Source organism: Pteropus medius, unplaced genomic scaffold, assembly GCF_902729225.1.
Source record: "Pteropus medius unplaced genomic scaffold, Ma_sr-lr_union100, whole genome shotgun sequence".
Taxonomy (NCBI): Eukaryota; Metazoa; Chordata; class Mammalia; order Chiroptera; family Pteropodidae; genus Pteropus; species Pteropus medius.
The window spans coordinates 15,312,798-15,601,155 of NW_024354502.1; the positions used below are offsets into that span (position 1 = coordinate 15,312,798).

Below are 288,358 nucleotides of genomic sequence, written 5' to 3' on the forward strand. Positions count from 1 at the left end.
TTATCTTTTGGCTAAGGAGTAAATACATTCATTCCTACAGTAATGAATGCAGAAAGGATTTCACCAGAATGAAATCAGGTAACATCAAGTGTATTTAACGTAACATGTTGTTAAACAGAGTATTCTTCAAACCTAAGGCTTCTAAAAGTTTAATTCAAGAGACTTTGGGGGTGGGGAGGAGAAGAATTATTAATCAGAAATATTTCAGTGGAAAGTGAACTTCTCTGTAGAGAAACAAGGTCCCGATTTCTTGAGCACTGCAAGCAAGGGATCACAGGTTTTTTATGTTTTCCTGGAGAAACAAAATCAGGAAATAACACTTTTGAAGATAAGCAAAAGCTATTGGAAATATCCTTTCACTCCCTCCACTGAGGGCGAGTTTTAATTTCAGACCGCGCTAACAGATCTTCCTGTAAAACAAAGCCAAGACGTTAATTAAAAAGTGGCAGAGGTGTGGCATCTTTCGGAATGCGGCTCAAGTTTAAACTCCGCTGTCAGAAGCAGCGGTCCCAGCCGGGAGCTAGGGAAGGAAGGTCTGGAAGAAGCTATCAGGCGGTCAGAATCTGCAGGAAGGTCGGTGCTGAGGTTGGAACCGACCCCGGAGCGCCCGCGAGGACACCTTGGGGGAGAAGCTAACTGCGCTCCCGGGCCTAGCACGGTCAATGGGCGCACCCATCTCAGCTACTCTTCAGTTTGGCCGCCCACTCCAGGAAAGCCTGGAGGGAATTCGCTTGGAGTTAGGCTCACTGGAGGCTGTCAGCTCTCTTTAGGACCTCAGGGAAACCCGAGAGTTTCTGGCTTTAGGACCCAGGAGCTCCGAGGCAGCTTTGACTGAGATGCCTTGGACCACAGCACCACCTACATATAGAAGCATCCCGAGCCTCAGCCCCGCCGCATCTCGGTCGGAAAGTGCGCTCGTCACATCCCTTCGGCCTCGTGTGAGCGTTCTGTCTCCCACAGCTTGGAAAGGGAGAAAGCTTAGCTGTGAAGTGGCTGTGGTGAGAGCTCGGGAAACCGCCCAATTGGACAGGGACCCAGGGAGTGAAAGCGGGCGTGCCCCTCGCCCGAGGATTGCACTCACCGGTGGGCACGCAGCATCCCAGAGGCTGCGGCCGCCGGGGCCCCGCCAGGCGTCGCCAGCCCAGAGGACCATCTGCGCACTTCGAACCCGTAGCGGCCGCCGGAATCCGGAGCTGCCAGGAGCTCCCGGTGGGTCTGGGCAAACTTTTCCTCAGCCCACGTGCTAGCGAGGCGGCTGGCTTCCGAAGCCCGGGATGGAGCGCCGCGCCTAGGCTTGCCGCACCAACGGAGAAGTAAGTAGGCGACCCGCGCGGGGCCACCAAGACCGGGGCGCCTGGGTATCCCATCGTGGGACCAAAGGACTGAGGAGCGCTCCTTTAACCCTGAACCCTCTCTCTCTGAGCCTTCGGAGCTCTTTCCTTACCCTGGAGTGCTGCACACGCCCTTTCCCCGGGGGCCGAGCCTACAGCTCCGCAGAGGTTGCTAATTCACTGATTGCAATCACCTCCCGCTCCAGTCGCCCGCAGCTGTGCGCTCGAGGTTAAACTGCTCAGCAGCTAGTGCCAGGCAATGAGTTCGCTTTCCTCTGCCCTCTTCTAAAGTTGGGACGCGCGGAGAGGCAGCTGCCTCCCTGGGGCTCTCTCCACGCCCCCATCCATCCTGTTTCTCCTCCTCGTCTCTTAGGTTTAAGGCGGAGATGCTGACCGCGCTGAACTGACCAGTGCGGTCCCCGGGCTAGTGGCGACTCTCCCCTGCGTGCTTCTTCAGCAGCGCGGTCAGCATCGGCTCCTCGGATGAGCCCTTCCGTTCCCCGACTTTGAGAGGCGTCTCTCCCCTGCCCGACCGCCCAGATGCAGTTTCGCCTCTTCTCCTTTGCCCTCATCATCCTGAACTGTATGGATTACAGCCACTGCCAAGGCAACCGATGGAGACGCAGTAAGCGAGGTGGGTCCTATTCCGCCGGGGTGCGTGGGGCCAGGGGGCGGGTCGCAGGACTCACACCCGGGGTCCTGCGACTCAGAGGGGCAGGACTGTGCCCTGCACACCGCTCTTGCACAACCCGCTCCTCACTTTCTGGGCGCGGAGCTCTGCAGAACGCTCTTTCAGTCCTCTCAAGGCGGGACGAGGGGCAGAGAGACGCGCGCAATGCCGGTGAGTCCGGCGTGCGGCTGACGCTCCGGGCTAAGTGGTGCGGTCCGTACCCACGTTCGCTGCGGCGCTTCTACTCCTGAACTCTTCTCAGTCCCATTTCGTATCTGGCGCCCAGTTTTCTTGTTCTTCTGTCTTGGTCTTTCTTTTTAGTCTCTTAACCATCTCCTTTGCACCTCATCTGTCTTTGCCTTCCTCACGCACGTGCGCCCGAAATCCTGACCCCAGATAGCTTTGGACACGGCCTCGCAGCGCGTGTGTGTGCGCGTGAGAGACGGGAGAGAGCGAGCGAGCGCGTTGGAGGGGGACCAAATCGAGGTGGAGGACCTGCATTTTCAGGAAAAGGGCAACATTGATCTCTTATTCTGAAACCTAACACTGGATGGGAAGATTCACTAATTTCCTGCCTTGATCAGTAACTCTTTAGCAGGCTTTTTGGGGAGCGCATGCAGAATACTATTTGGGGGACGGGCCCGACTTTGCCTTCTTCCTTAACTTTCCTCAAAAGCATCTATTTCTGAGACAGGTTTCTGTTCTCAGTTAAATTCACTTGCGGCTCTTTAACTGCTCCATCACTTGTGTGCGCTGCAGAAAAGGCTAGTGGAAGCCTCCAGAAAGGGTTCAGAAAGCAAGCTTTCCTGCAGATTTAGTGCGCGAAGCTGTCTCTAAGTCTTGCTGTGGCTGTAGCTAATCCAGCTGCTTTTTAGAGGAAGATTTGCTAAACACAATTAAGTCTTCTGGAGGATTCAAACGACGCCCCGCCCCGCCTCCCCCACACCTTGCATTGCCCGCTCATGCAAGGTGCATAGCAGCCTTTAAAGGCATCTAGCAATTTGGACTTTTGCGCGCTTAGAATTTGTAACTTGAGGTTGACAGATCTTGATTTTTCTGGAATATAAACGTCTCACTCGACTTGTGATGTGATTTGTTTATAACTCGTTTTATGGAATCTCCGGTCCTGCATCCAGATTTGGGAGAGAGCTTTTCGCGTCCTAAGTTTTCATAGGTTTTTTTTTTTCCTTTTAGGACGTCGTTAAGCTGTTCTCACCTTCTCGCGGGGTTGGAGGTTGCCTCGCCCGAGGGCAGAGCTCGAGATAATGGGTGGTGTGCAACTTCCTTAGCCCCTGTTCTCCAGTTGACGCCGCAGAGCTGTGATTTATAAGGATACCCCCTTCTTTCTCCCTCTTTCTCATTTCTGACATTTAGGAAAACGCTCATTTTCAGAAATTATTCTGCATAAAAATTCTACAGAGAAATTTCTTCCCAAAGGCCATGAAAATTTGATACCAATATTAATCTTGGAAAAGTCCTTTTCGGTCTCTTCCTCCCCTCCCAACTGGCTCCTTTCTCTACCCCAGTATTTTCTTTTGGGGGTATTATTTGGTAGAGTTGGCAATTTTTTATTATACTGTGGTCAAAAGTGTTCGGAGAGGCATTTTCTCTTATACAGAAGTTGCAGTCTGCTTGATTGAAAAATCTCAAGGGCTTAAAGTTTGAGAAATATAGATAATTAGCAGACTTACTAATTCTGAGATGTCTTCCTGATCCACACTGCCTGTCCCGACCCGGCTGACTAGGGAAGAATCAAGCATATTGCTTTAGTAGAACTGAATGTGAAGATGCTATTTGATGGAGAATGACATTACAGCACTCCTGCGGCCAGAAGCGATACTGCATGCTTTACTCACAAGTGCCATCTATGCCTTCTTAGGAATCTGAGGCAAAACTTATTTATTTCAACGCTGCTTTAGCAAAATCTCATACCTTCCACATCCCCAAGTACTGACACTTAGAAACCCATTTCTAAAGTGTGCTGTGGTAACTTTTGCCAAACTAACCTTTCAATTTAATAAAATTCAAATGCTTTCAAGTCCATGTAAATTGGTAAGGTTGCAAAAGGAAAAAAATTCTATCAAAGTGTATTCTTTTTTTCCCCTTTCTTAACAGATGTCCCCTCCCAAATCCCAAGTTTGTGGCTAAAATAACTGCGGTCCTTAAAAGTGACCACACTATCTGTGCCAACAAAGGGTGTACTGTGTTTTTAATTAAAAGTGGAACTACTTAAAGGGCTGGCTAGACAGTGTAGGGTGATAGTACCATTCTGCTTTGCAAGGAAGCTTAAGGATTGCATTGTGAGAGTGTTGAAATGAATAGAGATCTAACTCAGGTTGTGTGAATTGTTCCTCTTCACAAACTTAAGCTGGTTTTAATTGATCTCATGTCCACTGATTGATCCTACACCAATTGTTGCTCATACCGAACAACTGGCTTTCCCAAAGGAGATTGGTTTAAATTAGTTCCTTGGTGAATGCTTGACTGCTGGCCAAATCATGTCAGCAGTGACAGCTGACAGGCTAGAGCCTATTGTGGTACCAACATTTCCCTTTTTCTCTTTGTTTTGGATAGTGGCAGTTAAATATTACTTTCTAGGAAGAAAAGTGATTAGTACCTTAAAAAAAAGTGTTGTGGCTTAGAAGATCAGTAATTTTCTTGGCTTTGTGCTACAGTGCACGCAATGATACCAGGATCGGTTAGGCTAATGCCTGGGATCTGATTCTGTTTTTTCATATTCCATCTGCAAATAATCAAACCTTCACTGTGAAGCATTCTCAGAACTTCTTTGGCATTATGTTTAGTCTGCTCTATGATCTCAGATGCTCTATAATATCATTTTCTTAATGAAATAAAATTCTTGGCAGAGATCAGATAATTTAGTCAGTTAAAATCAATTGCATCCAGTCTGGAATAGAGAGCAAATATATCATTTAACTCTATGTTTTATTTCAAAATATAGCCAGAGGACTGAGAATAGAATGTCGACCTTCTCTACTTTTGGATAAACCTTTGTGTGTAGGAGACTATCATGAACAATAACACCGACTGCTCTTCCTTCCCTTTATTTAGAAAACAAAGTCATAAAATAAAAATACATTTGACAAACACTAATAGGGCCTGGCAGCAATCATTTTTAAAATTAGGCACAATACTGAGGATATCTTCTATAGAGGAGACATATGCCAATGTTTTCAGAAGCTGATTGACAACTCATGTGTTTTCTACTTGGTAACAGCCGTAACTCATTGGCCCTCTCATCCACCTCCCATTCAAAAACATAGTCATTGTCAACTACTGTTAACCCCTGCTGCCTTCTGTCTCGGGACCTCTTATGATTTATTTGTATGGTAAACTGGATTATTTGATTCATTTTATTTTTTGGAGTGCTTGTAAGCCACATTTCAGGCTGAATTACTGAAAGGTGGGTAGACAAAACATAACTTTATCATAGTCTCCTGGGATTCCTTGAGCTTGGTACGTAGCGATTTATTTTTACATCTTTCATCCTGTTTATACGCTCAGTCACATTTTAACCAGAGCTTTACGAAAACTTCTTGATAAAACTCTTTAAAAGCAGCAAGGCTCCCCAAACATGTAATTGGTGTTTCTGGTGGTCTGAGGGTAGGGGGCGTGGCATGACAAGTGTTTACTGCTGTAGCCTTTTCCATACTGAAGTGTGGAAATATCTCATTTTCCTAAGTTTAGATTTGGCTTCTTCTATAAAACTGAAGTATTTATCACAAATACTTGTGTGTGCTCCTGGCAACTGAGGTTGTTAAAAAAAAAAAAAAATCAACATGTTCTCTTAACCCTCGTAGGGCTAAATTAATTTGTATTTTTAAAAATTTAATGAAGAGATTCAGAGGTATTTGGTTTTACAAGTACTTTTAATAGCTTATTTCTTACAGTATTCTTTCAACATACAAAATAGCACATGGAACAGATTAACCTACACTTAAATAAAAAAGCTTCAAAATACATTTTGTATGCTTGCTTTCTTAAGTTTCAGAGTATTTCAGAAAAGCTGATGTGATGTTTAACTTTGCAACATAAACAGGTTCTTTCTTTTCTTTTGTTCTCTTTTGTTAATGGGCTGCTTTTTCTTCCAGCATAACTGAGTTTTTCTGGCTAGTATCTTACCAACACATGGAGGTCTGAAAGTTGCTGTGCCCCAACCGATATCTTACTTAGCTACTGAAATTTGGAAGTGATTTAGAATAGGTGACATTCCCCCAGGCCTCCATTTAATCCTGGCTTTCTTTATCTGCTTTTAAAATCCACCTTGGATAAAATCCAATATGTGTAGAAATCCCAAGTTGGAAATGACACTTTTAACTCCTTAAAGAAAAACCATCTCTTGATTTATTCAGAGACTAACTGGCAAATTTATGGATTGTCCAGGCTACTTTTTACTTTCCTTCCAACTGGCTGCCTTTAATCCATTTTTTTTTTTTTCTGGAAATAAGTATTCTTATCCCAAAGCCAAGGAATAGATGACAGACAAATCATTTGATAAGACACTTGATAACTATTCTGTTAAAAGGAGGTGGTAAGCTCTGGGATGAAAATAAAGCTTTAAACTTCCCTTCCCCCCCGCCCCAAACCATCATGATGGTCATTATTTTTTCTCATGTTCTGCAGCAATCAAGGATTGACCATTAAGTAAAATATACCATCACATGTCCATATTTATAAATTTTCATATTTTTAGCTGGAATACATGTGGAAGATGCTAATTAATACTAAAGTGCAAATATTACACATATAGCTATATATATGATAGAGAATGTATACATATGTGTGTGTGTGCATATTTGGGGGTGCAGGTGTGTGTTGAGAAGGGTGTGAGGATGGTATGACCACGGAGGACTGGGTTTTTGTAACTACACTAGATTTTCACTTATCTTTCTCAGTTCTCGTTTTCATCTTTCTCTCAGACAGGATGACAGAACTGGACAGAGGACAGGGTAAAGGAAGCAGAGAAAGGGGAGGAAGGAGGAGGAGAAGGATAAGTAATAAAGGATAGTTTTCAAGATTTCCAAGGCCAGCCCTCCACTTCTCCTTCTCTAGGACCTTTCTGTATGAGTCACCCTCTTTCCAAGCATGCTGTTGTCCCCCAATCCTGAAAGTCTTGACTTCTTCCTCACACTGTTTTCCAATCTCTTCTCTTTTTCTTCTCCTTTCCCTTCTCTTGCTTAACAATCCTCTTTCATTCACTCTTCAATCTGCCACAATATGGCTTCTGTGTCCATAATTTTGCTAAAAGGTTTTCTTCGTGATCATCCATACTCAGTACTCACCGCTTTGCCAACTCCACTGGTCTTTCGGTCCTCTGTTACTCATTCTTCTGAAGATATCACCCCTTTCCAAAGAAAATCATTTCCTTTGGCTGGTGACACTGCACTCTAGTTTTGCCTCCCACATTCTGCCACTTCTTTTCTTTGGCTCCTTATTCAGAGTCGATTTCTCTGCCATATGAATAGATGTTCCATTCCATGCACACTCAGACTTGACAACTCATTTTCTCTTTTATGCCCTCTCCTAATTGTCTTCCTCTGCCTGTGCTCTTATTTCTTTCTATTCATGGAGTTTCTATGTGTCAAACTCTACAGTCTTTGACTTTTCCATTTCCTCTTTAATCGGTTCATTCAGTCTTAGTCTTCAGAAATGTTGCTTGTAGCTACCCCGTCCTTTCCATTCCCAAAGATATTTTCTGGCTCAGACCTGCCCTGACTCCTCATGTCCCAGTATCTGCTCTGTCCTCACTCCATCCTTTACAGTGTCGCCACATTGAATTTTTCTTATCTACAGATCTGATCATGTTACTTCTTTGCTAATGAACCCCCAGACCTCTCAGGTTCCATATTGACTGCAGAATAAATACCGGCCTCTTTCATGTTGCATTCAAGGGTTCCCCAACATCTGACTGCAGCCCATTTCTAACTTCCTACCTCCTTGAAAGCACTGTATGCTTAAGCTATACCAGATTACTTCATTTCTAAGCACACCATGTGTTTTATGTTTTGATATTGTTGAGCATGTGGTAGACCCCAGCTAAAATGTCACTGCTTCTGTGAAGCCTTCCTGGAATTTTCTGCTTTTTTTCTGAAGCCAATTCAACTATTTCCTCAGAGTTTTCTTAGCTTTTTGTGCTACGCTTACAAAACTCTTATTTTCACCTTTATTATGGTTATTTTGCTACATGTGGTGACTTAATGAGAAATGATTTTTTAAATTCAAAGGTCTAGAATTTAATAAGAGTAAATAATACTATAAACATTATTTACTCTTATTCTTTAGAGTTCAAAGCCAAGAAAACACTGAGATATAAAAGCCCAATCTTCATTCTGAAGTCTCTTCTCAGAATCTTCTGAATTTCACACATTACTTATCAGTGCCTGTTCATGTCCCCATGTGTGTTACACGCTGTTGAGTTGGCTCTGACTCCTGACAACCCTGAGTGAGTGATGTCCACAGTGTTGTCTTTCACATCCCTGCTCAGCTCCTATAGACTCGTGCCTACGGCTTCTATTTTGGAGTCTTTCATCTACATGTCTTTATTATTTGAATGATAGAGTATCTCAAGTGACAGGTGAGTTGGGGGCAGGGTAAGGTGAACTCTGTTGGGGGGGTAACCTACATTTTAAAAACACTTCTAGAGAAAGCATCAATAGAGGTCTTCATCCCAAAATACATTGCCCATATAAATAATCATTTAGAGAAAAACGAAAGGGTGATATTTATCTTCTTAAAGGCAGTAGAATTAATAACATAAATGAATGCAGGAGAACATTCAACCTGCATTCTTATGTTTATGACTATAGTATAAATACAACTATGTACATATACCTGTGAGAGACACAGCTGTGTGTATGTGTATGTGTGTGTGTGGTTTAGATTAAGTTCTTCTGTTGGTGTGAATAGATTACATAGTTTTTAGTCTTGTACCTTTGCGGAGAGCACTGACATTTCACTGCCCTTTGAAGGCGGTGAGCCTGGGTTGACGTCTAAGGAAGGTGAGCTGCTAACTGAAATAATAATAAAAAAAGTGAGCTGCTTACTGAAATAAATGATTTTAAAAAATCTAACAACTAAATGGAAGGGAACTAGAACTAGAATCCAACCCTCCTGAATTCCCTGACTTTTCCTGTACACAGTAAATGTTCAACATAAATATTCATTTAAAAAAAAGGAAAGACATCGCTGTTGAACCCATTCAAAAGTTCTTTGGTTCACAGACTTTTATTGGGCCCTAGCATCCTACAACTCATAATTATGCTAATAATATAACTGACATTAAGTAACTGAAGGCTGAGGGGATAGAGTTACTGAAGTGTGTGACCAAGTATGATCTGATAAAAATCTGCATACTAGTATGCTAAAATTTTTGATCATTATTCTTTTTTAAAAATTGTTATCCTGGTATGAATTATAGAAACTTCTTATTTCTGGTACTACAGTAGCCAGAATAAATGTGTGTCTGTGGGTGCACACGCATGCATGTGTGTATCAACATGTGTTTGTAGGTGTGTATGTATACATGTATTTTATATATACTTCAGAATACCCAATCAGGATTAGAGAAAAGCTATTAAATATAATTTTTACTCTGAAGCTTAGAGAAACTAATTATAGGTAGCTTTCCCCCTTATAAGGTCGTTTGGGGAAAACCTTTACGATTTACTTAAAACCTTTCAATTTTCATCACCTGCTGAAAGATATTAAGAGCATTTATAAAACAGAGTTAGGCTTGCTCCGAACATTTCTTTTAAGTAGGATTTATTAATTTGGGGTCCAGAGGCGGGGCCAGGGTTTTTGTGTCTCCTGAAATTAGAAAGAAAATCTTTTCTGTTTTTGGGGAGTGGGAGGTTATAGAGAGAGGATCTAGAGCTTTCGCTGAATTCTCAAAACTAGTCCATGGTTCATTTCTTTCCTTCAGTAGGCTAATAAGCGTTGGTGAAAGAAACAGGAAGTAGACCTTAACTAGTGTGATGCCGAATGGTTACTTCAAACTGATATAGAAATTTGTTCTCTAAGTTTATGTTCCATGTATGGGTTTTCCTGCCATGTGTATGCTTCACAGTATGAGGACACATTGTAAGCACTATCAAGATTTATTTCAGTAAAAAATTACTTGGCTAACAATCCTTACTCAAAGACAATAATTGCTAAACTCTCCATTTCCCTTAAAAAGTTTATAAAAGTACAAAATAAATAGACAGGATAAGGGGTTCTGTTAAAACTTCTCATATGGTCTAATTTTTATCTCATTAACAACACAATAATATAGGGTTTTAGAAATCGCTGTTGCAGTTTTCCAGCTGATGACATGTGGTGCTGGCATTGATGTGACTTGTATGTCTCACGTTGCCAGTTCATTGACTTGTCAGGGCCAGGCCAAGCACTCTTCAGTTCTGGCTAAGCGGGCTTCTGCTAGATAGATCCTCCGCTGGTTCAGCACATTTAGAATTTTTCTACAGCAATGGCTTTAGCCTCTCCTCTCACCTATTGCTGGATACAACTTGCCAAGCGGCAGCTCTGCATTTAAAACGCTCCGACCGATAGAGGGCACACTTTGCATTCTTTTCCTCATGCTTTGTTCTCTGAAGTTCTGTAGTCATTTGTGCTTACTTTGCTTTGCCCTGTAGGTTCGAGTGGCAAACCTGCTCGACTTTCTCCAGTAAGACTGATGGTATCATCATCTTGACATCTTCACAGAGAGGGAGGGGAAAAGGAATCAATAAGGAGAGATTTCGTCTTACCGAGCATTTCTGGTTTCGGTCTCTACTCTCCTTTTGACAAGACTTTCTTACCAAAAGGCAAACTTAACCAGCCTCTCAGTTTTCCTATATTAGAGGCAGATATTAAAGCTAGAAATTGCATTAACCTGGAGATGGATTCCAGCTTCTACAGCCACTTGGAAAACATTACTTTTTTTAAAGAATTTTTCCATAAAGTGCATGTCTAAAAATTTAGGCAACTGGCAAAACTTGGAGTTGCCTAAACGACTTCAAATTAGTACTTCCCAGTTGTTTGCCAAATTATTTAATCTTTATGGAGAGACCATTTCTTTCAATGAAACTCTTACATTTTAGACCTTTGAGAATGGTGCAAATTGTCTCATTTTATTTTGAAAATCCAAAGTTTAATTTTTTTTTTAAAAAAGGTTCTCTTCCTTTTCATGTAATAAAGTCTGATGTAGGATTTAAAAATTCTCTGGCCCCTCAATGCTGTTCTTTACATGCTGTGTTCGAATGCCTTATAGTCAAAAGCTGGTTTTTAATGTTGAGGGATTTGTGCTGTATCATCGTTAACCTGCATATTTAGTTTATCACACTGCATTAGTTTCAAGACTAGATTTCAGTTTAGTTGAATCATAGTGGGTTAATATTTCTACAACCAAGTGACATGTCCTAACCCCACCCCCGGCAGTAGTCCTTTGGGAGTAACTGTGATATTTGTTTTCTCTTCCATTGCCACAATTGGTCTTTAAAGACTCTCCATAGAATGAGAAACACTTGCAGCTCAGTGGCTTGAGAAGGATTGCACCTGGGGCTCCCAGGTTACTGTTCCCAAATATATAGTAAATTAAGGCAGTCTGGTCTTTGACTTGTCATGTGCTCTGGTAGTTCTCATAGGTGAAAGAATACTTTGTTAAAATTAATGCTCATTTTTGACACTTGCTTCTTGTTGATGCTTTTGAGGTTCACTTTGGAAGTGTGTGAGTATATATGTTTAAGGGTCAGGTTTATAGGGGAATTTTGAGGGAATCTTGGGTATTAGTTCTGGGCTCTTCTAAGTAGATATGAGGAAGTGGCAGAGAACAGCTGTAGGTTGGTGACTGGAATGAGCAAACTAGCTTACTTTTTTTTTTTTAAATTTATCCAAGGATCTGGACATCTGTTTAATGCTTTGAGAGCAATCAGAGCTGTCCTATCCATAGCATTCCTTCTACTGGTGAAAGATGTCTTGTGGTCACCTCCTCCCACCAGCTTAGAATAGTGGAGAAGCTTGGTTAGGGTCAGGAGACTAAGTAATTTGAAAAACCAAATGTTGTTTGATAGTGGACAGCGGTGGTTTCCAGAAGCATGATTAGTGGGTTGAGGTTAGTGTGCTGTGGAGTTAGGGAAGCCATTCATACCACTCCTTGGTGGTCAGTAAGTCATGCAGTGGCTGACATGATTCTCGATTGCATCTTGTCAATTATGAAAGATTTCTTCATCCCTCCTTTGCATAATATCTGAAAATTGATCTAGGGCTTAGAAATTGTCCCTTGAAAATTGATTGTCTAAAATTATGAATTTGGTGCAATTTAATTGTTTCTTTATGCAGAAGCAGAAACAATTAGTTTTATGCAGCTTCTAGGGGCGATCTCAACATGATTTGGATTTAAATGTGACTGAGGTGAATCACAACTGTTCTAAAGACTTTGGCAAGCTTCAAGTAGTCATCTTGTTGAATTCCAGAGAGAGGTTTGAAGAAATAGCAGAGGCTGGACCAAGAGTGGAGAAGAAGGAAAAGGAAAAAGGTCACTAATTTCGAAGACTTGAGGGTTGTTATGTAGAAACAGGATGTGATTTATTCTGCCTTTTGGAATTAAGGCAGAATGAAGGAAGTTCATAGGAAGACTGTAGCTTATATTTAGGAAACTATCCATTAATGGAAGGTACCCTGTCTCGATGCTCCCAATCTTTGAGAATTGCCTTTTTTCAACAGCAGAGGGTATCTCTTAAGAATTTTGTAAATCTAATGACTGTATTGAGTGTAGAGAGACCTCTAAGGACCATTCACACAAGAGCCATGATGAGCACATCTGTAATGCATCTGGCATCTCATAGGTATTTAAATAGAAATTCTTGTCGACAACTATTCAGACTCAAATTATAAGACTGTCTTTCTAAATAGAGGATACTGAACAGAATTGCTCAGATTCTACATCATATGCCTCTGAGTCATTATTCTAAACTTCAGTAATAAACAATTCTATAGATATTTAAGTTTCATCTGAATTCCAAAAAAAAGAAGACATATTTCTCAGTTTCTCCATGACCATGATGTCAGTTTCTAGAATGTTTCATTATAAGTAAGTCTGAGATTTCAATGCCACTTAAACACCATGGGTTATGCCATATGATTTTTTTTTTTTTGCCTTTTTAAATAGGGTTACTAGGCTGGAAGATAAAGAAGCATTTGACAAAAATTCATTAATAATAATACCTTGCATGTATGAAAGTATAATAGGCTTAAAAAAATCCTTTTGGGCAAAATAGAGAAACGCAGGTATATTGTCATATGTTACTTGAATTGCGTTTGGCAGAGAGTGGTGGAGTAATGGATGATGTTCATTTTGAAGGAAGCCTCTGGTGTAGTAAAGGACCCTCTCTTCAGCCTCCTATGGAACACTTTTTTTAATGATTTGGTTGAAGACAGACGGCATGCCAACCAAACTTTTGCATAATCTGAAGTCGAACAGAACATGTAAAACGTTAGTTGATTGTTTGCAAAAAGATCTTGATGGCTGGGAAAGACTTCATGAATTGAATGACATCTTTACAGGAAAAAATGTAGAGTTTAACTCTTAAGTTCAAAGAATCAATTATGGAAGAATAGGATGTTGGAGACAAGGGGTTTTCATTGATTTTTGACTCATCCTGAGGTTACGATGTGATATTGTTGCAAAAAGAAATTGGCTGAATTAAGAGAAATATTTACCTAGATTCAAGAATGAAGCAGATAAGATTCCCAACGCACACCAGTGTTTTGTTCTAGCTGTCGTCACTTTCAGAAGTGCAGCACATGTAATGTATTCATTTCCTAGGGCTGCTGTAACAAGGTACCACAAACTAGGCGGCTTAAAACAAAAAAATTGGATTTTCTCACTGTTCTGGAAGCTAGAAGTCCAAAATCAGGATGTCATCAGGTCTGTGCTGTCTCTGAGACTGTGGAGGATACTTCCTTGTCTCTTCTAGCTTCTGGTAGCCCCGGGTGTTCCTTAACTGTGGCAGCCTACCTCCAGCCTCTGGCTCCGTCTTCATGTGACTGTCTTCCCTCTGTGTTGGTCTCTTATAAAAACACCAGTTATATGGAATCAGGGTCCTCCCGAATGGCCTCATGTTAACTTGGTTCCATCTGCAAAGACCCTATTTTCAAATAAGTTCACATTCACAGGTAGTGAGGGTTAGGACTTCAATATATCTTTTTGGGGGACACAATTCAACCCATAACAAATCCCAATTTGTGTCGGACTCTATAGGTTCTTTAAGTCCTCATTTTTTTTTTCACAACCCTGTGGAATAAGTATTGTTATTATGAATTATACTATAATAACAACAATTAGTAGTAGTAAGAGAATTAGTAGTGATGGTAATAGAAGTAAAGTAATTAGCAGAGGTAGGGCCTTTACACACAGCCACACAGACTCTGTTCTGGGCATGAGACATACTAATGGCACCCCTGGACTTGTGCACACAGTGGCCAGGTAGGGATGCTTTAGATACGGTTTATAAGTGTGTAGAGTTTGGACTAGAGATTTCAATTTCCTCTGCTCCTGAAGTTCCACGAAATTGTGCAAATCCAAAGAATCACCTGGGTGCATTTATTGCTTTTTCAAATAAATCCATGAATCAAATTGTCTTTTTGTTCGGCTGAACATTCTGTTTAGCTGGTCTCCTATTGAAGTTTACTGTCCTCTAAGAGCTGTTAGCATCCTCTCTGGAATGATATCGCAATGTCAGTATTGTCTCCTGCACATTGCTTCTGGCGTTGGAGTTGTCTTCAGTTAGTTTTCTCTGATTTTTAAGTAGCATCTGCTATTGGCATTGCCAAGGAGCTTGATATATTCATACTTGTGTGCTATATATAAAGGACTGGAAAGAATGTTCTTTTAAACGTTCTCATTTTAAACATCAAATTTTTCAAAGACAAAATGCAGGATAACATCATGACTCCCATATTCCCATCACACAGATCAAACATATATATTGAGATTTTTGCCACCTTTGCTGCATCTGTTCTTTATCTTTATATTGTCATGTGTTATAGAGCAAATTCCACATATTGTCATTTCATTCTATGTATTTCTGAACGCATTTCTTACAAATATGGTTATTCCTTGATAACACATCTTAATCAGTATGTAATCAAACTATCAATTACCTCAAAAAATCTTTATACAGCTGATGCGTATGAATCAGCATTCAAGTAACAACCACTCATTGTACTTGGTTGGTATTTCTCTCGGGTAACTGATAAAAAAGCGGTACCTCCTTCCTGTCCATTTTCCCATGCCATTGACTTATTGAAAAGAACCAGGTCAGTTTTCTGTGGAATGTCTGATATTCTGGATTTTTCCATTTGCTAGCACCCTTATAGGGGTCACTAGACTTTTTTCTATATCCTCCATATTTTCTGTAAATGAGAAGCTCTCCTTGAAGGTTGGATTCGATTTGGGTTCAACTCTTGGCTAGAACACTTCACGGGCAGTGCTGGGTGTCTTGTTTGATGCCACATCAGGAAGCACATAGTGTCCTGTGGTGCCATTCTTAGTGATATTAGGTTTAATCATAGTGTGTTCAGTGCTAACAGTCTGATCCTTCTATCGTTAAGGTTCCTATTAATCTTTCATCTTGTGGTTTCTGCCATGGATCTTTGAACCATCAGTTTCATTAGAAGATACAAAACTGATTTTTTTTTTCACTTTTATTATTTCTTCTCCATTTATTGGCTGAAATTCTTTTATTAAAAATCATTTCTTTTTAACTGTTGGTATTTTGTTGTTAGAAAACATAGTTCTTACAGGAAAAGCAGGCAATGCCCTTAATTCTCCTTTTAATTGCCAGTTTTCAGAGTAAGGAGTTGATGCATGTTTGGCTGGCTAGTGGATCAACTTGACTACAAGTGAATAAAATGCTTTGATTTATGTCAAATGGTTGCCTGTCAGATGGAGAGGTGAAGTCTTCCAACAGTTTCTGCTTACTGAAACATCAGCGGTAGAATGACATTAAAGAACAAAAAAACTTTTTGGCTTCTGCTAACAAGAATGAAATGCAAACCTTCTGAAAACCTGAATTCTATTAGACATCTTCTGATAATGTTTTCTGTTAACAGCTTTCAGAGAAGCTACTGAGTGAACATACAGTAGCCTCAGCCTGCTGAAATCTGAGGATCATTGGGTAGGAAAACATTACTTTGTGCTACTTAAACACTTTCTGGAATGCCTAGAGAGGAGAGGAAGGAAAGTATTTGAGATCAACTGGATATTGTAGAATACAAGTAACGTCACCTGAGATGGATTATAGTTTCCCCAAAGCTTGACCTGAGTGGCAGCTAGACACTTAGAATGTTCTCTCCAAACCCATCAATGGCTTGTTTTTTTTTTGCAGTGCATGTGAAGAAAGAGTCTAGATATTACATGCTTTCAGTGGGTAAAGTAAAGTTGTAAAAACATTAATATTCCTCCTAATTATTAGCTGTAGCTGGCTCTTTCAGTCACAGAAATCTTTCCTTTATCCATTTAAAAATTTAGCTCATTGCTAGTAATCAAGTTACCATTGGCGTAGTTTTTGTATTACCCATTGAAATATGTTATAATATCTTGTATATTTAATAATTTTATTACTTAGTGAAATTGGACATTTAATTTACACAAGTGTTTATAGGGAGGATTAAATTAAAAATCATGCTGGAAATTTTTTAATCTAAAAACGTTTAATATGTGGTTCAGAACAAACAAGCCTGTTTGGCTGGAGAAATACAACACCATAGGTACACTAACGAGTAAAGTGCCTTCCCAGGATTTTGGAGACCAAAACGGGTTGTGAACAGAAGACACCAGTTATCTTGCAAGCCAGGGAAACAGAGCTGTGAATGAACATACTTCTTTTGCTAATAGAAGGTTCTAAAAATTAATATTTCCCCCTTCAACTTGTATGCTTTTAAGTAAGAAAACAAAGGAGATATATCCACTAATTAGGGCTAGTAGTTTGTAGCCTTCATACCCACCCCTTTTTTTTCATTTGGTTTTGAAAGTTATTTTCGTAATAAACCCCCATATCGTTGAGACATTTAGGTGTTTTGTCTTGGAAGCTAGTGGTAAAGACTTTACACCATGTTCATATAAAACGTAGTTGGTTTTAAAAACCACTAACTGAGTATTTTTATGATTATAAACCCAACATTTATTCATTGTTGGAAATTTGGGAAATAGAGAACACGATGAAGAAAACAAAACCAGCAATAATCTTTCCACTTAGTGATAACTACTGTTAACATTTTGGTTTTTATCTTTCTAGATGTTTTCTTTTACATAAGTATAAGATTTTAAAGCAATACATCATAAGTACATAATCTTAACTATTTTAATGGCATTATTAATGCTGCATCATAAGTTATTGTTCATTATGAAATTTTAAAATCCATCTTATTGTTGGGCAGTTACAAACATCCTTGTATGTCTTTTCCTACATCTTTTTTCCTTAGGAATCATTCACAGTACTAGATATAACAATATGCTGTAGCCATTACGTTTATTGAGCACTTATTATGTACCAAGCATAGTTCTTTAGGATACATATGGTGTTATTTAATCTTCAAATACCTTGTGAGATAGGCTCTATTTTTCTCCCCATTTTATAGATGAAGAATCTGAGATACAGTAAATAATTTGCCCAAGGTCACAGAACTAGTAAGTGGCAGAGCTAGAATTTCAGTCTAGGCATTCGACTTAGCCATAGTCTTAACCACCAAGATGGAAAGGTGAGACTTTTGATCTTTTTGCCAATTGTCTTCCCGATTACCTTAGCGATTCTTATTCTGTCGCTTGGAGATGGTGTGTGTATTGCCTTGAGCCTTTGATAATGTTTTTTTTTTTCTTTTTAAAAATACCTTGTTGGATTATTCCTGTTGAGAATACAAAAGAAACATCTCTTACGCCTGAGAAGCCACTATTTAAATAGAGAGATAAAACATTGTCTTCTTTTTTTTTCCCCTAGCTCCATATAACATTAACATCCATTTAGTTGCTTAACCCTTTATTCCTGTTTTCTCAGCAATACCTGTTATTTCTGTCCCCGCTCTCCAGTGTATTTTGAATCACTCTTCTTGCTAAGCTTGCTGCCATTTTGTAGGCCAGGTTATCACCATTTCTCTCCTGAACTACATGGTAGCCTCCCAGCTGATCTCCCTGGATCCGTTCTCCACAGGACGTACAGAGCAATTGTTTTCTTGTAAAACAAAGGTCAGAGCGTTTGATTCTGCCACTAAAATGAGGCAGTGAACTTCCATCATATCTGAAATAAAGCCCAAGGTCCTAGCTCAGCCTGGAAGACTCTGCGACCTGGTCACTGCTATGTCTGCAGCTCTCCTTTTGTTATCCCAGTCCTGTTGGCTTCTTCCTGTTTCTCAAACACTAAACTCGTTCCTGTCTTAGGACCTTTGCATTTGCTGCTTACTCTATCTAGAAAGATCTTCTCTCCATCCTTTCCTGATAACTATATTGGAAACAGCACATTTCTCTTTTTCTCTCCATTTTCTGCAGTTTAATTGTCTGGGGTAGGGAGAGGCTACAAGTGTGGGTTATGGCACAAATTTTAAGTGTACTTGCTGAGCCTGAGAGTAAGTGACTCCTTGCATTTTGCACCATGGGAGCCTCACTCACCTCATCCTAGCCCTAGCCCTGCTCGATTATATAACTGTTTATTTCTTTAAAATGCTAGAATTTTCTCTTTGTTCCCATAGCAGAGAACACTGTATTCATCACAACCCTTTCTCTTGCCTCTTGGACATGTAGCTAGACTGTGTTTCCCAGCTTCCCGTGGGGTTAGGTGTGGCCACGGGCCTGAGTGGAAATTGTGTGGAAGTGATAGATTTACTACTTATAGCCTTGGCCCCGATAAACCTCCTGTGGGAGAGTCGCCCTTCTGGACTGTCACCTTGGTGCAGAGGTTCTAGCCCCCTCCTCCGAGCCCCTGTGGGAGGACAGGACCACCAGCTGGACAGAGCCTGAGTCCCTGAGGGACCCTGTGAGGGTCTCCCAGCTGCATATCTGCAGTGGACCCTGTGTGAGCAAGACACACATTTATTTTCTTTAAGCCACTGAGACTTTGACACTTGTGACAACATGGGTGAAACTGGAGGACATTATGCTGAGTGAAATAAGCCAGACAGAGAAAGACAAATACTGCATGACATTACTTATGTGCGGAATCAAAGAACACTCATAGAAACAGAGTAGAAACAGAGTTTCCAGGGGCCGAGGGAGATGGGGAGAGGTTGGTAAAAAGGTATGAACTTTCAGTTATAAGATGAGTAAGGTCTGAAGAACTAATGTATAACATGGTGACTATATTTGATAACACTGCATTGTATAATTGAAAATTAAGAGAGTAGAACTTAAATGTTCTCTCTCCCTCAAAAAAAAAAAAACAACCAACCGAAAAACAAAAAACCCAAAGGTAAATATATGAGGTGATGGTGTGTTAACTCGATGATGGGAACCCTTTTACAATGTGCACATGTATCAAATCATCACAATGTACATTTAAAATCTATCACAAACTTATTTGTCAGTTATACCTCAGTGAAGCTGGGAAGAAAGAAAAAAATCGCGTTGCTTGCCTTAACTGCGGTGAACCGTTTTATCCCACCAGAACTTTTGGAACTTTCGTTCACGTCGTATCACTAGTGCCCAGTGTGCTGCTTAACCTGTCGTGGGTATCAAAGGAATATTTTCTGAACAAATAAATGCAGACTATCAAAGCGGTGAGTGAACAGTCCAAGTCCGAACACCGAAGAAGGGAGAGGATAGGAAACATCTTCCAGGTTCCGAGGAGAAGGAACGGGCGACACTCTAGGAAAAGATTTCATGAAAATGAGGACTTAACCCTTAATCTTATATTTAAGATATTCACTATTCAAAAAGTGCCCTTTATATTTCTTAGTCACAGATGTTTTGAAAATCTACACCAAAGGTGTACAGCACAGTGATTTCACACTAAAAGTGCAGAATTTAATAATAGTTTACATATTAGGCTATATGTACTTGTTTTTATAGTTATATGCCTATAACTGGAGTATTGAAAGTTTATTGCCTTTATTTCTTACTGATTATGCCCAATATATATCTGAAATTTTAAGAATTTAATTTATGCAACGGAGAAGGAATATCTGCTTTTACTACTTGTATGTGAAGTTCCTTGATCTTCAAAGTTCAATTATGTTGCTTGCCCAGTGATAGAAATATTCCTTTGGGGTTAGGACAGGTGGCATTCCTTCTAGAAATGTTTACAGGCTGAAAGGAGAGAGCATTGTCTAGAATTGTACACTTGATGATGGGAAAGATTTTAGGGCAAGATTAAAGATTTTTAACCCTTGTAAGAGGGAAACTTGTTTTTAATTTCTTGGAAATTTTGAGATTCTACGTGTGGAGGGGAACAGGTAAGGGGAGAGTAATGATGGCGGCTAACGAACTTGCCAGGCAGGCTATGGTGCGGGTGGACAGTGTGTGTGTCTGCTCGACATGGGTGCCTTGCCACCGAGAAGCCCACCCTGAAAGCCACTTGAAAACAGGATGGATCGGTGGCAGCAAATGGTCCCGGTTTTGTGGACTATTAGCAGATCCAGATATACAGGCTCAGCAGCCCAGTTAAGGCCTAGTGTATATAAAATCTGAGGCTTTTCTTTCTTTTTGTATTCTAAAGGCACTGTTAAGGTGTGTGGCTCTCTGCCCTACTTAAATTAGCCCTGATAAGTGACTCTTCATTATCTCTGCCATAAACTGACTCTGTGTGTGTGTGTGTGAGAGAGAGAGAGAGAAAATGAACTTCTCCTTATTGACCATTCTGCCTATTTAAAATAAAAGATTCCGACTACATGGTCCCAAGGGTCCATTCAACAATAAAATTTACATTCCTAGTCTTTATTTTTTTTTTCCAAATTTTTATACCACAAATTCTTTCATCTGGTAATTGCTCTGTAATGTTGATCAGATTACTTCACATCTCTGTGCCTCAGTTTTGCTACTTGTTAAGAGGGAGTGATAGTAGTTACCTAACTTTTGATTTAGTTGTGAGAATTAAACAGAGGGTAGACGTCAAACCCTTGGAATAGTGCCTGACACTGAGCAAATATGCTGTGACCGTTAGCTGCTGCTAATTAAATTTTCCACTTGCTTACTCTGTGGACGTCTTCTTATTCATATTTACTCCCACACCAGATGTCTAATAAATTCTCTATTCATGGTTTTGAAAAATTCCTGAAAATGATGTCTTTTAAAAATGTATTCTAAGTCTAACGAACCAATAAAGTACCTCTAAATTATGTAGGAATTAGAGAGAAGGTACAGTTTTATTAATCTGGCATATTGAATATGGTGCTGCAGAATACATCCCTGTTGGACATTTGTTCAAAATCACTGGTAAGTTTGAATTTCTTAGAAGAAGGAGCTTTACATTTTTTTTTTTTTAATGGCTGCTTCTGGTGAAGAACAGAAAATGTTCATGCTTAGAGATACCAAATATTGTTAGCTAAGGTACAAAATACACCTTATAATAAGTAATAAGTTTATACAAACATGTTAATCTAGAACTCTTACACATGTTTAATTTTCTTGCTGTCTATAGGTAGGATTCAGCTCCTGCATGATACAGTTTTATATAAATAACTTTATCTCACTGTGGAAAGAAGCCACATTAGAAATATTCTACCAACCGAAAAGGCTAAAAAAATTTTCCTTTTAATTTTTATTATAGCACTTTTACTTTTTATAAAGTATACATGCAAACCAAGATGTTAACATGTACATTACTTAGTTTGGTATAAGTTACAAGAGAACTAAGATGGAACATCCAAAGGAAACACTTAAAGAAACAATCTTAACGTTGCTTAACCCTGGTTACACATGTGATTTTTAAAAAATATTTTATCGAGATATTGATATATCAAAATCAGTACATATTTAATATATACAATTTTATGAGTTTGGGGTTAAGTATACATCCATGAAACCATCAAGACCAGAGACATAACCATCACCTCCCAAAGTTTCCTCCTGCTTGATTATAATTATTTATTGTGGTAAGAACACTTAACATAAGACCGACCTTCTTAGTCAATTTTAAGTGTCCGATGCAGCATCAATAGTTATAGTTGCTATGACTAACTCCCTATCTTTCTTCTTCATTTACTGGGATGATACTCAAAACTGTTTTGTTCAGCTGCTCCACTATCCTTTCAAAATCACAGCCCTGATAAGACCCAGGCCCTTCTGTCCTACTTTTAAAACATTCATACATTTTCTCTAAGCATTGCTATTTTTATTGATGAGACTTTTGGACACTAGGTAGTATTTCTAAAACTTCTTTTAAGTCATTCGACATCTCTTAGTGCCCACATTTCTGTACAGTGCAAAAAGCAGCCACTTCAAAAGAAAACTTAAATTTCTTTGCCACTGTTTCTCCCTCCTGATGGAGCCCCACAGCCCCCAACTTTGTGCTGAATTTGGTGTCTTGAGGTTTTTGCCCCTCTAAACTGCCTCTGCAGTGTTCATTCTGAACTTGGTGACTGCCAGTGACACGTCTGGATTATTTTATAGTAATAGGCATCCTATTTTAATATTTAGATGAGCTTTTAAAAACATCAACTACCAGTTTTTATCCCCTCTCGTAACATTTCAATGAGTTTTTCTTCCTCTCCAAATGTGTTGTTGGCGGGCTTGGGGTGCAGTGGGGCTGGAGAAGCTGTGCTGGCTGCTGAAAGGCCTGTGGCGTTGTTTGGCTCTTGCGCACATCCTTACATGTGGTTTTGATTTTATGGTGTAAGAGAGTTCTTCACTTCTTGATTCATTTGTGGTATGTTGCTGTAGCCGTCACTGTAATTAGTCTCCCAGGAAGAAATCTGAAGGTTCAAGTCAGTAAAAGGGAGCCCAGGAAAAAGCAGCTAAGCAACACTCCCCCGCCCCAGGTGATTCTTCTGTCCTTGGAAAGGTAGATAACTTACTTTTCTCCCTGATTTCATGGAGTATATTGTGCTGCCTTTTGTTATTGTTGTTAATGCAGAGAGTGGTGACATGGGAGCCGATTATCCAGTCCAGATGGATTTCAGTTTCTGTTCAACATTTACCAGGTACTGGTGGCAGTTTTCCCTGGAGACTGTTTCATTTATTCATGCTTGCAATTTACTTTTTTGCTTTGTTTATCCCAAATGAGATTTTATTAATGCCATCTTACCTCCTTTTGTGACTTTTAAAAAATGATTTTTCACTTGTCATTTTCATAAACTGGAAGTAATCAGAAACATAAAAGGATGGTAAAATAAACATCCACATACCCACAGACTAGAATAAAAAGTTAACATTTTGACATATTTGCTTTATCAATCTATATATGCATACTTTTGTTACTCATTTTAACAGGTAAATTATTTAATATGGTCATGTGAAAGAAGTGACATATTATTTAGAAGGATAAATTTTACTCTTGTATAAAATCTTTTCGAAATTGAGGATTATTATAATTAATTGATCTGTCCAAAATCTTAAGAAAGCAAGCATTTTAGCCCTTAAATATATATAAGTAGAAAGCAATTTGTTTTCATTGAAAGGCTTTTTTCTGGGCTGTGGAAATTTTATTTGAAAATGCAATAAATATAAAACATATCCCGAAACAAAAGTGATTTGGAGGATAATAAAGATTTCCCAGTGTTGACTGCCGGAAACAGTAGAGCAGTGACTGGGTTTTTTCTTTTCTTTTTCCCTGAGATTATGGAACTATGTACAAGGTAGAAGACATTTTTTTAAAGTTTTGTAATTCTCAGCTAGGGATAAAAAAGAAAAATGGAATGGAAAGAGCTTCCCCCACCCCCAAACATTAGGGTTTTAAAGGTATAGTAAAGACTAAGCTATTTGTTACTCTAGAGAATGAGTCATTTCGGAAAGTCAAGATTCCGGGTGTACTGTTGAATTGTACACTTGAAAATTACTGGATTTCGTTAACCAATGTCACCACAATAAAAAATAAATTAAAAAAAAAAAGATTCCAGGTGAATGAAAATGATTATTTTAATTTTAGGAACTTAAAAAAAGACATGTATTTTTTTCCCAAATACATTTATTTGTCCCACTCTAGTAGATTCTGTATAATTTCACTGTTCCTTTGTGGTTTCGTTATTTCTAGTTTTAATTACTGAGTTATCATGCAGCATAATGTGGGATGTAAAAGTCAGTAGATGATGACAGGCTAACTCTATTCTCCTTCCAGTGGCCCTGGAACTGGCTTTATTAAAGTCCCTCAACAATTTGCTTTCTCAGAATGTCTTAGAGGTTTGCATGAGGCACATAAAGTCCCTCAACAATTTGCTTTCTCAGAATGTCTTAGAGGTTTGCATGAGGCACATAAACAAAGGCAGGGCACTTAATGGATAGCACCCTGGGTTTATGCTGTGTGTCATCAGCAAGTTGCTCAACCTCTCTTGGCCTCAGGTTTCCCATCTGTTGAATGGATGTTAACAGTTCCTGCCTCCTGAGGGTAGTTGTGAGGATTAGCTAGTGATACCTAAAAGTGCCTAACACAGTACCTAGCACTTAGTAAGGACAAAAAAACTTAAATTGCCATTAATTTTGTTTAATTATTTAGCAAATATATAGAAGCAGATCCATTGTACATAGATGTTTTCTCTTTGCAATAAAGAAAAATCTTCAAGGTTTCAATGGGTAACTTGTCTCATTACTTTGGATGAATGTTATAAACAGTGGACGGCAGGCTTCCTCTTTAACTGAATCCACTTTTTACTTTACCAAGTTATTTATTGAGTGAAAAGAAGCACATCACCCAGCAACCTTTCAAGAATTTTCGTGAGATGGTTTGAAAAACACGTATGATGAAGTATGCAAATTCCTCATCATTATCAGAAGCTAGCACTTTTGCTGACAAGAGACAAGATCACAAATTTCCCAAAGTTCCCCCTAACATACTTGGCATGGTCTCTGACACTGGCAGTATTAAAGACTGCAATTTCAATATTTATAGTGATTGAAAGCTTTAACAAATGTTTTCTGATACACGAATAAATTTCACACCCAGTAATAATATTTCATACCCTAGACAATGCCCATAGGTTATATTAAATAATACTGAAGAGCAGGAGGTTGATAGAAATATTACCAGCTGCTAGTCTTGCGTCTATGGGTGACCTTGGGCAAGCTTTCTGCTTGCTGAGTTCCACTAAACACTCCTGTCTCTATGTGCTCCTTTTTGATTCTGACTCATGCAGTTTCCAGTGTCTGTCTTTGCTGTTTTCTCTTTTTCCTCTTCTGTCTTTTTATCTTTCTTGACTTGTTTCTCTGCAGACACTTGGATTCAACTGAGGTCCTTGGGAGTTATTAAGGTTGTTTTTTTTTCTTTTTTTCTCCCAATTATGTCTGCTGACTTGGTAAACGCATCCAAATGGTTTATTTTATTTCTAGAAAGTCTATCCTGTGGATTGCCCTTGACAATTGTATTGGAAGAGGGACTTCATAAGATAAATATTAAAATTCTTGTCTATTTCATGTATTGTTTGGCAGAATTGCATCAATACACTGGACCAGACGAGTTATTGACTGGAAACATGCACTGTTTGGGAGCATGGTGTGCTCATGCAGTTAATGGTTTAGTATTTTGCAAATGATACTTTTGTCTCAAGGTGCTAATTTAACCCAAGAGAAAATTTTACATGGCCAGAGATGATATAAGATTGTTCCTTCTCTAAACTAAGGGTTTAAAAAAATGACCAGTGACCATTTTCATTGCTAGTCTCAGTTCTCTATTTTTCCTCTATACATCGCGTTGTATTCACATCTTAACGGTTCTGTCTACCACTGAATAGACAATTATCTTCCTTTCTAATCATTTGAATAGTCTAAAAGAAGTACTTGTTAAATCTTTCCTGGGGTATGTGGTGTGAGAAAAATCTATAATTGTTCTTGATTGGGACATTTCACAAGGCAATCAAGCCGCAGATATTATAATCCATGATAAATGATAGCACGTTTTATCTTTGCATTTGTGAAATCTTATGATACCGTTCTGCGAATGTGTAAACGTTTTCTTTCCATAAGACCCTAGGCCGAAATTATGGCTGCTCATTAACAAATGATTTTCATAGTCTGCGAACCGAGCGTGGGCGAGGCTTCTTCCGCCACCGCCGCCGTCCTGTCCTGTGCGCTGTTTGGGACAGGGGTCATTCAGCATTTAGCCACAGCTGCCTTGGCTTTTTGCCTCTCTAAGACAAGTGGTGTTTCATGTTTTATTAAATATTTATTTATATGAACTCGAGATTCAGGGATTGTCCACTTCAGTGAATAAAGATGGCAAGGAAGAAGGAGAGATTTAAAACATAGCTGTGTATTGTATTACACAGTTTAATTCCAACCATATATATATTTATCCTGGGGTGCCAACTCTATGGCAATGTGAACGGAATAAGAGGTTAGCAAATTTTTCACGTGTTTTCCCCTGCAACCCACTTAGGTAGATTTAGGAAAGTTAAGATGTATATATATCAGTGTGACGTATACACACAAGATGGCTATCTTTTAATGTCTAGAAAAGGTGAATATAATTCAGCTAAGCTTGTGTTGCAGCTATGTGTGGAACAGACATTTCTTCCTCCAGCCCAGAGCCGGCCCCCTTCCCTGCCCCGCCAAAGTCTTAATGCTTGTGAGTTGGTACCTGAGAACAGTGAATGAAACGTACTTCATAATCTTTAATGTATCATGTTAGATAAGAAAGGGAGAAAGGAATTAGTGTTCTGAGAGCATTTGGATTTGAATTCAGGTGTTTAAAACATGGGCTTTGTAATCAAGAGAGAAAATTTTGTGTTTAAAAATAAATTTAACTTTTAATAGCCTTTTTCTTTTTGAGGAAGCATAAATATTAGTGTTTTTGTTTGTTTGTTTGTTTGTTTTAGGAGCATAGATATTAGTGTTACTTCCTGGCCTCTAAGATCAGAACTTATCCCTTCTTGATCACTTCCTAAATAGCCATAGCTTTCTTTCTGGGCTGCATAGTCATTGGGACATATCAGCTGTTCGAGGGACATGGATTCATTGAGCAGAGGTTTCTTGAGTTCCTGCTGGGTGTGAGGCTTTGTGTTAGAAGTAATTATAATTTATAAGATAGTAAAACATTGCTTTTTGTATTAAACTTTTTTTTTTTCTGGTGGAAAACTGGTCATCTTTTTTTCTGTAGAGCTGCTATTGGTAACAGTTCAAATGCAGGTCTATCCACGTAACATCCTTAAAAATTCCTGGTTGGTAAAACAATGCTTTGCACAAGTGGCTCTTTCATTTCGCTTTTCTCTGGCATGTTCTTGCCCCTCAGAGACTCCTTTTATTTCCTTGTCCCTGACTAGGCTGCAGAGTTTTCACATTTTTTGCTCCTTTTTGGCTATCACAATTATAAAGTTCAGCCAAGTTGTCGTGGGTATCTCTTTTCTTTGACATGAAATGTGGAATGAGAGAATGTTGGCATGCTTTAAGGCAAGAGGTGCTAAGACTATCTTTTGTTTTTTTTCCAAGATACCACTTTTTTACAAAGTATGTTAGTATAAAGTGCAACCAAATAAAATAACCATTCTCCTGTAGCAATTTAGCAAAACAAGTAATGTTTTAGATGCAACTTTATAAATACTTCGTTTTCTTTTGTTTCTTATGAGGAAACAAACAGTACTTCTTATTTGGCAGCATGAGATAAACAAGGCATATGAAGAAAGTCCTTACCTTCTTAAAGATAGCAACCACAATGGAGCTCTCCACATGGGCTGGCCCGTGCTCTCTGCAGTATACCCCCTGCCTCTATATCTAAGATTTAGACCAGAGTTTTAAAGTGCAGAATTTTTGAGTGACAAAGCATTACCATTACATGTAAATAAAGCAAGTATTTTAGTCAAAAGTAATTTCCCATTACAAATTAAGTACATTTATCCTTAAGTTTTAAAAGCCCCATTTATCAAGGCACTTGCTGGTCTACCCTTGCTCTTATCTTTAACTGTCCCTCACTCACAGGCTGCAGGAGGCTGTTTTCACTTTTCACGGCCTCTATCAGAGACTTTTCAGTGCGTGTTCCCTTTTAGTAACAATAGCTATCATTTATTTTTCGTTGTTTTTGTATACTTAGTCTGTTTCAGCCACACTCGTTACAACTATTCATTCATTAATTTGTTTATTCCTTGCAATAGCCAAACACAGTTGGTATGGGGTTGGAAGCTCATAGGCAAGGAGTTTAAGAGAGCGAAGAGGTGAGGCAAGAAGCTCCTAAAGCTAGCGTGTGATGGACTAGGATTTAAAGCTGGGCCTGACTCCAAACAAAGCCTTTGATCCCCTGATTCCGCAGTTTGTGCTGCCTCCCAGTCTGCCAGGCTCATGCTTCTCTCATCAACGATGTTACCCATCATCGTTGCCCTAGATGCAAAGCTTCTCCTGCACCTACTGCTAATCTAGTAATCGTCTTTCAGAGCTCAGCTCCTCATTTCCCCAGGCTCCCCACATTGTCACTTAGGTTCCTTAGGTTTCAGGAGCAAGATATGTTCATGATAAAGTTACTTCTATTTATGATTACTACTTCCATCTTCTTGCCATTTATTAACTCATCATTTAATGAGCACCAATACTGAGCTATAGTGAAATTTGAGTTGTAGGCCATAATACCTCTTTTCTGGAATCATTTTCCTGTAGACACCCCCTCCTCTCATTTCTCCAGATTTCTTTGGAAAGGAAGGACTGCTTCTCATTTTTCTGGCTCCCGCTTAGCCTTTATTTCCTACCACTCTAATTTGACAAGCTCCTCCTTTGTAGGCTACTATACTTATTTCTGCTGTTTTCCCCACATATCACACATCCACAAAGCTTCAGGACACGCCTTTACCATCCTACATCAGCTTCTCCACGCTTGGGTCATAGGATTCCTTAAACTCAGCACCAGCAGGTAATGCGAGAGCTCGTCCTTGTTTTCATTTTCTCAATTACCAGTTGAAGTGATTGTATCTTGAGACGTTTCTAAGTCTAGTTTTTATATCTGTATTTTCTTCTTTGGAGTACAATTTATAAAGCTCAAACTTTCCTTATCATCATGTAATTAAACTTGTTCTTTGTCTTTTGGGTAACCACTGGTCCCTAAATTTCCTTTATTTTTACTATCAGCATATTGGTAGACTCAGGATTCTGACTGGACCTCTGGTCATTGGGACCTGCTGTAACAAAATATCCGACTAGGTGGCTTATAAATAATAGAAATTTATTTCTCATAGTTCTGGATGCTGGCAGTCAGAGCAGGGTGCCAGCATGGTCGGGTTTAGCGAGGATCTTCCATGTTGCAAATGACAGTTTTCTTGTATCTCCGCAGGGTGGAGTGAGGACTAGCTAGGTTTATGGTCTCTTCTTGTAAGGGCATCAGTCCTATTCATGAGAGCTCCACCTCATGACCCAATTTCCTCCCCAAAGCCCCACCTACAAATACTATCACATTGGGAATGGAGTTTTAATCTATGAATTTTGGGTGGACACAAGCATTCAGTCCATAATAGGCATCTTCCAGGCTCCCATCTTTCTATCCAAATGCTTTCCCCTTTGACCCTTTATGATATAAATCTCATGCTGCTAAGGGGTATTTGGTGTGTTTTGTCTACAAGTGGGATTTATTACTCCATGGAAACCTTTTACATCATTGGTTTTGGAGTCTTTATTGCATTTCTCTCACAGCGACTCTTCTAAATGGTTTTGTGCAGTCTTGGTTTTTATTCCATGTTGTCTCTTATCATTCAGATAACAGCCTTGCCACTTAATTTACTGAGAAGATCAAAGCTATCCACCGAGAGCTCACTAACCCTTTTTCTCATTCTCACCAAACTTGTATTTTCTTGTTACCATACATTACTCTTCTTAAACACATCTTTATTTAGCCCCCCTTTCTTGAAATTTATTTTTTCCTCTTATTTCAAATGATGTAGGGCCTATTGTGTCTCCTTGTACTTTTGGACCTGTCTCCTTCAAGGGGCCTTGCTCAGAATGATTTGGTCCATTAAAGTGCCCTTTAAATGTAATATTTTTGCTTTTGCCATTCTGTAATAGTATCCAATTTATTAGGAAAAAAATCATTTGAAATCCCCATAGGATTCTTCTTTCTTGCGACACATTCATTCTTTAATTTCTAAAATCTTCTAAGGAGAAGAAACCTGATTTCGTTTCATACTTTGGGGCTCTCCTAAATTGTTTGATAGCTTTAAAATCTCTTTGTATAAACAAGCCCTGTATTTTCATTTGCGTGCTGGAGAGCTATGCTTTCTTGGCCAACTTCACTTGTCCTAAAAGCAAATTCTCTGTATGCCTTCCCTGAACCAAAACTAAACAAATGAAACTCACACTCTCGTCTTCTTCAGCATTGACAATGCTGTTGATTTTATCAATTCCTCAATTTTCTCTCGCAGGTTGGGAACGTGGACCACATCTTCAAATAGTCTCGCTCCTTCAGATCCCCCACTCTATTATCAACACTTGTTAGTTTGGGGTTCATAATGAATCAAATCCACCCTTTGTCATTTTGCTTTTGACAGTGCTTTGGCCGAGATCAAGATTTTAGTTATGATTATTGCAAAAGTCTCTTAACTGATTTTTTTCTCTCTATTAATCCTCCTTCTCCCTCCATTAGTTTTACACATCAAATTGGATTAGTCTTCCTATTACTACTCTTTGGTCAGGTCATTCTCCTGCTCAGATTTTAGGACTTCTCAGTGTGTGAATGAGGCTAATTTTGTTATTCAGTGTGACATCCCATGTTATGTTTGGCCTGTACCCGACCTACATTTTCAGCCATCTTCTGAGACCATCAAGCATTCACTCTGTGATCCAGCTGAACTACAACACTTACAGTTCCCAAGCATTTGCTCATGGGGGTTTCTTCCCCTGTCCAAAATGCCTTTACTTCCCCTTACCTTCCTTCTGTTTGTGGTCTGGCCCATAAGACCCAGTTCAAATGCCTTCAGTGATCACCTCAGTTGAGAAGATGGTGGATTAAAGCAGGAAATTTCAATTTCTTTATTTATAACAGCTACTCTGCTTGCTAGTGTAGGTGTTAATGCCTATCATATGGCCTTTCTAGTTGGATCTTTTTCAAGGACTTCAATCATGTCTTCTGTTTTCCTGTTCCTCAGGCCATCCTAGCAACAGGCGCTCAGTGTTATTTTCTTGATTAATCCCTTCTTTATACTATTTATTATTTGGCCAACAGTGAGAAAGGGTAAATGTGCTGGGCAACTCAGTAGTCACTGGGACACTCTAAAGGTTGGTGGGAGCGGGGGAAGATGTAGAAGTTGGATGGAAGAGCTCATGCTTCTTCAGTACCCAGCTCTTTTTTCCCCTTTGAAAGGAACTTTATGATCAACCAACTTTCAAACATTTCTTTATATATTCTTTTGTTCTAAGAACTAAAGCCAAACTGCCTGGTCCAATTCTGGCTTTGTCACCTAGTAGCTGAATGACCTTGGGCAACATCCATCACCTCTCTGTGCTTCACTTTCACCCGTTATATAATCGAAATAATAACAGTGCTTCATAAGGTTTTTATAAGTATTAAATGGGTTAAGACGTGTAAAGCATATTAAACAGTATGGCATACAGTGCATTCTCAAAGGCTGGCAATTAATATTACTATTAAGCAATGAGGAATTGCCGCAAGAAAAAAGAGATATTAGAACTTATAGTTTCTAATTTACTTCCCAGATTAGTAAAGTGCTACGATTTTAACATGCGAGGATAACCATGAAGAGCTAGAAATTTTTACAATATGGAGCATAATGAAAGAGAATGAATGGAAATGTCAGGGACAGCTATGGAATCTAGCCTCATATTCGTTTTGCTGTAATACACACAAACTGAATTCCTTAAGCCATTTAAGAATATAGATGATTACTTGTGTGATACCTAACAGACTCTGAGCAAAGCATTTATCAAATGCTTCCCAGATATTGGTAGTGTGAAGATGAATAATGCTTGGTCTTTGTTTGGGGCATGCTTAAACTTGTGAGATGAACTGGTACATATAGGCCAACACTGAAAAGTGCTAACACCCCAGGTCTCTCTGTTGAGACTAGAGAAGGTGTCATAGGAGCTGCATCTTTAAAGATGGTCAGGCTTTTACAATGGGGACAGAGTGCATCTTTTGTTAATAGATTTTTAGCACATTTTAATAATGTGAAGTGAGTTTTTGTTTTGTTTGCTTTATTAAGATCTGAGAGGACAGCAAAGTGCCAAGTACCAGCGACGGTTTATTTGGTACGAAGGAAATGCTAAGGTTAGCAAGTGTTTTGTTTTTATTTTAATAAAACATTTTAGATTTTATTACAAACTTTTAATAAAGTTGCTTTTTAATACTTGGAGGACAGTAGCTACAGATTCTCAAGGTGCTTTTGTGTCTCTATCTTTATAATGTACTTAATAAAATCAAGAAAAATGCTTACATTAGCCATTACAGGGAGAGACTTTGTGGGTCTTCAACCTAGTAACACTGGGAATAACCTGGGGGAGCATTTCATGATGTGGGAGCTGGGGCCCAATCCAGATACTGAAACAGATTCTCGAGGGGAAGCCTGGACTTTCTGTCCAGGAATCACAGATGCTTAAGGACTATGGGAGAAACCAGAGCTCACTGGAAGCTTCTGCTGTCGATGTGAAAACTGCTAATTATGTCTGTGGTCCTAATGCATACTCAAAAGTGAGATGAAACACCATAAGAAAACACAAAAGTGAGTTGAAACAATAGGAAGTATCGTCAGATCTTCGACTTGTACTTATCTGGTGCCTTACTTATCCTAAGAAGCAGCTATGAGAGACAGTAATTTAAAGATAACAGTATAATTCAGAAAATATATTTAGATTTCTAAAGTTCTGTCGCAACTGCTAGAAACTCAGATAATCATTTGGTCTTTTGTCTCTATTATATTGTTTTCTTGGAAAAGGGTTCTGTCTCCTTGTTCTTAACTCCGTTTTTCTCTCTCTACTGAGTAACAGTCAAAACTTGGAAGGTGTGTTTACCTGGAGGGAATTTTCAATAAATTTCAGTTATATAATGTAAAACACGTGTGTTATGGGGAGAAGAAATAACCTTTAGGGGAAAAAGTTGGTCATTTTAATCAAAACATGAAGAAAATAAAACTTAGCTTCTTATAGGTGTCTGCTTGGTCACGTGAGGTTATTTCGAGACCGTCAAGTGTCCTGTATACACAAACCTTTTATTTAGGACGCATCCCGGACAGATCTTCACATAGTTTTGGCCGTATGCTGGTCATAGCAAGTCTGTCTTTACTTTGATGCTACTGTGGCCCCGTATCTCAACTGGGCCACTGCAATCATTATTCTAAGTCCTAAATAAAGAGAGCAAGGTAGACATTAAGAATATTTTTTAATGAAAAATTTCAGTCAAACCACAAATAGAGGATACCATACCCATATATCCATCACTGAGATTCAGCATTTATTAAGTTTATATATGTACATGTGTATATTTTACGTATGCTTCATCTGTCCTTTTTCTTTTGTTCTTGCTAAATTATTTGAAAGAAAATCTCAGATATCATGTACTTTAACATACTTCATTATTTACCTATAAAATGTAGTTATTTTATAACCACAATGCCATTACCACATTTAACCAAATTAACAATAATTCCTCAGCATCACTTAACATCTATCACAACCAAATTTCTCAAATTGTCTCAAAAATGGCTTTTTATCATTTGTTTATTTGAATTGGGATCCGAGTTTGGGAAAAGGACATTTTTAAGGGTGGTACTAAAGACACACTTGAAGAACTCTTTCTTCCTGATGTAATTAGAAAAAGTGGGGGGAAAACCCACACTCTCATGGGATTTCCTAAGTATTTTGTGGAAGGAACTAATACTTTTTCTCAATTATCTGTCCTTAAGGGGCACTATGATCTATCCCCTGAGAATGAGCGATCCAATGCACTTCTTAAACAATGTAAACCACAGTTTCTGGTTTAATGAGAGATTACTTTTCACATTGCATTCCATGTCAGTGCAGATACAGTGATTTCATGTTCTAAAGTTAGTCCTGCAATTACCATTTTGATTGCTCTTAGAAAAATGCACACAAAGAATACAGTGACTCAGCGAAGGGTTTTGCCAGTGGTTTGTAGTTTTTAGCTTTCCAATTATGATGGAATTGCATAAAGAATGTATGACTTGGTGTTGCCTTTTTCTGTTCTCCAGGCCTTTCTCTCCACACACCACCACCAGCACCAACTGTATCCCACCTCCTTTATCTTAGTTTTATTTAAGGGTCTGAGAAGCACAGTATACAGGTAAATTTTAAAACGCCATAGCACTTCTTCTTAATAGGAAGTAAGCTGTCCGTTCCCTTGTGATTACAAAGATTTATAGGCTACATTTAAAGAAAATAATCCAGAGAGTCCAAAGAGGTCTAACTTTGTACATAAATTGATATTCATGCGACACATCAGTCTATGAGGCGATCGAACGTTTTTGTTGCCAACATGAATGGACACTCAGAGTCGAATACGATATCTTTCAAGGGAGCATGAAAGTGGGGGGTGGGGAGGATTAGTGACTTGGAAGGGAGGAAGCTGGAATCAGGGAGGCCACCTAGAAGTTCTTGCAGTAACTTCGGCACAAGTTAATTAGCAGCTGGACTAGGATCCCATGTGAGGCGACAAGAAGAGGTACTAAAAAGATTTGGAAATATCCTTTCAGCTTGGCAACTAACTAGATCTGGGGATTGAAGGAAGGTGGTGACCAAGAATTTGTGCCACAATACACAGTAAAAGATGCTTATTTTTTTGATAAGAGACAAGAAAATTGATAGGGGAAGGTTTATTTTTAAAATTTCGGTATCTTCGCTTTGAAATTATAGGGAGCTAAGGGGAAATAGTCACTAAATATTTAGTTGATGTGGCCAGGATACAGAGAGAAATGGGAATTATTAATTTGAAAGAAGATAAAGCCATTTATTTACCTATATAAAGTACATTAACCATCATATACTAGAAACTGTATTAAGGTACCAATGATAAAAATTTAAGAGTGTCCTCACGGAGTTCATAATATAATGGAGATGAAGGTAAATGAGTGGGTTTTCAGAGGGATGGACTATATGATTACATGTAGTTTACACAATGTTATGTAAATTTGGAAGAAATGGTAGATTTTTTTTTTCCTGTAATCTCCTGTTCTTTCCTAGTCTTGTTTTCTGTTTTTTAAAGTTAATTTTAGAGTTTGGATAAGGACTTGCAAAGTGTTTTACTGAAGTTGAGTTGAAGAGGCAGAAGTGAGGTCAGAACTTGTGTTTGTTATATATACCTGTGGTCTGGTCATAATTCCTGCACAAAGGCTACATCCTGAACAAGCTATGCGTTGCCGTATGGGGTTACCATTCATCTATCATCCCTTCTTCCTCACCATTTTCTGCCAATCTAATCCACCATTGTAGCTATTGAGCCCATTGTGTTATGAGCAGGGTGTGGGGCACCAGTCCTGTTTTATCCATCACCTTTCTTCTTTTCTACTTGTGCTAGAGATGGAGGAAGCTAGTCACTGTCCGAAAGATGCAAATAACCTTGGCAGCTTGGTGTATCTCCTGGTTCAAGGTCACTTTTTCTCCCTCTTCCATTAACAGAGAAGGAGAAAAAAAAAAAAAAACCAAAACCCAAAACAAAGTTCATTAACCAAAGCTTCAGTCTTTAGTGTCAGTAAATATTGTTTTTACGTTTTCATTTGTGATTCATCTTGAATTTTCAATGTATAAAATTATGGTCTTTTATTCTGACTTTTACATCATTTCTTATTCTCACCCAGGTAATACTTAATACTTGTATTTCTCTTATTCTGAAAAGGCTTTTGCAAACGTAAAAGATTTGATCTCTTCTTTTAAAATAGATTGACAGTCTGTTTATTTTTCAAAGTACGTGAGATGCATAGTATTTTTAATCAGTAATAAATGTTACAATTTACTTTTGTAAAGTTGGTAGCATAATAAGGCCATTTAGTTATACCACAAGAAAGGAAAACTCATAATGGACTTCATCTGTTTACGCTTACAACTTCCTGAGTCAAGTTCCCTGCACCATGTAATGGTGATCCATTAGAGATGCAAGATCTTTGGGATCTTTTAAGTACCCTATTTATAGCCATTATTTGAAGAAAGATTAATCTGTTGGTAGGTTCAAGCCTATAATACCATGACTTATAAATTGGTTGGTTCAAGTTATGCTTGTTCCATTTTGAAAATGTGACTTGGATGCATATCCTGTGATATACAAGAATAATTTAACAATGGAATTGGTTGAGCTTGGAAAAACTCAGTAAATGATAGACATTATTTCTCTCTCTGGTAGCATAAAAAGTCACCTTGATTTTTAAAGACTATTAACGTAGGAGTATAATCATCAGTAGCAAAATGTTTGCCAGTCTTTAGTGACTGCAGTGATTTCAATGAATGTTAGGAACACTTGATGAAATATATCCTGTTATATTGTACCTTCAGAAGGAGAAAATTGAATAGTTGACAGAATGTAAAAAGAACCATTTCCTCATTACCTTATTGGAAATAAACATAACTGATCTTAGTTTTCTCTTGCCTCAACTGGGTGGAGCTAGAGCCTCTTCTCTGGATTCTATAGCAGCTTGTGCATACCTGTCATAGTACTTACCATATTGTATTGGTTTTATTTTCATATATATCCTAAATGAGTAGGGCATATTAAAGCAAGCAGTCAGGAATGATTCAAGGACAGTGGGTTCCACCTTCAGTCAGTTTCTCTAGTTGTTTCAGGGCATCGCATGCAGTCACCATATGGCATCCATCATGGCTTTCCTGTTGCTTAGACAGCTACTAGGCAATTTTTGTGACTCATGAAGTCATTGCAGGGAGCCTCACCATGACCACTGCTCATGACAGTGCAGGTACCAGGCAGGAACAGACTCTCACTTGACACTTCTCAAGTTGCCAACATGTAGGGTTTGGAGCCATGCTGGCTTCCATATAGAAGCAGAGACACCAGCACCCTCCCAAACTTTAAGGTGTATTTCGATTGTATGAATGAATACTTCTTGGGTCTCTCCACAGAATCTCCTCAATCAGCTCATCGAGCTATGACTCCTCACCCTTTTAACTTCTGGTCAACATCACAAACCTAGCTGTCTTGACTTTTTATCTGTCCTAAGACTCTCTCTCACGAAACTCATCCTTCCATCCCTGATACCAAACGAAACTGACATAGAGCTGAGAAAAGGGAATAAATGTCATTTCTTCTAAGAGTGTTTGCACTCTGGTTAGAAGAATTCAGATAACCCTGTTAAATGGTGTCTGTGTTCCTTAATGGACTCTGAACTCTACAAGGACAGGAACTGTCTTTATCTTGGATCCTTGATACTTAACACAAAGTTAAAGGAGTCAAAGTTAATTGGAGAAAGAATTACTGCACTGTCTTGGTCAGACTTAATAGTTTTCACAACTCATTTTAAGCTAAAATCACTCCCATAAGTACCCTTTGCTTCCATTAAAGAATATTAAATATGCAAATATACTTGCTGCTTAAGTTCTATTTCAGGATTCCTTTTAGTGAAAAAAAAAATGGTGGACATATTTTTTATTTCCCTTGAGTCATCACTGATAAATGTCTTGTGGATGCTTTGCAGTGTAAGAGTTTTGTGGTAGGTAATGCTTCCTGAGCCTCCAAATTTGTGGCAAATTAAAAACAATGATTCTTGTGGGCTTTTACCCCTTTGTTTCAGATGTGGAATCTTTGAGTATAGGATGCTTTAGCTGTTAATTTTGTATGCTTGTAGAAATTTTACTTTAAAAATAGTACTTTAAAATTACTGTAGTATTTAAATTAATAGCCACTAATATGCTAAGCCCTAGCAATAAATAACATCTGATCTGAAATCTTTATGACAATCCTTAGAAAAGGGATCAGCGAGTTTTTTCTGTAAAGGGCCAGAGAGTAAATGTTTTCAGGTTTGTGGATCATAAGTCTTTGTAGCAACTCCTCAACTGGAAAAAAATTGGGACTCAGATATTAGGAGACTTACTCAAGATCCTCTTGCTAGTAACGACCAGCCCCAGGATTTGAACTGATTCCACATTATCATGACTCAGAAAAATGTCCATAGTAAGATATTTGTATCTGCTTATTTAGACAGTGGTAGTTACTACCTGCAAGGCACTGTACTGTGTGCTGTGAAGGTGACAGGGCCCTACAGTTTAGAGGGGGGAGGTAGTTGATGAATAGCATCCCTGTTATCTGCCCAAGTCAAGCTACAAGTGATAAATCAAGGTTTTCAGAAGAAAAATTAAATATATATTTTTTAAACTGGTAAAGCTGATGCTAGAGAACGTGGCTTCGATGTACAGCAAAACAGAGCCTCCTGATCCTGTACCTTGGATTCAGACAGATCTATCCAGCCGGGCACAGAAAAGACTCCACGTGGAGGCCAGCATTTGTAACACTGTGGGAGTGCAGGCAAGTTCCAAACAGGAAAAGATAGAGGAGGGAGCTTGTCTGCAATGCATAGTTCCTTGTCGCAAATTCCCATACAGAAAACTCCCTCCTCCTCTCTTGGGAATTAGTGAGAGGGAGGAGAATGTGCATAGTATGTGAATAGGCGTGTACCTCCCTCCACCTCATGCGAGAAGAAGGAAGTATCTGGAATAGGGAAGAAGTAAGTGTCCTCCCCTCTTTTTGCCCAGCAATTGAGTTGCTTTGGAATTTACAGTGAAAAGAAATCACTTCCAGGATTGTAGGAGAAGAAATGTTTGATAGAGAACATGGCATTTAGACAAGTCTTTGAACAATTTTCACTTGGATATGTGGAGATAATGGGGGCAGGATGAGCCAGATAAAGTAAATTCAGAAACATAGGTGCATTTGGGAGGTCAAGGGGTCAGTTGCTAGGTCACAGAGCTGGGGGATCAAATGTCCTGATGTTTTGCCTGAGATTCTCTGAGTTTTAGCCCTGAAAGTCTCAGATCCTGGAAACCCCTCAGTTCTGGACAAACTGGATGGTTGGTCTCTTGATCATTAGGCTACAAACTTGAAACTTTCATTTGTTAAATGGTAGAATATATAGAATGGCTACATGTATGGCAGGTTGCTGGACTTGTGGTATATATAATTACTTTCTCAGGTGATTCACTAGGCTGGAAATTAAGGGTGCATGGCTGAAGACTATCAGCAGACATTGGGAACCATTGAAAAATTTTTGAAGGGTGTAAGGGTTACATTGAATCTCAGATTATATAAATATGTAGAAAGGAGCTTGTAACTGTTGAATATAAAATCAGACGAAAATATATTAGGGAGTACATTGAAACATCAAGGAGGGTTTTATTTTTGAGAAGGGTGAAATCCTAAAAGAAAGAAATACAGTCCCTTTTTATTGTTCATATTAGGCTCTACAAAGAGCTACTTAAGAATTTATTCCCCAAAACTACATCCATTCTAATGTGTTCATTCTAATAGACAGTGGTTTGTGTGATGCATTAAAGGCGTTAGCTAATGCTGTGGTGATAATCATATTGCAATAATAAATGTATCAAGTCATGTTGTACATCTTAGATGTGCACAATGCTACGTCAGTTATCTCAGTATTAAAAAGAATCTAATGGATAGTGGTGATTTGGAATGAATTCTTATAATCGAACTCATGGATTGTTTGATTTTTTAAAAAATACAAGCTCTATACTCTTGTATTTTCTCATATAAAAATGTCTTTGTGTAAAGGATGCCTTTCCAATGAGTTCCTTGAAATTATTTAAGAATTCTTTTCATTATCATGATTGTCTATAATGTTCTGCCTGCATGTGGTAATCCTACCAGACTGACAATTCATTTGGTAAAGCCCATTGGATAAAGCTTCTATGGTGGCTTGTTGTTGGCACTGAACTAATAAAACTGGATGAACCAGATGTAGATGTTATCTGTTTAAGCATCCAGACAGTGTTTTAAATTCAATAACTATTTGTTAATTAATTAGTTGGATAATTTTCTCTACTGAGAAATGTAAAAGGAAAATGAAATATGATGGGCCATGTTAGTCTTTAAGTAATAAGCCTAATTACCTGAGAAATATCAGGATTTTTTTTTTTCATGATTTACCCAAAAGCTCCAGGAAATATAGAAGTAACATAGAGATTTGGTTCCTCGGAAAAAAACAATAGTTTCACAAAACTACTTTGTATTAATTGCTGTAGTTTTTTTTATAGGTAATTGTTACCTAGTTAATTATTTTCAAATAGATAGGTTGGTTATTGCTTTTTCTGCCTCAACTTGGATTGTTATACTGTTTAACTTTTTACTTTGAAATAATTTCAGACTTAGAAAAGTTTAAAAATTTGTACAAAGAATTCTTATTATTCTTTACCCAGATTCCTAAGTGTTACTATCTTACCACCTTTCACAATTGCTATATTATCTATTTTGTGAATAAATTGGAGATATGATGCTCCTTAAAAACATCAATATGCATTTTCTAAAAACTAATTTATAGCCACAATACATTTATTAAAATGAGGAAACTAACACTAAGACAATACTATTATCAAAAGAAATATTCAAATTTTCCCAATTGCCCCATAATATGTTGATGTAAAAACAAACAAACAAACAAACAAAAAAACACTTTGGTTTCAGATTTACTCCAGGATCATACATTGCTTTAGTTATATTTCTTTATTCTTCTTTGACCTAGACCAGGTCTTCAGCCTTTATCTTTTATGATCTCAACATTTTTGAAGCATTTTAGTCAGTCGTTCTGTATAAGAGTCCTAAACTTGAGTTTGTCTGATGTTTCCTCATCATTAGGATGAAGCGCTGCATTTTTGCCAGCGATGTGACAGAAACGATATTTTTGTTTTTGTTTCAGTGTATCATAACTGGAAGCATATGATATTGATTTGTTCCATTTCTGGAACACTTTTGATTACTAAGTTAAGGTATCCTGTCTGTAAAGTTACTATATTTCCCCTTGAAATTAATAAGTATCTTATGGGGAATACTTTGATTCTAGATAAATTCTTGTTTCTCAGCATACATTTACTCAATAGCTTCAGCTAGTGCCTAAAACAATTTTTGCTATAGTGATTTCCAAGTGGGACTCTCCTAATTTTTCATGTATTCTATATTCATTAGTGGAAATTCTACTGCAAAGAAGAATGTTCACTTCTCCCTTATTTATTCATTCATTCATAGCAGTACAGATTCATGGTTTGTTATTTCCTTCTGTAGATTTTAACCTCATACTGTCATTATTTATTCTGTAGCTCAGATGGTCCCAGATTGGGCCACTGGGGGCTCCTTTAAACTTTTGTCTTTTTGACATGTTCTCATCATTCTTTGAAGACTTCTCTGCTTTCTGGCATGAGATGTCTCAGGCTAATTTTATACTTTCCCTGTTCCAGCCTTTGAATCAGCCATATCACCAAGGAGCCATGGCTCCTTTTAGTTGAGAAGGGTTCTTAGGAAACAAAGTCTGGATGCTAAGTATGCTCATTGCTATTGTGATATCATTACTTTTAGAACTTCTCAGCAAACAAAGCTAGAAAATATATGCATATGTGTTTCTGTCTATATGTGTAAACATACATGTATATACATGTGTATACATATATGCATATATAACACCTATATGTACATATTCAAAATAATGTGTTTATGCTGTCTTCATGCTCAATTCTGACCCAATATCACCAGGTTCATTCTGGTGTTCCCTCTTTCTACATCTTTAACTCTTTTCTAATAATGATAAACCTAAATTTCACCTACAATATATTTACCTATTTTTTTCAATTCTAGAATATACATAGAATACTTTTATGAATACCAATACCATCATGAAGAACTTCCTATAAATCATTCAAAATATTGTGTTCAAAAGTTACTTAGGTTAGTTCCCTTCCCACTTCAGGTTGGTTCTGTTAGTCATTCGAAATTCAGTTAGATTGATTTGTTTGGTTCTTTTCTTCTTTTTCTATTTTGGTTTTCCTCCTCTCCATCTTTGTTTTCACTTATTTATCTTTTAAATGTGTCAAATATTACCATGATTCTGAAGGTCAGAACAAAAGAGGTGTCTGTACTTCCCATACCTATTTCTTCTATCCTGTTCACATTTCCTTATCTTTTTTACTCCATTTCACTTGCCTACTGCAGACAACTCATTTCACTAATTTCTGGTTGTGTATTTTGTTGCACATATGAGCAGACATGGATATTTTCCTTTTTCCCCCCTGATATCAAAGGATCAAAGGTAACATACATTAGATATTCTTTTGCACTTTACTTTTTTTTTTTTTTTTTAATTCCATACCAGTTTAGAGATCTTTCTCATTCCTTTTTTATGGCTACCTTGTACCCTGCTGTGTACTTCTACCATAATTATCCTTGTATTCTCTTGTATGGGTATTTAGGTTGCTCCCAGTGTTTTGTAGGGATAAACAATGCTGCAAAAACTAAGCTTGTACAAATGTATTTTCAGATTAATATAATTTTTATCTTATCAAAGCAACTTAATTCAAGTTTTCTCTAAGTTGTCTTTGATGGAGAGAATTTTAGAGTTATGTATGTATTAACTTGTTTTTCTTCCTTTGGATAAAATTGTTAAATTCTTCTACTTTTAAATACAGAAACATACCACATTGGGACTACACACCATGAAATTTCAGTAATTTAATTCATGTTTAATGTGTGGTCAAAAGAGCCCTTATGCTTCCTGGCTTTTTATTATCTTAGGTAATCTGAGTAGCTTCTAACGAGAGGTTCTAAAAGAATTTGGGTAACTGGTTTTATAGCCGTAATTGAGACACAGCTCCGCATAACTCCTTCCATCCACCACTTCCTCCTCCTCATACAGGATACAGACCTTAAAGACCACAAGCAAGGCCACATGCTTCTCCAAATTAATAGTTTTTATTATTATTATTATCATTATCAATATTTCTAAACAATGTATTTTCTAAACACTGGTTATCTAAAATCTATTATCTGTGACAAAACACAACATCCTATTAAATAGAACCATATATATTGTGGATTTACAATATAAGGCTGCTCTACAACACCTTTTAATATCACTTTTCTGTTCAACTGTCACCACTTACGAGGAAGCCAGTCTTAATTTTATTTGTACATCCTTTTTCTTAAGTGTTCACATTCTACTGGTTTCTTAACTTTTAATCTAAAATCAAAGCATATCATTTTAGTTCAGATGCCATGTGTTGCGTTTTATCTGATTCTCATGCACTTGAACTCGAGTTTCCTTGACAAAGACTCTGTTGTTTCTGAGTCGATTGACTTTAACCAGAAGCTGGTGCTTTCTAAGCTTCGTTTTCGAATGGGCTTTGGGAGCAGTGTGGTGTGTTCCTCAGGGATGCTTACGAACTCTGATGGTTTTCTTAATTCTGAATTTAGTTAAAGTGATATAATTTTATTTGTTGGCTGTAACCATGAAAAGGGGTTGTTTTCACTGTTTCTAAACAATAAATTATAGATAGGAATACGAATACTAGGGGAGTTTAATTTGAAAACTTGACGATTAAGTTATTTTCTTATAAGAAATCAATCTACCTCCATTTCCTCTCTCCCTCTTTCTCTCCTTTTGTTCTCATTTGAGTTATACTTGTTATACACAAATATATTCTCATTGTAGAAAAAAACCCTAAAAAGCATGTCTCCCATGTCTACTTCTGTTATTCTTCTCTAGATGCAACTACTACTGTTATTTTATGTCAAATTCTGATACTTTCTCTGTGTTTGTGCTGTCACATATATAAACTCTCATACATGTTTGGGACTTGGGGGAGACGAGGGGGTGTTTTTCCTCCACAAAGGCAAAGGTGGGGACTTCAAGAATATCGCTTTTCAATTTTGTTTCTGCTGATGGAAAGGGGAGAAGGGCCTTTCCTTCCATTGTTGGAAATCTGCTTAGGCAGCTGACTGCTGCTCTGTGCTGTCTGAAGATGAGAGGGGCCCATGTGATGGAAGCTGCCTCTAGAGTCTGAATGTTTGGTTACAGGGTGATGAGATTAGGGATTATGGTTGTGAAGGACCTTTGTAGCATGGTGGGGAGGGGGCTAGCAAAAGTTTGTATTAGGGTACAGTGTGAACATGTTGTTAGCTGAAAGATGTGGTAGGATTTGTAAAGGAACTACCAGAACCCGCGGAGGTTGGTATGAGTGTTACCCCTCCCAACAAGATTCCTTTTGATGATAAAGGTGATAAAATCATCACTTTTCTTTCCAGAACTCATTGGCCATGAGACCATATGGCCAACCAAGGAGAGGGGCAAAACCTCATTTTTTAAGTGGAAGGTGTGGCCCCTTTTCCTCTGCAGTACACTGGGGAGTTAATGTATCCAGCTGCCATGCTCTCCAAGCTTTGGGGGAATTAGACTTTTCCTGCTTGTGTGTGGGGAGGGGAAGAAATTCAATTTAAATTGATGTTTTAAAATAAAAAAGAATATGCCTTAAATATGCAAGAACTACTGTAATAAATTTCAACTTGCTTTCATTTATGGAATCTGCTCAGTATATCTAAGGAATTGATACCCAAGTGGAAGTTGGGGTGCAAGGTAGCAGAAAAAGGGGTAGGTTTTGGGGACAAAAGTTTATTTACATATCCCAGTGAGTTAAACTATCTCAGTAAATGGTTAGTGGTTTGTTTGGTAAAGAGATACAATTGATTTGCCTTTCAAATGTATGATCTATGAAATGTCATAAGATTATTCAAAATGATTAAGTCTAAACCTTAGAGGTTTCCCTCTTTATTATTTAATGTTGCACTAAATTTGGCATATCATGCATGCATATTTTGTTAAATTAGACTGTATCTTCCTCAAGACCAGGAGGCTTATTTTATTTTCTAACAAGTCGAGGAAATGATATGTGCATTAAAACTTGTTAATTGAACAACACTGCATTTTGGCAATTTATTTTTGCATAATAGCAAATATCTGTACTAGAAGCAAAGCACTGAAGTGAACTCTGGGCACCTCAAAACGTCTAGAAGGTGATACCCTGCCGACAAGGAGCTTATTGTCTACCAAGGGAGGCATAGACAGCTGAGTAATTTCATCATAATGTGATATAGTAATAGAAGACAGTCCAGCATCTCAGAGGCATACTATAGTGGCCCTTAAGCCCTTAAAAGTGGTTTGAGTATTAGAGAAGACTTCTTGGAGGGGACCACATGTTCCCTTTTAAGTTAGGAAATTGTATATTATTTTACTTATCCTTATCTACCTATAGTCGTTAATGTTGAATGAATAAATGAATGAGTGAAATTGAACCTGATATGAGCCTTGTAGTATGAATCTAAAACTAGAAAAATAAGGGCAATGGGAGGCGAAGGTATTCTAGGGATGAATGGTGAGGAACAGAAGCAGAAACTCAAGAGTTTGGGTCTGGTGTTTTGTGTAGGGATGTTTTGGAGCTCGTGTTTTGTGTAGACATAGCTCAGAGATGAGATTGGACTTGTTTCTTTAGGTAGAGGAGGTGATAGTGGATTTTTAAACAGGGAGATGATAGAAATTTTATTTAATTTTTAAATCCCTCTGGAGGTGCAGTGAAGAAAGGATTAGATGGAGATGAGAGTTGGAAGCATGAAAGTGTGTAGGCTGGTGGAATAGCCCAAGTTCTTCAGTAAGAAACATGGTTACAGAAACTCAGAGAAGTAATTTGAATAAGGACACACTGGGAGTGGAGACTGGTAGGAGCCGGTAACTCACTGTGGTGAGGGCATGTGAGTGTGGGGTGGAGGTGAAGTTCTGATCTCCAAGATATAAGTAGAAGTCTGATCTCTGAGATATAAGTAGATACGGCTTCTGAGAAAGCTCTTGGTTTCTTATAAAAAACCGGGAGGGACCTGCCTGGCATATTCCCTTGTCCCTGCCTAGAGTACATGCAATGAATGCCTCCTAACTACCAGAGGGTCTGGGAAATCAGGATTTTAGCCAAGCATATTGCCTCCCTGAAGAGAACTGTGCAAGTCTTAGGCTGGCATGAAGTCTGTTTTCTATTTTTTCTTTAAATATGTACAATTTTTATTTGATAATTATACCTCAATAAAGCTGGAAAAAATAAGAGGGAAAATACAACACAAGCAGGATGGAAACCAAGGTCTAGCTAAAGTTTGCTCTTTTTTCTTTTTTTAAAAAGGTGCTTTTATATTTTTTCTAACTCTCATTTTTCTTCCTGTGTGTGTGTTTTTTTAAATTTCATAATAGTTTCAGGTATACAGTACATTGGTTAGACATTTATATAGTTTATGAAGTGATCCCCTAATTACTCTGTTGCCCATCTATCTGGCCATTACAATACTATTGGCTATATTCTCTATGCTGTACTCCAGGCATCCCCAACTCCTGGATCGTGGACAGGCACTGGTCTGTGGCCTGTTAGGAACTGGGCCGCACAGCAAGAGGTGAGCGGTGGGCGAGCGAGAGAAGCTTCATATGTATTTGTAGTCACTCCCCAATGCTAGCATCACTGCCTCAGCTCCACCTCAGATCATCAGGCCTTAGATTTTCATAGGAGCACTGGTCCCTGGTGCCACAAAGGTTGGGGACTGATGGTGTACTTATGTCCCCATGACTGTTTTGTAACTACTAATTTATATTCCTTCATCCTTTCACTTTTTTCATTCAACCCCAAACCTCCGTCCCTCTGGCAACCAGCAGATTGTCTTCTGTATCTGTGAGTCTGTTCTATAGTTTATTGCTTCTGTTCCTTAGATTCCACATATAAGTGAAATTACATGGCACATATTTCTCTCTGTCTGACCCATTCTACTCAGCACAACACCCTCTAGGTCTATCCATGTTGTTGCAAATGGTAGAATTTCACTTTTTTAAGGCTGAGTAATATTCCATTGTATATATGAAATGTAACTTCTTTATCCACTTGTCTCTTGGTGGGCATGTAGGTTCCTTCCATATCTTGTTCATCCATCATATATAAGAATAAACTCAAAATTGATTAAACACTTAAATGTAAGACCTGAAACCATAAAACTTCTAGAAGAAAACAGGCAGTAAACTCTTTGATATATCATGCTATTAGTAATTTTTTTTGATATATCTCCTTGAGCAAAGGAAACAAAAAACGAAAACAAATGGGATTATATAAAACTAAAAGTTTTGTACAGCAAAGGAAACCGTTAACAAAATGAAAAGACAAACTACTGAGTGGGAGAAGCTGACAAGGGGTTAATATCCAAAATTGATAAAGAACTCATACAACTCAACAAAAAATACAACTGACAAGGGGTTAATATCCAAAATTGATAAAGAACTCATACAACTCAACAAAAAACAAATCCAGTTAAAAAATGGGCAAAAGATATGACTAGGTATTTCTCCGAAGAGGAAATACAGATGGTCAATAAACATATAAAAAGACGCTCAAGATCACTAATCATCAGAGAAGTGAAAATTAAAACCACAATGAGATATCACCTCACATTTTTTGGAAAGGCTGTCTTCAATAAAGCAAAAAACAGCAAGTGTTGGCGAGGATGTGGAGAAAAGAGAATCCTCATACACTGTTGGTGGGATTGCAAAATGATATAGACACTATGGAAAACAGTTTGGAGGTTTCTCAAAAAATTTTAAAAAGAACTACCTTTTGACTCAGCAATTGTACTTCTGGATATTTATCTAACAAAAACCAAAATACTAATTTGTAAAGATCTATGCACCCCTATGTTCATGGCAGCACTATTCACAATAACCAAGATATGGAAATCTTTCTTAAAGTATGAAATTATGATATATAAAAGCCAAATTCACTAAAAGATCGTGAAGGCATGAAATTCAGAGTACAAGCACTTTTATATTCTTCATGTTTTACAGAAAAAAATCTTAACATTTGGTGATACATACATTCGTTTTTAATGCTTTATCTGGATTTTCTATCACATCTCTGCCCCCTTTTTTGTTCCCATTTAAGAATTTGAGACATTTTGGCTAAGAGGAACAAAGAGATTTAATTCTGATTGAATATGAAACTCCTTAGGCCTGGATAATGTCTGTATTTTTGCTAAGTCTGGAAAGATGTAAGTTTTAGCCAACACTGGAACAGCTTGAGAAACTATTGAAATCATACATATATTGTTTTGCCTCTGCTACAGGAGAGTTCTTCTGTGTGGCCTGGTTTTACTTGATGTGGTCCTCGTTAATCTGGTTGGCTGCTTGAGGTCTTGTGCGTTGACCTAAAGGATGTTTGAGAAATATTGGTTAATATAGTACAGTGTGAGAAGGATTTGTTACAGATGCCATGTATCATTAATATAGGCACTCTTTCTTTATAAACCAAATATTTTATATAAAAATGCATAGTGATAACTTGTATTAATTAATTCCCTCATTTTCCCTATTTAAATAAGAGTCCCCTCAAAGGCTTCATCATAGAATGAGGTGAGCTGTGTGTGTCTGTCTTAAAACTCTTGCTTTCTGCCAAGATTTAAGTGAAGTCTCCTTTTAGCATGGTAAAATAGAAATATGAATTAAGGGAATAATTTTATACAAATTAAGTAAATAAAAACACTATAGCAAATAATGTTTTGTTTTTCTTTACATCAAATAAGTTTTGTTCAATTGCTGAATAAAGCAAGATACCGTAGAATGAGACCAGATTCTAAAGGCTTTTTGATACTTTTCTAATTGGTAGCAATTAGAAAAAAAATCTGGTAATTTGACTATTGTAATATTAATTGCTGACAGCCCACAGAATATTAGCATTCAGCTGTATATTTCTCTCCCTTTGACTTGGTAAGTGCTATGTATTTGAATCTTTAGTTTGGAATTTTAAAATTTGGTTTTTATTAAAGTTAATAATTTAGAGTCAACTAATTCTACCAGGGTTGTTATGAAAAACTACTGTCCTTGTCCCAATGCCTCTACTGCTACCTCTCCCCTGCTTTTAACTCTTCTAGAATCTTTGAGGATTTATGATCATAACTACTTGTAGCATGCTTTTATTGCTCCTGCTCTACTTTTTAAAAATTATTTTTTAAGTGCAAGGCATTATTTATTGAATTTCCACTAAGGGAGGTAAGAATTTAGCTCACTTTCACTACTTTCCTTCCTCGCTACACATAAGCATGTCGTCTCCCCATCCTTCCAGCATAGTTATAATATAATTTTGGAAGGATGAGTAGTTGGCATTTATATTCTTATAACTATGCAAACATAGCTGAGCCACACAGTGTGTATATATATTTATTATATTTTCCTTTCCTGCATAACTTGTTTTCCCTGGAGATGGTTTTTCTTTTACAGATATACCCTTAAATCAACTCCAAACCTTCTTCAGCTTGCCTAAATCTCTTCTTGGTATATTAGAATATACTAACTAGTTTATTTTATTCTTTTCAAGAAACTTCTTTCAGATTTTCTGATATGCTGCAGTCTAGACTGACTGCTTTATAGACTGCTTCACAGATAGTGGGATTTTCCTTCACCATTATCTTGGGGATTCTTTCTGCTTCTACCTTGTGTTTAATATCTTATTACCTGGATTCCATTTCTTACTTTTTTTTTTTTTTGGTATGTTTACTCCCCTGTTTTTTTGTGGAGCATATCCTTCAGTAACTTACTTTGAAAGGGTACATGATATATATTTATATATATTTGAGACTACATTTCAGAAAATGTCTTCATTCTGCTTTACAGATTTGGATGGTTCTGGATACTTTCAGAGATTTTCTATAGGTATCTCCCCACTTCCAGGTGTCAACTTCAGGATGGGCTCTCCTGTAACAGTCACTAAATCTAACTCTTCTTTTCCTCTGCAGTTCTTCTCCAGCATCATGTGGGTGGTGGAAGTTAGGAGCATGTTCTTCTCTAGAAGTGTATCTTTCCTTTCTCTGCATCTTCACCTTCCAAAGTTATCACAGGTGCTGATAGTTGGTATCTTATTTTTCTTTGTGGTTGTCAAAGAGGACTAGAGCTGGATAACAGTTAAAGTGGTAAAAGCATATTTTATTCAGGAACTATCGCAAAAGGAGAAAAGAGACCTAGATATATAACTGGGCCCAATTCTGAATACAGCAAGGAAAAATGAGGATTTACAGTCAAGGATGAGGGTGAGAGAGAGGGTTGGTGGATACAAAATTAGTAAAAAGGAGATATCAAAGTTAGGGTAATTCTTGCTAAACTGACTTGAAAGATTCTTGCTGAAAGCAGGTCAGGTGATCGGATATCAAGAGTGGGGATGAAGAATGTGATTAGATATTGAGGGTGATCAGAAATCAAGGATGAGGAATTCTCTCTAAACTGACTTAACAGAATCCTTGCTACCATTGGGCTATGCAGGCCCAGTCAAGGCCTAGCCTAGAATAAGGCTCAGAGGAGGCTGTTTAGTTTGGTTAAGAGGAGAAGCTGTGTCATGGTTGAAGTTCTTTGACTTCAGGTGTTAGTAAAAAAATTCTCAAGGTAAGACATGTAATACTTCTCATAAATGGCGTCACTTACTTTTTTGTATGACATATTATTAGGATGTGAAATAAAGAGTAGTACCACAGCCATCTAAATAACTTTCTGGAGAGAATAATATATATATTTTAAAGCTAATCATGCTGTTATTAGCCATATTGAAAAATTTAATCTAAACATGTATGTATATCAGAAGAAAATGATATAACTTTATGTCTAAAAACACTTTGTCACCATATACTTGGAGAGTGTGCTTTTGTTGCTTCTACTATAGTTAACAAGTAAATTTAGGCCTAGGAATCACAGGTGTAATGTGGGGCGTTTTTCTACAAAGGAAATATATAGCAAAGTAGGCATATTAAAGGTTGATTATCAATGTAGTCTTGAGTTAATTTACTATTTTGGAAGAGTGTACAGTTTCTATTTTTGGTTGCCAATAGTAACCTCAACCAGGTAGTAGAAGGCCAAGCTAATAAGGAGAAATCTTAGGGCAAGCTCTTGAGCTTACCTGAGTGCAGAAACAGACATACGAATTTATGTTTACAATGGCGGACAAATATAAGTGTCAAGGAAAAACAGAACAAAACAAAAAACACGACAAAAAGACACAAAGAAAGTGAATTATAAGCATGGGCAGTTAAGTTTCTAGTTTGTTTAAGCTACCAGTATTGATGAGGAATTACAGGATCCCTAAGAATTTTGACTGAGGTCTTAAATCATCAGGAAATGAATTTTGAAATCAAGAAGAGCATATTGTTTTATCTTTGAATAAATTAATAGTATACCCACTCCTTGTAATAGACTAACAATCCCCCCAGGAGACATATGGTGAAATTGGAGATTATACAAGAAGCATACTAAAATGGTCAAGATAGGAGTTGCCTGCCCATGAGGCGTATAGAAAATCAATAAGAATGTAGACATGTGCTGTGGGGATATATAGCAATTTTTTTTGTAATGTCATGGATGATACGAATAGTATTGATAATAACAAGATTACATTATTCCAAGATTTGGTGAGATGTGAAACTAGAAAATATCACCTTACCCAACTTGTTATAAACTTATGGAATTGAATACTATAAGAGGAAGTAGGGGTGGAAAATATAAATAACCTCAAAAATGATTTAACTAAATTTGTGGATGACAGATCCATAATAGGTTATTATAGGGAACTAGGATGTTTTGGGTATACTCTTAACCTTTGAGGTTGACATCAAAGAATAGCCATTCTTCCCACAACATGTCCCTTGGTGCCATCATCAGAATCCTGGGCAGGAAGGATCATGAGTCTGATCCAATGTGGCAAGACCCATTATACTCTGATCTGTGCCAGATTTGTGTGGGTTGTCAATTTAGAGTAAATTCCAATAAGAGGATTGTAAATTTCAATAAATGAAAACTTGAAAACCTTAACTTTTATGTTTCCTTTTTTGTTAATTCTCCTTTATGTAGTGAACTCTTAAAGTCCATTTTTCAAATTTTGGGGTGATTTCATTACCATGTAGCCTGAACTTGACTATGATGGTGCTTTGGTTGTAGTGTAGTAGATGGTAGTAGTGTCCCATATCGTAGGTTGAACAGAATCAACTAATAACCCTAGGAAATTAATCTTTTACCCTTGGCATTTCTCTTGTACATGAACACACTTTTAATTTGCAGTTTAAGATTGAGAGAATAAAGTAGATTCTACTTTAATTATGAATTTTGTTTTTTCTGGTAAAAAGACATACAAAAATCCCCTTTTCATTTGATTTTAATCTATAGGAAGGCGTACAGGTAATTTCACTGTTGTCAGGTACAGAGATTTCTTTTCCTTGTTACTTTTTCTTAAGCGGTTGCTACATTTAAAACTGATCTAAATGCCTTTCAGCCATGTGTAGGAATCAACTAAAGATCTTGTTTTCACGTGGATCTGGATTCCGTATGTGTGGGGTGAGGCCTGAGATTCTGTCTCCACGTGAGGCTGCAGGGCTGAGAACCACATTGTGCACAGTTCACATTTGCACACTTTGCTAATACAGCACTGTAGTTTTAAAAACCAATCTTGGTTTCAGCTTTCCCATTAAATATGTTTTTGGAAAGTTTAATTAAATCATTTATATGAACATGATCCAAATATTATATTTATTTGGATGTTGAACTCATCTAGAAGTTCCTTCTTTCCACCTATTCTGAATTCTTCCCATCTCTCTTCCATTTCCATTTTGTATTGAAAAACAGGGATGAAATAACAGAAATGTTTCTCGATTCTGTTAAATTTAAACATACATATGCACATGCACACACTCTTTCAGTTCTGTGTATTTTGCCTAATTGCTGGCAAAAAAACAGTAAAGGGATTTAAGGCTTATGAATGTTCTACTTGGAGGAAATTGTAATTAAGGTTATTAAGGCCTTTGGGTTCCTGTGTATATTTTAAGATAATTAGGATTTTATGTGCTTTTTAAAGAGACAGCAACTTTTCCCTGCCCAATTATTTCCTCTACAGGGATGAGCATGTGCATTTACTGCATATGGTTCAAACGGCACATCTACTTTGTTCTTACAGGTAAACCACTGATGTCAGGGATTTTTTCCCCCCTCAATTTCATATGTGAACCTCTGATAAAGTAAAAACTAAGAGATGGAGACAAATGGTCCATTGTAGTTTGGTACCGAAATTATTTTTAAAACCACATTAGCTTTCCTTTCGCCGCTGGGGTCGCAGTCATGAGTATGCTCAGGCTGCAGAAGAGGCTTGCCTCCGGTGTCTGCGCTGTGGCAAAAAGAAGGTCTGGTTGGACTCCAGCGAAACCGATGAAATCGCCAATGCCAACTCTGGTCAGCAGATTTGGAAGCCGATCACCGATGGGGTGATCATCGGGAAGCCTGTGACTGTCCATTCCTGAGTACGATGCCGGGAAAACACCTTGGCCTGCGGAAAGGGCAGGCATATGGGCATAGGTAAGCAAAAGGGCACTGTCAGTGCTCGAATGCCTGAGATGAGGAGGATGAGAATTCTTTACTGACTGCGCAGAAGATAACATGAGTCTAAGATTGACAGCCACAAGTATCACAGTCTGTGCCTGAAAGTTAAGGGTAACGTGTTCAAAAACAAGTGCATTCTCATAGAACGCATCCACAAGCTGAAGGCAGACAGGGCTCGCAAGAAACTTGTGGCTGACTAAGCTGCGCCCTGCAGGTCTCAGACCCAGGAAGCACGCAAGTGCCCTGAAGAGCGGCTCTGGGCCAAGCGAGAGGAAGTCATCAGTACTCTGTCCAAGGGAGAAGAGACCAAGAAATAGAGCACCACCCCTCCTACCTGTGCATAGTGGCCTTGGCGATTATATAGATCAGTCATTCAATAAAATAGCCTTCATCTGCCTTAAAAAAAAAAAAAAGGAAATCAAATTATTATTTAATTTCTTTAAAACATTTTAAGGCAGAATAATTGTTATTTACCTTTTATTTCTAAAATAGCTTTGTTTTCTATTTAAAAAGTAACGTGGGTTTATTGAAGACATTTATGAAGTGCCGAATAGTATAGATACCAACTCATTCTTCCTCCTTGCATTAGCCACTGTTAACATTTTTGCGTCTGTTTCTTTAAAGATATTTTACTTGTGTGTGTGTAGAAGGTGGAAATTTCCTAAGACATAAATCCAGCACAGCAACAAAGTCACTTTATTTTCTAAACTTGAATTTAGTGTCTATCTCGAGGCCTTATTCCTCTTGGTAGTGGAAAATTAATCCTGGTAAATTCATGTACTCCGTCAATTAAGTGTTTTTCCATTTTCACCCCCAGACGAGCCCTGCCCTTCCCTCCTCCTCCTCCACGCTTCTCAGCGAGATTCGCATCAAGCATGTCAGGGGAAGGAAAGCAGCAGAGGGCCTTTGTCAAACTGACGCCACTTTCCACTGCTACGCGCTGTTATTGCTGATCTTCGCTCGCCCGGGTCTAGTCTTGCTCGTCACATCCCTCGCGGTGGCATGAACCCAGGGGGCTCCGTTCATCTGGCCGTGCTCTGCGTCTTCCTTCCATCCCGACTGCAGGCCATCGTTGTTCTGTGGGCTCAGCCTCTTCTGAGCTCTTCTCGGGATGTGAGATGATTTTGGATGGTCTCGTAGACTGCGCTGGGATTGAGAGGACTTCTTAGGCCCCCCTTTCTCTGACATGCCTTATCCCCAGGTGTCTGCGCCTGCCACTGAGTTGGAGGGGTACACCCTGTTATTCCCACTCTCTCAGGTTTTACAAGTATCTTTTGGTCTGACTCCTGAATTTGACAGGATAGGAATATTCTTTTCTTCCACCATTCCCCTAAGATTAGAGCACAGATCCCTTTGGAGAGATGCATTCAACCTAAACTGAGTGTTAGCTTCTTCCCAATTCATGGGGTCTTTGTCTTGTCCAAGCAGATGATTGACAGATTACATAGTCCTCCATGCTTATTTAGAACAGTTTGCTCTGTCTTTTGTGTGTCTGATTTCTGATATTCAGAACACAATAAGGTTAAAGGGAGAGTTTTTGTTTCTTTCAAGAGTTTTAAAATCCCATTTGGAAACCACAAATTTGAACATTTACACTTCTTTGAGAAACTTTCCCCTGAACTGGTGAATTCAAAGCTATGGGCTAAAAATGCATTTATTTAAAAAAACAATTTATTTTTTTAATTACAGTTGACATACAATATTAGTTTTAAGTGTACCACGTAGTGATTAGAGTAATCACCCCAATAAATCTAGTACCCATCTGATGCCATACATAATTATTACAATATTATTGGCTATATTCTCTATGCTGTACTTAACAACACCATGACTATTTTGTAACCACCAATTTGTACTTCTTACTCTCTTCCCTTCCCCTTTTTTACCCATTCCCCAACACTCCTCCCATCTGGCAACCATCAAAATGTTCTCTATGAGTCTATTTCTGTTCTTTTTTTTTTTTTAATATTCTACATGTAAGTGAAGTCATACAGCATTTGTCTTTCTCTGACTTATTTCACTTAGCATAATACCATCCATGTTGTTAAGATGGCCACATGGTGTTTTAAATTTCTTTAGATAAATACCCAGAAGTGGAATTGCTGGGTGTTGTATCTTGTTACAGCCTTTGTTTTAAAGTCTATTTTGTCTGGTATAAATATTGCCACCCCAGATTTTTTTTGGTTTTCATTTTCATGAAATATCTTTTTCCATCCCTTTACTTTCAGTCTGTGTGTCTTTCGATCTGAAGTGGGTTTCTTGTAGGCAGCATATGTAAGGGTCTTGTTTTCTTATTCATTCAGCCACCCTATATATTTTGATTGAAGCATTTAATTCATTGACATTTAAAGTACTTGTTGATAGATATATAGTTACTGTCATTTTATTCTTTTTTTTCTTCTTCCTAAATAAGTCCCTTTAACATTTTTGTAGTACTGGTTTGGTGGTGATAAACTCCTTTAGGTTTTTCTTGTCTGGGGTAAAAATGAATTTAAAAGAGAAAATTATTTAAACTCTATTATACTATTACACATGATATGTATTTGTTTTTAAACAGAGCACTATATTGTTTTTATAATCTGCCTTTCTTCCAACATTGTTTCTTATGTAAAGAGCCTTCTTTACATACTATACTAACTTCTTTACTATGTAACTTCTTTACATAGTATACTTCTATACTAACATTGCTTTATATAATAAATGACCTTTAAAGTCAATATTTTAGATCTAACATAAATTATTCAATATTCTATTGATAGACATTTTTGGCTGTTTACTATCTTCTCATTATTAAATGAGTGCTGTGATGTAAATTGTACATTTTTATGTCTTTGTCCAATTCTTTCTGCTGCATTCCTAAAAGTGACATTACTTAGTCAACAGAAAAGGGCAATATTGTTAAATTATACTCTAGTATTTTTACTAATTTATATTTCCATTAGCAATATATGAGATGTCCACTTCCTAAATGCTTACCAATAGTTTTTAATTATCAATCTCCTAAACCTTAATATATGGTGAGGTTGACTCATTTTAATTTGCATCTTTTGGTCACCAGACTTTAAAATGGGCAAACCATTTGCGAGTGGTTTTTGTATTATATACACACAAATTTGGGTACTTTTAAAAATGTTTAGGATGTGATTCCATAGTATAGCGGTTAGCACTTTCACCTCATGGTGTTAGGATGATGCTGATCTGATGTGAATTAAATTATCATTAATGATGGCAAAATAATGAGGTTAATTATGTAGCTATAGTCATTCAAATACAGATTGTAGAATATTCTACAAGACAGCTGTCCTGGACTCTAAAATAATCTCAATGTCTATGTTGACAAAAAAAAATAGGGGGAGGTATTCTCAATTAAAAGGACTAAAGAAACAAACCAAATGTAATGCACAGTCCTTGACTGGTTTGTGCATAGATGGAATAGAACATTTTGGGATAGCTTAGGAACTATGAATGTAGGGAGAATATTAGTATTCTCTGATGTTAAGTTTCTGAGATCTGACATGTAGGACAATGTCCATGTTCTAAGAAGGTGCCTGCCTCAGAATTTAACGTGAAGTATTGTACTGTCTGCAGTTTACCTTCAGATAGTTTACCAAAAATGTATGTATGTGTATTTCCATCTTTCTATCTACAGATCTATGTGGATATATAGATATTGGTACATAAACAGAGAAAGCAGAGAAAATTATCATTTTTTAAAAAAATCAGGCTAATTATTATATAACATTCTTCTATTCTAATTTAGAAACATTGGCTGTGAACCCAAACCTGTTTCCTTCTAAAATTTTAAAAAACATACATTTTTAAAGTCTTAGGTTATACTTCTAGGGTCACAGTTTCTGTATTCTACTTTTAAAAACCTCTTGGTAACATCATAATTTTTGTGTTCTCAACATATTCTTCCTATATCCAAGTTAAGTATTGAGTCTGGAAGATAAACTGTCAATAAGCTAGGCCAAGAGTTATCAGACATACTCAACTTTTGGTCATTGTATTTCCCAACACTGTGCATACATCAGTGCACGTACTACTCCCTCTCCTTGGGATAGTCTCTAAATGGCAAATTCTTGCTTTCTCTTCAAGACCCAACTCATATTACCACCTTTTTTTCAATCTTCCAGAATAATTTAGATCTTTTTCATCTCTACTCCAAACACTTAGTAACATGCACATAAAATACAATTTCAAAACCACAGCACCTTAAAAGGTTCTCACTGAACAAATCTAAGATAAGTTACATGTTAAATACAGTAACAGATTATAGTCCACTGAATAAAATCCATGATTCCCTACTAATACAAACAAACAAGCAGACAAATGAGGGAGAAGAGAAAGCTCTTCCTAACACTACGATGCCTTCTAATACATGGAGAAGGAATGGAATTAGAAAATCGCCTTTGATAACCATCAGAATAATAGTTGATTTAGATAAGCATCATCAATAGATGCCAAAATGAGTGCGTGGAAGTTTGATGAAGAACAAGATACTTATACAGTCTTACTGTACCTCATCAAAAATTTCTTATTATAGAGAAAAATGGTGACTTTACAATGTAGAAACCTGGCAGACACCATCCTAACCAAGAGATCAAAGTTAACATCACCAATAATGTAATCAAATTCATGTGCCACTTGATGTGCCCAAGAAAAGGACAAAACACCACACATTGTCCCCAAAATGCATGACCAGACATGAGAGAACATTAGACAAACCCAAATGGATGTTCTGTAAATAACTGACTTGTTCTTTTCCAAAATGTCAAGCTCATGAAAAAGGAACTCTTCCAGATTAAAGGAAGTTAAAGAGACAGGACAACTTAACACAATGCATAATCTTGGATGGGATTCTAGTCTGGGGGGAAAAAAACAGATATAAAGGATGTTGGAATAATTGAATACGGACTGTGGATTAGAAAATAGTATTGTATCAACATGGTCGATATAAGACAATGCCCTTATTTTTGGGAAAAACCAGTGAACACTGACAAAAATAAAAGAGCATAATGTCTGTAGCTTACACTCAAATGATTCAGAAAAATAGTATAGGCATGCATTTGTATACACATCTATGTCTGTATACACATAATACATACAGTTTTGCCACTTTTTAAAAAGGACCAAACACTATTTAGTGTTCCATTAACGTGTATGTATGTAGTTTGCTTTTGGCTTCCAAGGCTTGGAGGGAGTGGAGAATGATGGTCAGTGAGCAGTGGCGAATTGCTCTCCAAATCAGTCAGAGCAAAGGTTTCTCTTCTTTGTGTCAGTCTGTCAGTCCATACCTCCCCACTTTATGCATCTTGAAAGTCTAGTTTTGATCATTTGAATAGCTTACTCAGCCTTTCTAATTATATAGGTATGCTTGCTGTGTTACTTCAAAAGCCTCTTGGCAAGGATGGGGTCTGTCTTCAAAGACAGTGAGGAGAGTGGCCCATTTGCAGGAAATTGCATGGTTTGGGGGTGATTGTTTTCTTTGAACTTGTCAAGTGGAGATCCCTGTTTAAAAAGCGCTGGCCTTTTGCTGTATGTCCAAACAGTTAAAAGACTTTCCATTTATAATCTGAAGACTTTAACTTCTGCCAGAAGAAACCTGTAACTCAGTTTCCCCCATTATCCTTTTTTGTGTATCAGCCGTTTTATTCTGAATTGTTTTTGTGGATGACATCTTAATTTTGTTGGTTTATGAGACTTAATACCTTCCTAGTTATGTTAGGAAAGAATTAGTATATTACTCTTAGTGACTAATGATCAAAAGTAACTTCAATTATTTTGCTGAAGCTACAAACAGAACAAAGGGGCAGTGAGAAAATTGCAAGGGTCCAGCGTAATTTGAAAGAAAGTTATCACAGTTTTAATCATGGTATAATGCATTTTTGTCTCTATAACTCTTAATAGAGAAATAGAAAGCATGGCTTTTGAAATCAGAGGTTGGAGCTGGATTCAGATTTGTCACTAACAAACTGTATGACCTCGGAAAGATTTCTTAAACTCTTTGTTTATTCACTTTGATAAACAGAAATTATGAGTAATAAGCATTACTTTCAAAAAGTATGAAAGCGTGTAGCCTGCCATTTGGCACGTAGCATGTTCACAAAGTTCATTTTCTTTTCTTCTTTCCCCTACCTTGACTTTTCTCTGTTTCATTTCTCCTTGTTCTGAGTAGACAGAACATTCTGAGAATAAGAATGGTAAAGCAGCTAGATTTCAAACTGGGTCTACGGTACGAATTGCTGTGAAGTTAGCAAATAAGCAAAGCACGTTAAGACAAACTTTATAAATGTTAAATGCAGGGAATTGATTTAAAAAGTTGTTGAGAAATAAATCCTGTGTAGCCCTGGAGATTTAGTAGCGGATCATTCTGATTTTTGTTAATGTATGTGGTATTTTACCAACAGTGACCCGCGATGCATATACTGGAGCTTTCACTTTTTTTTTGCATCATAGTGTATTCCTGAATAACTAATTGTTGCATGATAATATTGTCAGCCCTGAGGCTTTGTCAGTGTGTTTTTCATTAAAGCAACTTAAAAGTTTTTTATTATCTTTGAAGAAACCTTTCTCTAGGACAGTGTAGCTAACAGCGTTCATTCTCAATTTTAAAACACAGTGGTCTGACCCATGGAAGTTTCCACATTAAAACACATGGAGTCTTTAATCTGGCTAGTTATGACACAGATATTTCTTGAGGGCTGTGTTTATGACACCACATAAGCCATCCAGTTTGCTTTCCATTTATTGTTTTAAAATTAAAATAGTGGAATAAACAGGAGTTGGCAAACTAATTTCTATTCTAGGAAGCAGGTGGTATATGAGGGATAGTCAAATAACTTGTACACAATGGGAATGCATGTTGAATAGACTCCATCCTACCCCTTCTCTACTTAAAAAAAAAACAAAAAAACATAATTTAATCTTTGGCTAGGCAGGAGGGGGAGATTGTTTTTCTATAGGCAGTTAGATAGGTCAGACAGTATGGCACTTACATTACAGTATTTAGGAAGTATGCAAAACTATTTTGAAATAGTGTTAGTATATGAGGTATTTAAAAGCACTTTATGGAATAAAAATTTAGCTCTGTTTGAGAGCCTTTTTTGTTGTTTTGGATTCAAATAATTGGATTATCTTCTTGTGTGTGCATGGAACCATGTGAAAGTGGTGGTTTCACAATCTTCCTGAATGTACATATTTAGATCTGCTCCTGTTGCAGTCACCATTAGCACCAACAGTCTGTCAGCATTTCCATGGGTTTTTTTTTTTAACTATGCTGTGAAAACCCAAGCCAACACTGGGCGTGAGTAATCTGTACGACACAGCAGTTTCTTGCTACGGCTTATAGGGGCACATGCATCTAACTATAAGCTTACTGTTTTCTTGGCATTAGAATAGTTTTAGGGAGTAAATTTTTTCTCTCTCACGGATTCAAACAGGTGGCTTATTTTATACAACATAAGATATGATTCATCCCTTGTTTCAAAACATCATATATCTTTGGGAAAATTAGCAGTCTTAAACCAATCTCATATTTTTTTTTCTGATTTCATCAACGAATCGGCGTTATTGGTGGTAGACATTGTACAAGCTGAAGAGCTTTTGATTCTGGTGGCATATTTTGCCCTCTTTTATAGCTTAATTTTATGATGAGTGTGTTCTGATCCTTAAATGTATACCCCCATTACCTGTCATAATTAACATCTAGTGTAGAGATACACATTAAGATTTTTGTGTCAAAGAGTTTATAGGAGAGGGGAAAGGAATAATTCTTATAGGGCTTGGCTTCCAAAGTGAGTGTTAATTAGGGGAACCACTTCATCATGTCATCATTTAGGGAATTATATATGCTAAACCGAGGGCTCTTGATTTTAATTTTTCATCAGGGTCTATACATAGCTTTTTTTTTTTTTTTTGTATGTGTGTCTTTTTACTTGACTTTGGGTATTAATGGCTCTTTTGAAAGTATGTTCCTGGAGAATTTCTAAATCCCACTTAATTTATTTCAATTCTTATGTTTCTACTTGAGCTTCTCTCTCTAGCATAGGCTGGAGTATGACTGACCCTTGATCAGTGCATAAAACTAGCATGTCAAAGTGCTAATTTTAGCATTCCTTGAGCTTCTCTCTGTGGTGTTGAGTCCTGAGGGTCAGGACCTGATGGATGCTGATAAAAAGGCATTTTGACTGATGTGCATTCATTCAGAAGCTCTAAGGGGACATCTGTAGCTCCTATCACCAGATGTGCAACCCGCATCTGCTTCAGTTGCTTGCGTTTTGGACAAAATATTTTGAAGGGATACTGTTTTGTCTCAAGGTAAAATGTGTTGAACTAAAGTTATTTTTTCTCTGACGACTGGTTGTTTGCTTTGGTACATACCTTCAATCTCCTCCAGTTTTGCAGAGTGTCTTGAATGTTAATGATGTCACGACATGTTAAATAAGAAGGAGAAGGTGTTTATCATGTTCTAGGCAGGTCTATTGTGCCCTCAAACAGACCCATTTAAGACTCCTCCATTCACATTTATTTTGCAACGTATCTTGGTTTATCATCTTTCTGCGACCTACAGTTATTGAGTATTTTGGGCTTCCTTGTGACGTCTTAGTAAGTGACACTTGAAGCCCACATGCCATGCCTCATAGAGGCGTTCTGCTTCCCCGTGCTGTGTAAAAATATATCCTATCAAATGAACAACACTATGGCCATAATTAATTGTGATTGTAAACATACTTCTGAGGTGCCAATCTATGAGGATTAGGGCTCAAATGATGCTGGCACTGGAGAGTAATTAGAAGCCTAGAATTACAATAATTTTCTCTGTTTTGTTTTTTAAGTTATAAGTACTTCATGTGTAAAAAAAATAAATCTGTGGCTCTATTAACTTTCTTCCTAGGAGATTTTAAAATCTCCTAGTAGCTTTATTTGAATTTTCGTACAGTGCAATACATACTTTTGTAGGAGAAGCAAAATCACCCGATTAAAGATCTTTCTAATCCTGATGTCATTAAGAATATTCATCTCTAGAGATGATTTCCATATTTTGGGGGCTTATTAATTTTTAGAAATATTATTTTCCCAAGGAATACTTCTAGATAAGGATATATCCAATCTTTCATTCCTAATTAATGTATTTTAGGCAGGTGAAATGATATTAATTATCAAATAATATTTTCAGGCAGCCAATTAATATGGATTTCTCAAAGCCAGTATTTTGAGTAGTTTTGTAAGCCTTTTATCTAAAAATATTATCTATTGAAGAACTCATGATAAAAGATAAAAAAAGATTAAGAAAATGTGGTTTAATTATAGAGGTTCTAAAATTTTGAATTTTTTAGTGCAAGTTTTCCCTTTATTATTATGCTCAAAATTTTTTTCTAGATTAAATTAATGTTAATTTAGCCCTCTAAAACTTTAATGGACATATGGAAATGTATCACTGTCTAAGCTTTCTTAACATTGTTAATTTTAACATTTATTTTTGTCAAGGGCATGATGATTATAATGGTGAACATCTAGAACATTAAAATTTGTTGTCTTTGTATCAAAGATCAGATTACATGTTTTATGGTATTATTTTCTATGAATACTTAAAATTTAATGTAAAACTAAGCAAAGTATCCTAAGATAGCTATTTCTCATTTAAGTCAAATCTTGTGTGGCTCCTAATCCATGATCTTGATTGCTTAGTTGAGTTTGATCTTGGTAGTACACATGATTACAGGATTGTTTTTTATCCCAGTGGTGCCAAGCTCTAGTGGGAGGATCTATGCCCAACTTGATTTGCATAGGATCCGGTTTTGGTGCTGGAGATAGGGTTTTTGTTTTTAAATTTGGTGCTGGAGATAGGGTTTTTGTTTTTTTAAAAACACTAATAAAAGTGTTCATTTTGTTTGTTTGTTCATTGACTGAACAAATGAACAAACAAACAAAATGAACAGACACAGATACAGAGAACAAACTGATAGTTGCCAGAGGGTTGAGCGGTGGGTGGAATGTGCAAAAAGATTGAGAAAATTACGAGGTACAAACTTATAACATAAGTAAGTCACAGGAATGTAACGTACAGCATAGGGAATATAGTCAAGATCGCAATGACTTTGCACAGTGACAGATGGTTACTAGACTTCTTGTGGTGATCACTTTGTAAGGTATATAAATGTCAAATCACATGAGTATACCTGATACAACATTGTATGTCAACTCTAATTAAAAAAGAGCTTTATATTCCAGAATAGAAAAAAAAAAATTATGTTGAATTTGAGGTTGAGTAGAGACAAATATTAGCAATTTTATGATAAGCTTGATCAATGAAGTTAATAGTAATTATTCATTTAAAAATCTATTAAACTTGTAACATTATTTAACAAGTAAATATAGAATGAGGCTGAGGTACCAACAGCCGATTGTTCAGTCCCATTGTTTTCAAAATTAGAAGTTTGTACCTTTGTCAGGAATGGATGCTTTCACCTAAAAGGAATTTAGATTTCTTCTTGCTTGGCAAAGGCTAACTCCAGAAACAGGGGAGCACTTTAAAAAGTGTTAGGAGTGTATTAGAAACAGATGGGCATTCAACACCTACACAAAATGCTCTATGGGATAAAACGTGAATAACTGAATTTGATTTAACAAAGGATCAAACTTAAAATACTAGGATTCATTAAAAAAAAAAAAGTCCATTGTAATTTAAGAGGAATACAAATCAAATAATTAGACTCAAAAGTAACTACTTACACTGTTTTTCTCTCTCGATATACTTGTTAGTGACATAGGTATTGTTACCTGGTTTCTGCCTCATGATTTTTGTTTTCTATAGCCACATATTTCTTTCCCTGTCAAGGAGATATGCGTGGATTTGTGTTAATACCACTAGCACCTTTTCGAGGAGTTTTCTTGTTTTATGTGATATATTTCATCTTTAGAATTTTGGGTGGGTCTAGTTTTAGAAGAGTGTTTTGGTTGGAATGAGGACGCTCTGGATCTCAGCAGGCTTTAGGGTAGGAAAAGTTGAAGCTTACAGAGAAAGCAAATAAACATGGTCATCGGAGCTGGGAATTAAGATCTGTTTATTCACCTGCACACTTGAATTAAATCTCACAGCAATAGGCAGAGCCATTTGACTTATTAAGATCCTGACAAAATAAATTAGTCATGTTTAAATGTCTGTGTTTACCAGACTTTAGATACAGAGATTGGTGTCCTTACCCCATAACGGATGGAGTTTTTGTTAAACTGTTAAGCTACTGATGTATAACATAGAGGCTACAAGGATAGTACACACTGGGCAGTGGTTAATTAAACTGAAAAGTCTATTTGAGGTTTGGGGCACAAAGCTTCAAACTGCAAAAGTTGTGTGTGCTCGTGTCCTTCAGCTTGAGGAATATTCTTAATGACTAAAGAAGTTTGTGGGGAAGGAAGAGAGAGCACTTAGGTTGGGTGTGGCTCACATCATTTTTGTTTAAGAGAATTCTTCATGTGTAGGGTTATAAAGATATCTAAGATATGGACTCAGGTAAGTATTGCCTAACTCATTTTCATTAAGTCAGTCAAGGTTCAAGTAAATAAAGCAATGCTTTCAATGATTTTAAGAACACTTTTAAAAAAATGTAGATAACAATTTGTTGACTGTGAAATCTTTGTGGTTAAGATGAAAGTTGGCATCTGATACATAAAAACAAAACAAAAAGCCTTTAATTTATGCTGATTCTCTTACTTTTGTAATTCTTTTTTTCTTCATGTTTTTTACTACGGAGTGTGATTTATAGTGATAAAGAGCTCTTGGTTTAACTTTTGAACTGAAAGTGAGTATAGCTTCAGCTTTAGTTTGTGATGACTGTGGTAAAGAGAGCCTTCTGCTATTTGCGTAAATCTTTCAAATTCTCTTTTTACTTATGAAGCTAAGTTTGGGGTTTGGGTTACCTTGATATTGCCTTTTCAAATCTGTAGTTAAATCGAAAAGCAGAAGGCAGTCAGCAAACTACTCTCAGACATGTTGCAAAGGGCTCTGCAGAGTGGGGCTACGTCTGATGCAGCTCTAGCAGCAGCCCTTGCCCTTGCCTTAGTCTCCTGGATGTTCCTATTTAAGGGATTTCTCTTTCACAAAAGTCATAAAATATTCCAAATATCATGCGTAGGGTCTTTGTGCTTAAGGTGGGTTCCATTCTTAGACAACCCTGAAAATTAAAATGAGTTGGGCTTTCCCCAGTCGCCACCTCCTCTCATTCAGCTTTCTGCGCCCTATCTGCCCTCTCCCCAATTTTTTTTGATGTCTTATCTTATTTATTTGTTACTCTTACAAAATCTCATTTTTGCCTGGACTCAGAGGTAGAAGCTCTCAGAGAGGACAGTCTATGTCTCTTGGCCATCTGTTCCTGGCTTTGCTCTTTGACCTCCTTCATTCTCTTGGCCAAAAATTTAGCATATTCTGTGGCCTCTTCCTTATTTTTCTTAGTCTGCTGTTTCTTCAAAGCAATCTTCTAACGTTTATGTTGCAGGACGCATGGAGTGACAAGACGCTGAACCTCAGGTGCTTCGGTCCTAGGTTTCTTAGCTTTTATGTTTAGGGGCTTTTTCACAATGTTGACGGATGTCATCTTCTTTATAGAGATCGATACGTTTGCAGATTCTACTGGCTCTTTTGGTCCCCAGGTGACGAGGCACAGTAGTATCAGTGAGACCAGGAATGCCTTTCTCTCCTTTTTTCACAATGACCAAGTTGAGAACACTCAGACTGGCATCCATGATTCAACCCCAGACAGACCTGCGCTCTCTTTCCCGAGTCCTCCGTGATCTGTAACAGGAATGCCCCTTACTCAGTAGCAGGTGGACCTGGCTGGGGGTCAAGATACCCTGCTTCATGGGGAAACCTAGTTTGTTGTTCCCACCACTGATTCAAACCACATAACCCTTGCATTCTTCACCCAGAGCATCAGCAGCAGCTTCTGTGGCCATACGCTTCTCATAAAAGGTCCGAAGTTTTTGTTCATCATCCACTTTGTTGAGCTTCTGGCAGCCGGTGGTTGGGAAAGAGATGTTCAGCTTCATCCCGAAGCAGCCGACCGCTTTAGAGGCGCCACAAAAAAGAGCCTCTCCCCAATTTTTACCCCTTTCTTGCACAGAGAAGTTGAGCTGTAGCCCAGTTTTTTTTTGAAACTTACATGTTCAATGCTTGCATCCTGCTCAGGACACCAATACCAATATCCGAATAAAACCTCGTCAGAAGGCAGCTGGAGAAATTCTAAATAGTATAGGTGTATTTTCAGTCACCTATGTGAAAATGCTTGTAAATCATAATGATCTCATCAGAGTAAGGTGTAACAGAATCCTACAATGAGTATAAAAGCAGGAAAATGGACCCAACAGTGGTATGTAGAGTGAAGTGAGAGATGTGGGCACAGGGATGGAGTGCCATAACTGTGCAAGGAAGAGGTCATATGGGTCTGACTTATGAGATTAATGGGAACTCACAAGAGTGAGGGTTGGAATTAAGTCTGTAGGAGAAAATGTTATCATGAAAGCTAGAGGAGGAAGAAAACTTTGAGCAATGACTCAATCTACAGGAGTCGTGATGACCAGAAACTGAGAATAAAGTCTTGAAGTGAGGATTAAAACACTAGTTGTGGTCTTTTGTTGGGGATAATTTAATTATTAATAATTAAATATTAATATTTTAATAATTTATCCACTGCAAGAAGAGGCAGTGGATAAAACTGACATTTTCAAAAAATATGACAGTGATATTGGTCTGGCTCATCGCTATGAAAAGATGTTTACAATTTTACTGAAATTGAGCAGGTTGTGATATTGCATGTAAAGTATGATCACATTTATGAAAATTACAAATTACATATTATATATATGCATACATCTATAAAAGGATATCTGGAAAATTTTATTAGGAATTATAGCCAAGAAGGTGATTTTGCATCTGAATTATTTTTCCTCCATTATTACAGATTTAAGAAAATAGTGTGGTAAATGAGAAATCATTTGGGAAGCATGCATAGGTTTGTAAGCAAGAGAATGTCCATGAAAAAGATTCACTATACGGATAAAAGCAGTTGAACAGGTGATAGAACAAAGTATTAGAATGGATGTGAAGAAATAGTTCTTAATGGTCCTGATCTTGACCCTTAATGCTTTGATTCTTCTTTGGTCCCTTCTCTGAAAGGTAGACTAAGCCCTGGTTTTGGGATGTCTCTGGAAGAGAAACTGTAAGGTCAAATTAGGGTCAAAGGCAGGTAGAGCATCTTGTGGAACTGAAATCTATATGGATCTGCTACAAGTAGCTGTAAATACATTGGATGATGAATTATATATTATTAGTAAAAGATGGGTGTGGTATACAAGGTGCTTTGTTGTATAGCTGCTACTCTGAAAACTTATTGCTTGATGTTGGTTTTTTTATGCAATAAAGATTATATGTAAGGTGAACAGAATGCAGCCTCAAAGCTAAAAGTTTGAATAATTGATGAGTCTTCTATTACTTCTTGCTTTCTTTTGTGGGTTAACCCAATAAAATGAAGTCACTGTGACCTTATATATCTTATATTTATGGCCTTGCTTGGTATAGTTGTAACTAAAAATTACATGAATTTTTAATATTTTAGAAATTATAATGAGATTTTAGATTGTATCATTTCTGAATTTTATATCAGGGTTGGAAACAGTATTTTCTTTCTTCTAAGTTACCCTTTTTTATTACCAGGTGTAGTGAATGTCATAAGGTTCATATATCAATTTTCAGTTGCTATTTGAACATTTACTAAGTACTATCCCCTCTTTGTCTCTCCAATACGACATTTCTGTTATTTAAAAAAAATACATAAAAGTAAAGAGTATCTTATAGACAAACATCCAATATAGTCTATAAATCCTCAAAAGAGATGTGATTACAAGTAACTACATTATCCTGAAGTTATTGTATGGCCTTCCTTCCAATTTTTCTTCTTTAAAAATTGAGATATAATTTACCTATAAATTATACACGTTATTTATAAAAAATACACAGGTCTTAAGTGCAGTTTGATGACTTAATATATACATTCGTGTAACTAATATCCAGTCAAGATGAGAACATTTCCATCACCTCCCATAGTGGATTAAATAGTGTCCCCCACCCCCAAAGTCATGTCCACTTGGAACCTCAGAATGTGACCTTATTTGAAGATAGGGTTTTGCAAATACTATTAAGGTAAGGATGAATCTGAGATCATACTGGATTAAGGTGGGCCCTAAATCCAATGAGGATGTCTTTATAAGAAACAGAAAGGACACACGGAGTCACACAAGGAAGAAGGCTGCGTGAAGATGGAGGCAGAGATTGGAGTTACGCTGCCACAAGCCGAGGAGTGCTTGGGGCCTCCAGAAGAGACCAGGAAGCATTCTTTCCTAGGGCCTTCGGAGAAAGCATGGCCCTACTGACGCCTTGATTCCAGACTGCTAGTCTACACAACTGAGAGCATAAATCCTGTTGTTTAAGCCGCCATGTGTGGTAATTTGTTCAGGTAGCCTTGGGAAACTAATATACCTGCCAAATATTCCACTGCCTGTTTCAGTCAGTCCCTAAACCTCAAGGCATTTAGAGTTCTAATTTCTGTCACCATAGATTAGCTTTACATGTCCTTGACAGCAATATAAATAGAATTATCAGAACATACTTCAATTTTTTTTTTTTGGTCTGGCTTTTGCTGAACAAAATGTATATGCGTTTCATTCAAGGTTACGTCTGGATCAGTAGTTTAATCTTTTTTTTTATCATTAAAATTCATATCATGAACAAATCACAGTTTATCCATTCTGTTCATGAACATTTGGATTGTTACCTCCTACTCATATTTTATACATTTATTACATCTGCTTGTACCTATCTTAGAAGTTATATATTACATATGGTTCGGAAGTTATATATGACATCTGGTGTAAGAGTTATATATTACTTTTTTTGTAGTTGCTATCTAGAGTTTTAGCAAGTACATTTAACTTAACAAAGTTTAATTTATATTGGTCTTCATCACTTGTAATAAAGAAATTTTGAGTGTTTTAACTTTGGCTTCCCTCAAGTCTTCCATGTTATTGCTGTTGAATATAAAATATGTATTATTTTTAAATAGTGGGAATTAATCATTATTTTTTTTAAATCGATACTTTTATAGGTATACCAACATGTTTCTCAAGTGGTTTGATCATTGTTGCTTATTACATTCTACTTCCTTCTTGGTTCTGTTTTATTTTCCCCAATATATACAGCTTATTAGTTCTTTTAGTGAGTGTTTCTGAATAGTAAGTTCTTTGCCTTTATTTTGGCTAAAAATATCTTTATTTTGTCCTCATTTTTAATCTCTCATTTAATTACTTATAGAATGATAGTTCGATAACTTTTCCCTAGCATGTTGAAGATAATATTGCATTGTCTAACACTTGAAGTATCTGGTGAGAAGTCTTCTGGAAGTCAACTTTTTATTCCTTTTCAGGTAATCTGCTTTTTCTCTCTGGTTTGACGTCTTTCTTTAGTATAAATATGCTGTGTTCCAATGCAGACTGATCTGTTTAGGTCTCTGAATTTTTCATTTAAGAACACATTCCTTTCTTTAATTCTGGAAACTAATTAGCCACGACCACTTTGAATATTATCTTACTCATTCTCTTAATTTGATTCTGCAACACCTAATAATTATGTTTTGGAACTTTTTCATTTTACATGCTTCTTACCTTTTTTAGCTTTTCATCTTTTTTTTTTTTTTTTTTGTGCTATAGTTCTTTAAACCTCCAGTTAGTTTCCTCTCTTCTAGTCTACCGTTCAACTTGTCCATTGATTTTTTTTTCAGTTTTAGAGTTTTCATGTCTTTTTAATTTTTGCATTATTTATATGATACTGCTTCTTCCTGTGTGATTTCTAGTTCTTATTTTATCTCTTCAAATATTCTAAAGATACTCATTTAAAAATCTTTCTCAGATTGTTCTATTATTTCTGATTCTTTAAGTATGAAATGTCTTTCTCACTGAGACTGATGACTCCTCTCAATGGGGGTTTTCTTGTATATGTAATTTGTTCATTTTGATCTTAAAATGTTTTTTTACAAAGGTCCTAGATCTCAGAGTTGTAAAAAAATTTAGAATTTAGGGTAGTTTTATGTTTCTTTCCTCATGGATTTTTCTGGGTTCGGACAAGGTTTTTCGTTACCCTCTTGACTCAGGACTCCTTACTGCCTTGGTCAGTTAAACTTGGATCCCACACTTCGCTATCTTGCAGATTTGGGGTACTTATTTCTCATAGGTTATGTTTTCTCTCCTATGCTCACCCTAATCCAGGGTTGGAGTCCTTCCCTGGCTAGTTGGAGTAGGAGCTTCTAGTACTTATTTCATGAACAAACCACCCTCATAACTCCAGTCTACAAAGAGAGCCAAATGTCAGCTCTTTAAATGCACCTTTCTTGGTCTGGATTCAAGACCCTGGCATGAGGTCTACCTCTGTCTGGTCTAACGTCTCATTGTGCCACTCAATTTGAGCTTCTAGCCTCTGAATTTCCTCTTTGTTTCTAAGTTTGGTTTCATATTAATCATTTTTCTTGAGGGTGGTGGATGATATTTTGTTTAGAATCCCTGATTAAAGTAAAAGAACAAGATGTCTTCTCAGCATGTTATATTGACCAGTAATCTTATCATATTCATATTTAAACATGTTTTTTGTTTTTTTCTTTTACAGCTAGTTATGTATCAAATCCCATTTGCAAGGGTTGCTTATCTTGTTCAAAGGACAATGGATGCAGCCGATGTCAGCAGAAGTTGTTCTTCTTTCTTCGAAGAGAAGGCATGCGCCAGTATGGAGAGTGTTTGCATTCCTGCCCGTCAGGGTTCTATGGACACCGAGCCCCAGATATGAACAGATGTGCCAGTGAGCAATCGACTTTTGTCGACCCTATTTTACTGTTTATGCAACTTAGGAAGAGCTAAGTTGAAATTTTTGACTGAAAAAAAAAAGTGTATTTTTAATATGCTGTAGAACTATTCTAAGCTTAAACTTCAAAAATTTAGTAGGGTGGGATAAGAACACTTTTAACTTATCTTTTATATAGAGGTATATTGCACTCACACAGTTTTTCTTTCCCTCTCTCTTTTTTTGATTAAGTATTTTTCCATAACAAACATCTCAAACACAAGCTTAGTAGGCAGATCTTTGTAAGGCATACTTACTCAGCACTTATAGAAAAAAAAGGGAATTTAAATACCTTATTACTGAGAACATTCTCTCCAGTTTACTGCAGTGTCTTAGTTTCTTTTTCTTCTACCTAATTTGTAATACCTTATAGTCTAATTTGTAATTCATGCATTTTAGATTTCTGTAAAGCACCATTACTGATAAAAGATGTAACTAAAATATTTAGTTTACTTCAAAGTATTCTGAGCTCTAAGTTTACCAACTTAAAAAAAGAAAAAAGCTTATTAAGGAATGGCATTCTTACATATATACGTAGGAATGCAGGTACAATTTTTCATCTTTTAATCCAAAAATCATTCACAGAATATTAGGTAAATAGTAAAAATTGGAATTAAAAAAAAATCAATGAGGTACCAAAAGAACATCTGTTTCTTTAAGGAGTTCAAATTGAGGGGATACAGGGGATAAAGAAAAGGGGAATGTGGAGTGAAATGACAGATGGGTAAGAAGTTTAATCATAATTCAATACAATAAGTGCTAATCAGTAGGCAGCCATTGTGCTATGGGAGTAATTTAATTATCTCTCATTAACACACTGTGTATGTGACTATTAAATCAGCTGAGGTCTTTGGATAGGAAGGGAGTTTGACTTGTATCATCCAATGACAATATTATTTTGGAAGATGGCAGAACTAGTGGAGGGAGGTTAAATACATTCTAAACAGAAGGAACCACACATGTGTAAAAATAATGTTCTCAGGTAATCAGTCTCATCTGAGGTGCTGTTGACATTTTGTCAAGGCTCTTTGTTCTACATCGCATGGATATTTATCTTCCTTAGTCCCTGCTTATTAAATGTCTTTTGTGCCCTCAAATCCCTGTGACAAGCAAAAATGTCCCCGGACATTTTTAAATACTTCCTAGGAGAGCAGTACCTATCTGTGGATAAGAACCATCGAGCAGCATGTGCTTAATGAGAAGTGTGGTTGAAACTGAGGATGGGAAGGGAGGCTGAGTACAATTGATGAAAGTTCTTAAGTACTATGCAAAGAAATCTGGATATTACCCAGGGGGTTCAGACTAAAGAAATTGCTTTATTGAAGGTAATTATAGCAGAAGCAAGAGAGGTGTATTGAAGAGAAATAGAAAGTAGAGGAATGCTACTATAGCAATCTCAAAGTAGAAATAGTGTTCCAATGAAAGCTTCGGGGGTAATGAATTCCAGAGACATTTAAAATAGAATCAATAGGACTTAGTAACTAATTTCACAGAGTGAAGAGAGAGTCAAATTTAATCCTGAGGTTTCTAGCTAAGGTGACCGAGTGAATACTTTTGTCATTAACACAGATAGAAGTATATAGGCTTACAGGAAATTTGGATCTACTTCCCATTTCATGGATTTTTTTTTTTTTTTTAGATTAATAACTAGAGGAGCACAACTCCCAAGAAATATCAAGAGACTGGCCAATTTTTGCAAATATGTACCTTATCCTTAAGGTGTCTGATTTGGGCTACCTAGCAATTTGTCTCTCATAATATTTGAATTTCCATGGACGGATTGGTCTGTCTTGAAATGGAGTCCTACTCAGATTGCTTTAGACCCCCCCTATAGGAAGATTTGAGTCCATGAACATTCTGTGCATTTTTTTTTTTTCATTTCAGACTATCAGTACATAAGGAAGATGAGGCAGGAATGTAGATGGCTCTAGGAATTTATTCCAAGTTCTAGGCCTAGCATTATACATGCTGTATATGGATGATAGGGTGACCATATAAAGTGTCACTCAACCAGGGACATCAGGGAGTGAAGGAGGCTGCTGTTAAACTGTGTAGGGGCATTGGGTATAAACCAGGACTGTCCTAGGCCAACTGGTATGGCTGGTCACTCAGTAATACCTCATAGTGTATCAACGGGTCTTCCTTAGAGAGATGCTCCCAGGCAGGGGTTAACATGCACTTTTGGCTGAGGATCCCTTTTCTCAGGAGTGGAGAAAAGAACAGTGGCTATAAATCAGACTTGAAAAGAGAATCTCTGTGCGTGAATGGGTTTACAACAACAGCCATATTTATTGTAAGTGAAACGTAATTAATGTTATAGTTTACTGATCTAGAGGAAATCATTGCTTGTCTGGTACAACAGGAAGTGCTTATTAACAAGACTCCTGTGAAGCAAGGTGGAAGTGGAAAATTATTTCTTAATTCTCAGTGTATATATAACTCTGGATGATCATGGTTCTTTCATACTAATGATTTTTTTTTTCATAGATACTTTGTGTATGTTGCATTGTTACTTGTATTCTATTCCGAGGACGAGACAGATTTAAATTGGAAAAGCTATCACAGGGAATCTGAAATCGTATCCACTTTTTGTTTTTTTACAAGATTATAGCTCAACAGTAGAGAAAAAAGTTATACTGCAAGCAACAATAGCTTTAAAAAAATTCTTTAAGTGAAACTAGAATAAGTAAAGCAACATCTTTCTCCAAAGGAAGACTGTCTTAATGAAATGTTGGCTAAGGTTGGCTTCTTAGTCCTTACAGAATGGAGTTTATGAAATTCAAACATGCTTATAAGAAACAATTTGATAGTCATTTGAGGCATACTGTGAAAAAAATATATACACTTGTGGATGCTAAGAGCTGCTTTTGACTCTAATATTTCTCTTAGATTCTTTTTTTCATTAATCGATAAATTCATTTATATAAAAAAGCTTAATTTCGAAAATCATTATACATATATTTTTTAGAAGATTTAGAAAGTAATAGACCTTAAGGAAAGCACAAGCAAAAATAAACAAACAAAAAAAAACACTACTTGAAGATAAAAGTTAACATTTTGGCATCTATCCTCAACATTTTGTTTTTGTGCATAGTTATGTCTTTTTCTCCTTACAAATGTATCATTTTTCTATTTCATAACGTGTTTTAATGGGTTATGAATATTTTTTTATGTCATTAAATATGGCTGTGTGCATTCTCCTGAATGGATATACTGTAATATATTTAGCTAATTATCTATTGAAAACTTGATTTTAGTTTTTTACCATTATAAGCAGTTATATGAAGAATATCCTTACATACTGATTCTTTCTCTCACACACATGTAGTTTTACACATTCGTCTGATTTATTTTCATAAGAAATATGTGTAAACATAATACATTTTTTTCAGCTTTATTGAGACATAATTGACATGTAGTCATAATACATATTTTAAAGACTTTTGATATATATTGCCAGATGGACTTCTAGGAAAGTTATACCTATTTACATCTTCACAAATAGCAGACATTTTCCCTTGGATCTCACTAACACTGGACATTATTTACAAGACGTATAAAAATGCATTTTTTTGTGGTTCAATGTGCTTTTCTTTGATACAAATGAAGATAAACATTTATTTTTCACATGAATATTGGCATTTTAGGATATTTACTAGAACCTCTGGCCTTTTTTCTCTATTTGCACAACTGTCTTCTTGTTAGTAGTATTTAATTTTTTTTAAATGAAATATCTATGTTCACAGATCATAAATGGAGAGTTCAATGACTTATCAAAAAGTGGGCACACATACGTAACTGCCACTCAGATCAAGAAGTAATGTTAGCAGCACCCCAAGAATCCTTATTGTATTTCTTCCCAATCATTCCCATCTCCTCATTCAAACAAAACTATTATCCTCACTTGTAACCAAAACTCAGATAAATGATTTTTCATGACACTAGTTATAGTAACTACCAATTAGAAATAACCCAAATGTCCAAACAATAGAATATCTAAAAAAAAAAATAGTATGTTGAAAAAAAAGAAATATCCAGAAGTAGAAATGAATGAAATACTACAACATAAATGAATCTTACTTCATAATGTTGAATGGATGAAGCTATAAAAAAATACATTTCAAAAATAGGTAAAATTAATCTATGGTGCTAGAAGGCAGGATTGTGGTTCTCACTGATAAGCATTTATTTAACAACTACTATGTGCTTGTTTTGGTACTAGATAACTGGAGACACAATAATGAGTAATGAGTGCCTTTGAGTTGCTTGTGGTAATAGTGCAGTAATTCTCTACCAGGGTGTGATTTTGCCCCTTAGGGGACATTTAGTAATGTTAGGAGACTTTTTTGGTTATTACAACTGGAAGGATGCTACTGGTATCTAATGGATAGAGGCCACAGATAATACTAAACATTGTACAGTGCACAAGACAGGCCTCTGCAATAAAGAATTATCTGACCCCAAATGTGAGCAGTGTTGAGGTCGAGAAAACCTGGTTTAGTGGAAAACACAGACAATTCAGTATATTATATGGTAAAAGCTACTAATTATTTAGCTTCTGTTCTGTGCCAACTACTCTATTAGAAGTACTTTTTCATCTATGGCCATGCCACCCTGAATGTGCCCATTCCGAGATTGTCTGATCTCGGAAGCTAAGCAGGGTCAGGCCTGGTTAGTACTTGGATAGGAGACCACCTCAGAATACCAGGTGCTGTAGATGTTAAAAAAAAAAAAAGAAGAAGTACTTTTTCTCATTTTGTTTTCAAATAAGTGTGCAAAGTAGGTTATAGCATTTGTTTTATGGATGAAGTTACCTAAATCGAGTAACACACTTTCTAAAGGTTGAGGTAGATTTCACCCATGAAGGAGATGACACTTATGAAGACGGTGAGCATTTTCAGAATTATTAGGATTAAGATTTATAGGTAGAAAAATTTACATGCTGTTGCCAGTAATGAGTTGTAAAGCTTAAATGAAAAGTTTTAAACTATCAATAATAAAAAGATACTTTAATCAGCCATGCTAAAGGAATGCTGAATTTTATTATTTTTTATTTTTATAAAAGTGATAAAATCATCTCATTTGAAGAGATAATCAAAGAATTTACAAAAACGCACGGTAACAAGAATTATAGACATTAGGTGGTTAATTATTAAAATGTTATTTTGGGGGCTTTTGTCAGTTTTAAAATCTTTTTAATTTGTTGAGATTAATATTTTTCTGAATAAAAATTCAAAATGTGTAAAAAATAAAGATTTATAGATAGAAAAAAGAAAAAAAAAACAAATGAAAGTATAGAGTCGTACACGCAAAAGTCATCCATTTTGAAGTAAAATGCAGGTGGTTGAGTACAGCTCCATGGTGTAACCAGAACTGATGCAGATTAGATTGGTGGGGACTAGATAATGGCAGGCTAATGTGCTAAATTTAGGTAATATAAACATCTACTTGAAAGCCATAGGTAGTCAATGAAGGATTTTAAGAGAATGATAACATTACGGTTTTTGGAAATATTTTTCTTTTGGCAGCACGAAAGATGAGTTAGAGTCAACAATGAAAGCAGCAAGATCAATAATCTAGGTTTAAAATAAAATGAGAACAATTATCTCCTTATTAGACTGTCCCTGGACAATCTATCTAAAATTTCGACTTTCTCTATCCTCATATTTCCTTTTGTCCTTCTCTTCTTTAGTCCTCTCTTCTTCCTTCCTTCTCTCCCTTCTTTTCCATATACTGTATATTTTACTTACCTATCCACCTCTCTCACTAGAATGCAAGCTCCAAGAGGGAAGGGATTTTGATCTGTTTCGTTCAGGCTCTTGATATCCAGAATAGTGTCTGACACATAGTGGGTGCTCAATAGTGTTTGTTCAATGAATAAATGAATGAAGAAATGGAGGAATGAAGAGACATATTGAGAAAAAATCAATAGAACTTGATAATCAATTGGAGGATGTTGAATGAATGTGGAAATTAAGATTATTCTTATATTGGTTTGGGAGCTGAAGAGTGGAATTTATTATGGTACAGAATATAGGAGGAGGGGCATATTTGTTGGGGAGAAAGGTCATGGTGGTGGAGAATGGTTGATTTGAGGACATGTTGAACTTGGGTGATATGAGACTTTCTGGGGAAGGTGCCCAATGAGCAGTTAGATATACAGGTCCAGAGCCCTCCGGGGAAGGCTGAACTGAATCATTGGCCGGAAGAAAATATCAACCAAGGAGGTGGGGGCAGAGGGAGTTCTGAGGATTCAAGGCTGAAGAATGCTGACATTTGCAGCAAGCAAAAAAAAAAGCCTATGGAGAAGGCTGTGACAGAGTCACCAGGAAAATAGAAAGAAAATCAGAGAACAGTGTCCCAGAAGGAGAAGTAGAAAGACTTGAGAAGTAGCAAGTCATCAATGTCAAAGTTGTACTTTTAAACAATAGCTGTTGATCTTAATGCGAGTTGTTTTATTGTTATTATTTGGGCACTATCCTGATTGCTATGATTTTAGGGAGTGCATGTAGACTTAGGGAAGCAGCCACTGTGATTGTAGACACTCTCTTCTTTCTCTTCACTATGAAGCTTATTGAAAAGGAGTTTATGATAGGTAGAGGCTCCTGAATTGGGAAATAGATGTGTGTGCATATAGGATGGAAGGAGACTTGAGCCAGATGAGATGGAGAAAGAGGAAGATGATTAAGGAAACAAGAACACTTAGTCAATTTTTCATGTATAAGAAAATAATACATATACTTTTTTTTTTTTGCCTGAGGGAGTATACTTTTAAAAGTAATTTGTAAACAAAAATTACAGAAATGAGATATTTTGTAATTCTGTATGCAGTAAATTTACTACTTTTATTTTAACTTTCTACTATATTTTATGATTCTGCCCTTGTGTTGGCACTTTTTGAAAAATGTGCTTTAGGTTAAGAGAATGCTATAGTTGTTTTTTTTTTTTTAAATGAAATGATACAGATTTAAAAACTAGTAATTTTGAACATATAGGAAATAATTCAATTTAACCATCCCTTAATTTGTGAACTCCAAGACCAGTATTTAGGTGTTTTTAAAGAATTTCTACATGTCAAGACTGAGTGCTTTTTGAAACACCTGCCATTCTTAAAATATGCATTTTAATGATGCATTTTTAAAAAAGGTGTATCTATTTAAAGTTAACAGGAATATGTTTTAAGTAGTTTTAATCAAACCTGGACAACTGTGAACTATAAGTGAGGGTACACACATAATTCTTGAATATATAATGTCTATATAATGTGTGTTTAAAGATCTATAAAGATGCAGACCTTTAACAAATATGTTGATGCAACTTCAGTATTTGTGGGATTATAGAAGAAATAAAGCAAAATTAAAGAATGTCTACCTAGAAATACTTACAAATGGACTGAAGACACAATTGAGTTGCATGTTAAACTGACACATAATTAGACAACAGTATTTTATAGCACCATTACATAAAATGCCACTAAAGCACAACAGGCAAATAGGGTAGGTGTATCACACAGTAGTTATAACAGGGGTCAGAGGAGGGAGCAGTTAGTGGTCAGGTGAGAATAGTCATGAAAGACCATGGAAATCATGGGACTTAGCTATGTCCTCTCCTTCCTTCACCATCTACCCTGGATGGCTAGGTAGCAAAGAGTTAGTGGGCATTTCAGTGTCCAACACCTGTTAAAACACTGATTGCTGGGTCTCCTTCCCCCCACCCCAGTGTCCTCATCTGTAAAAACCAGAGGAGGCTATGAGATCATTGTTCTAACATTCTGTGATTTCTATGAATGCCTTTAGAAATTACTGCCTTTTGCTCTGTGATAAGTAACCCTTAATAACCCTGTGATAGGTAAACATTTATGTTTTACTATTGAAAAGACAAGCTGAGAATGACTTAGAAACCTACCCAAGGGCACAGTATGATGCAGAGCTGAGAATGAGATCCAGGAGTCTCTCTGACTCTTAATTCCTGTTTTTTGTTTGTTTGTTTGTTTGATTTTGTTTTGTTTTTGTTTTTTATAATCATGCCATGCTGCTTCTCTTGGAGAAAACAAAATAACACAAAGCATATTGTTGGATAAGTTTTAGGATATGCCCTTTTTGGGGGAGGGGGGAGGGGGTGTTGAGCAGGTAGGTCTTGACTTTTATTTGGCATACTTTGGAAGGGCATTTTCTGAAGCTGGTTTCTTCTCCAAAGAGGGACCTAGCCCTATGGGCCATGCTGCTGATGGCCCGCACGTAGTTAATAGGTTACTGCCAGCTGGAGAAAGCTCATTGTCCTGAAGCGCTTTACATCATTAAGAAAGGGCTGCTACCAGCTAGTTAATAGCCCGGCCATAACCCGATAAGGTTAAGGAATAGTTCTTTAAAGAGACAAAGAGGATGGGACGTCCTGTTGTTCTCTTACAAGATAATTGAGATGCTATTACACATCAAGTCCACTGATCCTTAGGCTTTCTTCTGAAGAAAACCCATCTCTTCAAGAAAGCTGGCAAAATTTTGATGTATCTTTACATCAAAATAAAACAAAACATTTGTCACTTTCAGTTTTAGTTTTAGGGGATAAAACAAAACATTTGTCACTTTCGGTTTTAGTTTTAGGGGATTGTATCCAAAAGCTTGGTCTACCAGGACCCTGTGTCAGTGTTTTTTCTAAACTGATAGAAATTTAATTATTAAATTTGTTATTTGGCAGATCTATCTATCATCATCTGTCCTTTCAAGCACCTATGCTCTGTTTTCTTCAGTGGGGGGGGATTATGATGAATATAGTAACAATGGTGAGAGAAGAATTGTCACAGTATCTGGACATGGGGAGGCCATGGGAAAATTTCTGAAAACTTCGGCATGGCTAAGTGAAAGATTCACATGGAGATGAGGCTAAAGAAGTAGACAGGGATGTCTAACAAGAAAGATCTTCTGATTTATCTACTTTTTAAATGTATTGGAGTGACATTTGTTAATAATATATAGGTTTCAAGTGTACAACTCTATAATACATCATCTTTATATTGCATTGTGTGTTTACCACCCAAAGTCAAATCTCCTTCGTCACCATATATTTGACCCCCTTTACCTCTGGTAACCACCATACTGTTGTCTGTGCCTATGAGTTTTTGTTTGTTTCTCTTGTTTGTTGCTTTGTTTTATATCCCACATATAATTGAAATCATGGTTCTCAGCTTTTTCTGTCTGACTTATTTTGCTTAGCATGATGATCTCAAGATCCATCCATGTTTTTGCAAATGACAGTATTTCATCTTTTCTAATGGCCGAGTAATAGTCTATTGTATATGTGCGCCACATCTGCTTTATCCAATTGTCTATCAAAGGACTCTTTGGTTGTTTGTATGTCTTGGCTATTGTGAATAATGCTGCTATCAATATCAGGGTGCATTTATCTTTATAGATAAGAGCTTTCAAATTTTTGGAGTAGATACCCAGAAGAGGGACTGCTGGGTGATATGGTAATTCTATTCTCAATTTTTTGAGGAACCTCCATACTGTTTTCCTTAGTGGCTGTACCAATTTACATTCCTACCAGCAGTGTATAAGAGTTCCTTTTTCTCCCACAACCTCTCCAACACTTGTTATTACTTGTCTTGTTTTTAGTTTTTAAAGTACTTTCATTTAAAAGCACATCTTTTCATTGACTCCTGGCAGTCCTATAGTATTATCCCATTTACAGAGCAGTAACAGACATTCTGAGAAGTTCACTGACAAGTGCAGGGGTTGGCTGCCAAACACAGCATGGCTGAGACTATATCTACTTTTATCATCAAACCAGATGGGCAGACATGGCAAAGTTACCTTCACAAACACAGATCTCAGACCATAGGTCTAGGCATAAACGTTATGCAGGTTTTAGCCTCAATACATTGTATTTTAAAATTATTCTCCCTTCTTTCTCTCCACCTACCCCCTTCATTGACAAGTCAATGTCATATGTAATTAAGAAAAGCTTATTAAAATAGGATGGAATTTTGACCTATTGACAACTGGTATGAAGTGTTCCCATGTTGAAGAACTAGATTCCAGCATCCTCATATTCGTTTGATATTTGTCTTATGCACAGAATCAGACAGTATATATAAAACATTATTAAGCCTCTTTAAGCTTAAATGCTATCATTTGATTTGAAAATGAAACCTTTTTTTTTTTCCTTTTCCCTTCAATGTGCCTCATGAATTTCAATCATTCTCTAGTCTAGGGGTCAGCGAACTATGACAGTGGGTATAATCTGGCCTGCCGCCTTTTATGTGAGGCCCTTGAGCTAAGAATAGCTTTCAGGTTTTAAAGTAGTTTAAAAAATCAAAAGAAAAACAATATTCTGCAACATATAAAAATGATACTAACTTTAAATTTCAGTGGTCATAAGTAGTTTTGTTGAAAAATTGCCACCTGTGATCATCTACATATTATCTGTAGATGACAGACAATAGAGCTGAATAGTTTAGACAGACACTGTATGGCCCACAGAGGCTAAAATATTTACTATCTGGTCCTTTACAGGAAAAGTTTGCCAGTTCCTGTGTTAGCCTATTTAGAGTGTGAAAGGATTAAGAGATTCTTTTTGTTTTTCTTGGATAGAGGTTGATGGAAGGGCAAGACATAGATTAGCTTACATAACATATGCTTTTCCGTTTAGTTGGGTGGAGAGATCTGCCTTTTCCAACATTTGGAAAAATTCAGCTAAGACTCAGGTCTGAAGTTTATTAAACTGCTCTGATTCCACCTTACTATAGAAGGGTGACAGGCTACCAAAAAAGGAAAAGCACAAGTTGTAACCAAGATGAGAGATCTGCTACTGGCAGGAACTTAAAATCTGATAAGAGATATTAATTTAGTTTATAATTTTTAAACATTTTTCATTGCTATCATATTCCTTTCCTCCTCTATTTTGAGGTTGTTGCCCTCCGCTTTCACTCCCTTTAAATGGAAAGAAAAATCCCTTTAAATGCCTAGCTTTGTATTCCCAGCAAATATGTCCAAGTTTTACTTTTGGTTGTTTTGAGAATGATTTCAAATGTGCATCACTTGAATATATGAGAAAGGAAGCCAACATTTTTATAGTTCCTCATTATTTGACCACATGATTTTATACAAGCCTCAATATTTCTTCAGATTTTGTGTGTGTGGGTGGGCAAGCTATAATTTTTAAACATTCAACTATTACAGTGAAGCTACCAGCAACATATTTCATAAATTTGAATTTTGGGTTTTTATTTTAATGGACTGTTGTAATACTAAGTTAAAATGAGTCAGGAGGAAAAAAATATTTTTTGACTGCATATATATCCTCAGAAGTTAAAATAAAGGGCACTTTTGACATGTAAGATAGAATTCTCTGTCTATCTAAGAAATAATATATAAATTTCTGGATGGAGTCCATTCATCCTACCTAATTGCAATTTGACTATTAAAGTTACTGCCAAGACCAGGATTTTACTCTCCTTGTGGTCACTGCCCTAACGGCCATGATAAGCCATCTTTAGCCCACTTCATAAATTGAACAGCTTCATTGTGCTTGGAAAGGGGCATTGCATATTTCAAATATATCTGTTGAAGGGCAGGCTTATTTGGCTCTAGGGAGTGATACAAATTTTATGTGGTACCTTTTACCTATTTTCTCATCTTTAATCTGATACTCTGAACAATCATCTGACATAGGTATCAGATGGATGGTGAAGGGAGGAGGGCATAGAGAGGATGTAATTCCCCTACTCCCAAGGTCAAAACCAAATTTGGATCTCTGTTTTCCTAAATCCTGGTTCCTAATATTTGAAGCAGATGACTTTCTACGTAGGTACATATTCAACAATCGATTATATTCAGTTTGTTTGGCTGCATGACCTAAACAAGGGTAGATCCATAATATTTATTACAGATTGTTTTTTGAATAATATATGTAATTAATATTACGTATAATTATTATGAGAATTATAGTATAGTTAATATGTATAAAATTAAATTTTATTTGTTAAAATTATCACATGTACGTATATACCTGCATATGCACTCCACATGGAGTTCCCTGGTATCTTGTTTTCTCTTCCTTCCATCCACCATCTTGGACTGTCCCAGCTGATAAATTTTTACACTCATCATAGCTCACATCCTTTAATCACTAATTACATAGCAGATATTGTGCCAGGATCTTTGTCTCTATTAAGTCTTTGAATCCGCCCAACAACTCTAGGAGATAGGGACTGATGTTGCCTCTTTTTTATAGATGAGGATACTGAAGCAAAGAGAGCTTTACTGACTTGCCCACAGTTACACAACAGGAAGTGAACCAAGGTTCTAACTGCATATCTGTTAACCATTGTACTGTTTGAGAGACCACTATTTTCTCAACATAGCTTTTATTTCCTGCCTTTGGCTCTTGTTCTGAGTGTAACATTCTCTACTTGGCATAGTTGAATTACATTTTATGCTAACTCTCCTAACTAATAAAGGCAATTTGACTTACACCCATTTCAATACCCTAGATCTTCTGTTAACTTAGAAATGCTGGTTATCTGTGTCATCACTCAAATTGTTCAGTTTTAAGTATGAAACATTAAGTCCTGAAAACTTTAATTCTGTCTTTTATTTTCTTTAGGTCAAAATATAATGAAGATTCTAATGAGCTGTGTATAACTACAGCACATGACAAGTAATGTACTTTTAGATTTTAGGTCATAAATTTCATCGGTTCCTATTCTAATGGGATTACTGCAAATGTATATATTAGAAATACATGATTATGTAACATAAAACTTAAAAATTTTATTTAGGGATATTTACAAACCATTGCAAGTCTTGAGAGGGAATGATAAACAGTATTTTAAGTTGTTACAGAAATCGAAAAGTATTTGAACAATTATAAGAAACCTCGTATTAAGTTGCATAGTCCAGTACTTTCCTTGTGAAAAAAATTGCTGAAAGTCTAATTTCAAATGTCTTTTAGAACACCCTATCTCCTTAATTTCTGTTCAAATTTTAGCATACATTGAGCAGAGAAACCAAAGAATTTTCCAGGGGTTAGTCTGATGCTCTTGGATCCTTGTAACTGCAATCTGAAGACTAAATGCCCTTATTGAGTGTCAGCATCTGCCACATTCTATGTAGAGATGCTTGTAGTTGGCAATAAAAGGCAGCTGAGGAACAATGAGCAGTGAGATTTTCAGGGTGGGTTAAAGCAACTCGAAGCCCACTGTCCTGATGATCAATAACAGAAATGGATTCCTCAGTGTGTGTCTGAAGTCCTACCTCATTGATTTCTTCCCTTTTTCCAATAATTGTAATATATAGAATTATTATTTTTTTCACAGTTGGGTTTAACAGAGGTTGGTTTTTCTCTGCTTTCAATTCAGGGGATTTAATTTTTTTTTATTTATATGATCAGCCATGCTGAGATATCCAATTAAGAGATGGTTTTTGTCATCTAGATTTGCTGGTAAGATAAACAAAACTAACTCTCCCAGTGTTCCAAGGCCTTCAGAGAGCTGTGGGACCAAAGGAAGAGGGGATAGTTGTGGATCTTCTTCATGACTCAGTTTGTTGGTCCTGTTGATTCATCGTGACTCCTTTTCCCATGACTGCCACTGAATGTGGAGCCTGTCAGCAATTTTCTTTACCTCCACTCTCTTCCTGCTTTCAGGAAGCTTAATTTCCTGAGAATATGCACTTTCCAGCTCACCTCTGTATATACTGACATTACCCCATAGCCAGTCTGGGCACCTTTCCTTTTCATTCACTAAAGATCCTGACTTACCTGTTCATCTGTGCCTTTAGTTGTCCCTCATGATGCCTGGCTCCTGGTGGCTTTTACCTGTTGAAATGAGGGAACAAACCAGATGCCATCTTGGTCATGTTGCTCTCGTGCTCAAAAACCTCATTACAGTCATAGCAAGCCCTAATTTTGAACCTAACTTCATTTTAGTTCATTTTAACTGTTACTTAAATACTTAAAACAACACAAAGTACAAATGATTTATAATTTCACTACCTTTTTTTGGAATGAAATAGGAAGTGAAATTTCCCATCCACAGCAATCTAAGCCTGATAACCACCCCCTCCACTTACCCTCCAGTTCATTCAGGTCACTCTGCATGGGGTCCATCTCACACCAAGTGAATTTTCTTCATTGCCTTATTATGAATGGATTTGCCGTGGCCAGAACTCTACTTTTCCCTCTGTCTAAAACTTGCTCTCCTGAAGTTCCAACTTCCATAGTACATCAATATTTATGTTCTCTATTATAAACACCTGTTTTCATGTGTTTATTTGCTCCTCTACTAAGACTCGTCGTCCTTTATAGCAGTGGTCCCCAACCATTTTGGCATCAGGGACCAGTGCTCCTATGAGAATCTAATGCCTGATGATCTGAAGTGGAGCTGAGGCAGTGATGCTAGCGCTGAGGAGTGGCTGCAAATACAGATGAAGCTTTGCTCCCTTGCTTGCCATTTACTTCCTGTGCGGCCTGGTTCCTAACAGGCCACGGGCCTGTACTGGTCTGCAGCCTGGGGATTGGGGACCCACACTTTATAGCGAACAATCTTTCCTTCTACAATAAAGATATTTATAGAACATATGCAAGCAATCTCAACTAAGAATCCAAATGAGTTTTAAATATGAAAGAATTGAATTTTTAAGTGGCCTACTTGTTCACTTGGCAAGCATCAGAACCCTACCATGAATCTGGCACTGCGTTAGAAGCAAGGAATTCACAGATTGAAAAATAATAATGAAAACTGTAATGGCAGAATGGAAATGCACCCACCTTCTCCACCTTTCAAGTACCCAGCTCATGCCTCTGATGTCTGCTATGCTATGTCGCTGGGCCTGTGAGTGCCACACAGCCCACTCTCGGGGTTCACACCTCCAGAACAGGAAATGGGTATTATAATTTTATGTTCTCAGGGTCTGACAAAATACTAAATTTTTGGAGAATGTTTGGAATGAACTGTTGAACTAAGCTAGAGTATAATTTGAAGAATGTTATAATGGAGCCTGTATGGATACTGTGGGAGAACAGAGGGAGGGGTGCCCAGCCTGTATTTTTGTCTCTGGGCCAGACTCAGCCCCTTTTGCTAAATGACAGCCCTGTCAGACCACATTTGGGCACAGTTTCACTTGGACAGTAATTTTACTTAAACCGATATTGGCGGTCCTCATTTCATGGATTACATTTTTGAGGAGGCATGTAATTTAGAAGCATGTAAGTTGGCTAAACCCGGATTTTATATTTCTGAACAAGGACTTAAAGCCCAGATTTTTATAGAAAAGACTGATGTTTAGTAAACTTTGATATACCTGTTTTCTTACACAGTATAAAGTTTTCTGAGGTTTATCAGTCTATTGAATAATACCATTGCTATTTTAAAACTCATTTATTTATAAAATTGACACAGAGACTTTCCTGAACTGTTAATATGGTGGCTATTTCTGAGGAATGGGCATGATATGCCATTCAAGTAAGGAAGAGTATTTCTGTATTTTCTTTGAAACCTTCTGCATTGTTTTGAATTTTTATTTATAATGAGAATGTTTTACTTTTATATTAAAAATGAGTTAATAGAGTTGATATAAATTCCATTTACTTAAAGATAACAAGCTTAAGAAGTTTTGGGCAGAATAGCTACAAGCTGGCATAGGGGAGGGGAAGTATAGGACTTTGAGGCCCCATAAATAGTGGTTTTCTCCAAACCAGAGGAGGTGGTTACGAGAGAAGTGGCAGAACAAGGCAGGGGGTTATGGGTGGGCCTGGGGCTGGTGAGAAGCGGTTTGTGGGTGCTGGACCGTGTCAAGGGGCAGGTTTCCATGGCAGGTGGTGTGAGCAGTTGCTGGCTTTAAAATCTTTCGGTTCATAGGTGTCCGTGATTAGGTAAGTTGTGTCAGTTCAGACCACAGAATGTAAGGGCTGCCGGTGTTGGTTTTACATTGTAGCAAAGAGTGACTGAGACCAGGAAGGTCAGCGGAGCGTCCAGTGATGTTAGGACTTGGCATCAATCAAAGCTTTTGTTTAAATTTTTTTTTTTTAATAAAAAATATTTAGTTTTTTTCCCTTATGATTTGAGTGAAGGAAAGATGTTATACAATATATGAAAACAAAAAGGATATTGTCAAGAAATGGTCAAATGATTGTGTATTTTGAAGGCGAAAGCAGGTTCAGCTTTATCAAATAAGGGATATAATTTCATGCAACCACATTTGGAAAAATTTGGGATAGGATAATGTTCCTTTATTTATTCTTGCCCGTTAAAAGCAAAAGAATTTATTTTAGAATGTTAATAAAGTTTTATTTTCTGTAAATTTACGTAGGTCACAAATGCATAATGAAATAATTTTTTCTGCTTTACTTCTAATACATAAATGCATTGTAATTATAAAAGCTTTATAAAATTCAGAAATATATATAAAATTTTAAAATTCTACCACCCTTTCCCAAATTAAGTTCTCCAAGCTGCACACACACACACACACACACACACACACACACACACTGCATATATTGTTTATTATATCATCCTATTTCCTGCAACTTGCCTTTTTCGCTTCACTATAGGTCTTAGAGCTTATTCTTAGTCCTTGCTTATAATTCACCTGATGCTGTTCCATGGTTGGAGTATTCTACAATTTGAATGCATCAGATTTTTATTCTACTTAAATTTGAGGACAAACAATTAAACTTTCTTCTAGCAGAATTTATGCCTGAAGAAGTTTTAGGGGACTTTACAGAGAATGACAGGAATTTCAGAAATTCCATATTCTATGAACTGGCATCAGGAGCGTGGAATCCAATGAGGAAAGGGAGTGATAGGTAACAGTAATGATCCACAAAGGGCCTTGGAAAATTAATTCCAAATGCTTGTTGCTATAACTTTTTGGCCAGAAAGCTTATTGTAGGTCATGTTTTAAAGGAAATTCAGACCTTATAGATAACGGCTGATTTATGAAGTGTATAGTCCTCTTTAAAACATAAATACTTTGTTCTTTTCATCTTTTAGTTCTGTTTTATCTTTGGGATGTTTATCATTATTTCTTGGGAAATAATTCTAACAGAAAGGGCTGCTTGCTTTTTTTAAAACATTTGTAGCAAGAAAAGCAACAATTTGTGGACATGATGGTCATGCATTTTGACCATGATTAAGAAGCTACTGACCAGCTATAGACCAGTGTTTTATTAAAATATAGGTTACAGCATTTAAGATTATAAATGAACTTTTTATGGGCTGATAAACTGTTCTGTGCCTACCATCTTCCCCACAAAAAGCAATGCTGTAATTTGACTGTGAGCCTTCACCCACACATAGCTGGTTCTCCAATTGTAAATTTAGTAACATTTTAGGAGTTGAATTAGCTGATTCATGGTGGTCATTTAATACATGACAACCCATTTAGACTCAATATTGAAAGGTGAAGAGTCGCCATTTTCTTTTTAGAGGCCTAGAAACTCATTATTTATAATGTAATTTGACAAAAAATTTTTAGCCTTTAAATTCTACTTTCTGCTTTTATTTTCTCAATTTTAAAGAATTTTAACATTCAATGATTTCATGTTTTGGTTACATTTTCTATTCCATTATTTCTTTGCTTGCAAAGAACTATATATTTTAAAGCTTTTCTGAATCATTGAAACTCCAAATACACTACCGGCACTGAGAGCCTTGTTAAGTGAATAAAAGCGATTTCGTAGAGGTTTACATGCTGTTAGTTACCATCAATTAAATCTGCTGCAAGTAATGTGCTAGCTTTAGAAAACCTGACCTTTCGATTAACTGACACTCCATCCTTCTCTTCTTTCCTCTCTTTGAAGAGTAGTTTAGACTATATTATTTTTACCTGTGCAAGCCAGTTATGTCTGGCCCAGATGTTACTGGCCCTGATGTTACTACCAGGGAATCTGACCTAGAATACAAGATAAATTATTGCTTCTTTTTACACTGTGTTGTAATGTGTGTTGTTTAGTGGAAAAATACATGTTTCTAATCTACTATTGCTTCCATGTGCAGTATAGACTACCTATTATGAGCTGGGCAATCTACATATATTGTTATAAGTTCTCACAATAGCCTCGTAAAGTCGGTGACATCCCTCTTTTATACAGAAGGAAATGGAGGCTTAGAGAGGCATGTAGTTGTCCTGAGTCACAGGGCTGGTAAGGGCAGAGCTGGGACTCAAATCCACATGTAGCAGGCCTGAAAGCACATCTGTTTCAAAGACTGCTCCTACCGAAATTCGGTGTGTTATGAAGATTTAGAAGGCAATGGTTTGGGGGGCTTTCAGGACCAATTTAGCCACTACAAGCTATATGACTTTATCTCTCTTATTTAGTCTCAGTTTCCTATTTGCAAAACAGGGATAGTACTGCCCACTTTGTAGGATTAAAATGAAAATGCATGTAAAGCCTTTGACACATTGTATGTTTTAAAGAAATGACTTAAACTACCCCTCCAAGTTAAGACACCCTCCGATGAAAGTAAATGCCAGCATTGACCAACATAAACAGGATTTTACTGTTCTGAAACAGAAGACACTGATTAGAGTATTCCCTTTCTGTTTTTCATTGTAGGTCTTTTGAAGAGCAGAACAGATTTCAATCCCAGCAGCAATGTAATTTGTAGTGGGGGTGTTTTTCTTTTTAATCTTTTGCTTTAATCCCATTTGGAGTTGCGAACATTTCTGAAGGGTCTCATGCTGCTTGGTCCCTGGGCTGAAATTTCGTCTTACTTTATTGATGTGGTGAGCTATTAGAAGAGGTAGGAGTGATTTAGAATGAGATGGCATTAGGAAACAAACGAGTTGAACACATATTTCTCTGACCACTAGAATTTCGATTGAGCTGACCAATGAGTTTTGTGAAAGTTTTATTTGCAAAACAAGTGTATTTCTTTGACTGAAATTATCTTTTTCTCTTTAAAATTGTTTTTAGGGTGCAGAATAGAAAACTGTGATTCTTGCTTTAGCAAAGACTTTTGTACCAAGTGCAAAGTAGGCTTTTATTTGCATAGAGGCCGTTGCTTTGATGAATGTCCAGATGGTTTTGCACCATTAGATGAAACCATGGAATGTGTGGGTGAGTAGTTTTTCATGTAACTTTCAAACTTCAACTTTTAACACCTCTTTCTTGGGGGAAAAAAAATGCATGCTAGATATATATCAACCTAAAATCAAAATCCTGTTAATTAGCAATGAAAATTATTTAAGTTTTTTGCTGACTTTCTGAATTCTTTAGGCATCATGACATTGGGTAGTCTCATATATTACATCTTGCTACATGATTTGCTAGTTGTACATTTACTGGGTTAAACTATTTAAATGCTGATATCAACATTTTTATCATGTGTAATATATCTGTTTCTTAATTATTTTAATAAATTGTTAGTAACTGTTAAGGGAAAATATTTCGTTTAAAAGAAAAAGTTTTCAGGCAGTACCATGTGGTTACCTATTCTGTTACTTCCATTATATATATTAATTATACAGCTTCTTAGCCATTTGCTTAAAAAAATCAATTGGAAAGAAATTTTTATGTAAAATACATTTTGTTGATGATTGCATATTGCCAAGTACATTAAAAAATTTTACTTTTACTGAATTTAGATATCTAGAATGCATAACTTAATATACACATATATACTATTTGTGAACAATAATTAGAAATATACATTTTATAAATTTTATATTCTTTGAGTATTTGAAAAACACTTTGGTTTTGGGTGTTTATACTAATTTTTTACTGATTTTATATGATTTTGGTTTTATACTACTGATTAAAAGGTAAAGATCTGTGAGTGCATACATTTTGATGAATGCCTGAACCTATTCTTAGATGTAATGACATCATCACTAGCTCAACCCCTAATCCCCAACCTCTGAATTTTATCTGACATGTTATACATTTGATATGATGTACAATAGAGCTATGTATTATAAGTGAGATTTGCCATCTCCTTGAAATGGAGACTTAAAAGAAAATTAAGAACTTCTTTTCTACAGAAATATTGCTAAAATAGTCTATAATTATATATTTGAAAGCTTACAGAGAACACATTTAAATGAGAGGTTTTTGAAGAAATGTGTAATGTTCCTATTTGCGTGTGTTAATACATTCATACAGGCAACACCCTATTGAAAAATAAGAAAGTCACTAGAAGAGTATATTCAGAATGTTGAGCTGGCTTTTGAGAGGCTGGACCCAGCCCATGACAAATGTTCAATGGAAACTCTTATGAAACTCTTAAATGTAAACAAATTACATATCGGGTCCTATGCATTCCCCTGAATACAAATCTTACATAGCTTTGAAAAATCTAAGAATAACCATGATGCCTGCTGAAATCTGGAATATTGAAATGTGTGTAGACTCTGGGGCTGAATCCTCATCTGCTAGTGCAAAGGGGCTTCTTAATGGTGAATTTGATGAAGAAGGTTAACTTTGACTATTTTTGTCCCTTTATTGCCCCACCCCAGGGAGTGGAGGGTAGCCTACTTTTCCACTACATGAATTTACAAAAGAGGATGCTAAAAGCTTTTACATATCTAGGAAAAACATACATTTTTCAAATATATGATCATACTTGTTTACCTTTCAAACTGTAGTAATATACAGCACCAATTTAGGGAATAAGAAATACATACTATGGTTTCTAGACACCTATTGAAAGAATTGAGATAATCAGAAAATGCTAAATAGATACCCTATCCTTTCACCAACTACTTCCAAAATAAAACTAACACATTTGTGAATTGTAGTGGGGACATTCAGAATTAACCCATAAAATTTTGTCTTCTGTCATGGTATAGAAATAGTATCCTCTACTGTAGGTTTTAGCTATTGCATCTTTTAGAGATTATATATTTCAGTGTCTTTAGAATGGACCGGCAGCACGTCTTCAAAAAATGAACTAAGACAAATAGAAAGTAATAATTTTTAAATTACTTATGTGGCAATTATTTGTTGTAAATGGAAGTAACCCTATGTATGGTGTAAAGAATTAAAGTTCCTAAAAGGCAAATTTGGTTTTTGTGGGCTGTACAACTTAATTTTTGGTATCTGAAGGTCGGAGGTAGGGGGAGTGGAAAAACACAGCTATGTATATTTGGTGACAGTGGAGCAAATGAATACCAAATTTTTATTTGTGTTTGTGTTTTTTAAATCTTTATCAGAAGGATGTGAAGTTGGTCATTGGAGTGAATGGGGAACTTGTAGCAGAAATAATCGCACATGTGGATTTAAATGGGGTCTGGAAACCAGAACACGGCAAATTGTTAAAAAGCCAGCAAAAGACACGATACCATGTCCAACCATCGCTGAATCCAGGAGATGTAAGATGGCCATGAGGCACTGTCCAGGAGGTGAGTTTGGATAACCACTATCATGGGCTGTGTGCTTTCTGAATTCTCCTCTTCCATAACCACCCTCCCTTCCAATAACTAATAGTTATCTATGAGGGAAACCTGATAATATCATCAGTGAGAGGGTAAAATTCCACATAGTACTAACTTGGAGATGAATGCTTAAATTGTGAAGAATACAAAGTGAATATTTCATTCATTTTCATGGTATCTTGATAATAACTTAGAAGAGTACAATCCAAATGAGTTTTCTAAATTGAGATTTCTAAAAGTGTGTTAGTTGGTTTTTTTGGCTTATGAAATCAGGCCTTTGCAGATGTTGCTTTGGAAGAAGCAGCCAACTTTCAGTTGAGAATAGTTTAGATTAGAAAGGTTTATGGAATCTGTAAAATCATCTGCATCATACTAGTTGAAGAAGACAACTTAAAATAAACTTGCCCAAACACTGGGAGGAATAAACATTGTCTTAATGTTACCACAATTAGCCGGTTCTCTTTGTTTTCATAATAATTTGTAGAAAACAGCTACTGGGATGTGTGTGTTTATTCATGTCTTTGTAGTAATTGTGCTGATTTGCAGTAATTATCCTGTAATAACAGGATTAGGCCCATTTACAAATTAGGAGAAGCATACATAGCTCAGGTGCCGGCCGACGCTGAGTAAGTCTGTTTTAAATGCCGTTATCGGCGCTGTCACTGCGCTTCTTAGAGCAGAATCGCTTGTTACTGTTTATCACTAGTGGATGCTACATTACCAGAGACGAAGTTGGGGTTTTTCTAGTCCACAAGATAGAAAAGCAAAAAAAGGAAGTCGTGTTTGGAAAATTGCCCTGTAAAATAATAAAAACTTTTGCTTGCCCTTATTCTTGCTGTTGGTGCATAGTTCTTCAGCTTTGTGACTGTAGCCCAGAGAGAGAATATATATCTGCTTAAAATGGATTTATATCCATATTACTCTGCCTCATAGAGAATGCCTATGATCCATGGAGGAAGACAAACTTAAGACTTGAAGACTCCAGTCGGCCTTTGAGAACTATTAGATCCAGATTCAGAAGCTACTATTAGGAAGGCAGCTTTTCCTCTTGAATTAGTTTTGCTTTGCTTTCCTGGGCCTTTGAAACAAAGTTTTTTTGGCTTTGCTTTTCACTAACAAGGATGGTTTTGTTCACTTAAACTGGGTATTTTTCAGTCAAAATATAAGAAAATATTTTCTTACAAAACTAATAAGCCACTTCTTGGATAGCTGAGAGCATTTAACCTGCAACCTTGTACCTAAAAACAAACCTGATGGATTCAGGTATTGGAAATAAAGACTTCCTTTGTTGTATATTGTTTATACAACTACCTTCCCCGCATTTCTCTTCCAGCAATGTGGTCCCCCAATTGTGGTTTACGTTAATAGCAAAAATTAACCTGAAAATGCTCCTCTAACAAACATGCTTATGTGTAACAAGAGCCAGCATATTCCCCTCCCCTCCCCAAATATTTTGACCTAGCTCCAGTCTTGCTTGAGAATTTTATAGATAACAACTAGATTGTTAACCTATAATGTTTACTGCGCTCTTATTTTTTGTACTACCAACAACAGTATATACTGCCTTATAGAGTACAACCTGACACTGTCAGCAATTTAAATTATGCCAAAACAAATGCTTATGTATCATCTGCTAATATTCGCTTTCTGACAAGTGACCCATTAATGAACTCTGATTAAATTCACATTTAGGTTTTACCAAGTATTGTTTATTAGGTGAGACTATCTATTGTTCTACATTTTCAGTTTAATAAGTTCAGTTTTTATATAATCTTTAAAGTGCACAGGTCTAAAGGTTATATGGGAATTTGCTTTATATTTTATAAAAAGAGAACTACAAAAGAATTCTTGATAGAAATGGAAAATTACTCTGCAATAAAATAACTGCAATAAAATAAATGCAAGAAATGAAAACTAGAAAATTAATTTTGGAATTTGAGCACTAATTGATAAAAATTGGCATAACTTCCAGTGGAATACCCCACCTTGCCTCAGGTGAGAAAGCAAAAAGTTTCTTTCTTCAGTAGGTCACGGTGATTAATGGAAGAATGGAGAAGAAAACCACTTTATCCCATTTTACATCTTGATTTGATTTTAGTGATCTGCTTTGACAAACCATGCAAAAATGTAAGTCGTAATCAGGTTGGGAATACAGGCATTTTTCAGATCTTTTCAACATATGTATGGATTTTTCTCTTGTTGGAGCCAGTCTTAACCTGATTGCACACAAACACAGCCTTAACCTCCTTCACACTGAAGCACCACCACATTAAAATCAGCTGCTTTCGATTACTGGAAAGCATAAGTTAGAGGTCAGCGTAATGGAATAGTCACTAAGTGTATAAGACATTACACTAAAAACTATTAAAAATGAGAAAATAAATGAATGCAAGATGAAAAAAACAATGTAATGCTTTAGCTTACTTTCCTTTTAATTGTCATTTACTATTGCTTTTAAAAAAAGAAAGAATATCTGGAAATATCCTAAGTCATGAATTAATTTACACTTGAAGTTACTTAGTGTTCATTCCCAAACTTTTCTTTTTGATTAGTTATCTTTTCTTTTGTTTCTAATGACACAACCTGTAGAGTTTCTTGGGCTTTTCTGACACTCATTTTTCAGGATTCTGGTCTGGCGATCAGGAGATCTGAGTCTCTGTACCCTGTCAAGTCATTAATTCTGTGACCCTTGGCAAGTCACTTAACCTCTTTTGGCCTCTATTTCCTCATTTGTAAATTTGAGAGTATTGGGGTAAGCAAGCTCTAAGGTCCCATCCAGTTCTAAAATCCAGTGATTCTAAGATTAATTGCCAAAACATACGGGTAAGTTCTGTGGTTGTCATATGAAGGATTAGGGAGAGACTTATAAGCCCAAGAGCACTGTTCTATAACCAAAGAACCGAACTACTTTTTCAGTAGTTGCACTGTGCATTTGTCAAGCCTTTCATATCTGGCACCTTTCACCCTCCTCTGTCCTCCTCCTTCCTTCCCACAGGTAGTCAACCTTCAAAGACTAAGCAAGACTCTTTTTAAGTTCACATATGACTTGTGGTTTAGCTACCAAGATAGCAGGAGGATGGAGGAAGAGAAGAGAGAGAGAAAGAGGGGGAAAAAAAAAAAGGGAACATAAAAGGCCATGGAAAAAAAGAGAAAGATGGACAGTGAGTGAGAGACGAAATAGACCGAACAATGTGTGTCGGAAAGAAGGCGGAAAAAGAATGGACTCCTTAAAAATGAAGACTGTACTCACTGTAGATATAAATGTCTTTACTCCCTTCCTTCCCACCCTGAGCACACGAATTAATAGAACTCATCCTAATAAAACAGAGACCAATTTATTCTATTAATATATAACCTGCATCTTTAAATGGAAGGGATTTCAAGTCTCAGCCATGTTATATATTAGGCAATATATTAATAGAAAAATATAAATATGCTATTATCACATATTTAAATGACAGAAGGAAGAACAAAATTGTGATTGTAGAAGTACAAAGGTGGAAGATGCTTGTGTACAGGGGAAAATGGTGATATTTGGAGGCGGCTGTACTCTTGCACTCTTTCACAGGCTTGACCAACATAACCTCCACCTAAAACATTTTATCCCATCTGTTGGGACTCATTATTTTGTAAGGTCTCAAGACAACTAATTTTAATTCATTCATTGATATTTATTGAGCACTGCTATGTACCAATCATTGCTCTAGGCATAACATTGCTCAGAGTCCTACAGACTGTTTTCTAGTGGGAATCGTGGCAATAAAGAGGTGGATGAGTGCATAATTTCATGTGGAGATAGGGGCTGTGAAGAAAAATAAAGCAGGATAAGGAACTAGTGAAAAAATTTGTTGTGGGTGTAAATTTTATTTAGGGTGTTCAGGGAAATTGAGGGAACATCATTTGATTAGAGATCTGAATGAAAGATTTTTGAAGATCTAGGGGGAAAAAATTAAGCTATTGACCCCGTGGCTGTGTTATGTGACTATCCTTGATCCTCCCACTATATATTAGGGAAGAGGAGGAGCTGAACTCTAGTGAGGCTCCAGCTGGTCCATGAGGATACGTGGCAAGCATCTGGTGGTAGAGCCAAGGGTTGGACCAAGGTTTTGCTACCTAGGAAACCCAGGTTTTCCTGCGCCTCTTCCTTGTTTCTTATAATAGATGTCAAAGATAAGGCACGGCTGTCCAACATCAAAGTAGCCTACTTTAAACTATTTCTCCCTCCAACTTACATATCATTTTACGTTTGTTCTACAAATACTTTAAAAAATCATGGCACCCTGCCCTCAGCACCCCCTCCCAACATCTTCCAACTTGAAATATCTGCTGAAACCTACCCCAAAGGTCATAAATGCCACTAGCTTTGCTTCGGTTTGGCTTCCCCTGCTAAGACTTTCTTCTATAATTTTACTGTCATTGGTTCTCTGTTTGTTGGGGGTGGGGGGGGCGAGGCCGGGGAAGTGTGACTTCAAGATTGTGATTTCTATCCTCAGCCTTTCATGGTTGCTCTCTAGCTGAGGCTGCCTTGTATTGGGTCACACCCAGCGTCCATCTCTGCCCCCTTGCTCCCTGGTCTGCACAGAAGCGCTGGGATCCGAGCCCCACCCCCACATCCAGTAGCTCTGTGCCCAGCATGGTTTTCCTCTTTCTGACACATTTAAGTGGTCAGGCTGTTAAAGTAATTTAGGTGATGCTCTGACACATGCTCAGATAGCTTTTTGTCCCTTTTGCTTGCGGCTGCCTCAACGCACCGTATCACATTTGTAAGAAACAACACAGTGTAACTCTTTAAGCCCTAGGTGCGTTTTCTCGGGACTGTGCTAAAATTTAAATATGGAATCTGCTACTACATACTATTTCAATTTGAAAATAACTTATTCATTTTGTGAGAACTTACTTGACCATTATCCTTTTTTTTTTTTTTAAAGCGGCTTTTAACTTGGTAGGAAACAAAAGAAAATATTATTTAGCAACTTAGACCCTAATCTCTGCAAACATCTACTTTTAAAAAGGCAATAATACTAAGGCCTCTCTAATCTTTGTTTTCTGTACATAAATTGACAGCAACATGTGGACTAGGTATTAGATAATATAACTAAAGATGGTTGCAGATTGTGATGGATTAAACTGAGAGCAGGAAATAAGCACAATTTCAGTAGGATAAGGGTCAAGAAAATATGCTTTAGACATATGTTCTTTATTTCTGTACATTTTGTTTACATTTGAGTTGTAATTTATGTGGTCTGTTTTATACATGCCAACCTCAAGAGTAGTTTGGAAGAGAGAGGATAAGAGGAAAACATTTTGTCTTTTGAAACTTTCATAGTTGTCAGGAATGTAGCTATTGACATTTTTGTATGAAAATGACAGCATCTAAAAAAGGGGAATTCTTGTTGCCCCTCTGTTTGCTATGCTAAATACTTTATTATATTTTAAAATCAGTGATTTGTGTTACTCGCTTTAAGCAAATCATGCTAGTTCCCAGGTACTCTAGACAGATGGCACCTAATTGTAATGTTTATAGTAATTATAAACTGGGACAGTCACTCATAAGCAAGCAGCCACATTTTAAATGTTAATGTATAATTGTTATATTAAATTCATGTTTATCAAAGGTCTACCTGGCCCTAAACATTTCTCTCAGTAGCTAGTGTCGGAAATTCCCGCTTTAGTGATCTTAACAATGAGCGTTAGGCAGTGTCTCGGGCAGTCTGCCTGCCCTGCCCTCTCCACATCCCCTCTCCCACTTGTTAATTTTTTTTACTTGTTTGCTGGAAAGTGAGTAGGTGGTAACTATTGGTACCTGTTGTTGGTGGTGTTTTCTGTTTTTTCTTTCTTTCTTTTCTTTTTTTTTTTAAGCAATGATACCTGTGTTGGTTGAAATGATTGAGCCAAATGATACCAAAATCAGATCTACTAATTTTCACATTTTAGAAAGGTGACAGTCTGAGAGAATGGAGGAGCAGAAAAGCGGGCTCTATTGCGGTGTGCACCGGAGAGCATGACAAATCCAGAAAGGGGTAACAGTGTCGTCCTGGACTTAGACGTAGAAATCCAAGGGCGTGTAAAGCGCCCATCACATAGAGGCCGAGGGAGGGGATATAGGATGACCTCTTCTCCCAGTTTCATTGTGAGCCTGTCTCGGTGCCAGCCTTGTTTGCCGGAGGGGCCCGGGAGCGAGCAGTGAAAGGGGCCACACCTCTTTGTGCCATTCTCTGCAGCTTCCCATCTGGAGTCTCCACTCGCCCCTTTAATTATAGTCTGGAGCAACATGTACTAGTCTCTTTTATGGGTACTTGTAAAAAGGATTTCTCAACTACATATGCCACCGAAGGTCGGACGTTCTATGGGCAACAAGGCAAGGACAGGAAAATTCCAAAGGGCCTTTCTTTTATGAATTTTACACAGCAGTAAGCTACTCTGATCTTAATGTAAAATATATAAAACCATTTTTACAACACTTTAAAATAAAAACAACTTTAATAGGGCACACATGGTGTCAGTGGGAGATTTTTCACCCCCTTACAGGGGATCTTTTTTTAAAGAAAAAAAAAAAAAGCTTACGAGATAGGAGAACCTCAAGTATAAATCCCCAATGGTTTCCGGAACAACTTATTCTCCTCACCAGACACCTCCCTGGGAGCTTTCACTGGTGTTGATAAAAAGTGCAGGCGGTTCGCTCATTGAGATTTCCTGTAAATACTTCTCCAGCTACTGGATTGACCAAGAGCTGTACTTGTGGATATCCTCCAGGATTAGGAGGCTGAAAAAAACATTTTAATGGAAATCATGACAGAGTTTTACTAAAATCTCAGTGTGATTCATGTTGTCATCATACAGAAGTGGTGAAGACAATAATGTTATTTGTCCAACAGGGAGAGGCAAAAAAGGTTCAAGTGGCAAAAGTTATTATAATTTAAACGAAAAATGGAAAGGCAGTAGATTTTCCTTTACAATTGATCTGTTTATATAATACTTGGACCTAATTTTTCTGTGTATCAGTATTTTCTTGAATTTGAGGACTTTGGAAACTGGAAGTAAATATTTGAACTTGTATAGTCAAGAGACATTTAATAATTGATGTTATACCCTTATATATTGCCCATTTCTTTAAAAATTTAATAACAATATAAAAGGATATTTGATAACACACTAAAACAAAACAAATTTAAAAGATCAGAACTAGGAAACACTTAAATTAGAATAAGAGCTTAGGACAAAGGAAATAGAGCACATGAATATGTGTTGGTTGAAATGACTGAGCCAAAAATTTGGAGTTGGGTTTCCTATCAGGCAAAGGGGAGAAGTAGATACGATTCTATCGTATTTAAAATAAATGATTATAAAACAGAATATCAATTTCATAACAACTTTTGGAGGGAATATATGTATATATATGTATGTATATACAAACATATATGCATGTGTATATATACACACAACACACATATACAAACATGAATGTATACACATGTGTATGTATATGTGAACATATACACATGTATGTGAATACTCATTCCAATTTCAGACACATCCAAGTATGTGCATATGTGTAGGAGGGGTGGGACTTACATCATAGAACTGAGGAAATTAATGATAATTCTCATAGAAAAGAAAGTAGTCTAGTTCCATAGGAAAGAGACATACATTAAACATATTTCTCAAATGGAGAATCACATCCACAGCAACGAGTAGTATGGCGGACAGCGTCTTCAACAACATCCAGATAACAAACATGTGTTTCCAGAGGTAGAAAGCAGCTCAGGAATGTTTATCCCTCAACGAAAGCTGACGTGTAATTGTGAAATATGTGTGACCTGGCAGAGGCCCGGGCAATGTGGAATCAGAGCTTTTTTGACCTATCAGTTATATCTGAATGGAATCGTCCACTTGATTGTTTTAGTGACTATTGAATACCTTTAGAACTCTCAGGTATCTAGTAAATCTAGAAAGTGTGCATTTGGATTAAGGATCAGTTACCCTTTGAACTTGTCAATAAGCATGGTATCTTTCTACATAGTAATACGTACTTAAGTAAAATCAGGAATTGCATATTTAGATGCAGTTATTTCTAGTGATTATGTCAAGTTCCGCACTAACATTTTAAATAATCTTTTCCGATTTTTGTTTCTTCAAGACTGGCCTTAAATTATTTTAATCTGGCAAACTATTTGATATTACAACCATATAGATTTTGAGTAAATATTCACTGAACTGAATTGACTTTATTAAAATATGTTACAAGGTGCCTTCTAATTCCTCTTTTGAACCCACTTTGACAACATAATTCAGGTAGCAAATGCTGGAGCCGAATTTCCATTGCAATCTGTGATTTTTCCATTGTCATGTCTGCAGGTTCATCAAACCAATAGCTTAAACACCTATTAATTCCTGTGGTTTTTTAAAAATGGGCATATTGGAAGTGGGGAGAATACAGACAAATAAGTTTATAGTCTAAGTAGGGAAGAAGAAGATGCACGTTACAAAATAACAAAAGAAAAGCAGAATTAAATTAATTGTGAAAGAGTATTGTTACAGGCTCTGCTATTATAGGAAAAAGCATCATTTTTAGTTGTTGTGGCCAGAGAATGCTTCTTGAAATGCAAAACTTATATTAGGTGGGGTGGGTGGAAAACACATTAAAAAAGGAAGTTTTAAAGACAGAGTACTGTGGGGAAAGGTGCAGATTCTGAAGTGTGCCTCTCGTGTCCAAGGGAGAGGGAGCAGAAGAGCCTGGTTGAAGTTCAGAGTTCGTGAATGTCAGTCACAGAAGCTCATGGCAAAAATATAGTTGCATGCTGATTGTGAAGCGCTTCTATGGAGAAGACAGGAGTTTGAATTTTACCTTGTACACAGTGGAAAGCCATAGGGGACTTTTGAGCATGGACGTATTTTAGTAGGTTGCCAACTGAAGACGGAAGTGACTGCAGTTGTGCTGGTTATGCGTAAGTAAGAAGATAAGACAAAAAAGGAGATAAACTGCACATCCCAGATTTGGGGTAGTGCTTTAAGCAGAGTCTGAGTTTGGGAGAATTAACAGAGAAGACATGCATTTCAATGTTTATGCATTTTTCTGTTATGCTTGCTTTTTTAGAGTGCAAAATTTTGCCTTGACTTGCAGTCCTCTATGACCCTGAAATCTTTTTCTGCCAACTTTCTAAGCCAAGCCATTCTCCAGTTTTATTAGTGCAGCTAAATAAGCTGTACTTTTTTTTTTTTTTTTTAAATCTGGGCACATTATGCATTCACCCTAACTGAACTATATTTGCTTTCTAACTACCACTTCCATTTGCCATTTACTAAGACTCTGGGAAGTATTAGTCCCTGTTTTCTAGCTTACGATGTCCACTTTCTAATGGGTTTCTCTTACCAGCCAGCTTGGAGTACTCTGAAAATTTAAAGCATGCAAATATTATTTAGATCGAGGATGAAAATGTTCCCAGAGGGCGCAATTTCAATTGTATGATCTAAAGTGTTTTTATCTAGCACGTTGTTTACATTAGCAGCTGCCTAGAACATTGGGTTGAGAATAGTTATCAATCTGTGGTGTTTGCAGCATTGTGTGAGAAGCAAGGTATCATGTCTTTGTTCTCTCATTTTAATCCTTTAACCCATTCTGTTCATTACTTTTTCTCCTGCCTTCCCTCTAACCTCCCAATACACACTTGGATGTCTTCGACAAATGGTCATCTAGTTTCTATTTTATCTCTTCAGCGATAGTGGATGATGATTGTAAATTTGGAAAAAACAGCATGGAAAAATAGTGGAAAGAGTTGTAAATTTGGTACATACTGGTCTTAGACACTTATTGATTGAATGACATCAATCAAATTAATTTCCCAAAGCTTGGTCAAATATGAAATGTGGATAATATATCACAGGATTGTTGTGAGGAGTAAATGAACATATATGCAAATAGGCACGTTTTATTATTTTTGCTTTGTTTTGTTGTAATTGCTGTTAATTCTGCTATATTTTCCATTCTCCCTGTGGTTGGTTTATTCTTGCCTCTTTGCTCTTTGATTCTTGCTTCATGGCTTCAGCTGTCATTTAGGTGTGAATCGTCTTCCGAATCCCACAGATCTGGCTGTTGATGGACATCTCTCTCAGATATCCAGCCAGCATGTCAAACCAAGCATAGCGGAAACATACTGTCGTCCTTTCAAAACCTTATTACTCCTTATTACAGGTATCACTAGCTTCCCAGTTACCCAGGCTCTCAGCCCTACCTTTGAATCTCTTCCTTTCATTCAAAGTAGGACTCAGGTCTTTGTTCAACCACTTAACCATATGCAAACTTGAGATGTTTACTTAATCTCTCTGTTTGAGCATCCACATCTATATTATGAGGATGACAGATGCCCGTTTCATAGGATTGTTATAAGGATTAAATAATATCATTCATACCTTGCCTTACACAGAGTCAAGGATCAGAAAATGTGGGTCGTTATTACATTTTTTTTTTTTTAAATAACCAGCCACTCAGTCCTGCTTCTCCACCGTCCATTCATCTTCATTTCTGTTGTCTTTACTTGACTTGAAGGCCTTTTTATTCTCTCTACCTAGAAGATTGCAATAGTCTTTGGTAGGCAGAGGAAGTATAGGCTAATCTACAATTCAGCTAACAGATGTATCAGTGTATTCAAAGTTGAACTCATTTCTCCTCATTTGCAGTATAATCTAGTTGGGGAAATTGAAACATTAAGTTCTAAAAATATCCAGGGTAGTCATTTAGTATCCTGATTAGCATAGAACCTAATGCAGAGCAAGTTCCACATGTTGAAAAGGATGAAGACTGCAGGATGTCTATGACAGGTTAATGGTGGCTGGAGAGGTGAGACTTCAGAATGTAGACCTGGAATCATGGGAAGATTTGAATAAGTGAAAAGAGAGTGGAAAGAAAAGATTGAATAAGCAAAAGTCACACCAAAAAAAACCCCCAAACGGATATGGATAGCCTACCATTTACGTAAACATGGAGAATCTGTTTGAAACAACATATGCATCAGGAAGTAAAAGGGGAAAGCTGTGGGCAAAAGAAGTAGAAATAAAAAGAAGAAATGAACTCAGCAAATACCTCAAAGTCAGTGAGAGTTGGTTATTGACTTGAGCCCCATGGATTGACTAGTGCTAGAAAAATTTGAGATTGAAAAATTATCACAGGGAAGAGGAAGTCTCTGTCCATTTGTGGTGATTCATTTACAAACGTCCAGTTTGGGTATGTGAACATTTAAAAAGAAATTAAAGCATCAGTATGACAGTGATACATAGTTTATGACAAGTGGACTAGCAACCTATGTCATAAGCAATGAGCCTAAAGTTAGGAACATGGATACAGATATATAAACAATTCAGTAACGTGTGTTGTGTCACTGTACCTAAAGACGTTTTTGCTATAGAAATTCAGTTTCTTAAACCTGTTACATGACAGTAATTGAACCTTGAAAAGATGGTAGGATTTATAGAGGTTCAGAAGGAAACTCTAGATCTAGATTCAGGAGTGGTCACTATGTCCTGGTATGTGGGTTTTCTCATAGCTCATGGGGGTGCCTAGCAGGTAAGGATCCGGCCTCTCTGGTTGAGAGTAGTTTTACTTTTTTTTCTTTTACATTTTAAGGATTCTGCATGAGTTTTCCTTTGAAAAAAAGAACATGTCTTTCTATAAAACAGAACTTTTAAGTTACGCTCATTTACATCCTTCTACAGAGAGGCTGAGTGAATTCCCCCGGTAATGATGATGCTAAACGCAAAGCTTGGTTTTCGCTTAGACGTTACACTTAGAGCCCTTTCTCCCATAAAGCCTCATTATTTTCCAACTGAGTATTCTCTGGGAATTCCTTTAGAGGTAATGCAACTAGGATTGTTCATGTTACTGCATATATGTCCTCTGTGGTCCCTGGTCTTTAATTTCTGCAGTGTTTTCTCTCCAAATGGTATTATGAAATTTAGCATGTATTGAATTCAATGTGCCTATATTTTATGGTAGACTCTGCAAGATTTGATGATGGACCAATTTTAAAAATACTCCCATTAACTAGTTTACTGATTTTCACTTGGATCTACAAATCATATTCAGTTAAATATGGCATAAGGTAGACAAGCACATGATATGCTCCAAACACAACTTTATTTCATCTTAAGCTGCCTTTTTAACATTTTATTCAATAGATGTTATCTTCCCTTGTTCCTAGGAGGAAATTCTGGCAAGTATTTTCCATTCACTTTTTGGTGATACCGTCCTATGGTCACTTTTAGGCACTGATAGTCTTAATTTAGTTATTGGAATGTCTAGTTCAAAGTCATAACAAAAAAATTAGAAACTTGAATTAGGTATAAGTCTTTCATTATTATCTTGAACTTATAAATAGAACATGTACAATATACTTTGGCTGATATGAAGAGTTTATTTTCCAAAATAGCAAATAGAGAAGAATCTATTTTCCAAACTATCCTTTTCTTGAAAATTCTAAAGGAAATGAACCTCTGATGAAATGAAATGGTAAAAAGCAACTGAATGGAAGACGTGTACTGTGTAGACTGCCATCCCTTTCTCTCTCTCTTCATCTTGTGTCAAAACCTATAGGAGGAAACCGCATTCATATCTTGCATGCATGCAAAGATTTCTTGTAGTATTCTTCTATTTTCATGTTGGGAGTGGTATTGCTCACTCGAGTAATTGAAAGTAATTTCTGCTTCAAATGTCAAGTGTCTGTTGCATTTCAGATCTTCCTCTACTTGGTATAACTGTCAACTCCAAGCACACAGACTGACCTAATACAGTCATCAAGTATGCTTTGAATTAAGAGTTATTTGGCTAGCTTCTGTAGCTCTGTTTGAAGCGGAGCGCTCTGCGTTGCCGGTACCACTTTGCTTCTACTTTATCAGAAACATAAGACCTGTATATCCCAAGAACTACTATGTGAAATGTTCCACCAGGTGGATGACATGTGAGCATATCTAGTTGCAAAACTATAACATCAGTAGTAGCCTAATTTGAACCATTCCCTTTATAATAGCTTACATTTATTAAGAACTTGCTTAAAGGAGTTCAAATAAGGGTGGTGACCTCTTAAGCACCCATATTTTAAAACTTTTTTTAACCATACAGCCCTCAGATGGCTCATCTTTTATGTAACTTTAAATACTTAGTAACAAATGATTCCACAATCAGTATTATGCAATGAATCCACAATTAAAGATGACTGAAAATTCAAAATATGTGGTCATGTATTCTTGTACATTTTTATTTGTTGTAGGGGTTAAATTAGTGGGTTCAGCACTGCATTTAGGGACATGTTCAGTGTTGTGCTCGGCATTTTGTTTGACAGTTGTCACATTGTTTTCATTGTCTCTCCACTTTGTTTATTTCCCTGCTTCTTAAGCAGCCTGATGAAATCTCATCAACCAACTGGGACTGAATTTTGATGAGTGCCAAGTTGCTTTGATGAAATCTAGTGTAATTATCTTAAACCCGAGTTTATTTGGCTTTAATGCTGGCATATTCCATATTGAGAAAATTAGCACATTTGTCCGCTACTGGAGATAGAAGCCCAGTAAGAAACAAAGATAGCTCAAATACAAAAAGCAACCACAATTTAAGTTCATTTTATACCTTTGTTTCAAAACTAGCTTGTCCACATGTCCACATTTTTTTTTTTTTGGTGTGTTTTAGCATCTGTTCCTTTTAACAACAAAATCAGAATTTAGCTATTAGCCAAAAGTGCCCTCATCCACAAATTAGAGGAAGAAAATTTATAATTTCTGTTGGCCAGAAAAATCTTTGGCATCCTATTATCTAGATTTGCCTAAGGGTTGGGGCACAAATTTTAGTATTTTAAATACAAAATACTAAATACTAAAATACATTTTGCCAACAGAAGTAAATTGAGTTTTTAAATTGGACTTCCTACTGATATTTCAGGCTACAAAGCCAGTACTGTACAGGAGTCAAGTTTGAAGGCAAAGACTCCCAAATTTAGATCTGAATTTCTGAAACTTACATTGTAGAGGAAATAAAACTTGCTGAAATCTCATATAATTAAATTATATGATGACATTGTTATATCTCTTAGAAGATCATGATGTCGGAATTTCAAGAGGTTTGGGTGGTAGGTCACAGTGCCGAAGTGCGGTTTTCAAAATGTTCACATGGGCTGAAATAAGACATTTAGCTGTTTGGCCAGTACATTTTTCTCTGGTAACATAAGGGGCCTTCCCGTGTCCTCAGGGCTTCTAAATCTAACACATATGGGATCTGGAACTGGAAGAGCCATCGAGCTTTTAGTCAGTAACCGTGGGCAGCCCAGCCACCCAAAAAGGTTCTCAGAGAGACTGGGGCTGTTCTGGGGACACTTAGAGATTATTCTCCACTTACCTCAGTTTTCTGGTTTGAGTGGATTCCCCAAAGTTGCCATGTAATTTTGACCTCCAAAGACTGGCACAGACGTTCCTACTCTAACACTCTTCATAGATGGTGGCTGTTTAATTGAAGGTGGATAATTGGTGGCGGACCATTGAAGGCAATTCTATGGCCCTGGGAGAAAGTTATATATGTTACATTTCTTCAAAGTTGTGTGTTTTTGTGCCTTTGCATAACCTAATTCAAATACCTTTCCTTTTTTCATGTTTTTGCCTTGGTCTGTTTTCAGTGAGCATAAATTACCTGACTTATTAATCACTATAAGGATTTCACTTCTTAATTTTACTACATTGTTTATTGAATATTCAGTCATCAAAGACTACTTTAGAATGATAGCATTACTGAGTTCTGCTAACTGTGAAACCGAGCAGTTTTCTATGTGAGAACAAAATGGAATCAGCAAAATGCCAACTCCTCACTGGTTAAGTTTACTCGTGGTCTGACAGACGCCCCTATCCATTTGAAATAAATGTCAGAGTGGTATCTAATGGTGATGTAAATTTCATTGCATTTTATATTTTAAATGATCCGTGAAAAATCTGGCAAGGGCTATCTTAATGAATTTTACAGACAAAGCACCAAAACAAAATAAAAATGTTCCACATTCATTATGTATAGTGTTCAGAAATTACCTCTACATAAGTGACTTCGGAATCTACCCCTTTTTATAGTGTTTTTTTTTTGTTGGTTTTTTTTTTTTTACCTCTCACTTATTAGGCCTTTGTAGTTGTTATCATCATTATCATCACCTAGACGAAGGATTGATCTGGTGAGGGTTTTGTATACCCAAGTTCCTAGCCTTTCAGGCAGTTTGATTTAGAGTAAGTTTACCACAGAAGATAATCTCTAGATGAAGAATGTAGGAGGGTGACTTCCAACAGCTCTGTTCTCAGATTCTTTTTGGGATTCTGACTGTAGTCTATGTCATAGCTCCAGATGAATCACAAATAGCTGTTCCAGAGTCTGGATCTAATTGCTGTCGTCTTGGTAATCAATATCCCTTATTCCAGTGATATCAATCTCCTACCCATAGGCTTGAAAGAAATGGATAAAATATGCATTTTTTTTTTTTGTAAGATGCATGGCTTTTCCCTATAATAGGTGTTTTATAAACCATGGGCTGTAATGATGAAGTGATTCAAGATTTGGAAAGTTTAAAAGCTGCCACAACTGAAATTAAAGCAAGAGCTAAATGCTGAAAGCAGGGAACACAGACACCATAGAAAAATGTTGATGCCAACTGCTTGAGAAGTTCACAAAGGAGGTATATTAAGCCTTTAAAAAAACCTTTACGAGAAAGGAGCTGTGATTGGTGTTTTCATCAGTGGCTAAATAGTTCAGTGTATTTGAATCTTCCTCATTCATAGATTGCTTAAAAATTTTCAAATGGCTTTTCTATATAATGAATTTTCTTTCAAAATTATGCCTGTGTTCTTCAGATTTCCAAGTCTTTTTAAAATTTATTTTTTTTTTTAGTTTATTTTTAGTAAAATGGTACATAAGTCTCTTTTTCTCCGATATCCCAACTCTCCATTGCTTGCTAGACCCTCCTTCAGGAAGGAGTTTCTTGAGGCAGATCATAAATGGCCTTGGGCTGAGAAGCTCTGAGCAAAGCATCCGCTGTGTAGACACTGGGAGTTAGAGGTTTTTTAAAGAGAAACAGACCATCTGACTTTTTAATTAGAAAACTGCTCAAGTCTACACCTCAGTGTCATCTCTTGGGACTCCTAAACCAGAATCTAGAGTATCTTTACTAGTGTTTTTCTTTTTGAAAACATGCAATAAAAATGTAGAATCATAGCCAAGGGAGAGATGAAGGGTATGGGGGCGTGTCTCAAGGGATTGATAACAGGATTAGAACTTTGTAGAAATCATTTGCATTTCTGGCTCGCATCTGTTATAAAACACACACACTTAACTTGGCTGGAGCTAGGAAACCTGGTGTTTTACATTTCAAGTTCCTTTTAGGCAAAATCTAACACTTTATCTGCTAAGCAGAAGTGACCACCTCTGTGAAAATTTAAGAACTAGCTCTAAAGCATAGGAAGGAGTAGACTAGAGTGAGAGGAAATCCACTCAGGACAAGGCTCTTCCTTTAGCCTGTTCAGTGGCAAAAGGCAGGACTCCTCTCAATTTGTTCATAGATGAAATTGAAGATGATGTTATAATAGTAAAATCAGAAGGTTCTAGGGTGGCTACAAGTTATAATGTTGAGGAAGCTGTGTTCCACTCTTGATTGACAGGCCAGTTGGGATTGGTTAGTACTGAGATCTCCTTAAAGTCATCTCTGGTTCAAAGTTGATATTAAGCATGTAGTCTTTTATTTGTTTGTTTTGAGGAGAGATACTGTTCAGAGACAAACATAGGTTACCTAAAATATACATTTTATTTGTAAAACAGCCACAGGAAAATCAAAGATTGATTTTACTACCAAGCTGGTAGCACACACTGGACTTTGAGATTCTAGATAGTTTTCTCTTGTTATCTTAATAGAATGTGGGCAGCATACTTAGCAGTTAACTTAGCATCCTTTGCCTTGAGTTTCTGTACAGTTAAGCAGGTCAGCAAAAAAAGATTACAGCTAATTTTTGAAATGCTACTTCTTTATTTGCAAGCATTTCAGGCTGTGTTCTTGTCAATGTTCTCTATATTGAGTGATTGAACAGCAAAACAGAGGCAAAGGCCCAGTAGAGACAGCATTAATGCTAATGCTAATTTACTTAATTTAAATTGCTGTTCTGTGTAACTGTCTCATAATGCCTTTTTAATCATTGTGCCCTTCAGTGTATCATCTTTTTTAGTCCCGCCGCCCCCCCCGCCCCCCGCATTCGCCCTGCTAAACAGCATGTGATGGATCAGCTGTACCACCAGGCCATCAAATGTATTCAATTTTGGAAACAAACACTTCGTTTGGTTGTTTAAAAATCCAGAGTATTCACATGGGGAAAGTGTGGGAGGTTTCAAGTTTCTGAAACATTCTGCGGAAAATGAAGTGATAACAGTTCCTGCCAGTGGCCATATGACTCAATAATAACGAAGAAAAAAATGTTTGTTTAGGCTTGGCCAGAGTTAATAACAAGCAAGACTTTTAATCTTGTTTTTGCTCACAAACATGTTTCCTTTCTCCAGGATTCCTGTCCTCGTGTTCTGTAGACACTTGGGGCTTTCCCGAGACCTGGCTTCGCTCTTGCAGCGATGTTCAATATGTATTTTGTGCTGATTCAAGTCTTTGTTTGGATTCCTACCACTCATTAAAAACATAATAACAGCAAAATCTCAAATCCGTTGCCACAGGACCATGCTAGCTGGTGCTGCGGCAGAATGTGGTCAGCTTTCGTGTAGCCAGTCAGAGGGAGATGCTTAGAAGGTTTTCACTGCGGTCCCACAGCTTACTGCCTCAGTTCGCCCAAGTGCTTTACTCCCAAAGACTGCAGGATACATTTGGCACCAACATGTGCTAACATGAGCTCTTGTTGTGTTTAAATTCCTTCCCAGCTTGGTTGGCCAGATCTTTATTTTATTTTGGTCCATAGGAACATCTGTCACCTGTCTCCTCGGAGGTTATATGCCTCTTGGGAAAGACTCCTTTTTCCTGAACCTATACTTTGTGTTTAGCTTCCAGATACTTTTCACGTTTCTCTAGCCACCATCAGGTAAGCCACCCAATTTTTAATTCATTTGGTTGATGGGCTGAGGAGTTATGGTCTGTTTTATTGTATTTATTTATTTTCACTAGGTGGGTGGGATATTATAGCTTAAATAAACGAACTTTTGTGCTGATAGTGTTGTGGGCAGAGAGACTGTGTATTTTGAAAAGAAAACCTTTCATTTCAATATGTTAAGTAATTCTGCAGGAATTCATAAATGAAAGGTTTAAGATAATGTATTTTAAGGAGGGTTCCTAGAGCATTTGTCTAGGAAAATGGTGGGCAGTTGTAAACTGTCACAAGATGAAATTATTTGAACATTTCTGGGTTAATTTTAATTTATTCCGAATATTTTGAAGTTTGAGTTCATAAAGACTTTACTGTAAATAAAAGCAAAATCTTTTATTTAATAAACATGCCAAGAAATGTAGCAAAGCTAAAATTTTTATGTGTGGCAGTAAAACTCTTTAGTCTATTAAATGTTTTCTCTCTTCTAACTTGAAATTTAAACACTAAAGGACACTAAATTTTTATGTTATGAGAATGTCTGATATGGCTCCACTATACTGTAGTTTCCTTTCAAGGTTCCTATTGTGGACAGGTTCAGTATTTTAAGCAGACATACAAGAAATTCAGTCTTTACCTCATTCATTCATATTCTCTCTGTGTGATCAAAATGTATATTTTCTTAACTGGTCCAAAAACGAGGAGCTCTCCCTGTAATATGGATCACGTCCCCTTGGTGAGATACTCAGTTACTAAAAGAGTCGCTGAGAATAACTTCACAGAAAGTCATAATGTGCTTTTGCAAGTTTAGACGTCTAGGGGTAAATAAGTTTGGTGTCTCACCTGTGAATTGCCTTCTGCTCCTTCATAACCTGGCATCTCCAGTTGATATCAACCTATTCCAGCCTTGATGCTGCCACAACCTGGGACTCGGTTGCTGGCCACCGGCTCCATCTGTGTTGTGCTGTGTTCTCTTCTCTTCTGTTCTCTTCTGTTCTCTCCTCTCCTCTCTCCTGTCCCCTCCCCTTTTCTCTCCCTCTCTTCCCACCTCTCTCCCTCTTGCCCTCAAATGATGAGAGGCACAATAGCAAAGGAGAGCAAAGACTTTGCAGTTGGACAGTTGTGACACTGTCTCCCTAGGGCAGCTGCTCATTAACTATTTGTCCGTGGACACGTCTCTGATGCTTTATTTCTTTTCTGTAAAGTGGAGACGGATGATGGAATCTACCTTGCCAACTCATGAAGCTTAAAGGAGAACATGCAGTGTCTGTACATAGCTAATATTGCCTGGGTACTTACAGCTATTTATATTATTACTGAGAGTGTGCCACCTCCTTCTAGAGCTCTTCAGGTTCCAGAAAGTAGCACTATTGTTCCAGATTCCTAGCTCCTCCTGTCAGATACGTAAACCTGGGTCCTTTATTCATGAGGTACGAGGGGCATCGGTCTGCCATTCAATAGAGCACTGTTTTGTGGCCTTCGTACATCAGTCCCCTGCTTCGTGTCTTCTGATTTTTCCCACCTGCTTGGGTTACTGTCCCCTCTTGCTTGGGCAACTGTCTCTAATTTCCTTATGTGGAGACCTGGTCATGGTTTCCCTCAATCTCCACAGTCATCCCAAGAGGATAAGGACTTCCACAAATCAGGGACTCAGTAGGAAGCCATGACATTGCAAAACTCAAAAGTGGATATTCAGATTACATCCATTTTGAGCCTCATCTCATAATGGGTATCTTTTATATTATTTTGAAATAAGTTTTAAAATTAATAGCTGAAAGATTTGTAGAAATACATAATTTTTGTATATCTAGACTTTTATACATATTCAGTTCTGAGTAATAGGTAAATCATGTTAAATTATATATATAATCCTTTTATATATCACATATAATTTATATGTATATAGTATATAAAAATATATAATCATTTTATAGAAATGAGAAAATGCTTTGCATGTAATAAGCCTCTGATCTTTTTTTGTGATTCCTAAATTATAAAGTTGAGCACTTAAGTTTTTTTTTTTTTTTTTGGTTTTCTTTTTGCATTTGGAGAGAGTCGTTTCCTTTTGTTAGCAAGATTCCTGAACAAAAAAAGATCAGGATGAAAAATAATCAATAGTCATAAGTGTCAGCCAATTAAGACATGTAATATATTTGAACAGAAAAATAAACTGAAAGTCTCCAAAATATTAATAATAGTTGTTTCTTGTAGTGGGATTACGGTTTATGATGGGGACTGTCACATCCACTACTCGGTCGCCTGTTTAAATAGTTCCTTGGATGCGGGTAGGTAGCCAGTAAACATCTGACTGAAAATGGGTGTGTAAAAATGTTCTTCCTTTCTACTTTTTTCAGTTTTTAAATTTTGCAAATTAACATTGTCAGTATTATAATCAAGAAAAGACCCCAAAGTTATTTTATAAGAAAATATTTTTGTGATTATCATTATGCATATAATGTTCTATATTTTGGATTATTTTCTTACAATAGATCAAGCAGTAAAATTACTGTATAAAAGAAAATCTTTTTTGCCAGATGGCCTTCCAAGGGACTTATATATTGTACATATCATTGTGGTACCAGTGAAGTGTGAGTATCAGCCTTACCACTCCTTGCCAGAACTACATTTTATATTTTAAAACTTAATTTTATTAGGTTTTTAAAAATATTTGTTTTTAATTATATTTATTTGTTTATTAATGAGGGGGGTCCCTCTTTCATTTCTTTGTTTACCAGTTGCATTTCCTCTCTTGTGCATTATCTTTGTAACTTTTGCCCATGATAGGCCAAGAGCATGTGCATTATTTTAAAAACATAAAAAAGGAATATAAAAAATTATGTGGTAATTTTATTTTTTTAAGATGACGGTTCAAGACTTACACAATGGCAAAGAGTTTTGAAATTATCACAGTTGGATACTTATGACTAGATTATCATGTCCAAGGACAAGGTCTTTAATTTTTAGATGGATCGAAATGAGTACAAAGTTGTAGTAAAAATGCTGAATTTATAACCTGTTGTGTTGTACAGTGATAGTTTTAGCTTCTGTTCTTGTCCTCTAAGCTTTCTAAGTCTTGAGTGGCGCCGGCTAAGACAAATAGAATTAGCTTTCTTTTGAAAAATGTTTTATAAAAATAAATTTTAAAATAGTCCTTCGAGGTAAAACTTGGCATATGTCCTCCCCCAGAAATCTGCCCATGGTTTCAACATTTTTTAAAGTTGTTAATGTGGTTGTACTTAAAACATTTTTTACATAAATATATATTTTTATGTGGGTGATAAATTTGAGACCAGCATTTTTATGAGCATAGAAGTAAATGAAAGAAATGGATAATTTAAATACATGTATATTTCATAGGAACATATATGTGATCTCTTTGGCCAAATTATTTTCAAGAGTTGACTGTTTTATGTGAGCTTATATTTACTTTTATAGCAGGCCCAATAAGTATGTGGCCTAGGTTGTAATACTGGGAAAATCATGCCATCTGGTTTTTCATACTGATAGTGACGTGGTTCATTTAAACTCAGCACCAGATCAGAGAGAGGTGTGTGTAAGTGGAGACTCCATGAGGCAGTGTTCACGAGGAGGCTGCATCGTGGCTGTCCGTCTTTCCGTGACCGAGCAACATACACAGGCTCAGGAAGGTGGGCTGGGACTTAGCCTCGTCTTCCAGTACTTCAAAATCCCCAAACCTGATTCAGTCTGAGGTCGAGGAAATCACCGACCGTGTGGACAGATGTCCCCACAACCTTAGCTAATTCCTCAGCCCCGCCTGAGGGTCCCACGACCTATCCCTCTCAGCCCTTTCTCATTCAGCACCGTAGAAATTCCTATCCTCGACTGTCCTCAGAAGATGATGTCTTCTTCTTATGGCAGGAAATCAAAGTCAGCGATCTCACCTTTCTTCCTGCCGATTTGCAAACACCGTACCTACTCTACATGTATTTTCTCATGGAGGAGACAAACCTTTTTCTTTAAAGGCTACGCTTGTATTCCTGAGAACTTTATCTGTTATAAACTTTTTCTTCATATTTCCTACCTCTTCTCTAGTGCCTTCCCTCCCCCGGCCTGATGTTTCACTTTTCCATCTGGTGATTCCATGTGTACTTCAAATGAAAATCCTCTAAAATGACTTCTAATTCTTCTTTCAAACAGGATCCTCCACTACTGTGCCCTATTTTAGAGGCTGGTATATCTCCCTACTCATTTTAGTCACAATCTAGAAATCATCCCAAATTCCTTATTTCTTTCCCACATCCGTTTGGTCACCAGTTTTACCTGATTCTACCACCTTCACAACTTGTCGCCTGCTCCCTCTGTCTACTCAGATCTACTCTTTGTTTTTGCCGACCTTGGCTACTTGGGTTGTCTCTTCACTGGTCCTTTTTACTTTTTTGAAACCAACTCTAGAAGAGTACTTATTTATTATGAGTACTTATCTAGACTGGAATCTTTTATTTCATGAAGGTATTACCTTGAAACCAACAAATATGCACCTTTATTAAATGTTACTGGAATTTCTAGGTTAACTAATTTTTAATGCTATAGTTTTGTTTTGTTTTTTAAACACACATTGCATTTATTCTACTGTGTGATCACCTCACTTTAAATTTTTAGCCAACTGCTTGTTTCATGTTAGTTGGTAGTTCCTAGTTTTGTGTAACGAAACTGCAAATTTTATTCTATTTTACTTTTCTATATTTAGTGCAAAATTTGTTTCTGTGACTTGATACAAATGATTCAGTTAATTTTGTGCGAGCCAAGCATCCAAACATAAAGTAATGTGGAGTGATAACATTCATGTGTTTTGACAGCATTTAAGGGGGAAAATAAAGTACGCTTTTGTGTCAAAAGCGTACTGCAGATCTCAAATTACCAAGGGCATTACTGGACGTTGGCTATCTTGGAGCCATAAGGGCTGCAAAGCTATGATTTGGAGGATATGTGAAGAATAAAGACCCACTTTATATTAACATTTCTTTTTACTATAAAGGAAATAGCATTAATTTGAAGAGAGTTAGTTACACAAAGTAACTCTTGTCCATTGTTGATTTCAGTTTTTAGAGCAAGATTAATAAGAATTATTAAGTAGTTTAAACCTTAAATTTGTGTCTTGTAATTAGCTTAATTTCATGTCAAAGGTTTTTATTGGAGCCATCTAGGCTTTTTTATTCACTGGCGAAGTGCTATTATGTTTCCAGCCTGTGTAGAAGAATACTGGGTTTTATGTATGTCCTGAAACAAATTAGCACAATTTGGCTAAAACAGCAGACTAAATGATGAGAAACAAATTGGATTATAAAATCCTACTTGGCAGTTTAGTATGTCAATTAGTTAAATTAGGATCTGAACCATATCATACAGTCATGGGATAAAGAACGACGCACAGTGGTCAAGCCAAGGGTCTGGTAACAGGGCAGCCATAGTGCCTGGCTCTGCTGTTGATCTAGGGGATGATGTATTTGCTCCGCTGACAACAATCCAGTTTCTCGAAGTATGAGATCAGAGTTGTATATCTGGTAAGGCTTCATTGAGTGCCCTTCATCAGTTAAATGACTTATTTAGGGATGAAGCACATACTTTGAAATCATCACAAAACCAAGACTATAATTTTAGTGCAGTGGTGTTATTCGACTTTGTGGTTCAGAATGCATCTGCATATCATGAAAAGTCCTGGTGGCGACATGGTGTAATGCAGGATGTCTGTCAGGTCAGATGTATGAGTGGATCTATATTGTTCATCAGCGTAATTTACTAGTTGAAGGATCCAGGCTACTATAGGACTGGGAGGCGGGGAGGGGACTGAGAAAGCCCTGCAGTTAGAGTGATAGTGATCTGGCCAGCAGAGTTGATAACATTCAAATCTTTTAGCTTCATTCTTCTTCCAAACCCAGTTTCCTATATGTCACTCCTACTTTATTTCCAACTCTTGAAGCTCCTCCATAACCAGGCCGTACAATATACTGTGTAAGAGTGAAAACTTTAGAGTTCCCATCTTGTCTCCTTAGTAGCTTTGTGACCTTTTGCAGTCACTTAACTGCACCAACTCTCATTTGTCAAATGATAGTAGCCACCTCAAAAGTTGTAATGAATACTGGGTCAATACATGTGGAACGCTCGGCATACTACTCGGGCACATATTAATGCTAATTAATAATGATGTTGATAATGTTGGTCCCCTTAATATAGATAAAGCAGTCTTAATGGTGCCCTTCTAGAGAAGTGGTTCCCAAACCAAAGAGAGCATCAGAATCACCCAGGAGGCTTAACATAAGTAGAAAAATAGATATACAGATTCTTTCTATGAATCTGTAGCCGAATCGAGGTTTTGTAATCCTCACCAGCAACGTTTTTCCCGTCCAGCAGATATCTGGCCTTATACCTTCTTAAAAAATCAGCAACAGGCGGAATCACTTCGCATTTTTCTTCCTAGTGGGAAACCTATTTGGGCAGGTGGAAAATTTTAAGGAGAAGAAGCTATTAAAAAGATAAAATTTGCATGTGTTCTAAGTTTCCTACAACCTATCCTACGTAGTTGGTTGTAAAGTGAGGGAAGGGGGAAAGAGAGGGAGGGAGAGAGAGAGAAAGGTTTAAAGTGTCCTTCAGAGATTTTGAAAACTTAATTGAATGTTTTCTATATTAGCGAAGCGGAACCCATTTATCTGTATAATCTCTTCAAGCTTGTAGTTATTGAAAAATTTCTGACTTCTCCTTCTCTATTCTTAGCCGAGGGCAGTTTGCACATTGTTTGTTTCCTTGGGTGCTGCTCTGCAAGTCCGCATGTTTGAATCTTGTGAGGGAGCCAAGCCACAGGGCCTGGCTGACTCTCAGCTGCTGAACAGGGGGCATGTAGCATGCCATTGGCCCCCAACTGAGAGAATTGTGGATGCAATTTCTTTTTGGTAAGCATCCATCCTGAAGTGAATTTATCTCTTCTACACATTTGTTTTCCTTTGGGTGTTTTCCTTTTGTTGTGTGATCCTCACTTTGTTGGACACGAGTACTTCTGTAATGTTACTTATCCTTTCAAAACAATAAAAAATTACTTTTGCGAAGCTGTTCAAGTCAGAGGATGTAAAGTAAAGCCCATCCGAACCAGCAGTTACCATCCATCAGAGATGGGAAGAGCAACATCTAATACAAGTCAGAAAACTATCGGTCCGCAGTGTGACTGAGCTGGGAAGGCGCAGCATGACATGGGCTTACAGTAATGTCAGGGCAGGTGGTCAGGCCTTCCCTGTGGTTTGGCTCTGAGTTCGGTTGTTTCATGTGGTTGGTTTAAGGAAGGCTAAGGATATCTAGTCTTGCTCTCTTGGTCTCATCTGTTTTTGTTATCGCCATTCTTGTCACCACCATTACCACCATTTCTACCACTGTGACCAACATACATTCAGTGCTTAGTAGGTGCCACGAACTGGGCTAAAATGTTACTTGGTTTCCACGTTTAATCATAACACCAACTTTATGTGGTAGGAACATTTTATAGATGAGAAGCTGAGGCTTAGAGAAGATACCAACTCTGAGGCTTTGGATGAGTTAAAGAGGCAGAGCTAAGGTTTACGCCAAGGCTCTTGGCCTCTGAAGAGCGTGTTCTTAACATCTACACTGCATTGCTTTCTTGAACTAAGATGATTGTTGGGAAGGATGCACTTCAGGAACTCACCACTTTTAAACGTTCCATGTATAAAAAATTCAGAATGGCATTTCTCCCAGTTCCATTAGTTTTATATAAGTAACTCCAGTAAAGGGAGTCAAAAGGTGAGGCTAGAATCAGTGTTGGAGAAAATTTTACATAATTTGCCAAGACTAAATTTTTAGTTTCTTGTTTAAAATAAATATGACATTTCAAAAGAATAGGCAGTATGTGTTTAGATAAAGCTAATTATTTATGCAAACATTATCCGCTAAGCAGTACATCTGTTAACTATTTTTAATGGGTAGTAAAGGATGATCTAATAAGGTTTAAAGAACATAAAGATTATATGTAACCTGGTCTCTGACTCTTTCTCTCTCTCTGAGAAACTGTACTTAAATAACCACAGAAGAGAACTGGAGTTCAAGTTATCAAGAGTTCCTTCGTACTTAAGGTTATTAAGAATACTTAAGTATTTACTTGGGCCTCTAAATACTCCTTCCAGGATAAATGCATATAGGCAGATTTTAAGGCAGATAGAGTAGATGAGCTCTCAAAGTCTTATCCAGACTGGGATTTTTTTTTTTTTTTTTTTTTGGTCTGCATTTAATAATTCCGATTAGTCAGGAGAATTTTAGAATTTGACATTTGCCATTGGTGTAAACAAAACAGAATTGGACCTGGGAGCTGTTCTTAGTCATGTAAACTTTAGTTGCACATTTTCTTTCCAATGCAAAGTATTCAAACATAATTAGGGTTCATGATTACTGCTTTAGATGGATTTGCTCCTGCCACCACCTCCCCTGACTTCTCCCTAATATACTAATAGGGATGGATGGATAACACCGTAAATTGAACCAACAGGCAACCTGTCATCAGAATCCAGAAGGACGTTCCGACAACTAAAACCAGAAAGGACTGGATTGAAAAACATAAGTGGAGGGTCATTTATATTATGCTGCTGATTACTGTGTCTACCTGAAAGCTAAAAATGGCTTTCTCCAGTCTCAACCAACTGGCCCCTGCATCAGAAATGAAAGTTCTATGTCAATTTGAAAAGTCGACAGATGTCTTTTTGTTGCATGGCCTCTGCTTTATAACAGAATGATAATTACAACTAACAGTGAATATTTATAGTATTCTAGATACTGAATTTAGTATATTAACCCATTTAATTACTGCAATTATTTTACAGTGTAGGTACTGTTGTTACTTCCAATTACCAGATGAGGAACAGAGGCACAGAAATGATAAATATTAGCTGCGTGGTTTGAGCAAGTGAAGTAATGGAGCCAGGATTCAAATCTAGTCAGTCTGTTCAAGACTTGTGCTCCTACTGACAAGGATAAACGTCTAGGAAGCCAGATTCTTCTTTCTTACATTTTTCTCTGTAAAGCCAATTGGTATTGCTCTTCCCACAAATGTTCATCAACTCCCAGAGAACAAGAAATAGGTGATACGTTATGTCCTGGAAAATGTGGTCCCTTAAGTGCTATAAGTCAGGGAGATGATGCAAACCACCTGATGGGAGTAACTGTTAAAGATTATAATTTAATGCATTTCTCTCCAGACAGTAGCTAAGAGAAGGTTCCATTTTCGTTCATCATCGTCACAGTAGAGAAGAGTTACCTAAGCTTTGGATTAGGTTGGGGGATAGACAAGTTAAGCCCTAAGCATGTGTCGGGATGAAAATAGAATTTAATGAACATCCAGATAGGCAGAGAGAGTCTAAAGGCAGTTCCCACAATGCATCTCTTAGATCTGAATAGATTCTTTCTTTTATGAGGAAAAAAATGAATTTAGGAAATAATTATAGTAGAACAGGAGAGACATCATCTAAAACTTAGCAAGTTCAAACTCCTGAAGTTGTTGCATTATTAGAATTTAGAAAAAAACATTTGTCCTGAATAAGATTCAGGGAAGACATATTCATAAAATAGATTAGAAAGCAATAATGACACAGGGACAACATGATCAGATTAAAAGAGTCAGGTGAGATAAGGTAACCTAAACATAGAGTAGTTAAATTAAAATTTTCATTGGGGAGTGTCATACAGAACTGATCACTTGGAAAATACAATAATGATATGGAAGAAAAACTCGGGACACCAATAGAATTTTAGAAGATAAAGACAAATCGATGAAAGTTGTGATGGAAAAGATGATAAATAACAACAACAACAGAAAAAACAAGTTGAAAAATGGCCTGGGTTCACAGAGCCAACAACTCGGTATGTGAAAGAGAGAATGACATATTTTCACAGCATGGCAAAAACATCTGAATAAAAATAGAGAAAATTCTACAAGCATCCATAAGAAAAGTACTTTACATCCAAAGGACAGAAGTCAAAACCAAGGTGTCCTCAGATTTCTAGTTTTGGTGTCAAAAAAAAAAAAAAGTAGTGGAATAGCACCTAAGAATGTAACTCTATAATCTCATAACCCAGACAAGTTATCTTTACTGATGTACCATGCTACCTAAGTTGTCACTATTGCAATATTTGCTTTAAAAACTTACAATTTTACTCCAAAATGATGAATCAAACCCTACCATAGTGGGTTCACACCAACTTGCCAGCAAAAACATTTAAATAGGGTATGAGCCCAAGCAAGAAGGATGTGCAGTGCATTTCAATCCTACTTCAGTACGATAGTATATATTCTGGTTGTCTATTGCCGCCTGACAAACATTCTGAAACACAGTATCTTAGAATCAAGAATTATCATTTCACATGGATCTGAGAGTTGACAGCTTGCAGCTGGGAGGCTCTCGCTTGGGGGCACTCATTCCTTTGTTAGCTGACTGCTGAAGATGGATCTGTCTGAATGTCTGAAGGCTTCTTACTCCCACATTGGCGCCAGGGCTGGCATGACTGGAACAGTTACTGTTGGTTATGTTCTCTCCATGTTGATAGCTTGGGTCTTCTCACAGTGTAGGGATCCCAGAATGAAGCTGCACAGATTCTTTCTTATAAAAGAAATCTCAGAGGATCACCTCTTTCATGCAAGTGGCTAAGGTCAGCCCAGATTCAAAGGGAGTTGATGAAAGAGATGAGAGACTGTCCTCTGGGTGAGAGAACAGCATATGCATACAAGGAAGGAAGAAATGGTGGTGGCTGTCTTGCTGTCACACTACTAGAGCATTTTGCATGCTCGCTTTATTTCCAAATGTAAAAGGTTTCCAGTCTTCTAGAGTCTTATTGATTGGTTAACACAAACACACCGATCAGAGTTAATATTAAGTTTTATTAAATACATAATTAGGCTATTTAAATGTTTTTTAGTCAGAAATCCTTGGTCGAATTGTTACATAGATGTTTTCAAGGGTTTCGGGGGATAGTCTGGGAAATTAGTTGGGATATTTTTATAAATTGGAAATCACATTTTCCATTTCAAAAATGGAAGATGGGCCACAACTATCCCAAAATTTGCAATCTAACATTTTTAGGAATGAATTAGATTCAGATAATGAGGATTCCTATAGTGAAAGGGGAAAAAGATACTTAAATATACCGCAATTACTAAGTGTAATGCTATTATATTCATTCTTTGAAAAAACTTTTGCAAAATATCTTAAGGAAGAAACCAAGTAGTTGATTAGCCTCCATGACATGGTAACACTTTTGTTTCAGATGTCTATCTAAGCTATCTTTGGTTAATAATGGCTATTTCCAGGTTTTTTTTAAAATAGTGATTTTATATTAATTTTTAAAGAAAAATCGTATCTACCAAAAGTACTTATAATAAATGTATAATTTAAAGAAAAATGATAAAGTAATCATTCCTGTAACCACCACTCAGTTTATTGGTCACCTCACCAAGATAGAGTACGAGACTCTAGCCTCCATCTCTCCATGAAGATCAATAAGCTATGCAGAAAAAAAACAGCTCTGGAAGAGCTCTGGAGTCCACTTAAGAAACTTCAGCAACCTAGTGGAATAAAAAACTTGAGAATAACTGCACAAAAGTGGAAGGAAGAACAGCTTCATTTTGCCTGCATCATCCAATCCCCCAAGCCAGCATTGTTCAGTGCCAAGAGGGAACTCCCCAACTAGAAATAATTCACCTTACTAGGAAAGAACAGGGTGAGGACCAGTTCTCCAGCCTTTAGGGGCACTGCATGATGGATCCACTTCAGTCACCACTGCAGAGACCAGCAAAGCTGAGAAATATAAAGATGACTAGGAACAAGGAAGAAAAGCAGGAGCTACAGGTATTAGCCACACCGTGGGCGCAACCTCAGTTCCCAGTGACCTTCTCTGCAGATGACACCAGCAGCATTTTCCACTGTAGAAACCAAAGGCCAGCACAGTCCAGACACTGGCCTCCACTGCTGTGCACCAGTGACCAGGAAATCAGCAGCCATGGTAGTGTACACATTCAGTCCTTAGAGCCCCTGCTGCGGCCAGTGCACCTGGAGTTGCCCCTAGCCCTTGCTGCTTGCCCTGACTCCCACCACTACTTGTGTGTTTGCAACTGGCCCACTACCCAGTCACTTGCAGCTGGCTCTCTGCAGTCCAGTTTGCACATACTACTGGCCTACTGGAAAAAGAAATAAAACAATCCCATTTATAACATCAAAAACAAGAAAATACTTAAATTTAACCAATGAAGTGTATGATCTACACACAAAAGCTGTAAGATACTGATGAAAGAAATTGAAGATACAAAGAACTAGAAAATATCCCATGTTCAGGGATTGGAAAAATTTTATTGCTACAATGTCCATACTACACAAAGTCACCTATAGATTCAATGCGATCTCCATCAAAATTCCAATGGAATTTTTCACAGAACTAGAAAAAACCTAAAATTTTGTGGAACCATAAAAGACCTCAAATAGGCAAAGCTACCAATCTTGAGAAAGAAGAAAGCTGGAGGCATCACACTTCCTGATTTTAAACTATATTACAAAGCTACAGTAATCCAAACAGTATGATACTGGGATACAGACAGACACATAGACTAATGAACGGAATCAAGAGCCCAGAAATAAACCCACACCTATGTGGTCAACTAATATTTGACAAGGGAGCCAAGAATACTCAGTGGGGAAAAGACAGCCACTTTAATAAATGACGTGAGGAAAACTGAATATTCACATGCAAAACAAAGAACTTGAGCCCCTATTTTATGCCACCAAATATTAACTCAAAATAGATTAAAGACTAAAATGTAAGACCTCAAATGGTAAAATTCTTAGAAGAAATTAGAGAGAAAAAGATCCTTTCAGAAAGATTGTACCACTTTACCCTTAAACCAGCCATACATGTAAATATTTAATTATTTTTTCATCATATTTTAACTCATTGCTCTTAATTTTGAACATATACCTTATACAGGTGTATACTAAATGTAGTTGGCATTATATAAAATTCCCACAGAGCAGCACTCTGTGGAAAGAACTCTACCTGTATAACATTTGCATTCAGATAACTCTTAATAGGAACTGATCTAATTTCTACCTCTAAAATAAATTCTTGCTGGCACTAGGAAACATTCATTACTCAGTGGAAAAGACACAGTATTTTGGTCAGTCAGTGTTCTCAGTTTGTAAAATGCACAATTTGTGGAGTTATGTGGAATGAATTTGGAAAAATATTTATGCCAAAATACTGTTTTTGGTTATGTGTCTCAGTTCTAGATTTTTGTGTCTCAGTTCTAGATACCATTAGGTTTATGCAAAACAAAAAATTGTTTCATATATACAGTAGTCCTTTTTCTTCTGATCTCCATTCACCTGTACAAGTTCAGTACTTCCCCCCTCTTTTGTTATTGCAAATTATCTCTTTATTTTGTGCATTCATTTCCAAACTGCAATAGCCATTGTCTTTTTAGAAATACTTTTACCTCCTTTAGACTTTATGATGTAATTAAGTGTTCAATACCCTATTCTGAACAAGGGTTGCAATTTCCTACTTCTCATCCCACTCACAGTTTTGTATCCTGTGTCTTTCTGTTTCAGGTACATCAGCACCTGTCAGCATTTCTTATAATGCGGGTCTTGTGGTGGTAAATTCCATCAGCTTCTGTATGTCTGGAAAAGCCTTTATTTCTCCTTCATGTCTAAAGGAGAACTTTGCCGAATATATTATTCTTGGCTGGTGATTTCTCTCTTTCAATACTTTGAATATTCAATTCCACTCTCTCCTAGCTTGTAGGGTTTCTGTTAAGAAATCTGATGATAAATAAGGATTCCTTTATAGGTTACCATCTTCTTTTCCCTGGCTGCTTTGGAATTCTTTCTTTGGCATTAATTTTTGACAGCTTTAATATAATGTGCTTTGGAAAAGGCCTTTTTGGATAGAGATAATAAGGTGTTCTGTTAGCTTCTTGGATTCGAGGATCCAGCTATTTTCATAGGGTTGGGGAGTTCTTGTCAATTATTTGTTTGAATAGGCTCTGTTCTCTTCTCCCTCTCTTCTCTTTCTGGTATACTTATTATTCTTAATTTGCTCTTTCTAATGGTCTGCTCTATTTCCTAAGCTCACTAGTTCATTCTCATCTCATATGCTTAGTTCTTCAGCTCCAGAATTTCTGTTTGGTTCTATTTTGTAGTTTAAATCTCTTTGGTGAAGTACTCCTTTTGTTCGTTCATTTTATCTCTGAGCTCATCGAATTGTCTGAGTTTTCTTGTATCTCACTGTTTTTTTCAGAACTGCAATCTTGAATTCTGTCATTTAAATCATAGTCTTACATGTCTTTATTTTCTAGAGAGTTTTCATTTTTCTTTCTGAACTTCCTTGTTACTTTGGTTACTCACTGTGCTTGGCAGATTGTTCTCCTGCCTGGGCATGTATGGGAATAAAATCTTTTATTTTTTATTTTTTTTATTTGACTCTTCACTGTTTAGCAGGTAGATAAGTAGAGGTCTTTAGTTTGTTTTCCAATAGGTGGTGCCAGAGCACAAGTTTTTATTTTCTGTTACATGCACTACTGGGGGTTCTGGGATCTCTTTGGGGGTGGTATACCCTTGGCTGTGGAAAATCTCTCATATTCCCCCAGGATGTGGGCATCCTCTTTATGACTCAATAGCCTTGGTCTTGGGGGGCTACCTCTACTTGGTGTGAAGTGGTGGGCTATGGGTCTCCTGGCCTGTGTTCCTAGTGCCACCATCTTGTAGCCAGAAGCCACTGGCAGAGTTGCTCTGCTGAGCTGACCCAGCTGCTTCTACCAGGCTCTGTCTCAATGGGTTGGGAGTGGTGAGTAGGAGGAAGCAGGTTTGCACATCTGCGGCTGTTTTTTTTTTTTTCTAGTGGGTTTAGCTGCAGTAAGTAAAGACCACTTAGGCTGGATAGTTTTTTTTTCCTGCCTTTTTGCAATCTGCCGAGTGAGGATTTTACTGTTGGGCAGGCCACTGGTGGGTTGCGGGGTGGGGTGGACCCCACATATGCAGATTTCTTTGTCCAGCGATGGTGGTTTGTGATTTGCACTTCTTCTCTGCTCTGTACCTTGGGTTCAGCCTCAATGTGTGCCAGCCACCCAGGCCTGATTGCTGTCTGTGCCCTTCCAGTTTGCTCAGTGGGGGGTTATACCTGACTCTTCAGTGCTATTGCATTGCTGGGGCCTAGGAGAAGTGCTAGATTGTGTCTGTGGCTCCCTTCTCTGTCTTTGTGACCCCCCTAGTCCAGCATCTCTTGTTTGTCCCAAGATGCCCACTTTCAGATGTTTCGATCATTCAGATGCGTTTGTGTGTCGAGCAGGAAATCCTTCGTTGAATTATAGCTGTCCAACTTGTAACTTCGTGGGGAGAGACCTGCAGGTTCTCTCACACTGCCACGCTGCTAACATTACCCCCTACTTTTCTTTTTACTTTAACTTTCTTTTTTATTTTATTATCACAGTTTGGCACAGAGAATACATTTATTCAATATTTCCTGCGAGAAAGAACATTAATTTCATTTGGCTTTTCCTATAAAGAGATCAAGGAAACAGCATGAAGAAAGAATTAGGAATCAAGGAAGGGTATTAAACTTATCTGTGGCTTCTGGATTTCCATGCACCCCCAGATACAGAAGAGTCAAACAGGAATAGTTTATATCGCTCCAATCTAATATTACCCAATAAGTAGCTGGTACATTCTTGCCTTAAGAGGATCCCTTTACTTTCTTTATCCTTCTGGTAATGTGAATATGGCCACACACTGTTTAGCCAGAGTAGAAATCATCTCCCACCTTCTATTTGGTCTTCTTCCTCAACTTTTAATAACCGCAGATTTCCTTGTCCTAAATAATCCCCTGCTCTTCCCTTTAGTCTCTGTCTCTTAGAACAGCTGTCTCTGGTGGAGCCTACTCTCTCTCATCCTCACTCCCTTCCCTCTGACTTACCCGTCAGTCTGCTTTCTGCTCTCTTAGCATTACTGAATCCTCCTCCTTAAGGCCATTGATAACGTCCTACTGACTACTAATTGGCCATTTTCTTTCATTTTAGTTTTTAAATAAAAATTGTATGTATTTAAGGTATACAGCATGATGATTTGATATATATAGTGAAATGATTACTACAGTTAATTAATATATCTTCTCACATAGCTGCCATATTTTTTCTGTAATGAAAGCACTTGAAATATCCTCTCAGCAAATTTCCAATATTTAATGAAGTATTATTAACTGTAGTCATCATGTCTTTTTACTTTTAATGTTTAGGACAACATGGCATATGATCCAAATGTTGCTATTTCATTTTTTGCAACATCTCCATTGCAGACTTCCCTAGAGGATTATGTTTTTAGGACTGTATGATTCAGACTCATGTTTCTATAACAGAAACTCTTAAGATATAATCTGTAACAAAGTGATCTTTATATCAGCTTATAAGATCTAACAAGTAGTGTTACAGTAAGGCTTTGAAAATCATATCCCATCATGATTAAAATGTTTACCTGTCATTTGGGTGACCTTGGTGATTGATTTCTAAATAAAAAGATATTTATAAAATGGTCCCCTAGATCAATCTGCATTTGAGTTGAATGGTAATCATAATAATTAATCATTTTTCTTTCCCTCCCTTCCTTCTTCCCTCCCTCTTACCGCACAACTTCTCCTCAAGTAGGTTTTTGGTTGTTTCCATATTTTATTTATAAATACATGAACTTGGAGAGAGAGATTGTCATGCCCTGCCCTTAGTTAATAAGAAGTCTTTTCTCAGATTTCATAGTGTAAATACTGGACTTTTAAAAGAGACTTTGCTGTTCAGTGCAAAATGTTCTTTGTCGGAGCCAGAAAAATAGCATTGATTAGTTATGACTCCAAGCCATAAAGTTTTACCATAGCAATTTTGCAACTCATCTTGAGTTTACAATTTTTAATTCCCCAGAATTTTTAGTCTTCTTTGTGCAGAAACTTGTAATTTGTTAGTCATAATCCTAAAAAGGTACCATTTTATGCTATAAGATGAACACACATGTGTTCATGTGGAAGTAAACTCTCCTCTCTACCAGTATGACCAAAGATGGTCTACAGAGAGATATATTTTAGATACACATGCATTTGTAAATACACCCCCATCACACACATCTCAGCAACTGTGCACAGCCATTTTTAGGGTAGCCTGCTTTATTGCCATTGAAACTTTCAGTGACTCAGAATTTAAGATTAAATGAAAGGTCATTAAGATATAACTGCTGTTGTCCTTCAAAGAAAGACTTAATTTATGTTAGAAGCAATTTAGCTTTTGACAAAACATTTAGATGGTGAGCCCTGGGCATTATTTTGATGGAATTTCATTTTTTTTCTATGGGAAGACTTGGAAAACACAGTTTAAAAATATATTCATTCATAAAAAGTATTAAAATATAAATATCAATATTCTTTAACATTTATCATTCACACGTTTTGTCTGTTCAGTATTAGAATCAAACTGATTAGAAGGGATTTCCAGAAGTTTAATTCATCCCTTGTCAGAAAAATGGTTACTTAGTTTTTGAAAATGGTAGAACAGGGAAGCCTTTTCACATCTGTTCTCAGTAACTCAGTCTCTAATTTCCCTAATAGATCAAGGAGTTATTACAGCTGCGTTACAGTTTTATAGCTGTAATTTTATCTATTTTTGATTAGTGACATCATGAACGGTAGAACACAGTTCTATTTTTAAAAGATAATTTTTTCTTTTTATATACCCCGTGAGCATTGATATCTTTTTGTCGTCGTCGCTTGGCAAAGCATTCTCCATAGTCTCCCCTCAAAGTCTTTTTGTTGTTGTTGTTAACATTTTCATTTTTGGTGCCCTCATTCGGACATGCTGACTTAACCTGTTGAAAGCTGAGCAGGATGCAGGATGTGAGCGCAGTAAATGTGCAGTGTCTTGTCCCCCTTACTTCAGCAGCAGTGTCACTAACTTTCTGTTCACTGTTGAGAGGCATTTTTAACTTTTAACCACTGCACTGATCCATGTAGCTCAAGTGTCAGCACAAGGCTGAGTCTGCCCTGGGAAGGTTGTGAGAAATTTTTCTTTTATAGCCTAGTAATAGCTCATTGATATTCTTCACATAGTTATCTTGTCAAACTCCAGGTGATCTCTTTGCCTGAAATTATAGTACTTGGGAATGCAAATTTCCTCTTGGATATCTGATTGTAGTGATTCAGTTTAAATCTTTTTCATTATGTCTTAAAATTTTCCATGTTACTTGTAAACTTTTGGTTTCCATGTTTTCCTTTGATACTTAAGTTAAATAAAACTAATTAGAACATAGTGACATAAACATGACAATAAGCAGTGCTTGGAGAATACTAGGTATGTGCTGTTTGTATATATGTGTGTGCACATGGGTAGCAGCTACCTTTGGTTTTAGTTTATATTATATATTTAAGAGTGAAATACCATTTTAAGTTGAAGGAAAATAAACCCATTTTATTAAACATTAGGGTGTTTGTTAAAAAAATAATAATTAGCCATGTTCCACTCTTTTAATACCTGGTGATCACAGCATAGGTCCCTGAGATATTAGGATTTATGATAACAGCAAGGTTGTAGACTTTTTGAAACCTTAGATAAGTGATATCTCTAATAATCATTAGATAGTTTGAGCATGTTATTTAGAGTTCCTGGTCGAACATTTTGCCCCTAATTGAAATCCATTGCTGCCACTTGGGTGGTTGACAAAGATTCTACAGTGATCAAAACATTTGTCTGATCTTCACTTGTGATAGAGACTATTTATTTCAGCAAATATTTGTTTACTTCACATCCTGCTAGAATAACAAAGAAAATATGCCTTTGATCATCCCAGTCTTGTATCAAACCAAAGATGGTCTCGGGCTCTATTTTATTAATTTAATGGTCCAGCCATTTAACTGAATGACTTGTTCATAGGGTTTGTGGGAGTCTGTGATTAAAGGAAAGAGTGTAACACCGACCTTCTTCCTCTCTTCCCTTTTAGGAGGTCATATTTATTATTTTGCAAAGGCGATGGGAGAAAGTATAGCATATAGGTAAGGGGGAAATCTTTGGGACCAGACTGTTGAGTTCAAATCTGAACTCTACCACTTAATGACAGTGTTGCCTTAAGTTACCTTACCTGTGTGATCTTTAGTTTCCTCTTCTGTGAAGTAGGACTAAAGATAATACCTATTTCAAAGGGATATTTTCAGTATGAAATTAGTTAACATGTAAAACAGTGCTTGACACACAGCTAAGACATGATGGTGATGGTGATTTAATAATTCGGAAGAAACTCATAGCATCTTTCTGAAAGAAGAAAAGATTTGTAATATGCTCCTTTCTGTCTGTAATACAACTAATAATATTTTAATACATCTGGTATTTGTGTCATCTGGCCTGAGGGGTACTTTTCTTGTCTTTCCAATTTTTGAAGTGCCAACTCTATCTCTTGGGAAGAAGCCCCAAACTTATAGCAGTTTTAATTTTTTCAAATGCAATTTTTTTTTTCTTTTTGGTCTAACTCTTTAGAATTTCTGCAAACCAACTAGACTGTCATTCAAGACAGAACTTGTTAACTGAATGAGCTGAGAGATTCTGTAGAGTAAAGCAAGTTTCTGGAATCTAACCAGGGGAGAAGTGAGTCTGCTGTAACATGACTGATCCACGACCCCTTGGTTTGAGCATAAAGATAAGGCCCCTCTCCTTGGGTGTGCTCAAAGCTACCTGACCCTTGCTGCTTCCTTGGGGCATCACCACAGATAGAACCTAGGGAAGGGTGTTCTGCCACAAAGAGGTTTGCTTCATCTCACAATTTTGAAGCTATTTCTCAGCTTGATTGGGAAGGAAGTTGAAATTCTGAAGCGCCCTCACCCAGCACTTCCTTTTCTATCCTGTTCCAGCGTCTTTTCTCTTTCAGCAGAGCTGTATGCTCTAGATTTGGAAGTCATCTTAACTTTGCACAGAATCACCTCTGAGGCTTAAAAAAATTCTGGATTTTTCCTCCTGCAGGTTTCATTCAGGTGTCAGTATATGGCTGGGGAACTTATGTTTTGAAAAAGCTCCCTGGAGGATTCTACTATCTCTGGCCTATGAACTGGCTTTTGGAATCACAGGTCTAAACTTCTTCCAACTCCCAGCTGAAAAAGAAGCATCCTGTGTTTTCTTCCCTTGGGTTTTGCCAAGGGCACGCAGTTGAAATTGAGTTGGAAATGCCAAATATATTGCTTGACCTCAGGAAACCGAGGCTTTGAATGCCTTAACCCTAGTGGGTGATATGAAAAACATAGGTTGTAGGCCAGGCTCTTTGGGGGAACCCTGGTCTGGGGGTGGGGTGGGCTGGGTGGGGAGGTTGATGCCTTTCTTTAGCCTAGTATTATTAATTTGTTTGTTCAGGAGCCATTTAAATAATTGAGATCAAAGAGGTTTTGCGGGGCACAAGGAATCCAAAAAGTACAGATGTAGGTTTGAATCATTGCCGAGCTATATGATTTTGAGCTATTTACTTAACTTCTCTAAACCTATTTCCTCATTGGCAAAATGGAAATAACGCTTACCTTGTGGGCTGTTGTAAAGATTAGAAATAGTATTCACGAAGCACCACATATGATGCTATAATTAGCATTTGTGTGCCAGGTACAGTATCCGGAACTTTACATTGTCTTTACCCTTCACAGCAATGGTGAGTTGGGTACCATTGACATTATCAGTTTAGAAAGGAGAAAACTAAGCCTCAGAAAAAGTAACTGGTCCAAAATCACTAGCTTCTAAGAGGCAGAGCTCTGCTTTGTATCTAGAGCTCTAGAGCTACTGACCTCCAAACCCACGTCCTTAACTATTTATCCTAGAGGCTTGCCCAGTTTAGTGTCATGTGACTCCCCCAACCCTCCTGGATAGACCTGGGAGTGACCCATCCATGGGTTGGCCAGGCATCCATGACTCTATAGGTTAACTTGAAAGGAGAGCAAGGCCTGTTGAATTTCCCTCTTGGGACTATGCAATTAACACAAAAAGATACTGAGGCTGTTGTAAGAGGGAGGGTAAGCCAAAAGGTTACAGAGTTTACCCAGGGCCAGGGTCACCTTCATATGGACCATGTGTAAGCTGAAGTTGAGGGCAGAAGCCACGTGGAACCCAGGAAGAGCCAGAGAGTTTGTTTTTTGATGGATGACAAAGACTGTATGGCTTTGGTTCCTGGCCGCATACATGTATCTTTCCTCTGACTCCCCTTATTCATTGAATAAGTTTGAATATCTAGAACTTGATTACTGTAAAGATTCTATTCAGGACTCTATGGCAGATATTGGCCTTAATTGTAGCTATTTGTAATCATTTGATATACAAGCAAATATAAAATTAAAATAGAAGGTGATAAACTTTTTAATGAGGGCAGTTCAAGTGCTGCACGGGCACAGAGGAGGAAATGCATTTATGGTCCTTCATGGAACATGCGTCCTTTATGTTATCCTGTGTTGACTGCCTTCGTGTGAGGCCTACCACTTAGGTGAGCTCTAGGCTTAGACTGATGACCCATGCTCTGACACAGCTGCCACGGAGAAGCATGTCTGTTTTCTGTTTTACTTGTGGATGTGTCTTCAAGTTCTGTAGAAATTGATTACACTCCTAAATATCATTTCTTGGAGTTCTTTTTTTTTTTTTTCTCATTTAGTTAATGGTTATTGATTGAAGACTAAGGAGAAAGTATTAAATCCTCTTATTCTAATGGAATTATCTTAAGAGATGCCTTCTGTTATAGTATGAAGTCAGCTATGGAGGGACTTGAAATTCCTCTCTGGTTATTCCATCGCTCCTAATCAAATGAAAACAGTTATATCATTTTCTCTGCAAAAGCTGATGTTTTTCTGACTTAATTTAGGAGTGCGAAATGAACCTGATGGTTTTCTGCAAATTTTATTTATTTTGAGTGATTTTAGGGTGCGTAGCTGCACAATGTCCTGGCAGAATGGTTGAGTAAATTTTTTCATGGTATTCAATTACATGAGAATGTGTATAAAGCACTTACAGTGCATGGTCTGTATTAACCCCACCTAGGAAACTTTATAGATGGCATCTTGCTAAAAGGTAAGAAAATAAGCAATGAATTGATGTAGTGTAAGTTTATAGGATGTCTAAGTTACAGATAAGTTGTTACTTATGCAGTACTTCACAGTTCATAAAGGGGTTTTTCTTTTTTTTCACAGTTATGATGAGGCTAGTGATTTTCCTTAGAATTTGATCACAGTAATATTGTCTTTTAAATGCTCTTTTGCCTTCCTTGAAATATAACTCTGTAACTGTGTCCTTATCCAGTGATTTAAATCTATAAAAGTATCTCAGAAAGAGACACTGAAACCTGGTCTCTAGTCCGGCTCTGCTGCTAATTAGCGGCAGGCACTTGGATGGGTCACTCTAGTTTTCTGTGTTCCACGTGCTTCATATTGAAACTGTTTAGCAGAGTTGGACTAGAGGAGGGGCAGGAAATGTCTGGCATACTCACCATCTCTCTCCCCTCCCCAACACGGCCAGCAGTGTGCTGAGAGGCCCACTTGATCAGAACCCTTTGTCAGGAATCACCACCTAACCATCAGCTTTCATATGTGATATCAAATTTTTGCGTACTTCCTGGACCTGTCCTTTGCAGGTAGTTTGTTTACTTCCCCACGAGAAAATGCAAACTGGGTTTATGATAACACATTTTCATCTAAATCACTGTTTGAATAGCAGGTTCATCGTTTCTTTTCTCCTCTCATTACTCCCCTGCATTTACCCTCAAACATCTTTTTTATAACAGGAGTGTGCAGTTATATTTTTTCTTGTGTTGCACTTAAGTCTATCTATTCTTTAGTCTACTACAGAGCTTAACTTTGGCTAGGAAAACAGGGAGGCCTCCAATGGGGGTTAAAAGAAAGTATGTAAGAAGTTAGAGCCCCAAAGCTCCCATGTACATTTTTTTAAACCAGAGATATTTTTACAGTAAAAGTGAATTATTGCCCCCTTGTGGTAGAGTTATGTGTTTATTTTCTCACACCAGCGAACTTGCAGAGTATTATTTTAGTCTTCACTACCCTGAAACTCTTTGTCCTTTATAATGAACCTAAAAGATTTACAAAAAGAACTTTGGATATTTTTGAAACTACCCATCCTAGTTTACTTATTCTCACCTATCTTAAACTCCATAGAATTTTGTCTTTGAACTGATTTTTTTTTTTTTTCTGTTAGAGGTATCAGATATTTAAGAGCATAAGTTAAATCAACTGGAGTGATCAACATTATATGGAACAAACCCAAATCTCATTCAAATTACTTTTCTGTAGCCCTTATCACTTCAAGTGAGTTGAGAGGGTCTTGGGAATATCTTATTGCCCCTTTAGAAGTCATGTTATATGCCTGAAGAACAATGATTTTCTTCAGGGCTATAAAATCAGAAAATTTTGAAATACCATATGCAGGAAACCTTAGCAGTGGTCTAATTTAGAACAGTTCAGGTGATCTTCAAAATTAGCTTTTTTTAAAACTTCATTATTTTGAATATGAAACAAGATGTTAAAGCCAAGTGGACTTCCTTTTAACAAACCATGTAAGAGATCTCATGCCTAATGTTAAAAGATGAGCGGTCTTAAAGACAGCCATTTCAAACTATTCTTTTTGCAATAAAAATATGGCAAACTTTTACAGGTAGAAGAACAGTAAGACACAGTCAGAACTGGCTTATTGAATTAGTTTTTACAAATTAGTATAAATCTATATAGTAGTAATTCTAAATTTTGAATGATTTTCATGTTTGTATGTTTAGAGACATGCATTTTGTCAGTTTTTGATTTTGGATGGTTGTCATTCTCCACCAGTAGCCTTGTAAGATGATTTATAAAGATGAAATGACTAAGTGAGCACCTGGAAAAGTTTTTAAGTTACGACTTGAAATTCAGGTTGCCAAATAGAGTCTCCTTTTTAAGTAGCTTGCTATATTTTTCTACAGTTTAAAATATATTGTCTCTAGTTTTTTTTCCTCTCAAAGAAAATCTGATCAGTCATCAAGCGACCATTGAAGGATTTTCCATTCCTTTCCAAAGACATCTATCTGTGAAATGTTTTTAGTGGAAAGGGTGTTATTTCTTTAAAAATATTACTAAACATGCCAATTAAGAAACTTTGTACTATAAATAAAGAGCCAAATGGATTCATTTGCTTTACTCGTTCAAAAGCTAACTCTCTCAGCTGATGGAAATAACCATTAAGATATGCCGTTCTGAACTATTATGGACGGGGGAGATTTTTAGATTAGACTATGTAGACCATACTGTGGTAGATCCCAGTAAATCTCATCATATTGGCCTACTTGGACTCCTTTCTAGATAAAAGAAGCTTCATGAACAAACTTTTTAAAAATAATTTAAGTATAGTTGGTACAAATATTGTATTAGTTATATTAGTTTTAGGTGTATGATGTAGTGATTCAACATTTTTATACCTTACAATGTGATCACCCCAATATTCTAATCATCATCTGTCACCATGTGAGCTTATCACAATATTGTTGACTATATTCCCCTTCACCTTTTCCACTCGCCTCCCTCCTCTCTGGCAAACATCCTTTTGGCCTCTGTTTCTATGAGTCTGTTTTCATATTCTTAATGTCTGAAGTGTTTAGGTCAGTAGCCCTTAAGCCTTTCTATCTCAGATCCAATTATGACTGACTACTTCCCTAAAGAATCTGCTTACCACCATCTGTAACACGAAATCTGCTTTTGTATTACAGGCTTTTTCTAATACCTATTTATGATAAGTTTTAAAGACATGCATAATATTCTTGGAAATAAATTTAATTGCTGTGGCCTTAAAATACAAAATCCTTCTTTAGAGTTGAAAACACACTTTATTGCCTCAGTAATCATAAAAAAAGAAGAGGTCAGGAAAAATTGTAAGAGGATATTTTTTTGGTAATTTACAAGTTTTCCGAAGTTATGGTAAACATTTCTGTGCATAAATATCTGTCCAAGTTTGGATTATTTCCCTAGGATAGATTCCTAGAGCTAAGTCACAAGTTATGAACATTTTTAATGCTTTTACACATTGCCAAATGGCTTTTCAGAAAGGCTGTATGTATGAATTTTATATTCTCAAACTGCATCCTGCTGCCTGTCTCACCACATTCTCACTATCTTTAGATGTTTTCACTTTTAAGAATCTTCGCAACTGATTTTATTGGTGGTTTAATTGTGAGATTTGATTAAGTATATTCATTAGCTAGTTTTATTTCCTCTCTGAATTGTATTTAGGTCTTTTGTCTATTTTTATATGAGCTTTTAAAATATTTTAGGAACCAGCTGGAGTTTTTCCAGAGGATCATCAATCACTCTTAGATAAATAAATCTCTGTTGCTACTCATTCTTGAGCAAACTCAAGTTGTCCATTTGAGAGAAAGTAATAGCCCAATTGCTATTCATTGTCTACAACTCGGTCTTTGTGACTTTAGACTAGGAAGCAACCTTTTATGTTCTGCCTCCAGCATGTTCTCTGAAGCACGACAGGATTCACCAGTTGGTTACAGAGGCTTCTTGTCCCTCAGTTTTAGCTGCTTTGAAGCATTACTGAATCTTTTTGAGGTAATCCCCAAGTCTCTCTGGTGAATTTCATAAAAACAGTGAAGCCCAGGTTTCAAATTAGCATCACAAACTTATTAAAATTTAACAGAAAATGGCCCTGGTTTCAGGTGATTACCTTTGTCATTATAGTTGTGGCTATAGCAATGGTAATTACAATTCATTGCATTTGTCATAATAGCCACTTACCGTCCCCAGTGTATGTGCATGGAGAGAGAGAGGTTTTTATCTTTTTTCCTAATCACAGATACTGATTCTTTTCTTCAGTTTTCTTTCATTGTATTTATCATTGAAAGTCTTCTTCAAAACACTTAGTAGTCATTACTGAAACTCTTAACAACCTTTGTGCCTTACCGATGGATATATATGAACCATTATTTCAGTGATGAAAAGACTCTTACCTGAAACTAGTAAGAGGAAAAAAAAACAAAACAAAACATTTGAAGAACTTCCTTGTATTTGGGAGCTTAAAAGAATGAAATTCATGACTGACTGGCAGTGGAGTCAGTATTTTCACAGCTTCATGTAATTTGTGAGTCTGCCTGATATCTTGGTTCAAAATATTTCTGATTCTAATAGCGGTAATCTACAGCTGGACGCTGGGAGTATTTCCATAAGGGACTGTTCACCTCTCTCTGCAGAGGAGTTGATAGGTTATCCTTCTGGACCATTTCCACATGTGTGCAAGTTAATGTAATTATGCGGTCATTGGGGCTTTGATAATGCCTTTCTAACTGTTCATTTTGATGATGATCGTGTCTTGCTAGTGGTGTCTGACACATCTTCCTTTCAGCTTAGAAACACAATCGTTTCACATTGTGTCTCATAACTTTCTGGTGGAAGATAATGTAGCATCTTCATGCTATAAATGTAGAAACTGAGATTCACACGTATACTATCTTACCAGACATCTCCATCACAAGACTGTCTACCTACCAGGTTTCCTTCCTCCAGAGGAGGCCTTTCTCTATGAAATCACATTGCTTTCCTTAAAAACTGCAATATCTGGGCCAGTTGTCTTCTTGTGTACACACAACAGTGCTGAAAAGATCTGCTCTGTCGATCAGATTATGCCTGAAGAGTCACTCAGTTGATTTGTCAAGGCCACTGCATTCTTAAAGCACTCAGGACAATTTACGCAGAATTTGTCATTAGGGTTGGACATACCTGGAGGCCGACAGTCTTCTCATAAAATTGAAACCTTTTCTGCCGATCTGAGGGAGTGTATTTTCCAAGTCTTCTCTTCTCTTGTGAACTGAAAAGCGAGAATTAAATCCATGAGACGAATTAGTCTTTGGATGACGGGCATCATGCTTGCCTTTGAATGCTTCCTGTGCAAGGTGAATGAATGTTCTTGAAAATGTGAAAGAATCTGAAAGTCTAGAAGTCGTTCTCTGAGGATCATCTCATATCCTCAGATGTAAAGAAGTTAGGTGGAAACACTAATTAGCATGCCTGTATGTTCAATGTGACATTTTCAAATATATAGATTAGAACAGGGATATATATATATATATAAACTTTATATATATATATATATATATCCCTGTTCTAATATATATTATATATATTTTGTTATATATATAACAAAAATTATATATATAATAAATATATATTGGTGATTATATATAATTTTTGTTGGATTTAATCTTACTGATTCATTTCTTATGTTTGAAAATCTTAGAGTTCAGAAGAAAATATATGCAAGACCTTTTTTATACCTTACGTTAGGATATGTTTTAATATTCTTTTATCACTTTGAGTTGGGCTTAATGTCAGAACAACCTACTATGGACTGCAAAATATTTTTGGTTAATTTAGGCCTATCCTTGGTCAAATCTTGGCTGACCATCTTAATTCTTTGGTATTTACAACATAGCCTACATAAGAAATGGGGCTGACTGAAAACAAAACCAAGCAATGAACCAATAGCACAGAGATGTCATTTAAAAGAGTGCGAAGGAAAAATTTTAGGGTTGTAATTAGGTCTCCCAAAACATCTCTAGTTGGAACCGGTACCATATAAGTCATTGCCAAAAGAATAATCATACGATCTTAAAAACTATATAAGTTTTCAGAAGCATTGCTGAATTTTTGGCCACAATATGCACAGTTTTATGCAAATATTGAATAACTTCCCTATCACACCATATTATATCAGGCAGAAAACCCAAAGACCATTTGATATTGACAATTACATCAGAATATATTAGGCAGATGACATGAAATTGACCCTCTCTTAAAATCAGATTCCAGTAATTTAGCTTAGATTTGCTATTAGTAAAAGTGATAGCAAATTTAACTTTCAACTACATTATTTATATGAAGAATTGAAATGGTGACTGTGAAAAGCTTTCTTTAAATAACATATTCAGTATATTTTTATCTTAACAGAATATATCTTAAAATCAAGGAATGTTGGCATTATTTTCCATTCACTTAATTTGCTTTTAAAAGAAACTCCAGCCTTTAAAAAAATAAAACATAAACCAAATTAATTTTTACAATGTAGTCAATGATTTTTTAAAGGAGTCTTGTTTAGAGAAATGTAGAACTAAGAAAACGTTCATAAAACTTTATAATTGAAGCTTCTTTTAAAATATGCTATTTTGTGTTAAGTATTTCATCTCTCTGCCCTCATTAGATGTGTCTCATCATTAGATATAGTGTTACTAAATAGTTGTAACTTTACAGTTTTTTTGATTAATGATGGCTTGGACTAAAGTTTCATTGGGTAGGATTAACTATATTTAAAGATGGCAAAATGCCATTATAACATTAATGCCAGAATTTAATGAGAACCAGAAGTTAACTTCAAGGACCTTCATAATTTAATATGAGGGCGTGATCATATTCTGATTATTTTACTGTAGTGTTCTATTAAAAACAAGTTATTCTTTTTCTTGTGATAAATTGTTTTTCCTCAGCAGACTAGAAAGAATCCTACTGCTAGCTCTTCTCCTACCTGCCCTACTTCTGATTTTATTGTGTAGTTCTACAAAATTTAAGTTCTCTCTTCCCGTGAGACATTGTATGGAGGTGTATGGTGGTGACTTCCTGTAAAATGCAGGTGACTTTTAGAGCTATTTTCTGTTTTAAAAATCCCACGACTCCTATGTGTTTGGGACCCAAAGAGGAATATGGACCTAAAGCAAATGTCTGTGTTCCTTTTTCTCACAATCTCTTGTATAAATACCTGCAAAGAAATGCCGAGACCTGATTGGGACTATAATCCATAACCATAAGATGTAAGAAGAAAAATACAGCAGAGGCAAAGGGAAAACTGCATCTAAATACTCCTGATGGAGAGAAACCTCAACTTATTCAGCTTGTGGTCTGAGGTACCTAGTGACTAAGGCAAAGAGGAGAAATGGGATAAGATGGTGTGATTTTCTGGTAGGAAGACACATACCACCAGTTCTTCAGAAACAAACATTTTTCTTGGTCTCAATAATAAGAACAACTTGTCTGGGGGATTTCTATGAGAAGCCGTAAGCCACATAATAAACGATGTCCTCATGAATTTTTATAGAAAGTAAAGAAGTGTTCCAAATATGTCATTTCATATATTGGCCTTTGTTAAATATGAAGGGAATAATGTTAAAAGCAAGACTTTTGTTTCTCCCATGAGGCAGGGAGAGAGGGGAGTTTGAAACTTCTGGTATATTTACTGTAGGTAGATGCTTATTTTCTTTCAATCCACTGACATGTGGAGCAGTAGAAAGATGTAAAGATGTCTAGTAAAGGGTTGCATTGTTAAAAGTAGGAGGAGATAAATGGAATTTTTGTGGCAGGATGATATTTGCAAGACTGATCAGGCCGCTGGGAGGTTTTTAAATATGCCAGTTCCCTGTAACAGGATGATCAGTCTCTATTTTAGACAGCATATCCAATTTAGTAAATTATTATTATTCCATCAAAATTAATGTGAACAATTTTCTCTTTGAGGCTGCTTTTTCCATAGGTGATGTTTTCCAGATGGGCTTTGTGTAAAACTCTTAATGTTTTCTTTCCTCAAGAAAGAGCCTTTTCTGACACGTCTTCATTTCTTTCTCTTTCTCCCATTGTAGGGAGGAGAGCGCCAAAGGCGAAGGAGAAGAAGAACAAGAAGAAGAGGAGGAAGCTGACAGAGCGAGCCCAGGAGCAGCACAGCGTCTTCCTGGCCACAGACAGGGCTGACCAGTAAAATGAGACGCGTCGGGTGAATTTGGGCGGGGAGTGTTTTTTGCAAAAGTGCACAAAGCTACTCTCCACTCCTGGACGCTGGTGTGCAGGCTTTGTGCGGCTCTGACCAGTATCTGTTCCCAGTAACGTGAAAGGAAGGAGCCACGAGCATGGTCTCTGTTATTTATGCTTTGATTTGCATCTAGAGACTGTGACGGTGGGAGCTCCTGACCTGCATTGATGGGAGCAGGAGTAAGTGAACAGCATGTGACTTGGCTCAGGGTGCGCGGAGGGATCCTGGCGCCCCCATGGGGAGGCGTGAGGCTGCAGACCACCTCCGAAGAACGGACATGTGCATATTTATGGGAAAGAAGATGCTCGGCAGGCGAAGTGCTATTTCACTTGTGCCCTTTATTTTTCACGTTGTGCATTGTCAAGGATAAATGTACGTGGATATCTGCTTAGTGTTACCACATGTTGTTCTCAGCATCTGCTACCTTCAACCTGTCGTGTGTGGAAACTGCTTTTAGCTGGGGCTACACTGCAGGGATTTCTGCTCAGTTTCACAGCGGCTCTAATATGTACATATTCTGCTGGGGCTACGTATAAACCTCTTATTTACTGTATATTTATGCTCTTATGTGTAACAAGTCATACCTGATTAATATGATGTCACTTTGTTTTTAGTGGTTCCTAACCATTGTCCGGTAAATGACTGTTGTAGTGTTGCGAACTAACAAATGTTTTGTTTGCCCCTTGGAACTTTTCTTCGTGGGCTTATTTCTCATTGTAAGGATAGGAGAAGCTAGTTTGTACCTAGGGTCAAATGATAGGCGTCAAAGAATTTGAATATCAGTAGACCTTCCCCACTCTGTGTCACACAGATAAAGCACCATGTGGCTTCTGACAGTCAGAAGCCAAAACCCCCGGAGTCTAAGATGTGATGACTTTATGAAACAACTGAAAACACATGAGGAATTACATGCAGTCACTTGTAGTACTCATCATCCAATTTCACAGGCCAGCTGGAGAATTTTTCAAACGTTCACTTCAAACTTCAACATATGTGTAAGAATTATTTAAAGCAGACCCTGACTTAGAATGAGGGCACCAGCCAATATTCTTGGGTCACTGTAGAAGAGAATTTGAGAAAACAGGAACAGGATGGATGCCTACAACTGCTGGTCAGATCTTAACAGGTCTCCTTTGAGCCACATATGTCATATCCAAGACAGAGAGGGATGCTATGGAAAACCCCCAGGGGACTTTCAGAGCAGCTGATTAAAAGATGTCATTGATTGGCCACTTATAAAAGCATCATTATCTTTTTGGCTGATCTGGAAGCAAATTGGAACAAAAAGAAATAGCTGCAGATTTTTGAGAGAAAAAAACAAAGCAAGGTCAAGCCTTTTTATCACCTTGCATTGGCAAAACTACCTCTTTAGCATTTTGGTTACCTTTTGAGTCAAAAGCATCTTACAAATAAGTATAAATGTCCTATACGTCATTATGGAAATATTGCTATGAGATAAGCCATATATGAATGTTGTATACAGCTTTAGGGTTTGCATTTAATCCTAAAGTGTTCACCTCCTTTCACGTCTATTTACACTATATTCCTATTTACTAAGCAGGGAGGGGGCTCTTCATATAGTGCTTCATCAATAATAAGCCAATACCTGTTCTGTTTCTGGGATATTCTTTTCACGCATTAAAAAACTTCAAAAGTATTTGTGGAAATTTTTTCTTTGGAGATATAGTTAGGAAAAAAAGCAACACTTTAAACTTTTCCCCCAAATGATGGTCTTTAAAAAAAAAACAAAAAATTTTTAAAACCTATGTTAGTAACTACATCTAAGACACTAACCGGTTTAGCTGTAAATTATACTATAAAGTGGTTAAGAGTGGAGATTTTAGAGCCAGCCTGCCTGCATTCCAGCCTAGACTGAGAGCAGCCTGGGGCAAATTACTGAATCCCCAGTTTCCTCATCTGTGAAATGAAGGTAATGTTATCTGCCCATAGGGCTGTGTTTTAAGGATGAAATGTTAAATGTGTAAAGTATGGCCGACACAGCCTGATATATACCAAGCACTACACATTGCCCATTATCCTTTTTAATTACCTCTATTCTTGGCTATTTAATTTATTTTAAAAATATTCATTTCTCTTTATCAACGAAATAGAATAGAATATACATCTGAAAACATTGGTTCCCTTCAATCTATTGCTTCGTACCTGGACATTATTTACTCAAACTTTTATTCTTGTGGGGATTGATTTACATCTACAACAGACACACACATTGTAGTGTAATTTATAGCTTTAGGGTAGTTATACAAAGATCTGGTGGTCTTCCACAAGTAGCTATACATTTCCTATATGTGATACAACGTATATAAATAAAATATATGAAACTGGGTTTCTCCCCAGTATTTTCAGGTAACTTAGCATCTGTAAAAGATGGGACTACAACTTTCTCAGTTAAGACATTTCAGTGGGGGATGGGTGAAACAGGAGAAGGTGATCAAGAAGGACAAACTTCCAGTTATTAGTGTTGGGGATCTAATATATAGCATGGCTAGTTAATGATAACAGTAATGCATATTTGAAAGTTGCTAAGAATAAATTTTAAATATCATGAGAAAAAAAGTTGACAGATCAGCACTTAGGAAAAGCTCATTTTTATAAATATGTCTTGTTTTTCAAGATGAAGATGCTAATATCAGTCATTGTAAATGGAATTTTTATGTTTTGCTAGAGACATTAAAGTTAACACTCAGCCTCAAGCATGTGATTTATATAAAGGCTATGTGATTCCTTCTCCAACTTTATTTTTTCTTTTTTTTGCTTTAAAGGGGAACTATGAGTAGGTGAGAGAATAAAAGTAAATACTTCTGTTCATTTTAGAGAACTTTGTACACGGTGGATACTCGCTGATGATACCATGTTAGAAAACGCAGAACTAGAAACCCTGAGAATGTGTTTGTATCTTCACCAACCTCATCATCCTCCCTCTTCTTTCAAAAAGGATAACTGTTCCACTTACACATTTGATGCCATTCCCTCTTACTTGTGCGAGATCCTCAGTATCCATGCCTTCCATTTCTTCAGCTCTTCTTCTCCCTCCAACTTAAGGTGTTTTTTTTTTGTTTGTTTTCTTTTATGGTCTTCATATCCTGAAAAAGTCACATTCATTGATGGCTTCATCCTCCTCCCATTTCCATCTTAACTCATTGTACTCTTGTCTCTTCCTCACCACCGTATCATGATTGTTCTGACAAGAGCTGCAATGCGGTCCCCTTGCTAGATTCGAGGGAATGTTTGTCTTATTAACTGGGTCCTTTTGTATGTGTTCCATCTGCTATTTCCACCGAGTTTGGCTCAACTGCTCCCTTTCCTTTAGGAATTTTGTTTCTTGTTTGGCTTCCGTGACATTCCTAACCTGGGTTTTCTACTTCTCTGGCTGCTCATTTTCAGCCGCCTTTTTAAGTTCTTTCTTGGCCTAAATTAAAAATATTGACATTTCAGGTGTTAGCCCACTATTTAATCTTTTTGGTTTAATCTTTTCATCTTGTCATCCCACTGGAGAAATCGAACCCCGTGGCTCCAAATACCACCTGCATGTTGCTGACTTCCAAACCAGTCCCTGCTGCCAGGTCTTCGATAACTATGTCCAAGCTTCTGCTAAATATCTTGACCATGGAGCCCCAAACTTACCTCAGGCTCAATCTATCTAAAACTAAATTTATTACTGTATCAGTCAGGGTCCAGTCAAGAACATAAACTAGTCTAGGTATTTCAAATGGGGAATTTAACACTGGGAATTAGTTGCACAGGTGAGAAGCGAGACAAGCAGCTAACATGGAAATGGCAAGACCACCCGGAGATCAGCAACAGCAGGAAGCCGCTATCACCCACAGGGGAGGAGGGATGAAAAGAAGAGATGAAGTTTTCAGAATCTAGACAGCAAGGTCACCCAATTAGAGCTAGAACTATAGCTGAGACTAGAGCTATGGCCACTAAGGAAACTGGAACCAAAGACAGAAAGCTTGTCTGATGGAAGCTGAAATCTTGGAAAAGATCTGGTCACAATGAGAAATGTTGCCTGAGGCAAAGCGAGGGAGGAAGAAACATCCTGGCTTCACCCCACCTTCCAACCCTCCTGTCTTCCCCCAGCATCTCTAGTTGTCCAAACCTGCCTGGAAAGTAGGGAGCCCAGGTAAGGCAGTTCTTAGGGATGTTGAGGAACTTGGGGGAAGGAAGCAGCACAGACCCAGGAGCGAAGGAGCAAGTGATCAGCATAATAACCAGCATCCACCTGAGAACAATCCTCCTTCCTGCCTTCTCTATTTAGTAGTTTATGTCTCTACCTACCTGGCTGGTAAAGCAAAGACCTTTGTATTCATCATTTACTCTCATTTTCCCCCACATCTAATCTGTTATTAGATTCTAATGAGTCTACCTCAGAAACTTTTATTGAATTTCTTCCCATCTCTACCTTCCTTTGTTCTAAACCTGTTTAGTCTGCTTTGTCTCTCTTCTGAACTGTTCCCAATATTATTCCAAATATTCTCGCCCAGTTTCACTCAGTCCAATTTTTCATTTATTTTTCTATTATTTGTTTTGCTGTTTTCTTATTTAAATACCATCTTGTTCCTTGGGGAATAAAATAGTAACCATTTTCACATGGAATACAGTGCCCTTCTAGTTTCCCCTTCACTTGTGTATCTTGTGGGGATCAAGAAAAGACTAAATTGACTGGATGATCGATACTATAAAATCTTCATGGGTTTCTTTATGGTAAACATATTAGTTTTAGTTGATAGCCCTCGAAGACAGAGATGTAAGGGCAATTACGGCTTTGCAACTAGGTGGTAAACATATTAAATATGACTGAGAGTTTGAACCTTCTGAAAAATGTGTCAAATAAAGATTTAGACACTTTGGGTTAACTTTTGTATATGGTGTCAGATGGTCTAGTTTCATTCTTCTGCGTGTAGCTTTCGAATTTTCCCAATTTATTGAAAAAGGATTAAAAACTTGAATATAAGACCTGATAAAATAAATATGTGGGCAAAAACATTGATACTAAACTTATGAACCTTAGTCTCACAGAGATTTTTTCTTAACCTAATTCCAAGAGCAAGGGAAGTAAAAGCAAAAATAAATAAATGGGACATCAAACTAAAAAGATTCTGCACAGCAAAGGAAACCATCAACAAAACAAAAAGGCAACCCACTGAATGGCAAAAGATTTGCAAGTGATAATTCTGATAAGGGTCAATATCCAAAATATATTAAGAACAGATAAGACTCAACAGAGAAAAAACAATCCAACTAAAAAATGAGTAGAGAACCTGAACATTTTTCCGAAGAGGACATGCAGATGGCCAATAGATATATGAAAAGATGCTCAACTTCAGTAGCTATAAGGGAAATACAAATCAAAACCACAATGAGATACCACCCCACACCTGTTAGAAGGGCTATTACTAATAAAAAAAGAAATAAGTGTTGGAGAGATTATAGAGAAAAAGGAATCCTCGTAAGCTGCTTGGTGGGAATGTAAATTGGTGCAGCTTCTATGGAATATAGTATGGAAGTCCCCCCCAAAATTTAGAGCTATCATATGATGCAGTAATCCCAGTTCTGGGTATCTACCTGAAAATTTTGAAAACACTTATTTGTAAAGATATATGTACCCCTAAGTTCATTGAAGCATTAGTCACAATAGCCAAGACTTGGAAACAACCTAAGTATTCTTTAACTGATAATTGAACAAAGAAGATGTAGTACATACATACGATGGAATACTACTCAGCCATAAAAAGATATTGCCATTTGTGACAATACGGATGAATCCTGAGAGTATTGTGCTAAGTGAAATAACTCAGACAGAAAAAGACAAGAATCATATGATTTTACTCATATATATAATGTAAAAAAACAACAACAAAAAACAAACAACAAATAAACTCATAGACACAGACATCAATATGGTGGTTACCAGAGGGATGAAGAGGGTAAAGAGGGTCAAATGTATGGGATGGAAGGAGACGAGGCTTTAGGTGGTGAGCACACAATGGAGCATACAGATGTATGATAACATTGCACACATGAAAGTTGTTGTAATCAATGTTACCTCATTAAATTAAAAACAAATTTAGATTCCCATATTAATGAGGAATCATTAGCAAACTGCCATGTACCACTTCCCCCAGCATTAGAACACACTGCTGATCATGCTGAGCTAAACACACGTCTCAGAAGCCTTCCCAATAAGGGTGTTGTAAAGAAACACCAACAGACAAGTTGACAGGAGAGTTATAAACTTGATTCCCAGGTCAACTTCATGCTCTGCATGTTGACAACTGTCTTCTCTCAGAAACACTCTGGAGTATTCCACACTGTATTTTTCAAACCTTTCCACTAAAGTACCCTTAAAGACAGAGAAAAGTGAATTTACAACTCTGGGATTACCTCACATCACCTTATTTCAAATTTGAAATGTCTTTAACCTCCTGATCTTAATATAAAATTTCATGCAAAGTTTGCATTCTATTTAGTAAAATGGCTATTTCTGTTTAAATTGTTCCCCCAGCCTCAGCAGCTTCCAAAAACCTGGAGTGAAATCATGTTCCAGGAAGATGTTCTGTGCTTATTTGGTCCTGTGGCTACACATACCCCTTGGCACATGGTCACTTACATAAAGCCCAGCAGGAGTCCTCCAGTAGTGTTCTGAAGCTCTCTAATGGCTTAGCCAACTCACTCCTTTTTGGGCTCTATAACCTCAGCTTCCATTACACAGCTGTCTGGGTGCATGCACATCCAACTTTTGATTCTCTCCTACTGGCTCCCTTTTTTCCTTCTTGCTAGTTTAGTTACAGGACCCAGCCACAAAACTTCCCTAGATCTGTTTTTGAGAAGAGGGGTTACAAAATCTTTCTGCAAAGGGCCGGAGAGTACATATTTTAGGTCTCAGTCAGAACTACTCAACTACATTATAGCACAAAAGCAGCCATAGACAGCACGTAAACAAGTGGGCGAGACTATTGCAATGAAACTTTATACACAGACACTTAAATGTGAATTTCAAAGTTTTCATGTGTCATAATATAGTACTTTTTTTCAACCATTTAAAAAATGTAAAAATCTTAGGTTGCCATACATACAAAATTAAGTGGCAGTCTGAATTTGGCCCATAGGCTGGGTTTGTTGGCCCCTGATATAGAACATAGTTTGTTGGCTCGTGAACTATTCTTGCGAACTCTGCAAGGCTCCCCTAACTCTGCCTCAGCTATTTGTATACTTCGCCTCTGCAGGACGCCAAGAAATGTGCTGAATGCAGCTGCCATTTTAACCACCCTGTGTATGGAGATAAGTCTCAAGTTTATATTTCCACTCTTAATATCTCACTCTAGTTTTAATTTTATTTGCCATGTTGTATTTATTCGTGGCCCAAACCTAAAGGTGAAATAGTAAAAAAATCAATAAGCAAACATTTTTTTTTGTAAGTTCTCTCCTTTCTAACTTCTTCTCTGTTGTAAGTAGCACTGCTTTCTAACATGCCTTCTCATCAGAGAATCTTATGCTTTCCATTTACCCTCTATCTCTGTAACATCGAGACCTCTCTGTCCTTCGTAATGTTAGTGGTGTACTCTTCCTTCGTCCTAATCTACATGAATTAATGCACTGGACTCATTTTAAACACCACCAAGAAAATTACATTTTAATATGATGATTTGATTACTCTTATTGGCTTTTTGACTGTACTTCTGGGATCCATATTCCTCAATTTGTCCCATTATCTGAGTACTTTTCCCTTCCATTAGTTTGGCCTCCATTTCCTGTCTCAGCCTATGAAACTGAAGATGCACAGAATGGCTTCTAAGGGTGACAGTCAAGGGTGGCAGAGCCTTCTAAGGGTGGCAGAGTCTCTGTTCTCCGACTTGTTCATTTTGGCTGCTGGGCAATTTTTAGACCAATGTTTTACATCATTTTCAGCCCCTCTGCTATGGAGATAGAACAGGTTACGTGGTAATGGGAGGAATATCAAGGAAGGCATCTCTGGGGAGGTGGCTTTTGGTATGAAGCCTGAATGATAGGTATATGAAGATCTGGGAAAGATGTAGGCTGGACACTGGGAAAAATCAGTGCAAAGGTCCTGAGGTGCAAACAAGGTCAGCATGATCGTCAAAGTATAGACAATGAGGAAGAGTTGCTACAGTACAGGCAGGAGGACCATGAGACCAACAGGAGGTCGGGAGTATTCAAAGGCAGAGTCATAAAGGGCCATGAAGGCTGTGGTGAAAGCCTGGATTTTAGTCTAAGTGCTTGGAAAATCATTGGGAGATTTAAGCAGGGGTGCGATGTGATCTGGTTCCTTTGCCCCACCCACCTGGGCTGTTGTGTGGAATGTGGGTTTTCAGAATGAAGACAGAGACCAGGTTATTGCAGAAATTCAATGAGAATTAATGTGACTTGGGCTGGTAGGTGGCAGTAAAGAAGGAGAGAAGTGATCAGATTCACCAGAAGAACCCAAAGCCTTGCTGATGAGATGGACACAGTGGTTAGTGGTGAAGAAAAAATGGAAACCAAAACGTCTCCTAGATTTCTCGCCCTAAGCAACAGGAAGCATTGAGAAGAATAAAAAAAAAAAAATCAATTTGCCACATGCTTGAGTTTGTGGTGTCTATTGGCTACCTATGTAGAAATACTAAGTAGGCAACTGGATATAAATCTAGAGTTTAGGGAAAATGTTAGGGCTACAGGTATACTATTTGTGGGATACATCAGCATATAGATGGCACTTAGTACCAAGGAACTTGATGGGCTGTCCCAGAGAGAGCATGTACAAGGGGGAGAAAAGAGACTTGGAGGCACTTGACCCTTGATGTTAACCAGAGGAGAGGCACCAGTAAAAAGACTGTGACGAAGTTCCAGAGAAGAAAATCAGGATCAGGTAGTCACTGAGAGTGACCAAGATCTAGGATTCAAGACTTACATAGTTCATTTTCCTTCCTGTTTTAGAATAAAAATATCAGAAGTTAAAAGGAAGTTAGGAAAAATCTGTTATAATTAAGGGGTTTGGTCTTCTCAAATTTTTTTCCTCATTGTACACTCCAAGAGTGAAACCTATCAATAGTTTATTATCTCCTTGAAAATGGTTTTGATGTAAAAAGAACTTAAAATAAGTCAATGCTTAAAATCTTAGGAAACTACTCTTCACATAAATGTGATAATGATACTTAATTTCAGGTTACCGTGTCACCTACCAATTTCATCTACATTTATTACGAAATAATTACCTCAATGGCCCTACAAAGAATTTTCCTTCTGTCAAATTTAATAAAATATATCAAGTGAACAGCAAAACTAGCATTCTGTGAATTATAGGCCCTTAGGTTTGTAATTTTCAACAATGAGGATTTTTCAAACTTGTAATTATTGAGATACTTTAGATCAGCTCTCTGATGTACGAGTATACATGTTTGAACAGAGTTAGGTACTGCGCACACGTCCACAATCATGATCTTCAACTGAAAAGCAAGGTAAGTGTTAAAAAATACGTTTTTTGGAGTTCACTGTATAAAATAGGATAACTGAAGTTTTAGGTACTTGCATTACATTTTTAATTAAATACATTTCTTAATCTTTTTACCTACTGTACATGTTTCTCCCAAGTTTATTCTCTCCTACATCTGCCACCTGGAAAAACTAAACGTGGCAGAGACTTTTCTAGTGCTTACTCACATCTAATTCCCTCCTTTCTAACCACCAAGCAACATCTCATTTCTCAATTCTCTTGTAGCTGGGTGAGGCCTTGATTTTAACCAAAGGAGTCTGACTGAGAATTATGCAAAACTGCAGGGCTGGAGCATTTAATAGCAAGTGTACATTCTGAGCAATTTCTTTTTGCCTTTGGCTGGGACCACAAAGGTAGAGAGAGCTATGAGATGAAAGCTGCCTGGATCTGAGTCATTGTATGGAAAAGAGTTCCCTTGGTTAGTTGCCCATTCTAAACTAGACTTTGCACAAGGAAGAAATAAACCTTTATTGTCGTAAGCCACTGAGATTCTGGGGATGTTAACCTTAGCACAGCCTGACATTATTATGCAATGCTCTTTTTCAGTTTGCCTTTTCTTGAGATCAAGAAACGATATCACTTGTTAGTTGAAATCTAATCAGTAGATAAAGAAAAACAGAAAAATCAAAAGGATGTTTGACTAGAATAATGAATTTGCATAGGTTTAGAATTAGAACACTGACATCTACTTTGAACGGTGTCTCACTTTGATAAAAGAGGCTGGCATTCTGATGATGTGGAGAAAATAATTCAGTTTCAACTTTTTTCAAAGATCCGTGTAACATCGTTAGATGGCCAAGGCAGACATAATCTCCACAGGTTTTCTCCACATATCTACCCCATGGAACAAGTGTACGCAACCTATAGGATGCTTTTAGCGGGAGGTCAACTCAGATGGAGGTCCCTGAACTCCCCTCCACCCACGGAAAAACTGAATGTACAGTTACGCAGGAAGTGATTACCAGTGAATGAGATCAGGAACCTAGCCCAGCGACTCCTACACACCGGGTGAATGCGAAAATACCCAAACGGAATGGGTAGGAAAGGCTGTGGCACATTCTCACCATAAACCCAGCATGGAGCCATATAACTGAGAGAGAACTCCCAACTCCTAGCTTCTCTGTGGGGAGGGAAGGATTTAGGCTCCACATTTAGCACTCCAAATTTTAAGACTCCCACCCGAGGGAAGAACCCTCAAAATACCTAGTTTTGAAAGCCAACAGGGTATCTAGGAGATCCAAAAGACTAGTAAAAAAAGAACCAGTAGTTAATGGGTGGGAGCAGGGCCATAGCTATGCCCCCAGGGCGCAGGGCAGGGGCAACAGGCACAACTGCCTATGTCCCAGTCTTTCCTTGAAAGAGTCCATCTGCAGAATTTGCAAGCTGCTGCCTGAGGGTCTGGCTTCTAATTTAGTACACATCTAAGGGAAGCCTGTAATCCTCCCCAGAGACTGGGGAAACAGGCAGACCCCCTCCCCTACCTTCTCCCTGTAGCCCACGATGGGGTTACAAGTATCTTCCTGAAGGGAGCTATTACACACATATCTGGCACCCCTGCTTTCATGACTGCTGTGAGATGGGTCTCTGATTGCCTGGCTCTGACAGCCAAAGAGGTCTTGCATTCACAAGTCCCACAGGACTGTGGCAAACAAAGATGCAGTGCTTAACCAGCTCAGTAGCAACACCCAGCAGCTACATGCCCAGCACAGAGGGAGCAGGGAAAAATGCCCACCTCTTAGTTGCTCTCTGGAAGGGCTTTAAGTACATACTTTCCCAGATGCTGCCTGAGGTCTGGCTTCTAATCAGCTTGCATCTAGGTGCTGAATTGTGATCCTCCCCTTAGGTCTTGGCACACTGTCAACTACTGGGAGCCACTAAGAGCAAAGAAGGTAGCTTGGACAATCACAAGGGTTTGAGAAACAACCAAGAGCTCAGGCCAAGTAGATTGATGAGGTTCATTTCCTATACAAGACTCTGTCAAGACTGGGATAGGTGGCTGTTTTGTGCAAAAGCCAACACAGAGAGTCAAGGAATTTAAAGAAACAAAGGATTATATTCCAAACAAAAGAACATAATAAATCTCCAGAAGATTTTAATGAAATGGAGATAAGATATTTACCTGCTAGTTCTAAATAATGATCATAAAGATACTCAAATTAGAAGAACAATATGTGACAATGAGAATTTAAATGAAGAGAGAAAATTAAAAAGTGCCAAATAGAAATCACAGAGCCAAAGAGTACTATCCTTCTCAAACTCTTCTAAAAAGCATAAGTGAGGGACTGCTTCCAAACTCATTATACGAGGCCAGCATTACCTTATACCAAAACTAGAAAAAGACACTATGAAAAAAGAAAATTATAGCACGATATTCCTTATGAACATAGATGCAAAAATCCTCAACGAAATATTAGCAAACTGATTTTAACAGTACATTAAAAGAATCATGCACCATAATCAAGTGGGATTTATGCCAGGGATTCAAGAATGGTTCAATGTCTGCAAATCAATGTGATAGACTACATTCATGAAATTAAGGATAAAAATCATGATGATCTCAATAGATGCAGAAGAAGCATTTGATAAAATTCAACATCCTTTAATGATCAAAACTCTCAACAAACTGAGTAAAAAGGTTACATACGAAAAGACAACCAAGACCATATATGTCAAGTTCACAGTTAACATCGTACTCAACAGTAGAAAACTGAAAGCTTTTCCTCTAAGATCAGAAATAAGACAAGAACGCCCACTATCACAACTGTTATTCAACATAGTACTAAAAGTCCTAGACAGAGTAATTAGGCAAGAAAAAGAAAAGGCGCACATATTGAACAGAAAGAAGTGAAATTGTCTCTTTGCAGATGACATAACATTAAAAATGCCATCAAAAATCTGTTAGAATAAATTCAGTAAAGTTGGAGAATATGAAAATCAGCATACAAACATCAGTTGCATTACTATACACTAACAACAAAGTATCAGAAAGAGAAATTAAGAAAACCTCATTTATAATAGCAATAATAAAAAAAAAATACACTACTTAGGGATAAATTTAACCAAGGAGGTTAAAGATCTATGCATTAAAAACTCTGGACCACTGATGAAAGAAATTGGAGAAAATACAAGTAAATGGAAAGATACTCCATGCTCATGGATTGGAAGAATTTTATTTATACACACACACATACGCACACACACACAAACACACACACACTACCTAAAGCCATCTATAGATTCAATGCTATCCCTGTGACATTTTTCACAGAAACAGGATAACAATCCTTAAGTTTTTGTGGAATCATAAAAGACCCTGAATATCCAAAGCAATCTTGAGAAAAAAGAATAAAGCTGGACTCATCACACTTTCAAATTTCAAACAATATTATAAAGCTATAGTAATCAAAAGAGTATGGTACTGGCATAAAATCATACACATAGATTAATAGAATAGAGCTCAGAAATAAACCCATGTATATATGATCAATTAATTATGACAATGGAGCCTAGAAATGGGCAAAGAATAATCTCTTTGATAATGGTGTTGAGACGGTATATTGCCACATGCAAAAGAATGAAACTGTACCTCTGTTATGCACCATACAGAAAAATCAACACAAAATAGATTAAAGGCTTGAATGTTAAGACCTGAAACCATAAATCTCCTAGAAGAAAAAATACAGGGTGATTTGTGTCAAGATGATGAAGTAGGCAAATGCTGTGTTCACCTCCTCCCATGACCACATAAAAATTACAAATAAATTATACAACCACTATTGAGAAGAACCACTTGACCCTAGCCGAAGAGACCTCCTGTAACTGAGGACATAAAGCAGCAGCCATGTTGAGACTGGGAGGAGGGGTGGAGATGCAAAATGGGCTGTTCTCACACATCTGTGTGGCAGTTAATTGGGAGAGATAGCTCAACCGTGGAGGTATACACTGAAGAGCAAGAGGTCCCAGCTCCACACTGGGCTCCCTAGCCGGGAGCACCAGTGCTTGTAAGAGATGTCCCTTTTACATCTGGCTGTAAAAAATCAGTGGGAACTCTGTCCTGGTGAGATGGAGGGCTGCTGTAGACCCAGGTGTCCTCTTAAAGAACCTGAGCACAGACTTACTTGCTCATAAACACTTGCCCTAAGTTCCAATGATGGGAGCTTGAAAAACGATGGGGAAGAACTGAATTGTCTGGCTTTAAGACAAGGGCTGGAGAGGAGCTCTCTCTAGGACAAAAGGGCCGGCAGGGGCCCTTGTTCCTTGATCAGCCTTCCCCACACAGCCAGCAGGTACAGAGAGGCACCAAATCTGAGTCTCCATCAACCTGGCTAACACTGCTCACCTCACCCTGCTGATTCCCTGAGACCCAGCCCCACCCAACTTGCACATCAGCCGAAACTTCTTTCAGTGACTTTTCCTCACAAGCAGCAGGGCTCTGCCTGCACTATAGATTTTTCTAAATTCTCTTAAAGATACATAAACCCCAGACAAGCTGCAGTTGGCCTTGGTGTGCCTTGTACTTCTTTACTCTAAGCCCAGCACTAGTGGCAGCCAGACTCAGTTCACAGCATAGCTTCTCTCAGGCACCTCTAAGCCCACCAGAGGCAGTTAACAACAGATCTCTTTATAGATGTCCCCAGTATGGGCACAGGCAGCAGCTGATCTTGGCCTGTACCAGAGCTCTTCCCAAGAAGCCCCAGAACCAAAATACCCAATATCTGGCTTCAGACAACAACAGAGCACCACGCAATTAGCTCCACAAATGACACACCAAAAAGGTGGACTAGGCAGGCACCAAAACCCTGCAGAAGTAAATCCTACTTTGTGGGGTCAGGCCCTACACAATACCTGCTCAGCTACAGTCATGGCCAGTCCTCGCAACCAGTCAGCCCAAGATTCAATTCAACCCAATGAAGTGTCAATAGCATTCAAAGCTCAACTACAACAGAAGACACACAAAACCCACACAAGGGACACTCCTGTGTGGGTGTCCACACAGCTCATAAGAACAGGGAGGCTGAGACACTGGGACCCACAGGACATCTGCCACATAAGACCACTCTGCCCAAACTGGAAGATATAGCAAATATACCTAATACACAGAAAAAAAAAAAATAGGAAAGCTGCCAAAATGAGGAGACAAAGAAACATGTCCCAAATGAAAGAACAGGAAAAAACTCCATAAGAAGAACGAAATGAAATGGAGGTAAGCAATCTATCAGATATAGAGTTCAAAACACTGGTTATGAGGATGTTCAATAAACTTAGGGGAAGAAGAGATAACTCAGTGAGAACTTACACAAAGAAATAGAAACCATAAAAAAGAACCAGTCAGAAATGAAGACAACAATAACTGTAACAAAGAATACATTACGTGGGATCAATAGATAAATCAGAAGTTTAATAAACGATTTGGAAGAAAGGTAGATAAAAATACTCAATTGGAATAGCAAAAATAAAAAAGGATTAAAAAAAATGAGGATAGTTTAAGGGACCTCTGAGACATCAAGCATAACAACATTCACATCATAGGGGTAACCAAAGAAAAAGAAAGCAGGGATTGGAAACCTATTTGAAGAAATAATGACAAGAAACCTCTCTAATTAGGTGAAGGAAATAGACATACAAGTCCAGGAAGTGCAGAGAGTCCCAAACAAGATGAAACTGAAGAGACATCAAGAAACATCATAGTTAAAATTCCAGAGCTTAAAGGCAGAGAATCTTAAAAACAGCAAGAGAAAAGCAGTTAGTTACTTACCAGGGAACTCCCATAAGACTGTCACCTGATTTCTCAACAGAAACTTTGCAGGCCAGAAAGGAATGGCAGGAAATATTCTAAGTGATGAAAAGCAAGGACCTACAACCAAGGTAACTCTAACCAGCAAGGCTATCATTTAGAGTTGAAGGAGAGATAAAAATCTTCTCAGATAAGAAAAAGCTAAAGGAGTTCATCAGCACCAAATCAGCACTACAAGAAATGTTAAAGGGACTTCTTTAAGCAGAAGTTAAAAAGATCATAAATATAAGAAAATATTGCAAAGAAAAATTCTGACAGTGTAAACACATAGCAAAAGCACTATAAACCAACTATAAACCTAGTGCAAAGGTTAAAAGGCCAAAGTAGGAAGATCATGTGTAATTATGACAATAAATTAATAAATTAAGGGATACACATACACAAGTAAAAAAAAGAAAAAAAGGACAAAAACAAATATGGAGGTGAGTAAAAAAGATAGAAATTTTAGAACGTGTTCAAACTTAAACGACCATCAATTTAAAATAGACGGCTATAAACATAGCTTGGTATATATGAAGCAGCACATGGTAACCACAAACCAAAAATCTGCAAGAGAAATACAAGAAATAGAGGAAGGAATCCAAACATAACAGTGCAGAAAATCATCAACATACAAGAGAAGAGAGCAAGAGAATAAGGAACAGGAAAAAAAAAACTACAAAAACAATCAGAAAACAATAAAATAGCAATTACTACATACCTACCAATAATTACCTTAAGTGTCAATGGATTAAATGCTCTAATCAAAAGACATAGGATGCTTGAATGGATAAGAAAAAAATACCTATATATATGCTGTCTATAAGAGACCCACTTCAGATCAAAAGACACACAGACTGAAAGTAAAGGATGGAAAAATACATTTCATGCAAATGGAAACCAAAAAATTCTGGGGTAGAAATACTGTATCATACAAAAATAGACTTTAAAACAAAGGCTATAACAAGAGATAACGAATGTTTCATAATGATAAAGGGATCAACCCAACAAGAGGATATAACCCTTGCAAATATTTATACACCCAGCATAGCACCTAAATATATAAAGCAAATATTGCAGACATAGAGGGAGTGATCAACAGTAATACAGTCATAGCAGGAAACTTTATAAGCCTTAAACGACACATTAGACTAGATGAATTTAATTGATATTTTCAGAACATCTCACCCTGAAGCAGAATATACATTCTCCTCAAGCACACATGGAACATTTTCCAGGATAGACCACATGTTAAGCCACAAAACAAGTCTCAATAAATTTAAGTTTAAAATCATATCAAGCATTTTCTGGGATCAGAATGGTATGAAACTAGAAATCAATTACAAGAAGAAAATTGAAAAACATACCAATGCATGAAGGCTAAATAATATGCTACTAAACAATGAATACGTTAATGAGATCAAGGAAGAAATCAAAAGATACCTTGAGACAAATGATAATAAAAACACAATGACCCCAAATCTATGGGACACAAAGTGATTCTAAGAAGGAACTTTAGAGCAATACAGGCCCACATCAAGAAACAATAAAAACCTCAAACAGTTTAACCTTATACCTAAAGAAAGTAGAAGGAAAAAAAAAGGACAAAGTCTAAAGTGAGTAGAAGAAAGGAAATAATAGAGATCAGGTGGAAATAAAATAGAGTCTTAAAAAACAGTACAAAACATCAATGAAACCAAGAGCTGGTTCTTTGAAAAGATAAACAAAACTGACAAACCTTTAACCAGACTCATCAGGAAAAAGGGAGGACCAAATAAAATATCAGAAATGAAAGAAGAAAAGTGACAACTAACACTACAGAAATACAAAGAGTTATACAAAAATACTATGAATAATTACATGCCAACAAATTAGAAAACCTGGAAGAAATGGATAGATTCCTAGAAACATACAATCTTCTAAGACTGAATTGGGAAGAAACAGAAATCTGAACATACTGATTACTAATAAAATCGAATCACTAATCAAAAAACTCCCAACAAACAAAAGTCCTGGACTGAATGGCTTCACAGGTCAATTTTACCAAACACTCAAAGAAGAATTAGCACCTATCCTGCATAAACTATTCTAGAAATGTGAAGAGGAGAGAAGGTTCTCAAGCTCATTTTATGAGGCCAACATTAACCTGATTCCCAAACCAAAGACATTACAAAAAAAGCAAATCACTGGCCAATATTCCTGATGAACATAGATACAAAAATCCTCAACAGAATATTAGCAAACTGAATTCAGGAATACATTAAAAAGATCATACACCATGATCAAGTGGGATTTATTTCTGGGATGCAAGGTTGATTCAATACCTGCAAATCAATTAACATGAAACACCACATAAACAAAATGAAGGATAAAAATCATATGATCACATCACTAAATTCAGATAAAGCATTTAACAAAATCCAATATTCATTTAGGATGAGAACTCTTAGCAGAGTGGGAATAGAAGAAATATAACTCAGCATAATAAAGGCCATATATGACAAACTCACAGTTACCATCATATTCAATAGTGAAAAGCTAAAAGCAATTTCCTTAAGATCTGGAACAAGGCAATGTTGTTCACTTTACCACTTTTATTCAACATAGTTTTGGAACTCTTAGCTACAGCAATCAGACAAGAAATAAAAGTCATACAAATTAAAAAAGAAGAAGTAAAACTATCATCTGCAGATGACGGATACTATACATGTAGAGAGAACCCTAAAGATTCCACCAAAAACTATTAGAACTGATAAATGAATTTAGTAATTAGCAGGATACAAAATTAATATTCAGAAATCAATTGCATTTTTACATATTAATAATGAACTATTAGAAAGAGAAATTAAGGAAACAATCCTATTTATAATTGCATCAAAAATAAAATGATAAAGGAGGTGAGAATATACAATGGGATAAAGATAATTTCTTCAATAAATAATGTTGGAAAAACTGAAAAAATATCTATCTATATAGATACATCTATATAGATAGATAGATATAGATAGATATAGATTTAGATATCTATATAGATTTAGATCTATAGATATCTATATCTATATCTATATTCCAGGCAAGAGAAAAAGGAAAAATAAACAAATGGGACTACATCAAACTAAAAAGTTTTTGCACACCAAAAGAAAACATCAATAAAATGAAAAGATATTCGCCAATGACACATCCTATAAGGTGTTAATATCCAAACTATATAATGAACTCATACAACACACACACAAAAGAAAAAGAAAAAGAAAAAAACCCAAACAATCTGATTAAAAAATGGGCAGAGGACATGAATAGGCATTTTTCCAAAGAGGATATACTGACGGCCAGTAGACAAATGAAAAGATGCTCCAGATCACTAATCATTAGAGAAATGCAGTTAAAACCACAATGAGATATTACCTCACCTGTCAGAATGGCTATCATCAATAAATCAACAAACAATAAGTGTTGGTATGTGGAGAAAAGGAAACCCTCATACATTGTTGGTGGGATTGCAAATTGGTACATCCATTATGGAAAACAGTCTGGAGGTTCCTCAAAAAATTAGACCCAGCAATCCCACTTCTGGGTATTTATCTGAAGAAATCCAAAACTGTAATTCAAAAAGATGTACGTATCCTTACATTCATTGCAGCATTATTTACAATAGCCAAGATATAATAGCAATCTAAGTGTCCATTGATAGATGACTAAAAATGTGGCATATATATACAACGGAATATTACTTGGGCCATAAAAAAGAATGAAATCTTACAATTTGTGACTACCTGGATGGACCTAGAGAGTATTATTCTAAATTAAATGTCAGACAATAAGTCAGACAAAGCCAAATATCATATAACACCACTTATATGTGCAATCTAAAACAAAATAAATGAACCAACAAAACAGAAACAAACTCAGATACAAAGAACAAAACTGTTGGCTCTCAGATGGGAGTGAGGTTAGAGGACTGGGTGAAAATGGTGGAGATTAAGAAGTACAAATTGGCAGTTACACAATAGTCACAGGCATGTAAAGTACAGCATAAAGAATACAGTCAATAATATTATAATAATTATGTATAGTGTCAGGTGGGCACTAGAATTATTGGAGGGATCCTTTAAGTCATGTAAATGTCTAACCACTATGCTGTACACCTGAAACTAATGTAATATCGAGTATCAACTATAATTGAAAAAAAATAATTTGAAAAATAAAACAATAAAAACATACAGGGTAAACTAGACGGTGGTCTTTGCAGTAATTTTTTGGATTTGACAACAAATGCAAAGAGATCAAAACCAAAAACAAACAAGTGGCATTACATCAAACTAAAAAGCTCTGCACAATAAAAGAAACCATCAGTAAAATGAAAAGGCAATCTATGGAATGGGAGAAAAATATTTGCAAACCACATATCTGATAAGAGGTTAATATCCAAAATGTATAAAACACTCATACAACTCAATAGCAAAATAACCCAACAATCTGATTCTAAAATGGACAAAGAACCTGAACATTTTTCCAAAGAACATACAAATGGCCAACAAAAGCCCCTGAAACATGGTACACGAAAAGGTGTTCAACATCTCTAATCAGAGAAATTCAAATTAAAACCACAATGAGACATGACCTCACACCTGTTTGGATGGCTATTATTAAAAAGATGAAAGATAAATGTTGGTGAGGATGTAGAGAAAAGAAAATCCTTGTGCACACTGTTCGTGGGAATGTAACTTGGTGTAGCCACTATGAAAAACAGTATGGAGTTTCCTAAAGAAATTTTAAAAAGAACTACCTTATGACCCAGCCACCTCACTTCTGGATATATATCCATAGGAAAGGAAGTCATTATCTTGAAGAGGTGTTCGCACTCCCACGTTTACTGCAGCATTATCCGCAATAGCCAAAGTATGGAAACAGCCGGTGTCCATCAATGAATAAACGGATCCCAAAACGCGGCATGTATACGCAACAAAATATTTCTGTTGTTTGAGCCACTCAGTCCGTGGTGTTTTGTTACGGTGGGCCAAGAGACTAACACGCACCATCCCTCACAAGGCTCCCCTGGCTACAACCCACTCCACATGGCCTTGCTTCCCTAAGTTACCACTGGTACCATCCTTCACTGAATTTCTACAGTTAATATACTTTCAGGCTTAACATTTCTAAATAAAATGCTTTACTTTTTTTGACAATTGGACAAAATGTTTATCTCACCAGCGAAATTGTAAATCTCTTGAGAGTCCATGCTCTGTATTCCATCTTTTTATTCCTCAAAATTGCATATTAGTAACTATTCAGAAAAGTATTCTATTAATGGTCCAATATTTTCCTTGTGATTTTTTTTGTAATTAAAATCTGAATCAGCCCGGAATCTTAAGAAAAAATTTTTTGAGTCAAGGGTGAGAATTTTTATATTATCTAGAACATTTTTCATTATAAATTTCTATAAAACATGATTGTTATAAATTACTTCATGTCATATTTCTACTATAACTGCTTCTGTGATTTTCTTCAATGTTCAAAAGAATTGGGGGCAATTCATTTGTTTTAATTGACTTCATCATTTATCAGATCAGTTTTCAATTCAATGTAGCTTGCAAAGTGATACTTGGTTAAAATTTTAATTAGGGAAGTAAAATGTGTTTTAAATGTGATACCTTTATTTTGTGATAAACTAAGTGATTTGGGATGAATAGCTATGGGTTTCCTTTACAACAAAGAAAAAAAGTGGGCTCACTCATTTTCAATCATGAGCCAAAATCAGATTTATATCAAGTCTAAACTCTTCCATATTTAGGGACATATTCATTGAAATGAAAAGGACAGGAATTTGTGTGTGTTTCTCTGTGTGCCTTTATGTGTCTTTCTGCCTTTCTCTTCCATTCTTCGACTCTGCTTCTTCCTGCCACTTGGTTCTGTTGGTCTGTGTCTGTCCCTGAAAACACACATCATTTTCTCCTGGAATTGTAGGTAAAATACTCCTGAAAGTTCTTGGTGTTCTCCAGTTTGTTCTGAACTTATATTACTTGGAGCTTACTGAGCAAAACTCAACATCAATCAAATGGAAAAAGGAAACACCATGAAGTTACAGCTCCAAGCAAAACCACTTTATGAGTGTGTGGCTGGGGTGCACGTTAATGACACCAGTGCCCAGGTGGCCAAATTTATGTCCACCCTCTTGATCTGATAATACAGAGCAGGGGATGAATTGGTAATGAACCAGGCTAAAAACAGATGGTGACTCCATGTGTGTTTGCTGCTGAAAATCTACAGAGGGAAAACATTAAACATGTGTCTTTAAATTTAAATTAGTGCATTTCAAAAACACAGACTGTTGAGCTTTTGAAAACAGGCTGGCTGAATGTGTTTCATCTTATAGTTTTGAACTCTGATGTGTTTTGGGGAATAGCAACAGGCAAAGTGGATGGTATGTTAGTTACCCTTTCTTTAGCTCCTCAATATCAGTGGTGCTCCACTGTAATTAGCTGCTTGTGAGCAGTTCTTTGTCATTAAATTTGCTACACTCTAATTAGGAAATTTAAAAAATTCAAAAGACCACCATCCAAAAATTGGCAGCAATTATTAAATATATTTTCTCAGATTATGATTTTTTTTTACTTTACAATGATGACTGAGTTTAGTGCTGACACGATTTTTAAAAACATTTCCTTGATGTACAAACAGTATTTTATAAAAATGAACTAAAATATATAACAGTCTACTGCTATACACACACACACACACACACATACATACATACATACATACATACATACATACATACATACATACATACATACCTGGGCTGTATTGGTGTATTGGAGATATTTGTGTCTGAGTGTACCCAGAAATGATTATTTCTTTGATTTACACTCCAAGACAAATAAAATTTGTGCTCAGATGCCAATCCAAACATATCCCAGAATAATTTTGGGGAAAAACTACCACAAACCCACCCTATGATTCTGTGAGGGCCTCGGATGATTTAATATAAAACTACATAAAAATAAGTATAGTTGAAGGTTGGGTAGAGTTTATAGCAAGTCCAGAATTTGGTCTGGACTCCCTAGACAATAGTTACAGGAAATCGGGGCCCAGATGATAGAAGGATAGGACTGGTTTACTCCCCAGACATCTCACATCTGCTTTGCATAAATCTCTGGGCTATTATTACCTGAGCAATTCCTTCTTTGTTTTTCCAGGTAAAACTCAAACTGTCTAAGTTCCAGTCAGATTTGATTTACACCTTGGACGTGCCTGAGTTTACCCAAAGTGGCAGAATTTCTTAGGGGTGCCAATTCTCTATTACCATATGGATTTACTTCTTAAATATAATCTCTCTTCCTTTTGGTTTGGTGGTGGTGGTGGTAATGATGATGATTTAGGGGAGAGCAGATTATAAATGTTATTAACCTTTTGTTCAAATATATAAAAATCTTTAACAAGTGTCCTCACCCAGGAAATATGTCGAGTGACAAATATTTTCACAAGCCTGGGAGACAAGGGGAGGAAGAGATGTAAATGGAACTTCCCAGGGGTTCCCGATTCTACCCTCTCTGCCTCCTAGGTTCTCTCCCTCCCTGCATCTTCATATTTTTTGTCCCTCTTTCGCCCTCCTTCCCCCTGTTTGCTCATAATCTGTCTCAACTTGAGAAATACAATTCAGGGAAAGTTATAGTCCATGATTTTTCTTGGAAATTACATGTTAGTCAAAGCAGAACAAACTCAAAGAGAACAATAAGAATCCTTGTCTTTCGTCACTGTTTCAAATGTGAAAATTTACAAAATTAAGATTCCAAACTGAAAGTCTGAGCAGCAGAAAGTGCAAGTTCATAAAGTCTACAACAGGAATGGGAAGCCTTGATGAATCTGTCATGGTGGTGCTTCTGCTCTGTGATCCAAACATTAGTTACTCCTCTTACTAGACTGAACAATTCATACCTGCAATTCGATTATACATTTCCCGAAGACAGGGCTTTTGGGTTTAAATCATTGGTTTTTCATATCACTTAGCATAGTGATTTGCATGTAATAACTAATATTTCTGCAGTGATATACAGTGCCTAACATATATATTTTAACTTATCCCCTACAAAAACTGTGAGGTATGACAAGCAAGTAGTGGTACCCCCGTGTGACACAACATGAAACAGGCTGAGTGAATTTATCCAAGTCCCACAGTTTTTATATCAGCTATCAACTGATATTTATTCTGTAATAATCGAATCCAAAATTGGCAGCTAACTGGTCTATGAAAATGTCTAACAAAGGTGTTTCTTCTAAGACTAAATGGCTGTTGTAACTGAACTTGAAGCCTGTTTCCTTCGCCTTATTCAAAGTTTTGATACCGAAACTTTGGTATCAAAAACTGTTTAAATAATTTCGCCAAAGCATTTATAAAGCATATTTAACATTAAATGTCATGTAATATGAGCCATGTTAAGATAAATTAAGGCCTGATTTTGCACGTTTCTCATTCATTCTCAAACTATTTACGGTATCTTACTACATGGCAGGTCGTGCACTAAGAGCTGGGAGGGAGGACACGTGAAAAATACATGGTCTGTGCCCTTAAGTAGCATGAAATTTAGTAATGGAAACAGAGCTGCAAAGAGACACTCAGGCACTTTGAACACAAAGTGCTAAAGCTGAACTATGAACAAAATATTCTGCTAAAGCACGGAAGGATTCTACCACCATTTCCAATGAGACCTGTCCATACCAATCTGATAGCCCCAGTCTTACATATTTACTTTGGGATTTGCCACTGTAATGTCCTCCCCCCAACCCAGGGAAGATTTGCTGTTTTTCTGCACCCCGAGGTGGCACAGTGTGATTTGTGAAGTTGGAAGGTGGGTGTCTGCCCACAATGCTGATTCCCAAGTGATACTTTTTTAAACACTGAGATAAGGGAGCATTTTTCATGTTCAATATCGCCACCTTTAAAAATTCATTGGGGTTTACACATCTTCTTGGGAAATTCAAATATAACTTAACGGTTTTTGTAGTCTAAACGAAATCTCTGATATATATGCATACAATTTTAGGTTATTATTTTTAACAAAGATGGAGTTATTCTCCAATGTTCAAAACTGGTATTTTAAAACTTTTAAAATCATTTTAAGATACAGAAATGTAAAAAAAGGAAACGATCTACAATCTCTCCTTTAAAAAGAGCATCACTTTTAACATTTTGCTGTTTATTTCCAGTTCTTGATGTGTTATACATTTATAAATATGGAGTCATACTGATCTAAGTATGATTTTATAATTATTTAAAAACCCTATTAGTCATTTCTATGTGTCATTAAAATGATGTAGATAAATATTTAACATGTTATTTTAAAATAAATAGTATTTATTAGACAATAATTCCACTGTTTTACTATTACAGATACCATGTGCTTCAGGAGAAAATAAATAGAAATGTTGGGTCAATCAATAGCTTTGCATGTTTTTAAGATTTTTTTATTATGATTCCAACTTACCTTATAGAAACTTATTAAAATTTCTGTTTCTACTAGTAGTGCACAAAAATGCCCTAAACAAATAGATTTTGAGATCTATTTGGAAGGAAAAATAATTAACAAAGACAAGGATAATTACATAAGTAGAACACAGCAAATAGAGTAATAGTAGCTAATGGAGACTTTACTAGGTGACCCCATTACTCCAATAAGAATTATAATTAATAACTATATGAGATTTTAAACATTTAATATGATGTTTCCTACTCTCAGATGTTAGTTTTATTATCACACTTAACTCTAAGCTCCTTCTTAGAAACAACTGTCTTTGATCTTTAATTTTTCATACCTTAGCACCCAAAGCATTCTCGGGACATATCTGATATACTTAAAATACACTGAGTGAATCACATAGACACAAACTCCAACTTGAAAAGAGAAGTTTCTGTCCAAAGCTTGAAACAAAATAACAAATGTATTATCAGGCTGTATTATAAGTCAAAGCTTTCTGCCTTCCATGAAGCTTGACCAATCTATATAATCCCTGCCCTCAAATAGCTCATCTGCAGTAGAAAAGACAGACAGGTAAGCAGGATCGGCTACATAATGCGTGGAGCCTAGTACGAAATGAAAATGCAGAGCCTCTTCAAAAATTAAGAATTTCAAGAGAGCCACAGTGCAGCATTAAACCACGAGAGGGGTCCCATTAAGTGTGAACCCTGCCTGACTACACAGATCACACACCCATGCAGTCAGTCCTGGATGTTAGCACAAGTGTAGGGTACAGGAGGGAAAGTGCCTGAATGGAAGGGCATAGTCAAGGTTAGTGGGTACACAGTGGAAGTGGTGCTCTCATTCTAGAGCATTCCAGTGGCTCCATCAATTAGTATGCAGTAATCAAGATAAACCTGATTTCTTTCAGCAACAAATAAATAAATAAAATAAAATGAATGCAGACAATGAATCAAACCTGTAAAAAAAAGAAACGGACTTGTTTGGGCCTGCTGCATCCACTAACTCAATACTTGACCAGCATGCATTGTTGTTTCAAGACTGAATCTAACTTTTGGAACAGAGTCATTTTCATGTACGAAAAATAGTAAGGCAGACATACGAGATGAACACCAAATATGTTTGATTGTTTCCTGATCTGTAGGAGCCAAGAAAGCTCACATTTTACTTTTTTCCCCTAACCCAGTCAAGACAATATAATTCTAAGAAAGCAAATGAAAAATATGCCAGCACAGGACATCAATCGTTTTTCACAATAAGAGTGAACAGACAAACAGACCTTTTGGCTTTTCTTATTTGGATTAACTTCAGTGTCTAAAAGTTGCTAAGTAACACTTTTAATAATGAGATTTCAAGGCCAGGGAATTAATGATCCATGACCCTATTTAAGAGAAATATTAGTGCATCGTAAGATGAGATGGCTGAATCCAGTAATGGGAACTTTGGGTAATACACTTAACCACTTTCATGTGCTACTTTTTCATTGCTGCTCATGGTCATTTTGGCATGACATTATTTTTTATTGGACCATTTACCAAGATTATTTCATCATTATCTCAAGTTAGCTAATAATTACATAGGAAAATAATGATACAGAGAGACTAACCATTGTATAGTCATTACCATTTTTGAAACGAAGTTATTTCTAGATCTGATAAATATAAATGTTTGGAACACACTAGGTACAATTTAACTTTTCAAAATACATCTCATGGATTCACTTCAGTAAAACCAAACCTCCAGCACACCCCAAACCACTACACACACACATACACACACCTCTCACAAACCTCTCCCTGCCCTGGAGACATTCATCCATTCCGCCTTGTACTTGAACAACTTGCTCCACCCCAGGAAACTTAAGCCAAGGGCTCAACAACCACACAGAGAGGACACAACCTGGGCAGAGAACAATCTCTGAAGGTCTCCTGAAGCCAAACTTGGCTCAAACCCTGTCAGCTTGGAGGCAAAGGAAACTTCAAAGAAGTGAACAGCTTCTGTGGATCAGCGGCCACAGAGTTTTAAGGTTGAATAAAACTCCATAAATTGGCTTGGACTCTTTCTGCTGACAGCACAAAGAGTTTCAGGGGGGAACATATCACCTTTTAAACAAATGTTTGATTTCTTTTTAAAAGGATATTGAGATTTTCATCCGGGGAACTTCTTCAAGTAGCAATTCACCTTCTAATACCAGCAGGCAGACCACTCCAGTTCATACTGGACTACTTCTCATGCCCTCTGAGAATGGAGACCTTGGGAAAATTGGGAATGTTTTAGGGCACTCTGGAAGAAACTCCTGGAGGCATTCATTTTGGCTAGCATATGAAAGCCTGGGATCCTACAGCTAGCTTTTTTTTTTTTTTTCTTGCAGAAATGAAAATTGCTCACAAATTGCCCAAGTCTGAGGTTTTATAATTTTTACGATAAATTCAGAGGGTTGCTACATAAGAGTGACTTATTCTCCCTACCAACATCCAGGGGAAAATGGTTGAGGATGACAGCACAGGGAAGAGGAGCTCTATGTTTAGAAGTGTTCGACAGTTTGGGTTTCCAGTTGGATCTTTCTCATGAGTACCCCGGCATCTGCCTTTCAGAGATTTATGTACTCAAGGCACATGATAACTTGTAAAGAAATATGTGAAGTGAGGTGTGAAATAACCTGAATATGCCCCAATAAATTGGCACTTCTCAATTCTATGTGGATGATTATACGATTTGCACTTGAAATATATAACTAAACTCTCTTACTCATCAATTTCAGGTAAATCTACAATACAGACTCCATCACAAAGCAAGCACTATCTAGGATCTGTAATATATCGGCTGTGACTATGGGTAAACCATTCCCCACTGTGAACCTCAGGTTCCTCATCTGTGAAATGGTTTAACAACCTGTTAGGAGTATTGAGGAATTTGATGAGCTGTGTAAAGTATTTTCTATATAGCAAGAAATAAACACAAGTCATAGGCATACTATTCATTGTAACGTTAGAGAACCCTGAAGCAACATCCAATATTATGGGTGACTCAATAGGCTTCATAAAAAACTCTTGGTCAGCAGGTGCTGACTCCATCTCTATACTACTCAGTGTTCAATACCCTGTATGAGGACAGACAGGTACACACAAGCCAGTGGCTCCTGGGGCTGCTGCTGAGCCCTCTGCTGGAATGAGACCCTCCATACTCAATTTTCTCTGTGATCTTCAAACATCAGTGATCATTCTTTCTCCTTTATCGTTGCCCTCTCTGCTCAAGGGTAACAAAGGCCTCTTGACTGGTTCTGGTCTCTCTAGTCCTAAAGGATTGTCACAGAACCCTAAGTTTTACTCTACTCGATACGCTTCTCCTCAATGCACAGACAGAATTAAGGAAATCATACTCTCTATACTCTGCTTCCAGATTTCAAATTTGAAAAGTTAACTACAAAGAGGAAAACTCAGGGGTTGAGGACAACGGTGGCAAAGAGAAACCTTTTTATGTTTTTTTTTTTTTTAATATTCCAAAAACTTAATACATTTAAAATCGGAGAAGATAAAAGTGTGAGTTATTCTGCTGTGAAGATAGTCTGAGGAAATGGGCAAAAATTATTCATAGAAGAGAAAACCCAAATGACCACTAAGCATGTGAAAAGACGTTCAACTCCACTGGTAGAAAGAAAAGCATAAATTGAAACCACATTGAAGTACCATTTCACACGGTTATTTGAAAACACTTTTGTATATGACTATGCCAGGAATTAGTGAGAATGTGGAAAATTGGAAATTCACATACTACTGGTGAGAGTTTGCATTACTCCATTTTTGGGGCATTCTGATAACATCCATAAAATGGAAGTTGTGTATATTCGAAGAGCCAACAATTTCGCTTCCAAGTATACCCCTGAAAAACTCACTCATTTGCAAAGGGCGTCTTGTATAGGAATGTTCATGGCAGCACTGTTAAATGTCTATCAACCAGTGAAGAAACGTCATGAAATATGTCCATGGACGAATATGACCAGAGAAGCAACAGAACTAGCTTTATATAAATCAATAAAGATGCATCTTACAAACACATTTACAGAAAAATCTGGTTTTCAGAAGACCTAGAATATGATGTCATTTATGTAAAGTTTAAAAATACAAAAAAGCAACATCATATACATATCTAATAAAAAGCAACTGAAGTGTCCTATGATAGATGATTGGATAAAGAAGCTGTAGTACATATATACAATGGAATATTACTCGGCCATAAAATGAAATACTGCCATTTGTGACAACATGGACGGACCTTGAGATAATCATGCTAAGTGAAATAAGTCAGACAGAAAAAGTCAAAAATCACATGATATCACTTATATGTGAGATATAAACCTAAAAGCAACAAATGAACAGGACAGACAGAGACTCATGGACATGGACTGTAGACTAGTGGTTACCAGAGGGTAGCGGGGAGAGGGAAGAGGGAGGTAGATGGAGTAAAGTGGGTCAAATATGTGATGACAGAAAGAAATCTAACTGTGGGCAGTGAACACACATTACAGTGTATATATATGCCTTACTGTTGAATTGTATGCCTAGATTACTGGATTTCATTATCCAATGTCTCCATAAAATAAAAATTAAAAATTAAAAATATAATTTTGGCCACAGCAAAAAAAAAAACACATATAAATAAATGTGTGGGGTCGACAGAAAATTTAGTTTAGAAGTTATTTCTTTTAAAAGGGGCTGTTGCTGGCAGGGAGATGAGAGTCAGGTGAGGTGTCAAGTGCATTGATAATGTTCTGTTTCTGAAGCTGTTTATTCCTAAATCATTTCGTATCTGAAATATTTTTAAATTTTTAAAAATCTTTGAAGTGTAAAATCAGATTGGTTTTTAGGGTGAGCAAAATATGGAGAGAAAGAAACTAACATTATTGGACATTTAATCTGTTATATTTGTTGTACCCTTTAATCCTTTTTGCTGTCTCTCCCATTTTATAAGTGACCAGCTGGTAGAGTTTTAAGTACTTGAAAGATATTTAAGGATATAACAGCGATTTGACCAAGTCTAGTTGGCTCGGAATAACTAGATATAGGACTTTGCAGGAAAAGGGGGAAAAAAAGCTCCAGCTCACAGAAAGATCAACAAAGAAGCCCCATAACAGTGGGCCTGACAGGCTGCCTTCCTCCTTCTGCTTTATCTTGTAAGTCAGCACCTCTGACATTTTCTTTTTTCATTTATTTACATGTATCTACCCCTAGTAGACAATAAGTTATTCAAGTTCAAGGTCTATGTCTGATTCACTGCCACAGCTTCATGCTGGAGTCAGTGCACAGAATATAGTGGGTGCTTAGTACATGCTGGATGGGTGATCGAATAAAAGATAATCACGCAGATGAGCCAATATCATCATATAGAGATGATCTCATCATTCATTGTTAAGAAGGTATTGATTTCAACACATAAAAGTCAGTACAGACAAGAAAAGGTAAATCAAAACCAGAATACTTAGACTCAGCTGCAAAATGAAAGAGAGCTGCATGTTCTATTATGGGGGCAAGGTAATTCCCTTCAAAGTGGTAATTAAGGGAGATGATTCTAATTTGAAACTGTTTTCCTAAGTGGTGTTTGGCTTTTAGAAATCTCACAGGCCTTTAATTTATATATATTTTGTTTAACTCTCTATAGCTCCCCACCTCCCACCAAACCCCTCAAATTCTTTAAGATCTAGGAGGTGAGTCACAAAGTTTCAAAGAACAAGTTACTAACCTGAACATTTTCCAATCCAAAATCTCAAGAAAATATGAAATATGTGAAAACTTATGAATTAAAAGCATTAATATTATGAAAAAGAGTTTCTGCTCAAATGTCTTCTGTCAGATCATCCCTGATCATCCAAAATAGTAACCTCCTCTCCTATTATTTCTATCTCCTTCTCTGTTCTACTCTTTCTGACAATAACACAGAATCTATTTGTGTGATATGTCTTCTGTCCCCTCTATTCCATAAAATATAATCTCTGAGAGAGTAGAAACTTCACCCGCATTATTTACAGATATATCCCTGGTGCCTTGAATAGTGCCTAGAAGATCGTAAGTCCTAAATATACTTTAAAAGAAAGAATGAATGAATGAGTCCATCTTTTATTTGCAATAATCCTTAGCCAGATTTTCATTTTAAAAAAATGAAAGTCTTCCTCTGTGACTATATTTATCTACATATATGTATTCAAATACAGTGGACAGAAAATTTTTCTTTTCATTTTTCTTGTTAAAAGATTTATTGAGGTATAACTGACAAAGAACTGCACATTTGGTGAGGTTTGACACATGCAAACACCCATGAAATCATTGCTACAATCAAGATAATGAACATATTCGTCACCTCCAAAAGTTTCCTTGTGCCCCTTTGTAGCCTCTCTTTGTACCCATCTGTCCTCAGGGAACCAAAGACCTGCTTTTTGTCACTACAGATTAAATTTTCTAAAATTCTATATAAAGGAAGTATGTACTCTTTTTATGCCTGGATTCTTTCACTCAGCACAATTATCGTGAGACACGTATGCTGCTGCATTAGTTCATTGCTTTTTATTGCTGAGTAGTAGTTCATTGTATACATATACCACATTTTGTTTATCCATTCACTGACTGATGGGCATTTTGGTCATTTTCAGTTTGGGGCTATTAACAAAAAAGCTGCCGTGAACATTCATGTGCAAGCCTTTGTGAGGACATATGCTTTCTTTCCCCTTGAATAGACTCCTAGGAGTGAAATGGTTCTGTTATGTGGTAGGTGTACGCTTAAGAATTTAAAACACCAACTATTTTCCAAAGTGATTTTAGGATTTTACATTCCCAATAGAAGTGTATGAGATCCAGTTGATTCACATCCTTACCCACACCTGATATGGTCATTTTTTTTCCTTTTAGATATTCTAATAGGTGTGTACTGGTGTATCATTGCAATTTAATTTGTGTGCTGTTAGCATATTTTCTTGTGCTCATTTGTCATATCTTTTCTGGTAAAGTGTCTGTTAAAATATTTTACCCATTTTTTTAAAAATTGGATTTTTTAAGTTTTAGGAATTTTTAATATTTTATGAATCTACTTTCTTAAATTTAATTTCCCACTGTGTTTCCCAGTCTTATATTTTCATTGTTTGAACAATGTCTTTGAAGAGCAAAAAATCAGGTTTTCTTTATTGAACAAATTTATTAAAGGACCACTCTTACTAGGATCTTAGACTTCAGATGCTTACTTGAAAACAAGGTCCCTGCCTCCAGAGTGCTTACTATTTAGTATAATGAAGAGCTACCATTACTCAATACAAGGAAATGGGATTACTACTGGCCACATGTCAATCTAATAAATCTTGGAGGTGGGGACTGTACATCCAGGTAAGGCTGTGGCCCCATTCACTGCAGAGCCAGGGTGCTTAAAGGCATTCCACAGGTGGCAGAATGTTATAGAGATTGGTCTAAGTTGACTTATCATGAATAAAAACAAGAAGCAATGAAATACAGCATAGCTATCTAGATTTTTTTCTGAATTGCAAATGACTCGAGTAATTTAGTGGTGTACTTCTATTTTTCCATTTTATAAACTATCTACTGAATATTTTGTACTACCTGAAATGCAAGAAAATGAGTTTCACTCACAGTAGCTGTACAGAAATATGGTCCAAATCCATTTACATTTTCATAAAGAGTATAATTAATAGGCAACAAAACCTTAAAATAGAAACAGTTCATGTGCTTATATTGAGAAATGTCAAGAAGACAGAGATTTAGGTATATTGCATCCTACTCCTTAACACACTCTAGGAATGGAATAGAATTATGAGCTAGGAAGAGTGGATGAAACATTTTTTAAGTGGATAAGAGAACATTGGAAATGTCAACATCATTGATGATTGATCAATACAAGTCTGAGAGACATAGTACATCAATGATGACTAAGATTTTGTGCCAAAATTCCAAAAGAAATAAAATGGTGCTATTGATAGAAATGTAAGTTTCAGGAGCCATATATAGTTTTGAGATAAAGATAAATTTAATTAAACACTTTAATTTTGGACATGCAACAAGATATCCAACTAGAAATGTCCAGGACACAAGGCAAAGCATGACCGATGCTTAGAGGAGTCAACAAGACTAGAGAAATGACTTATGAATCATTAGCAAAAATATATGTCTGACAGTAGATACATTTTTGAAGAAATGTGGAAATAAAAAAAGCACTGGGTAGAAAATGAATACCGGGGAAAAGGACATAGAATTGTTCCACAGAAGCATCGAGTTAAAAGTAATTCAATTATTTTAATCTCTTCTACAGTGGGATGAAAAAACACTTTTTACAATATCTGATGTGGTCCATAGGTATTCGGTTAAAAAATGGAGTATTTATAGGTTTTCAAGATAGCCTTCTCCTTGGACAGTCAAACTGGAAAAAGCCTTTGTTGTGTCGAGCCCCATATGACTGAACTATTATCTTCGATCTTGGTTACAGTTCCTGGCACTGAACATTTGTTAGGTGTCCAGATGGTTCTTGCGTTCTCAGCCAGTTCAGTCAGCCTACTGTCTTCCATGTGTACACCAGATGGCTAAAGAGTTACACAACTTTTTATACAAATCATAGTCACTTGTCATCATAATTGTCTATTATGTGCCCCCACTTGTCTTTTTATTTTCTAAGGTAAATATTCTACCTTTACAAAGAAAACCCTCTTGTGATATGATATCCAGAGAAATTTTGAAGAACATGAAGTACTGGCATATGATTTCCTTCTCAGTAAGAGTATGTGGAGTTATTAGTTCTGAATGGAAATATTTGAGGAGACTGAAAGTTTTGCATAGTGGCTCTGAAGAAGGGTACTTAAGAACCAGTAAAAGATGTATGAAAAGATTTTGGAACATGAACTAAAATGAATATATTATGGATTTTCAGTGTACTATGATAGTTTTATAATTTTTTTCCAGAAAAAAAAAATCTACCATAGGAATTATGGAGAAGGCGGATAATGAGAATATTACCTAATTAAGCAAAGTAGAGATAGTGTAAAATATAACACTGACATGTTGGACCATGAGAACTCCCCCTTAGATTTCTTCGTATCAGAATCCTACTACTTTTTTTATTCTGTCTGTCAATCAATGGGTTTTGTTAGCCCTGTATGGATCATTGTATGGGATAAGGCCAGAAACTGCATTTCTGGTGAGGAATCAAAGATTAAGATGTACCCAGGTTCAGGTTTCTTAAAGGGGGAAAATGTTTGATTAATGGGGTGCTCACTCCTCTTTTAGGAATGGCCACAAATAAACTACCTCTCTTTCTTGGGTAGTTTCTACTACTCAGAATTATCTCCTGCCTTAGGAGAGCTGGTCAACCAAAAAACCATGGCTTACTGTTTGAGTTTTCCCTCCACTAATCTTTAATAAGGCACAGAGATTAAGAGCATGGATTTGGGAGCCAAAGAAATCTGTTTTTTTTTTTTTTTTTTGCTTATTAGTTCATGTGAACAATACTAAATTACTTAACATCTCTAGTTACCCATTTTTCATCTAAAGTAGAGATATATTATTTAGCTTGTTAAGTTTTAAATGGTTGTTAAAGGATTAAATGAGGTAGTGTCTAAAACACCTAGCTCAATGGGTAGAAAAATATTAAAAATTGTTATTGGGTTCCAGTCCTTCCAGAATCCCTGCCCTTTCTCTCACATGGGAAATTTATATTCTCTCATCTTCACTCTAAGGGATGCTCATGATCCTGAGATTTAGAGATTATAGAAACACTAAGAATAACAAGACACTTTAGGTATGTATTATAGAAAACTGTCATTTGAGAAGAAGTTTTAAATTTGTTCTTGGATATCTTGGAATGCGCAGAGGTTTAGGAGAGGGAAATCAGTAAATACAACAGTAAATAAAACAGTAATGCTTACCCCAAAACTGATAATACTAGAGAAGCGGCTAAATTTACCCAGTTATAGGCAAAAGCAGCTGCAAAACCGCAGACTTCCCCACCTTCACATCTGCCTGCAGTTGCAAGGTCTGACCTCCTTGCTTAACTACAGAGAGACCACAAAAGTAAAGACTACATGTGGAGGAACACACAGGTATGAAACTCAGAGTCCAGAAGAGTAACATTCACATGTTACTCCTCAAGCTTGAGAGAGGTATAAATGAAAAAAGGGTAAAGAAATGGCAGAGCACTTCTTCCCAATACTTCTCAGAGGGTAGGAATTCCTGTTTTGTTGATCCAGGCAGAAACATGGAAAACTTGAAAAGGTATCTGCTCTTATATGTACCGAATGAGGGTGACCCAGGAGAAGGAAGAGACCCTTTCATTTTTTGCTTCTGTGCCTTGATCCAGTCTGGTAAGGATACAGCCGTGCCCGTTCATTTAAGTACTGACTGTGGCCACTTTCATACAACAGCCGAGTAACTGTGACAGAAAACATGGCCTATGAAGCCAATATATATATATATATATATATTTTTTTTTCCTGTTCCTTTATAGAAAAAGTCTTTAGACTCTCTGGTGAGCCTCCACCACCCAGGCAGCACAAAGGTACAGGAGTATCTTTTTCTTCTTGTTTGTCAAGAAACCCAAAATGGCAAAAGGTCTCAGCTTTCAGTTCAATGCAACAGGTGCTATGCTCCATTGTAGAAGCACTTCTTCCTTGGGTGTTAGATGCTCTAACCAGCAAAACTCGGAGGTTTGGGGATAGGGAGAACAGATTTTTGCAAGTGAGTAATAAAGTTTCCAGACCAATGTATTCTAACTTTGGGAGAAACAGCGCCTCATCTAAGTCACTGGCTCAGAGTGAATGCCACATGTCACCCTTGCAAAGTGTTAACTGCCAACTGGTGCTGTAAGTGAATGTTCGATAAGCCTTATTTAATATGAGTAATGAGGTATGTGCTAAGCCTAGTGAGCTCCATGAGGATCAGCCCACTGGCTCACGTTTTTTGGCTGAAAAATGTTTCTTGGTCAAGCTATGGCATGTAGAAAACTCTACAGAGAAGTAGTTATGAATGCTACTTTTAGGAGAAGCATGGTGGTTAGGGGAGGTGAATCCAACAATATCTACTTTATAAAGACAAATCACTGTCTTTTCCATGATTGTCATGGTCTGAATGATTGTGTCCCCTTAAAATTCATACATTGAATCCTGACCCCCAAGGTGACAGTATCAGGAGGTGGGACCTTTGGGAGATAGGTCTCTTATAAACGAGACATCACAGAGCTCCCTAGACCTCATCCACATGGAAGACACAGCAAGAAATCTGTGAGCCAGAAGGGGGCCCTTTCCCAACCCTGCTGGCACTCTGACCTCAGACTGTCAGCCTTCAGAATTGTAAGAAATATGTTTCTGTTGTTTATAAACCACCTGGTCTATGATATTTTGGTACAGCAGCTCAAATGGACTATGATGGTAGGGATGCAATATAATCAGCATTTTGCCGGATAGCTAGCTGGATCTCCAGGGACTCAGTATCAGTGCCTTTAGAATACTGAGTACCCAGAAGTGGGGGTAATCCGACCAGGCTTGGTAAGAGCAGTCTATGCTGTTGATCTTGCATGAAATGCATCCCTGCCATCCAAGGCACACTGTTCATGAGTCCAACTTTAGGGAGACTAGAAATGAGGCTGGCTTGAGATACACAGGTTATGTTATCTTGTTCATATTATTATTGAGAGTCTCCTCTGTAAAGGGGACCATTAGTGAGCATTTGCATGAGATAGTTTCATACTCTGGGCTCATTCTGAGGGGACCACAAACATAACTCTTCCCCAAACCTCCTTGTTATTAATCTGCAAAAATTCTTCCATGTTTCTCTGACCAAAAGGGTCAAACCATGCCTCAAGATCAGTATAGACCCACACCTTAGACTACCTATCCTTCAAAGCAAAGCAAAGAACAAATGTACCAGCAGTCTTCACTTTTCATGGTTCTGATATGCAAGAATTTGTTATCACGCTTTAAATAACAGTCCCTCGAAAACACAGTTCGAATTTAATTACCACAGTTTATTAACTATGAGAGATCACATAAAATACAAACCTCACTGCCAGCTCTTCAGTCTGCTATGTAAACAACATACGTACATAATAATCAGTGACCGATCCTGTCGCCTCTTTTAAAGTCTATCCATGAGTGGTCACAGTTCGTGTTAGTCAGTTCATACACAGCAAAATGTATCATTTGTTGCTTCCTTGTCTCCCATGATAAACCCATGTGACTTTTATAAAAATGAATAATTGTGAAAGAGAATTGGCCCACAAAGATGAATATACAGCAAAGAAAGAAAAACTGATAACTCTAGAAGTAAAATCTGGTTATAAAAAAATGGCTGACCTTTGGAATGTTGACATTTTTCACCAATTAAGGGACTCTAGATATGTAGTCAGAGGAATTTACTGCAGGCAAACTTATTGACATAAATGAGGAAAAATGTGACAGGAAGTGAAGAAATTCCAGGGGAAGTGATGCTGACAATAAAAAAACACACAAGTTAAAGAAACTCTTAGAGATAGTTCATGACAATGTAAGTGCAAAAGATATTAGAAGGATAAAAAGGAATATGTCAATTCAAAGCGTAGAAAAGATGCTCTCCATTTTGTAAGTTACACAACGAGGAGGTAATCACTGTTCAAATTACTCTAGATAATTTTTTTTAACAAATAAACAAAACTTTAATTCTCAATGTTTTGAATGTTTTAAATAGCAGTGTATTAAATATTAGTTTTACTATTTTATTTAGCTATACATTTATAATTGACAGTGAGAGTTATTAATGTTTGACAATTTTTAAAGGTCGCAGAACTAAAGCTTTCCCCATTAAGATTTCTTTCTCTTCAAAAAATTAATAGGGTTACCATCTGACCCAGCAATCTCTCTTCTGGGTATCTACCCTCTCAAATTAAAGACATTAATTTGTACCCCTACAAATATATGTACCCCCATGTTCAATGAAGCTTTATTCACAATAACCAAGACATGGAAACAAGCTAGTGTCTTTAGACTGATGATTGGATAAAGATGTAATACATACATACAATGGAATACTATTCAGCTATAAAATGATGAAATTCTGCCATCTGTGACAACATGGATGGACCTTGAGCACATCACACTAAGTGAAATAAGTCAGATAAAAAAAGGACAAGAACTATATGATTTTACACATATGTAGGATATAAAAATGCAACAAATGAACAAATAAAACAAACTCATAGACACAGACAATAGTACGGTGGTTACCAGAAGGGAAAGGGGTGGGGGAAGGATTAAGAGAATAAAGGGGGTCATACATATGATGGAAAAAACTAGACTTTGGGTGGTGAGCACACAATGGAATATACAGATGATGTATTATAGAACTGTATATCTGAAACTTATGTTATTAACCAATGTTACCCTAATAAATTTAATTTAGAAAGATTACTTTCTCAAAGTTAAATTTCCTTCTGTCACCATATATTTGATCCCCTTCACCCTTATCACAATGTAATATACATATGATGTATTATTGAACTGCACACTTGAAACCTATATAATTTTATTAGCCAATGTCACCCCAATAAATTTAAAAAATAAAAAATTTAGAAGACAGATTTCTAAAGTTACAACTTGCATCGTCATTTTTATAGTTCCAAACTACTGAGCAAAGAGGTGTATTAGGATTTTTGTAGATGTCCTTAGAAGGTTGAGAAAATTTTCTTTCCAGTTTGCTAATTTTTTTTTTTTTTTGAGTTTTGAATTCTGTCAAAAACTTTTACTGCATCTATTGAGATGATCAGATGATTTCCTTTTTTTCTACTAAGGTGGTAAATTACTTCCACTGATTTTTTTAAAAAAATGCAAACCCAATCTCAAGTACCTGGAATAAAATACTTTTGGTCATGATGCATTATTCTTTTACAAATTGTTGAGTTTGATTTGCTAAATATTTTTACATCTACGTTCATGAGGAATATTGGTATGTAATTCTCATTTCTTATGTCATTGCCTGAGAGCACTCTGTAAATATTGGTTGAATGAATTCAGTATAAAACATAGAACAAAAAATATGGTACATGACCACAGTTATACCCTTGTGTGTAAAATACATACAAGACACATGCACATTTGGGGGGAAGACTATGAGAGACCCATTTTCAGATGTACCCAGCTACAGTTTCTTCCCCATAGCATAGACAATTTATTTTCCTAAAACGTAAGTTTTATTTGCTTAATGTCTTCTTTAAAAATCGATCAATGGCTCCCTATCACCCTCAGGGCAAAGTTTAAGCTCCTTAACCTTTTAACTTCCCTTTTTATCTCCAAAGCAGACAGGACCAGTAACAACTCTGCTTTCGCATTTGCTGGTCCCTATACTGCAACCTTTATCTCCTCTGTGCAAGCCAAGGCACATACATGCAGAGATGCACATTGCCATTTTGCCTGGCTAACTCCTAGATATTCTTTTGGTCTCTTAAATATAATTCCCATCCTTTTCATTAGGTAGATCTGCTTAGACCCCAAGACTGAATAAAATATCCCTCATTCTGTGCCTGGGGAGGGATGGGAAAGAGAGTAAGATGAAACAGGCTTTGTCAGTAGATCTGGATTCAAATTTCAGCTGTGACTTATTATCTGGGGATATTGTACAAGTTATTTAGCCTCCGTGCCCTATGTATCTAAAAGTTTGTTATGAAGTATAAATAAAGGAGGGTATACACTGTATAAATATGCATGCTTGGCACAATGCTTAGTAGATAGTAAATTCTCAGATGGACATTTTTTTTTTGCTATGTTAATTTTACCATCATAGAACTTAGCATCGTATATTACAGTTCTTCACATACTTTTGTTTTTTTAATTAGATAAGTTCTTTAATGTTATATTTAGTGTTGTAATTTTAGTTTTCACCATAGTAATGGAAATATAATGTGTTAATTAATGTAAACTGTTGCTGCTATTATTAAATCTTAGAGCTGGATTTTTCTAGATCAGGTGGTCTTGAGGGTTGACCAGAAAAAGAATGGTTCTATTTGAGGGGTCAATGAAATTGCTTGACATTTAGAAGAGGGGTAGCACATGGTACCCGAGGGTAACAGAAATTCAGGTGAGGTGACCATGTGAGTATTTGGGGACTGGAATTAAGAACTGTGACATTGAGTACCATAGTTCTGGGAGCCTGGAGGCCAGATGTGGTATAGGAAAGTGCCCTCAAGTGAGCCACAAGGGCCTGGTCAATAAGAAATGGCAGAATAGAATCCATCGGCTTAGAGATTTCTTTTAGCAGACTTCTCAGACCACCTTAAGAAGGGAAGGGGACTCGAAAAATAACTGCAATTAGATTTTCCACAAGTTGTGCAGAGCTGAACTAAATTACATTGATTTAGAAAAATGAAGTCAATATCCACATAATTTATTGCAAAGTCTCTAATATGTACCAGTAGACTTGATAACTCACACAAGAATATTCTATAATTGGGGGGACAGGAGGTAGGGAGAGAGATGAAAACATCAGATGTGAAGATAGGCTGCAGAGGGGCAGACTTCATACCATTCTTGTACCTTGAAAGTCATGGAGAAAATTCATACTGATTCAGAAGTAAATTACATTTTCCTGGTTCTGTTTTTACATTTGCTATTAATGGACTTTTAGCTTGCCTTAAAACCCCTCTAGTTATTCTGGGAGAATCTACAGAGTTCACAAATATAGTCCTCTGAACTACCAACTGTCCACACTGTTATTTGACTGCCAACAATTTACCTCTGCTATTGCCCCTACTAAGCTTCTGAAGCCACTGACCCACTCGTGAGGTTATGACTTCCTCCATTAGGTCAAGCTGGCACGTGTACTGGTATGGGCCCCTTTGGTGTGAGCACTGGCACTGCTAATAGCCACACAGCCAAGAAGTATCAATAGAAAAGTAGGCCAAAGCCACCCTATTAAAGCTAGGAGGATCGCTTTCTCTCATTTTGTGACACCTTTTGTTTCTTTAGTTTCAGAGCACCCTTGTGGTCCCAGATGGCTCCTGGGGCTTTCATATTCCTACAGTCAACAATCATTGGTTAAAAGCCTCTGGGGAAAGCATAGAGAAATGATATAAAGGGATCATGGGAGATTTGCGGGGGAACACTAAAATTGTCCACTATAATCATCATCTTCTCAGAGCTAACATTTGTTTATCACCATGTACTAGGTCCCACACTAACTTTACACGCATTCTCTTGTTTAATCTTCACAATTACTGACACTTTACAGATGAGGAAAGTGAGGCTTGCATGGATTAAATCCTTGCCCAAGGTTAGTTAGAGCTGAGTGTGTTCTGAGTATCCAGAGGTCTTGATGGCAATAGTACTGAATGCAGGACAGCTGAGGAAAATGGGGGTGTCGCGAAGGACTGGGTCAGAATTAGTTGAGGTTGTGGGTTCCTTTCTGTCTGGCTATGTGCACTTAACGATTCCTTTTAAGAGTGGAGAAAAACAGATGAAAAGTCTCTCATTTGACCTCAGAGTAGTCCTACATGTCCAGATCCTGCCCATGGATGTCTATGAGCAGGGCTGAGGGTGTAATTAGCTTAGAGGGTCAGGGAGGAGATGAACTGTAAGAAACTAAGCAGCTGATGGTCAGCAGCTGCAGATATTTAGCTGGATAGTCCAACATAGCCTCTTGTCATTAGAGAGAGAGGACCTTGGGACCGTAGTTTTTGCATTATCAGAGGTGGGACCGTTTAAATTACACATTTTCAACAATATTTGAAAGAGCTCACTGGATGAGGAAATAAGCGAGATTTAATGAGAAAGGAAATATTTCCATACATAAGATTTCATTCTGAAAACTGCCAGGAAGCAATTTCATAGCTATTCTCAAACTCTGCAGCCCACCCAGGGATGCCATTCACTCAAACCGTTAATTGGGCACTTGGGGGCCAAGACCTAGGGGTCAGGACAGGATTAATTCCCGCCCCTTTCTCCCCCGAGAAGCACGGGCTTGAACCAGAGGCCAGGAGACACTTGAGCATCTGTCTGGTGGCCTAGTTGTAACTGGAGCCCTTAAGTCCATGGCTTGTTGACCCTTGAAATTCTGCCTACTGATCTGGCATGATGGGCTATTAGATTTGTCTCTTGGAGTTCAAGTAGCCTTGTCTATGAGAATAATGGAATGGCCCAGTGTGCAGAAAGGAGCATGTCCGAGGGACACTTTTCCTCTAATTACCCTTCACATATTTCCCTGGGCCCATTTTCCTCCTCATGGGATTGGTAGCTTTGGTAGTGGACTAATCTTGAGGTAGCTTTGCAATATATATCACAGCTAGTCTGAGTGCTGCAGTGTGCCTTGGGAAGAAGACACAGGTTATGCCAAATCAGCTGCAGAGCCTCCCAGAGTCACTGTAATTCTCCCAGGTGGGTCTTTACCTGCATCTGTGATGAGGACCGTTAGGTTGCTCCATCCTCAGGGCCACACTGTGTCGCTTTTCTCCACCACGGGGAGCCATGGTTCTCTTTCTGGGGACCGGCAGAATGTTGCTGGAGCTGCTTTCTCTTATGTGAGCCGTGAAGTTCCAAATCACCTGGTGCACTGAAGGCTACAGCAGATTCGTGGTTCCATCAAATCCAGCATGCATCGGGATCACCTGGTGGGCTGCTCAATCACGGACACCTGGGTCCAGCTTCAGATTTTTCTGATTCAGTCTGCCTGGAATGGGGCCCAAGGATTTGCATTTCTAACAAGCCCCATATAATGCTGACGTTGGTGGTTTAAGGACTAAACTTTGAGAAGCCCTGAATAGAGAAAAGATGAAACATAAGTAGCAAGATATAATGCAGCATGCTGAAAGTTGCGTATAGGCACACCTTGGCGGTATTACGGTTTCTGTTCCAAACCACCATACTAAGGCGAGTATTGCCATTGAGTGAGTTGTAATCTTTTTGCAGGTGGACGGCCCTGCCTTCAATTTGTAAAAAACACAACACTTGTGAAGTGCAATAAAGCAAAGCACAAGAAAACAAGGTATGCCTGTGTTCACAACGCTGATGGCAGGGAAGGAATAATTAATTGTTGGCCAAACACTGGGTGGATCAGGTGAGAAAAATGAATGGGAAAATGATGATGATTCTAGCTCTACTGCTCACATTCCATATTCTGGAGAATGACATGAATATTTCACCTTCCTAAACTAGAAACATGAACATTACCCCAGACTTGTAGCTGAGGCATGACATCCAAATCCAGTCAGTTTTACTCCTAAACATCTCACAAATCTATTGATTTCTTTGTCCAGCTGCCACTTCCCAGCTCACTCTCTCTCATCACCTCCCACCGTAGCAGTCTCTTAACCACTCTGTTGCCTTACGATCAATTCTCCATGCAGCTGTGGCAACTGATCTTAAATGAAACTTCGATCACCTATTTATATTACTTTCAAATCAACAATTTGTTATTATGGAGTTAAGTTTAAAAAGGTGTGTTTCTCATGCTATCTGTGCATTCTTGTTCTCGAAAACTATTTCCTTGCATGTTATTCTCACCAATTAAATGTTAAGCATCTCGAGAGCAGGGATAATGTTTTTTTCTCTTTGTATTCTTATCACATAGATAGTAATCGTAATTGAGGTAATAATAAAAATAGTGTGCCAAGCACTTTACACTCATTATCTTTCAACTTTAAACTACTTCCACGTTAGACATCATGAGCCCCGCTTTTCAGACAAGGACATGGAGGCTTGGGGAGGTTAAGTAACTCGCTCAGAATCACACAGCTAATTAAGGACAAAGTTGAGATTTGAACTCTGTCAGGTTCAAGGTAGCCTCATCACAGGTACTTCTTCCACATGGTGCCCAATCTATACTACTTAGCCTGACAAATAAGGTCAGCTTCCTGCAGACTCCCACGTTCTGTGTTCTTTCCTATGTCTGTGACTTTGCACAAGACTATCCGTGTGCCTGAAAATGCCCTTCTCATCCATTTTGTTTGCTCATTTCTCAGGAATTAGCTCAGATTCTCCTCTCCTCAAGCTTCGCTCTCCCTTCCCAATGTTTCCATAGCATCTTAAATAAATTTATTTTGAAACAGTGTACAACTTTACTAGTCTAACACCCTTTCCCTCTACCACGAGTCATTCATTGGGCTTTTTGGGGAAATTCACCTTAAATCCACAGTGCCTAACAGAATATGTGAACCAGTTAGGCTGTCTTTGGCTGTGAGGAACCAACAACTCAGTATGGCTTGGATAAAAAGGAAATCAATAGGCTCATATAACTTGAAGTCCAGCTCAAAAATATCTGCAGGGATTTTGTGAAAACTAGGCGTTTTATACACATACACATACATGGACTATCTAATAATAATATGCGTGTGTAACATAGAGTATGCACTCAGTAAATAGGAGCTGTCATTACTTGGGATATTATCTTTTATTTATCCATATCTGGATAACATATGTAAGGGTTATTTACAAAAACTGCTATTCTAGACGAGATTTTTTTCCCTATTAGGACATTGTTTCTCAAAGAGTGGGAACTATATATATCAGAATCATATGAGTTCATGTTAAAACAGATTTTTATGTCTCTTCTTCTACTTACTAAATTGGCAGGGGTGGCCTAGACTCTGGGGAGTGGGGTCAAGCAGCTTATTACAAGCTCTGTAAGTAATTCTTATTCCCATGTCTCTCCTCTCCTTTCGCATTTAAAATAGAATCACAGATTCTTACTTTATTATATCTGGGAGAAATGTTTGAAATTTTTCAGTTCACTCGATACCCTTTCTTTTACAGGTGAGGAAACAGGCATAGGGAAATCTAGTGAATCGTCAAAGGTTAGCAAATTAGTGTCTGAGCTGAGCTTTAATGATTCTTTCCGCTATCTTAATTTGGTTCATTTTTACCGCTGCTACTTCTCCACTAGTATATACGTCAGAGCTAATTCTATGTTCAGCAAATCAGATAGAACAAATTTAGATTGACTAACAGAAATACATAGCTTTTCTGACATGTTAAGAACTGTTTCAAGCACTTTTCAATGATATCACATTTAATATTTGGACAAATATTCAGAGGTAGGTACTATTATCATGCTCATTTTACAGATAAACAGAAGCACAGAAAAGTCAAAGAATTCAACCTGGGTCAAGCATCTCGTGGGAAATGCTGAGATTCAAGCCAGAGAGGCTGACTCTGCACTTTACGACTGCCCGTTCTGCCTCCGCTGGGGAACAAGCACGTCAGCCTGTCTCAGTGAAGCTTCCATTCTTACCCACTAATATGGCAGAGTTTTCACAATTTCAGGGTTTAAAAGTCACACTCCAGTTCCAATGTTGCAGTCTTCAAAGATGGCAATGGACGCGATATGGAATCAGTTTTATCCGGAGTAAGACCACGACTCCAAGAAGAGGCAGCTAATTGTTTAACTCCAGTTGCAATAGTTACTTCCTCTATATCTATATTTTATAATTAGATAGTCTTAGTGTTCAAGGGGTAAGGGATTTAGGGCCCTTATGCCTAGCCCTGGAATCTGAGCTTGAGAACTGTCCCCATGATTTTATTAATAAGCTCTATGTCAATGACTAATTTGCTGACCTTCTCTGATTCTCAATAGCTTCTGGCATGTTCTCTACTACATTTCAGTTTGCTGAAATCTTCACTTTCCCTTTAAGTCCTTGCTATTCAAAGTATGGTTGGAGGATCAGTATCGTGAGCACTGCCTGACGCTTGTTAGAAATGCAGGATCTCAGACATCACCCATGACGCATCGAATTAGAATCTGCAGTTTAACCAAATTCTCCAGGGAATCCTAAGGACATCAAAGTTTAGAAAGCATCTCTTTAAGGTACCTCTGAGATTCCCTAAGGTGTTCCTAGATTGAATCTCAAGTCTGCAACTTGCCGGCTGGACCCTTGGCCAGTTACTTAACCCTTCTGTGTCTCGGTTGCCTCATTTGCAAAATGAGGAAGATTTAGATTGTAGAATTCTTGTGATCACTAAATGAGATAGAGTGCAAAAGGTATCTGGCACACAGTTAATATTTTTAAAAACGTATTATTATTCTTAATCCACCACCAATGATTATAATTTTGCCTCCTTCAAATATTGCATTTTGATTTTCATGTGCTCCTTTTCAGTGCTAGTCTCTGAAAGGCACAGCATTTTATTCCAATGGTGGCTGGCTCAATGCCCTTTCTAAGTTGTTCTACATATATTTATTAAGTTTAACACTAGTCAACTGATTCAGATTATTTTCTACATGGTCAAAGGCCTCTCATGTCAGTTAAACAGATTAATTCTTTGTATTTTAATAAAGTTCCTACATTGTGCAGAATCTTCAAAAGAGCACAACATATGGGCAAAGGCCCTAATTAAACACTTGTTGAAAGTAAATTAGTTAATTAGAGTTGACTGCTACTTCCCACAGAGGGTAATCAACACGAGGTCTGTGGAGAGAACCAACATCCTGTGGGGGCAGAAACAGGGCTTGTTTTTAGGCAAAAATATGTCCTTTAATAAATGCTTTTATGTGCTTCATCCTGTCCATATTAGAGGAAAAAAAATAAAAGAGATCACTGAGTCTACAAAAAAAATAAAATGGTAATTACATTAAGGTTACTTCTAACATTTAGGTTCAATTCACAAAAGGTGTTAGTTACCATTTTTCCCTCAAGGACACGTGATTGTAGGAGTTAGAGACTCATAGTTTCCTTTTTTTGTATTTTACAAAGAAAGCTCAATTCCTAGTTGGACCCCTTACCAGGAATAACTGAGGAAATAACTGTAATAGGTCATCATCACCGGAATTTGCCTAACACTTAATGGAATGGGCTGAATTTCTGGGTATTTCCTGTTGGGGATGGGGGTATTTCATTTCGCTCAAAAAACAAAAAAACAAAAAAACAAAAAAAAAACCATCAAGGATCTAGTTCAGATAAAATACAAGCTAACCTAAGTCATCATTCATTTACTCTTCACACTAAGCTGAGACCATTTTTGAGGTTTTATGATTTATGTTTATTTTCATCTGGGCATGTAGTTTGGGTTTTGGCTAGTATCAGCAATGGAAATACCACGAGGAAAAAAACTTACTCTCCAAGCATTTGGCCTTGACCAAACCTGTTGTTTCACGAAATTGAAGTTTTGACATTAAACTTTTTGGAGAGTAACTGCCAAATAATACTGGTTTCAGTCATAATAGAGCAATAAATAAACACTTTTCTTTTTCTATATGGCTTAGTAGAGATGGCTGGGAGCAAGAAGAGTCTCAAAGCTGAGACCTAGGACTTGGTTTTTGTTTTGACTCAGTCGCTGAATCAGTCTGTTTTTAACACAATGAGCAACCTTTAATATTAGAGGCATTTAGAGGGGTAGTCTACAAGATAGCTCTTTACCATCCCACTGCAGATCCCGTTTTTTCTTCCCTCTTTCCTTCCTTCCTAATTTCCTTCCTTCTGTCCCTTCTCTTTTCTTACCTTCCTTTCTTCCTTTTGCTCTTCCTTCTTTTTAAAAGGAATTTTCAGTGAGCGCAAAGGCAAAACAATAGCTCAGATTAGGAGTGCGGCTGCCTAACAATTGTGTGTGTATGATTTATTATAATTTGCATAAAATATTAAATTAAGGTTGGCATTAAGATGAAAGATAACTATGGAGAAACTGACCGGGTGAGCAAGGAACGGAGAGGGGGACACTGGCAAAATAGAAGCATGGCAATCCCCTTACCTGACAGTCTTTGGTGGTTTTGAAAATATTTACACAGTTCCTGATGGTCAGAACAGCTACATGAAGTCTGATTTGAGTTGCTGTTCATTTATCCCAGCCACAGAGACGTTCTGTTTGAAACCACAAATCTATTTGTACTGAGAAAGCAGTCCCCTGGCTTATGAAACCCAGCTATTTCATTGGCGCCTTTTCAGCCTCATGTTCTTCCATCAGAAATTGGTTCTTCAATTAGGGGTGAAAAATGCAAATGAAATGTGTCTCCTATTTTTTTCTTTTTTTTTTACTCGAATGTAAAGAAATTTCAGGAGCTAAAGAAAGCTTAGTGTGTGCCTTATGTTTTCTATCCACTTGCTTGTCCCTAGAATATCTAAACTAAACAAATCACAGTCAATTCAAATAAGAACAAATATATTTTAATGTCAGAAAGAAATCTCTTCTTTTTATGAAGGGTAGGAGGAAAAGTAAAATACCAGGAATTATTCACTAGCAGAGTCAGGCTGTTCAATATTTGTATTATAGTGGTACATTTTTCTGACTTTAAATTTTATAATTTCCTAGTTTTCATAAAAACTTAGCATGAAAGATTATTGTTTCAAGCTATCATACCTACCTGACCTGTATTTAATTTTAATTTCATTTTATTCTTTTAGTTATAGTTTTCTTTTGCAGCTCCTCTCATATCCTATTCTTGACAAATCTCTGAATGATTGACCCAGGGCTTTGTCGAACTTTGGGAGGGATCGGTTGGTTGGTAAGAAATCAGGGTGCACCTGGCCTCTAGTGGTATCTCTCAGGTTCCAGAGGAAGATAAGTGCTTTGAATAGGTAAGAGAGATATTTTCATCAGAGCTGAGTTCCCTCCAACTTATTGTTAGGTGTTGGCTATAGTCTTAATATAAGAGGTTGCAGGAAGCCGTGGTTAATGTTAGGGACCTTAGCTTCATAACCCTTATCCAGGAACATCCCGCCCCCAGGAAAATGTGGCTTCTTCTAGAACTGTGGGCTTGGCTTTTTGGTGGGTGGGAATCCTGATACATTGCATGAGTGGCTTATATGGCACTGTTAACCCTGGTTTCATATCAGACAGATTTTATTTTTCTTCTTGCCTTAAAGTTTGTCAGCATACCGCTGTGTGATCAAAATCTGTGAGTTCCTGAGTGTAATATTAGGTAAATCTTTTAGGACTAATTTTATAAACAGTCAGTATACCAACATATTATTTTATATGGTAGTTCCTAGAATAATTTTGAGTCTGAGTTTTAAAAATGGTCAGGACGAAAAATAGAAGTTTCGTATTACCTGATATTATTATAGAGGAAATATTAATTCAAATTATCCTAAACCTCCGATGTAACTCCAGAAACCACGGGTGGAATAAAAAATAGCTCTGCAGGAACTGTGGCCCAGGAGACACGGGGAGCAGTTACGGCGAATGACTGGCTACCTGAATCTGCTCCTCCTTCAAATGGTCTGTTCTGCCTGGAAAACTTCCATCCAAAATTGCCATTTTTTTCCTTTTTCAAATTCTGATTCAATAAACATTAACTGAGGACCTACCCTGTGCCAGAAACTCTGCTAGCTTTTATTATTTTTTAATTTTTTTTCTGATGCTAGCTTTTAAATTATATATTATCTTATTCTATCCTTATAACCATGGTCTGTGGTATGCCATTCATTATTATTATTACTGCGTGCCATTTTACGTATGTGAAAACTGAGGCTTTGCGAAATTAGGTAGATCGCTAGCAAGAGGCAGAATCAAGATTTGAGCCCAAGTCTGATTCCAAATTTAAGGTTTCAGCCCATCTTATAAAGTGGTTTCTGATTTTGTAACAAGGGCATAAAGTTCGAGTAGTCTGTGAGATTTATAAAGCAGAATTTAAAGCCTTCACAAAGGTTTTAATAGGAGTATATTCTTCACTCCTCTTGACAAATACTTAAAATCCCTAAAACTCCGTGTGTTTGAGAGAGAGAGAGAGAGAGAGAGAGAGAGTGTGTGTGTGTGTGTGTGTGTGTGTGTGAGGGGTGTTGGTGGGAAGAGGCATATTCGTTCATTCGAAAATTTACTGAATACTATGATGCCAGGCACCGTGTTAGGCACTAGGGTGCTGAAAATAGAACAAGATACACGTGAACTTACAATCTGGCAGGGAAAATACACTAAGCAAATATAGTTATGATAAATGCCATGTGGGAGACCAGGTTTCATTAAAAACACATAACATTACACAGAGATCCAAAATAATGAGGGAAATTTCTGAAGAACTCTCAAAAGACAATGAGATCTAAGGTAGCATTGAATGAGAAATCGGAGGTACGCAAAGCAAAAAATGGACAGCAAAATTTGGGGGAGAATTTTTTCTCCCTCATGCTATCATCTTCTGCACTAGTCCATCACACAAACTATTTTGCTCGAGATGATGATCAAACTGCCCCCTTCACTACTGTATCTTCCTAAGACCCTCTGAGCTAGCTCAGAGTGAGTGCGGCACTACAGTGGAGGTCTAAGAACCAATATTTTGAATACAAACAAAATAAAAGAAGCCTTGGAAAGTTTAAATGCTTTCCCCCCAACTAAATATTGGCAAGCACATCAAATGTACCGCCTCTACCTTTAAGAAAACTTTAACATTTAGCTTAATTTTTATTATGTTTGTGAAGTCTATAAATCTCTATTGTACATTTTCCACAGAATGCATTCTAATTCCATTGATATTAAAGAAAATACATGAAGCAAGCACTCTGGTCCACGAAATGGTGAAATCAGAATGTGACAGAAGAGTGGCCAAGACTCGAAGTTTCCAAGGGAAACCAAATGAGAAAAATAATACATCACAAAAGCCAGAGTTCTGATTACAATTCTGGAAATAGGGATGAAATAGGATATTTTATTTTATTTTATTTTTTAAATTGTGCTTTGAATTCCCAGCTGAATCTTAAAAGGTTACACAGAGTACACCCCATCACTCGTCTGATCAGACTTATCAGTACATCGTCCTGGGGGTTCCCAAAACACCCAGGAAGGCATTTAGAGTAACCAAGTAGGCACCCTTGTAGGTAGGTCATGAGTTAGGTTAATTAGTAAGCTGTTTAATATAGACTTCCTTCTATTCCAAATTCAATTTTCACAAATTTTATTCATCCAAATTGTGCAAAGACAAACGCTTCCCCTGCAGTGAGGTCTCTGATATAACTGTGATACAGGGTTGTGGAGGGCACGTAGGGACATAAGAGTCCTGCCTCATCCAGGAATACGTCCCATCAGAAAATCTCAACCAAACCCTGCACGTTATAGTTATATGGGCGGCTTTTTAAAAATCTCCAGGCTCATGTCCCAGCAGCAGAGTCTCTGATTTAATAGTCTGGAGTGTCACCTAGGCAGCAGTACTTTTTAAAAGCTCTCCCAGGTGACATTAATGTGCAGCCAGTCCTTGACCAGTTCTCGGTCTCAATTTTCTCATTTGTAAAATGAAACGATTCCTGAAGCATTTTAATTTATTTTATTCAGTTAAATAGATACAGGGTACACATGTGGTCGTGGTTTGAAAGTTTTCATGTTTATTCCACCTTTAATAAATGTTTATTATCCATTAGCTGATGATACTGAGCTTGAGTTACTGTGCACACAATGCTCTTTCTACTGGGACTCAATAAACATAATAATAGCTAACATTTATCAAGTGTATGTTTGTGCTAGGAGTTGTGTAAGGCACTGTTCTTCAAAGTGTGGCCAGCAGACCAGAACACGCAAACTGCTACCAGTGACACTGAGATATGTACAAAACTTAAAGTGTCTACAAAGTTTTGTTGTAATTTGAGCTGCTTATATTGTATATATGTACCTTTATTTATAAAGGAAAAAAGAGAAAAAGTGTTGTGTATTGCTTTACATATATACATATATAATTTCTAGTAATTTATTTTATTGCAATTTTTTTTAAAAAGTATCTTCCGCAGCTGTTTGGGAATATTTAAATCCCCCTAAAACTTCACCATAGCTGGTTTGAGAGGCAGTGGCCTCAAAGCCCCTTATAGGTCTAATCTAACTCCGGCCACTGATTCCTATAAGGCAGTTGACCATTTTACAACTGAGGAAGCTGCAGATTGAAAGAGTTTGCTCAGCGTTGCCCCGTCAGATCTGTAAGCCTGAAGGATTGGAACCCAGGAAGTCTGAATCCAGAGCTCTGAGTCGAGGGAGTGGAAGGATGGGGAAGTGACTTCCACATGAGTGTGGCCGTGCGGGAGACTCTCCCAGTGCCAGGAAGGGCCACCGTCACATGGTATGACCCCAAATGTTCTCTGTGTTGTTCGATCCTTTATGTATAGTTAAAGTTGGCCCCTGCCCTGTGAACATTAGTCCAGTTCCTGTAAGTTTGAAATTTGAATTGTCTGGGTCTTTAAAAAACTAAGCAGAGTTAAATAAAAAGAGGCTGTTTTAAGCTGAGAGAGTGGCCTTTAAGTGGCAAATTTGAGTTTTTTTTTCTGCCATTGGCAAGATGATATTAGTTAAAAAAAATAAAGAAGTTATTCTTCTGCATATTTTGGTCACCTGTATGTTAAATTTTAAGCCTACTGATGATGCGTGGTAGGCCTTTTTTATCCTTGCTTCATAATCATGGTTGGAAGAAATAGCTTTCTGGAAAAATTTCTAAGACTCTTACCCCAGGAAAAACAGACTTTTTACTTAATGATATTTTCCTATTTCCCTCACCCCCAAGAACTTTACTTTTTATCCAAAAGATGCAAGATAAAAATTACTAAACTTCCTCTTTTAAAATTTATTTTAATATCTTTAATAATCAGAATATTTATTTTAATATATTGATTAATATTTAAATAACACGTTTCCTATAAGTGGTAATTAATTCCTTAGTAAGAAAAAATTAAGTCCGGTCATTTTTATCTTACACTCATTGGATCATTATTTAAAATATAGTGTTCTCTCCTAGAGAATAACATAGTTTAGGTTTGGTTTACATGAACACTTTGAGAAATGTACCTATTACACAGAGTGAGATGGATTTGGATTATCTAGAGCATTGAAAGAGAGGAGAAGAAACGTTAAGTGGCATGTCAGTGTCGATATGGAGATGTGGATACGTGTGGAACTTCAGAACAGGACTGCTGCCTTCCACTTTTCTCCTAGCGGTGGTGACAGTAAATTGGGAAAATCACCTTGTCTTGGTATCTCGGGACCCAGTGAGCTTCTCGAAGTGGTGGTGTCCCACAACACACAGGCAGCACACCTGAAATCTACACGAGTCACTGCTTTAGGTTTGGGTTATTATCTTTTAGGCATTGAGCAATGAAACATAAATTTAATTTTATAATAACTGCTTGCTAGTTCTTTGCTGTGCTATGAGGAAATGAGTTAACTGGTGATGGAAAGCAGTGGTTCCGAGAGGCGCACAGGAAGAGTGTGGGCACAGAACTGGAGGCACAGGGCCTTGACTTAGCTGACAATATCACGGTGGGGAATCAGTGGCAAAAACGTGCACTCTGGAATGAGAAAACAGTCTCCCGTCGCAATAATTTACTAAAAATCTTCTTGTGAGTCTGTCACAGAATTTGGTACTGGTGATGAAAAGGAACATAAGAAATGGTTCTCACCTTCAGGTGCGGCAGAATCTTTTACGAAGAAAGAATTCTAAAGCACCATGGAAAGCACTAAATGGAATCCCTCAAAAACAGTGTGGAGAGAAGGAGGGCTAACTGCCCCGGCCTTGGGCAAACCGCTTAACTCTTCAATTTCCTCATTTGTAAAGAGGAGGGATAATTCCACTTACCACAGAGCTGCAGCAACAAATCAAATGAGCTAATGTGTAGGAACCGGTTTTATTTTTATTAATTACCTTAAAATATCTGAAGGCTATGCCAATGCTCCCATAAGTACCCATAGTGAATGATGACTGGGGGAAGAAGAAAGTTGTGCTTCCCCTGGGATAGTGTACATTGAATTTGGGGTGGGGAGGGGACGGGTAGTGGCCCCTGACACTCCTCTATGATGCAGTAGCACAAGGGACTTCTGTTGCTCAGTGTGGTGGCACCACAGCAAATCACTGCACCTTGCAGTGCTGAACTGTTCTTTATGTTGGGAGTGTCTTTCCTTTTACTTTCTGTCGCTGTCATCATGGGCTGCTATAACAAAATACTGTAGGTAGGGTGGCTTAAACAGCAGAAATCTATTTCTCACAGTTCTGGAGCCTAGGAAGTCCAAGATCAAGGTGAGAGTGCTGTTCCTAGTCAGGTTCTTGCCACATAGCACGAATGAAGGAGAGAGAGAGAGAGAGAGAGAGAGAGAGAGAGAGAGAGAGAGAGAGAGAGAGAGAGAGAGGAGAGAGAGAGAGAGAGAGGAGAGAATGCTCTATCCTTTCTTTCTCTTATAAAGATGCTAATCCCTTAATGGAAGTCCCACTCTCTCATGTCCTCATCTAAACCTAATTAATTGCCAAAGTCCTCTCCCCCAAATACTGTCACGTTGGGGTAACGCTAGGGCTTCTACATATGAATTTTGGGAGAGCGCAGACATTCGGTCCACAGCACCTTCCCAGCAAGGTGCAGTGATTTGCTGTGGTGCCACCACACTGAGCGACTGAAGTCCTTTGTGCTACTGCATCATAGAGGAGTGTCAGGGGCCACTACCCCCCACCCCCAATTCAATATACTCTATCCCAGGGGAAGCACAACTTTCTTCCTCTCCCAGTCATTGTTCACTATGGGTACTTATGAGAGCATTGTCATAGCCTTCAGACATTTTAAGGTAATTAATAAAAATAAAAGTGGTTCCTACACACACCTTTCAAGACGTTCAAGAATCTTATCTCTAAAAACTATTCAGATACAGATGATCATTCTCATTTTGCCCCATTAGTGAAATCACTATATTCATCTCCCTATATTGTAATTACTGACTCAGTGGATATGTACTGTGGTCACCTTGTACATAATACTCTTGCTTTCTTCGTCTTGGTCTTCACTTCTCCAAGCACCATGATTACAAAGCAGTTAACACATTTATGGAATGAATGTTAGAAAATGGCTTAGTAGATGTAGCAAAAGGAGTGAAGACAAAGCTCATTAAGTAGTATACGGGTCCATCATGTTTATCAACCATAGTAACTCATGAGACTAGAACTGGGAGGAAAATCGAAGGAATTTTTCTTGAAGATCTGTAGCCTGGGAAACGTATGAGGAAAAAGTCTTGGGAGGTAATGTCAGAATAGCATTTGAACCAATGATACCTTACAAACCAGAGCCCTAAATGTATTGAGCCAGATTTTTGAACAGGAATGCAGTCTGCCTTGCAGTACTAGGTGCTCCTGTCAAATGTATGTAGTTTTATTCAAATTCCAATATGGGCTAAATTTGGAGGCATTTTGATTCACTGGGTGTTCAATTTAAAATACCCCTAGAAATGGCTTGCTAAATATGCCCAAAGCTGCTTTTTGTGTTTCTCTACCTGCAGTTTGTGTCACTGAAGTAAACGTTACCAACAGTATGAGCTCCATTTGGTGGGGTCCCGGAGTGTAACTCTTCTAACACGGTCCTGGGGATGGTTATAGTTCAACACTTTTTATTGGCAGCTAAAGGAAAGAATGTAATGGTCTAACTACCTCCTGCCCACACCTCATTCTTTCACTCTTTCCAACAATCAGCCTGCTGTGACTGTTCAGTCCCAGAATGGGAAAAACACTGCAATTTATCCAGGCCATCTGACCAAGAAGTGAGTCACATCACGTTAAGACGTGAAACGGACGTCTCAAAACCTGAGACGAGAATTATCAGGCCAAGAGGAGATGTTGGCAATGGGGAAGTTGTTCTCTTGGAACACGTTAGAATTTCCAAGAAACAAATTAAATATGATTTAAGGAAAATGGGTGTGTTCCCCTAATCTAGACATAAAGAGAAAATTGCAACCAGGGTTAAATGCTGTGGATGGGTCTCATGGTGGGCTCCACACATGTCATCACTTTTCCCATCAAAGATTACAAGATACCATCCTGGTGTTTTTGTTTATTTGTTCAGTTGATTGTATTTGTTTATTTTGCTTCACGACTTGAGACTTTCAGGACGTGCACTGGATTCTAGTTCTGAATGTTCAATAAACGTGCAGAAGACATGCAAAATGAATGGATTTTATCTTTTTTCTAAACTTTTTAATTGATGTCAACAGCAGGTTGACGTCGGCCTCACTTGTGGCTTGTGCTACATGGCCTCGAACTGGCCTTCATCCCCCACTCTGGTTGATATAATGTATTGACTAAACTGCCTTTCAAATTTCTGCTCTCTCACAATTTGGCCTGCTTGACCTACAGACTCACTCTCACTTTGGGCAGTGAGACTCATCCTTCCTCAGCTGGAAGTTCAAAGCGGGCTGAGTCTGGCCCATGAAGCATCTCAGCATGAGTCAGCCCTACAGTTAGTGCTTTCTCTGAGCTTGTGCTCTATTGCTGATCATTGAGCCCTCATCCTCATCTTTTTCTTAATAATCAGCCAAAATAGGGTCCGGAGGCCTAGTTTTTGGCTTCTGCATCTCTTGGCTGCAGCACAACGTCCATTGCCAATCTGCCATAACTTGACTTCCTGGCGCCACTCACTCTACTTTATTCAATCACTTCCCAAACTATCACTGTCACCAGAGCCTCTGGAGAACCTGCTCTGTTTGCTTATTCCCATCTATAGTCCCTACTTATTCTCAAGCTGCAGCCTGGGAACAGTTCTCAAGCTGCAGCCTCTTCCTGATGGCTGAGACAAGGTGCCTGGTTTAATTTTCAGATGGTCTGGCTCGTCAGCCCCTGAGTGATCTTTACGACACATTAAGAAAGGCAAGAGGAAGAAAAAGCCCCTGCAGTCTCGGGCTCATGGATCAAGGGTGGGGTGCCAATAGAGGCTAACTTGCCAGATCTACCTTTATGGCACAGAGAGAGAAAAAGCTGCACAAAGGAGCCAGAGAAAGGGTGGTGTGGCAGCACCTTCGGTGTCAGTGAAAGTTGTATCTCAGAATGAAGGGGAGAAGAAGCGTTGTGCTTTATCTAAATGCACAGCAGATCATGAAGACATATAGGCTGGCATTTATCAACAAGGGGCTACTTTGAGAGTAGACGTAACTACTGACCCAGGGGAAAAACAAAGCTAAAAGTCCTTTAGTCTATAGCCAACCTCACTATGACATCTGAGTAGCCCTCCATCAATTTATTATTATTATTAAATTATTTTTTAAATGCATCCTTATGGTACATATTCAAGGAAACCACAATTATATAAAGTGAAAAGTAAAAATTTCCCTCCCACCCATGGCCATTCGAGAAGTGTGTTTTTTTGAATGTTTCCATGAATGTGTACTACTTTTGTAATTAAAAGTGTGTATTTTGAACACAAAGTAGATAAAAATGTAATATAAGCCACTTTCCTTTCCTGCAACTTCCTTTAATTTTTTTAACTGAATATATCTCAGGCATTTTTTTACATTAACACCCATACTGTTGACCAAACACATGTTTTTTAACAACTGCATAGTATCTCAAGATCCTGATGGTCCAGTCTACCAACATATTTTAGAGTCTAAACTCAGAAACCTACAGAAGAAAACAGAAACCATAATTGGTCTGGAGGTGAGCTGTGCCAAAGACCAGAGTGGCTGAGTCGACTTGCACCCTTGGCCTCAACCTGAGAAAAGCAGACGTTTGAGAGGATGAATCAAGAAAGGGCCAACACCTTTAACTACAGCCACGAAAGGAGAGGAGAGCACACCTGAATTAAAGACCAGAGGGAGGGATGTGATAGAGTCAAAGGTGGTTTGTTCATGAAGAAAGGATCTGGGTTCTTTCCAAGTGGTTTGGAGGTAAGAAACAGGGTTTGGCCTCCCAGACGACAGTTTTCAGTCCATAACCAGGAAAGGATGATACTGAAGAGCTTAAGTACCACGGAATTTTAAGTCATGATCAAAATAATGCCATGCTTTATAAAAAAAAAATAAATAAATCAAGACTAGATTTTATAGAGACAGCAGCAAAGCAGTATCACCTCTCCAGGCACCAAACCTCAAAGGTTTTCTAGAAGGCAAGAATCGTTTAAGAGCTCAGCTGTAGAACTTTTTGTTCATTTGTTTGTCGAGGAACCTCAGAAAGAAGAGCATTCCATTGAAAGGAGCAGAGAGCAGCCCCGTGTTAATAGAAGTGTGATGGGTGCTCTGTGGCACCAGATGACCCTGGGACGTGGCTTCAGGCAGAGTGCTCGGAGACTTCTGTTAGCTGTCAGCATGGACGTGGACAGCTGGCTCTGACGGGGAGGCGGCCAACAACGCCGTGTGTCAGCACTCCCCCATGCCTGCGCATCTGAGTTTTGTTTGCTGCTTATTGTCACGGGTGACCTTCTGGCTGGACCAGAGTGTCTAAATGTGTCTTCTTGAGGCTGCCAGGAGAGCACTTGCAGGGAAGTGGTTTCATTTGGAAATATGAGGAAGAAGGGAAACAGTTTCAAAAGGGTTTAAGTCCAGGGCGAGCCGCTTGCCAGAAGATAGACGTCGTGGATGAAGTAAGAGCTCTGCTCCCAGAAGATGGGAGAACAGATGCTCCATCAGGAAACTCAAAGCTGCCAGCAGGAAGAGATGCTGTCGAATGCAAGCGGATGCCTTTCACACGACCTTGCTTCTCACGGTGACAGTTCTGAGGCAGGGCACCAAAAGACCTTTCGCCTTGTCACTGTCTGCAAGTCCTGGTTCCGTGGGGGACAACGAGCTGAACTGTGCTATTATCTCTAAATTCAGGGAGACCTTCATCAAGCACCCTGAGAAATCAGAAAAAGCGGATATTCCCTCAAACAGAAGTTTCCTTCACGTCAATTCCAAGCTTTGACGGTTCTAGGCTGGTCCTGTGACATAGGCAGGTGTCATGTGACACACGCATGTGGGTCCTAGGTCCACCTTCCACAAAAGCAGGAGGAGCCTCAAACCCGGGCTTTAGTTAAAAAGCCTTTGTAAGCGACTTCATCATCCATGTGACCGTGAATAAATGCTTTTTTAACTGAAGTCTAGTTCTACTTGACAGATTTGGGACCAGTTGTTGAATTCTAGGTAAAATGGCCACACAGATCTGGCTTGATTCATTTTATAAAAGAGAAGAGAGTTCATGTTTTACATCACCACAGGGAAAAATAAATTCCTTAGTTGCCTGGGAGATTCAAAATTGCATTCACTGCTGAGCACTGTCCAGCCGTTTGGCTTGCTTTTGGTGAGCCTGTTTAAGCAATGTGGCTTTATTTAATTTGGCATAACTTTCTGTTATTACTGAACAAGAGGGAAGTCAGGGTTTTGATAAAGAAATATCATGTTATATTCTGGGAATATTCAAATGTCAGTGAAAAAGAAGAAACGTAGCTGGTGTTAACAGTAAAAATCTTCACATTTTACTCTTAAGAACACTGCTACCACTCATTAAGATGCTGGTGCCATGGAAAATTCATGGACTTTGGACTCATACAGAACAACATTCATATTCTACTATTACCAAGCTGTGTGTCATTTCTTAACTCTCCAAATCGCCGTGTCTCCATCTGAACAGTGGTGTTAGTCACGAACGGCGTAAGTATTAATCATCGTAACATTTAACACATGCCTCCCGAATGTCAGGGGCTCCAAACCTTAGTTCACTTTCTTTCCTCTTCTCCCTGCCTTCTCTCACAAGTCCTCCAGAATCAAAGCAAAGTTGTGACAGACAATCCAGAATATTTAGGTACTCTTCTCTTCAGATCCAGGATAAGACATGGGAGTAAAATAGCCCTCTTTTTGTATCAATTTATCCAGTCAATTATTACTGAAAAGGGAGTGGGGTGGTATTGTTCGGCTTTTACACAGAATAGAAGTATTAAAACATCATACAAGGTAGCAAAGGTGTTAAAAGCGTGGGATTTGGACTTGAGACGTCTTGAGTTCAAATTGGGACTAAGTGACTTGTTCAAGATCAAATGTATCATCTGTGTGACTGTGGAAAAATTACTTAGCACAAACATCATTTGGAAGAAAACCAATACCACTGTCGTCGCTAAGTGTTCATTTAATAAAAAGATGATTTAGTGTTCTAGGTACAGAGGACAGAGCCGTGAAGAGGACAGAGACAAATCCATCCTTGACTGGGACTAACATTTGAGTGGATGGACAGATAGAAGTATGTAAACAAATGAATATGAAAGATAAGTTCAGATAATCCTACATTCTATGAAGAACATAAAATATGCTGACAGGATAGAGAATGAGCAATAGAGGGAGACAGCATGATACTTTAGTTAGGATGGTCCAAGAAGGCCTCTCTAGAGAGATGACGCTTGAGCTAAAAACCCAAATCATGCAAAGGAGGCAGTCTTGTGAGAAAGTCTGGAGAAGAGTGTTCTAGGATGATGGAAAGCCAGATGCAAAGGCTGCTGGGAAAGAAAGCTAGTGTGAGCAAGGGAGAGGATAAAGGTGGGGAGATGGGCAAAGGGGAGATGATGGAGGACTTTGTAGGGCATGGTAAAGGAGTCAGATTTTATTTTTAAAAATATTATAAGCAGGTTGATTGGTTAGATCTACACTTTTAAAAGATGACTCTAGATAGCGAGTGAAGGATAAATTTTAGGTGTATAGATTAAATTAGCTAATGCATCTAAAAGCTCTTAATGCAGTGCCTGGCACACAATACACTCTCAATAAATGTTTGCTATTATTAATTATTGGTTTTTATTGATTGTGTATATGAATGTGTCCGTGATACCTAGAATGAACATGAACGGTTACAAAAAATCATCTAACAATGTATTGATATTTTAAACCTGAAACCATGGCTACTTGGGGAGATGTTAGGGGTATGTTTTAGAGTACCACAAAAGAAATAACTATGAAGAAACTGAATATACATATTACATTGGGAAAATGAGGTGAGAACAACTTTTGAAGTTAGCACCCATAGTGAAATTCTTTTGTGGAAAGGTCTATAAACACCCTCTTGTCAAAATGCTACATCTTACAGCAGGCCAGTTCAGAGCAGCTGATCAGGCATAATGGGTATAATTTGCAGAATGAATGGGGCTTGAGTTTTCAGGGTATACCTGTATAATAGCAATATAGGAGAGGAACTAGAAAGTGCTGGAAAAAAATATAGGTTCTATTTGTTTGAAGAATTGTGGCAAAGCACCTAAAAATTCCGTCAAATATTTTTGCCTATGCGCAACTCACATATAAGAATCATGAGAGACAGAATTACCAATGATTGATGCCAACCAGGAAAAATGAAAGATATAGGAATAAGCAATTAAGTAAATTACTTTAGAGAGGACAAGAACTGATTCTTAAAGCCTAATAAAGGGTGATTAGAATTTATAATGGAATTATACTGTACTAATAACTGCTTGTTATGATGTGTGTTTAGGTTAACTGTTCACTGAAGTGTGTATATAGTTCATTTCATGGAGAGGATTCAATCATTCTTACCTTTCTTTTTTATCTTTATGAAGTCTGGAGTTAAAAGAGCCTCTCGTCTATCATTAAAAAAATATACTTGAATCAATTGAACCCGACTGACGTTTGAATCCATGTTTCTGATGCTTAGAGGGGGAAAAAACATATGGGCAACATCGCTTACAAAATGAAGCCTGATCAGGGCTTTTTATTGGTTGAATCCCTTTGAAAACCATCCAATCCCATGGATGTCCCCAGAGCAGTTGGTTAATAAACATCTGTGGAATGTCCTTGGTGCCTGGGTACCAGCAGGCAGGTATACCTTTGTTTTGTACCTGTCTTAATTCTTTTAGAAATTGCTAGTGTAACTTACTTCACACTTTCATTAACAGGGCTTCCTTCTGACCAACCAAACAATGCTGTCCAAAGATGAATCCTCCCAAATTTGATCATAAACTTTGTGTCCTCAATTTTACAAAGAAAATCATAGGCCACTGCCTACAAGCTTGGATGAAATGCTTCATTTTAATATTATACGATTTCCCATACTATTTCCACTTCTTAGTCCTATGAGAAGTAGAGCGAGGGAGAAGAGATGGGAAGGGAGGAGAGGAGCAAACAATGGAGGAGAAAAAAGAAGAAGAGAGAACAGGAGAGGAGAGGAGAGAAATTTTCCATGGTCAAATAAACCGGGAGCACAGTGTATCCTGTAATAACTTTTTGGACATTTGCAATACTCATCTCTAAGTCATCTCTGATTTGGTGTCAGAGTGTCCCTAAGAGCTAAGCAATATTGGCTCAGCACCCCATTTCATGACTTATAGAAAATGTAATGGTGACTGCACAAATGGCTTATCTTCTCAAGGGCACTCTTGGCTCATAGATACTTATTCTCCTGAGTTGGTTCAGCTTTCTGAGCATGCTGTTCTTATTCTATCAAGTATTAAACAAAGTCCCTGTACATTTTCAGAAAATTATTTGAGTAAGATATCGTAAATTGCTTGTACAAATGACCACAATTCTCTCCATTTATATTCACCCCTCTACAATGTGATTTTGCAGCTCTTCCCATCAAAAACGAAGACGATTTCCCCACCCCTTGAATCTTTGCTATACTATGACTTGCTTTGGCCAACAGGAAGCTGGGAAACGACAGTGGGCCAGCTCAGGCTTCAAGAGATGCTGAGTGTTTCTGGTCTCTCTAGAGAAATGAATGAGCCTGGTCTAGTCCAATGGAGAATAGTGGCCATGTGGAACAGAAATGAGCTATCCCAGCCGAAGCTACCCTACACCAGCCAGTGCCCAGCTGACCTAGCAGCTGATTGAAATGTAAATTAACTGACAAAGCTGACGGATGCAGAAGGCTTTTGTGTAGCACAGACTGCATTCGGCTATTATGGGAGGTGAATTTTACACCTCACATTTACTCAAATGACTTAAAATAAAGTACTGAATATTTCTTTCTTTGCTATGCTGCTTGTTCATTACCTATCTCCCACCCCCAGCTCTTCCCCAACCTTCCTTTCCCCCAAAGTCTTTGTGTCTTTGAATTCGGAGTAACACAACCCTCTCCAGCCTTTGCAATAATCCAAATCAGTACTTCCCTCTGCTTCTGAAGTCGTTTCTGCATTCTGTTAATGTCTGTTCCTCTACTGAGTCTCACCTTTTCTCCCTCACTACAAGCTCCTTCAAGAGGAAGAGAGAAGTATATACATGTATTTCATCGCTGACGGAAGGTAGGACACTTAGGGCAAAATTAGAGGCTGTATACTTCAACACTACTGTGAATTACATTTCTATTACATGCGTTAGCATTTTAAATCTCTGAGAAGTCGTGTAAGGAAGATGTGTGCTTCACTTTGTTTCGCCCAACATTCCACAATCATTTGACCAAGAAACAAACTATTTTCAGTGTTTGTGTGTTTGTGTGTGAATGAGAGACAGAGACAGAGAGAGAGAGAGAGAGAGAGAGAGAGAGAGAGAGATATTTTTGATTATCCTGCTAAACTACCCTTTCTTACGACACATTTTGGAAAATGCTAACCCTTGCAGCCTGAGCCCCCTACTCCAAGCACGAACCCTGCTTTGGTGAAGCTGCTTCTTCCTCAAAGAGGCCATGTTTATTTCTATCACCTTTCAACCACTCCATGTGTGGAAGGGCCACTTCTAATATTCATCATAATTCCAACACCTTCCATGCTGTGTTTCTCTACTCTTTCAACTCACACTGGCCTCTTCTTTCTCTGATCCTTATAGTTCTTGTCCACTCCACCCCTCAACTCATTTAGACACTTCCCCACAGAGTGACACATTATTCTTTCCAGGCACTATAGTTTATTTTCATAATTAAAATGAACAACTAGCTTATAAGCTTGTTCAGGACAGAAACACTATTCCATACTTCTTTTGTCGATCCCACAGTGCAGGCCCTAACAATCTATCGACTGAATTTATTAATAATAATATAATAAAACTATTTTTTGAGTGCCTTCTATATGTCTGGCTTTATGTAAGCATATTATATATATTATCTTATTTCATTTCAAAACAACCTGATGAAATGTTATTATCCTTATTTCACAAATGAGAAAATTAAAATAAAAAAATAAACTAATTTGCTATTAAATGGCCAAGTTGCAAATCAAACACAAATCTGACTCCACAGCCAGTGTACTCCACTACGCCATATCACCCCCAGTTACAAATATACCTATGTTAACCAAATTTTAAGGCATTGCACGTAACCACCAATGTCTGCACGTACCTTAACTGACATGATAAGTGTGTGTACTATTGATTGACTTATCAGAAGTTCCAAGCCTGAGATTTCACTTACTTTCTTCTCTCAATCATAATCTCAATGTTCTGTCGCAGCAGACTGACATAGAAGCAAGGTCACTGTGAGATAAAAAGAGAAGCAAAAAATACCGGGACAGAATTTGATTAATCATTAAAATCAGTAAAAGAAGCACTAGGAGTTTGCGATGAGCCATATCAAGGAGATTCAGAGTCCTCAAGCCTAGCAGACTGAACTGTGTTTACTTTAATTATACGAGGGATGGTTATGGTTTGCGCATTTATTGTATTATATTTGAGATCATGTACATCATTTAAGTAAGGAAAGTTTTTAAGAAATGATATTAGTTTCAGTCTAAATTTAATTTCTGAAAAGTAAACAAGGCACGGTACATCTAAACCACAGTGAAAGCGAAAGTCATAGCTTTGTACCTAACGATATGTCTCCTTTGGAAGCTTAAAAATCTAGCCTCCCCCCTTCTCAAAACTGATCTTGATTCAACTGCGGCTCTGACACTCAGCTCTTTAATTTGGTTTCTGCTGACAGCTGACTTCAATTTTTGCCTGTTTATGGAAGTAAATTAAAAGAACACACTGTCTGCGATCCAGTGGCTCTTTGTAGCGGAGTCCTATTCTGTTCCCAAATCAAAACCCGGGTAGTTGTCAGGAGAGTTAATCCTTACGTAAATACATTCGTAGGGCAGAGGCTCAGAATGACCCGGAGGTGTGTGCCACTTTCCCAGGTACTTCAAGGGTCAATGTTTCTGTTGTTTCTGTTTCTAAATAACGAGTTTAGAAGAATTCTCATCAGGTTTGGAAGCTACTGATGATTGGTGTTTGGGCAGCGTCTGTTTATACACACATGAGTGTCTCCGTTATTTAGTGATTTTAACAGCGTCAGCACTTAACAAACACAGGGCACAAATACCTGAAAAGAAGCCTCCAATAGCCTTTATTTCATATAACTTCCCTCTAATTCGAGAATACTTTGGTAAAGGACAGCATTAAGTCTCGGGAAAGGAGACTTTTAAGTATAAATAAACTGACAGTATTGTATATGCTATTTCTAGGTTTTCTAAGCAAGTAGAAGAAAAATAAAATTTGATTTTTACCTAGAGTGGAAAGGCACTTATAACTCTATATGACATTATATGTTCTTAAAATCTTCATCTCTAGAAAGCAGCAGGTCATAGTGATTGTTTCTTCTACTTGAAACATTTTCTTCTTAGAAATACTTGAAATCATCACTGAGAAATTTCCACATGAATACCATACTGCCTCATGGGGTATGAGCTCTCTGTTTAGAAACAAGATAGTATGTTGCCATATAGTCCATTGTTAGAAGTGTAATATGATCTTGGGAGCTGAATAAAGGGCAAGAAGGATAGTTTATGATTTCTACAAAGAATAGCACTAACAAGTGACAACCTTTGGGTGCTCTTCATGGATAATTCTTTATTATTATTATTATTTATTATTATTTATGCCTACAGCACCTGGTCTTCCTGGGGGGTCTCCCATCCAAGTACTAACCAGGCCCGACCCTGCTTAGCTTCCGAGCTCAGACATCCAGCTTGTTCAGGGTGGCATGGCCGTAGACCATGAACTGTGGTTCCACTGGGGCACGAACCCAGGACCTTCTGCATGTAAAGCAGACATGCTAACCACTACACTATGGAACCACGTCCTCTTCATGGATAATTCTAACCCCAGTGCATAATATAATAAAATGTTTAAACACTGTGCTATTTTACCCCAAAAGTGCTTGCATTTCAGCAGAAGTGGATGATAATTTTGCTTTAGGCTCGAAAGATTTTTGAGATTCTACTTAGCTGACTGCAGATAAAGATACTCCTGAAGTGCAACATATTATTAACTTCTTATTCTCTTTAGAAAAGCAGCTATGGGTAGATTAGCTTAATAAAGGGTTAATGTGCTACTTCTGAAGACTATTTCATGCAATAGTATTCAAGGTATATCATATCTTTCTTTGGAAGTTAATTCCCATGGATTCCAGACAGATACAGCAGTGTGATCAAAGGTCTGGAGACAGGGAAGAGGCACTGAGAGAGGCTGGAGTGTCTGCAGCAGGTGAGTGAGATGCGAGTGGAACAAGCTAAGATGGTGAAGTGGTCGGGTAAAAAGCCACGAGGACTTTGAGCCTTTATGAAATGCAGTGGGATGCTAAGAAAGGGCTGTAGGCAGGTCGCTCTGACTGCTCTGTGGGATACAAAAAGGCAAAAGAGTTAAGGGCAGACAGCTAAAAAAAGGCTTTTTTGGTCTTCCCCTGGAGGAATGAAGGCGACTTAAATTAGGGTGGCCCGTGGGAATGGAAAGATTCAAATGCTTTCAACTCTGTCTTAGATGTTCTATATGCTAAGTGCTATGCTAGAAAGGAGAGATAAAGTAATAAAGGACATAATGTATATGTGTGAATTTTAATTTTCAGGAATCTAAGCATCTACTAGAAGGATAATAAACAGAAAGTTGTGCTTGAAAATGTGGAAAGCTGTGATGGAATCAGACACAGAACCCTTTAGAAAGCATATAGAAAAGGAAACCAACCCATAGGAAAACTGCATGTAAAAAGTATTACATGCAGTAATTACCAACTTTTTGCCAAGGAAGCTCTGAATGAATGTAATTGCAATACTGTATTAGAGAACCTCAGAAATATTTCTATAGTCCATATCTATGGATTTATTGGTGGAGAAACTGGAGCCTAGAAAGTTTGTGTCTTGCTTAAGTATATAGAGATGGTTAATTACAAAAAAAAAAATCATTTAAAGATTGGTCTAGAATGCCTTGTTTGTGGTAGTAAATAAGGAACACGGTTCTTCTGCTCACCAAGCTGTCTTAGTTAAGATAGAGAGGTTGAAGGTGACTACAAAGTTTCTGGCCTGAGCACCTGGGTAGATGACAGTATCTGAAATTAATTGAAATAAGGAAGAGTGGGAGGAACAGTTTTTGAGGTGTCAGGAGTATCTAGGAAGGACAGAATGGATTCCATTAGTAAGTGCATGTGAGATGTTCAAGCGAACATATTAGTAAGGGTGATCGTTTTAATAAAAGGCCAGTATGCTACCTAATAAACCTAGTTTAGTGACATCATCTCACTTTAATTCCTGATCCAAACTAGAGCCAGAGATGATCTGTTTCCAGATAAAATGGTTATTTTAAATAGGGGTATCATGATAGCAAGATGTGTTTATATTCTCTAATGTGCTAAGTGTTCCCAAATCAAACTGGCATGGTTTTCTATCTCCTGGGTGCTTAGAGAGAATTTTATTTTTTGTATGTTTTCTGGCTTTAATTAAATTCATCTTATAAGCCTGAGTGGCAGACACTGTACATTGTTTTAATCATCATGGAGAAACATGCACAGCAGAATTCATTGAGAAAAAAATTGTTAATTCTTATTCCTTCTTCCAGGATTGTTCTAGGTATTAGAATTGCTTAAAAAGACAAACTGTGAATCTGCTCAGTGCTCCCCCTCAGGTCAGCTCATTCGACATTCATAAAATGCGTTTCCGGAGAAGGACAGCTAGTGACAGGACAGAGAAAAGAGTGACATCACATCGAAGGAACTTCATCTCTCAATTTATAACCGCGACTATTTGGTTTGGCCTAAGTTTGGTACAAGATTAAATAAAACAGTCTAGGAATCTGAAGCACACAACCAGAATCTCTGCATTCGAACCTTAACTTTCCTGGAAGTGAGGCAAATCATAAGAAAAATTCATAGCAGAGATTTTCAAGTGAACACACACACATACAGACATATACGTGTGCGTGCACGCGCACACACACACACACGCACACACACACCCAATAGGGCCACCACGATCATCAGAATAAGCATACTATATATCGTAAATAACATAATTCAAGTATCCCTTGATGTAAAACATCAAGTTTATAAATATTCCTCAAATACTGCAGATAAGGAGGAGTGGTTCCCCGGAGAGGGTGGAACTTTCGCTAGGTCACCGTGCTTTGTCTGATTGGAGGAAACCCTTGAGGGAGGAAAGAGGAAGAACCCCACTTACTAGAAAGCAGCAACAGGGATCATAAACCAATGAACCTTCCAGGTCCTTTGGGCCAAGTGAAGAGATTCAGATCAAAATCAAGTTTCTTCCTTATTAACTTATTAACTTGGTTAGAAGGGATTACTTTTGAAGCTATTTATCTTTTGGTTTTTTTAAACTCTCCCAGTGTAGAAACACAGATGTCCAAATGAGAAGAACCGTGACTGGGCAAAGCCGGAAGAAGGTGGGGAGCGGGGTGGGAAGAAGGCTGGAAGTTACCCCGCTGCTTTGTCTTCTTTGGCATTTGGAATAAACTTTCTCATGACCCTCACCTGAGACTGAGATGTACCTGCCTGAATGTACAGCTATCACCACAGAGCCCTTCTCTGTGAGCTGGCTTACTGCACCCACTTCTCATTTCTATCGGGGTAGCCCCACTACATACATTTTGAGTTAACTTTGTAATTAAATAACAATTTATTATTGTTTATAGGGGAGAATGTTCCAGTTTCCAAGCTATCAACTTGAAATGGTATTTCTACCATCCAATCTATTTGTGAATTGGCAACCCGTGTTCCTATTTAGCCTAACTTCCTGTGTCTTTTTCATTGATGGTATAATACTCCTATGAGACAAGTGGTGTAGATATGAAATAAAATGACATGAATTAGCACAGAGATTGCTTCCACTGGGTCTTAAGGTCGGAAGTTCTCATTAAGCCATGTAGTTAAATTCTTTCATGTTATATTCAGTCAAATTGTGGCTAAGGAACTTATAATTGGAGCGATCATCTAATATATTGTTCACTATGAATACTCTTGGAGTGCTAGAGCTACAGGTGTAAAATGGGGCAATACAGGGCACACTGAGGCACATACCCTACTCATAATCACTTACCCAACGGACTATGTTAATGACAGAGATAGTATTATAAGCTTGGGAAGCCTGAAGCTTTGTCCTTATATCAAATTGAATAAAAAGAAATTTGGTTCATGCAATTTGGAGAGATTTTACATCAATAAGTTTCTCTCTCATTCTGCATTAACACAAGATAAAACATATTTTCCATGTTAATTTAACTTTATACCAAAGTTAATTTCCAAAACACCTTTGTTCTCTGACATATTTTGACTGGTTGTGAGAATCAAATGGATCTGAAAGTTTTTCGATAAAAGGCACACCTATATGAAAAACAAATATCAATAAAATTTCATGGAACATACAATCAAAGGAAAACTATCATAGAGAAACAGCTAGTAAGTGACAGCCATGGAGCTTTCAAAACATATTCAAATATGTTACAAAGTGAAGAAAAAAGTGCTAGCGCAAGTATATTTTAGAGAATAGCTCTGTTGATAGATTTTAGCATAAATATGGACAACGTTCTAAACTATCGCATGATTGCCATCACATAAATTCTACGCTATCACACAATGCGATATGTCACCTTTTCAGAAAATAAACTGAAAGTGACCTAAGTGATGGAAACTAGAAGAATGAGAACCTTGGGATCCCATTTCTTAGACGCAAACCACTGACTCTCAGCAATTATAACTCAGCATTATTTTTCCTTCTTTTCTACTACCTTGCAGATGATGGCCAACCAAAAAAATAAATATTCTTATTTCCTTATTAAAAAGACAATTAGAGCTTACTACGAGAAAGAAATGAAACTCACTGCAATGTGAGATACAAACTTGGCCAAGTAAGTGAATTATCAAAGAGACTATGAGATTACCCTACATCAACATCCAAAAAGAGAGCTAGTCTCTGCGAGATCAAAGTACCTTATAGATCCCTAGCAACACTATTTAATTCTCTTTCCCCAATAATAAGGTTGCTAACCAGATCCAGGGTATTTGCTTGATAGGAAGCATATCTCTCACATTTTTACCATCACTGTTTAAATACCAATTTAAAAAATAAAGTCTCTGTACTTCTTTAGGGAGTGGGGAGGGGAACACTGCTCCACCAAGTGAAAAGATCAAAGCTTAATTAAGTATCCCTTGAAACTTAAATATTTATAAGAATTATCTGGGGAGTATGCCAATTTTCTGGACTCAACTCTAGAGATTCTATTCTGTAGGGTGGGAATGAAGACCAGGAATCAGCATTTTTAAGAAGTATTGCAGAAATACCTTCTGCAAAGTGATTCTGATGAAGGTGGTTCATAGATAACAGTTTGATTAAAAATAGAAAAACGCTTAAACTGGAAAATTTATCTGTATGTTCCCAACAATATTTGCCGATAGGTTTTCTGAATTTTTTATATGTTATAACAAATTCTTTCTGAAGTTCACGAATTCAGGGGAAATTTTTAATAGTTTATTTCATTAAATATTATTATCATGGGAAAAGTATTATGTTTGGCTACTTTTTCATAGCATAGGAAGAGAAAGAGAGAGTGTGTGTGAATGTCCTGCTGGGAGACTGAAAAATCTAGATTCAAAAATAAATCTGTTTTATTCTGTCAAAAATAATTTTATTCCAATAAAATTAGGTTGTATGTAAAAAAGTAGTTATTTCGATAAACTACTTTTCCCCGGCCTTCAAAATATATATTCTCCTTAAAAACTTACAAATTTCATCTGATTTCTCTTTTAACAATATAAATAACTCCTCAAATGAGGATAACATTTAAAAGGATCGTAAAAAGCAATGGAATATAATCTCGAATAACTTTGTCTTTTAAGAAAGCGCTAAGGGAAATCTTTAGAAGCTAGGATCGTTTAGTCTAGTAAACAAGATTAGGAATATTCTTTATAATGCCTAAAACAGTTGGTTATGAGAAGAGAGCTGACATTTCTTCATCTCAGCTAGACAAAGAAGCATGTTTCCTGGTGATTTTAAAAGCATTTGTTTATATCTTTTCAATAGATATATCTTTTCTCTCATCTCCCTCTTCCTTTTCATTTCTTCCTTCCTCCCTTCCTTCCTTGTGCGAACTGCGCATCTGTTATATGCCAGGCTCAAAAGAAATGAGGTTGGTCTAAGTTAGGTACATTTGGCTAGGGAAGATTTCGTGGAGAATGTTGCTGGCCTATCTCAACATTTTATAATAACTGCTTATAAAATGACATGTTATGCATTGCACAGGAGGTTTTTCACAAAGAGCACTTAACTCTGGGAAATTTCAGTCTCACTTTCACTTTATTAATCTCTAACAAGAGATTCTAGTAACATGATTTGATTCCAGGGTGTTAAGTATTATAGAAATTATTAAGTCCAGAACAGCAGAGAGGCTAGCAGAAAACTTTTTCCCTATTACTGGTTTCACTGATAGCACTTGGAAAAGATGATTAAGTCTACTTGGCAGGGTTTTCCCCCAAAACTGCTACTCTGTTCTTTCACTGAATGATCGAAGAAATATACTATTGAGCAAATGGAGTGCCAAATCAGGTGTCGGGAGTATCTGGTTCTATTTTTAGCAATTACTGATAAGAAACTTCGAATAAGCTGTTGACTGGTCTGAGTCTCATCCTTTTCCTCTCCATCAGCCTTCTTGAAACATATATGTGAACTGTTTTTTTAAGAAACATTCCTTTTGCATCTTGGGGCTCATTTTGGTTCAGGCTAGGACCTAGAATATAGTATCCTATCAGGTGCAATGTTGAGAAATGAGTTCATTAGGCCTCCAAAGAGTCAAAATGAGTCAAAAACATCTAAAAGAATGACCACAGCTGGGCTCGGTCCAAGCAAATATGCGAGGAGGAAGTGATGAAGGGTGCTAGAGAAAGGTCAAGAAGAATGATGGAGAATGTGACAGGAAATGATGATAATTGGGACCCAGGCAGACCGGTAGCTGGCACTGAGAAACACTGCTAAGCACTGAGTCCCTGGGAGAGACACTGGCAGGGACAGGAAGAGACAGGTTTTCGGAAGTGGAGCTCTAGAACCAGCCTTGCAGTCAGCTGGGACATTGCCTTAGAACTTCTAGGCAAGCATTTAAATGAATCAGTAAATGTTTTTAATTAGAAGACTTAGGAATCACTGTATTATAAAGATAGTACAATTACAGGTTTTCACTAATTCTTTCTACTTCCACTCCAAGTCAGACTTTCAACTGTCTCTGAAGCCTCCATTTCGTGTCATATTTCGCCATCTAGTGGCCGATTGTGGTATAAGGCAAAACCTGCTCAAACCCAAACTGATAGTATTTCTGCACATTGAAAACCCGAATCCTTTGACTTTGCAGAATGTTGGAGCGTCTGTTTCCTTTACATGCTGTCTTGAACCAAAGAGAATACATGTAGGGATGCTTGGGGGTTGAAATTTCATGTCATGAAAGGGCTGAGAGTTTGAGAACATAAAATCAAACAAAATTATAAATTTTCACTCACTATTATTCTTATCCTTAAAAAATACATTTTTCTTGGTATTTATCTCCCATTCAAAGTTTATAAAGATAAAATCCAATAAGTTTCTCCAATCGAGTCATTCCAGTTGGTTCATTTTATTATTGTATACTAAAAACAATCTCTCAATTACATCAAATGGCATAGATCATTTTCCCCATAATTTGTCCAGCTTTTATTTCCTTTTACATCTCTTGTTTGTAAAGGAGATATCACTCAACATCTCTGCATTATTAAAAACAATCTACAGTTCAACTTCTTGTTGCCTCAGGTGAGATGTGACAATAATGATTATTAAATTAACTTGTAATGTAAACAAATTATTCTAAAAATTTGAATCCTTTGTTCCCTTCTGCATCAAGTCCCCTTAGGACTGCTTAATGCAATGTTTGTACCATAGGAAATGTGTAAAGGACAATTCACATTCAACGTTCAGCTTACGCTGATAGTCAAGATGGTCAAAGAAATGAAAAAAAAAGCCTTTGTGATTAACAGTTTATGTGATGGTCTGAGAAAAACACAGCATACTTCAAAACCACATTTAGAGAAAATTTTAATGCATGGGAATTTAATTCAGTTTAGTGGTTAAGAGCATGTTTTGGAGGGAATTTACAGATTCACACTCCAGTTATTTAACCTTATTAAGTTTCAGCTATTTTATCTGTCAAATAAGAAAATTGTAAAGATTAAATAAAATATTTTACATATAGTTTAGTCTTGGCACAAGGTCTGACACATAGTAGGTCTTCAATAAATAGAAGCTGTTACGATGATAAAGTTGAGAATGACTGGCGGACAACCTGTGTTTTGCCATACATTTCTAATTCTGCCTAAACAACCTTTTATAATGTAAATTTTTGGCTTGCTGTCCAGTAACTGCCAGATCCTCCACTCTAAGCACTGTAGCCTGAGGAATGATTTGCATGTGGCCGTCAAAGATATTTTACTTCAAACAAGAGAGGAAGGAGTATCAAAAACGAGAAGAGTTCAAAGTCATGGGCTTCTTTCATTCTAGCACCATCGGCCCTGGTGGTGCAGAGGGGAGGCTCTGTGGCCAGTGCAGTGCACGAGGCAGGGAGGAAGTCCATGTTTAAATCCTTAAAATGTGTCTTCAGTACTTGTGTAACTTTGAGCTGGGACAGGGACTCAAAAAGGAATAAGGGCCACTTGTTTTCTTATTAAAGAAGCTCCTCTCCAGACCGTGCAGGAAATGAGGAGGGAAGGGCAGGGTTTGAGCCCAAATGAGCCACTGAAAGGCAGAGTGGAGTGCTGGTGCTGCCATTTTCCAGAGAGTGTAATTTGGGGCAAATCATTGAACTCTGTGGAGTCTGTTCTTTTGACCTCTGCAGGGAATAATGTGGCCTTTGGAGGCAAATCACAGTACACTGTGGCTGTACCTTGACATCCACAAGGAATAATGCAACCAAGAATGCTCACTGGATCACACTGTCCTGTGACAATGGGAACGCCAAGACAGCAGGTACCAACCTGCCTTGCCTCTCTCACTGTGTTCTCTGTGCAAAGCACAATATTGAAGGTGTTCACATCGTATTCGCTGAAAGAGTAGCCAATATACTCACTGCATTTATCATCCTGAAACCCAGTCCTGTGTCCATAAATGCCTCAAGGAGAGTCCCAGTTGGACTGTGGAAGGTGACACAAACTCCATGGGAAAAACCAGTCTCTTGATTTCCACCCCTATAGCCTAGTTCCATGAGTGGTGCTACTAACCAAACCACCCTGTTGTTTACGTTGGAAACCCCGTTTTCACCCTTGTTTCTCCTCTTTTCCTCACTCTAGGAATCTGTCTTTTCTTACTTCTTGGAATATGTGCAGCTTTCTCCACACCCCTATTTCAGAACATTGGACTTGCCAACGTCACTGCAACAACATCTAAGATTGCTTTCTCCACGTTCACTCTTACTCTCCTCCAACTCATTCAATGACAGACACCTGGGAAATGAAAACATCTAAGCATGCTGTCAAAGCTGAGGAAAGGAGGCAGGCGCTATGCTCGGCAGAGTGCTGAGACGGAGGAGAGAAGATCTCAGTTCTGGTTCTGGCTGTTCCGGCCTGGATGCGTGAACCCAGGCCCGCCCCTCTCTCTCTGGATGTTGGCTTCTTCCTCTGTGAAATAAAGACCTTGGATCACATGATTTCCAAGGACACTTCAAACTTTAAAATTCAACGATATTGTTAAAGATGTTTCCAATTATGAAGTAAATACCTTTTATGATGCTTTAAAATTGATTTTAATGATCAAGTTGGGTCAGATATCATGATTTTTGAAATCTACAGACTTGAAACCGTGGCCCAATGAAAAGGCGTGAAGGACTCAAATTGAAACAACTGCTGACGCTAGGAAAGAAACTGACCGTGTATCAAACATTGACTTTTAAAATGATTCAAGCTTGTCGCAAATCTGAATAGCCTCTAAATGATAAATGATCTTTTCTAGTCACGAAACCTCTGGCAATTCTTATACTCATAGTTCTGAAAGAGGTAAATGGATTTTATATATGACCTTTTGAAATTTGAAGTGAAAATACCAAGGTTGCTTGTAAACTACCAGCTGGTAGGTAGCAGGAGGACAGGTAGGCTCTCAGGGATCGCGTGTGACATGCCACAGTGAGATGTCATTTCATACCTGTTAGAATGGCTGTCATCAAAACGACAAGAGATGACAACTGTGCTCAAGGATGCGGAGAGAAGGGAACCCTTGTGCACAGTTGGTGGGATTGTAAATTGGGGCAACCATTTAGAAAACAGTGTGGAAAATCTTCAATGAATTAAAAATAGAATTACCATATGATCCAGCCATTCCACTTCTGGGAATACATCTAAAGGAAATGAAATCATTATCTTAAAAAGATATCTGTACCCCCACGTTCATTGCAGCATTATTTACAATAGCCAAGATATGGAAACAAGCTAAGTGTCCATAGATGGATAAATGAATGAAGAAAATGTGTGTATATAGATATATACACAATGAAATATTATTCAGCCACAAAAAAGAAAATCCTGTCATTTGTGACAATGTGGATGGACTCTGAGAGCATTATGCTAAGTGAAGTAACTCAGATAGAGAAAGACAAATATTATATGATCTCACTATATCTAAAATACCGAACTCATACAGATAGGTGCTTACCAGAGGCGGGGCGGGTGGGGTGGGGGGTGGGTAGGGGACAAAGGTATAAACTTCCAGTTATATGATACATAAATTCTGAGGATGCATGTACCACACGGTAACTATAGTTAACAGTATTGTATCATACATTTGAAAGTTGTTAAGAAGTTAGATCTTAAAAGTTCTTATCACATAAAAAATTTTGTACCTATGTGAGGTGATGGAAGTTAACTCAACTCATTATGATAATCATTTTGCAATGTATACATATATAAAGTTATCATGTTGTGTCAATTTATATGTCAATTTAAATAAATAGAAAAATAGATAGATAGATGATGATAGACATAGATAGATACATACATACATACATAGATGGGGTTAACGGGGCAGCCTAAAATGGGACCGCAGGTTAAACTGCAGCTATAAGAGCAGAGGGAGGGGATGGAGAAGACAATGATCTCATAGAGCGATTCATTGCTTGGGCCATAATCTGGAGTTACAGGGGTCAGTCTGAGAATTGCATTTTGGGAGGCACACTGACAAACCGGGATGAGTGCAGAGGAAGACGCCCGTTGCTGTGGAGCTTGGAAACCCTGTTACATGAAACATGGTTGAAGAAGCTGGAAATATTTATGCTAGAACAGAGGAAAATTGTGGGCAACACCAGTGACTTCAGCTTTCTGAAGGACTGTCAGGTGACAGAGGTTTGGCCTCCTCTAGTGTTTGCATGGATAGACTTCGGAATCTTCGAAACGCTGTAACTCAAATCACATAATTCCCTTGTGTTACAAAGTGGCTTCTCACTCTTCTTACAAAGAAATCCAATTTTCTTAGGCCTGCCTTCACCCCGTTTGACATCATACACACTCACGAGGGTTCAGACACACTGGGTTTTGCTGTTCCTTCAACACATAAAAGTCAAACCCACCTCAGGGCTCTCAGACTCACTGTTCCCTAACTGGACATGAACTAAATGAACAGAGACATGAAGCGCTAAGACACGAGGTTAAAGACAGCAGATTTTGCTCAATACAAGGAAGAAATGAGAATCAGAGCCCCAAATCCAGAGCCTTGGCTGAAAATGGAAGTTTGTCCATCTGGGATGTTTAAATTTAGGGCTAATAACCTCCTGCCAGTGAAGCTGTGGAAGGTGATTGGTTGCTTTGGGTCGTATGGGCCAGAAACTCATCGTAAATCGCCTTAGCCCGAAGGGAAATGTCCCCCAAAGTCCCGGCACGGCTGAATCCACAGGAACATTACTGGTTCCAACCACAACCTCTGCTTCTCTCTGTCCCGGCCTCATTCCAAGACAGGCTGCCTTCCCGAGAAAGCAACGTGACCTCTAGAAGCTTCAGGACTATATCCTGCCCGATTAGCAATCCTAGAAGAAAGAAGCATTGCTCTTTACTAAAAATTCCAGCAACCATTCCGGGATTGCTTATGTTTGGTTGGCATGGGCTACATGCCCAGCCTTAGCCAATCACTGAGGCATGGAGATGAGATACTTTCAGTTGCTATTTCTGGGACTGGTGATAAATGACACCTATCACTGAAGACAGATGTAGAATCAGCCTCACCAGAACCACATGAAATGAAATTGTAGGAGGGCTGGTTCTGCAAAATAAAATAAGGGAGTAGCTACCAAAAGACGAGAGAAAGGGATGCTGAAAAGACTAGAACATGAGATTCCTGTTTTAAGTAATGGATTTTATAACTGGCAAAAATCGAATTGCTTGACTTCTAAGAATATGTCTGACACTGTCTTCTATGATAGAGAGAAAGTCATTTCTTTGTCTTCACCTGCTCTGGTCCATCTCAGGAAGATCATGTCATACCTGGTGACTTGAGATGAAGGAGAAATAATCTATTTATGGCAGATGCAGGACAGGTTATAGAAGAAGAGAGAGGCAAGTTGAACCTGCCTGAGACCAGAATGAATGAGTTGGTGGACGTGACTCAGCCGTGACCCAGCTGCAGCACCTGCCTCTAAAGGGACCTGTGTGGGCTCCTGAGAGAACACTGTCATCTTCCTAACGATTCCAGAATTAACTGGAATGAAGCACCCCAAGTCCTAATGTTACTCCTCGGCAGCCCAGGACCTCTTACTTTGGGGCTCCCGTCTGTCAATGCCTTAACTCTGCTACTTGCCTTAGGCCTGTATGGATCCCCTACTCCTGTAAAACCTATCTCAAGTCCCAGTGTGGAAGGGCTTTGCTCCCTACCCGTTATTTCTCATGTTAAATTGACAATAACATTTCGGTATCTTACCCTTCTCAAAGTAGTACCTTTGCACAGTAAGATGTTTCTTTGCCAGAAGGTGTTCCAGCTGAACTTAAACTGGAAATTGTACTTTAGCTGTAAATGGTAAATCGGTGAATGGCTGGCCTTCCCTCACCCTGCCACCAGCAATCTCTCTGCGTAAAGCAATTAGAAAACTCACTCTAAGAGGGAAGTTTGGGGCTAGTCTCAGGAGAGAGAGTCAGAAAGTGAGGATGGGGAGGGCTGCCTGGTCTCTGGCTCAGCTTGGCTCCAAGGACCAGATCTAACTCAACAAGGATGAGAGCTGCAGGCAATTTTCATGAAGAACTTTGTGAGTTACAGAGATATTTACCCATTTTACTGTCACTGAGACCAGGCAGCAAAATAGGATGAGAAGCTGGTCTAACTATGTCTCTGAGTGAGTCTGACTGTCTGCATGTCTGTGGGTGGGTCTGTGTGTATAGGACTGGGATGGAGGCGTCTACAACGAGGGAAGGAGGAGGAAGGGTTCATACCTCAGAATCAAATGACAGGGCAGCATTAGTCAAGGAAGCCCACTCCACTCCTCAGTGGGCGGTTAGTATTCTCATTTGGGCAGTAATATATTTATGAAATCGGAGAAGAAATCGATTATGAGAGTGATACAGTAATAAAGTACTCCATTTCCTCAGGTTGTTTTAGTTGTTCGATATTTTACTACGTTGAGAGTAACGCTCAGAACCAACACAGGTGAAGTTTTTCCATTTTAACAAGAATGGTTGTTGCTTTAGTTTCTTTTGTGACCACTTCATTTATATTACATGATTTTCATAAGCTAAAAGCCTCCTCATCCAAGTATACATTATTAGCTAGAAAAGAACTTTATAACTGATATAATTATTAATATAATGCTAACTAAAAGTCACTGATTGCTCACCATGTGCCAGACATTAATCCAGGTTTTGACTCTTAAGTTTTCATTTAATCCAGGTTGTCTCAAGGTCAGTAGGTACCATATTTAGTTCCACTTCACAGAAGAGAGAACTGAGGATCAAAGTACTGAAGTAATTTATCGAAGCTCACATAGCTAGCAAGTAATAAGGCTAAGATTTGAACTCAAGTAGTCTAATAGCCATCAACCCCATCAACATGTGGTAGGCGGCCTCTAAGAAGCCCCCAGTAATTCCCTCCTCCTGATATTTGTGCCTTTGTGTAATTCCCTCATTTGGCATGTGGGCTGGGCCTAGAGACTTGCTTCCAATGAAGAATGTACAGCAAAAATAATATGTTACTTCCAAGATTAGCTTATGCTATGGTCTGAGTGTTTCTGTCCCCCTAAATTCATATGTTGAAATCCTAACCATCAAAAAGGATGGCATGAGTAGACGGGTCCCCAGAAAGGTGCTTTACTCATGAGAGTGGACATCTCTTAAATGGGATTAGTGTCTTATAAAAAAAAAAAAAAGGGTCCAGAGAGATCCCTTGCCCCTTCTGCCCTGTGAGGATACCACATGAAGTCTCCAATACAGGGCTCTCACCTGATTGTGATGGCACCCTGATCTCAGACTTCCAGCCTCTAAAACCATGAGCAATAAATTTCTGTTTACAAACTACTCAGTCTCTGGTACTTTGTTATAGCAGCCTGAATAGATTAAGACGGGTTACAAAAAGACTGTGGCTTCTATCCTGCTCATTCTCTCTCCATTTCTCGCTCTCTCTCTCCCTCTTGCTCGCTTGACAGAAGCCAGATGCCTGGTCGTGAGCTGCACCGTGGAGAGACTTACAAGGCATGACGAGCCCAATAACCCACGAGGAACGGAACCTGGCTGGCAAGCACGAGAGTGAACCAGGAAGCAGGGGCTCCCGTCACAGTCTCGAGATGACTGCAGCCTCGTGGGAGACGCCGAGCAAGAAGCACCAGCTACACCACACCCGGATCCCTGACCCACAGAAGATGCGACGGCTCCACATCTGCTGTTTTAAGCTACTAAATTTTTGAGTAATTTGTTACTCGGGAATAGATTATGAATAAAACACATCAACGAACTGAGATTCTGGTCCCTTCTCCTTAGCTTAAAGTGTGCTCTGTGCCTTACTTTGAAGAAAGAAGAACGACAAAAACCAAAAGCTCTGTGGCCAGTTTTTCCCGCCATCAGCAGCAGCATCTTCCTGTTAATACATTATGTTCTCTAAGCTCCTGTCTTTTTTGGTTGTTGTTAAATAACGATTACCTCCCTACAAGTGATCTTCTGAAATACTGACTTTTTTTCCTGCTTCTGTCAAAAGTTTTAGAAGCTCAGACAGACCTGGGTCCAGATGGCTCCCTCACCAGTCACACACCATTTTCACCTGGGGAGGTTATCAAACATTTCTGAGCCTTGATTTCTTCATTTGGTAAGCGAATGATAGCACGAATGCTACTTTTTTATAACTGAAGTGGATGAGTGTGTGAAACGGTGAGGAAGGAGGAGCAGAGGGAGAAGAGGAGACTGAAAGAGAGACACACACAGAGTGAAACCTTTTCCTTCTGGGGAAAGGCAGCCGGGGCCCCTGTGTTTCCCACGCTTAGGGAGCCCATTCCGGGAGCCCCTAGAGGACTCTGCCTCTCTTTCCTGGAAGCCCCGGCTTGTTCAGAATTGACTCTGTCTCTGAGGAGTGGGCAGGGGAGAGCAGACAGCAGGGGATGCTCCAGACAAGGAAAGGTATGGGAACTGTGTGTGCACCCCTGGAAGAAGCTCCCTGTGGAGATGCTGCATGGTACCTGGGCAGTCTGTTCACCCAGGCACACATGAAGCACTGCATACCCAGGGTGGCCTGGGAATCGCACAATTGGCTGACTTTCGAGATACCGCTGGGCATCTCAGCTGTGACCAGGGTGGCCCCCTCTGGACTCTTTGGTCTGCAAAAGAAACTCAGGACTTTTGTATCACTCGGAGGCAAGTAAACTAGTGAGAAAGTAAATGAAGATGGAGTGTTCATTTCCTGCCATTCAGGCTGCATGGAATCATAGAGCTGCATGTCTGAATATGATTTAAAGGTGGTAATGAGATATCCCTTATACTCTCAAGTGGTGGTTAAAAATTCACACTCACATGCCTGTAGGGAGGCATAGAATATTCTCCCTATTGGCACGGAGGACCTTGGAGCACCTTCAGAGAGGCTTGTATTGATGGAGCATAGTTATTGCTCAGGACATGGATTTTCATGGGTGAACTCTTATCCACCATGCAAAAGCCTGATTACTCGCTCCCTAGAGCTTGAGCATTTTCCAGGCTTTATTTATCCCTTGTCTGATAGTTGAGTAAGATATGCTTGTGCAGATAAGACAAACATGACCTCGTTCCAGGACTCCAACACAGAACTTGTGATTTTCATCACTCTGGGTTACCATCTTTTAGGGTGAAGATTTTCCAAAGGGCTAAGTTCTAATTTTTGGCTAATGATGACTCCCCAGAGAGTGATCACTGATTCCAAATAGAGACATTTTTTTCCTGCTTTGGGAGCTGTTTGCAAAACAGCTTTAATTAGGTGCTGAGCTCTTGATCAACCCCTGCCAACCCAAATTTAGACATTACATCTCCTTGAGACCCACTCTGTACTGAGTTCTCAGCCTCTTTCTTCTTCCCCAACCCAAAGTCCGTAGGAGATTGTCTTGCCTGAGGATCAATAGGGCTACTATCGAACCTGCCTTTTAGTTTTCAGTGGTTCTAAGTCATGTTGCAATCTGCGAGCTGAACTACAGTTAATGACCTGATTTTTATAATATGTAACAGGCTTTAAGGGACTTTAGCTATCCGAAGTTGAATCTGGAAGCACTTCAACTCAGCTATTTTCAAAGATGTTTATTTTCTGTATTTCTGGCAGTGTTTTGCTAAGAAATGCTGCTGACATGCTCTCTCAGTAGTGACATTCCAGACCCCTGCAGGAACCCCTTAGATGAGAGAAATAAAGGCCGCATCAGACAGAGGTCAGATTTAAGCAGAATGCTGGGAATTTAAATCAATGTAAGCACATCGGAGTATAACAAAATGAATCTCCAGTCTTTGCAGTGCCGGAAAATGCTTTGTAATTCGGGAATAAATTATCAATGTTTCTTTAAGAAAAATAGCCATGACTTTCTTAAAGGGAAGACAAAAGGAATTCTTATAATAACACTTGTGTAAGTTGGGCCACAGATCTCATGTCTTAAGAAAAGTTTTGAGGATTGATACCCAAAAAATTATCAGAAAGAAATGGAATGATTTTAAGATGATGATTTTAACCCTGAAGTGCAAATTTCAAAAACAAAAAAACACAGGTGTTGAAGTCAGCTTTCAATATCATGCACTAAATGCTTCCTGGCTTGGAAATAATTTTCTGTTTTTGCCTACTCCTTTGGAAGGAGATGGACCAGTAAATGTTTTCTTTGCTGGTATCTGCATGAATACTGTTTATCTTGAATGAAGTCTTTTTATTTTCTTTCTTCTTAGGCTAAAATGAATAGCCCTAGGTCCATTCAAATTTCAGCACTCATCTTATTTCTTTCTAGTTGCTTGAACTTAACACGTTACAAAAATAAATCAATATACTTTCTTTGATGAGCTAAGTCAAAGAATTCTCCTGATTGCATCTGAAACTGTGTTCTCTCCAAATGTTCCCATTCAAGTGTGTTACTATGATCTCCATCTGTACAGGAAGAGGAGTTAGAGACCAAGACTGTTAAATATTCTTGATTTAATCTTTGGTTATTTACTTGGTTTATATAACATACCATATATATTTTAGAAAACAACCATTGGGTACAATAATCCTTGACAGTTTAAAATATTTTGAATTATTTTATATTATTCTTACAATTTCACATGTACAAAAATTCAACACAGAATTAGCTGACTCTCTGAAGGCCCCTCAAAAATTTCACAGCAAAGTCAAGGCTTGAGCCAAATCTCTCTCTCCTCAATCTTTGTTCTACTTCTTAACTCCCCATATTGATAAATGGCCCCATCGTTCCCCCTGTAACCCAAGCAGAAACCTGGCAGGAACACTGATGCCATGTTTTCCATTATCCTCCCTGCGTAAGACACAGTGTCCCTGCCTGGACCACCCCTCCAGCTCTACCACCTCCTGACTCAAATTCTCTAGATCAAGGCACTAGTCTCCTCTAGTTTCTCTACCTAGACACACTCTCGATCATACAACAGCCAGAGTCACCTTTCAAAATTACGAATCTGATCCAAGTTATTCATCAGATTGATTTCCTTGAATAATTCTCTAGTACCTAAATCCTGAACATTGGTGCATAACGGAATGTTAAAGAGAAAAACCACAGGCCTAAAATGGCATCACTTAGGCTAAAGCCCACGATACTAAACCTGGACCTACTATCTGAGTTAATTATAGCTTCAATACCTCCTAGAAACAGAAACTTAATCAACCAGTCTGGAATTTTCTGCTCAGCACCGATGAGGTAATCTGTCTTATGGCCTTCTCCATCCCCCACAGAGGAAGAAGAGGTTGTCCGCATGATAAAACCCTTGCTGGTCCCTTGCCTTCAAAATAGAAGATATCCTAGCAAAAATATAATCCTCTCTTCTCTTTTGCTTTGAAAGCTCCCTTGCTCCCTTACCTTCTTCCTGTAAAACCCTTCCATTTCTGTATAACCTCTTGGAGCTCCCTTCTACCTGCTAGCCAGGACGCTGCCTGATTCATGAATCCCTTAATAAAGCCAATTCGATCCTCACATTTACCCAGTTGAGTTTTGTTTTGTTTTATTTTATTATTATTTTTTTTTCTGTCTCCTATTCTTTCTCTTTTTCTTTGGGGACTACAATTACAAGGGGACTACAATTATAACTGAGGTTGTCCCACAGCTAAATGATGTTATGTTGATTTTTAAAAATTTTTATTTATTTTTAATTTTTTTAGGCAAGGTCTTTGCAATTTGACCTCCAAATTGCAAAGACCTTGTCAACTTACTATCCCTTATTTTTTTGTTTTTACACCTACAGCTCCTGGTCTTCCTAGGTGGTCTCCCATCCAAGTACTTACCGGGCCCGACCCTGCTTAGCTTCTGAGATCAGACAGGGTCAGGCTTGTTCAGGGTGGCATGGTCGTACACGAGTTTTGTTTTTTAACAGGAGGAATATTTAGATATTAACTTATTTCCCTTCATTTTCTTTTTCTTTTGTTATTTTTTTAATAAAGTAAAAATTTATTGATCTCCTGAGTATAAATCCTTACATATTTAATATTGCTTCTAATTTATTATAGCAGTTACTTCCTCCAAATTTAATTGCAACTGGATTGAATGAGTATTTGGGAAATATGGCAATGTTGTTCATATAAGTATATCACATTGTAAGACAACTGGAGATCCAAAGGGATTTGCCTTTGTGGAATTTGAAACAAAAGAACAAGCAGTAAAAGCTATTGAGGTAGATCCAGAACCTTTGGAAGAAATGTTTTTTTAACCTTCCTAGATTAGTTTCCAAGGAGTCCTATTCTCCTTTTGAAAGTTTCTTTTATTTTAATATAAAGAAAACTTTACAATATGAAAGTGTTCCAAAAATCAAAACATAGAGAAAATAGTAGTAAGATAGTGGAAAGAATTAGTATGATGAACCCTTGAGGGCTCTCGTCTAGCTTCGACAATTATCTATGTATGGCGCATCTTGTTTCATCTATATTTTCCCACTCCTCCCATCCTAGATTAATTGAAAGCAAATCTCAGAAGATATACTGAGTTTTCCTTTAACAGCCATTTCTTTCTTTTCCTTGACTTCAGGCATGAAGCATTTAGAGACCTAGAGAGGAGATTATTAGGTTTCAAACTTCAAAGCAGGCTTTAGAAACTCTCACCAGAGACAAGGTTTTTTAGTTTCAAAAGACAAAGTTGATGTAAAGGAATAGGTCTGGGAAGAATAGATCACTACGTACAAGTCAATTTTCCTACCCCAGGTTTCCAAAGAGGCAGTTAGAGAAGAGACAAGCGAGTATGATGCCCATGAAATCCCAAGAATGGCCCTGGGTGAGTCCTGGAGTGGAGAGATGTGAGAAAGCTCCATATCTGGGGGCTGAAGAAGAATGGATACCTGTGATGTCATGTCCATCTCAACCCCAGAAGGCACTCTGACACCCTGTGTGTAAATAACAGAGAGAGGAAGGTCATTTGGTGTGTCAGGGCAGAGATACACAGCTTTTCTGGAGGACTTAGGGGTTGTCAAGAGACAGCCAGACAATCTGGAGGGACCACATGGTGGAAGCAAGGACAGAGAGAGATCTGAGTAGACAGCAAGCAGGGCCCCGTGGAGTCGTGGACTTCTCAGAGGGAGATGTGGCAGCTGATGGAATCCTCCCTCGTACCGATGCTGTGGCACTTTGAATCAGCCTCAGGAGGACAGGCCCTGAGTGGACTGATACACTGAGTTGTCTCAGAGTCACTGTTTTGCCATCAGGTGAAATGAGAAGTGAAGAGAGAAATCACATTGACTTATGGGAAGTAGAATATAAATTGCTCCCCCCTCCCCCGAGTTTGTACCCACTGCATAGAGAAGTCAGCAGCACTCAGCACTCAGACTTCCTCTCACCCTCTCTTTTTCCTTACAGTCATGCTCCACCTCTGGCCCATTTACCTCCTGGTTGGCTTTGTCATCAGGCAGGCTCTGGGCAGGCGCTGTGGGAGGCTTCTGGCATACATGGATTAGCAACGCAAGAGAAAAGAGAGCACCTCTTTGCCAACAGCTCTCTCAGAGCACTAGGACTGATTATCGTGTTCTGCACCATGTCCCTGAACCAATCACCATGGCCACTGAGATGGGATATGCTTATTTGGCTGGCCTAAGTAACAAGCCTATACTGAAGTCAGGGTGGGGTCAGCTGATCTCCATTTCCTAAAGGAAAATGAGGGTGATGTTCCCAGGAAGACAAAAACATACTGAACAGGCTGAAATAGCAGAGAGACCCACCACATAGGTATTAAACACATATTTGCTTAAATGAGAGAAAGAAACAAGGCCTTCAAAATCCACGACTGGGACTCTTGCAACTACAGGACACTGCCTCTGTCTTTATTCCACAGCTTATCCACTAACGTCCTTTACTGAACAGAAAGTTGGAACTTGGCCACCCTGAAATGGTGTTAGCTCTGTAGGATGATAAGTAAGCTGTCTGATTATGACATATTTTATACAAGATTTATGAATTTTTAATGGTACTTCTACAGTACCTAGCTTTCAAGATTTAAAATCTTATAAAAATTTAATAGTGAGCTCATAAGTACCAAGAGCGGGAGGAGTGAGGTGAGAGATTGCATTTTAAAATAAGCAATCTGACCAGTTCTAAGGGACATGTGAATTTGAGGGGATTTATATATTCTGCAAAACTTGGTAAGTTTCATGTTCTCATAAAGTTTCTCTTCAGATTTACCACTCCTAGTCAAGTGCCCACTGTGTCCGTGAGGCAGTGCGTCTCCTCTGGTTACCTCCAAGATAGACTGTAAGCTCCAAGAATGCAGGACAGCTCTTACCCGGCACCCTCAGACTAGCACAGGCACGTCACATGGAAGAATCAACAAATAGGAAGGAAGGAAGGAAGGAAGGAAGGAAGGAAGGAAGGAAGGAAGGAAGGAAGGAAGGAAGGAAGGAAGGAAGGAAGGAAGGAAGGAAAGAGGGAAGGAGGGAAGGAGGAAAGAAGGATGGACAAGCAGAGGTTTAGATGAACACAAGTAGTTCAGACACACTCAATTTTGACTATAGAATGTCATATAGAATGTTATTTTTTAAGTTGGAATTTTTCATACTTTATATGGATTGATATTAAAATTATATTGCATCCTGTATTTCTTCTTTCATGGCAGTTATCATGCTTGTGAATGACAACTGCCAACATGTATTAACTCTGACCATGTAGCAGGCACTCTTGTAAACACAGTTCATTTAATCCCTTGCAACAACTCTGGGAGACACTGTTAATACTCACACTTCAGTTACAAAGCTCTTTGCTTGTAGAGTGCCAGGGTTTGATCCTGGCAGTGGGATTCTAAGTGCAGGTTCCAGCTGCTAGACTTATGGGGCCCTTGGTAAATATTTGTATGACATCTGTTTCTCTCTTAGAATGTAAGCTCTATGAAACTGTCATATAGACCACACCTACCACAGGGCTTTGCTCATGCTAATGTGTGTCAAATGAAAGAAGGAATTAATTAGCTAATTTCCTTAGCACACACTGATTACTTGAAAAGGAGAGTTAAAAAGTGTTAGGTATCAGAAAGTTTCCAGATTTGTTAGAGGATGTAGAGACCATATAGCACAACAAAAAAGAATAGCTGAATTTTTAATGGAGATGGGTAGGACAACCTGTGTCTACTCCAGTAACTAAGGTGGATAGATGGACGGATGATGGATAGATAGATGTGTGGATGGATGATGGGTGGGTGGATGAATAAATGGATGTATGGATAGATGGATCGATAGAGAGATATCCAGCATTATAGTTTGCTTTCAGTTAGACTCACTTCTTCTCTGCCCTATATTTGAATAATGAAATAATCATATTTTAAGTCTGGGTTGGTGGGATACATGTCACAATAAAAATTCTGACACTTTTCTACAGAAGAAAACTATTTTTATTTTAGTGACTTTTCCTAATTATTTCTTGTAAGTGCAGTCATAGACACAATAGAATGGAAGAAATATTTCTAGATCTGAAATACTTATGTCTATTATAATTGACTTTTTATTCTGAATCATCAGCACTCTACACATTAAAAGAATGATGTAATAAATTATGAGGCATATTGATATCAAACTGTTTTAAATATTCATGTTTTAAGCCACCAAGTACAAGCCTTCAGCATTTCCTTAATTATGCCAAGTATAAGTAAGAAATAAATCACAGCAAGGATTCCACTAATGATATATTTCATAATTGCCTTATGATTTCAGTTGTTTTTGAGCGTTTTAGTCTGTCAAACAGGTGTTTTTAGCTCTCATGTGTTTTGTTAGCTACGCATCTCGTTTATTTAATTTTTTTTTGTTGGTGCTGAGTGAATTATCTTTGGAGATCCAAACCATACTCTACATTTAATTTGGATAAATCATCCAAACTGATGTTAGCTATCCATTAAATTAGGTACTTTGTGGAATAAAAAAAGGAAGTCTGCAGTTTCAAAGAATCTCCTCTGAGACTGCAGGTGCCAGAATTGAGGTATAATGAAGTGATTTAATTTTCCAGTAATTGCTAGCATCTTCTCCAACGAGGTGGCAATCTCCTTTAACTGAATCCTAGTTAAATTCCACAACTTTTTAGTCCCTTTGTCTCAAGTTAGATCTGTAGATCCAGGACTTAAAGAGCGTAAATGCAGATCTGGTTTGTTATCTCCTCTACATTCTTTTCTTTCTGCGAGCTTACTCCTCCAGTGCTGCACTGGGGAAGAGTTAGACGACGAATTACACGTCCAGCATCATCAGGCCAATTCAAAGCTCAGCAAATTCTAGAGAAGAGCACTGGTTTTAACTTAGCAGAAGGAAGACGACTGTGGGCACCCCCATTCTTATAGGAAAAGGAGAACAGATTAGGGAGGGGAAATGGGCGAGAAGGGATGATCGCTTCTTCTCAGATGGTTTCTCCAAAACAGAACTTCTCATCCAGCACGCCACCCCATCCCCCGCTACCCCCAAAACAGAGTGAGGACTCAGGATACACGGCCCAGATCCATACTTCCTGCTCTAGCAGCCAGCTCCTTCAGGGACTGCCTCAGCAGCAGGGCTGCCCTCTCTCAGGACAACCTGTGTCTACTCCAGTAACTAAGGGATGGAAGGACAAAGTCTGCTCATTTCTGCCTCATGTAAGGCACCCTGGCGAGCACTGCTTGCTCTAAGGTGCTCTGTCAGATCAGTGATCAGTGTGGCTTTGCTCATCCTGCATCACAGGTCAACTTCTTCCTCTGCTTGATCCTGCTTCCTTCCTCATCCTTTCACAGGTGCTTTTTTCTAAGCAATATTTTGCTCCCCAAATTCCATCTGAGTATCTGCTACCAAAGAATCCAGCTTGTGCTACTCTTCAACCCACTTTACATAGACTCAGAGGCAGTGGAAGGGGAGGGAGGAAGCGGAGACACTTCCTCTGGGTAACCGTCAGTTTCCATGTTTCCATAGGGGTGCTGTTTGTTTCTTTCTCTCTCCCTTCCCTCCTTCCTTCCCTCCTTTTCTTCCTCCTTTCTTCCCTCCCTCTTTTCCTTTCTTTCTCTCTCTCTCATTCTGCTTCTCCTTCTCTCCTTTCTTCTCTCTCTCTCTCCCCAGGGTTGTGGCTCTGGTTGCTGATTCCTGGCAAAGAGGAAAGAAAGATGGCCTCACCATCATGTATCACTCTAGTTACATAGCATTAGTTAGTTTGTACCCCAACCAGACTATAAACATTTGAAAACGTCAATTTTTCTTCCCCAGAACCTAATACAGTCTGAGCATATAATTAGTGCTTAATTCATGTTTTCTCTTCCTCTTCCTCCTCAAGAAATTATCCAACTTTTGTAGTTCTTCTACTGCTCTAGGTTGTATGTACACCTCTGCCATGGTCACCAATACTGTGCTAGAGTAGCCACCATCCTCTCTTGGAAGGACTATGGCTCCATAGTTTTACGAGATCATCTCACTCCCTCTCTTGTGCTTCCTCAGGCTGACCTCCAGAGAATAACCTGGAAGGTCTCTCTAAAGAGTAAGGCAAATCGTATAATACCAGTGGCTTTCCACTAAGTGAACAGTGACATGCGGACTCCTTACTTTGGTCTAGAAAGCCCTACCTGAGCTGGCCGACTACTTCCTCTCCGATGTCATGTCCCTCCCCCCTCCCCCTTGTTCATGTTCTCCAGACCCACTAGCCCCCTTTGTCCCATAAGCATGAGAGTCCTGTTCCAAGCTTAGGGCCTTTCTTCTTCTTAAAAGACTCTTCCTACAGGTAGCTGTCTATGTGACTCTTCCTATTATTCAAGTCTCAATCCAAATGTTGCCTCCTCAGAAAAGCCTTCACCACCCTAGCTAAAGGAACCATGGGAGTCCTTCTTTACGTTAGTCTATTTTATCATCTATACTGGCTAAAATTAACTACTTTTTGGGGGTTGTTCAAATCCTTTCTCTTGAATGTAGGAACCACAAGTGCAGGGGCTCAGTCGTGCAGAAAATAGGTCTTGACATAAAGATGATGCTCAAAAAGCATTCACTATTCCCTGGTGACTGAACTGTGATTCTTAAATGTCTCATGCATAACTGTTATTACGACTCCTCTCTCGTTCCTAATATTCTTTTGTGTGTTTCCTCCCTCCTCTTTCTCTCTCCCCTTTTCATCTTGATTATATTTGCCAGTCCGTTATTTGTCTTTTTTTTTTTTTCCAGGAAAACTAGTTTTTGGTTTTGTTGCTCAAGAGTCATATCTATGTTTTCTAATTTTTTAAATTTCAATCTCTTGTTTCTTGGTTTTACTTTGATTTTATCGGCATTGACCTCCCTCCCTCAGACTTTTTTCGAGTATGGCACACAATTATGGGTCTGCTGTCCTCACTCCTTTAACCACTTAGGACAGACGAAGCACACCTGCATGCAGAGATAAACCGTCAACAGAAGGCAGGTGGCCGGATGGATGCTGGCTGGGGTGTAGCTCCCGGTCCACCCTCAGTGAGCTCTCTGCTAGGAAAACACTTTCTAATTCATTGCTTTTAGACTACTCCACTGGACAGCGAGCCCAGTGACTGGACCAAAGTATTTGGCTGTTAGTCTAATGAGCATTTAAAAATAATTTATTTCTCAAGAACTGTGAGGTTGGGCAGCCCAAGGTTTCCACTGAGAACAAGAGCAGAGATACCCTCTCGCCTCTTCACATCCCTCCAGACTTTTGTCTTGATATCTCTTCTACCTGATCCTGCTGAAAAGCAGTGAGCTTAAGCTCCCGCCTTTTAGGAGCCCTTTATTTTAGGCTGTCTTTGGGACCTAGAAGAGGAGAGTGGACTGACTTAGATATCATAAGAGCATGTTGGCAGACACTCTTTGAAGATCCCCTATCTTGTTTCCTAATGATGGGGAACAAATAAAGAAGAATACAGAGTAAAGGCAGACCATGAAGTATTTATTTGGGGTCAGCCAAGGACTTTTGGAACATGGGCGGCCTGCTACGGCATCTCAGAGTCGACTGACGAATGTAGTGCTTTCCTCGCCACCCACAGCCCATGATGTGCGCATTTACTGAAGACAAATTTGAATGATTTTATTTGAATATGGACCTGGCAAACTTGGGAAAATCCATCTTTCTATTTAGGCTCTTTGTACTGAAATTAATTCCTAGCTTAACATCTGGTTTTCTAAATCTTTATTTGAAGGGAATTAGAAATCAATTTTCTGACAGCAGATTCCAAAATAGAAGCTAAAGACAATAGGGACTGAATGCGGAAAGAACACACTTTATATCCAAATAGTCTACTGAAGAAAGTAAAAGCCAGACTGCGTTTCTTCTTAAAACTGTAAACACACACACTTATGGACTCACAGTGCTACAGGAATCATACACAGCACTTACCGGTTCTTTGTTTTAAATTTTGGTTTTCTTCAACTTGTAAAATGATTCACACAATGGGGAGTTATAACTAGTCTTAAATAATATAAAATATGGAAACCATCAACAAAATGAAAAGACAACCTACTAACTGGGAGAAGATATTCATAAATGATACATTCAATAAGGGATTAACATGCAAAATATATGAGGAACTTATACAGCTTAACACCAAACAACAACAGCAACAAAAAACCCAAACGGTCCAACTTAAAAATGGGCAGAGGACCTGATTAGACATTTCTCCAAAGAGGACACACAGATGGCCAACAGACATATGAAAAGATGCTCTACATCACTAATAATCAGAGAAATGCAAAATAAAACCACAATGAGATATCACTTCATACTTGTCAAAATGGCTATTTTCAATAAATCAACAAACAAGTGTTGGTGAGGAAGTGGAGAAAAGGGAACCCTCATGCACTGTTGAGATTAGTGCAGCCACTATGGAAAAGTTTGGAGGTCTCTCAAAAAATTAAAAATAGAGCTGCCATACAATCTAGCAATTCTACTTCCGAGTACTTATCCAAAGAAAACAAAAACACTAATTTAAAAAGACATATGCGCCCCTAAGTTCATTGCAGGATTACTTACAATAGCAACCTAGGTATTCATCAACAGAGGAGTGAATAAAGATGATGTGGTCCATATACAATGGAATATTCCTCAGCAATAAAAAAGAATAAACTTTTGCCATTTGTGACATGGATGAACCTGGAGGGTATTATGCTAAGTGAAATAAGTCAGACAGAGAAAGACAAACACCTTATGATTTCACTTTCAAGTGAATCTAAAAACAGAATAAATGAATAAACAAAACAAAACAAACCGGAAACAGACCCATAGATATACAGAACAAGCTGATGGTTGCCAAAGGGAAGAGGTGTGGACGGATGGGGGAAAAAAGGTGTTGCCTGTAGCATAATAGTGGCAGCGGTGACGAGAATGACTACAGGAATCATACACAGCACTTACCAGGTGCCGGACGGGCTAAACGCTTTGTGTACATTGAATATATATTTATGTATGTACTTATATTTATATATACACTTATTTATATACATGCTTATATTTCACACATAGATAATAAATTATATGTCTCAAATGTGTACATCCAAGTTATGTGCAGCATAGCCAACTCATCAGAGCAATAATGTCATTTAAAGCGCAGTCCTCTACATGTTTGTACTATCCCAATATATACATAAATCGAGAAGAGCCTTTCTCTTCTGCTCCATGCAGTTTCTGAGACATTCACATTTCTGGTAAATCTTGGCCTGAGTCAGCAGAATCTGGAGAGAGAAGAGAGTGTGGCTGTGCGGGGGTGGGGAGGAAAGCTTGTTTCAGCCTGACAGGGGAGTGGAGAGCAAGGAGGCAAGAACTGGGGAGGTTGGGATTAACGCTGGAAAAACAAACCGTAGCCAGTTCACGGAGAGATGTGAATTCCAGGTGACGGATTTTAGGCTTTATCATGATAAATGCAGATGATCCTCATTATTCATGGATTCAGTGTTTGTGAATTGCCCCCTAGTTAAAATTTATATGCAACTCCAAAATCGATACTCACAGTGCTTTGGAGTCATAATGGGATCTGCACAGAGGTGCAAAAGACTTGAGTCGCCTGACGTGGATGATCCCAGCCAAGACTGAACGAGGCGACGTCTGTTGTTTCAACTCTCGTTCTATAAACCAGGATCCTTTACACAGTATATTTAGTACCATGTTTTTCATCTTTTTGTGATTTTTGTTGATGATTTCTCTGTTTAAAACGGCCTCAACTGTAGTGCTGAAGTGCTGTCTAGTGTTCTTATAGGCAAAAAAGCTATGATGTGCCTTGTGGAGAAAATATATCTTAGACAGTGTTAGATAAGTTTTGTTCTGGTGTGAATTACAGTGTTGTTGACTGTGAGTTAAATGTAAATGAATCAACTACATAACAAATCAGATGTTTTCAATGTATTTAATATATTATATAATACCTATGATATGTTATATGTTTTTAAATATATTATGTATATATAAAATAAGATGTTTTTAAACAGAATCAAACATACAACTAGGTGATATACTGATCGGTTGATGAAAATGTGGCCAGAGGCTCACAGGAACCCAGCCCCCTGTACCGCCTGGGAAAAGGGCCCCATACTCACTGATTCATTGTTCCCGGTGACGCAGTAGAACATAGTTACTGTGACTAATAAAAACTGCCTGTACTTTTTTTGTCATTCGTCGAAATGCAATGGGAAGTCTGAAAGATTTAAAGCGCAGACATGCTGTATGGCGTGCATGTGCGTGTCTGAGCCCATTTTATGACATGAGGCAAGAGACATCTGCCTGCATGTTCTGAATAGCGTTTAGATTGGGGGCTGCTCCTTAAAGTTCTGTAATGTAGAGTACTGCAATCTTTAGAGGCCCATTACTCTTCTTAACTATAGAGTGTGTGTGCATATCATACACAAACACACACACACAAGTACTGACTACTCTGAAACCTGGACAAAAGAGGAACTCTACCATGAGCCCCACGCTTAGAGGTCTGCACTCCAGCCCTACTCCAGCTGTTCCTCTCTTTGTCGGGCAAAGGGGATGTACCCACCCATGGCTCATGCAATTGCCCCATCTACCTCTGCCTACAGCACCTAGATTTCCTAGGTGGACCCAAGCCCACTACCTCTTCCTCCGGTCTATTCACCTGGAGGCTGGCAGTGGTGATGGTATGTGTGCCGCAGGCCTGGGGGATATCATAGGAGGTGTGGAAAGAGTTCTGATGTGAGTTCTGGACGTATGCGCAAGGGTCCCTGCAGTGGGAGACAGAGTTGGACTTGGGAGTCACAGGGAATTGTCACAGGCAGGACCAGAAGCCAGAGAATGGCTCTTCTCAGCCTTCCACGTTCTGGAGAGGAACTTAGAGGAGTCCTACAATTCTAAATTTATATCTGGACCTCTAAGTAGTTATAGAGTTATCTTTTTCATGGTAGAATAAAAAATATTTTATTTATAGACATTTATTAGCTTGGTTTATAATAAATATTTACAAGTATGCTAGAGAGACAGTCATTTGTACTCTTACCCTGGCTTCACAAATGTTATGGGCTAGCTTGTGCATGCTCACATGCACACACACACACACACACACACACGTGCATACACACACGTATCTGCCCTTATTCAACTACATATAGCAGTTTCTATAGCTGCTTGATTATTTCATTTGACAAATATTTTTGAGCACCTTTTGTGTGCCAGGCATGGTTTTAAGCACTGAAGATTGACTAGTGGAAATAAAGAATTTCCCTCCACCTATGGAGCTTATAATCTAGTGCAGTAGTTCTCAATCCTAGACGCACATAGAATTTTCTGAGAAGCATATTAAAAATTCTGATGCTGGGCTATATTCCCAAACTAATTATCTGAGGAGGAGACCAAGGCATCAAGTATTTTTAAAAGTTCCCCGAGCGACTCTAACGTTAGGACCAAGACTGAGAACTGTTATTCTGGTGGAATAACAACCAATTAAGTGGTACTTATTTGTGTCAGGTATAGCTTTAAGCACTTTACAAGCAATGGTTCTTTCAATTCTCACAATAAGCTTCTGAACTAGGTACTATTATGCTCCTATTTGATGAGGAAAATGATACATAGAGAAGTTGAGCAGAATGTCCAAGGTCATGGAGCTAATAAGTAACAGGACAGTCAGGATTCAGAGTTCCTGCTCTAAACCATCACTCGTCACCTCTGGTGGCTTCAGTTGGTTGGTTCAGGTGTGAGGCCCTGACTCAAGCCAATCAATAATCTTCCTTAAGAATTTTAAATGTCAGGAGTGGTGGGGATGGGTAACTAGGAAGCTGTCAGAAAATATAATGCCTCCTTTTGAAGGAAGGCCTTCTGCAATAGAGATGAAGCCGTTACGAATTCAGAAGCACAGCTGAAGAGAACTAGAAACACCCAAAATCCTTTTTTTTAGCTATTTCTAAGGCAGAGCCAAATCCCTGCTCTTCCTGTGATTTGGCTATATGAACTTCAGCTGAATTCTGTTAACCATCAAAATCCCATTTGTCTAAGCGAGTTCAAGTTGGGAGTCATTTGTGAATAAGTGTTAACAAATCTATAGTTTACTGGCTATATTCTCTAAACACCACAGTCAGTTCTTTCAAGTAGCATTGTGATTGGGTTTATCCCGACTGCTACAGGCATGACTCCACCACAAGCTCAGAAATCTCTCGGTATGTAATGTTGAGCCAGTTGCCTGAAACTGTAACACAGCAGTGATTCCTCTTGAAGAACTGAAATCTCTCAAGAGTGACTGCTGGCCTCGTGGGCAGTTGGCTTTCCATGATGCTATCCTTTCGGTAAATATTTTAGAACTTGCCGATTTCAGGATCATTAGAAATCTTTTTATAGACTATGTTTTGACTCCATAAATGGTCAAGAACATATGTGACATATGTCTGTACAGAATCCTTTGTTTCTTTGTTTGGATTTGAATGAAAGCCTCTTAGTATATTAATTCTAGACCATATACTGACTGATATCAAGCTAATCCTTGAGCATTGAGACCTGCTGTGTGTAACATGGAGTCTGCTTAATTTTCTTCCTCTAGAATTTGTTCCTAGGTGGCATTTAAGAGTGATTTTACACTGCCCACTCGTGTCCAGCTTTAAAAAAAAGATTACATCAACTCTGGGTGGTGCTGTTTTAGAGAAATAGTAAAATGGGCAAAAAATGAGCAAGCTTTCAGCAGAATATATATTTAGCAGCTGAGATATACTCTGGGATTACTTTATATTCTATAACTGCCTGAGTAACTACAGGAGTCCAGAAAACACTATTACGAATATTGAAGCACTGCACCCATGGCATTAATAAAATCTCCCTACTGTTAGCAGCATTCTGGCTCCAATCTACTGACCTCTGGTATTATGTAATATCTACTTCCTTATCTCTTTTCTCTTTCTATAGACCTCTCCCCAGTATACTACATTTTGATTTGTATTTAAAGTATTGTCAGTATTCTATTGTTAACCTTTTATGATCCCCTAAAGGGGCTTATCTCTGAACCTTACAGATCTGTACAGGCTGCAATGAATTAAAGCATGAGTTTTCTCCCTCACTGGCTCAGCACACTAGGAATCCCTGTGCACCAGCAGGTGGCAGCAGAAATAAATAAATAGGTAAAACAACGAATCACAAAGATCCAGAGAAACGATGCCCTTTATTTAAATCTTCTTCTAGTTTCCCAGACTCATATCTTTCTCATTTCATTCCATTCTCCCTGATTTTGCAAACACGCCAGAATAATTTAATGATGTAGCAATATGAGTTTTAATTTGACTGCTGTGGAAGAATCAGAAAGGATAACCAAGTTTTATTTATTCTCTGCTTGTTTTTCTCTGCCTTAGTGCTTTGTCTGCCTCTGGGGAGGTCCTTTGCAAGCCTTTCAGAAGTTTTTTGGCAATCCTTCATCTTGGCTGTAATGAAAGCCCGAACTCGTTAAGGAGATTATGGTGGGTGACCCAGAAAGGGTAGGAGAGAGGTGATTAGAAGGTACAGAGAATGGCAATTCCCCAGGAGGGCTGCAGTTTCTGAGAGCAGTGGGGACCTGCAGTCTCCTCCCCACATTGTGCCTGAGCAAAGCCAGAACATGTGGACTTGGGTGTTGGACAGGTGTCAGGGCAATCAGGGAAGATGGATAATGGGAGGGGCCATTCCAATATTTGGTTCTGCACAAAGCTGCTGGGATCTTCATCTCAACCTAGAGTAGGCGAAGCCCTAGAATAACAATAACTAAGTGAGTTATTCAGTCTTGATAACTCACTGTGATGTGGGCTCAGCCTCTGGATTTATTTAGATTTGGAGAAGATAAAGTTAAATGACATTATCTCAGGTTCTCAAGTTTATAGTGCAAGTTCTATCCTTTGTACAATCTTGAATTTTTATTCTGCAGAAAGACCTTGTCCTATAATGGGTAGTATTACGCTTTGTCCAAGCAATTTCTTCTCTTGATGAAAAGGAGAGATACTTTTCATCCCTCCTTCATATGACAGGTGCTCACATCCCTGGAGTGGCCATTGAAGGACTGGGTACCCCTACTGGCCATCACATGCCCTTGGAGCATCAGCCTTCTATCTTAATTCTTATGACAAGTGAACAGGAGAGAGAAACTGGCCTGACTTGCAAAACATTATTTACACCTAAACTGTCCCCATTCACAATCGCAGTTCACAGGCTAAAAAATCTCAAGATACCAGGATTACGGTTTTCTACTTAAAACCTTTAAAAACTAACTCATATTAACCACCTAAACTTAGCTCCCACAACTGACCCCCAAATTTTTAAGACTTATCATATCACTAATATTCCTTGAAACCCTTAAAAAACAACTTCATCATTTCCAAAAAAAAAAAAATGTCCATAAGTCTGTATTTGGTTGCTATTAATAAATGTAGGCAAACGAGAGTACAAAATGAAAAATGACATGCAAAGCATTAGTTACAAAACTCAACTATACGGCCCTTGTGACAGCCCTTGCATGCAGCAAACCAAGCCTGTCACTAAATTATAAGAAGTCTTTCTCACTGACGATGCAGTGCACTGAATTCCTTGTTTGCGATCATCCCTGAGTGCAATGCTTTTATTGCCATTATTGAAAATCCCTTCAACAAAGTGACTAGTACAAATGAAAAATCAAGATATGTGTCAGCAAGGATTAAAGGTAAATGAAAGAAATCACTTTTGGTTGTATAGAGATATAGAAAATAAGCCTTCTATAATATCTGAAACGTATGAAAATCTCACGGCAAATGTTTTTGTTAAAATTTAGCCAGTAGGGGGCAGTCAAAGAGTGGCTAATAGCATTCAATTTTACATAGTTCTTGAAAAATTTCTTCAAGTAAGCTTCTGCAACTCTGTAAAATCTTGTGTGTTTATTATATCATTTCTGGGTTCTGGATTCATGTTACAATTATAACAATTTTCTCCTTACAAAGTGCTAATTTCCTTTAAATTATTCAGGATTTGGAATTTATGAAGTATTGTTAACTAGATCATCTTTAATTTAATGTGGCCTAAGTTGTTTTTTAAAAGACTTGCAGCAAAACAGAGAATGGAAATTTCCTCTGTATCTATGAAAAGTCTGAAAATAATTTAGACATGTCGAATGAAAGGTTTATTTAGAGTGTGAGGGATCAAAACAGAAAAAGTTGCCGGGTAAGGAAAGATAAGTAAACCTTCTACTGTTTAGGGTCATATCAGAAAAGTCAAACTCTTGATTTTAATTTCTCAAGTTACTAACACTAACAAATTCCCCTGGGAAACAGTGAGATGAAGATGCCCTTTGGGGGGAAATTTCTTCTGGTACTTTCAGAAGAAAACTGCGCAGAAATAAGCACGTTTGCAGCACTATAGCCTCAACTTACTAATTCATATTCTGTCTGCCCTCGCCAAGTGATGAATCAGGTAAGTATCAGAATCAAGAACTTCAAATGCAGATGATATGAAGTTTACTTTTAAAAATCGGTAAAAGTTCAAGACAGTTAAAAATTTCTTAAAAATTGTTTTCACGTGCTAGTTGAAACAGACATCAAACAACGTTCACATTCAATTCAATTCAGCAAACAACTTATTGCCATCACTAATGGAAAAAGGGAACAGAATATGACCAGGAGAAGCAGTCACCATTGTGGAAGTTGTCATGGGAGACAGTTCTTGCTCACTTTGGTGGAATGTGATGTTGTCGACCACTCTGTGCTTGTGGTTCTCAAAGTGTGGCGTGCCCCCCTCTGCCTCCCACTGCCCTTTTCCCAAACCAGCAGCATCAGCTTCACCCAGGGCACTTGGCAGAAATGCAAATCCATAATGCCCTGCGTGGATCCCAGCAATCTGTTTTAACAAGCCCTCCAAGTGATTCTGTAGGGTGCTCAAGTTTGACATCTAAGTCACTGGCAAGGAGATTAATTTACCTGATATACTGAAAGAAAAAAAAATGGGAAGAAAAAAACCACACGCTGTTGTTCCCTTCTTCCGATAGAGTGAGCTTCAAGCAGAGAGCAGGGCTTCTCAGCTGTTGCTCCAAGCACAGGCTCTTCCTGCCCATCTGGGGATTTTGATTCTAGAGTTCGGTATCACAAGTGCCTGTAGGTAGAAGCCACGTCCTCCAACCTGGCTCTCTTAGTAACAAAGCAAATGGCTTTTATCAACTCTAGTCCCTGCTTACTTTTCAATTGATCCAGAATCCAGGCAGGGAAGAAGGATCGTGTTTAGTGGATCCCCTATTCATTCTAATTCTTTGCTTGAAGACCCTAATGAAGTTCAAGATCTAGCAGAGGAGATGGATTTACAAGGAAGTTTAAAAGCAGTGCAAATCTCAGTCTTAACTACCATCTCTAAAGAACTGTCTCTTTCGGGAGTGATGAAAATTTTCTAAAATTGTGTTGGTGGTGCTTGCACAATTGTGTGCTAAAAATTACTGAATTGTACATTTTAAATGAGTGAATTATAGCACATGTGAAATATCTCAATTAAGCAGTTATTAAAAACAATCTCATATGATAAAGACTAGAGTAACATAGATACAAGAAATTTCAATATTTTCACTCAGATATTGGTAGATTTGTCTCCATGACTTTTGATAACTTAGAGAACCCAAAAGGAATTTTAAAGTCATAAAAATCTTTTTGAAAAACTCAATCTTTTCCTTGATTTCCTTATTTCAATGGTGTATATGATGAACTACACTAAATCTTGCTCTATTTCTGGAAAGATTTTATTTCTAAATTCCAAACTATTTTCATATCCAGGAAAGAGATTCTTCAAAAATTGATATCTCACTGAGGATGGAAGGCTTGGTGACAAGTTTTAAAACCTGCTAAAGAAATGGAGGCAGCTGCCTGGCCGTCGCGCGGATCTGTCTCTTACTTCGAGTGATCGCACGGACCAGACCCAGGGACGCCCCTTCTTCCAGCTCCCCACCACTCTCCGTCCTCCTGTCCAGTCGCAACCTCCGTATTCATCTCAGCCATCCTCTGCCTCAGAGACCAGCCAACACCATATTTGAGCTTAGCTCCTTATTGCGGACCAACCATGAGCTCCCAGATTCGCCAGAATTATTCCACCGAGGTGGAGGCCGCAGTCAACAGCCCGGTCAACCTGCATCTACACCTACCTCTCTCTGGGTTTCCACTCCCACAGTGACAAGGTGACTCTGGAGGCCGTGGGCCAGTTCTCCCCTGAGTTGGCAGAGACGAAGCACGTTGGCGTCCAGTGTTTCTGGAAGATGCAAAACCAACGCAGGCCGCACCCTTTCCGGATGAGCAGAAGCCGTGGCGGGATAAGTGCGGTAAAGCCCCGGACGCCACGGAAGCCACTGTGGTCCCGGAGAAGAACCTGAACCCGGCCCTTTGGGATCTGCATGCCCTGGGTTCTGCCAGCACAGGCCCCGAGTCTGTGCCTTCTTGGAGAGTCACTTCCGGGATGAGCAGGTGAAACTCACCAAGAAGATGGGCGACCACCTGACAGCAGCCGGCTGGCCCCCAGGGGGCGCTGCGCGCAGAGCTCTGGGAAAGACTCGCTATTAACAAGGGTTAACATTTATTTTTTTATTATCCTTGCTTTACAGGTGAGGAAACTGAGGCATGGAGACATTAAGCCCAAGGTCACTCTGTGAGTGACAAAGCTAGTTGTGAACAGTTTGTATTCAGAGGCCCGAGTGCATAACCATCACACTTTGCAGCCTCCAGTGAGTAAATATTTACAGGAATCAGCCCTCCCCATTGCCAAGGCACGTTCCCTGTGCCAGTGGGCAAATAACAGCACTGATGCGTCTGCTAAAATGGAAAAAATCAAAAACAAGAAAATAAGGTTATGACAAAGCACTGGACTCCAGCAGGTGCAGATTCTAGCTACTTGATATGAGCATCGTTCCTAACCTGTGAACCCACAGGCGCACCGTCCACTACAAGATCCAGTGAGGAGTAATAATGATAATTTGGGTGCAAGTGGGTATTATCCCGTGGAGATATGTTTGATTGGCAACTAATGAATTCAAAGCGCACATTTTGCCAACCATCCAGGTCCTCTTATTTACATACAATACTTTACGGCAGAGATTCAAAGTGTTTTACAAAATGTTTTCTTATTACTCATAACCCAACTGTTATGAAGTTGGGTCAAATATCTGCAAAATTTGCAGTTTGTGGAAACAGGTGAAGTTTGTGGAAACAGTACTGAGAGGGACAAATAAGTACAAACAAGAAATCATTCTTATTTTGGTGTTTTCACGTGCATAGATGGTATTATTCGTGTTAGTACTCTAATTTTCATTACGTAGTTAATTAATTCGGCAGTATTTACTATTGCTCTCCTAAAGGTCTGATATTATTTGGGCTCTAGAGATAGAGCCAGCATGAATGAGACAGAGTCACAGGGGAATTTACCTTTTAGGAGAAGTGCGGGGGAGAGAAAGACAATAAACAAGTAAAATAAACAAAGGAATTAGAGAAAGCCTGTTAGTGGTGAGTGCTAGTGAGTTACCTGAAGGGATTTGGTTTAGAATGGGATTAAAACCAGCCCTCAGGGTTCTTTTTGCTGCTCCTGAAAGATAATTCCATCACTTGTAAACTATTGATCTTGCTACAAAAATGTCAGCTGTGTTGTAATAAAGAATCTTGAATTCAGGGAGTTGTTTTTGTCTTGTGACGGTTTCACAGGAGTTTGAAAAAGAGAAATGTAATGACAGATACAACATTCCTCAGTCTACAGTTAGGTCGAACTCACAAGAACCTCACTGTAGCAAACAGATAACTAAATTCATTTGCAAAAGACAATTCGGTAAAATATTCAGCATCATGTGTTACATCAATTTAATGTTAAATTTTATAGGAATTGTATCTTTGTATCCATCTTGGGTTTTTTTTTCCAGTTTTATTGAGAAATAATTGACATACATCACTGTATAAGTTTAAGGCATAGAGCATGATGGTTTGATTTACATATATTGTGGCATGATTACCACAATAGATTCTGCCAATATCTATCTCCTCATACAGATACAATAAAAAGAAAGCAAAAAAAGAAAAAAAATTTCCTTATGATAAGAACTCTTAACAATTTTCCTGTATGTCAGACAATAGCATTAACTATAGTTATCATCTTGTACATTACATTTCTAGTACTTATTTATCTTATAACTGGAAGTTTTGACCTTTAACCACCTTCCTCCAATTTCCTCTCTTCCAACCCCCCACCTCTGGTAACCACAAATCTGATCTCTTTTTCTACTAGTTTGGTGTGGGGATGGGGGTTGTTTTTGTTTTAGATTCCACTTATAAGTGAGAACATACACTATGTCTTTGTCTGACTTATTTTACTTAGTATAAAGCCTTCAGGATCCATCCATGTTGTTGCAAATAACAGAATTTACTCATTTTTTATGACTGTATAATATTCCATATATACACATACCACTTCTTCTTTATTCATTCACTCATCGATAGACACTTAGGTTGGACACAATGTCTTGGCTATTGTAAATAATGCTGCTATGAACATGGGGCAGCAGATACCTTTTTGAATTAGTGTTTTCATTTTCTTTGGATATATTCCCAGAAATGAAATTGTTGGATCATATGGTAATTCTATTTTTAATTTGTCGAGGATCTTCCACACTGTTTTCCAAATGGTCGTATCAATTTTTACAATCCCGCCAACAGTGCACAAGCATTTCTCCACATCCACTCTAGCATTTGTTATCTCTTGTCTTTTTGATGACGGCCATTCTAACAGGTGTGAGGTGATATCTTGTGGTTTTAATTTGCATTTGCCTTTTGGCTAGTGATGTTGAGCAACTTTTTATATACCTCTTGGCCTTTCATATCTCTTCTTTGGAGAAATGTTTATTCAGCTCCTTTGCCAACCTTTTTATTGGGCTATTTGTTGTTTTTGCTATTGTATGTGTTCTTAATATATTTTGATTATTAACCCCTTATCAGATATATGGTTTGTAAATACTTTTTCCCATTTTGTATGTTCTCTTTTCACTTTGTTGATGGTTTCATTCATTGTGCAGAAGCTTTTTGTTTGATGTAGTCCCACTTGTTTATTTTTTATTTTATTGTCTGTTCTTTAGGCGTCACATTCAAAAATTCATTATCAAGACTCATGTCATGGAACTTTATTCCTATGTTTTGTTCTAGGAGTTTTATAGTTTCAGGTCTTACATTTAAGTCTTTAATCCATTTGAACTAATTTTTGTAAGTGGTGTAAGATGGTTTGATTTATATATATTGTGACAAGAGGTATATGAGTCCGGTTTCATTCTTTTACATATGAATATACAATTATCCCAGCACCATTTATTGAAGAGACTGTCTTTTCTTCTTTTCTTTCTTTTCTTTTCTTTTTCTTTTTTTCTTTTCTTTTTTCTTCCTTTTTTCTTTTCTTTCTTTTCTTTTTTTTTTTTTTTTTTTAAGGCAAGGCAACCCTTGGTTGACCTCACAGATTGCAAGAAACTTATCAGCTTACAATCCCTTAATTTTTATTTTTTACGCCTACAGCACCTGGTCTTCCTTGGTGGTCTCCCATCCAAGTACTAACCAGGCTCGACCCCGCTTAGCTTCTGAGATCAGATGGGATCGGGCTTATTCAGGGTGGCATGGCTGTAGACTGTTCTTTTTCCATTGGGTATTCTTGGCTCCTTTGTCAAATATTAGACGACCATATGTGCTTGGGTTTATTTCTGAGCTCTCAATTCTGTTGCATTGGTCTATTTGTTTTTATGACAGGACCATACTGTTTTGATGACTATAGTTTTACAGTAATAGCTTGAAATCAAGAGGTTTGATACCTCATGTTTTATTCTTCTCAATATTTTTTTGGCTATTTGAAGTCTTGTGGTTCCATATAAATTTTAGAAGTACTTTTTCTACTTCTATAAAAAATGCTATTAAAATCTTGATAGGGATTTCATTGACTCTAAAGATGGCTTTTGGCAGTATTGACATTTTAACAATATTAATTCTTTTAATCCATGAATACAGAAAACCTTTGCATTTATTTGTGTCTTATTCGATTTCTTTAACTAATACCTTGTAGTTTTCAAAGTAGAGATTTTTCACTTCCTTAGACTTATTCCTAAGTATTTTATTGTTTTTGATACTGTTGTAAATGGGATTGATTTTTTTTCAGAAAATTTGTTGTTAGTGTGAAGAAATGCTGCTGCTTTTTGCATATTAATTTTGTATCCTGAAACTTTGCTAAATTCATTGATTATATCTAATAGTGTTTTGGTTGAGTCTTTAGGATTTTCTATATATAAAATTATATTATCTGCAAAGAGAGACAATTTTACTTTTTCGTTCCCAATTCTGATATATTTTATTTCTTTTTGTTGCCTGATTACTCTAGCTAGGACTTCCGGTACTATGTTTAATATGAGTGGTAAGAGTGGGCACCCTTGTCTTGTTCCTAATCATAGGGGAAAAGCTTGAAAGCTTTCACCATTGAGTGTGTCATTAGCTGTGGGTGTGTCATATATGGCTTTTATTATGTTAAGATATGTTCCTTCTATGCCTAATTTCTTTAATTATTATTATTTATTATTATTTATGCCTATAGCACCTGGTCTTCCTAGGTGGCCTCCCATCCAAGTACTAACCAGACCCGGCCCTGCTTAGGTTCCGAGATCAGACATCAGGCTTGTTCAGGGTAGCATGGTCGTAGACCATGGACCGTGGGTCCACTGGGGAGGGAACTCAGGACCTTTTGCGTGTAAAGCATACGTGCTAATCACTACACAATGGAACCATGTCCTTCTATGCCTAATTTGTTAAGAGGTTTTATCATGAATGGATGTTGAATTTTGTCAAATGCTTTTTCTGCATTTAATGAGATGACTATATGATTCTTTTCTTTCATTCTATTAGTGTGATGTATCACATTGATTGATTTCCCTATGTAGAACCACCCTTGCATCCCAAGGATCAATCCCAAATGATCCTTTCGGTGTGCTGCTAAATTCGGTTTGCTAGTATTTTATTGAAAATTTTTTCATCTATAATCATCAGGGATATTGGCCCGTATCTTAGAAAGATGACGCTTTCTTGAATCCATCATACAGATTTACTTTTATTTGAGAAGAAGTATAACCTCCTTACTTTTTATGTGTTCTTTTCTGTCTTTCTTTCTATTGCTATTTTTTAATGTCAAAGTCATCGAGTCAAGTGTATGAATATTCAAATCCCACTGAATTAAATGTAAAAGTTTTCAGACTACTGATTTCAAGAAACGGGATGTTCAAAATACAAATTACAGGTTTTATAGGTTGAATTACATGAAAGTCAAAAACTATTAAATGCTAAAACTTTTATAAAGTTCAACATTAATCAGACAATCCAAGATAAGTTTTCAATTTTACTCAATTTTTACTTATACAGACACATTTGAAATTAACCAAGAAAAGTAAATTGAAATCTCTGTATTTTGATCTTAGAGTAAAGATGCATGGGCTTCTCCCTCCACCGCAGTGTAGAAAGAAAGTATAGCATATTCCTAGGGATCCCAAGGGTGAAAAACAGACAACAGATGATTACTAAGTCATTTCACATATTTGATTTTCCATTTCTGATTACCTCAGTTTTGTTTCTAAAGAGCTAACACTAAACTTTGCAAACAATGAGTGATTCACATATATCCACTTGGTCGATCTTAAGGAAGTCTTCTTTTTTGTTTATGCATTAACAACTTATCTGTGTTCTCTGCCTTGGGAAAATGCTATTGGATACTGTGTGTGTAATAGGGGTTGTGATAACTAAGGTATATCCAGTATGACAGATTCAACTTAAAGTTTGCTTAGGTCATATAACCAGTATCATTGGTAAGCTGGGAACTGAATTTCATGATGGTGCTTTGACAATATCTGAAGGAAGACTCCACCTCTGAGTGGAGAACTCTGGCTGGTTTGTCCCTGTCTCCCCTAGTACAATCCTTTGAACACAATGGGTAGTCAGTATTCATTACATTTAACTAAATATTAGAAATAATTTGTAGAGCAACTAAAGACAAGGCAGCACTCAATAAAAAAGACTGATTAGCATGCAATTATTGAAAGAGTAAAGTGACTATAGAAAAAAATTAGTATTGTTTGAAATATAAAAATTGTCTTTTCTAGAAAATTGTATAAAAACTATTCAATTTGGGTTTTATCAGGTTATTGTATTCCTAAAGTATATTGGCATCTTAGGTTGTCTGAAGATTTCTGAAATAACTAGTAACTTGAAACCTCACCAAAGGCACGCAGAATGCAAAGCTGTGAACAAAGCTGGTATTTAACAATTCTCAGTGTTGTCACTGTGCACCAAACAAGCACTTCTAAATTTGGTTACAGTTGCTTTTTAGTTCTGCCTGTTGTTGGCATAACATATGTGAACTTAATCTTTCTTGGCAATTCTCTTTGCAGTTAAGTAGTCTTGGCGTTTACTCATTCTCCCTTTTCTCGTAGTTTTAACTATGTACTGAAATGTACTAAAATAAAATGTAAGCACAGTCTTTAATTAATTATGCTTACAGCTAGCATCTGGAAAGTGTAATAGAACATCTGCTTTGCATATAGCCACATAGGATTATTAAAATAATCCTTAGGTATCTTAAATCTTTTTACATTGTAAGTATCATGTGTTAGCCACACTGAATACAAATGATTTGAAAAGAAATTAAGTGAAATGGCTGCAGTTCAGTACTTTAAAAGAAACAATCAGGCATAAGATTAAGTTTTATTTTTTATTTTTTCCCCAATTTTAAGGAAATTTATTCTTTTCTTGGTTTGCCTTGGATAGGGTGGGAAGCGTGTAAGTGTTGGGGAGGGGAAGTGGAGAGTGTTAAACGGATACAGATAATCTGCTGAGTAAATACTATATGATATACATTTTTATGGGCACAAAATGAAGATGAAGGGGGCATTATCATCTAGTTGAGAACAATTTCTAAGCCTTGAATTACATTTGAGAACCTCTCTGATCCCAGAGTTTATTTAGTAGTGTACAATAATTAAACATGTTGTATGACAATATCTGTTTCACGAATGTGTATTTCTGCCTTACATGGTCTTCTCACTCTTATTTGACACATGCCTTTAAAATGTGCAGTTCCAATTTTATCATTATGCAATTTCCTAATTTTATTTTGGGATCATAACTATTAGGGATACAAAGAATAAATATTCTTGTTTTTCCTCCCAAGTCATAGTATTTACTAGAAACTTTTAGAAACTTTTATTTTACTGCATGGTATACACACATGGTCACACATTTGCATATATATGTATATTTATATACATATTCATATATTATATATATTTATATACATATTTATATATATTTATATGTAAACATCTTACCGTATATTTATTATAAAAAATCACATCTGTACATACATATCTATCTATCTATCTATCTATCTATCTATCTATCTATCTTTATGTTAACTTTATCTTTATTATGAAAAATCACAAAGAATTAAAATATTCCCTGGATGATCTTTTAGAATGGTTGGTCTTTTAGAATCATGCAAAGTTAATAGTGTAGTAATTATATTTTATTAATATAAAAAGTCCACATGGATTTAGTGTGAATTTCTAGTAGCTAAAATTAAAGAGCTAATTAAGACATTTACTTCACACCTTTAGTTCATTCTGTTTTATGGATGTAAGCTCATTCTTAACTATGTTCAGCAGCTTTACAAAATATAGATTACTCAGTATAAACTCATTTGTACTAAATAATTTGAGCAGATGGTATATATATATATATATATATATATATATATATATATATATATATCAGTGCAAGACTATCATCATCCTGTAAGAAGGAGATCAAATTTTAGAGAACAGAGACTGTAAATGACTGTGACAAATAACAGTCATAATAATTTGAATAACAGCTGATATGTACTTCACTCCTATAATGTGCCAGGCACTCTAAGTGCTTCATTGCTGTTTCATGTCACAATCCTGAGTCAAGTACAGTTACTATCTCCACTTTATAGGTGAAAAACCAAGGTTTAATGAGGTTAAGTCAATTGCTTATGATGATACGCTCATATACTGCTCCAATATTATAATAAAGAGACATGACTGGGAGTTATTTTATTGAATGTTTCAAAATTCACACCCTCTTAAATAGCTGGCAAAAGGATAAAAAATTAGAAATGTCAGCATGCAATTTAATTTTATTTCTATTAAAAAATTTAATATACATAGAGCCTAGAACAGAAGTTAGAATAGAAGTCAAAGAATATGTAAAAGCAATCCTACATGATCTGAGACATTAGATGCAAATTCTAACCCCTAGGCATTTGCAAAGTGTCTTGTTTTTTCCTCACTTAAAATTTGTTCTGACATTAGCCAACTTAGTTCACAAAATCATATGTCTTCTATAGATTTAAAATAAGAGAGAAAGAAAGAAAGAAAGAAAGAAAGGATGAAGGAAGGGGAATGAAGGAAGGAATAGCTGAAGGAAGGAAGGAAGGGCTGAAGGAATGAAGGAAGGAAGAAAGAAAAAGAAAGAAAGAAAGAAAGAAAGAAAGAAAGAAAGAAAGAAAGTTGTTGTTGAAAGAAAGAAAGAAAGAAAGAAAAGAAAGAAAGGAAGGAAGGAAGGAAGGAAGGAAGGAAGAAAGAAAGAAAGAAAGAAAGAAAAAAAGAAAAAGAAAGAAAGGTATACAGAAGTAGAATGCCTTTTGATCTCATGCTTTTTAAAACAAGAAGAACCCAATGTGATGTATATTTTGGCATATTTTGGTTTTGTCACACAGAAGATAAAAAACCATTTGGCTAAAATTACATTCCAGTTTTTGAAGATAAATGTTTCAGTGAACTTAGAATTACTTCCAACAGTTATCTTGCCCAGTTAAACATGTAAACTGATTTCTGATTCGCAGTTAATACTTTCCTGGCTTCCATCTTATTAGGAGGAAGGAAATCCTGAGATTGGAAGAGAGAATGAGCTGGGCCACAAGAAACATCATGGGCTCCTTCAGTATTAATGAGCACTTGCATTCAGTGACACTTAACAGGGACCCCAAATAACAGTGGTTTATGCAAGATAGACACTTATGTTCCTCTCACCTAATAGTATGAAGGTAAGTAGATAGGACTGGCATGGCTGCTCAGCTCCAGAACTGGACCCAGGAGCCTTCTGTCTTGTTGCTCCAACGTCCATAGCGTAGATGCTGGTGCCCTTATCTTCACGGTCCAAGATGGCACCCTATCACATCTACATTTCAGGAAGCAGGATGAGGAAAGTGGGAGAAAGGTCATATCCCTTTTCTTTCAGCACATATCCTAGAAGTTGGACATAACCCTTTCTCTTATACTCTTTTGACCTGAATTTAATCATGCAGCTACACTTAAGTAAGAGAAAAACAGAGAAATAATTGCTATTTCAGGTAAACACATGGCTAGCTAAAATTTGAAAGTTCTTTTGTAGTAAAAAATAGGAAAATAGACATATTCTGGGTGCTTTTACATATATTAGCTCATCAAGTTCATTGCTGTCACTATACAGAGTCTATATTGATTACCTTTCAAAAAATTACAATAAATAAAATATATTGATATCAAGATGACGATGACATTTTTTTTTATTTTCCTCTCCTTATACTGTCATTATGAATTTATTATTTTATCAATTAACAGAATTTTAAATACTAGCATGTTGGACAGTCTGGTTTTATTTTTTCTGGTTTTCATGTTTCTCTCTGCTTCTAGTTCTCTTAGAACATCCTAAAATGCAAATCTCCAATTGAAAGTTTTTGATAGATAGTTTTCCATTATCTAAAGGATAAAACTATCGATATGGCTTATAATATCCTCTGCAATCTGATTCCTACTTTCCTGTCCAACCTTATCTTTCTCCCTGAGAGCTTTTCTTCCCCACACCTCAGCATACACCTCAGACAAATCTGAGTTCTTTGTAGTTCTGAGAACAAGCCATGCTATTTTACACCTTTATTTTTTTTACCTGCAATGATCCATCCACCTGCCATCTTTACCTGACTGCAAAGACAGAATTGAAAACATACAATTTGGTGGGATACACTTGGTTCAAGTTGATTTTTTGGTGGAAATGCATTTGAAACATCATTTTTGCCACTAAATTTTCATTTATTAGAAATCTTAGTATCTTGCAAAGTAATTTTGCAATCTACTATGTTTTTAAGTATTTTTGGTTGTGCTTTTAAAATTTTTTTCAGCCTTGTTTTCTTTGCTTAAAAAATTTGAATTTATTTCTTGAATGAAATATAAGATGTAAAAATATAACATACACCTTGGCCCTTGTAATACAAAGATGGGGGGGTGATGCTCAACCATGTAACCTCTAATTTTTTTTAACACTAGGACCTTAGGACATGTTATTTATTCTCTTGAAATACTATCCTCCCCCTCACTGTCTTTCCCCGCCATGTTCAGTTGTACTTTCAGTCTCAGCTTCAAAATTAATGCTCTTAAGTGGTTTCCCTTGACAGTCTCAAGTTAAATTTGGCTTTGTGTATATATATTTTTAATAGATGGTATTTTTCTTTATAACATTCATCACAATTTACAATGTTATATTTGAAAGTGTGTACAGTATAGTAGTAGTAAAGAAAACAAGCTCCGGAGCCAGAGTGCATGGGTTCAAATCCCAGCTCTGCCATTTATAGATGGGCTATTCATTTCTTTGTGCCTTAGTTTCTTCATGAATAAAATGGAGCTAAAAGTAGTAATGACCTCATGGGCATTAATAGGATTCAGTGAGAGAATATACTTAAGTATTTCTCATATTGTTCTGGCACATCAAATTTTTATCTATATTTGAGGTTAATTATGGGATTTTTATTTTTCTTATCATCTATAACCTATATGGGGGTAATGACAGTGCTTGTTTGTGAACCACCGTCCCCCCGCGGGTAATAGGCACGCCAAAATAATTTGCTGAATGAATGTATAAATGAATGAACTAATAGTATGGTAATTTAAAAGTGTTTAATATATTTGACTACATAAATATTTTTATTATTTTAATTCAGCCTCAAAATCAGTGATTTTTATTGTCTGATGTCATGCTTAAAGAAACTTTATGAAACTATGAAAATAAATTTACTTGGAAATTACGCATTAAAAATCATAAAAATGTTAATAGTTACCTTTCTGATGTAATTAGAAAAATAGCTATTTGTGTTGAATTTTAGACTATATTTTCCCTATACTTTTTAGTTTAAAGGTTTAGGCCCAAAAACATTTTGCTCATTTAGTTTTTCCTTTATAATGCATACCTTGAAATAATCTTATAGAACACTTGGAATTTCGTTTTCTGGTTTCTACAAAAAAAGTACTTTGACAAGAATCTTATTTCGTTGAAATGGTGGCTATGACATGGATTTGATGTTTAAAACTCCAATATTGAATTTGTCACAGAAAAGGCATATATATTTTAACAACGTTAAGTTAATTGAGCTCATTTTGACATAGTCACTCTTACAGCTGTTGTGTCAGTTTTTTTTTTTTATCATAAAAAATGCAATGGGAATTTACACTTAAAAGAGTAAAAGGTGCCTATTCCTAAAGTGAAAAAAATTTTTTTTTTTTAATTCTCACATTAAAGGAAAATGAAGGTAGCATTTTACTGAGGCTTCTCTCTTTCACTGCTCAATCCAAATGGAAACAATGAAGTCCTGGATGACTATGCAGAGCCATGTGCCAGTTTTTAATGAATGCTCAACTTACATTCTCATTCTATTGTTCTTCTAAGTAGTTATTTTCACATTAAGTTAAGCTTTATTTTTCTGTATGATATATATCACTTTTAAAATAAACCACACGAAATTTGAAGCAGTATCACTTGGACAATTTACATTACATCACAAACTGAATTTTATGCCAAATCTGATCTATACAAGCTGCAACTATGTTCAGCCAGTATTTGGTCTAGTTTGAATTTAATACCCAATTGGCCTAAATCTGACAGTCTTAATTTTATTAATTCAAGAAAGTTTGTTATGTTCTACATATGGGCCAGAAATAATTGTGGTTCACCGAGAAGACTGAAGGGAAGATTGCTGAATAAACTTTTATTAAGTATTGAAATAGAGGGCCACAGTGAAAGGAACTGAGGTACTAATGTTACAGATTTTGTACTGTTTCATCTAGTGAAACATTTTTATACTCTTTACAAGTTATTATTGTTTAAGCAGCAGGACATAATTATAAGAAAGTGTGCTGTGTTCATTCGTATTTAACAGTGGGGGAAAAAATCCATGGATTGGTTTGAGTTATCTGAATATCTTACATGAGGCAATGTCCAAATTAATTACGTCTGGCTGGACTATCAAATTGATTTTCATTTTATGGATCTTGCCTAGCTTTGCCTTGATTGATGCTGTCTTTAGTCAGCTTGAGCTGCCATAACAAAACACCATGGACTGGGTATCTTAAACGACAGACATTTATTTTCTCAGTTCTGGAGGCTGGAAGTCCAAAATCAAGGTGCTGGTGGGATCGATTTCCTTTGAAACCTCTTACCCTGGCTTACAGGTGGCTCTCCTGTCTAGCTGTCTCTTCACATGATTGTCCCTCTGTGAATGCATGGTGTCTCTGTGTGTCCACATTTCCTCAAATAAGAACACCAGCCAGATTGGATTAAGGATCATTTGAACTTAATCACTGTTTTGGAAGCCTTATATTTAGATTCCGTCACATTGTGAGATACTGGGAGTTAGGGCTTCAAATTATGAATATTGGGGGAACACAATTCAGCCCATAACACCAGAGATGTTTATTTCGTAATGCTGACATTTTGAATCTCTAGTGATAAAAGCTACAATGTAAAATAGCTATTAGAAATATAATCACTAGCATACTCGTAGCATGGTAAGCTATAAGAGCACTTTTACCTTCCAAAAGCTGCTTTTTCTGCATTGTATGTTTGAAGTTAGATTAAAGATGCTGTAACTAGGTACAATTATTTGTCAAGGTAAAAAATGGAACTAAATTGCATAAGGCCAAATATCTCTTTGTAATCTTTTAATGATTCCCTTTACTTTAACTTCAGCTAGTCTGTAGGAGTTCAAGGGGTGGAGTCCATGTTTGTCTGTATTTCTAGCACTAGCACAATGCCAGACACAGAGCCAGTAATTAATCAATATTTATTGAATGAGGAAAGTAATAATTTGTCTAGTAATATGTGATTATAAATAAGAAAACAAGGATAGAATCTTCTTTGAAGTGGCCATTAAACTATTACAGATATAATCTACTGGAGAAAGTTTTTTTAAAGCTAATCCATATGTTAACGTTTAAGTGATATCACCTGATATAAAGTTTAAATCTATAGAAATTAAAATAATTTTAGATACATTTATTTTAATCCTTTAAATAACACCTCTAAAATTGTTCTCACCAATGACTTGAACAACTGTGGGCTTTTTCTGAGTGGAAAATCAGTGTTCCAGCTTGTTATAGAAATACAGATGTAACTGTGGGTGATGACATGAGCAGTTTTATGGAATATATTAAGATACGGTTACCTTTTGACAGGGAAGTTAAGAAATAGCAATGGATTAGTCAGGTGTGGGAATAATACATGCTCAGAGAACACAAAAGTCTCAGCCATTTTATGACCACTCAAATCCAGTAAAGGTATCCTGGATGCAGCCTTCAGGAAGAAATCTAGAGTGTGTACGTGACAAAGAAAACTAATTTTTAGCTGACGTGACAAAGAAAACTAATTTTTAGCTGTAGAAATTATAGGGTAGACAGAATGGAGCCGAGAGAATGAAACCCGAAGAACAAGATGTTGACATGTATTTCTAGCATGCTCTAGGGAAAAGAGACGGTCCTCCTGGCAACCATATCCCCATCACAGAGGTGGTACACAAGGTCAGGAAGGATACTGTCCGTAGTGTTTGCTAGGGCTGCCATTGCAAAACATCACAAACTGAATGGCTTAAACAACAAATTCGTTTCTCAACGTTTTGGAACCTGAAAGTCCAAGATCAAGGTGTCAGAAGTTGGATTTCTCCCCAGGCCTCTTTCCTTGGCTTGCAGATGGCTGTTTTTTTTGTTTTTTGTTTTTTTTTAAATAAATTTATTTATTTAAATTAGTTTCAAGTATACAGTACATACATTGGTTAGACATCTATAATGTTCATAAACAGATGGCTGCTTTTTGCTGTGTCCTCATATGGTCTTCTCTCTGTGCACGTGCTTCAATGGTGTTTCTCCTTGTGTCCAAATTTCCTCTTCTTTTTAAGGACACAAGTCAGGTTGGATTAGGGTCCACCCTAATGGCCTCACTCTAACTTAATAACCTCTTTAGAGGTCCTATCTCCAAATGTAGTTATGGTCTGCGGCACTGAGGAGTAAGGCTTCAACATTTAAATTTGGGGTAGACACAATTCAGCCCATAAACCTGTTTGATTTCCTGCTTACAAACGATTTCCTCTTTATAAATAGACTGTTCACATATATTTTCTTATTGGGATAAGCTGGGATGGTCAAATTTCCTTAAAGCCATATTCCTGAAAATCCATTTTCTCACTGACACTATGATATTCCACAGATACTTCCAGCTCAACATGTCCTCACCTTGAATCATGAACGGCTCCCCAAAACTTGTACGTCCTTCTTTGTTTTCTGTCTTTGTTATCGATGCCACTATCTATTCATTGAAGCCTGGAACTTATCTTACTGAGTGTTTTTTCTTCATCATCTCCTTTCTTTTCATAAATTTGGTTGACTCTGACTCTATAATCTCTTTCACTTCTCTTCTCCTGCCCATTATCATTTCCTTGCTTTGGTTAGGACTCATTCTATCTTCCTCCATTCCTACAATAACCTCCCTACTATTTCCAACCCACTCATCCTCTACACATGGCTGTCAGAAATTTCCCCCTTAAATGTAAGTCTGGCCATTTTATTCTTTTGTTTAACTCATTCAGAGGCTTCAGTTGCCAAAGCTGAGCCTTATAAAAAAGGCTCACAGGGCTTCTGTCTGCCTCTTTGAAGTCCTCTCTATTCTCACCCCTAAATATAGCATTTACTCCAGCCAGAATATGTTCCCTGAATATGTTGTTCATTTTTCCTTCTTTTTAGCTCTGACTAGTCTTTCATCTCTTCCTAGAGTGACCTTCTCTTCTCTAGTTTTTCCTTTCCAAATCATGATAAATTGGTGAATTCCCATCCATCTGATTTTGTTCAGATGTTACCTTCCCAGGCTGCAGATGCTTTTTCCTGTCTCCCTTGGAGCCTTATACCACCTCTGTTCTGCCATTTATGAGGCTGCTGCATTATTTGCTTTTCTGTCTGTCTTCCTCACTTCCCTGAGAACCCCTCAAGGAAGAAACAGCATTCTGTAATCTGTTAATCTTTACTTCTTTAGTGAATAACAGCATTCGGTAATCTGTTAATCTTTACTTCTCTAGTGAATATAAAGGAATTAAAAATATTGTCCCTGGAGTCTGCCTAGGTTTCATTTCAGTAAAACATTTCATCTTGAGGTGTTAGTTCACCTCTTTAAAATTGCCACAAAGTAAACAATACTAGCTACCTCATTATTTGTACTAATCTCTTTATTGACGAAAGAATGAATACATTTTTTAAGAGAAAGAAATGTGTTATACTTTTTTTTTCTGAATGGTGTAACTATATTATCACCAAAAGACAACAGGAGAGAACACTCTTTAGTTGTCTGTCTTGAAAATATAAGAAACTGGAAAGGATATCTGAGGTTATATGTCAGGATTGGACACATCAGGTACACCATCTTGTCATCTTAAGGTTACACTGACTTTCCCTTAGCCCTCTTTTTAACAGAATCATATTAACCTATTGTTTAGGGCAAATGAGCAAACAGTAAGCTCCACTGCATACTAGCACGTGATTTAGTGAGGATAAGAAAACTTATTCTTAGGGAGCCAAATAATGCTATAATTTAAGTGTCTCCTATCTACCAGTATTTTATATTCTACTCTTGAAATTATTTTGAAATATCATTATGTCATTGTCATAAACATATTAATTAAGAATATATATAATCTTTGCTATCAGTTTTTTTTTTTTTGACACCAGACATTTCTATGTTTATTTTAAAGACAGTATTCAGTATATTTCATTTATCCAGTTTTTTCCTTCAAAAATGCATTTGAAAGTCTTTGGATCTCTATTAATTTCTTTAGAGAAATTATGATGGAAATACTACTCTTTGGGTTTCATAAGCAAAACATGAAGCTAATAATTAAAACATCATGAAAATGGGACATAATAGGCATTTGAAACATATTTGTCATAAGATATCATATATTATTTACCTTTTAAATATTAATGTCATAGTCCATAAATCACACAAATAAGAATAGTTTTAGATTGTTTTTGATGAAGAATAATTTCACATCACCAAAGGAAATCAACTGAATTCTTATATCAGTAGTTGAATTTAGATCTCAGAAAATTGTTCATTCTGTTCTTTGAGTTCATGTTACAGATCATAAATCAAATTTTCTTTAATCCTTTAAGTGTCAAACAATTATGTGAAAATAAGCCAAATACTTTCCTCTTTTATATAATGGGATGTGACTTCAGATAAACATTGAAGAACATAGATAGGAAAGAATGTTTCATTAAAGGAAATACAAAATGGGTTGAATGTAACATTTTCATAAATTTATTTATGCTCAGAAAGCAGAACACAGCCAATGAGCAAAACATAAAACTTCATGAGTAATAGCAAACATATTGCTCAAAAAAATAAAAAATAAAATAAACAAACACCAAGGCATGCCCTTTTCCTATCTTAATAAAAATTCAGCATTAAAAATAGCACAACAAAAATAATCACTCAGAAACATAAGTGTATTTTTTAAAAAATAAAAAAACAATGGATTCTCTGTTTGTATATGTGTTTCTTAGGCAATCTTATATAAAAAGAGCCATCATTGACATAAGGATGATAAAATAACTTCATATCTAAATTTTTATTTTAAAATTTAAAATTATATATTTTAAATGACTTATCCATGTCCATGAGTCTGGATTAAAATCTAGAGTTTAACATTATGTTAAATTAAATACTTAAGCATGCTTTCGGATAATCTGAATGTTGATTTATAAATGCAAAAGCATACTCGCACACATGCATAATTATGCTCTCAGATTTGGCATTTTTTGTATAGTTGGATTAACAAATTTTTGGAAGGAAGATAGTAACTTCAGACCATTATCAAAATTCTATTACATGCTTCACTGTAAGAAATTGAGATGTTAAAAATACTTATGCTTTTGATTTTATCTCATTAAAATAATGCACCAGTAAGAAAGATACAAATAAACCGAGAAAAGCCTTGGCACTCTTTTTTCCCTCCAATCTAAGAATAGAAAGGAGACAGGCCAGTGGTGGAATATACTATGCAGTGAAACATAAATCTTGCCAATATTTCCTAACCAAAGTTCTTTGAGGGGGTAAGTACGCATTTGGACTAGAGAAATCTGTGTTCCTAACTTATTTAGACTTTTACAAGGGTTTTGACAAAGTTCCACACCAAAGATTGATAAAAACAAAACAAAATCAGGTTGCCATTCTATTTAAGGAAATATTTGCTTTAAATGTACAACTGGCTAAAAGACATGAATAAACGTCAGAGATAATGGGAAAAGCCTGTATGTAAACATGTGTCTCATATGACTCTTATGGAGTATAATAACTGATACGTAAAATTTTGGAAAATAACTTAGTAAATAAGAGTAGAATTTGGAATCCAAGGCACATGAAGGTAAATTTCAGGGAACTTACTAAAAACACAAAGAAAACAAAAACACATCAAAAATACCTGTAAGTGGGGAGGCATCACAAAATACCTATATTTTAAGTTTGACCCATATTCTAAATATTTATAGCTTATAAAATGTCATAGTGAAAGTCCCTTCTCACCAATTTCTCACTCTGCAGCCAGCTACATTTATTTTCTTCTTTTTTTGTATCTATCACAACTCGGAAGCACTTAGGACATTTTACTCAAAGTCTCTGTTTACATTTCTGTTTCCCACAAGAAGGTGAGCTCTTGGAAGAATGGGATAGTGTATGAGTCACCTCACCTCTCCAGCGCCTTGAACAGTCTGCATGACATAATAAGAGCACACGTATACAACAAATTTTATTAAATGGATCAAAAGAGGAGTAAATCTATTCTATAGCTTGCTTCACATTGTACAACACAGAAAGCAACATCTTTTTTTTTTTTTATGATGGAAAGTACATTTTCTAATGACTTAATTTATAAAACAAACTGGCTATTTCTTTCTTTTTCTTTTTTTTAATTTTATGTTTCAGGAGTAGCAACTCTTCTGTTAATTTCAAAAGTTTTTGGAGGTCTAGTCTTCGATCAAGCCCTATATGAAGAGTTTTGAAGGGGACAAAGAAAGAGCCCTCTCTTGTTTATTTTTGTTCTGGTAGCTGGTCAGAAGTGGGAAGGGGAGGCAAATCTGAAGGCAGAAGAGAGAAGCCCTGTGGCCTCACCTTTTCTTCTCCATGGTCTACTGCAAAAGGGAAGAGGAAGGAAGGAAACTGCAAAGGTGTCATGAAATCTATGGACACTCAATTTGATTTTTTTTAGCTACTCACAAACTTAACATGAATAATAACCTAAAGTTAAACTTGAAACTGAGAAGGTGAATATCACTTAGAAACATAATATGAAATGATTACTTTTGTCTATTTTAAAAACTTTGCTGACTGTAAACTCTCAGAGCAAAATGTTGTTTGCCTCACTTGACATTTTATCTCTAGGTCCTAGCATTGGGCTCAGCATGTTAGCTGGTACTCACTGTATACTCACTGAATGACTGAATAAATAAATACAACTTCTTAGAAATGAGGAAAAAAACATATTATATAGGCAATTCCTAATAAATTGTGAACAAACTGAACTGCCTGAAATTTTTTGAGGAATGATTAAGGGATAGCAGAAAAAAAGTTAATAAATAAAATTACGGTTTTTTTCCCCCAAGTATTATTTGCAAGATAGTTATTTGGGACTCAGACTTTCCCATAGTCACATGTTATACACAAAGATTGGCAAGCATCCCAAATCTTATTTTAGCAATAACGGAACAGGTTAGAATTCATTGATCACATCTAACAACATTTTTTAAGGCAATGCAAGTGTCAACTTGAAAGGCACTGGCCATGATTTAAGTTTCTCTTAAAGGGACATTCTTAGGAGTTTGTCTGTATAAAGACAATGATGCATGAAAAAATGTTCAGCAGCATTAGCCATTAGAGAAATGCAAACTGAAACTACAATGTATATTAAAACACACTTATCAGAATGGCTAAAATTTTAAAAAAGGTGATAACACCAAAGGCAGGTGAAGATGTGGCAAAAGTAGGTTGTCATGCATTGCTATGGTAATATAAAATGGTATAGCCATTCTGGAAAAGAGTATGGCTATGGCATTTTCCTACGTAGGCACAATCAGTTTCTATTAGCCACTGATTATGAGATGGAAGGAGAAAAAAACTGAGTTGAGTCATATGGAACCATCAAAAAAATTGATCTCTAAATGTTACTTGCTACATTATTGCAATATAAAATTTGTACTGCTAATTTGTATTCTAACTCAAGAAATTTTCAACTATTTACCCTAACGATCAAACTTTTAAGAAGAATAAATTATAGAAACCCTCGATAATAAAGAAACCCAAACCCAAACCAAACTCAATGAATAAAATTATTCATCCAACTGAGAGAATTAAGAATGTGAAGGTTATGTCAGGACTTTTCTCCATGAGGCATTTATAGCAGTTTTAAGAGCAAAGGAGGAATTCATTTAATAGAGTTAGACCCTAACCTGTTGGAACTGCTACCTTATATAGCTTATGACCCAGGAGGAACACTTCATGAGTATTTTATATTCTTTTGCTCACTATAACATCTGTAAGGTGCTGACAAGATAAAATGTTCTGGACGTAGACCAACTATTGAAAAGAAATCTTGTGTATTTATTTCATGATGAGAGAGTGTTCTGGTAGAAAAAGAACAATACTTAGGTGCATCAGAGTAGAATATTCAAAGAAGTGAGCCTGTTATTTTAGCATTTCGTAATATATTACAAAATATATTTTGGATTTTGTAATATATTGTTGAGCTTGACTTATTTAAGTAGTATAATTCTAAACTACAGTTACTAAGCTGATTCCATGTGGAAAAGTTTTGATGTTATTTGGCCAAACATAACTCTTCCACGGTGGTCCGTATCCAGATACTAAACGGGTCCTTGGAGTTCAGAAAGCACAGAGGCTGCTCCAATCATTGGGTCAGAGTAGCAAGTGATATTAGCATGGAATTTGCATAAAACGCTCAATCCTTGGACAGGTTATGTAAAGTTTCTGTGTCTCGGCTTCCTCATGGTACAGTGGGAATTAGTGTATACACTTCTAGGATTGTTATAAAGCCTAAATGAAGTAAGCCTATGATGCACTTCAAGTAGTGCCTAGTGCATGTTAAATGTTCTGTGAAAGTTGCTATAGACACACAAGCTTGTAGCATACAGTAGTGTAGTGCTTGCTATTTAATGAATGTGTGGTCCATGGAACAGCAGCATTGACATCACTTGAAAACCTGTTAGAGATGCAAAACCTCTGCTCCCACCCCAGATCCGCTGGATCTTAATCTGCATTTTAATAAGATCCTTCGGAATCTCGATAAACAGTATCCTGTTAAGAAATGCTGACTGGGGTAGAGGACTCATATTGAGGTGTTTCTCCAGCTTCTATAGAGCGCTGCCTGCCTTAATCCTCGCAGCTTTCTAGAAGCTGGCCCAGCTCCCTGGTCATAGTTGAGTGGCCTAGATGTGGACACCTGCCCTGGTTCTACTGAAAAAAAAAAAAAATCTCTTTCAAGGATTTCAACTGAGCAAGACACAGAGACTAGATAGTAGATACTGAATCATGTTAAGGCAGGGCCTGAGAGCAGATCTGCCAACATCAGCAGCTGAAATAACGAGGGTCGCCTCAGTCCCTGCTCACATCCTCCGTTGTCCTGCAGAGCTTGCTGGTTTGTGTGTCAGCACGGGCAGCAGAAAATGTGCTCTCACGTACTTGGTTCTTGTTCCCAAATCACCTTAGTGCTCCTGGGTCCTTAGAAAAATTTTCCCACCTATCCCCAGGGCATTGAGGGAAATCTTCCCAAAGGGCCTTGAGATATCAAAATAGAACTACTTACCTTGCATTTGTATCGCTAAGAGGGGTCCACCCAAAGTTCTGGAAGAGTCGTTTTGAAGCCCACTGTACAGAGAAGTGGCTAATAGTCTCTGTTCTCTCTCACTAGCAAATCTTGACTCGCTGAAAATAACTCAGATTTTTGAGGATTCCAATGTATAGGTCTCTCATTTCCATTGGAAGAAATGAAATAAGACAATGAATGAACTAAATACTAGAGACTGAGTGAAGAAATAACTTTGATCCAAACAGGTGCCAATTATTTGCTCCAAAGCTTCAGGCATACATGTAGAAAAATTTATTATTTTGCAATATACAGGGGATAATAGTTTCGCTCAGGAGTTTTTGTTTCACTCTAGTTTAACAGGTGTAGCCCATCAGACATCAGAAACTTCCTAATGATAACATTACACACATTTGAACTGGGCCTTTTGGAGAAACAATTGACTTAATAAGCTCAGTAGCTGCTCTGGTTGGGGGATTTCTGAGCCCAGGGGAAAGATGGTGCTAGAAAATGCCTGGGACAGACAAGGTTCTCCGTGGCTAAGTTCTGCTTGCTACCTTTAGAGGAGAATCTGTAGATCTCGCTCTTTATTGAATGTTATATTTAATCAGCATTTTTCTAAGGTCTAGAGTTTCCATGAGTCAGATTCACAGGCTCTAGTAAGTGCATGTTCTGAATCATGTTCCTCTTCCTACGCATGCTCTCAATCATATGCATAAAACTTGCTACAAATATCCAGCTTAATTCTCAAGCATTTCAGTATCATAAATGGTTTGCATAGCCCCGTGGGTCATCAACTCTTTAAATTTATTGAAAGCCTGAGCGCATTTAATAATTGTTGGACATTCCAAAGCCAAAGCTAGTCATGATTGGTTATTTACTTCTCTTTTTCTCTACAGCAAGGGAGAAAGCCAAATTCCCATAACTGTCCCAACTCTCCCAAATGAGGAGAGAGAGAGAGAGAGAGAGAGAGAAAGAGAGAGAGAGAGAGAGAGAGAGAAACTTGCCAAAGTAGATTGTGTGCAGCTCTCCCTGCTTCAGAGCTGCCAGTTTTACTAAGTACAGAATCAGAACTAATACATCATCTTTGAACTTTACATTTCTGATGTGCCCTGACATTTGGAATAGCCTAGGATCCAGAGGGATAAGGAAGCAGTAGATTCTCCTTCATTAAAGATTTATGCTTAGTTTCAATCTCCTTTTGCAGTTTAGAGTAGCTTCCTGGTATCAGTCTCTCTAAGGCACAAAAGGGAGAAGCCCAGGGTGGTCTTCAGGGGGTCTGGAGGAAAGGCAGGCATACATATATTGAGACTATCCTGAAATTAAAGACTTTATAATTGTCAGGAAAAGGAGAATAGTGATTAATTTCCAAATTTTTAAAGTGGAGATCTAGGGAATCAGGTGAAATTTTGAGTGATCAAAAGGAAAGAAATGCTTAAAGGTATGAGGACACATACAGGAGAACACCTATATTTTCCAGTTCTCATTTCCAGCAAGTTCTCCTCCCAGTAAGCTTCTGCTTAATTCTTAAGTTGAACTATCATTTGTAGCTTGTGTAACAAGGACCATAGGTTCTAATCAGAGCACCAGACATCACTGAGAATTAATAGAATTGCAGCTGTGTTTACAATGTTGCCAGCTATCGCTGGGGATCTTAAGGGGAAAGGGAGAAAAAGTATGCAATGAGCAAGAGAAACTTTGGGAACTCTCTTAAGTAGCTATAAGCTGGAAAGATATCTGAGAAGCAAGTATCTTAGTAAAACTAATCAGTTACCTAGACGGGAAGGATGAACTCAAAATATTCATCCTGTGTGTTAAAAATACTTCTAATGATCCAGGAATGACGATTATCTTTGTTTTATTAAAGAAGCTGCTATCATTCTGTTAACACCACTCTAGATTGCTTAGGCCACCCAGGAGTAAGACCTTCCAATCATTTCTTGTCTGAGGAGAACTCTCCTGAAATAAGGACAGACCTATTTTATCGGTTATCTTTCTGGGAACTAAAAAAGAAAACAAACAAACAAACATAATTTACCACATTAAGATGTTATTGCAGCAATGGTTTTGCAACAGTAAACACACCTTTAAAAATCTAAATTATTAAAATATTTGAATAGTAAATAATTAAAGCACATATATTTCTTTTCTAATGGTGGAAAATATTTCTGACATAAATATATCCTGATTGGAGTTGGCTTCTGAATTCAATTCCTGCAGGAAATATGGAAGAGAGGTGCTCAAAGTGATTTCCACATTCTTTCACTCTCTTCAATCCCTCTGACTCACCTTAACCAAAAGAAATCCAAATTTTGCACATGTGTATGACCAATCATAATGTTGATCTTGTGATGCTAAAGCTGGAGATGTCTTTAGAACAAGCTTTGGAGCTGGGCTACTTGATCTGAATCCTGCTTGATACTTAAACTGAATATATAATCTTGGGCCAATTTCCTAACTTCTGTTGCTGCCATTTTCCTCATTAGTAAAATGGAGATAAAAATAGTACCCACCTCACAGGGTTGGTTTTGAAGAGTTAATGAGAGCACTTAGAACATACTGAAACTAGCACAAGGTGGGCATGAAACTGTTAGCTCTTATTTTTAGTTAAATGTGTTATTTTACAATTGAGAAAACTGAAAGGTGAAGATCATACTAACGCTGATTTTGGAATTTGTTTTATTTTATCCCTGTACCTTGTTGATGATTTGTGGTTTGTAAAATTTCCTCTAGCTATCCTTGCCAATTCTTGTCAATTCTTGCCAATGCTCCCTTAAAAAAATGCCTATACTCAGAGCCCTGAAAATAGCGTGATTTCATAGTTTTATCTCAAACCCGTGACCATTAGAAACCTAACTATTACACGTGGTCAAAACACACCTTGCAGATTCATCACTTGGGAGTGACTAATTCAACACTACGTGTCCATTTCATAATGATACACAAAGAATGCTGCCTAAGATCGAGACTGATTTCTCTTATTTTGTTTCTCACCTTGTTCTACCAATCATACCATTCTTTTCTGAAAAAAAGTCTAATTCTGTTAAAATGATTTGAAAAGATTCTATGTTACTTTGCAAATCCTTAGGTTAGTAAAGTATAATTTATAATGTTATCATTAGTTAAGTATAGTGTTGATTTTGATTCTTATTTTGTGCTGATTTTGGATTTTTCTCTGAATTATTATCAGTTTTTTTCTCTCATTAAGTAGGTAAAAAACCTGGAAATATGATTTTTTTTTTCCTCTCACTTCTCTATCCCACAGCTCTCTAAACCATTGACTAAACTTTACAAGTGCTGGTTACTTAAGGAAATAAAAGTGTTTGCTACATACAATTCAGACACTGGAGTGAGCAGTAGGCACTTTTAATCTGAGTACAATAATTTACAATAGAGAGCACAGTTCCAAGAGCCGTACCTAAGCTCCTGAGAACCCTGGCCACGCTGTCAGACACCTATCTTTAATTGCCTCCTGCCAAATGATGACTGCGGCCTTGTCACCCTGGCCAGCCCCGTAAGTCTCATTCACACTCCTCCTAATTGGCAGCCTCCCACTCTGGGCACCTCCATGGCCCTTGTAGCATTTTTTAGGCAGATAACTTGACAATGTAAATTTGGCTGGGAGCCTGCTGCTATGGGATGTCTTTACATCCGCCCCCATCATCAACTCAGTTCCTACCCTTGAAATTCCAGCCTAAACGTTTTGCAGCTTACATGCCAGAGCAGAAAGATGTGCTGGCTTCAGAGGGGTGACCTACTCCTTCACCTGTTTAAAGAAGGAAATATTGGTTACTGGGGAAAGAGGTGTTTTCCAAGAACAGGAAAGAGGGAGAAGATTATCATCACATCAGCTTTTCAGGACTTGAGGAAGCCCGGAGTGTGTGGCGTTTGGTTTCCGACACAACGTGGCAGCAGGCTCGGGAAACCTGATAACAGCTTTTGTGACCTTGGGGTCTGGAACTGGTTTCACTGATTGAAGTCATATAAGTTCAGCTAAATTTGAATGTGTTGTAAATATTTATCTGGCAGCCTGACATACAGTTGTTTCTAAAATTATAGGGTAGAGTCTTATCTTTCCTAGCATATAATTTTTGAAATGCTCTTCTGGATGATGTTTAAGATTATAAATAAAATTGAATTAGTGTTTTATGCTAAGAGTTTCTCAGGCTTCAAGCCTGTTTAAAAGAAGAGAGGATATTTTCTGGCAACTTAGTTTTTCCTAAATATATTGGTGACTGCTATGAAAATCTGCTTAGCGACTAAGTCTTTGTGAAACGTAAACAGTCTGTTTCAGCTAGAGTAATACATTTTCACTCACATTTCCAGAGATGCTGGTATACCTCAGACCCACTGGGTATTTTATGTGAGAAAACTGTTAGTATGCAGCATTCTTTTTCAGTAAATTATTGAGTTGGGTAGCAGCAAAATAGGCAGGAGACAGAACAGGCAAGGAGACTATTCAATGAACTAGTCCTTTGTTGCTTTAAAAGCTACTCTGAGCCAGCCTCGCCCTGAGACACTGAGGCGTGTGAAATGACAGGAGCACAAGCAGACCAGGCGAGTTCCTCCATCACATACACCACTCACCTTCCACTGACTAGCACAGCATCTCGACCAGCAGGCCAGAAGAGTCAGCAGCGGGCCAGGATGAATGAGGTATAAGAATGGAAAACCTGAGACCAATGCTGATGATATGCAGCCACTGTGGATGGCCCAAGCCTTATTCCCATGGTTGTGGTTTCATCAATTGGAACGGCCTGTTTAATTACCTAATTTTGCTCTCACATCTCTGGACTTTTTTTTTTTTACCAGCTGGGACCACTCCTGGGTTTACTAGAAATTCCCAGTTTGATTTGGAGAACTTTACAATATGCTCCAAGAAGACATTCAACCCAGTGGCCAGCTAATATATATACAAAACTGCTGAATTGAGAGAGATCCTACAGCTCTGCCATATAAACAACAAAGACTTTGTCGTGCTGTTAATTCCATCTGCAGTGCTTATATTTGACAATCATTCATTAAAGATATATTATATATCAGAGTCTGAACAGCTCCTGGTGACATAAAGATGAATAAGCTATGGACCTTAATTTCAGACACTTCACAATCTTGTAGAGGAAGGAGGGTGAGAAGGGTCTCCAATCCAACCAATTACGATTTAATTTCATAAGTAGTATGTTAGTGAAATGTGTTTGAGACATGACCCAGTAGTAATCTCATCAAATGTCTTAGTTGAAGTAGGAGTAACCAGAAATTTTAATCTTATAATGGAGTTATTTTTGGCAAGATGGAGGGTGTTGTGCAACAAACTATCTAAAATAACACATTTCCTTTTAGGGCTCTCTATCCCATTTGTTTAAATATCAAATGGAAGTGTTTAGTGTTTCAAACACAGGACAAATTTACTTCACACATATAAACAGACACTATACTGTAGGAAAGGGAAGTAGACATGTGACACGTATGTTTAGTTCCTTCCATGCCCACTGCAGATATGTAAGTCAACCATGGCTCACTTTCTAAATGAATCTGAATTTAGCTTCAGACTCTTTACACAGCCTTCAAACAGTTACTATTAATCAATACTCATGTGCATATCAGATAAAACTTATTTTATTTGCTGACTAATAATTATTGATAGTGGATTTATATTTTCTGCCTTTGCCAATTTCATTTTTCAAGTACTTCAACTTTATTATCATAAATTACTCCAAATAACTACAACATGGGTAAGAAATATGTAGGTTATCAATGCAACAGTTCTCTATTTCCACACAACCTATTTGGAGTTAATTCTACTCTAGGCTACGCCACTGAAGCACTCAAAAAGTCTGTATTGTCCCAAGCCACAGTGTTCATAAGTGTAAATTTAAAATGTAATAATAGTAATAATAATAAGTAGAAGAAATGAATTTCAAGGGATTTAAGTATTTTCAGATATATTGCTATAGAATCAATTTAGACTGTATGAAAGCTCTAAATGTGGGCTTAAGTCATCAAGTCATCATTTCAATTTATTTAAAAATAGTGTGAGCACATATAATTCTTCTACAAACTCTAATGTGCCCATTCTAGTCAGGAAAGCATAAGTTATCCTGTAGTAATGAACAGCCTCAAATTTCAGTGGCTTAAGCAACAGTTTACTCCCTTATCATGAAGATCCTCCGCTCATATTGGCCAATCTGTGGGCAGTGGCACTCCCTGTGGGGGCTTGATATTATTCCCTCCACAAAAGCCTTAGCAAGGGAAGAGAGAGGCAGAGAGTAGAGAAATGGAAATTAAATGACTTCACCTGGAAAGGACTACATCACATTTGCTTACTCATTGGCCAAAGCCAGTCACAAGGTGTGCCTCAGTTCAAGGGGGCAGGTAAGTACAACCTTACTTGTAGAGAGAAAGAGAATATCAGTGAATGATGACAATATCTGCCTCCATGCCCGAAGTTTTTCCTGCCTCTTATGTTTTTGTCTTAAGATATATGTCACTTAGGGCATTGTATTTAAGATTCTGACAACGAAGCAAAGTCTACATGATTTCAATAGCCCAACATTTTATTAGTTGACATTAGGTAGCTCATGTATACCCTGGAAAGGAAAGAGTTACGTTAGGAATCTCTGAAGATAGGACCAACACCCAAACCACAGTTGGAGACTGCCCAAATGGAGAAATGCACCATCATCTCTACTGGGACGGGAGGCAACCCCATAGCTGCCCCTGCGGATGCTGGGTTCTGGACACCAGCATCCCCATCACTGTTGCCTTCCCAAAATAAGTGCTTCTGCTACACCCTTACCAAGGCCATATGACCTTTTCAATGTGCAAGGGATATGGGAAAGTGAGTTCAGTCTCTTTATAAGATAGATCCTCAAAAAATGCTGATTGTCCACTAACACGACAATTATTCAACACAATACCCTCCCCTGAGAATACTCTCTTGGCATTAAGTTCATAGTTGACATTATTATTCCTTTTTGATGTATATATACATTCTATGGTTTTGGACAAATGTGTAAGGGCACATACCCATCATTATAATATCATACAGAGAATTTTCACTACCCTAAAAATTCTCTGTGCTCCACCTATTCATTCCTTCTCCCCACCCCATCCCATGGCAACCATTGATCTTCCTATTGTCTCCATAGTTTTTCCTTGTCCAGAATGTCATATAGTTGGAATAGTATAGACTTTTAATGCCTCAATAATGAACAAAATCTTCCTTTCTCTTTTCTTCATCGAATACACTAACTAGAATTTTACATAGAATTACCTAGTTCAGACACTGAGTAGACACTCAAAAATGCTTAGTGAGTAGATATTTAAATATAAATTAGTAAGGATAAATTGACCAATCTGCAAGTTCCATTGTTTACATTCTAATGATAATAACTGACCTTTGTTGAGTACTTGTTTTATTACAGGTACTATACTAAGTGCTTTATCTGTTTTATTTCCTTTAATTCACACAACAAGCCTATGAAGCATATTGTTCTTTAGTCCAATTTTACAGATGAGGAAATTGTGGCTTAGAGAGGTTAAACAGCTTGCCCAAGATTACACATTTGGACAGTGGCTAGGTCAGGATTTAAAGCTAAGCAGAGTGAACCCAGAACTTAACCACCACTCTATACCACTCCAATGTCTATTTTAACGATAATTCGGATAGACTGTCAAAGATAAAGTCCCAAGATCTAGGAAGAAAAATTGATGGGAATAATTTGTTTTAGAAAAGGAAAGTGATTTCCGCATTCTATCCAGAAAGTCTATCCATTATATTAATTAATACTGTACATCTCTTTTAGGCCAATATCAAAAAAACTTCCTGTGACAATGAAGAGGGGTAGGCTGCAGACCTCTAATTGTAATCTTTTCATATTTCAAGATCAAATTTCCTAGAAAAAAAACAAAATGTGGATAAATGAAAAACAATAAAACTTATTATTATTGGAACGTAAGGTTGGTACTGGAAGATTGAGTGTATTCATATTTATTAGTAACATATTAAGCAATGCATTGCCTTTAAACTATTAAAAACATGAAACAATTTATTATGCAATATTGGGGTGGGGAAACATAAACGTGGATTTCGACTTAAGCAGGGATGAAAGAAACTTAGCTAGATTTTAAAAAAATTATTAATTTAAAAAGCCTAAGTGAAAAAGCATATGCAAGAGATTTAAAGTTCAGTATGTATAGGCATTAGTTGTAATCCACAACAACGGCTCTTGTATGAACTTGAAATGAATTTATTTTTCATAGTCGGAAAAGAAATAGCCTAAATTGTACCTTATTATATCAACCTCTCTATCAAGAGGATGATATTAAGCCAATAATTAACATCCAGCATGGTAGGAATTATTTAACAATTTATTCTGAGACTACGACTTCTGTTGCACTATTTTAATGTGTCAGACTCTGATTTAAAAGCATTCTGAATCGCCTCTCGTAGTGACAGGGTACTAGAAACTTCATGAGAGTTTATGGGAACTTTAAAAATTTTTATTGAATGCATCACAATGGAAAATTCATCACCTCACATTTATCACTAAGATGATATACAAAAAAGGTATAAGAATATATATAAATTAATGATAATTTTAGAGTTCTCTGCTAAGAAAAATCCACATTCGGCAGAATCTTTTCTGTCTCTAATACACTTTGTTGAATTTGGAGCTATTTGGTGAGAAATTTTGGTTATTTTTGATGTAGAACTGGCACCTTCACCTTTGGAAACTAAATCGAATATCTAATAATGACTAAGGATGTTCATAAAAGGTGATCGATAAATTATAGTGAACTAGAATATTTTCGAGGGGAACTGGAAGATGGGTGAAAGCATTCCTTGGTTGTCAGGACCTCTGAGTTCAACCACTAATGTGAACACTGCTGAATTGTGAAAGCCTGGGCACATCACTTAACCTTTCTGTGTTTCCATTTTCTTATCTACACAATGAGGCTAATAATACTGATTGACCTCATAACATTTAATTAGGCCATTGGGAAGCTCTTTGAAAATGCTAAGTATCATTTGTTGGCACTTAGCTTCATGAAAGGTTCATGTTTTTAACACGCTGTGGTTTGAGGATGTGTTGGGTACAACTCCTGCCAACTTCTTGTTTTTCCGCCATATCTTTTCTGAGCTCTCTTTGAAGTCGATAGGAATTAGGGTGATTGAAGGCACTTAGGGGAGGCTGCAAGAACCAGAATGTGTTCTCTGGCATGTTTATAGTAGGACTCTCTCCTTATGAAGAAAATGCCATGCTTCTCCATGGAAAAGAAGCTTGATGACTTCTCGGTGATTTATGGGTGGGTAAATTCATGATTGCTCACGGAGTTTAAGCCCTAGAGGAGGATATTTTTTGGCAAAGACAATATAAAAAAGTTTAAGTTGCTTGAAAAAAATTTAATACACCCACTTTTAGGGAGCATAAAGTATAGCAGGCTCCTCTAGGGGCAGATTATGTCTTTTACTTTCTATACAAAGCACATAGTCACTGCTCAATACATGCTTGCTAAATAAATGCACGATGAATGGTCAAAAATTGGCATAATAGTAGCATATTATAATTATCATATTATATAACATTAATGTAGCATCTAGAACACATTTTTGTTAACTCCTTTTATGTGTTTTTCCCCCCTGTATTGTAGCATTTACCAGAATGCTTGCAGCACCATTTACAGAAATGTATTATATAATATACTTACTCAAAGTTAAAAAAAAAGGAGAGCATTCTATCACACTTTAAAAATTGCATATATTTGGAAACATCAGTATAATCTCATGATAGCCATTCTAGCTATTTCAACAGCTTTCTCCTTGGTCTCCTTGTTTCTAATCTTTTCCCATATCCATTTTAAAATCCACTGCCAAACTAATCTTTCTTAAACATCGCTTTTATTATGCCACTCATTTCAAAAGTTTTCAATGGCTTCCTATTTCCTGTTATGTCATACCTATATCCAAAACTGTGATTTTAAAACTGTCTGGTATGGGTTGAATTGTATTTCCCCCTTCAAAAAAAAAAAAATCATGTTTATTTCCTAACCCCCAGTACCTCAGAATGTGACTGTATTTGGAGATAGGGTCTTTAAAGAGGTACTTAAGTTAAAATGAGGTCATTAGGGTAGGCCCTAATCCAGTATGATCGTTGTCCTTATAAGAAGAGGAAATTTGGACAAAGGCATGTACACAGGAGAGGCCATGTGAAGACAAAGGGAGAAAACAGCCTTCTACGAACCAAGGAGGGAGACCTTTGAAAAAACCAACCCTGCCCACACCTTGACCTGAGACTTGCCGTCTCTAGAACTGTGAGAGACATGTCTGTTGTTTAACACACCTAGTCCAAAGTATTTTGTCATGGCAGCGCTAGTAAACTAATATAACATCCATCACATAGAAGCCTCACATGATTTTACAACCTTATTTCTCTAACTATAACTTGAAATTTTTTTAGTCATATGGCTAAATCTAAACTTTTATTTTCATTGTGATCACAATTTCTCTTTTCTCTGTGTCATTATCCCATTATTAAAAACCCTATGATTTCTCACATTTCATAGGGAAGAACACTGAGCAGGAGACAGAAAACTTCTTTTCCTAACCTCAGGACCTGGGCATGTTATGCCTCTCCTCTAAAATGTGGAAAATGATACCTGTTTTTCCTACTTCAAAGATCTACAGGCTTTGGGAGGGTCAAATAAGATGATGCATATGGAAACATTTACAAAATTGGGAAAGTCAACTTTTGGCTTTCAAAACTCTGTTCAGCTGCAGGTAACAAAGCCCTTTAATCTACATGCTCAGCTCTATCCTCCTTAATCTGGAGCCTGAGTTTAGAAATCCTTTCTGTATCAGCAGGTAGAATCTGGAGTTAGCTTTGTTGACCGAAGCTGTCTAGTGGTTTTGGGATAAACTCCTTAGGCACCTGCATCTCTTTAGAGTTCCCTGCAACGATGGCCCAATCCTTACTGCTTGGCGTCAGCTTTATTTCGTGTTTCATATTCAAAACAAAGATACTATCCCCAAGATTACGACAGCCCCAAGGTATGTTTCTGCATTTTTATGGCACTTACTGCTATGGAAAGAATGGTTGTAACCCTCTCCCGCCCCCTTGTAACCCTAAATTCATCTGTTAAAGTCCTAATGTGATGGTATTTGGAGGTGGGGTCTTTGGGAGGTAATGAGGTCGAGGAATGGACCCATGGTGGGATTAGTGTCTTAATAAGATGAGGAAGAGAGCTAGCTCTCTTTTTCTCCACCATGTGAGGATATAACAAGAGAGGATGGCCATCTATGGACCAGGAAGACATTGTGTCTTAGACCTTAAGCCCACCCCTACAAGGCTAGCCCTACAGCTAGATAGGCCCTTTGCTATCTGTTCTGCTCTATGCACTTGCTCTTGCTCTAATAGTGTGCTCCATTACAACAAACTTTAAGACAGAGGTCATATATGTGATCCATACAAAGATAAAAGGTTCTTCTTATTTTATCATGGAAAATCAAAGCTAAGCTCAGTCCTTATTTCTCTAAATATTTCCTTGCTTTGACTTTTTAAAGTATTTTTAATCTGTATTTGATCTCATACTCTTCTTGTGAATTTTTCATGTAAATTAAATTTGTTTTGACAACTAGATTATGAAGTCTTGATGATATACTTCTGAGTGTGCATTCTGAGTATAACAAAATATAAAACCTTAAATCATTTTAAAAATTAAAAATACCCATTTTTTCATGCATTATGTTTTTTTTATGTTTTTTTTATGAACACAAGTTTCAACTTCAGGCTACACGAGTACATTGTGTCATATCCTTTTTAGGATGTTTTTGATATTCATGAGTTTAATGTCATTAACTTTGTCTGTGGTTAAATATTTGAATGCATTTTCTTCTAGTTCTTATGTTTTACTATTTTAATTTTTTAATTCACACGGTACACTATTACATTTTCAAATGCATGCATGTACTGAATATGCATAGGAAAAAATTGTTAATAGGATTGTTAATAAGATTACGTGTTTATACCTGGGGAGTGATTATTTCATTTTCTTTTTACATTTCTCTGTATAATTTTATTTCTTTAATGTGAAGTTCCTCTTTCACATTTAAAAAAATTATTGGTGGAGAAGTAACTAAGAAAAGAAAATTTGAAATTACTTATTTCTGTGTTTTCTTACATTGTTATATTTAAAAAATATTTTCCCAAGCTTTTTCCTGTATTTTTTAAAAATATTTTTCCTGATTCTTCATATTTTTCTTATATCTTTACTAACAGTTTTTAAAGTGGACAAAAATAAGTGTCATTATTTAAAGTAAATGTGTGTAGAGTCTGAAAAAAAAAAAGAGACCCTAAATTCAAAGACCTTAAACATTTCATTTTAGTCATGATAGATTATGTTATAGTAGAATAAAAATAAAATCTACTGTCAGAACTTTATGGCTTAAAACAATAAAGGTTATTTCTGGCCCATGTTACACGTCCATTTTGAGTCAGCAAGGGCTTTCATCTCAAACTTTATAGATCACCTTGTTGAAACAGAAGAGTTCAGGAGCTCAGGAGAGTATCTCACCAGCAATTAAATATTCATCCTGGAACTGATGCAGGTTACTTCCGCTCAAAGCTTATTGGTCAGAGCTAGTCACATGGCCCCAACACAAGTGGAAAAGAAAGTACAATCATGCTATAAGCCAGAAGGCAAAAATGTAAAATCATTTGGTGAACAGTACTACTAATTGTTTATCTGAAATCATTTTAAGATCTAGTTAAGATTATTTCTAATGTAAATTTTCAAATACTATGGCTTAAAGGAAATAATGGTAAATTTTCATTTTAAACATTTGCATTTTTCTTTGTGTTACAAAAAATAGGGACATTGAATGTCTTCAAATTTAAACATTATAAATGAAACTAGAAAAACTAGGGATCTAATTAATTGTGGAAATAATAGTTTATATGCCCAGATTGTTACATATTCTGTTTACTTAAAATGAAAAGGTGCTTAGGGATATCATTTTGGCAATAATATTCAGTTCTTTAAAAAAATTTTTTTAACTAATTTAAATAATTAAATTGGAGAAAAATGGATTTAAAAGAAAAAACGGCTTTTATGCAAGTCATTTAGACAAAACAAGGATATCATAAAACATTTAAACTTTTGGACAGAAAATGTGATAGAATAGCTTTACATTTCTCATAGGAGTACCCAGTAATTTAAAGAATTCTATAAAGGGATAAAGTTAGAAGAAAATTAAATCATTGGATATAATAAGAAAAATATTCAAAGTCAACAACAAACCCACCATGCCAAGACTTACAGAGCTAATTTCCAGGTCACCTTAATTACAGCCGTGTCTTGTGAGTCAACTTTCAAAGGCTTTGTAATCCTTTAGAGAAGATCCTCCAGTCTGAACCTTGATATTTTCCCACAACATAAAGAGAATATCTTAGATAAAAATGTTTACAGGAAACAATTTCTTTTCAATCATTTTTCGTTGAAGTATTTGTAGTGACTTTGCAATATAAAATAAATTTTGTTACAACAAGTTTAATAAAAAATTATAAAAGATTGTATCATTTTGTTCTTTTCCAATTAAGTAGATGTCTTCATCTAATCTTTAGTCTCAGAAAATATTTTTCCAGGGAGGTGAATCATATGAAGTCATTTATACGGTTTAAAACGTCAGAAGCGCTGTCATTAAACCACTAATGTATTTCTGTAGGGGAAAACATTCTCTTGAGACCTGCTGCTGTTCATAAACTGCTTGATCTGTGATGTCATATTTTATATTTTCAGCAGAACACCTCTTGTTTATTATAATTTCCTGTTTGCTGGGACATGCTCCGTTATTCTCCATATAAGTGTAGTCAATGCCGAACTTGTGATGTATTCATTCTCTCTCTTTAATAACAAAGATATGTAGATATCAGTTTACACAGCTATGTTATCAGGAATCATTCAAAAAGAGGCCCATATGGACCAATCCCCCCAAAATTTCAAAAACAATTCATTGAGAAATGCCTGCATTCAGACCTAAGTACTCGCTAGTAGACAAATTAAATCACTAAAAATTAGAAGTTTTGCATTACGCGTTATTTTTGATAGAAAAGATGACATTTCAAATATGAAGGGAGAAAAACTGCAGTCATTTAACAAGCAAGATTTTAAAGTTACTATTATGAGACTGGAAGATTGATGGACTGTTCAGGAGTTACAGAAGATAGTTCTAGATGTTAGGAGACGCAGTGATGATGACTGTGACAAGAGTGGCAAGAGTATGGGATGGCATTAGAAGGGGTTCAGACATTAGATACTCTGAGAAAAGTGAAAAATATTATAGCTTTGATGTCGTAGATAAATGAGACTGTAGTATAGAGAATATTTTTAAAAAAGAGAAGTTATTTACAATGGATCTTTGGATTATCAGGAAACCAATTCTTCACATATCTGAGGGAACAAGTAGTATTTTCCATAAGGATTTGGAAGTACTGAGTACTTAAATTTTGGGAGTCTGAAAAATATTGTTGGAGTAAAACAAGAAATTCTTTCAGAAAGTTCAGCAGAGGTGAGGATGACAAAAAAGAGTAAACATGAGTCATGTAAAACTGACATGGTAGATGGTTTCACCTACAGGATATGACGTAGGAGGAAAACATTAAGGGGTGCTCCAGGACGATGGCGTAATTTTACAATAGAACCATCAGGCACAATTACAGAGAGTAAAGGAAATTGAGGAACAAAAAAACCAAAAGGAAACAAAAGAAAAGCACACTGGTATTTGTCAAGATAAAGAGGCAAGACCAAAAAAATGAAGAAAATGAGACTAATCTAGGAATTAATATCGAGATTTTAATACATTACAGAAAGGTGAAAACAAAATAAATCAAAGACTAGAATAATGGTTGATGTTGTGACATACATATTCACTGCATTGACTTGTCCCCAAATTTTTTGCTTATATCTGTGAAACTGTGTCAGTTCTAAGGAAAAAAAAATCATTGTGAAAAAGAAGCCATTTCATATTTCAAATGATGGGGCTGTTGTTGTATAGTGAAATCAGTGCCAAATTTGGATCAAGAAGAAAGAAATTCATATCCTGGCTTTGACATGAACCAGATGTGTCATCAGGGACAAATTACTCTCTGAGTGTTCATTTCCTCATCTATAAAAATGAGAATTATAACTGCTGTAGAGACTGCCATTATTCAATATCCACTCTTTCTTTCTTCCATGGGAATAAAAGTGACAATTTTTAGCTGGGAAAATTTTGTTCCAAATAATGTAGCATTTTCTATTATCCCTTGTACATAGATGTGGCTATATGATTACATTCTAAAGGTAATTAGAAGTGTCATGTGGTAACTTTAAGGAACCTTCCATAAAAGATGACTGATGTGAGCCCTTTGCCTCCTTTAATCTTCAAATCTTTCCCCATCCTGCTGTCTGGAATGAAGATAAGATGGCTGGAACTCCAGCTGCTCTCTTGGGCAAAGAAGACAGGGTCAACATCTTAAAGACAGCAGAACAGTGAGCTAGAATGAGACTCGTTCCTTGAGGACTTTATAAACAGAGTCAATATATCGGCTTTCCGACTTGTAATAGAGAAATAGATTTCTATCTTACTGAACTCTGTTATTCACCTTTGAACCCAATCTTGATAATATACTTACTTGCCTTATAGTTTATTAGGAATATTAAAATAAAATATAAAATATTAGGTACAAAAAAATCTACCTTTGAATTCTGGCATATAATGGGAGCATAATAAATTGTAGCTGATTGAATGAATCCATATTAAGCAAAAATACTTTAATATGACAAGTTTAGCATCAGTAAGTAGTTTACTGGCAGTTCAGATCTAAATTTTAAAAAGATAATCGATTTCGAGACTGCTTGGAATGATTAAGGAAGTGGAACAGAATAAGAAAACAATAATAAAGGCAAGAGGTGAACTAAGTTTCAAAAAGGTCAACTCTCACCTCCACGAAGCCTTCATTATTTGCCTAGATAGAACTATCATTTTATTTTGTTTGGGCCGCCAAATATTTGAACCTCAAACCACACATTACTGTCCCATTTTATGACTCCGCATGAACATGTCATTTATCCTCAAGAGCAATATAGAACATCTACTCTGTGACAGGTGTATATATCTCATCAATGCTACTGGATAGCATGGTCCCTGAAGGCAGGGGTCATTCTGTAGTTACCTCTGTCCTCCACTTAGGGGCTGGTAGAATTCTGAAAAGTACTGTAACTCCTATTTGTAAACAAATTCCTTTAGTTTTGCAGCTAACCTAACTGTAATATATGGTCAAAGACCTCTGTTTGGCATGTAGTAAGTGTTTAGTAAATGTTTATTTATTGATTGATTGAATACCCTTTTTTTTTTCCCCAACAAGAAAACACAAGAGTGCAGAATGTTGTGTTTTCTAAATCTTCTTTACTTTTCTGTGATTGCAATCTTGGTGTCTTCTTATCTCCTATCTCTCCCTTTCCATCTTCCCTGCCATCCAGTCAGTACCTCACAGCTGTCCCTGCTTCTCCAATCCTATTGACACTATCTAAGGCTGTTCTCATAATGCTGATCTCAACCTTCTAAATCTATTCCTCCCAGTTCTTATTTATCCTATACACATTGCAGAATGACCTTTCAGGCATGCAAGTATAGTAGTGATGCTCTATCTTTCCAGATGGGTACTGGAAGATTTCGTTTAGCAAACACTATTGGTGGCATATTCCACAGTCACTTTTTCCATTCTTGCTTAAAGAGTCATTCTTTTGTTGAAATACATGTAAGTCAGCAATGTACTTAGGAGAAATGGGCTCCACTCCTTGATCAGGAAGAATAAACCATAAACAGTTTAAGTCATTAGTATAGTATTAGATTTGGCCACAAATAACAGAGGACAAAAATAATAGTAATTTGCATATGATAAAATGTTCTTTTTTTTTTTAAATTTTACAAAGTGCACAGAGATTAAGATCCTTTCTTATAGCCCTACTCTGGGAAGATTCCACCTCTAAAATCATTTCATGGCCCCAAATATCTGCTCGAGCTGCAGTTTTCACACCTGCCTTCCAGCCAGCAGGAAGGAGAAAGAGATAAAGAAGAAAGGGGCAAAGGAAGCATCCCCAGTGTCTTTTAAGGAGGTTTCCAGAAGTTTACATATAACTTATTGGTTTACAAACCAGTGGCTAGAATGTAGTCACAGGATCTAAATTTGTTTCAAAGGGAGGCTGGGAAACATACTTTTTTAGGTGAGGCAACCCTTGGTTGACCTCATAGACTGCAAGGAACTTGTCAGCTTACAATCTCTTATTTTTATTTATTTTTTATTTTTTTAAAATATTTTATGCCTACAGCACCCGGTCTTCATAGGTGTTTTCCCATCCAAGTACTAACCAGGTCGACCCTGCTTAGCTTCTGAGATCAGAGGGGATCAGGCACGTTCAGGGTGGCATGGCTGTAGACGGGAAACATACTCTTTATTCTAGGTCATTATATACACAGCCAAAAGTTGAAGGTCTCTTACTTGGAAGATGAGCAGAAAGGCAAGAAAAAATATTAAGGAAAAACCAACATTCTCTACTACTCAGAATATTCAGGGGTGAGTAACTCAAAGAGGTAGTTAGAACTTGGGGCTTATACAGCATTTGAACAAAAAACAATACATTTGTAGAGAAGTGACTGAAGACAAAGGAAAAGGGGTTTAGGCTTTCAGGGGCATCAGACTGTGGGAGAGTAAGTATATTGGGGAAACTAATGGAATATAAGGGTTACTTAGTGAGGTTTGTTTGTGCAGGTCCATCTAGCGGGCATCTCATTGCTGCCTCTAGTGATAGGGTCGTTACCGCCTTCCTGGTGTAGGAAGCGGGGGAAGCACCTTCCTGAGAGGAATTTATGTTCTGCTTTCAGGCAGATTGGGAGAGGCCAGAGAGCTCACTGAGTGTCTAATTTTTCTCAATTGCCTTCAACTCAACATAACCCTCATGCCAGCGTGGCATATTTAGGGGTGGCAGCCTCTGAAAACTTTCAGTAATATCATTCCCCTCTGCCAAAGATGAGTTTAGGGAAAAATAACTCAGTTTTGCCAGTAAGTCTTGTAGAGAAGTCTGATGTGAGCTTCAAGAAAAGATCTTCCTCTTTGATACAAAATAAAAATGAGAGAGAGGAGAGATGCCCCCCTTTTACTGTCTGTTGGATGTGACACCTTGAGTGTGACTGTCAAAGTGCTCCTGGTAATGGGGAAGCTAAGGGAATCGCAGAGAAACCAACCATGGAAGATTCTGAGCATAGGACATCATTCAGCCTCTGAATCTACCCTGTAAACTCCTACATATGGGTCTCTCATTAAATGTGTACAAGTAATGCCTGTATGGCTTAAGTCACGTTTATTAGGTATTCCATTACTTAAGGCTGCAAGCACTGAGATTAATGCACTCCTTATTGGCAGAATAAAACCTGAACTCCTTTGACACAGTAGATAAGGTGCTTATGATCTGTCTATCTATATTTCAACCTCATTTCTTCCCCAACTCTCTTTTTTTCCTGAACCATACATACTAGGTTTAGGTCCAGATATTTAAAACATTTCCTTGTACGTGATGCTGAGTCACGTCTTTACAGAGTCAAAGTCATTTTTGACTCATTTATATTACCTGGGGTTTGATCACCTACATGCGTCAAGAACGAACTATAGTAAGTTAAGCACATGGGGTTTGTTTTCGCCACATAATAGGAAGTTGAGTTAGATGTAGGCAGGTGAGGGCCAGAATATCAGTTCTGGAAATTACTAAAGATCAGAGCTCTTTCCAGAAAGCTTCTTACTCCATTATGTCTTGTGAAAGGGCTTTACTTCACCTGGCTCAGGGTGACCAGTACACATCCAAATATTGAATCTTTGTTCTAGGCAGGAAGAAATAAAAGGACAGTCTGTGTACTAGTCGAGTCTGTCAGTTTTTGTCAGAAATACATCTCTTTTCCTGAAGCTCCGCCTGGAAGACTTCTGTCTACATCCTTGTTGGCGGAAATAGCAGCCAAGGAACCTGGAAAATTGAGTGTTTTTAACTGAACATGGCACTGATCCAACATGTTCAGGGGTTCGTAAGTAAGGAAGTAAAGGGAAACAGATTTTGAGCAGAAAACTAGGGCTATCCATTGTACTTTTAAGTTATCATGATTATAATACTAGATATAAAAGATTGTTTACACCTATGTCTGGCTCTCTATGAGACTATTTTTGAGAGCAGTGTGCAGGTCAGGGCCTTAGCAGGAAAAGGAAGGCATACAAAAGGGGTATTTGAAGAAAATTTAAAGAGGGAACTATTTACAAAGGTGGAGATAGGTTTATGAAAACTAAGAAAAGATAGTGAAACACTTAGAGAATACCAACAGAGGGCAGCAGTTATTACCCAAGGCATGAAAGGGCAAGAAAATCACCTACCAGCATGTGTTGACATATGGCTCAGGGAAAATAGATATCCCGATGTCTCCTCTCACTGCTGGTAGGACCTCCCAATGGGCAAATTGGACAGGAAACCTGAGGGCAGATGAAGCTCTGTTAACTACAGGTCAGTCCGTTGGGGCTCAAGGCAGGCCGGAAAGAGGCAGAGATGGAGTTTGATGTGTAAACAGAGAATAATCGGGGCAGGTGGAAATTATTTCTATGGTGCAGCATTTAGTATAATGCCTGGAATATCATTAAGCGTTGCATAAGAATTTACAAAATGAGTACTGTCAAATGAATTAAATGGAGGGAAATACTCCGTCAATATGTGACCTGACTAAGAATTTAAGTCGCTTTAAACATGAGTTGGAAGGTGTTTGGCTCTTGGATGGTTTGGGGAACTTTCCAAATTACCAAGTGTCTCTGAGGCTGAATTTGCTCTGGACGATTCTCTACTTAAATATCGTAGTAAACAGAATTCGAGATGCTCGTGGATGCCCCGGAAACAAGAAACCTTTCTCTGATATGCCCTTTTTGAGGAAAATCATGATGAATAGTTCTGGTGCAGGGATTGGCAAATTTATCAGAGTTCATAGTTGGGTGACACTATGTTGTCCTCTTACTCCTCATCTATCTTTGCTAAATACATTGAGAAGATTATATACTTCGTGTTGGTTGCTTCAGTATGAAAGCCATGTAAATGAATGTTATTTTTATTTTTGAGGAGTTTTGTATTCCCAACTACCAATAGGGGGCTTATAATATTTTCTATGAGGAGCTATTTGAGTCATAGGTGAATAGAACTCAATAACCCTCATGAAGAAAACCCTCATGAATTACTAAGATTTTGCAAAGGACCATTGTTAAGTGCAACAAGCATATAATGAAAACATAAGGATATAAATATTTTTAACTTCTTTGGAGTTAGTAAGAGATTTCCTTTGCAAGGAAAGCTAATTTGGTTGAAATAAAGTTTTGAATAATTTCCTGCATGGTGGTGACAAAAGCCAGGTTTTAGGTGGTAAGAGAGGGGAAAAGAAAACTGCCTTTTCTGAGTTGGCAGCTTACAGTAGAACTGCCCGAGGGGCTAGGAAGGAGATACAAGTTGGATGGGTATTTACAAAATTATATGCTGCAGGGTATGTGGCAGAGGCCAATGTGAAATCTTTAAATCTTTTTTTTTTTCTTCTCTACAAAATCTTTATGAAAATCTGCCTGTCTCTCAAATGTGCTTGGTGCAAGTAGATTTACTTAGGGGAATGCAAGGAGGCATCAAGTACTTGGAACGATTGGATTTGAGCCAGCACAGACATGAAGAATGCAAATGTTTTCTTGGCTGGGGTATGAAAAGATCTGCTGTATATACATTTTCAAACGATGAGGTGGGGAGATATAGACTTGAACAATTTTCTGCAACTATAGGTGCTGTAACCTAAATTCCGACTTATAAATCCAAATGGGCTCTATCTTTTTTTGAAAGTGGTTATGGATAATTAACAAGTAATTTGATGACTTATTCTTCAGGACTGTGGATATAGCTTACTCTGGGTGTGGGAGCATATGGATCATTCCCTTCATGGCTGGAAGGAAGCAGGATTAGTTCTTAATGACATATTTGAAAGAGTTGAAAGAGTTCTTATTTCTCAAAGTCTTTTTTTTTTTTGAGACTTTTCTAAATTAAAAAATACTATAAGCAACATAAAAAACTGAAATTCCAAAAAAAGACACAGTTGTAAGCACTTAATACATTTATACATACACATTGTAATTTCTATTATAAATATATATATTTTATTTTTATTGCCAAGTTATTGCCATAAAAATGGTATAGGAAAAATGTTTATTTTTAAATTGATGTAGTATCTTGACATAGCGACTGTATATAACTGTTTAGGAAACAGTAGAATGGTTCTAAACCTTTATAACAATGGTTTTAAATTCCTTGAATTTTAGAATAACAAAATGCCCCAGAGGGTTTATTTTTAAAATATAGTACAACATGAGTAACAAAAACATATCCATTAGATTTTACTAATGACCATTAACTATTCCTCTGCAGCTGTCCATAAAACATGAGAGCCCAAGGAATGGGTTCAGGTTTTTAGAGAAAAAGTATATTCTACTTACTGTTAAATGTTGGAGTATATGATGAGTTAAATACTAGTTTCTAGGAAGATTATTTAGAGTTCTTAACAAAAACAAAGTATCTCTGACCAACATGCAGGATAAAAGGTTTTTTAACTTGTATATTATAGTGTTGGGTTGTATCTTTCTTTAAAATTTATATGTAGAAAACTGATACACTTTAGTATCTCAACAAATTAAGCCAGAAGCAAGATAGACAAGTCCACTAAGGAACTGCTGTGCTTCCAGCACAAAGACGTGTGTGTAATTAGTTTTGTTTAATGTAGATTTAATGTGACTGATGGGAATAGTTGTCGCTAAAATAGTACAAGTTAAAAGATTGTCTTAGTCACTTATTATTTAATTTACAATAAAAGACATTTACTAAAATTCCTTTGGGGTGAATATGTTTGGATAAACTTTTTCACCATGATTAACCTGCTATTATTTAGAAAATTGTGTTGTTTCAACTAGTGTTGTTTAAGGTCTTAAAGTTTAACTGTCTCAATGTAGTAAAATATGATACACTATGACACCTTTTTTCTTTTTTCATTTTTCTTTTTTTTAAGAATCTGGCTCTCTTTGGAATGCTTCCCAGGATCTTCTGGAAACTAGATTTTTTTTTTTTCCCCCACATCTAGGGGCTTTTGGTCTTTAAATAGTTGTAAATATAGAAAATGTACCACAGAAAAGCTCACTGTCTTTATGTCATGAGGGTTTTGCTGATAATTTAGTTCATTGCTATGCATCAGTATAACTTCTGAACATTTATTAATGGAAATTAGGTCCAATTGAATGACCTTTTCAACATTTTTAACTCAAATCTGTTCCCACCATTTTATTGTGCAGGCATTATTACCAAAGACGCAAACCTGCTAACTTAAAACAAACAGTTCTACCATTCTCCATGTTTCCCTTTCAATTGAGCATATTGGTTGAGGTCAATAATTTTTGCTTTCCATATGGAAATCAATCAACAAACAGTATCTTTATCTTCTTTCTGAGTTGGCATTCTGCCTTCAAACTTTTCTTTTCCCTAATTATCAGTGGAAATGAATTAAAGTTTTTATATAAGTATAAGAATCCATGTGACTACTTCTGATGAAAGAGAACTGAATGAAGACTGGATCGCCAAACCCAAAAGTCAGACTAATTTAGATTAAGATGGGATATTTAGGCCTGGTCTAGGGTTTTCAAAAATTGGACACCTACGTTTTGCTTTCTTCCTCCTATTTTAGGAAACTGCCCCTCTCCCTTTGTGGTTCTATTGAAAGTTAAAAATAAAGGCCTCTGCTCTCCAGGCTATAGACATAGACTCTAATTGTGTGAACCGAAATCATCCTTTGAATTGGAATTTAAGGGAATCTTTGTACAATCATTAGGTGACCACTAAGCTAACCAAACAGACTTTGAAGAGTACACATGGCAAAGAATGCAGACCATAAAGAATTATTCCAGGCCATTCACTAAACAAAAAAATAGCAACAAAAACTTCAGAAAACAACAACTCTGGGGAGAGGGAATCTAATTTCCAGAGTTGCCATATTACGTTATTTAAAATATCTACTTTTCAACAAAAACAAGTTACAAGTCATGCAAATAAACAGAAAAGTTTTCCCACACATGGAGGAAAAAAACAGTCATTAGAAACTGTCCTTGGAGAAGCTCAGATGTTGGATTTACTAGACAAAAACTTTAAGTAGAATATTATAAATATGTTCAAGGAACTAAGGAAACCATGTCTAAGTGATTATTTAAACATGCTGAAAATACCACTAGTAAACCTTCTGTCACTATCAATTGGTTTGTAAATTCTAAAATTTTATAAATGGAATCATACAGTATGTTTTTTTAAAAAAAAAATCAGCATAGTTATTTTAAAGATTTGTCCATGTTATTACATGCACTGATAATAAATGTATTTCTTTTTATTGCTGAGTAGTAGTTCATTATGTATGGATTAGGCTTTGGCAAATCCAGCAGGCTAAAATCCTGCTTATTTTGGGCCAAGTCTGACCACCCCACCTGCTTGTATATTGTTTATGGTTGCTTTCCTGCTACAACAGTTGAGTTGAAGGCTGAAAATATGGATTATTTGTCTCTTTACAGAAAAAGTTTGTATACCCATAGTAAAGATATATCATTTTTTTTAAAAAATCCATTCACCTATTGCTGGGAATTTGACTTTTTGTTTCAGTTTTGGGGTTTTAAAAATAAATTTGCTATGAACACTCATACAACTCTTTTTATGTACATATACTTTCATTTCCCTTGGGAAAATACCTTGAAGTAGAAGGGCTGGGTGGTATGGTAAATATAAATTTAACATCTTAAGATGCTGCCAAATTGTTTTCCAGATGATTTTGTTATTTTATATTCCAACTACTAATATATAAGAGTTCTAGTTGCTCCATATCCCTGATAATCCCTGATAACACTTGATACAGTCAGTCATTTTAATTTTAGACATTCTATTGAGTGTATATTAAAATAATGATGTGTTATAAGTTGAGTTTCCCTAATGACTAAAGACAGTATCTCTGTCTTTATTTGACATCTGCATATGGTAACCTGCGTGTTCAAATATTCTGCCTGATTTTTATTGGATTGTCTATTATGAGTGGCATATAATAGTTCTTTACATGTCCTAAATATTAGTCACTTGTGAGATATATGTTCTGTTAATATTTCTAATATTTCTAATATATATTTTGTTAATAAGTCTAAACTTGCTTTTCTCTCTTATGGTTTATCATTTAGAGAGCAAAAATTTCCAATTTTGGTAAATTTCAATTTTTTAATTTTTTTCTTTTATACTTTGTTTTTTGTGTTCTGTTAAAGAAATCTTGGCCGAATTCAAGGGAATTAAGATGTTCTCTCATTTTTCTTCCAAGAAATTTCATATTATTAGCTCTTACATTTAGACCTCTGATTAATTTTGAGTTAATTTTTGTATATGGTTAAAGTTAGGATCCAGATTTTTAAATTTATTTTTCATATTAACATGAAATACCACATTGTATAAGTTTTCCAACTTTTTCTTTTTCAGGTATTTTAGTTATCAAGGTTCTCTGCATTTCTATTTAAATTTTAGAATCAGTTTATCAATTTCTACAGAAAAGCTTACTTATATTTTGGTTAGGATTGCATTAAAAACTAATTTGTGGAAAATTAACATGTTAGTAAACAAATTTGTCAAGTCCATGAACACACGCTTTCTTTTTCTTTTTCTTTTTCTTTTTCCGATCCGCCATCTGTGGTGGAGCCACTGCCAAGATGCAGATTTTCGTGAAAACCCTTACAGGGAAGATCATCACTCTCGAGGTTGAACCCTCGGATACAATAGAAAATGTAAAGGCCAAGATCCAGAATAAGGAAGAAATTCCTCCTGATCAGCAAAGACTGACCTTTGCTGGCAAGCAACTGGAAGATGGACGTACTCTGTCTGACTACAACATTCAAAAGGAGTCCACGCTTCATCCTATGTTGCTAAGAAAAGGAAATCTTATACCACTCCCCAGAAGAATAAGCATATGAGACAGAAGCTTAAGCTGGCTGTTCTGAAATACTGTAAGGTGGATGAGAATGGCAAAATGAGCCGCCTTCGTCAGGAGTGCCCTTCAGATGAATGTGGTGCTGGAGTTTTTACTGCCAGCCACTTTGACAGACATTATTGTGGCAAATGTTGTCTAATCTATTGTTTCAATAGACAAGTCATTATATATGGGTTAATAAAAGACATGAACTACAAAAAAAATCTATGAACATGCTATATTCTTTTACTTAGTTAGGTCTTTAATTTTTCTCAGAAGCATTGTGTACTTTTTAATGTATAGGTCTTGCACACATTTTATCAAATTTATCTCTAAATGTTTCATACTGTAAATTTAAAAAAAATTAATTTGATTCCTCGTTGCTCATATATAGATTCAATGGAATTTTGTACTTGACTTTCTATCCTACAATCTTGCTAACTCATTTATTAATTCTAAAGTCATTTTTTGTAGATTTCTTGTACTTTTATACATGGACTATCATATTTTCTATGAACAAAGGCAGTTTTGTTCTTCTTTCCTAATCTGTATGCCTTTTTTCTTGTATAATTGATCTAAATCAAAACTCATTTGTTGGAAAAAGTTTAGACCTAATTTAATGCCAAAATCTTGGATTACAGAAAAAAATTCAGATATTTAGGAACATACTCCACACTCTATATGAATTTTTCTGTAAATAATTGATCTCAGAAGTTAAAACCCACCTCCCTCAAAAGTGAGTGACAAAAAGAGAATAGCAGCTTACAAATTTACACAAATTGCTACAACAAAGAAAAAAAGGGGAATAAACAGGAATGTTTATGGAAAATAGATCTCAAACAGATATTAATATTAAACTTAATTTTTGTCAATGCCAATAGAATGGTTATAAAACATTACTTGATCTTTATTTTTCTGACCAATAATAAATTTAAAAATCTCTTTGTACATCATGTGTCATATGTTTAAATGGCTTTTATAAAGTTGAAAGCAAGTCAGACAACATATGTTTTAGGAAGATGTTTGTGTATATACATATTTTTATAAAACATATATGTAACCATATATACTTATATCACATATAACATTTGTGTGATAGAATTCTAATTTTGAAAGGCAGGAGTATGATAAAGCTAAGTTTCAGGATAGTAATTAGTTTTGATCTGGATGGGAAACAGAGCGAGGGAGGTGCAAACAGTTGTTGATGTATTCAATATTCCAGTTCTAATATTGAGTGGTGGTTTTGTAGGTGTTTATTCTATTATTAATGTGAAAAAAAATAAAAAATAAAATATATCCATTCATGGGTTACTAATTAAAGTAGGTTAATCAATTA

At 37.2% G+C, this 288,358-nt stretch overlaps 1 protein-coding gene, 1 non-coding gene and 9 pseudogenes across 4 annotated transcripts; 5 read left to right on the forward strand and 6 right to left on the reverse strand.

The window, feature by feature from the left end:
* Positions 1-1,170: 1,170 nt before the first annotated feature.
* On the forward strand, positions 1,171-142,346 carry RSPO2 (R-spondin 2). Of its 2 annotated transcripts, none has more exons than XM_039853575.1 (6): positions 1,171-1,313; positions 1,705-1,965; positions 71,162-71,350; positions 90,311-90,454; positions 92,548-92,736; positions 140,523-142,346. In XM_039853575.1, exons 2-6 carry the CDS (start codon positions 1,872-1,874, stop codon positions 140,636-140,638), a joined length of 732 nt encoding a protein of 243 aa, XP_039709509.1. In that variant the 5' UTR covers positions 1,171-1,313; positions 1,705-1,871; the 3' UTR covers positions 140,639-142,346. The 2 variants fall into 2 exon arrangements, with proteins under 2 accessions (XP_039709509.1, XP_039709510.1); XM_039853576.1 differs by having other exon boundaries at positions 92,551-92,736.
* LOC120595460 (60S ribosomal protein L19-like) lies at positions 52,674-53,827 on the forward strand (annotated as a pseudogene).
* On the reverse strand, positions 65,604-66,501 carry LOC120595458 (40S ribosomal protein S6-like; annotated as a pseudogene).
* On the forward strand, positions 75,989-76,112 carry LOC120595877 (uncharacterized; annotated as a pseudogene).
* Positions 142,347-205,826: 63,480 nt separating the features above from the next.
* On the reverse strand, positions 205,827-205,942 carry LOC120595842 (uncharacterized; annotated as a pseudogene).
* Positions 205,943-205,951: 9 nt separating this feature from the next.
* TRNAV-UAC (transfer RNA valine (anticodon UAC)) lies at positions 205,952-206,024 on the reverse strand. Its single transcript has one exon. It is a non-coding gene; the product is annotated as a tRNA-Val (tRNA).
* Positions 206,025-224,077: 18,053 nt separating this feature from the next.
* Positions 224,078-224,196, reverse strand: LOC120595814 (uncharacterized; annotated as a pseudogene).
* Positions 224,197-240,752: 16,556 nt separating this feature from the next.
* On the forward strand, positions 240,753-241,246 carry LOC120595580 (ferritin light chain-like; annotated as a pseudogene).
* Positions 241,247-244,213: 2,967 nt separating this feature from the next.
* Positions 244,214-244,332, reverse strand: LOC120595913 (uncharacterized; annotated as a pseudogene).
* Positions 244,333-279,272: 34,940 nt separating this feature from the next.
* On the reverse strand, positions 279,273-279,390 carry LOC120595809 (uncharacterized; annotated as a pseudogene).
* A 7,373-nt stretch (positions 279,391-286,763) lies between these two features.
* Positions 286,764-287,253, forward strand: LOC120595581 (ubiquitin-40S ribosomal protein S27a-like; annotated as a pseudogene). Its single transcript, XR_005650909.1, has one exon. The product of XR_005650909.1 is annotated as a ubiquitin-40S ribosomal protein S27a-like (transcript).
* Positions 287,254-288,358: the final 1,105 nt, after the last annotated feature.

What these genes read in the sequence shown, in the direction of transcription:
- RSPO2 (XM_039853575.1), top strand. Translation starts at nt 1,872, where the DNA reads ATGCAGTTTCGCCTCTTCTCCTTTGCCCTCATCATCCTGAACTGTATG. An exon ending in ATGGAGACGCAGTAAGCGAG is followed by an intron (nt 1,966 to 71,161) that starts GTGGGTCCTATT and finishes TTTCTTTTACAG; the next exon opens with CTAGTTATGTATCAAATCCC. An exon ending in AGATATGAACAGATGTGCCA is followed by an intron (nt 71,351 to 90,310) that starts GTGAGCAATCGA and finishes AATTGTTTTTAG; the next exon opens with GGTGCAGAATAGAAAACTGT.